Raw genomic sequence first — 288,358 nt, forward strand, 5'->3', positions numbered from 1 at the left:
GAGGGGAGGCATGCCTTGATTTAGTCTTTTCAAATAACAAAGACAGAATAACTAAAACAGAGGTCAGAGAACCACTGGCAAACTCAGACCACAACATGGTCTCATTTGAAGTGTTTTTTAAATCCCCAATAGTAAAGACTAAAGCTAAGGTTTACAATTTTAGAAAAGCAAACTATGAAGGTATGAAACAGAGACTAACAGAAGTAGATTGGAGTAAAATAGAGAAAACACCCACAGAAGAAGGATGGTTGTTCTTCAAAAACGTAGTACTAGAGGCGCAAAACAATTATATCCCTAAAGTAGACAAATCTAAATGTAAAACTAAATTGCCAAAATGGTTTTAATAGATCAATTAAAAAAAATATTCAGCGAAAAAAGGCACTTTACAGAGCATTAAAAAAGGACCAAAAAGAAAGTAAACAGAAAGAGTACACAGAACTGCAAACGCAAGTCAAAAAGGAAGTTAGAAAGGCCAAGAGAGAAATAGAAATGAACATTGCTAAGGGGGCTAAAACCAATTCCAAAATGTTTTTCCAATATTACAACAGCAAGAGAACATTCAAAGAGGAGATTAAATGTTTAAGAGATAAAAATGGCAAAATCGTAGAGGAAGAAAAAAAAAATAGCAAATATGTTAAATGATTACTTTTCACAAGTTTTTACAAAGGAAGATACTGACAACATGCCCCACATGTCATCCAGTTCCTATCCAGTTTTAAATAACTTTAGCATAACTGAGGCAGAAGTGTTAAAGGGACTAGGAGCTCTTAAAATAAACAAATCCCCTGGGCCGGATGAGATCCTCCCAGTAGTACTCAAAGAAATGAAAGAAGTAATTTACAAACCGCTAACCAAGATCATGCAGCAGTCTCTTGACACAGGGTGGTACCGACAGACTGGAAAATTGCAAACTTTTGCAATTGCAAAAGTGTAAGGTACTGCACGCAGGAAATAAAAATGTACATTATAAATATCATATGGGAGATATTGAAATTGGAGAAGGAATCTATGAAAAAAGACCTAGGAGTTTTTGTTGACTCAGAAATGTCTTCATCTAGACAATGTGGAGAAGCTATAAAAAAGGCTAACAAGATACTCGGATACATTGTGAAAAGTGTTGAATTTAAATCAAGGGAAGTAATGTTAAAACTGTACAATGCACTTGTAAGACCTCATCTTGAATATTGTGTGCAGTTCTGGTCACCTCGCTATAAAAAAGATATTGCTGCTCTAGAAAGAGTGCAAAGAAGAGCGACCAGAATTATTCCGGGCTTAAAAGGCATGTCATATGCAGACAGGCTAAAAGAATTGAATCTGTTCAGTCTTGAACAAAGAAGACTACGTGGCGACCTAATTCAAGCATTCAAAATTCTAAAAGGTATTGACAGTGTGGACGCAAGGGACTTTTTCAGCCTGAAAAAAGAAACAAGGACCAGGGGTCACAAATGGAGTTTAGAAAAAGGGGCATTCAGAACAGAAAATAGGAGACACTTTTTTACACAGAGAATTGTGAGGGTCTGGAATCAACTCCCCAGTAATGTTGTTGAAGCTGACACCCTGGGATCCTTCAAGAAGCTGCTTGATGAGATTTTGGGATCAATAAGCTACTAACAACCAAACGAGCAAGATGGGCCGAATGGCCTCCTCTCGTTTGTAAACTTTCTTATGTTCCTTACTCGGGAGGAAGCAAATGCATTTGAAAGAATTACAATAGATCCACAAGATAATCCAGTATCAACAGGTCCCATTCCTGTGCCCCGATGCAGACTAGCGGTACCGCACCGTCCTGCCCTTGCCAACTCCACCTCTGCGCAGACTCCAATACAGACGCCTTGCAGCGCTTACACGCATTGAGTCATGGGATAGATTGTCCTATTTACTATTTACTTCCTTCCCACCGCACTGGGTCGCACCGTAGTCTCGCGATATCTGGCGCTTCGTCTCGGGTCAGGGTTCCGCTGTTTTCACGTTCCCGCCATCATCTCTTGCTGCTTGGAGCTTTTTCCACCAGTATCAACAGTAAAAACATACAGCTACTGTTGGGTTGGGTCTCGACGTGAGGTGAAGAAATATTAATTAATTTGTTAAAAAAAAAAAAAAAACAAAAAATATATATTTATATAGAATCATATAATAGATATATATATATATTATATAATATATATATATTATAACCCTAAGTGTTGCCATAGTATACTTTAGGTAATTCAGGTAAGGAATAGTTCTGGGTTTTTGGATTAATGTGGACCTTTTTTGCGGATGACAGGGAGGTTGTCAGAAAACCGGCCCTGGATTGATTGTTTTGTATTCGTGTTTATATTTAAATGTATTGTTACAACAATCTCAATAAAACTCATCATCCAGGAGTAATGTCTATTTAAAAAAAACATAAACGTTGTAAACTTATTATCCCACCTTGCAGCCATAAAAATGGTAATTTTACTATAACAGCAAAGTTTCGAATGATATTGTGCATTTACGGTGTTTATTGTTGTTCTAGTTCGCTTATACCATATGTACTTCCTCGTACATTTTACTTTACAGTGCTTTCACATATTACACTTTGCTATGAGATATCTATATATATATATATATTATATTATATATATATATATATATATATATATATATATTATATATGTATATAGATATATCTAATATATTACTAATGAATTAAAACTAGAACTTTTATTTTGTATCCTTGTGTTTATTTTGGTAGACTGAGGGGAGTGTATTCTGAAGAATATTAATGTTTCAGCTGTGTACCTATGTTAATCTATAAAAACTACGCCGAGGTTCTAGCTACAGTTTTCACAACGGTGAATTTTTCAGTACAATGTATCTTGGATTTCATTGTGTATTTTATTCTCTATTTTCTATGCAAATTATCCATATTATTGTGCAGTTGACCCATAATGTTTACTTTAATTGTGTGTATTATGTAAAAGTCTCTCCCTGGATATAGAAATGCAATGTAATCTGCATCCTGACCAAATCAAAATGTTACATTGTTTAGTATAAAACTACAGCTGTACAACTGCCCAAATAATCTTGGGGACCTAGTCTTCACTGTTTTTGATATTGTATCCTCCTGGATTCTTTCAGTTTGAGTGAAATTGAAGTTTTATTATTCTTTGTGTCATTGTAAAAATTGTAATAAGTACAGTAATGAACAGGGATATAGTGATATAGTTCTGTGTTTTCTGAAATTATGAACAAGGAACATACACATTTTCCTGAGACCTGATAATTTGAGATTTCAGTCACCACTGACTTCCATTCTCTGTATTTTCTAAATTAATATTAGGTCCTCTTTTGGGACGAATTGTGGTGTCTAACAAGCTGTACAGATGATAAAATGGGTGAATGGGAGTTTTGCTTGAATTGCAGTTGCCTAAATGTAATCTGTCCTTTCTTTGTGACTTCCAGGTTTGATGGTGAAGTTATTAATGATCTAAAACCTCCTTGTCTTTCTGAGACCGGAGTCTGTAGCTGAAAATCGAGTTGCTTGTGGCAGCCATGGCAGCAGCAGCGCTGAAACTATCGGGCAGTGTGAGGGTCACGAGCCTGCAGCTGGGCACTACGAAGTGGAAACAGGGAAGCTTTGAGATTATTGAGAAGGACACCAAAGTGAATATGTTAGTACAGTTCAGCAGTGCTGGGATACCAAAGACATATCGGGTAAAGCTCGGGTAACACCTCGGAGGGAGGAGGGTTTCAAACATTTTGTTAATGTTTTTGTCAAAGTTGTGTAAGTTAATCAAAGTGTTTCTGCTTTTCCATGCCAGCTGAACCAGAACGTAAAAAATGTGATTTTGGTGCCTAACCAGCATCTGTGCCGGCTTCAGGTGATCTTGAAGGAATCAAGCATTCTTGTCATTGATAAGGTACCTCTTGTCATGGCCCAGAAATTTAAGGAGTGCCTGGATAAATTGAAGCAGGGGAAACATACAGGTAGGTTTGGCTTCCAATGCTAGTTTAATTAAAAACTAAAGAGGTCTAGGAATAATTTTGCTGAGTGGCTATGCAATTTCAGCTCCATATAATGTCAATAATAATGTGTGACTGATGCATTTGAAATTGCAATATTCACAAAGATATTTTGTCCCTTGTAAGTATTCATAATGTTTTTTACCTGCTGCTTACCCCATGCTGTGTTTTTTTCTAACTCCAGACTACAATAGTGCCCAGCACTGAATAACATGTATTTATTTTACCAGGGTGGAAGGGATCAAATGTTCAGGGTTATGTGCTATGAAGGCAAAGCCTAAAAAGGCTAATCTAAAGGTGTAGAATCCAGGACAAAATGGGATTTAAATGATTCTGTATGCCATCAAACCAAATAACTCCCTGACACATTTTATGCCAGCAGTTTGAACAGTAACCACTCATTTGTATTATTATATTATGTATAGTAAGACACTGTACATTATGTATGTGCGTATGCTTATTCACATGAAATACATACAGTATTCATACAGTGACTTAACTCTTTGTCACCCTAAGTGAAGTATTAAATTATGATCAGTTATATAAAGTTTGGCATTCATTTAAATATGTATTTTGTTCCATACTAGCTGATGCCTATTTCAGTACAGAACTAAGGACTAAATTCTTAAATAATAGACCCTGAACTTTTATGTTTGATTGTCTCTAGCTTTGAAGTCATCCCAGGGATCTGTCAGCTTTGGAGGTGTGCTTGGGAACAGATCCATACACAAGGAGTCTAGCCAGCAGTTGCCTCCTATAGAGAGACTGGTATGGACTGAATGCTTTTTAGAGGGATGTGGGAGTGGGTGGGTGAGGAGTGGTGGTTATTATCATACAATTGTCTTCATCCATTACTGTAAAAGAACAGTTAAAGAAGTCCTCTGTTGGATACAAATCCATAAAGGCAGGCAATGTCACAGCTGGCAGGCGGGTTGTAAACATGGAACAAATAATTAAAAAAGTGAAATGTGGATTTTTTGGTTGTTGTTTGTTTTATAAAACCAGCATCCACCATAATATGGTTCAAGTCTGTTGGCCACTTTTCACGATATGGAACTCTGTGTAATGAGTTATTCTGTTCCTTAGACTCCCCCAAGAAAAGTTAGTTTGGACAGCAGGGAAGAGGCTCCAGCAAGGAAGCTTCTGGGCAGCCCAAGTCAAAGGTTCTCTACGCCTGCCCGCACTGGGATCTCAGAGAATAGGTATTTCAAACTTTTTGTAAAAAATATAATTGACAAAGTTTAAACAATAATAATTCAATTATTTGCTTTGCAGTGCAGTTGAAAGCTTGGTTATATGGTTACAAGTGTTGAGTGCACATCAAGGGAAGTTATGATGGTTTTGATGGTGAGACTGCACATGGAATACTGTGTTTAGTTGTGGCCCTCACACTAAAAAGAACTTCGCAGGCCTGGAGTGAGTCTAGCAAACCACAACCAGACTAATCTCCGGTCTGAAAGCTAGGCGTTATGAAGATAGGTGGATGCAAATTAATCAATGTAGAGTGGAACAAAGAAGTATAAGAGAGGTACTGATTTTCCGCGATTGCGGAATCACGGATGGAATCGTGGAATTGGCATTTTGGGAATAGAATTCTGCTTTGGAACTGCACCTTTTTAAAAATAAATAAGTAAATAAATAAACCTTGCGCAAACCATCTTACCACTGTTAATCTCCTATAAAAAAAAAAGGATTGCTTTAAAAATTACACTACCCAGAAGCCCAGTGATGACGCTTGTATAACATTTTTTTGTATGTTATTTGGCTCATTGGATAATGAGAAAACAGGTTGTTTTGTGGGCGTTACGCTGATGGACTGTCCCTCTCTGCAGTGGTGCTGCCTGTGTGCTGTGTGAGTTGAGTTGCTTAAAAATATAACTAGCTGTTTTTTGAGTTCTGTGGAATAATATTGAAGTTTGTATTTACAGAAAAGTCAAAAGTACCTGAAAAAACGAGTCAACCCCCCTGATTTAAAAAAAAAAAAAAAAAAAAAAAAAACAAAAAACAAAAAAAACCATTTTATGTATTTATTTATTTTGTTATCACAAATCCGTTACCTCTTCACCCGCTTAACACAAGGAACGGTGATTGAGGTGAAACCTTACTTTATTTTTATAACTGATTTCAAATTTATCATTCACTCCTTAATACAAAGTACTCAGAGTTTTTAGTTTTTTTTTTTATTAGTGTTTCTGTAACATGGCGCTCTCAAAATTGAAGATTCAACAATTAGTGGACCAATAAATACTTATTTATTTTAACAACTCAGGGTTCTTCCCAGGAATTCTGTACAGCCGAGCGGCAGAACTTTTATAGCCGGTAGCACTTGTAATGGAAAAATAAACTTGTCTTACCTTAAATGTATAGTACGACAAAGAATTTGAATAATGTGTTGTCTTTTGTTGACTGTATCTGATTGCGCTTTTTTTATGTTCTACATTATTTTTCATTTCTGTTTTTTATTATTGTAAATGACAGTGCTTATTTAGTCACTCTACGATTTGACTGGGGAAAGATAACGTAGGTTTATTGGAGATGGTAACTTTTGCACTTCCTTTTAGCTCAATTATTGATCTTATTGCTTCATTTTAATTGTTTTCAGGGCATTTTGTTAATGCATGTCTATTTTAGTTTTTCTCTGTTCTACATTTTTTTAATTCAACTGTTCATTTTAATTTTTTTTTTTTTTACAAAACAGTACTCGCACGTTTGGTCACCATCATAACTGTTGCATGAAACCGGAATGTAATAATCCAGCACGCGCTGCACTTAAGCATTTGTGTGTCAGCTGACTGTTCAGCTAATATCCCATCACAACTTTATTCTTAAAGGCGTACAGCCTCTATATATGAACCCCCAATATTTCTGACAAGCACCTGGGTACGTATTGTTACGACATCACAACAAAAGGAATGTGCTTTTTTTTTTTTTTTTTGGGGGGGGGGGGGGGGGGTCCATATGTAAGCTATTATGTACTATATATCACCTTACAGTACAATAATACGAAGAAAATGAAATACCCCAAAATAATCTCAATATTTTTATATAAAGTAGCTGGCGCAAATATAGTATTACTCGGTGGATTGAGCAACTCCCCAACTTATTTTGACCCCCTGCATTCATTGTCACTTTTTGCTTTAAAAATAATTGGTCATTTTTTTAGCAGGCATTTAACGTTTGTCTCTGAAAGTGCTTAACACAGAAAACCCACCCCTTCAACTCTCTGATTGGTTAAATGCTGTATCAAGACATAGCACAGCTATGCAGCAAAGGTCTACTAGAAGCAAAATCAGTCCTTATTGTTAATTCCACAGTAGCATCTGCAAGACAGGCAGGCGGCAACAGCCGGGCAACTCGTCCAGCTGAAATGGCCTGGGGAGAACACTGCTACTGTACCAAATGCAAAGCCAATGTGTTTATTGTGCAATGAATGTGTGTCAGTAGTTAAGGAATACAATATGAAAAGGCATTTTAAGGCATATAACTTCGTAAGTTATACTATTAATGTCACATACATTTTAAAATGTTTTTAATGATACTCCGTTAAATGTTCACACTGTTCTATTAAAATACTATTCATATGGTAAAATGTGTAAGTCAATATATGAACATTCTTATATAATATTGATTATATTGCTTAAAAATGTGCAGAGTAAAATACTCTGGCCTGCATACTCCTAACGTTTTTTCCAATCTGGCCCCCTTAAATTTGAAAAACTTGTTGAAGAGCCCTGCTCTAACTAAGGCAACTCTTCTCTGTCCAGGGTATACGAGAAACACATGCAAGCAGTTTTAAAGCAAGTACAGAATAAACCAGTCTGCGTTGTTGCAGATGAAACTACAGATGGGAGAGAGAATTGTCCTAAACATTGTATTTAATTTGTAATTTTATGAATATTATAGATTTTTGTAGTAATGCCCATCGTTTTTGACTATTCTGTATATTGTAATGCCAGCAATAAGCAGTCAACAAATAAACAAACCTACAATACCTTGTTACTAATGGACTGCTTAAAGAACTGTTTTCCTGAAAACTACTGTATCTCAGGGACTTAAAAAATAAATATAGATTTTTACTGTAAAAAATGTTTGTTCAAATTACGCTGTAATACATTGGTAAAAACTGAATTGTTCATTTTGAACAACGGCAAAAAACAGAATTGGTGCCATTCCCAGAATGGGAAAATCAGGAGCACTGCTCATGTTAACTGATGGCAGATTGTGCCAGTCTTCATGCTGATGGTCGATCAGTTTATCCCGCAGGAATGAGAAGAGGAAGCGGTTGCTGACCCCTGGCAATGAAGTGAATGAGGACTACCCTAAAGAGAACGACTCTTCCAGGTCTGGCTGGCTTTGCCTCTTGCTTTTGTAGCCTTTACTGCCCTGTGCATCTACCTGTAGCAGTTGTTTGGGAAGTCAGATCATAGGTTGTTATAGTAATTTTGTACAAATATCTCCATTTGAGAAAAAACTTCATATCTCCATTGTTATATAAATTATTTAACAGCACACTTACTGTAAACTGTATTGGATTCTATTCAGCTGATCTACACAGAGGATAACAGTACATTTGATTGTGCTTGTTTGCATTCTTTTCTTATTTTTGTAGTTGTAGTTTGGCAGAAAATTGGCCTTTGGTTACGTCATACTTTAACCCTTTTGTGGACGCCTTATTATAATTCTGGTTGAATTAGAGAAATGACTTAATTGCATGCAACACAATGTTTTTTTTTTTTTTTCAAATTACCATAAGTCTTTGTCAGAATTCAGACAAAACATAGTTAGTCGGGTCGATAAACCGGAAGCAATATTTTTTTTGATTTGGTAGTTTTAATAGATAGTTTTGGCGTTTTTTAGTTTTTTTTTATTGTTTTTTTTAGTTTTGTTTTCTGTCAGGCGATTCGGTGATCAAAAGTCCACTTTTCTGAAATCGTACTAAATCGCCCAAAATGTTCATAAACCTCAAAAGAAACGAACAACATATGTACTGTATTGAAATATCAAAAGGACAATGTTTCATGTTCACTAAAGCCCCAAGCCAATAGCATTTTTTTTTTCTTCTGCAGTGTAGCATTTTATAAAGATATGGTTTGGATTACTGTAAACCATGGCTTCAAAGCACACAAATTACTGGAGAGCATGCTAAATCACTCTACATGACCAAGAATTCTACCTACCCGAAAGAAAAACTATTTGTGCAGAAGATGTTATTGGGGTGACAGAAGGAGAAGATCATCTCTCAGTTGACAGACTTCTAGTAAAGAATCTGAAGTATACAAGCCTGCGCACCCATCAAACAATTTTGTGTAAAATCAAAACCATTAATGGTATTTGTAAAATTGTTCGGATCCTCGTTCCTGAGGGTTGTTTTAAGGAGGTCTCACAAAATTGCACTTTATTAGGAAATAAACAGTGAAAACATTGTTTTCTTAATCTTCAGACCTTTAGGGTTTTTGTAAGGTATCATTCTGTACCAGGGGTATGCAATTTTTGTCCAAGGAACAAAATTCTAGAAAAATCTACTTGTCCTTGCCCCCTCACTGTCTCGCAAAACACACACACACACACACACACACAAATAGAATATACATTTTAGATTTAGCTTTTCTATTAAACAAACAAAAATAATAAACTATTGATTTTAAAACTCAGCATTACTAGAGAGCATAATAAATTACTTTACATAGCCAAGAATGCTTACTGGTCTGAAAGAGAAAATATTTTTTTACAGAAGATGTTGATTAGTTTACAGATCTATCTGATTGCGAACTTCTTCACATTACACACCGTCGAACAATTTGGTGTAAAATAAAAACCAGACACAGTACTTATCAAGTTCTTTCTGATCATACTTCCTGAGAGTTGTGGCTACCACTGATGCTGTCACAGTTTGTAGGTATGAGCGCACTAAATTACACTTTCTGGAGATACATTTTAAAACTTATGTTTTACGTTTTAGTGTATATTTCATCAATGTTATTGAAAATATTATTCTGTTAATCTTCAGATTCTCAGCTGTTTAGAAAGGTATAATATGGTATACTTTCCGGTGGATAATTGTCCCAATTTACAAGCCGAATTCATGTTATGTCAGTGAGACAGGCCTCAAACAGGTAGAATGTTTGCATGAGCTGAAGGGTTAAAGGATTGGATTCTAAACTACATTACCCAGAAGAACAGCAATGACGCTTGTTTCATACGTTTTGGTTTCCTATATGGCCATTGGATATAGAGAAATCCTTTTGTTTTGTGAGCATTTCAGTGGGTGTTGTGCTCTGTCTCGCAGTGCAAGGTTGTATTAAAAATAAATAAATTAATTTAAAAAAGTAAATCTAGCTTTATAAACCTACTGCCAACCACATAATTAAGTAGCTGTTTAAAAGAAATTGCTAAACCATTACATATAAAATAGTTTGACTGTTTTTGTAATTTGTACACCTTCGCTATAACAAACCTGTTGGAGTTCAAGCCTTTTTGTTATATCAAGGGGTTTGTTATAGCGAAAGGACAACAAAAATGAAGGATACTGTTGGAGTAAGTTAAATGAGATGAGATTGTGAATACAAATAGCATTACATGTACAGTGCCTATAGAAAATGTAATTATGATTCCTAGGACATGTCATCAGGTAAGTGCATTAAATTAATAATAATGCATGCAATAATAATACAGTAATAATACAAGCACTCTTCATTTATTCATAATAACAGAACTAAAACAAACAGTTTTCATTGAGAAATACCCATTTTTTATACCCATCCCCTGATCTGTGGCTTTCAACAACTTTGTCCTGGAGTTCTTTTGAAAGCACCTTGGTGCTCATAGTTGATTCTTTTTTGAAATGCACTGGGAACCTGCAGGAACTGCTGAATTTATCCTGAAATCGTGTGAATCACTACAGTTTAACACATGTGGAGGCCACTTAACTTGGTGTGTGATTTTGAAGGTGATTGGTTACACCTGAGCTAATTTAGGATTGCTATTACTAGGGGGTGGACACTTATCCAACCAAGCTATTTCAGTTTTTATTTAAGTAATTTTCTACAAATTTCTAGAATATTTTTTTCACTTGGAAGTTGTGGGGTAGGATGTGTATATAAATGAGAAATATTTTAAATCCAGGCTATAAGGCAACAAAAGATTAACTTTTTGAAAGGGGGGGTGTAGACTTTCTATAAGCACTGTACCTTTTCGTCTCATGTATGCAGTATTCTGCCTTTGCTTCGTTAAAGAATTAAAAAGCAGTACAAGCAAAAATCCTGAATTGAAGCTGAACTTTTATTTAAAATCAATCTGACATGAATTGTTTCAAAGTGCACCAAATCTTAATCCAACATGCAAAAATCCGAAACTGAGCTTTTGTTCCAAATCTGAAAAGTTCATCAGATCTACGTTTTGTTTTTGACAACCTGTATTCACAACAGATATACTCTTGTTACTACTTTTTTCAAACGATCAATATAGTTTCCAGCTTTCTTGCAACATAAAATGATTGTTTTGGAGGCAGTTACACAGCACATGCTTTTTATTAAGAGAAGAGAGTTGACTTCACTGCAGAGGTGGTGTCCCATGCGTACAGACTGGGATGTTGACAGTGTGTGTTTGTTATCATTTTTTTTTTTTTTTTTTTTTTTTTTTTTTTTTTAATTATTTGGGGGTTCAGGGGCCAGGCTCATTATAATGAAGGGCATTATAGCAAGGGTGTATTGTGTTAAATATTAGAGCTGGCAGTCAAACTTTACTGAGCTCCTACTTTAGACAAAAGGCAGTGTAATAGTACATTAATTTAAATACGTTTGCTGTGTTGTGTGACTATATTTGTATATTCTTGATATATTTTTGCTTTTAAGTTTGAGTTATGCATTTTTTAGTTTTGTTTGTATGGGCGAGACATCTGCAGTGTAGTATTTTCAGGACCTTGCGTGACTCCCTAGAAATCTACGGGAGTTTTTCTAGAAACAGAATGTTGTGACAACAGATGAAAAAGAAGTACTTGTCCGACGGGCAAAGTGTCACAGTAAAACTTCTTGTCCCTCCGTGGCAAAATGGCTGCTGATTATTAACAGGTACAGAGGTAATGCAGTGCAGAAATGAAAGACAGAGATTTGTAATCCGATATGGCAAAGGGTATTTTATTTTTGTAATCCAGGTCTGGTGACCTACTAATACACTCCAGTTATACACAGTGATGGGTAAAACACTGAGGACAGTAACGGGTTTGCAGCCATAAAACCGGTATCGCCTACAATATACAAGCACGGTCGCTAGTCCTGGGTGCACACTGTAGTGCTCGTGGTTGGTGATACAGTTTATAGAGTGACATTGGTGTAGTGCTGTCCTGGACTTAATGCTGGCCATTAGTGACAGCTCCGTAATGTGTAAGCCTTCTATAAAACACAAGTAACAGTTATAGACAAGACTAACAAAACAAACACTCGCAATATTTTTACGGGTTACTGCACAGGTTTTTCCGGGTTATATCTCGTAACCAAAACGAAGGAAAAGATTCTCCGGCCCCTATATGCTATCCCGCATGACCCCCCCCCCATGGTAAACGATTGCAGCTGCCTTTATTGCTTGCAGCTGCTACCTTTTTTACCTTCTAGGTCAATAAATTCATGCAATGGAGTCTCGCCGCCTTCTAAGCTGGCCGACTTCCCGACCCTGGAAAAGAACGGTCAGGCTTAGTACCCTCACAGGTCAGGAGGGAGATTTCCAACCAGAACTTGTTATATTTCCGTCACACCCTCACACAAATTTTGTTGTCCTGGTCGCCTGGCAATATGAATTGCACACCCCTGTTGTATACTTTTAGATGAGTATTTGCACTGATACAAGTCATGTCAGGCAGACCTGAAAAGGGTAGAATTTTCACGTTTTGGGTGTGGCATCAAAAATGTTTCCCAAGTGTAAATAATCCCCTTATTAACGACAATTAAACTACACTAGTATACTACAGTATATCTGTTCATTCAAGAACATTGGTATCATTTTGTATTTTTTTTTCTTTTTTTTGTAGTAATAACAAAGCCAGCACAGACCTGGCTCGCAGCAGGTTTCTGACGAGCTTCAAAGACAAACAGCTCAGCCTAAAACAGGGAGAGGAGAACAGGAGCCCAGGTTTGCATTCATTCTTATTTTCAGTCTGGCACTGAAAGGATGAAAATATAATGCATCACACAAACAAAATCAAATCATTCGATTAATTAAATGAGCATGAGAATTTATTTATTCCCGTTATCTGAATGTGTGTAAGACTTATAACATCCACTTGAATGGTAACACAAGCCCTCTAGCAGAGAGCATGTTGCCTTATACCTGGTTGTTTATGTGGAGTTTGCTTGTTTGTTTTATACTTTGAAGGGACTATGCCGCTGCAGCCTTCAACATTCTACAGTAGCAGATCTGCTTCTAAGGACTACTTGCAGGGGAATTTAGTTTCTGACAGGTAATTGCAACATGAAATATTAATGCAAGAAACTAACTAATTCCTGTCTTTGCCAGAGTTGATTCATCTGACACATGTCTACACTATTTTAGTTGTAACAATGAATTTGACAATATGGTTAATTAATTTAAGGTCATAAAATGAAATTCTTAATTATTGATGTTTTTATTATTCAAAGAAAATCAATTTCAATATGTTATCTGTTTATGTAGGCTCTCTGGTATTAACCAGCCTCCCACCTCTAAGAGGAGTCTGATGAGTCCGAGTCAGTCCACTCCTTTTAAAAAGGTCAGACCCAGTCACGACTATACAGGCTGGAACAAACCTAGGCTGCCCTCCCTCACCCAGCCCCAACCGCTGCTCCAAGGGTAGGAAACAACTTTCTTTGCAAATGAACTGCTTCTTATTGCAGGCATTACCCCCTAGTTAACATGCCCTTCAAAAGTGTTCACAGTTACTCCTTGTAATCAGAAGTTTGACAGGCCTTATCAATGAGTAATTAGAATCTTACACTACAAAATTAGACTTTGTACTTTAATCCCTGGCCCTGTGGACTTCAACCAAACACTACAAGTTTCAATTAATTGTATTTGAATAAAAAACAATACACTTTGATCCAGGTCAATTAATAAACAGTTAAATCAGTGTTGTATTCCAGTCTCCAAAATGACTATTTGAAATGAGGCTTTGGGTCTCCCTTTGTTAAATAAATATTTAGGAGTGGAGATGCAGTTACCATGCTGTAAGTAGCACCGATCTCCATTTTGGGTGACTTTTTCGTTGCAGCTTCTCCAACTTAGGAAACACCTGTTACATGAATGCAATTCTGCAGTCCCTCTTCTGTCTGCAGTCCTTCTCTAATGACCTGCTGAAGCAAGGGATCCCCTGGAAGAGGGTTCCCCAGAATGCATTGCTCAGGTACGAATGCTGAATAAATTAATCTTTAGAAACGACGCTCAGATCAGCATGAGCCAGTACCAGAATGTTGAAATACGAAATATAAGAAAAAAAAAGGAAGGAAAGAGAAGTCGCGGTCTTAGAGTCCAGATAAGTATAGTTTATTGATAAAAGTTCTGAGTTGCAAAGTTACAATCAGACATCTTAAAGGTTACATGGTGATAAAAGTTTACAGATGTCCTCTTTCCAAGCACGGATCAGAGCAATATGAAAAACATTTCAGTATTCTCAGTTTAAATGCAGTCTCTGTGACATGATTTTTCCTTAAACCAATTGGAGAAAGACAAATCTCTTTTTACTTGGTTATTTGTCCATTTGTCCTAACCCAAGCTTCAAAGCGTCTGGTTCAATCCAGTTTCTCTTTGATGTAGCCAGTTTTTATAACCCTCATAAAATCAAGTGTAATTTCCTAGGAAAACCTGTTTTATTTCTAGTTTCTATTTAAGTAGGAATTTAACCAGAATCTGACTTAATCTTTAACCCATTCTGTGAGTTCTAAGACCAAAAATTAATTTATATCTAAAAGTGTTCCAACACAGAAAGAGAGAGAGATCTTAATATGAAAGTCAAAAATATAACTAATCAGTTATATCCAATGAATCTGAGTCCATTTAATATGAAGCTTTATTAATACATAAAATATCTTTTGGTAACAAAAGTGCACAAGTTTATGCATAGATATGCTATGTTAGGCCGTGCAGTTAGAGATTCCTCATCAGACAAAATTTGTAAAACGATCTACGTAACTATAGCTATTATTATTTTGTTCCTGACAGGCGCTTTGCCCACCTCTTGGCCAAAAAGGATTTGCATAGCCCTGAGGATAAAAAAGATCTGCTAAAGAAAGTGAAAAGTGCCATCTCCACTACTGCAGAGAGGTTCTCTGGATACATGCAGAATGTGAGATGTTTCATATGTATTCATGTTTGTCCAAATTAAGCCTTTTTGTATTTAGCCTAATATAGGTAATTCAGTAAGTAAATGGGACATCAGCTTTGTGATTTGTATAAGTGTTATCCTGAGATGTCTGGTTATCTAGGCACACCTGGAGAGTTGGTGTGAGTGACACTTTTTTTCATCCTGCATTTTTACATTCAATATAAAACATGTCTGGTTAGGCTTATAGTAGAAACTAAAATGTGGTTGCAATATATATCGCCGATATGGAAGCTGTCATATTGGTCTAACCTTTTTGTCATGAACCAATGAACCCACACTGAGAGAATAGCCTTCACATGCAGGATGCCCATGAATTCTTGAGCCAGTGCCTGGACCAGCTGAAGGAGGATGTTGAAAAGATTAATAAATCTTGGAAAAACGAAATGCAGCCCAGGGAAGAAATCCAGGTGGGACGGCCAAGTGAAGATGTTGCGACTTCCCGAATATACACCTGTCCTGTAGTGGCTAATATGGAGTTTGAAGTGCAGCACAACATAGCATGCAAAGCGTAAGTGCTGCCCTCACCTGGGCCTCTTCTCTTCAGTCTTTTAGTCTTCAAAGAGTGTGTGTTAGGCATTGAAGCAAGATATAATGCACAAAATACATAGTTTTGTCACATAAAGTAGCTTTATGTATATTGTATTACTGTTTGAGAGTCTTATAGGAGGCTGTGTGGTCTAGTGGTTAAAGAAACGGGCTTGTACCAGTTGGTCTCCGGTTCAAATCCCAGCTCAGCCACTGACTCGTTGTGTGTTAATCTCCTTGTGCTCTGTCTTTTGAGTGAGACATTGTTGTAAGTGACCCTGCAGCTGATGCATAGTTCACACACCCTAGTCTCCTATCTTGTAAGCACTTTGTGATGGTGGTCCACTATATATAAGGCGCGATATAAAAAATAAAGATTATTATTATTAAAACAGGGCGGTGCCTGTATCTTTTTATTCCTTTACAGAAACACAAACAAAACCTAACTCCTCTTAGGAGCACGAACTGAAATTTGGATTTAGTCTTCTCTATTAATCTGACAGTTAAGCTGAACCCACGATGTAATTTACAACACAAACTACCTGTAATGATACATGCTCACATTAGTGGTCTCCCAGTCTACGTTCAGGTCCCAGCCCAGACCTTGACCACAGGGTCTCGCCCCCCGATTTTTTAAATTTATTTATTTAATTTATTTACTTTTAAACTTTTTGCATTCCTATGTTTTACCAGGTCTGAAGTTACAATTTTCCGGTTCGATATCTCTCCCTGTCTGGCATCGTCACAAAGATGTCAAGCACAGGTCTCTAGGTTTTTTTTTCCGGAAAAAGCTGAGAAAAGATTTCAATGGCCCCCCCCCCCCCCCCCCCCCCCCCCCCCAAAAAAAAGGAGGCGAATCTGAGCAATACACATAGTTCCTTCACCAGAGACATACCACGGACATAAACAAACAAGATAGCTGCTTCTGCATCCAGCACTCAAAGAGAATCAAGGGCATTTGCCAGGCCTTTTGATATGTTATAGTAATAAAATAATTACGTGGATAACATTTATGAAGGAGTTTGGTGATCCAGTTATATTATCAGTCATTCCTCCTGAGGGGACCTTGAATGCTTTTGTTAATGTTTTTATTTAATTTTGTAGGTGCGGAGAAACTGTTACAAAGCGAGAGCAGTTTAATGATCTGTCTATTGATCTACCACGAAGAAAACAAAATCTTCCTGTGCGGTCCATACAAGACTCCCTGGATCTCTTCTTCAGGGTCTGTATCCACGCATTGGCATTGGGATTGGTTGGTAATGTGAACTTGTTTACCTCTTACAGGTGTGCAAACTAAATTTTGTTTTACTTGGGACACAGACATAGTTGTAGTTGTGAAGTGTTTCGCAGAACCCCTTACAGGGCACAGGTTCTTCTCAAGATGACTTCCTGCACAATAGATGCTCTCCTTAAGTTTATTTGCACCACTTGTATTTGAAATGTGTCCAAAAATAAGATCTTTTATTCTTTACATTTTCTTTTGTCTAGTTGGAGGAGATAGAATATTCCTGTGAAAAATGCAATGGAAAATCTGCAACTGTCAACCATAAATTCAGTAAACTTCCCAGGTAGGTTTTATGTGCTGCACATGTTGTAGATTGAAGATGGTTGCTTGCTTGTGGAGTTCACTCAAGCTTTATCACAGAAACCATTATATTTGTTGTACACTTCAGTGAAGATTTAGGCTGCTGCAGTGTGTTTGTCTTTCAAGCATGTAATGTGACGTGGCATAGTATCATCTTCCCTTGTAGTTAATCTATAGTTGGTGATTTTGAAGCTGTTTACAAAGCAGATGTTTTAACCTTCCGTTCCCTCCCTTCTTCTCAGGGTACTGATCCTTCACCTAAAGCGGTACAGTTTCAATGCCCAACTGTCACTCAACAACAAGTTGGGCCAGCAAGTATTGATCCCCAAGTACATTTCTCTGTTCTCACACTGCACAGAATCAACGCGGCCCCCTCTTAGTCTTGGCTGGAATGCTCAAACAGCAATGTAAGTTCTCCAAATTAAATTAATAAATCCATTAATTTATTCATTTGCTGCTTTTACAGGATCTGTTCACATCATAACTTTAGTTTGTTCACCTGATCAGCATATTGGTTGCAGACAGTGAAAATGACCAAGTCATTTACTTGCTAATTGTATTACCCGCTATTCATACTGGGTACACTTGTTGGCGCTTTTCAGGGGAAACATTCTAAAATAGTTTCTTTTTCACACTGTGTATGCTGAGTATACTTTCATCTTTTCAAGTGTACTGTGAATACTTCCCTTTCACATTACACATCTGCAGTAGTACTGAGAACACAAGAAAATCACATGATCTCCTTGGAGCCATGGAGAAAATTATGGCAAGTCCTGATTTTTATGTGCTGCACTTCTGTGGTGTTTTGTAATATCAAGTTGGTCATAAGGACATTTTGATTTAATTTTGGGTGACTCCCCACTCCTTTGCAATATGTCCCTGGTTTTAATGTAGAAACAGGGTGGTTAAAGCCCTGTTCTTTGTCGACTGGAAAACTCTTTGAATACTTTGGTGTTCTTATGGGTCTTGTCAAGCAGCATTTGTATATGGTTATCTGCCCAAATGTCAAGAAGAGCTTCGAACTCTTCGGAACTTCACAACATCCCCTTGTAGAGTCCTGCGCGGGTCTGATTTTTTACGACCTGCTTCAGACCCAGACCCGCAACTACACAACCCAACCCGAACCAGCAACCCGCAGCAGTACCATCTTCTTACCTGCGACCCGATCCGACCTGCTTTTTAATAAGATCTCCAACCTGACCCGAACCCACTAGTTTTTGTCCTTTACCAACTGCTTGCATCAACTGATTCACATACATGTCTCTACCATTCTCCACAGGTTGAGTTTATACAATAAGCTGTACAGCGTGGTAGCTTTCTCTAGTGGTCTGCATATATTTTACTCTACTTTTATTTTACTATAAAATACCTGTCTATTCTTTTCGTGCCAACAGTCGAAATGGAGCTACACCTGTGTTTTCGCAGAGGTATACCAGTTTTGTGGCTGTCGTTAACAAAAACATGACACGTTTTACAAGCAACAAATCCAGTCATGTTCATTATTTTCATTCGCTGTGTTTCCAAAAGAATTCCACACTTATTTACCTCTTGAATTATTATCCACTACAAGATAAACCCTATGCTATCTTTTGTTTCATATTTTTCACAAACATTTTTAATATCACCAAGCAGGCGTGATAAAATGATCTTGCCACATATCAAATAAGCGAGAACCTCTAGTCAGCTGACTCCTCCCTAATCGCCTCCTGCTTTAGACCGTGCAGGAAATAACGGTGTCACAGAAAATAAGTTAGCCGTGAAATAAGTTAGCGTTTTGCCTTTTTGAACCTTTCTGTGCCCACGCACGAATTTTAGAATTTAAAGGCAAGGTTCTGTGGAGATATCCAAGATTTTACAGATGCCATTTGCAAATTTTAGACTCAAAAAGGAAAATGCTAACTTATTTTCCGTGACACCGGCACATTTACCTTCTAATATGTTACTTGGGAAAGGTTGCAGACGAGTACGCTTAAAGGACAGAAAATATTTTTGGCAATTCAGATTCAGACCTGAAATTTTTTTTTAACCCGAACCGCGAAAAAATCCACATTCCAACACAAACCTGACCCGATGCAGGACTCTATCCCCCTGTTCAACCATGTTTGCCATTTTTGTTATGCTGTCATTTACTGCCAAACAACCGTTCCCATTTCCAGGCGTTTGATTGACACTTTGGTACACTTGACGTTCACAACTGAACTGAGAACGTTTTTCTTTCACACTGAAATAAAAATAAGCGAGCAGTCCCCAGATTGGATGCAATCGTACTGAGACCAGCTCTTTCATGTGGTCTCGGGTTCGTTTTAATCGTTCCAGGGAACTTTTGGAGCGTTCACACTGAAGGGCAAATGTTCTGAACTCAAACGAACTGTACCAGAAAACGGAATATCAGCCCAGTGTGAATGCGTAATTAGACTTGTTAAACTGGACCAGACACACTTGCTTCTTAAGGTAATGAATAAATAACGTAAACAGATTTCAGACAAAAATGTTTGACCACAATTAGTAAATCTGAAATCATAAAACTAAAATCATAGAGAGAAATGTATGGATACATTTAAGAAGCAAGTGTCTTGTATTTCCACAGTTGGGAAAATAGATTAGGGTGTTTGAATTTTTGGTATCCATGTTTTGAATGTGTGTCATGCTTTCCCAGGTCTCGGACACTGAAGACTTCCCAGTCACTGAACTCCTGCACGATCAGCTCTTCCACTCCAGTAAGGTATGTAACCTTAACGGTGAAGCGTGAGAACTGCCAGACGCTAATACAGCAAAGGTAGTTTATGTGTTTTCAGGGTATTGGCACAGCAAAAGTAAATCGGCCAAAAGCACCATTTCACTTTTAATTTGTAAGGAGTACAGTGGCTCTCAAAAGTATTCCCCCCTCCTTGGACTTTTCCACATTTTATTGTGTTGCAACATGGAATCAAAATAGATTTAATTAGGAGTTTTTGCCACTGATCAACACAAAGTCCAAAATGTCAAAGTGAAAAATAAAATCTACAAATTGTTCTAAATTAATTACAAATACAAAACAGAAAATAATTGATTGCATAAGTATTGACCCCCTTGAGTCAATATTTGATAGAGGCACCTTTGGCAGCAATTACAGCTTTGAGTCTATGGAAGTCTCTACCAGCTTTGCACATCTGGTCACTGCAATTTTTGCCCATTCTTCTGTGCAAAATTGCTCAAGCTCCATCAAGTTGGATGGGGACCTTTGGTGAACAGCAATTTTCAACTCTTTCCACATATTCTCAGTTGGATTGAGGTCTGGGCTTTGACTAGGCCACTCCAGGACACTGACATTTTTGTTTTTAAGCCACTCCAGTGTGGCTTTGGCTGTATGTTTTGGGGTCATTGTCCCAGGTCTCTTGCAGACTTCAGCAGGTTTTACTCCAGGATTTCTCTGTACTTTGCTGCATCCATTTTGCCCTCTATCTTCACAAGCTTTAAAGGGCCTGACGCAGAGAAGCATCCCCATAGCATGATGCTGCCTCCACCAGGCTTCATGGTAGGGATGGTGTTCTCAGGATGATGTGTGGTGGTAGGCTTGCGCCAAACGTAGCGCTTAGCGTTGAGGCCATAAAGCTCTATTTTGGTCTCATCAGAACATAGAATCTTCTTTCACTTGGTCTCAGAGTCTCTTACATGCCTTTTGGCAAACTTTAGCTGAGACTTGATGTGAGTTTTTTGTGACAATGGCTTTCTTTTTGCCACTCCCATAAAGGCCAGTTTTGTGAAGCACCAGGGCTGTTGTTGCCGTATGCACAGTGTCTCCCAGCTCAGCCATGGAAGACTGTAACTCCTTTAGAGTTGCCATAGGCCTCTTGGTGGCCTCCCTGACTAGTGCCCTTCTCGTCTGGATACTTTGTTTTTGAGGATGGCCTGTTCTAGACAGATTCACAGTTGTGCCATATTCTCTCCATTTCTTATTAATGGACTTTACTGTGCTTATATCCTACCCCTGATTTGGTGCTTTTGAAGAACCTTATTCCGGATTTGCTTTGAATGCTCCATCGTCTTCATGATATAGTTTTTGTTAGGAAATGTACTAACCAACTGTGGGACCTCCCAGAGACAGGTGTATAACCTGAAATCATGTGAAACACCTTAACTGCACATAGGTGAACTCCATTCAACTAATTAGGTGACTTCTAGACAATTGGTTGCACCAGAGCTTATTTAGGTGTGTCATAGCAAAGAGGGTGAATACTTATGCAATCAATTATTTTCTGTTTTATATTTGTAATTAATTTAGAACAATTTGTAGATTTTATTTTTCACTTTGACATTATGGACTTTTTTGTGTTGTTCAGTGGCAAAAACTCCCGATTTTTATAACCACTTTGATTCCATGTTGTAACACAATAAAATGTGGAAAAGTCCAAGGGGGGTAAATACTTTTGAGAGCCACTGTAAGTTGTTGAAGTAAGATAAATGTCCTTTTTTTTGCAGACCCCAAACTAAAAACACACTTTTGTAAAATGGCTTTCTTATCTTAGTAGGTTTTAATGTAACTTTAAAATTGCTGCTTTTGTATTGTGTATTTGAATGTTATTTAGATTTAAAACGCGCTTGTGAGAACTGCGATTTCGAACCCTTGATTTTATACAATTTTCAAAAGTTTGTTCCTGTTGCATTTTCTGTAAACATTAATGTGATTTCTACAGCAAGATGTATTATCTTTCGTTTAATATTTTAATTCTGTTAATTATTTTATTCAAATAAATACAGTAAAAGGAAGAGTACCTTAATGTTGAAACGGAAAATCACTTTGGTGTCCAAATTACACACACACGTGGTTTTGAATATTTCGTATTCATTTTTAGATTTTAGATTAGCACAAACAGACTTTTCTTGGGGGGGTGGCGGGGTGGGGGTTGACGCACAGTACACGGTTCCACACCAGCCCTTCTCTACCCAACCGTCAATTCGCTTTACCGGGTTAAAAAAAAGTACTTTATAGCTTTACCTTTAGAGCAAAAATACCCTTTGTCCCCCAAGTGTTGCTCTTACCTAATATAAAAAATATGGCTGTGTTTTGGGAAGACATGGCAAGTGTGAGATCAACAGAAGGGGAGGAGGAAGAGGATCGTACTATACATTTCCATTTGACTTGAACATCTTAAAGGGAATTTAGATAGTCTAAAAATAACAAACCTTTGTCGTTTAGTATCTTAAATACTGTGCCTATTTAAACATAGATAAACACAGTATGTGTTTATGCATATTTATACGTGTGCATACTTGCCAACATTTAGAAACTGTTCAGTGGGACGCCCGTTCTGGGGGGGAGGTTACACGCATCATACACATGGGAGGGGTCATACTCAAAAAACACTATCATGTAATAATAGACGTATCCCCTCAACTCAACACCACACAACCAGCATGATAGTAAACATAGACACAATGTAGCATTCTTACCTTTGTATACTGGTAAGTTACTGATCAGCAGATGTGTCAGCCGCACGGAGAGCACAGCGTATGGTTTTCATGCGGCTGACACTGTGCAGAATAAATTATTTTTGTTTTCTATTTATAAATATTGGGACTTTATTCCTATGCATCAGGACGCAGGATATTTGCTAGGAAATCAGGACTGTCCCCACCATATAGGGACTGTTGGCATGTATGCGTGTGTTTGTGTGTACTTTTATCTGCCTTGTGTTTGTAAACTCTCAGTAATATTAATTGACCACAGTTTTACAGCAGCTGATTTATAAAGATATGTGACCATTACATGTTGTAGCTCATATAGTGATATTATTCAGTTTTAATAAAAACTGAATTGTCAAAACAAATCACATAAAAATAAAATAATCAAGTCATATTTATTAATTGCGCAAATGCGAGTATCGTTTCTTGGATTAATTGTGTGTGCAAGGTTTCAGATCAATCTAAATCCGTGCAAGACATTTTACAATGCTATAACATATTTTGTACAGTTAGAGTAAATAAATGACGAACTTACTTAGAAAACGTAGGTGGTTTTGTTTTAAAATTTGTTATAAAATTTCATAACTGCTGTATGGTTACTGACTCTGGTACAATATATGATAGTACAGTTCATTGCGATTCACGGTGTCCATGGAACCGTAAGCCCGGGAACGAAATGCCCTCAGAGAAGGAATGTTTAGTCTTTATTGATTTTAGAGTACTATGTAAAAGCTCTTGTGTGTTAATTTAGCCAATGGTACATTATTTGGTCTTTCCGTTAATTTTTTGTTTTTCCCCCACAATTCACCTGTGAAATGTACTAAAAATTGTATCCTTAGCTATTTGTTAGGGGAAAAAAGTGCTTTAAAAAAAACAAAAAAAATAAAACATTGCAGTTAAGTGAGAAAGTGGTTGCTAATAATAAAATGTCAAGATTACATTTGTTTGTCCTACTTGAAAATGAAAACAACTTTAGTCATGCGTGCAGTCACCAATTTTGCAATCTTTTCTTTTTGTATTTGTATTAGGAAGTACAAACCCCAGAGCCCCAGTGTGACCATACTGGACTCGGACAGTGATGAGGAGTTGACCAGGAAAGCTGTCAGTCACAGCCGCCGACTCAGCGAAGACGACAGGTCCGAGAAGGTAAGGCAGGAAATGGCCAACACGAGGGGTGGAGAAAGTGCTGAAAGATGGCAGTAGTTTTTATTTTGTATTACTTTAGTGTGTTTTTTCTGTTAGAATTTGTTGTAGCTGATCTTCAGAAAGATGAGGAAAAAATGCTTCTGCCATATAATAGTATTTGATGTGTGGAGTTCAGCTGCGAGACTTGAGCATGTTAAGGACTTCTACCATTAAGGACCTCACCATGTGATGTTTTAAGATTCATGAGTCAGATTACCATGTATATGGACACTGGCTATAAATTTGATTATATATATATATATATATATATATATATATATATATATATATATATATATATATATATATATATATATATATATATGTGTGTGTTGTAAATCAAACCCTGATGGCATTAATTATCATCAAATTATAACGACGATTATCAATCATTGAGTTAAAATGCATGCATAAATAAATAAATAAATCCCTCACAGTAGCAGTTTAAAGGAACAATACGCCCCCTCTATAGTTCATGGTATAAAAAAACTAATTCAAACAAATCTCGATGTTTTATAAATACATTGTCCAATATTCTTGTTCTTACCGTCACTAGCCTATGCCTTGTTTGTGTAAAATCTGACATTAAACATAATGGTTGATTTAGAATAGTATGTCTGTCTGTCTGTGTCTGTCCAAAGGAGAGAAAAAACTATGAAAACTACATTAACATTGTGGCCTATTCACATGAAAATAATTCAATCTCTCATTTATTTTTATTTTTTTTTAATTTGCTATTGGTTACAATTTATGAATTACATAGCCCAGCTTCTAGCGAATGCAGCAGTCCCTGTCAGTGCCGCAGCTGCAGAGATGCATTTAACTTTTTGCTGTCATATTTTAATCAAAACTTTACATGACTTTGCTGGCACTTCATTTGCATTATTTTCAGTGAATACAGCTATATTGTAATTTTTCCAAACTGTACATTAGAGGTAGCCTACCCTTTCCTGCAACAGAAACTGTATTTTGTGTATTCACTCTGCACTGGAATCCAATTAAGTTATGTGTATCAGTTCAGGTTCCTGATGTGATTTTGTATGCTTATTTCAATTTAAAAAAGAAAACTGGACAGGATTTATTGGTGACACTAAACAGCAGCCAAGAATCACTGGGCTCACCTCACTGATTGGTAGATCTGGGCACCTGGGCCGGGTTTAGTATCCTAGGAGAACTCAACTGATATTGTTAAGGGAGTGAACTTTTTGCGAGTGTCCAAAATTCATTAAAGAAATCTGCAATAATTACTGCAGCAGATCGTACACAATAATTTTGCATTCTACTGGTGGCAAACTGTTTTGTACAACCTGCAATGTTTCATTGGATCACATATGTCGAGCTACGACCCAGCGGCATTTAGACTCGGACAGCAGTCAAAAACGAAAAACGTTGCGGGTAACAGAGCAGGTTACTCTTGATCTCTGCAACATCATCCTGTATTTTTTTCACAGGTGCATATTCTCAGTAACTTTTAAGCAACAATGCAGATTATATTATTGACAGTAAGTTAATATATACAAGACACGTTTTTAATTTCATGTGATATTCGATTTCATTAAAATATTGTCAATTTGTTATCGTGGGGTCCAATTCTATTTATCGTTACAACACTTATATACAGTGCCTATAGAAAGTCTACACCCCCTTTCAAAATGTTCACCTTTTGTTGCCTTATAGCCTGTAATTAAAATGCATTTTTTTTCTTTTATCTACACATCCTACCCCACAGCTTCTTAGTGAAAAAAATATTCGAGAAATGTGTAGAAAATTAATTAAATAAAAACTGAAATAGCTTGGTTGGATAAGTGTCCACCCCCCTTGTAATAACAATCCTAAACTAGCTCGGGTGTAACCAATCTCCTTCAAAATCACACACCAAGTTAAGTGGCCTCAATCTGTGTTAAATTGTAGTGATTCACATGATTTCAGGATAAATTCAGCATTTCCTGTAGGTTCCCTCTGCTGAGCACCAAGACTCTTTCAAAAGAACTCCGGGACAAAGTTGCTGAAAGGCACAGATCAGGGGATGGGTATAAAAAAAGTATCAAAGGCCTTGAATATCCCTTGGAGCACTGTCAAGACTATTAAGAAGTGGATGCTGTACGGCACCAACAAGACCCTGCCTAGATCAGGCCATCCCTCCAAACTGGATGACCGAGCAAGAGGGAGACTGATCATTGAGGCTTCCAAGAGGCCAATGGCAACTTTGCAAGAGCTACAGATTTTTATGGCCAAGACTGGTCAAAGTGTGCATGTGACAACAATATTCCAAGCACTCCACAAATCTGGCCTGTATGGTAGGGTGGCAAGAAGGAAGCCATTACTCAAGAAAGCCCACCTTTTGAATCCTGTTTTTAAGTATGCAAAAAAACCTGCAAACCCAACACAGAACACCATCCCTACTGTGAAGCGTGGTGGTGGCAGCATCACATTATGGGGATGGTTCTTATCGGCATGGACTGGGGTACTTGTCAGGATGGAAGGGAAAATGAATGGAGCCTAGTACAGAGAAGACCTTGAGGAAAACCTGCTGCCCTCTGCAAGAAAGCTGAAACTGGGATGGAAGTTCACCTTTCAGCATGACAACGACCCAAACCACACAGCCAAAAGCTACACTGGAGTGGCTAAGGAACAAAAAGATAAATGTCCTTGAATGGCCCAGTCAGAACCTGAGAGAGCTTGAACAGTTTTGTAAAGAAGAATGGTCAAATATTGCCAAATCTAGGTGTGCAAAGTTGATAGAGACCTATCCCAACAGACTCACAGCTGTAATTGCTGCCAAAGGTGCTTCCACCAAGTATTAACTCCCGGGGGGGTGGAGACTTATCCAAGTATGATTTCAGTTTTATATTTTTAATATAGAATTTTTTTCTCAAACTTTTTTCCCCTTAAGTGTGGAGTATGGTGTGCAGATAAGTGGGAAACAATCCTCATTTAAATGCATTAAACTGTAAGGCATTGACACAACAAAATGTGAAAGGTTCAAGAGGGTGTAACTTTCTATAGGCACTGTAAATATAATTAGGGCTGTCAATTGATTATATTTTTGATCTGTTAATTTATGGGCATTAGTTGGTAATTGGTAGATTAATTTTGGTATTTACAAAAGTAAAAATAATAAAAATGCTTTTAGAAGCACATTTAAGCAGAACATCGGTTGTTTACGTAGCTACGTACTTGGCTTCTTTCTTGTACTTCTGCATCTAACAGAACCTGAGGCAAGGAAGAGATGAAGCTGTTCAGAATCTTGTTACAGGTACCAGAGAATACTGTGGGTATTGACAAGTGATTGCTTAACATGCTGTCATATTCAGAAATCGGAGAAAGTAATTCCACAGAATTACCTCTGTTTGAAGAATTGGTGCCTTCATCAGTTCAGGTATATCTGCTGTATACCTCTATTTTTTCTGAGAAAGTTCTTGAAAATTGATTCGTAACCAAATTGACTACAATGTCTCCATTGTCTTATGACATTTTATGTTTAATTTTGTAAAAAGCAATTTGAAATATTACTTTGAAGTTCTCAATATAATTATGAATAACTGTCTCTATAATAAGCAGTATTGTGGAAAATTCAACGTTGCATATTGTAGTGCAGTGTTTCTCAACATTTTTTATAACAGCGCTTAGTCATTGCCCACTTGCCATAGAAAATAAACAATGGCATTTAATTAACATCAATTATTAATTGCATTTAATTCCACTAGTTCCAAGAATTAGTAAAATAATTAATAAAACAGAAATGTATGTATCTACATTTTGATTATACCCAGTCACTGGTATAATCAACATGTAGATACATAAATAAAATCTTTACTATTATGGAATATTGCCAACATATCATCTTCGCTTGCTCCATGGTGTGGATGTGAAAAGCGGTTCCTTTTGAAATCAGGTACCCAGTTCCTGCTTTGGAACCGACAAACTGGATACAAATATCAGGGATCTGGTTCCAGTGAGTACTAGTATGTTTTTAGTAAAACTGATTAATTTCTGTCATATGTGTTATTAAATTATAATTGACACGTTCACAGAGGTCTGTGAAATGTTTATTATAGCAATAACTTTTTTATATTTCCCTGGAGAATAATTCAGTCTCACTTTTACATGGTGATGAGAATGCTTTAGGTAAAGTCAATCTTCTGCACCTGGATGGGATCATTCATGAGACAACCCCAAGCTGAACATGACATGATTTCGGCTATCTAAAAACGTAATTTTACCGAAGAATTTCTGCACAAACTGTCAAACAGTCTCGGAGAAGCTCATTTGCGTGCTCATCCTCACCAGGGTATTGACCTGACTGCAGTTCAGCGTCGTAACTGACTTCAGTGGGCAAATGCTCACCTTCGATGGTCACTGGCACGCTGGAGAAGTGTGCTCTTCATGGATGAATCCCGGTTTCAGCTGTACCGTGCAGATGGCAGACAGCTTGTATGGCGTCATGTGGGTGAGCGGTTTGCTGATGTCAACGTTGTGAACAGAGTGCACCATGGTGGCAGTGGGGTTATGGTATGGGCAGGCATAAGCTATGGACAATGAACAAAATTGCATTTAATCAATGGCAATTTGAATGCACAGATACCGTGACGAGATCCTGAGGCCCATTGAAGTGCCATTCATCCGCCTCCATCACTTTGTGTTTCAGCATGATAATGTACGGTCCTATGTCGCAAGGATCTGTACACAATTCCTGGAAGCTGAAAATGTCCCAGTTCTTCCATGGCCTGTATACTCACCAGACATGTCACCCTTTGAGCACGTTTGGGATGCTCTGGATCGACGTGTACGACAGCGTGTTCCAGTTCCTGCCAGTATCCAGCAACTTTGCACAGCCATTGAAGAGTGGGACAACATTCCACAGGCCACAATCAACAGCCTGATCAGCTCTATGCGAAGGAGATGTGTCGCTCTGCATGAGGCAAATGGTGGTCACACCAGATAATGACTGGTTTTCTGATCCCTGCCCCTACCTTTATTTTTTTATTTATATATTTTTTTAAGGTATCTGTGACCAACAGATGCATATCTGTATTCCCAGTCATGTGAAATCCATAGATTAGGGCCTAATGAATTTATTTCAATTGACTGATTTCCTTATGTACTGTAACAGTAAAATCTTTTAAACTGTTGCATTTATTTTTGTTCAGTTTACATGTGAAAGTTTTATTCCATTTATATGGATTACCTGTAAAATAGGATTTTCAATCAAATATAAAAAAGTAGCTATGGTGACATCACCAACAAATTATGCAAATGAGTACCATCGAAGGTTCAGACCTTTGAAGGTCAAAATGTACCCTTCGTTACAGCCCTAATTTTATATATCTTGTTACAAGAAGCACAGTACAACAGAAGAAATAATACGTTCAAAATAAAGGCATGGGGACATTTAACCAAACCATGACAAGAACATGGAACAGTGAGGTTCAGACCAATAACAGAAGAATTTAAAGATAATTTAATGAAAATATTGTCTTTACGTAAGTAAAGGCAGTACAAATAGATGCTAAAATTCTCAAATTAGTTAAGTTTCTAAGTCAGTCTGATTTCTTCCTTTGAGCTCTCACAAAGTATCCAGATGGAGGCATCTGGCTTCGAGGGTATGAACGATGAAGATGTGTTGGCAGCGGTGTTGGAGATGAGCCGACAAGAAAGCACCCTGCCAGGATACCCTGCACCCTCTGAGGACGAGCCTACCAGCAGCCCTGACACAGGATTTGGGGACGACCCCTTCGTCACAGAGAGACCTCCACAAGCTGGTATTATAGGCCCTTTTAAATGATTAAATATTCAATTATTTTTATAATAAAAGAAATAAGTGATTGTGCAATCTTCAGTTAAGTTTTCTCTTTTTAAATAAGTTTATTTCTTTAATAGAACACCTATACCTTTTGTTAATAATTCATAAATGGTGAAATATAGATTATCAACTTTGCATTGTAAATTGTTCATTGTAAAAAGTGATTTATCAAATCGGTTTCCCCAGTGATCAAACACCCAGTATTTTTTTTTAAGTTTAAATTGAGAAGGAGAAAAAATACTTTCAGCATTGTCTGCAACTTACAACTTTGTAGAGAAGACATTGTTGCAGCCCTATCCTGTTTGCCAAACTCAATAAATCCATGTTTTGTGCAGAATTGTGTAATTTAGTGGCCCTGTCACCAGACCTGGATGAGAACAAGGAGAATCAGACCCCAGAGGAGGCCCAGGGGGAGCTGGACTGGGTGCAGCAGAACAGCCTGGAACATGAAAGGGAGGAGCAGGAGCTGCAGCAAGCACTTGCTCAGAGCTTGCAGGAGCATGTGAGGAACTTGTTCATTTAATAACCTGTTTCAATAGTCAGACATCCCTGCTGGGGAGCTAAAAGGTTTTGTTAAGCCCCTACCGTATCCTTTTCAACTCTTAATATTAAGTCTAAGATACGGATTTCATATTTTCAATGTTATAAAAACTTGCTGTATATGATGTAATGGTACACTTCACCACTCATCTCACGTGGCTGCCATCTTGTGGTCATGTGACCTGGTTTCTTACTTGGTAGACACTTTATTTCATAAAGCTGTAGGTTGTTTGGTGATGCTTTTGGTTTTTTGGTACGCAGAGTATGTCAATCGTAACAAACTTTTTTTGTGATTTGGATTTAAAAAAAAGGCTACTCTCTCTTAGCTGTGCAATTTGTTTCTTATAGGAAGCTAGAGAAATGAAAGAGGATGATGACTTAAAGCGAGCTACTGAGCTAAGTCTGCAAGGTATGGTAATGTTTTGCAAAAAGAATACGGATGTTTAATTAGTGTTTTTATTTTTAAAAAGCAGGTGTTTTGTAAAGTTTCTAATAAATATACTTTTTAATCCTTTCTTTTATTTCTCCGGCTTGTGTCAGAGTTTAATACCTCCCTAACCGAATGCCCATTCTCAGATGAGGACTCGGGGAATGAGGACGTCTTGGATATGGAGTACAGTGAGGCAGAGGCAGATTTGAAAAAAAATTCAGAGGTGAGGGTCCCTGGTCTTTCATTGGTTGGCACGTACTTTTGTTCGCACAAGTTCTCAAACTTTGGGATCTTTTACTTTTTTACTTTGCATACATTGAGTATATTTTAGTTAGCAAAATTGCACAACTGTGCCAACCATGAGATTCTTTCTACATGGAGAAAATAACAATGTGGCAATGGGCGAGTTAATTTATGCAGATGTACTCTGATAGTTCCATTAAACGTGAAACAACTATAGTAAATATTTCATGTTTGTCACAATTCCCATTTTACAGATCCTTGTCCTTTTGCTTCAGTAAGTTCCCCGCCATGCTTAATGTAAAACAAATACAAATAAAATAAAGTTAAGTGTCTAATTGCTGCTGTGTATTTCTCCCACAGAGTGGGGAGCTCTGCAATTCTTATCGTATTGTCAGTGTGGTCAGTCACATTGGAAGTAGCTCCTCATCTGGTAAGGGCGAATTAAACCACAATTCATTTTCTTTCCTCATCTTGAAAAGGGAGTGATTTATCTTCTCAGGGAAACCAAGATATTTAGTGAATAAGGGTTTTGATTGGACAACAGACTAAATGAGGCCATTGTTTATATATCAGGGAACCACTTCTCTATTTCTCATGAACATTAAGTACAAGTGGTTGAGATTATTGGAATCTGGAATGTTTTAGAGAATTCCCTTTATGGATGTCACATTTACATTGAGAGGGTGACCTTTACGCAGTACCTCCTAATTGTTTTTACAACAGGTATTGAGGAGTGTAATATCAATGGATTTAGGAATTTGAGTGCTTATTTATTCAGTATTTCAAACTATTCTGCTAGCGTAATGTTTTTGTGGATTTGTTTTCTCCCATAGGTCACTACATAAGTGATGTATATGATATGAAGAAGCAGTCTTGGCTTACCTACAATGACCTGGATGTGTCAACGACCCAAGAGTCTTCAGTGCAGAGGGATAGAGACAGGAGTGGCTACATCTTCTTTTACATGCACAAGTAAGAGGATTAGAGAAGAGCTCTCCAATCAACCATTTCACTCTTTAAAAATATTTATTTTAAACTTTAACTGTGGAGACAAGCCACTTAGATCGGTTAGGGTTTTTTTTTTTTATCAACTAGTTCAGCGATAAAAATTAGTTTAAAACCGACAAACCGAACTTTTTTTTTTTTATTGTGACAAACTTATATATATCTATAAATGTTTGCACCACTTGTATCGCTGTATTATACAATTAGACACAATAGTAGAAATAATAAAATAATGTATTTAGACTGTTGGCTTCAAAGGGACTGAGGTGTTTGGCAGCATTTAAAAATTGTCCCTGATGAGGAAACACTTTTAGTTTTAAAATGTCACTGAGATTTATGCCAGCAAAAAACTAAAGATAGAACTTGGCCCACTACCAGCTCCACAGAAAGCATTTGCAGAGTTCCTGTGTACTGTGCTGGGTTATTACAGCCTGGTTCATGCTATTCATTGCACTTGAATTAAACAGCTATGCGGATAGAATGCAGCAATAACGTAATGAGACAAACAAAACCTAATTTCAATACATGCACAGTAAATGAAGCTGCTTAATAAAATGAACTGCCCTGCTCTCAGAAGCATCTCATTGAAAGCAGCTTCCAGATATTTGTTGGGAGCTTCTCAGTTTACTGTTTATCCAGTTTCACTGTGGTTCAGGACCTCAACTAACATTTTATTGTCTTTCAGTATTTTTATATTTGGCTGTTTTACTCTGTTTAGCATAATTTATTTTTTTTATTAGGTCTACACAGAGCAATTTAACAGACGTGACACTCAGCAACTTTTTTCATTTCTAAGGATGCATTGTTTTAAAAGGTTTAGGTTAGAAGTGTTTGTGTATGCCTGTTAGTACTAGCACCAGTGCAAGAACCTTTCATCAACAAATCTGAACACCCAGACTCAGCGGTTATTCCTATGAGGGCAGTCAGAATCAATCATGTAAGTCTTGCCATAGCTTTTGACTGTTACAATATAAACATTATTAAAGGGTATTATTATGAACTGTCGACATGCAGAAAAGAGTCTGTTATACAGTACCAGTCAAAGGTTTGAGTACACCTGCTTGAAACAAGGTTTTTCATGATTATCTATGCTTTTTAACTGAATAAACTTGTCTATAAACACTTAATATTTCATTATATGATACGTGTACTTATGTAAGCTGATAATCATAAGTGAATTGCATTGAAGAATTTACTTTTTAAATGAAAATGTAAATCTTGTCAATGTCAATGAAATGGTCACCCAAAGCAAGGAGATTTCAGTCTGAAGCCCACGTCAGTTAAAAGTCTGAAATGTGTATAACACTGTGTTAGAACACTGGCCTAAGTATAAAAGTGTCTTTGTTAGATGTTCTCTCAGTTAACTAGCACGTTACCCAATTAACCTTTTGTCACCAATTATTGTTAACAGGTGAGGGTCCATGATTACTATAAATATAGGTAGCATAGGCACAAGTTTGTCATTCCTGAATGTAAGGGAGCAGAAAATGGCAAAATATGCTCAGTTAAGCAAAGAAAAAAAAAGTCTGGAATTACTTTAAAAAATGAAGGTCAGTCTTTAAGATAAATCGCAAGAACTTTGCAAGTGTTTGTAACTGCTGTGGCCAAGACCATGAAACGATTTGAAGAAACTGGCACTCATGAGGACCGAACAAGGTCAGACAGGCCAAGGGTGACCTCAGAATCAGAGAACAAGATCATTCGAGTCACAAAACTGTGAAACTGACGATTTAACTGTCCCTGAAATACAAGCTCAGCCAAATGCTACTAGTACAGATGTTTCCACATCAACTGTTCAGAGGAAATTGCGTGAAGCTGGCCTAACTGGAGGAATTGCTGCAAAGAAACCATTGTTAAGAGTGCAGAATAAGAGGAAGAGACTTGCCTGGGGCAAAAAACACACAAGCTGGACGTTTTGACGAGTGGAAGTTAGTTTTATGGACAGATGAGTAGAAATTTGAAATATTTGGGTCCAACCGCCGAGTATTTGTAAGACGCAGAGAGGGTGAGCGCATGAGTTCTGCATGTGTGGTTCTCACTGTCAAGCATGGAAGAGGCTGTGTCATGGTCTAGGGTTGCTTTGCTGGTGATAGAGTTGGTGATTTTTACCAAGTCCATGGCAGGCTCAACCAGCATGGCTATCAGCATACTTCAGAGGCATGCCATTCAATCAGGATTATGGCTAGTTGGGTAGTCCTTCATTCTTCATCAAGATAATGATCCGAAACACACCTCAAAATTGTGCAAGAACTATCTGGCGAAGAAGGAAAATGAAGGACAACTCAATCTAATGACCTGGCCTGCCCAGTCTCCAGACCTCAATCCCATAGAACTTGCATGGGATGAACTGGACAGAGGAGTCAAAGCAAAGCTACACACAAGTGCCTTACATCTCTGGGAATTGCTGCAGAGAAGCTGGGTTGACATGTCAGGTGATTTCCTGCTGAACCTTGTTAACCTAATGCCTCGTGTTTGTGAGGCTGTTATTAAGGCAAAGGGTGGCTATTTTGAGGAATCCAAGATTTAGAGACAATTTTCAATTTTCTTGAACATTGCTTTGATATTCCTTATGTTTTGTGTATTGTAACATCTGTTTTCATTTTCAAATATTTACAGAAACGTATACAACGTAAAACATTGTCAATTATGAAAAAAACTAGTTTCCAGAAAGTGTACTTTTGACTGGTACTGTTTGCTTCTGGCGTAGTGCTTCATTTGCAAGTCAGTTTGGTTTCTTTGGTGCAGTTTTAACTTTTGTCAATATCATTGATTTTGGAATTTGATGCAAATTTCGATTTGGCAAAATCATAACCTTTGCATCCCTACTTTGCACATGTTAATTGTACAGATCTTTTTCATGTCTAATTATGTAATGTTTTACAAACCATTCTCATATGACATTCTCTTTGTATTATGCCCCTGGGGTGCAGGTGTTCTGTTTTTGTACAAAAACAAATCCCCATTTCTAGTTAGGTATCACTGACCTACTTGTCTCAATTGCAGGGATGTGTTTGAGGAGCTGTTGGAGTCTGAGAAGATTGTGCCGGCTAGTAGTGGGAAGGTCTGTGCTGCAGCTTCTTTAACATACACAGAGAGACAGAATGAACACTTGTGGAATGGAGTTCTTTCATGAGTGAAGAAACAAAAATGGATCTCCCATACTACTGACTACCTTCACCCAGACATTTTTTTAATGAAATAGTCATTTAACTTGTGCAAACTGGCTCTGGGCACTGATTTAAACCTGTTGCAAGTAATTTGTCTGTGGCCCAGTGAATGTACAGAAAAATGAAACCTCACACCTGTATTTTTCGGTTGTTTCTCTGTTGAGTTATCCTGGATTAAATTAGCCAGGGACTTTACAGGCACCGACAGAATGTGCGGTTGGTTTGTTTATTTATTTATTGATTTTTATTTGACTTAGTCTTAAAAACATGTTCTGTTGTACTGTCTAGTAAGGTAACTCTATAATGCACAAGGTTTAAATTGTACCAGCTCTAACTAGAAAATGCTACAATTTCTTGGTTACAACTGGCATGTAAGAAACTTGTACTTTTATGCACTTGAATGAGACAGAATACGACACAAGACACAAATCAGTTCAATTAATTTAATATCCAATTTCTAACTGTCACCAATCAATTAGCTTAATCGGTCAATAGCAATAGGAGCTGCAGTATAATGTAACCTGTACAGTATTTTGGCGTGCTTTTGGGTAACATTTCACAGATCTTTTCCTTTGTGTCACATTGTCCCCTCTTTTTTTTTTTTTTTTTTTTTTTTTTTTTTTTTTTTTTTTTTTTTTTTTACTTTATTTTCAATAATATTAAACCAATTTAATTACTTTACAAAATGAAACCTTTTTTTTTTAAGCAAACGTTTAATTGTTCTAATAGTACTTTGAAATTCAAATACAATACAATAAATGTTACCAATTGACTTCTGCATTCTTAAGTGAGCGGTCAGGAATAACAGTCCAGGGCAGAGTTAATTATTAATTACCAGGACCTTCCTAAAAGAAATACTGTATTTTACAACCTTTCTTCACAACTGCCACCTTTTGTGCATGCAGATTTCTTGCAGTAGTTTTCAATTTTTCATGCAGTTCACCAGAATGGCCATATAGTCTGTATTTGAAATTGTATTGTATGCATTTAAGCAATTCTATCAAGTGCTATCCTATACTTTTATTACAAATCTTCATACCATTTGCCAGTTAAAACACTAGCAGGCAGACATGTAGCACACAAAACCTGGTTCACTTATTGAGGATGTTTTGTAGGTTGCACAAAAAATAAAAGCTACAACAGGACTTTTTTTTTTTTTTTTTGTAACTTACTCTGTTTAACATTGCACACTTCTTAAATGTGACTTCAAAATGTGCAATAAAAGCCACATTGTTGTTATAGCCATGACATTTGAAAGATTGTACAACAAAAATTGGAGTTTTCAGATATACACATAGCACATGTCTATAGGGACTAGCATTACAAATGAAACTGCAGCAGCAGCATCGGTCTCTATTTAACATGTACTGTTCTGCAGTCCAGTCTGTGATGTGAACATTCCAATGTTCATGAGAGGCTTGGGATCTTCGAGTAGTTTACTCTCTTAAAATGTGTTTTTTGTAAGCGGCTGAAGCTGTTGGCCAGTGCGCCTGTTAAACTCTTCGAGAACCTGACTTTCTTTTTGAAACATCTGTTTAGGAAAGGAAAAAAAAATACAATTAAAACAGTAAAGCTAAAAAAAAAAAAAAAAAGTGCTGTTTAAGGCTTTGGCTGCATTGCAAATCTAGCCCCAAATGGCTTATTATAGTTGTTCTTTTAATATGAACACTGCTAGAACTGGGGCATGGTGTTCCAGAAATAGAAGCAGATCAATTAAGCATGTGAAAAGTTTTGAAATAAAAAAAAAAAAAAAAAAATACCAACCAAACATCTTCTATTTTACAGTACAACTTTGCACGATATTTGCATTATTTTTAGCATCTGAAGTACTGCTCTGTTCCCTGTAACATGTTGCATGGAGGCCCTAATCAATGTTTAACAACAATCATTATCTGTCTCTCATCTAATATCTGACCTGTTTCTTTTATTCTGGAATAGACTAATAGAAAATTTTGAATTAAAATGATTCCATTTCACTGGGACAGGTACATCAATCAAAAATGATTGTAGACTGTGTTGGCACTACAGTACCTGTTCCCATTCCATTCCTGTTCTGTGTCTGTACCCCAGTAGATGGCAAAGACCATGAGCAGTAACTACCTGTATAAGCAAGAACAAATAATCAGGTACTTGAGCTTGACCTGCAACACCACATTTGATTGCATAAAGATACTTTATAAATCTGTATATAGGGACATACCTATGATTATTATATAATTGATGCCACTGTTTTGAAGACGAGAACTGTATTTATCCTTGTATTCTGGAGAAACTTCTGACCTGAATAAATCCCATGCATAAATAATTTGATTTGTTTCAATCACAATCCCTTCTAAACAATATTCTCTACAGCAACACCTATTTTATTTTTCATCTGAATCAATTTAACATGCAAATGTATGGGCACAGAAGCACTAGCTCCCTGCTTGACATGATCTCCATCTAAAATAAGATGCTGCTTTTTTATCAGAATGTGTCATTCTAAATTCCCTGTTTTTCAGGTCATTCAAGTAAAATTGGGCAAATGGATGTATTCTATTATGGTAGCATCCTCTCACTCCACTGTTTCTTCCTAATGTGTATAAATATGCACGTGCTCTCATTAAATATTAAGACCCACAATGACTTGTTTGTGCAGTTGATACACATTTTATGGTGGCTCATTAAGGATCTGTTCTAATTAGTTTTGTAACCATCATACATTTTACTGTGTATTTATTCAGACTCGATCTCTGGTTAACTGGTCTGAGATGTATTCTGGTTGTCCGAACATAACTTTAAATGCTCAAACTGATTACCACACAATACTAGCTGATAGTCTTAATCAAAACTGGTTCCTAAAAATTCCCTTGGAGGACGAGGTTGTTGTTTTTAATCCCTAATCGAGCAATTTCTGTCTGTAAAAACAACTTACAGTAAGAATGCTGTGGAAGTCATCTACTTCCTGCTCCTCACAGTGCTTGTGGATGTACTCCACCCCCAAGAAAATGTCACCCAGGTTACAATCGTCTTGCTGAAGGGGGCTGGGGAGGACGCCGGCTTTCAGATCCTTCAACATAATTAAATAAATACAGCAAGTGGTGCTATGCTATGATGATTGGTTTGCCCTATCCTCTGCCCAGCTATACTAACAAAATATACTAACATTATATACCTGACCCCAGTCATTCTGTGTTCCTGGAAAATATACAATTTTGTGAATACCACTTTAATTGAAACAGCTTGCTTTTAGGCTTTTTAAATATATTTTGAAGTCTCACTTTGACTACCTCATAAAAGGGGAATGAAAGAACATCAGTTGGAGAATCCTTTTGCCTGTATGTTTTATTGATGTGCTGAATCCTCTTATTATCAACGCAAATCAGCCCCAGGTCAAATCTGTAAATTCCTAAAATGTGCCGCAGGGTTTCCACATCCTTTCGGAGCCTGGCCCTCCTCAGCGGCACTGCCCGTTGGAGATTGCGTAGAACCAAACTCATGTCGCACCAAATCTCACTGGACTACAGAGGCGTTTTTGAAGAGTATTTACAATGTTGCATCCTGGTTTAAAAAAACAAAACATTAGTCAAACAGACTAATTCTAATCATGAGGTATACTAGTAGTCTAGGAAAGACAACTCCACTCTCAGCATTTGTATTACTTCTTCCAATCAGTTAAACCAATTATGGGGTTGTGTTAGAAAGTGGTATCAAAACTTGACCCGTGTATTGCATGATTTTTGCATACTATTTTCTTAACGGTGGAAAAATACGATAAATTACATTAACAACAATGTAAAAGATTGGAAAAGCATGTACCAGATTTGAATGGGCACTTCCCTGCTTTCTTATCAGGCGTTGTTTAAGAATGCGCAGTGCGCTACGTAAATAACACATCGAGATCGTCTGTTTGGTACACTGCTATCAGGATTAAATTGGTACATATATGCAGGATTTTCTAGTTTGCATTTTAGTCCTGTTGAACTGTACTAAATCACTGATACGCTGTAATTAACACACTGTGTCCAGGTTTATATTAAAATTGTATTCTGAACCTGTTCACTTTTACAGCAAATTATAATGCGTGTCTGTTTATATTCGTCCATTGTGAATACCTGTGATGTCCAAAGCTGTGTATTTCTCTTGATCCGAAAAGCATGTCCTTGTTACACCTCTTCATCCAGTAGATGAAGGTTATGAAGCTCATTTTAAATATTATGTTATACGCTTACAACATTTTACACAAAATAATTACTATACTTTTACAATTTCCCCTCTTGACACTTCGGATGAAAAACAACGTTGAAGCAATACTCGCATTAAATAAATGGAAGTTCTCCCTTCTTTTTGCATATCCCGTATGGGCTAATACCAATATCTTATGTGTTTTAACTGTCATTATGCAGAATGTAACATTGTAGTAGTGTTTGTTTTTTTAATCCATATTAAAAAAGAAACGGTTAGTGAAGTATATTCAGTGTGTGGTGTACCATTACTAATACTAAGAGAAAAGCTATGTATCCCATGCTTTTTAAATTTCGAAAACGTTCCCTTACCTCCCCATAATCCAAAAAGTGAACGGCGTTGAAGCGGACCATTATACCACAAAGGTCGAGGAGCAGGCCGGAACAAAATTCTAAAACAGGAAGCAGTTCTGTCGAGTATATCCTGCATTTTAGGCAGCGGGAGGAAATATAGGATAAGTACGGTAGGTATTACTGTGTTGTTATTATGTTTTTTCCAAAAGCAAAACAACAAAGCTTTGTATAATGTATGTAAGAAATCTGACTTTGTTAAAGTGTGTACATTAGGCAGTCAGACAGTAAAGGCGCCAGGAAATTGATCAATGTTTACGTCTGTCTAATTTTAAAATAATTTTAAAAAAAGGTGCAGAGTGGTGATCTCGTACTCTCAGATGCATGTTTTATGTGTCAAGAAACATAACATAACGAGTATATTGTATTGTACTGTACTTGTTGTATTTATTTATTTTTTGTTATATAATAGCCCCACCAGTCGATGCAGCTATTTTTAACTGGTAGCGACCAAGTACATAAAGATCATAAACAGAAGTTAGTCTGTAGTATATTTACAATATTATCAGTATTTGTTGTAAAGTAATTTGTGTATTTTATGTGTTTTATAAAATGGCTTTAATTCTTATATTTAATTTGAAATTATTTAACTTTTTTTTTTTTAAAAAACCTTCTGTTAACCCTAAGCCTCGAGACCCTGCTATACAATAGCAGAATATTATATTTTTCACCGTAACACAATTCTGAACTCTAGACAGTGTTTGTTGTTGTTGTTGTTTTCTTGACACAAAATATTTTTTTGTTTTTTTACCAGCATACGTTTACTTCTATTTTTAAGTTCTACCCAAAGAGATCGTTTGTTCGAAGCCAGTCTAATAACTATATTTTCTGTAATTTTAAAGTGACAGTAAATTCAAGTTATTAAATATGAATGTTGCTTTGTTGCAGGAATCTGATGCATAGAAATAAGAGGAGAGATTCTGTCAACCAAGATTGCCCACTGGATTTGCGTGAAGTTCAAGGAAAGCAAGTAGATTGATTGCAGCTTGTTTTTTTTATATTAACTTATGCAGAGGAACACGTGCCAGCTGTTCTAGCAAAGTTTTCCATTTGCAACATGAATAATCTGTTTGGGAGTCAGCAGCCCGGTCAATTCCAGCCCCCAGCCAGCAGTATAGGTGGGGTGTTTCAGCCTCTCCAGCCCCCAGCCAGCAGTGTCAATGGGGTATTTCAGCCTCTCCAGCCCCCAGCCAGCAGTGTCAGTGGGGTGTTTCAGCCTCTCCAGCTCCCAGCCAGCAGTGTCAGCGGGGTATTTCAGCCTTTCCAGCCCCCAGCCAGCAGTGTCAGCAGTATGTTTCAGTGTCAGACTGGGGAGAATCCTAGTTTTGGGCAAACATCTGGATTTGGGCAGCAGACATCATTCAGCCAGCCTGGAGGATTTGGGCAACAGATGGTATTTGGGCAGTCATCGAGTTTTGGTCAAACGCCTGCCTTTGGACAGTCCTCTGGATTGGGGCAGAACCCAGTGTTTGGCCAGTCAACTGGATTAGGGCAAAGCAGGGGGATGACACTGGCAGCAGGGCAAGGACAGGGACAGCCACCCTCGTACACACAGTCAACCAGGCTGAGAGAGACCGTGGCATTTGGGACACCAGGACTGGGACAGAGTACTGCAGGGTTTGCGCCACCACCATCATACACACAGTCAACTGGTTTGGTGCAGAGCACGGTGTTTGGACAGTCAACTGGTTTTGGACAGAGCCAAGGACAGCCGTCCGCACTGGGGCAATCCTCTGGATTTACACAGCCATTTGCCCAATCAACTGGATTTCCCCAGAGCTCTGGGTTTGGACAGTCTTCTAGCTTCCCACAGGTTTCCTCAGCACCTGTGCCCTGCTCTGGGTCAGGGCAGGCCATGAGGTTCAGCCAGCCAGTGGTGTCTAGTTTCGGGCAGCCTCTAGCATTTGGGATGACCAACAACACTTCCTCCAATGCAGCGGTAACTGTGGGCAGCCAGAGTGTCACTTTCACACTCCCCTCCTCCTCCTCCTCCTCCCTCTCCTCCTCCTCCTCCTCCTCCACAGGGATCTTCTCTACACCCTCTTCTTCCTTCAAAAACATAGAGGGGGCTCCTTGCAGCTTTGGTAACACAGACTTTAAGTTCAGGCCGTCAGACACAGCTGTCTTCAAACCCATCTTTAGCATTAGCCCAGAGCCAGCTAATACAAAGCTGGCGACAGCTTCCTTTACCATGGCACAGCCTGCTGCCAGTGTGTTGAGCAGCAGTTCAGGTTTCTCCCATCTGAGTGGGAGCACAGATGGAGTCCCGGGGTTCACCTTTTCAAAACCTTCAGCACTCTCATCTAATAACAGTGTCAGTGCCAATGTCTCCCAGGACAGCAGCCTTGAATTCAATTTCTTACCACCGACAGCCCATGCAACTAGCCAAACATTTGTCAGCACCACCAGTGCATCAACCTTCAGCTTCTCCGAAAAGGTTGTTGAAGTCCCACCAGCAACCCGATCCCCCTTTGGAAGCACTGGTACTGGGTTTGCACAGCCAAGCAACACCTCTGCGTTTGGCAAGCTGGGCAAATCAGAGGCAGCTGCAGGAGGACAAGAGGAAGTTGGCAGTGAGGGCCAAGGGGAGGTGGACTTTGGAGGCCAGGGGAAGGGAACTAAAAGAAAAGAGGAGTCAGTGGAGCGACCACCACCCCAGGAAGAGAGCTCTAAAGGCAGCCGTGATGAAGCCCGCTGCCCTTCCAAGCGGCCATTGTTAAAGTCCCGCGGTCCTGCTCGGGGGCTATTCCACTCTGCCCTCAGCCACGTTCTGAAGGAGTCGGGCCAGTCTGTGAACAGGGAGTCCAAGAGACAGCAGCAGTGGGAGGAGATGAAGACCCCTTTAGAAGCTCCAGCACCTCACCCTGCTCCACAGCCTTCCACAACGCCTCCCAGAACACGGGCCTCCAGCAGAGAAGAAAGAGCAGTGAAGGAGCCAGAAGAAGGTGTTTTATCGGGCACTGTCTGCTCAAACAATGCTTACTCTACAGAATGTGTTTAGCAACATTATCTGTTATTATTAAATGGATCATTTAGAAAAACTAAAAAAAATCAAATCAGTGATAAACTGCACTGAAAACTACATCTCGTCCCAACGTTTGCAGTTGAATTTTAGTACAGTAAAGTTGAGCTACGTTGGCTTTGCGTTGCAAAACTAGCTTTTTTGACTTAACAGGTGACATTGCCCTAAAGACAACATGCTCACAGTATACCAAATGTGATATTTAAATTAAGTTAATATTTTTCTTGAAAAAGTAGTTGACATATTATTCCTTCCTGGCATCCATGTTAGTCTGTAAACTATATTTCCTTGTTTTGTATGCAGACACTCGGAGCCCCTCTCGCAGATCCCAACGCACTGAGAGTACTGACAGCCTTGGGGGTGCCTTGCCGAAAGACCTCACAGCCATCCAGTGCAAGAACGTCCCACCTCATCTGAACAAAAAGGACATCATGGAGAAGCATTTCAGCCGTTTCGGCAAAGTACAGAGGGTGTGCTGCAGACTTAACAGAAACCTGGCTATTGTGCACTTCCATGACCATGTAAGGGAACACAGGATTCATAGCAGCCACTGTTTCTAATTGTAACATACAGGATGTTTGAAAACGTCTTGGTTGTTAGGCATAGGTTAATTTCATATCAGATCACAGGATATCATAATTAGGGGTATACTTAAATCGCGGTAAATTTACATATTTTTCACGAGTAGGTTGCGGAATAAAATTACAATTTCACGGACATTTTGCGGACTTGTTTAAACATTAAATAAACCTAAGTAGACAGTATTTCAGAACACTATAAAGCCTAAAAATAGTGGAACTTGCTTCCTTACTAAAACAGAATGCTTGTCATTAAAGGCAAGCATGCAGCATCCCCCTGCAGTTGACTTGCCCATACATTAAGATTAAATGTTCTGTATCCACTGAATTGCTGTTAAGGCAAAACTTATAAGTTATACAGATGTGGAAATCGATTAGAAACAGTCCCAAAACTCTGGCATGCTTTAATAAAGGCAATATATACAGCACGTCTGTTGTCATGTTATTTGTCAAATAATATATAAAATAAAAATAAAATAATTTATTTTATTAGTACCGAGTCAAAACAAAGAAAACGTAGCTATTTGGTTCTAAAATTGCGAATGTGAAAAATTAAGCAGCTGGTTGAAGCGAGGTGGCTGTGCTAGATCGTAGTACTGATTTAACTTGCCGAAAGGAATACTTTTTGTCTGGGCAATTTGGTTTCTGAAAGCTGTTTATTTTACATTCTGTTCAGCAGCCTCTGTAGTAGCCTTTTGTTTAATGTGTGATTCTGAAGCTAAATAGCGAATGAGTGCATTTAATCCAAAGACACATTAAGATATGCAAAACAATTACCTCCATCTGCATGTACAGTTTTTTTGGGAAATATCTTGACATGATCAATCACCGAAATATACTTTGCTTTGTTGTCCATTTCTAATATTTTACCTCCAATGCTGAAAAGTAGATTTTAGCAACCTAAATTAAAACAATGCAGCACTGATCCCCACCCCCTACTGCACAGTACAGGTCACAGAAAATCAGTACAGACGCACTGATTGGCTGATTTAAAACTTTGTTGTCATTTGAATAGTAAACAAAAATGTTAACCACTTTGGTGAATTTTTTTTTGTAAATGTTGTTTGTGGACGTTTTTTGTTTGTTTTTTGCTTAAATGCAAGTGCACACAGGACGGCGAAGGAATAAAAAAGCCTATCTATAGAAGGAAGATACATATTTTGCTTCGCTTGCGTTGTGCAGTATTTCATTTAAACATTCCTCTCTGTACTTGTCCAGTATGCATTGGCCTCTAAAAGAGGTGAATTTCGCAGTGATCCCTCTATTTCAGGATTTCCACCAAAACGCGATTTAGGTAGACCCCAAATCATAATATAGCCCAGCATGTTTTTTTTTCCATGTGGGACATAGCCTGTTACTTCACTTTACCTCTTTTATGTTTACCAAACTGCATGTAAACCCTGTATTATAATGTATACAATTGCTACCATGTGATATTGTAAGTGAATGTGTTCCTGCCAGGCTTCAGCATACAGAGCAAAAAAGAAGGGGAAGTCTTTGCACAGAGAAGAAATTGCAATATTTTGGCAAAAAAAGAAATCAAGTAAGTAAATCTGTGCACGACTGTATTGTTTTGACATCCTTGCCCATGATGTATTACTGAGTAGGATTCCATTTGAATAACAAACGGTGTGCTACTTATCAAGGTATTAACTCCTGTATAGTGTTAAATATTGATATAGGCAAACTCTACTTGCATTCACATCAATGTTTTAATCTCTATGTAGAAAGCTAGTCTTTTCTTGATCTGTTTTGCCATATAAACTCCTGTCATGGATTAAGATATTAATATTAAGATATTTTGCTCCTTTATTTAAATAAGAGCATATTACAATTTAAAATATGATTATTTAAATACTTTTTAATCTTACTTTCAATGACCATTAACAGATCATTGGATCATGCTTAAAAATTGTGTAATTAAAACCTCAAGTTTTGTTAATCCCACCCCAGGTCCAGGAGACAAGGCAGAAAGTTCCTTGAAGAATGAAGAGGAGGTGGAGACTAAGGACAAACAAGGCAGCTTTCAGCCCTCAGACATCCGCAAGGCTGTTTCCAGGTCCTCTGCGGTCGGCAATAGCTCCCTCAGCAAAGGGTAAGCATTAAAAGGTGCAAGCTTTGCCTTATCTTTGACATGCCATGTTTTGCCTTTAAACAGAAAGATATCGTTTGATTGACGAGGGATGTTTGATTCTGTTTTAATTTTTAAAACAATTAAACTTTTGGATTAAACATTTTAAAACTTTAGCAAATTGGGTAACTAATCAAACCATCATGAGAAGGACTCATTCAGTTATTTTGAGATACAGAGTACAACATTGTGGGTGAGGCTAATGTATAGTTGGAAAAGACTTGTGTTGAATACATTCCCTTACACTGCACACATCCTACTTTATGAATTCTACAGCTCACCTCTCCCCTTAAACAGATCTCCCACTAAGAAATCTTCCAGCACCAAGTGTCTGCAGTTTGAGGCTGAGTCCCAGCATGATTCAGGCTCTGAGGGTCAGAGTTCAGAGCCCCTGGCTGGAGCACTGCCCTCCTCCCTGAACCTTCTGATTGGCAGAGTGGCAGAGACGTCAGAAGAAAAATACCGGCTTCTGGAGCAGAAAGACAAGATTATGCGGCAAGGTAGTATACTAACTTACCTAGTCAGACTAGGGCTGGGACAAGGCATCGATGCATCGAATCCTTGGAATAACCATCGATGGATAAAATAACTGCATCTATCAAAAAATAAACGCATCTATCAGTTAGTTAATAGGACTATTTTTTTATTAGGACCGGCAAAATTTTAATCTACACTCTTATTCCTTGCCTTTCCTTTGGTTCCTTTAAATAATAATAATAGAAACTCCTCGCCCACTACGCAACATGTACGTTTTCTGAGTAAAGGATGGTTTATATTTCCGACTGCTACCCAATTTTTGGTTTCGGTAGTCTCCGACGGTCAGAATGACATCATCCGCACTGCCTCGAGCTGCGTCTTTTGAAAAGTCGTACAGCCTTTTTTTTCTTTCTTTTTTTAAAATTTAGTTGTTGCCAGTTTTTTTTTTGTTGTTATTTCTCCCAATTTGAAATTATTATATAGACTCAGCTCACCGCTGCCACCCCTGCGCTGACTCGGGAGGGTGAAGACAATCACACGCTGTCCTCCAAAGCATGTGCCATCAGCCGACCGCTTCTTTACACAATGCGGATTCACCATCCAGCCACCCAGCAGCTACAGCGTAGGAGGACAGTGCAGCCCTGGGCAGCTTACAGGCAAGCCCACAGGCGCCTGGCCAGGCCACAGGGTTCGCTGGTACGAACTGAGCAGAGGACACCATTGCCGACCTGAACCCCCTACCCCTCCCCGAATGAAATTAAAGTGTAACTGAACCTTTGCTGAAATGAATAATGGTGCTTACATAGGCTACTATGCACAGCAACCACAATAACAATGAATACAGTGTATTTTTATTTGTATTATTCTTTTTATATATAATAAGTTAATGTGTCTTTTTCTGTATGCAATTACTTTCTCCATCAAATCAGTACTGTTGCTCAGCTGTTCAATACGTCTCATCAGAGGCAGTATGGAGAACAGCGAATCAGTTTTACTTGTATGCTGCTCATAAATATATATATATGAGTCTATTTACACATTCACTTCATTCATAAGACGGGCAATTTTAAAATCACTTCTCAGTGTTGCGGAATTGTGGAGCCTCTTGACAACCCTAGTCACAATTTGACACTGGCAGTAGCGCAGGTGTCAAATTGTAGGAAGTAGGGATGCTTGTGAACAAACTCTGTTCTTCTTTGAAACCGGAGAATAGCACAGACTTTGTTATGTTGGACTATAAGTAGTTATTCTTGTGCTCCCTGTTTGGAGTTTTGTTTCCTGTAATCCGGTTGCCTCTTTTTCTGACTAGACATAAATAATTATAAATGTGTAGTTTTAAGTTCAACTGGAGAAACGTTTACTTTTCTGATTAGATTTGATGAAATATATGTACTTATTTACGTGTTTCTTTTGCGTGATGAAAAAACGATGCATCGGGTCTTTATGAAAGATAGTAAAACAACACTGTCGTTCCAGCCCTAAACCAGACTAATAAGCTGCTTAACAGAATAACAAAAATGTTGTTCATTTTATTTACACATCAGTGTGACCTGGTGATCAAGCAAAAAGGGCAGGAAACACTAACAGAAGAGATGCAGTTTAAATGCATTTAAATCCATTTCTAGGTTGTAAAAATGTCACTTCTGTAATATTTAGCATTCATTAAAGACTAGTCCACAAGACAAGCAATTGATTCCTCAGAAGTATTAGGAGTTGCTTTGTATATAGCTACAGTAAAGGCTTTTTCAATGTGTATATGTAGTTGGGATTATACTGATGGTTGTGACTTTGTTATTTTTACAGGCAGGGCAAAGAGGACTGAGTTGGACTTGTCCAAGGTCTTTGTGGGCACGTGTCCAGACATGTGTCCAGAGAAAGAGCGCTTCATGAGGGAGACCAGAAACCAACTCAGCATCTATGAGGTCATCCCAGGCACTGATAGGGTAAATCTTCACAATTATTTATTTATTTATCTACAAATTACAAATGATTGACAAGACTAGGAGTGAGGACTTTTGCCCATTAATCATACCCTTACTTACAAAATACCTTGGTATTTCTGAATAGATTATCTTCTCCTCTTTCAAAATATAAGAAGTATTTTAATGAGCAATTCTTCTGGTAAGTATGATGGTTCACCAAATTGTTCTCTGTGCTCTTGGTAAGCAGTGCGACTGGGGATGGGGGTTTGTTTCTGTTCGTACTGTACCGCTTGCTGTCAAGTCTATGCAGTACTCATTGAAACTTATTTGAGGGTTAAGGATTGTGGGTAAATTTGCCAGCTGTTGTCATGACAAAGCGGATGGGAGCTTATTTTGATTAGAATTTTTTTTTGAAAAATAGTTTCAGTTTTCAATTGGTTTGAACCAGCTTGAAAGTATGGAAGCAGGATTTAAAGAGTAAGTAACAAGGTTCTGAACTATAGTGTCACACGCCCCTGCATGTTGCTACAACTTTTTAAATAATGTACCTGTCATTGTTTTTTCCATTAACATCCTGACAATTTTTTTTTTTTTAATTGCTCTTCCTGTAGTGATTTAGAGGACAGATCTCAAACCCGTGCACTACAGTGGACATTTTGAAAAGAGCTTTGAAACAGACTTTAAAGTTATAAATGTAAAAAGTTAGCGCTATATTTTTCGGAACCCCACTATTTACTCTTTTAAGATATTTAACTTTTCTGATCGACTTAATAGAGATCAGCCTATTGTATTATATTGTATTGTGTGTTTGTGTGTGCTTACTCACTGTGTTTTTGTCCACTCTCTCTCTCTGTTTAGGTGGACCATACAACTGCTATTAAAGAGTACAGCAGGTCTTCTGCTGACCAGGAGGAACCTTTACCCCATGAACTGCGACCCTCATCTGTGCTCAACATGACCATGAACTATCTGGTGACCCAGATCATGGACCAAGGAGAGGGGAACTACCGTGATTGGTATGACTTTGTCTGGAACAGGACACGAGGCATTCGAAAGGTAAAATTGACATTGATTGGTTTTAATTTGACAAGCACAGGTTTTCTGAGTATTCATATGTGCGTGTTTGTAGATCCTACCCTTTTATACCGCCTCCCCCACAAATGGTCAAGAAGATACAGCTTTGTAGATAAAACATACATTTGTTAGAGAGGTTGCTCAAATCTACCAAGAGGGGTTGTGGGGTGGGATGTAACAAGAGGTGCAATTTAACAGTAGCACCTTTAATTCTAAAAAGGTTGCTTTTTTTGCACATGCCTAGTCTCCAGTCAGCCAAAAAGAAGTTAGAAGCCTAATTGGAAAAACGTGAAAAGAGAAATGAATCCCGCCTGTGTTGTTTCTGTAGGACATCACCCAGCAGCACCTGTGCGACCCTCTCACAGCTTCCCTAATCGAGAAGTGCACCCGCTTCCACATCCATTGCGCTCACCACCTGTGTGAGGAGCCCATGATGGCCTTCGACGCAAAGATAAACAATGAGAACATGACCAAGTGTCTGCAGAGTCTCAAGGAGATGTACCAGGACATGGCCACGAAGAATATGTCTTGTCCCAGGGAGGAGGAGTTCCGCCAGTACAGTGTGCTACTCAAGCTCAATGATGGAGATATCCTCAGGTCCGCTGTGTGCTTTGGTTACCTGTTTGCATTGAAGATTGAGTTAAATATACATCACTATACATGTTGGATAAACTAAACTGGTTTTAGCTAAGAATAAAATATGGGTGCTTGTACCCATGGTAAGAATTAATTCTGTCGAATAAGCTTTAAGACACTTCCCCCACTATGCATACAAAGCATGTCCTAACTATATAGGTATGTTTCTTTTTCTTTATTTGGCTCAGTGATTTAACTTAAAGATTACGAAGTTCTTTGAAATATTCTATAATTGCACTTTGCAAAATTAAAATGCTGGGAAACAAATGTAAAATATGTAGTATATAAAGTTCCACTGTATACACAAGAATCTCTCTGGCATCTCTTGTTTCTTAAAATCTTTCTGTTTATATAGGGAGGTGCAGCAGTTTCGCCCAGAAATCCGGAACTCTCCAGAAGTGAAGTTTGCAGTGCAGGCTTTCGCCGCTCTGAACAGCAACAACTTTGTGAGGTTCTTTAAGCTGGTTAGAGGGGCCTCCTACCTTAGTAGCTGCATCTTGCATCGCTATTTCAACCAGGTGAGAAATGTGGACCAACGATCTCACAAATGGGTTGACGTGCATGTCACAAACTGACCATATAATCCTTCTGTTTGTTAGGAAGCTATAAAAATACCTTCATAGAAGGGATGGGCATCTCTGTATATTTTAATAATCGTATACAGGTAATTTACTAAATGTTTACACTACTATACTTTACATCAATGTGCCACTGGCTAAAAATAATGATGCCTAATACTAAAATTCAATTAATATGGAAAAAAAAATCCAATTGTGGTACTATTTGACAATGCTTCAATGAGTAGCTGTACTACAAGTACAGTATGCATTAAACCCAATTTATGCATAATTTCCAAACCATAATTAAAGACAACATAATCTGCACATTATGAAGGCATGAATACATTGTCTTCATTGGACAAGTATAAAATATAAATAAATGTTTATATGAAGTAACACATCGTATTAAATAGTCAGGCCCAACAACAGCAATTACGGGTCCCAGGGCAAAACAGTCAATGGCCCCCTAGAAAGGGACTGCTGAGTGTTATCAGACTTTTCTTTTCGTCCTATTAATAACAGATTAGAACCACTAACCTGGTCTTTACTTGACCTCGTTGCCATAAAAAATGTTGACAGTTACATTAGTAATATTAAAGAAATTGTGGGCCTAAATACATTGCCTATAGTAAGTTTTCACCCCTTTGGACATTTTCACAGTTTGTTGTGTGACCTGAAACCTGAAACCTGAAATTTTTATGCATTTAAATGGGATTTTTTCCCCTTTGATTTACACAAGCTACTCAACACTTAGAAGAGGCAAGAGAATTTTTATTGTGAAACAACAGTTAATGAAAAATAAAAAAACTGAAATGTCTTGGTTAGATAAGTATTCACCCTCTCCCCCCCTACCAGTCAATACTTGGTAGAACCACCTTTGGCAGCAATTACAGTTGTGAGTCTTTTAGGGTAAGTCTCTACCAGGTTTGCACGTCTGGTTCGTGCAATATTCGCCCGTTCTTGGCAAAATTGTTCAAGCTCTGTCAAGTTGGATGGGAATCGTTGGTGGACGGCAATCTTCAAGTCTTGCCACAGTCTCAGTTAGATTCAAGTCCGAGCTTTGACTGGGTCACTCTAGGACATTCACTTTATTGTTTTTAAGCCACTCCAGTGTCGCTTTGGCTGTGTGCTTGGGGTCATTGTCCTGCTGAAAGGTGAATCCGTCCCAGTCTTAGGTCTTTTGCAGACTGAAGCATGTTTTCCTCAAGGATTTGCCTGTATTTAGGTCCAACCATTTTCCTCTCAACCCTGACAAGATTGCCAGTCCCTGCCAATGAAAAGCATCCCCATAGCATGATGCTGCCACCACCATGCGTCATAGTAGGGATGGTGTTACCTGGGTGATGTGATGTGTTGTGTTGGGTTTGCACCGGACATAACGCTTTGCATTTAGGCCAAATGGTTCCATTTTTATTTCATCGAACCACAGAATCTTTTGCCACATCTTTTCAGAGTCTCCCACATGCCTTTTTGCAAATTCCAAGTGGGATTTTACATGGGCTTTTTTCAGAAATGGCTTCCTTCTTGTCACTGTTCCATACAGGGCAGATTTGTGGCGTACCTCAGCTGTTGTTGACACATGGACAGTTTCTCCCATTTCAGCCATGGAACGCTGTAGTCTTTCAGAGTTGTCATTGGCCTCTTGGTGGCTTGTCTGACCAAAGCCCTTCTTACTCTGCTGTTCAGTTTGGGAGAACGACCTGCTCTAAGCAGATTCTGGGTGGTGCCGTATGCCTTCCACGTCTTAACACTTTGCAGTCCTATGTCAGATGTTACATTAATAAAATAATGACTTGGATTGCATTATTGAAGAGTTTGGTGATGAAACGAGTAATCGGGAGAGGATTTATCAGTATACACGTCTATAAAAGAGGTATGTGAAAAATACCACGAAAAAAGGGGTTGGGCTTGGCTGTAGATACAGTATTGACTGTCCTTTTGCAATTCAATGCATTTTAAACCTGTTTTACTCCAAAAAATATATATTTTGAACAGCATGTGTGAAAATAAATTGGACCTGATGTGCCTGACAAGCGCTGAATAAATGGACTGCAAAGGGTTAATGATCGACTTGACTGTGCTCCAAGGGATATTCAATGACTTTGAAATCTTTTTTTATACCCCTCCCCTGATCTGTGCCTTTCCACAACTTTATGTGTGAGTTGTTTTGAAAGCTCCTAGCAAAGGGGGTGTCTTCATGGTAGTATCTTTGCTTTGAGAAAAAAAATCCCATTTAAATGCATGAGGTTGTAACACAAAAAACTGTGAAATCGTCCAAGGGGGGTGTACTTCCTATAGGCATTGTATACCATGGAATTTATTATATTTTGAATGATATATTTATATTATATAAATACATTATGGAATAAAATGAATTAAAGTATAAAACGTTTAAAAAAGCACAAAGAAGCCGTCTGAAACTAACGTCAAGCAATTAAACACAAAATTGTGATTCATGAGGAAAAATCTAACCAAAAATATACAAGATACAACTGAATATGACCAACAAAGTTAAAATATACAGCAATTAAACTGTTCTGGATTTTTTTTGCAGCAAAATAGATTGTCTTCAAAGTTCAGTGACATGGCAAAGTCATGCTCAGTAGCAAGAAGAGTGAGACCATGAAGTCTTTCTTGTCAATTGTTGATCTTTTGTATGCTTCTGATTCGTGTTCTGGTCAGTGTTACAATGGGGGACAGTGCTGCAAACAGGGCAGCAGCGGCATGAAAACCTGCAATTATGTTTGTGTTGCAAATCTTTTTATTTTCAATTTTTAAAAAAATACCCATCTGCCCGGGCCCCTTTAAATCACTGTGCCCTTTGGGTGGTTTAACTGTCCCTGTTCTGTTCACATACAGTTGGTTTAACACTGTCCCTGTGCTGTTCATGTAGCTCAGTCGTCTTTTATTACTATTTTAGTGTTTGCTTTTAAAATGTCGCCAAACAAAAGCTGGATCATTTTTTTGTTTATTGGCTGCAATCTTGTTTGTTCTGTTTTGTATTGGCTTGCGTATTAATATGAACCACAGCATTAAGTATATATAATACTTTGACCGCTGACAATACTGCATTGTGTGATATCTTCCTGCAATGTTAAAAACTTCTGTCAGAAGCTTGAGTAGTTTAGAGTTGGGCTGCAGCGGCAGGCTTGGCATGATTTGATGGGTCTGTTAAAATCATTTATATTTGTTGAAATGATCGATTTATAAAATTTAGTAATTTTCTAAATGATTAACAATTTCCTCATGGTTTACTTGAATAAATGTTTACAGGTGCCCCTCCCTACTAAGTCGTTAGACCTCACGTTTTATTATGCAGATTATTAAATCTTGAAGTCTCCCTGCATGTTGGGCAGGTTTAAACAAACACTTCTGTTGACTCGTAGGTCTTGCACAGTGGTAGTTATAAACATTTCAGTGTTGTAAGTACAGTTCTGTCTACTCCTCCTAGGTTTTGCACAATGGTAGTTGGTCATGTTTTAAAACATTTCAATGCTGTAAGTAGATTTTGTAAGAATAATAAAGACAATCCCATTTCTTAGGTGCGACGTGATGCTCTGAAAGCACTGAACATTGCGTATACAGTTGGCTCCCAGAGATCGACCACCTTCCCCATTGATGGTCTGGCGAGAATGCTGATGTTCCAAGATGATGACGAGGCTGCTGACTATGCCATGCAGTATGGACTGATTGTTAATGAGGGGTGAGTGTGTGTGCAGTGTGGACTGATTGTTAATGAGGGGTGAGTGTGTGTGTGTGTGCGTGCAGTGTGGACTGATTGGTAACCCTTTGCAGTCCTATGTCGGACCAGGTCTGACATTTCAATTTTTCCTTTCCAGTCCAATGTCGGACCCTGTCCAACATCATCAAAAAGATGTAAAGCACAGGTCTCTAGTTGTTTTTTCTCTGGAAAAAGCCGAGAAAACCTTTCAATAGCAGAGTGAGACAGATAGGAGCCGAATGAAACAGAAAAAAAGTGTTTCTCGTAGCCCCATGCATTACAGAGATAACACAGACATAACAAAGGAGATAGATGCTTCTGCATCCACCACTCAAAGAATATCACGGACATTTGCAGAGCGTTTTGAGATGTTATAGTATTAAAATAATGACTTGGATCGCATTATAGAAATCCCTTGCCAGCTTGGTGTCAAAGTGTCCGCCACCAGCTTTAATCTGGTCGCTAAGTACATTTTATTTGGTGACCAAAAAATATATAATCCAGCAAATATAATAGAAGAGCAAGATGTTGCCATAAAAAACTCATGCAACTGAGATTTTTATTTGTCTTTTTTTACTGTTATTATTAATGCAACTTGCAAACCATGCTACCTGTAGAAATCGTAGATTATTATTATTTTTTTAATTTACGCAGTGTCACAGGCAAAGGTTGTATTTTGCTGAATGCACACAAAACTATTTTATAAATTGTGTACAAGCGTGTATTTTTTTTTTTGTATGTTTTTTTTAAACAGGAAATAGTGAGAGAAATTCACTGACACCATCATAGTCAACATCAAAGTTATTCAAGCACTTTACAATAGCTTGTGAAACAGTGTTTTAATTAACATCCTGTAGGTAAAGTGTATATGCAAGGACAGCTTTCATTTCCAGTACGTCAGATGCATGCATGTGTAACCCATACTGATCTTGTGCATCAGTCGACCCGTCGGTGTGACCACTGACAAGCAACCAGACTGTTTTACCAATTCCATAATCTCCTGCTTGTGACACTCTGCAACGTTAGGTAAGTATCCACATCTCGGCTGAGCTGATGAAGGAATCACTTCACCATTTGCTAATCTCAGTCTGACTAATGTATGTAACTTTTGGTTTTCCAATTTTTCAAGAGGGTTGTTTGCGCAAACAGACGCCACTGTAAGATCAAAATGTATGTGCTTCATGGTTTTCAGTGGACTTTTGGAACATGGAAGTCTGTTTTTTGTTTTTTTGCAAGTAAAGCAGTCGCGGGACTGCTGCTGGATTTCCACCTTTCTCTTTCTGTGAATACTGGAATCTAAATGCCTGTCAACACAACAGAAGATTTTCAATAGTGATCTGCAGTAACAAAGAGCTTACCTACTGCAATCTGCTGCAGACACATTAGTAGCCTTTTTAGAGACATCCATTTTCTTGTTTACAGTGTGTAGTAGTTTAATTTCATATAGATTGCATATAGTCACATGACATAGTAACTGCACAGCACTGTGCATGGCGAATATTACACACAGGCACACAGCAGAGCTGAACAGTTTTGTTAATGTGTTTATTTTTTTTATTTTGTATGAAATACACAATTATGAAATTTATTTCTTAATGTTGTAAAAGTCGCGGTATTGGGCTAATTTCACTAATCGCGATTTACACTGGACCTTACTTATAAAGGACAGATTTTTGATCAGGTTTTATTTCGGTCACCAATGGTGACCTGGTGACAGGATTTCTGCCATGCTGCCTAAAATCCTTTAATCAATCCACCTGTGTTATCCTGGAAGAGTATAGGCTGATCAAATCAACTCCTCAGTAGGTCTTCCATGCCTGGTCTTTGTTCCAACCCTGTTCTGAATTGTTCGGACCACATAAACCTCCATTCAGACCCAAAAGTAGTTCATTATCTCATTGTCCCATTTAAACCTGGAGTGGAATGGCCCTCCAGGACTGGGATTGGACACTGCTGAGTTACTGTAAATCCATCATGTTGTTGTTGCTGTAGCATGGTGGAGCTGAGTCGTTCTGGCTACCAGGAGCCTGAGGTTCCGATCCCTCCCAGGAAGTCGGCGGATATCACCCGCAAGAGGGCAGTGCTGATCGGGGAGGTTGTGAACGGGGGACCCTTGCAGAGTCAACCCCAGCACAAACCAGTCATCAGCTTTGACTCAAAAAACAGATACAGAGGGGACGGCCTCATGGCAGAGCAAGCAAGCACCGGCCAGAGGGGGCCTCAGGGATTAGCAGGTGGGTACCAGCTACAGTATTCCAACAATTTATACAAACCCATAGACCAGTGAAGGCAAAAGTCAGATTTTAATTTTTTTACTTTATTTAATTTCTTAGCAGTTCTTCAAACTGTTTTTATACTAGTAAAATCTAGAATAGGTGTCTCCAATCCTGGTCGTGGAGAGCTGCAGGGTCTTCTGGTTTTAGTTTCAACTGAGAGCTTAGTTACTTAATTGAACCAATGATTGGCTTCATTAGTCATGATTAATGTCTTCCAGGTCTTTAGTCATTGATGTAAAGATAAGACCTACAGGATATGGGCTCTCCAGGACCGGGGATGGAGACCCCTGCTCTAGAGCCTTATTTTGCAGTATAAAGGCAAATAAATCTAATCTTTTTTTTTTCCTTGATTTCGGAAAAAAACAAACCACAAAAAAGCAAGAATAAAGCAGAAGTTTAACTATTCCCTTTTTTTTTTTAAACTGTTTATTGCTAATTTTTACTTTTGTCATACGTGAAAACAAGTCCTTTGATTTTCATCCATTGGTGGTTATCGTTTTATCCAGGGACTGTGAAACAAAACAATAAAAAAATGTCGGCCACATTTATCTAGGTCACCGTTTTTTTGTGAAGGGGAGCTGTTAATTTTAGTTTTGACGACTGAATTGCTGTTGCTAAATGTGTTGCACCAAACTGGAAAATAAGTAATTTGTGTCTGCAGTAAACGTGTCTCAGCAACTGCTTTAATAAGAGTGTGGACCAGCAGAGGTAAAAGATAAACTGAAAAACCTCAGTATCAGAAAAATTGTCATTATTATTATTATTATTATTATTATTATTATTATTATTATTATTATTATTGTTGTTATTTATTTCTTAGCAGATGCCCTTATCCAGGGCAACTTACAATTGTTACAAAGTATCACCTTTACAAAATAAGAGCAGTTATAAAGTACAGTAAAAATCAGTAGAAAGTAAGATCAAATTCAAATAACAAAATAAAGAACACAGTAAATAATTACATTTAAGTGAGAGTTCGATTAAGAGCAGTTAACTTCTGGTAAAAATTATTTGCATATTTGAGTAAAGTCCAGTAAGAGCAATTCAAAATTCAAATAGAGCAATTACAAAAAAATGTGAATACGGATACCTGAGTAAAATCAAGTACAAGATCCAGGAAGCAGTTATAATCAAGAGCAATGATAGACTACGGCAAGGTATGGAGCAGGTCAGTGCGAGTACAAGCTGGTGCAAGTACTGGTACAATTGGGTGCCATATAGTCCAGGGTAGTCAAGAGTAGTGAGGTTTACAGAGGTTGTCTGAACAGGTGTGCCTTGAGGAGGCGCCAGAAGGTGGTCAGGGACTGAGCAGTCCTGATATCCGTGGGTAGGTCGTTCTGCCACTGAGGGGCAAGGGTGGAGAAGGAGTGGGCTGTGGAAATGGGGGAGAGGAAAGGGGTACAGCTAATCTGCCTGTGGTGGAGCAGAGGGGGCATAGGAAGAAATGATAATCTGGAGATAGGAGGGAGCAGAAAGGCCGAGATGGCGATGAGTGAGAAGAGTTGTGATTTGGATGTGAGCAGCGATGGGGAGCCAGTGGAGAGAGTGGAGCAGTGGTGTAGCATGGAAGAAGCAAGGAAAGGAAAAGGCAAGGTAAACAGTAGAGTTTTGGATGAGCTGGAGCTGAGCGAGTAGCAAAGGCAGGGAGGGTCAGGAGGGAGTTGCAGTAATCAGGCAGGACAGTACCAAGGCCTGAAGTAAGAGCTGCATGGAATAGCCGGTGAGGAAAGAGCCAATTCTGCCTATGTTGCAGAGGAAGAAGCGACAGGAGGGGTCAAGGGTGATACTGAGGTTCATGGTGGATGAGGAGGGAAAGAAGGTGGTGGATTCAAGAGGAATAGAGAGAGAGATCAAAAGGAGGTCTGATTTGGAGAGGTTGGTTGAGATAATGTAAGTGCATCCAGGAGGAGATGGCTGAGAGGCGGATAGAGATACGGGCCGAAATGTCATAGTCAAAGAGGGGGAAGGAGAGGAAGATCTGAGCAGTCATCAGGATATAAATGATACAAGTCTTTCTAGATTATCAAACGTAAATTTTTTGACTGAGGTGTCAATTTGTATTGTCAATTTGAGTTGCCAGAAAATGAGTCGTCTCTCCATGGGTCCATGGCAGCTGTTCAGTGTGTGTTCAGCCAATGAGATTGCATCTTCTAATCACCTCAGTTTTGCAAAATAGGAAGTGTGGCTGCAGATGTTAGAAGTGTGGAATATAAAGACTAATATTAGGAATTAGCAAATACTTTTGGGAAATCACCAGCCGAGATAAAAGACAGACTTGCCAAACAATGTTGAGTTATTGCCAGGCACTCGGTAGCAGAAATCAACTCCATCATATTTGTATTTTGTCTTGCAATGATCATCGTTCACTGGAGTCAACAGGTCTTCAAATGTTGACAGGGATATGCGTAAACAATGTGTGAATTATACAGGATCTTCCAAACACAGCTCCTGCATCCCAGCATGATGTGCTGCTTGTCTGTTTCTGTGCACAGTCACTCTGGGACGCACACGTTTTTCTACACTGAAGTCTTTTAAACATTATTCCAGTTACTATAGTAGCTGCTGAAACATGTTTTGCTGCACACAGGTGCAAACTTAAAATTTCTGAATGTGGGTCAGTTTTTCAGTGTGCTTGTTGCATATTTAGTAACAGCAATTTAGTTATCAGTTTTTTATTAACAGTAAGAATTGCTTGTGGATCTCTGGCTTTAGGCTGACTTGAGTTGCTTAAAACCTACATTTGTAGCAAACAGTTTTATTGTTCTTACAGCTGGTGGGCAAATGGTAATTTCAAGAAAATAAATGTATGAACCTTCCCCCCTGTATTGAATATTACACTTGAATTATAGCTGATACTGTAAACAAATCAGGTTGTTGCTACTGATACATTTTGTATTTACTCCTGTTTTCTTTTTTTATGACAGATTTTTTATTTTAAAGTGTACTATTTGAAAATAAGGTACAATAGTGTCATTTGTATACACAGCATGGATATATTTCATGAATAAGGAAATCGCACATTCTCCCTCCAGCCCCAGTTGTGATATTCAAACAGGAACTGAAGCCCTTGATGCAAGACATGCCAACAGTGCCAGTGGAACTTTGCAATCAGCCACTACTGCCCCCAGCTGCTCAGCTGATTATGCAGCCTGAGCCTCAGCCTGCATTACCCCCTCCCAAACCACAGCTGATCTACACTGACCAGGTGGGGCTCTGCTTTCTGGCTTTCCCTTGGTGCAACTTGATCCCAGGCTGCTAGGATCAATGAAGCTGAAACATGTACATAAGTAGCCCTAAAGATGGCCAGTTCACTTGTATTTAATAGAAGTTATTGGATTTTTAATTCATACATGTATACATTTTATGATTCTTAGCATGTGTAAGTTTACCTTATTTGAATTCTCCTGCTCTTTGTTTTGAATATTTTGATAGCACAATCTTTGATGCCAAAAGTACTCCTTATTGATTCTGAGATCAGTACCTTCATCAAAGAACTTGCAAACAGAATACACTTCAATAAAGTCAGAGAACTCTCACAAACAAAACACACTTCAATAAATTCAGAGAACTCTAACAAACGAAACACACTTCAATAGTCAGAGAGAACTCTCACAAACAAAACACATTTCAATAAAATCAGAGAGAACTCACACAAACAAAACACACTTCAGTAAAGTCAGAGAGAACTCTCACAAAACACACTTCAATAAAATCAGAACTTGCACAAACAAAACACTTCAATAAAATCAGACAGCTGTGTGTTTACCAAGGATCCTGTTTTTTTAGACTATACCTTTGGTAAATAGCTATACATTTGATATATGCGAATGTCTACTGTATGTTTTGCCTTTTATTTTCCCCAGGATATATGTGAAGTGATACAGGCTCTACTTGAGGATGTTTTGGAAGTAGAGTGTACTGAAGTGGCAAGAGCGGGAGCTGACTACACATCCACAGCACTGTGGTAAGGATCATTTATAGCAGCTTAATCTAGAGCTGGTTTTTTTACCATGTTCTGCTGAAAATGGAATTTGATGCGATTACCCTCGTAGGGCAGAATTTGCTTGATCAGTGTGAATTCACTTGCTTGTGATAAGGGCAGTGCTTTTTTGTGTGTTTTTTTTTTTTTTTTAAATGTATGTTTCTGCGTGTTTTCAAATGTGTACGTCCATCCAGCCTTGACACTGGGATGGCTACCTCACCCCACCATTCTACCACACGTATTAGAACCAAGCCCTTGTGTAACTCGAAGACTGGAGTTCTGCTGTGGCTTGTATACATTGCTGTCTCTGTTTTGTCTTTGCAGCGTCTCAGAAAGTGAAGTGGAAGTGTTGGTGGATGAGGTTGTGGAGCAGCTGCTTAAACAAACAACCATTACAGAAATAAATGCAGAGAGGCAGAAAGTAGATGAAGAAAAACGCAGCATCCAAGAAGCAAGGTCTAAAGTGTCTCCAAGTCATAACATTCTTCATAGAACATTCTGCCTTTAATGAAAAGCTACTCTTGAGTACTGTTAATTGAATTGTCTTCCTTATACCAAAAACAATTTGGGGTGTGGGGCATCTGTTCCCTTACCAATGCAGAACAAGTGGGTTGTATCAGTTGTTCATCATTTTAATGGCGGTGTCAATACTGCTATAGTGCAGGGTGATAAAAGCACCAGAAATGTCTTGATATTGAATGATATGATATGTATTTATAATATATGTATATGTTTAGATCGATAGCTAGATAGTATATTTCTATTAATCAATGATACATTATAAAACCTGAATCTAATGGATAATTGAAGTATGAGAAAATGTGAAAGTATTAAGTCACTCTCTCCTGCTAGTCAAAATTCAGACATTAACCTTTCCAAAGCTTGCTGAGGGACAAACCCAGACCAGCAAACACTGTAACTTGTTGTAACCTCAGTTTTTAGGTCTTTGATTTTAACCCTATAATGTCACCATGTTGTGGGTGTATGCATACTTCCACGCTTGCATTACAGTGCACCAGTCTACTTCCAATCTTGTGTTTCTTCCAGTTTACCCATTTCTTGTGTCTCGTCACACACAGGCTGAAGCAGGAGCGAGAGCTGTTCATTGCCCGGTTCAGCTATTCACTCTGCTCCGAGCTTACAGAGGAGGTGCTGGGAGACTTCATTAACCTCACTGCTGCTTCTGAGATGCAGTAAGTCACGAGTATGCACTGCAAAGTGTATGTGCCCTGATATTATTCAGAACATGTGAATATAGAATAGCAATATTTGTTAAATAATTTGACTAAATATCACTCATGTTAATGTCACTCTCCCCTTTGCCCACATTGAATGTACAAACCAGAATGAAATAGGAGTCAATGAGGAATAACCCCTACAGCTTAGTAAGTTGCTGTTCAGTATTGAACTGTTATAATACACAACAACTTTAGCCTTTTATTTTAATTGTGGAATAGCGCAGATTTTTATTGTTTGTCAAATTTTTTTTTTGTGGAAAACTAGGATGTCTGATTTATTTATTTATTTAAAATTAGTAGTCGCCAATTCATGTTTTTTTTTTTTTTTTTTGTTATTTTCTCCCCAATTTAGTAGTGTCCAATTATTCTTTATAACTCAGCTCACCACTGCCACCCTGCGCTGATTTGGGAGGGGTGAAGACGAACACACTCTGTCCTCCGAAGCGTGTGCCGTTAGCTGCTTGAATCCCTGATTATTACAATGAGTTGTACATGTATAGAAATCTATAGTCCATTGAACATGCATTTTATTAATTAATGCTGTTGTAATCAGTGCTGTCCTGGTATCTACCTAGTACTATACTTTGAGTTCCTCAGCAAAACAGCATCTTTGTTGCATCAGCACTCATTTGGTGTGATTTAATGCTGTATTGTTGAGCTCTTGATTGTCACCTCCACTCCACCCTTTCTTGCAGGCATGCTTTGCAGGAGAAGGCTGCTTGTATAGCTCATTGCACAGAGGAAGTGTGCTGTTACTTGATGGAGCAAACCTTAGACACTGACATTTACCAGCTTGCCAAGGACACCCTGGAGGTGGAGGTGCAGCGCATCCACAAATACCTCAAAAGGTGAAGAGAGACTTTGCTCTAGGGTGGAATCATTGTTTTATATGCAATTTAAATTAAATACTCCAAACCTTAAGCCTTGGGTAAACCTTTTAAGAGATGATTGTTTCTGGGATTCTAAAAAATATTGTGACGACTTTTTATACTGTGTTTAAAATCGTCAAATAAGTGGCGTATTTGGGTATTTTATAACTTGGAGAAGTGTGCCCTTATGTGAATAGTTACAGACAAAATAGTTTAATTAACACACCATAATATTATGTTCACTTTGTTGTTTGTTTTTAAGGTGGAGAGATGTGGTTGCAGTACGGAGACAACTCAAGCGGCAGATGAGGGGGTTCCCAGCAGCTCCATGCTGTGTGGACCCCAAATTCAAGCTAAAGGCATTAGCACCAAGTGCTCTGTCCCCCCCAACTCTGGATTTCCTTGCTAAAGGACTTGTCAACATGGGGAATGCAGGGAACATCGCCGTGTCCTGTACAAGGTGATGGCACTTTTAAATCCACTGCCTCCTTAGTGGTACAGAACACCCTGCAATATTTTTCAACATTTACTCAGGAGAATTGGCCAAGAAAATCATAGGGTAGCATCATAGGGTATCCAGATCATGCACCCTCCTGCAACAGTGCTGTTTGTCTGGTCCCGCTACATGCCACTCATTTCAGTCAGAGCAACACTAATGTTCCCAAGTAAAATTTGAAAAAAATTAATTGGTTGGTTGATTTTACCTATGATGTGTGAATAGAAAATATCAAAACAATCGGGATTGTTCTTGTAAACACTGCAGAGGGTTCTGTAACATTTTAAATGAGCATTGTTTTTATTAAAACCAGATTAAAGGTTTGGTTGGATTGAGAAATGATGATTCTGATAGCAGAACATGTTTTTTTTTAAATTTGTGATTTAAAATGTTGATTTCGTCTATAGGATAAAACCCATTCAGTAGCACGTGTAGTGTATCTTAAGCCAGAACCTGCAATGGCTTCATAGGGTGGTAGTGGATGTTCTTTTAATATAAGGGGATGCTTCATTATTAATTACTGTATGATAATGAACTGTTTTCCTGATTCCAGGGTAATGCAGATGAGAGATGAGGCAATCCACCACATGAAAGTGCAATATTATCAGCAGTTGCTTCTGAGGTATGAGCTGTTGTTCATGTTTATGTCCATCTGTTTAACTGTGTGTGAACCACAGGGAGCTTCAATTCAGTTCAGGAAGTGTGTGTGTTATATTGTAGTTAACAGTTTTATGTGAATTGCATTTAATTCACGTGTGATTTTAATTTAAGATATTGCCACATATGTCCACAAGAGTTAGTGAAACCATTTATATTCTTCTACTTTAGGAAGCTGCTCACAAATAAACTGGAAATAGATTTTGGACAAGGTGTAGGAGAGGCTGAAGTGTAGGAGAGGGTATGGAGGGGTTATGTAGTCATGTTGATGCTGAAGTGTAGGAGAGGGTACAGAGTGGTTATCTATTCATGTTGATGCTGAAGTGTAGGAGAGGGTACAGAGTGGTTATCTATTCATGTTGATGCTGAAGTGTAGGAGAGGGTACAGAGTGGTTATCTATTCATGTTGATGCTGAAGTGTAGGAGAGGGTACAGAGTGGTTATCTATTCATGTTGATGCTGAAGTGTAGGAGAGGGTATGGAGGGGTTATGTAGTCATGATGCTGAAGTGTAGAAGATGGTATTGAGGGGTTATCTAGTCATTGATGCTGAAGTGTAGGAGAGGGTATGGAAGGGTTATCTAGTCATGATGCTGAAGTGTAGACGATGGGTATGGAGGGGTTATCTATTCATGTTGATGCTGAAGTGATGGTATGGAGGGGTTATCTAGTCATGATGCTGAAGTGTAGGTGATGGGTATGGAGGGGTTATCTAGTCATGTTGATGCTGAAGTGTAGGAGAGGGTTCAGAGTGGTTATCTAGCCATTTTGATGCTGACGTGTACGAGAGGGTATGGAGGGGTTATCTAGTCATGATGCTGAAGTGTAGACGATGGGTAGGGAGGGGTTATCTAGTCATGTCGATGCTGAAGTGTAGGAGAGGGTGTGGTTATCTTGTCATGTTGATGCTAAAATCACTTATGTTCCTGGAGTAACCTCTTCTAGCATGTTATAAAGCACACTAAAATAGATTCAGTTATGTTTCAGTGATGTCATGATTATGGTATTGCAGTAAACTGAAGATCTTGTTCTTGTTCGGGTCAATTTGTTTTCCCTACAGTAACAAGATTCACATTACAATAATGTTCAGCCCAGCAGTGCACTGCTGAAGAAGAGTGTTGATTTGTGTGTGTTTTTACAGCCAGGCTGTGTGGGCACCGCTAGCCCTACCAGAGCTGATCTCTGAAAGTGTCTCGAGCGCTAGAGAGACAATCTTCTGGAAAGCTGTCCTCCTTCTGCCCAGCGAAGAGGAATGTGAAACGAGCCTCACAAATAGGTGAGTAGGGATACTTCCGTATGGTCAGATAAGGAAAGCCTTCAAAATAGAAAACATACATTTCACATGAAATTTGATTTTTTTTGTTTGTTTGTTTGTTTTTACAGGATTTTGTCTGATTGGTTGAAAGCAAAGTTTGGTGGAGCTGAACAGTCAGAAGATATAGTCCAGCATCCAGGCAACAAAATCCAGACTCTTACAATATGTAATAGTTTTAGAAACCGTAGAGAAAGCCATGCTGCTGTGCATGTCTGTATTAAGGTATGTTGATGGGGTAGTCAGTAAACTAGGCTTCAGGTCTACGTCTGTGTTAGTGTTTACAGGATACCATGTTATGCATGTTGCACTGTTCACTTTATTAACATATTAATCACAGTTTGAGTCAAGAATCAACTGGGAAATACATTTCTCAACATTTTAATTTAATTAGGAGCATTTGCCAGGAGAAAAATAATGTATCTTCTAAATGTTGCAGTATATCCAGTGTTCTGGTTTTCTGTTCCCACAGTACGCCGCTCATTGCAATCAGCACCAGCTTTGTTGCAGGGGGTGCATGAACTGGATCTATCTATCTATAACAAAAGCATTGTCAATGTAAAAAAACAAGTTAGAAAAACGCAACAACCATTTTAAAGTGGTGATATCAAACACAAAAGCCCAAGTTAGGAGAAGCAACTGGGGCAACCTTGTCAAGCAGCATGCACTGTACAAGCACTATACGTACATACATACATACACAATGTCTTCCATATACATACACAGTGCCGTCCATAAGTATTGGGATAGTGAAGTCAAAATTGCTATTTTTGCTGTATACTCAAGAAATATGAAAATACGAGTAAAAGATGAATGAGGCAAAAGTACAGGATGTCACCTTTTATTCCATCTACCCATTTTATGTGATCATGAGTATTGGGACAATTCAACTTAAAGCAAATATATATGAAGTATAAAAGTTAGCATTTAGTCGCAAATCCCTTGCATGCAATAACAACAGCAAGTCTGCGACCCATTGACATCACCAAACTCTTGGTATCGACCTTTGAGATGCTTTGCCAAGCCTTTACTGCAGCCATTTTCAGCTATTGCTTGTTTTGGGGAGTTTCTGACTTCAGTCTCCTCTTCAGCAAGTGAAATGCATGTTCAATCGGATTTAAATCAGGAGATTGACTTTCCTTTTTTTTTCCCCTGATTAACTCCTTGGTTGCGTTGGCAGTGTGTTTTGGGTCATTGTCCTGTTGCATTGTGAAGCGCCACCCAATGAGTCTGGTGGCATTTCATTATACATTGGTAGCCAAGATGCTTCTGTACACTTCTGAAGTCATTCTGCTGCTGCCATCATTCGTTACATCATCAATAAAGTTCCAGAGGCAGCCATGCATGCCAATGCCATGACACTACCGCCACTATGTTTCACAGATGAGGTGCTATTCTTTGGATCATCTGCAGTTCCTTTATTTCTCCACACTTTTGCCTTCCTGTCACTTTGATAGTTAATCTTTGTCTCATCTGTCCATAAAACTCTGTTCCAGAACTGTTCTGGCTCATCTCTGTACTTAAGCAAATTCTAATCTGGTGCTGATCAGAGGTTTGCATCTTGCAGTGTAGCCTTTGTAATTCTGCTGCCGAAGTCTTCTGCAAACAGTAGTTTGTGACACTCTTGTTTGAGGGTTTTTTTCACAGCTATGGTCATTGTTCCGTCATCAACTGCTGTTGTTTTCCTTGGCCGATTGCTGAAGACACCAGTGATTTCTTTCTTTTTCAGGACATTCCAAACTGTTGATATGGCTATGCCCAACCTTTGTGCTATGGTTCTAATTGAGTTCCTCTTTTCTTTTAGCATCCAGGTCGCTTGCTTTTCTTTCATAGACAGCTCCCTAGTCTTCATGTTGGATTATGCGTACTGACACCAAACGCAGACTCGAAAGGCAGAAGCAAGGGATAGAACTGAGACTACACACTCACAGCTCTTTTATGTGTGAACAATCAATGCAACAGGAAACACCTGATAAATTAGAAACACCTGTGAGCCAAATGTGCCAATACTTCTGCTCACATAAAATAGAAGAATGGAACTCTGAAAGTGCTGTTATTCTTAGTTAGTAAAACGTGTGTTGAAACAGCCCGAAATCCGAAATGAAAGGAGACATTCTGTACTTTTACCTCATTCATCTTTAACATATTTTCATATTGCTTGAGTGTACAGCAAAAATACCAATTTTGAATTCACTGCCCCAATACTTATGGAGGGCACTGTGTGTTTATATACAGTGCCTATAGAAAGTCTACACCGCCTCGAACTTTTTTCATACATTTAAATGAGGACTTTATTCCATTTTATTGAATAAAAAATTTTATATTAAAAGTACAAAACTGAAAGATCATAATTGGATAAGTCTCCACCCCCCTGAGTTAATACTTGGTGGAAGCACCTTTTGGCAGCAATTACAGCTGTGAGTCTGTTGGGATAGGTCTCTACCAATTTTGCACACCTAGATTTGGCAATATTTGACCATTTTTCTTTACAAAACTGTTCAAGCTTTGTCAAGTTCCTTGGGGAGCGTTGATGGACAGCAATAAAGTCATGCCACAAATTTTCGATTGGATTTAGGTTAGGGCTCTGACTGGGCCACTCGAGGATATTTACCTTAGCCACTCCAGTGTAGCTTTGGTTGTGTGCTTTGCGTTGTTATCATGCTGAAAGATGAACTTCTGTCCCAGTTTCAGCTGCAGAGGACAGCAGGTTTTCCTCAAGGACGTCTCTGTACTTTGCTCCATTCATTGTCCCTTCTATCCTGACAAGTGCCCCAGTCCCTGCTGATGAGAAACATTCCCATAACATGATGCTGCTACCACCATGCTTCACAGTAGGGCTGGTGTTCTTTAGGTGATGCGCTGTGTTGGGGTTGCGCCAAACATAATTTTTTGATTTTAGGCCAAAAAGTTCCATTTTAGTTTTGTCAGACCACAAAACTTTTTGCATACTTCAAATGGGATTCAAGGTGGGCTTTCTTGAGTAATGGCTTCCTTCTTGACACCCTACCATACAAGCCAGATTTGTGGCGTGCTTGGGATGTTGTTGTCACATGCACAAATTGACCAGTCTTGGCCATAAAAGCCTGTAGCGCTTGTAAAGTTGCCATTGGCCTCTTGTTAGCCTCTGATCATTCTCCTTCTTGCTCGGTCATCCAGTTTGGAAGGACAGCCTGATCTAGGCAGGGTCTTGGTGGTGCCATACACCTTCCACTTCTTAATAATCGTCTTGACTATGCTCTAAGGAATATTTAAGGCCTTTTTGATATTTTTTTATACCCATCCCCTGATCTGTGCCTTTCAACAACTTTGTCCTGGAGTTCTTTTGAAAGCGCCCTGGTGCTCATGATTGAGTCTTTGCTTTGAAATGCACTACCCAGCAGAGGGAACCTACAGGAACTGCTGAATTTATCCTGAAATCATGTGAATCAGTACAATTTAACACAGGTGGAGGCCACTTAACTTGGTGTTTGATTTTGAAGGCGATTGGTTATACCTGCGCTAATTCAGGATTGCTATTACAAGGGTGGTGGACACTTATCCAACCAAGCTATTTCAGTTTTTATTTTTAGGTAATTTTCTACAAATTTCTAGAATATTTTTTTTCACTTGGAAGTTGTGGGGTAGGATGTGTATATAAAAAAAAAAAAAAAAAAAAAACACAACTATTTTAATGCATTTTAGTTCCAGGCTATACGGCAACAAAAGGTGAAAATTTTGAAAGGGGGTGTAGACTTTCTATAGGCACTGTGTATGTATATGTGTGTGGGGGATTTCCCAATTGTGCCATATAAAAATTTGAGAAACGTCATCTGTGTGTGTCCATCTGTCTGCGGTTATTGTTCTTATGCAGTTCTACAGTTATGCATCATACAGCGCTGTGAACACAGTTTTTATATTTTCTGCACTCTTAAGAATAGAACCATGTAACACATTTTTTTTGTTTTGTTCCTGGGTAGTAAGTGTTATTTCCTTATTGCTTATGCCTAAATTTACAGTATAATCGTAAATCTCGAAAAACTACTCACTTCTAAATCTTTTGTAGTCATTTTTGTATTACTTTAGTATAAATACATGTTAATTTGGATTCATATGTTGTTTTTTTCTGACTTTATGTGAACGAAAAGACACACATTTGCCCGTTTTCCCATTGGAAATAGTGATATTTTGAAATATCACTGTCCTGGTCACAAAAGCAAAGTTTGTGGGGAATAATAGCCATTTTCTATACTTTTGAGGCATAAGCAATTAGGAAATAACACTTACTACCCAGGAACAAAAATTGTGTTACATAGTGTAGTTCATACACTTGTACAGGGTGGTCCATCAGCCTGGTCGACTCACTCATATGTGTTTGTGGGTTGCTTTGAGCACCCTATGAGATATTCAGATACAAATATGCCCTGTATAAAGCTAAGCTATAAAGATAATGCGCATGGTGAGTGACTGATAGCACTAACCACCTTGCCACCGTGCCGCCCCATCACGCACATATGCCCCCGTTAGATGAAAAATGGGATTTATGTTAACAAATATGTTTCTTTGATAGGGACAACACGAGATGCGGCACAGGTAAAGTAATGTGCAGGGGGTTCTGTAATACTTAACTCTTATGTGGGTTTTGGAAATATGGAGATTTTATATTTTTCTAAGCCCTGTGAGGTGACTATGTGTTAGGTACTCGGCTGTATTCTGTGATTCTTTCTACTGGTGTTGTACCGTAAAAATATACCTTTTCACTACCACGTATTTTGAACTTCTTGCCAAAAGCCTCATATCACAATTTGGTAACCTCATCAGTAACGCCACCTCTGTGAGGGACCCCAAAAATAGTGGGAACCAAGTATTTTGAACTGGAGTTGCCAAAGGCCTCATATCAGGCCTGCCACAAACCACATCTCCACCCCTATCTCGGTGGATCTACAGAGTCTCGTCATCAATAAAAAAAAACGTTTTTTGTTTTTAGGGAACCTCAGCAATCACCAGGGACCCCAAATGTAAGCTGCTGCAGCCAACTGGAGGAACCCGGCCACAAGTACGAACTCCAGAGGGCCACCGGCAAACTGGTGTGGCCAGTGAAGGATATTTAACTGGGCAGGAGGACAGGCCCATTAGATGCCCTTCATTGGAATCATCCTTAGAGTAAAAAGCTATTTGTCTTTCAGTGTGTTCACATGGTCCATAGTGATGGGTGTCTTGGTGTGTTGCAGATGTCCCAAGGCTCCTTCAGTGACTGTGAACTGAGCGAGGTGGAGGCTCAGAAGGAGCTGCTGGGGACAAGTGCTCTGGTCATGTTGCTGCCGTCTCTGCAGGGGACTGGGGGGCAGGAGGAGGAGGTTGAGGAAGAGGAAGAGGTGTACTGGCTCTCTGCTCTGCTGCAGCTCAAACAGATCCTGCAGGCCAAGCCCTTGCAGCCTGCACTGCCCCTAGCTGTGCTGGTGCCCAGGCAGGGGAAGCAAGCTGTCCGCGAGGAGCAGCTGGTAGAAGGTGCAGGATTAATTTACCTCACTCATTCCCATGGAGGGGGAGCTGGTACAAGGTGCAGGATTATTTTAGTTCACTCATTCTCAAGGATGGGGAGCAAGCTGTCTGCGAGGAGCAGCTGGTACAAGGTGCAGGATTAATTTAGTTCACTCACTCATTCCCAGGGTGGGGGAGCTGGTACTAGGTGCAGGATTATTTTACTTCACTCATTCTCAAGGATGGGGAGCAAGCTGTCCGTGAGGAGCAGCTGGTACAAGGTGCAGGAATAATTTAGTTCAGTCATTCCCAGGGAGGGGGAGCTGGTACAAGGTGCAGGATTATTTTAGTTCACTCATTCTTAAGGATGGGGAGCAAGTTGTCTGCGAGGAGCAGCTGGTACAAGGTGCAGGATTTTTGTAAGTTTTGCTTTTTATCTTTTTTTTGTGTTTAAATTGCTTTGTTTTGGCCCTTGTGCCCTTTCATTTTGTGTTTGCCGTAAAAATATACCTTTTCACTACCACGTATTTTGAACTTCTTGCCAAAAGCTCATATCACAATTTGTAACCTCATCAGTAACAGTTTTCTGGAGGGACCCCAAGCAGTAAATATTTAATAAGTACGACTCCATTAGAGGCATGCCCTTCATTGGAATCATCCTTAGAGTAAAAAGCTATTTGTCTTTCAGTGTGTTCACATGGTCCATAGTGATGGGTGTCTTGGTGTGTTGCAGATGTCCCAAGGCTCCTTCAGTGACTGTGAACTGAGCGAGGTGGAGGCTCAGAAGGAGCTGCTGGGGACAAGTGCTCTGGTCATGTTGCTGCCGTCTCTGCAGGGGACTGGGGGGCAGGAGGAGGAGGTTGAGGAAGAGGAAGAGGTGTACTGGCTCTCTGCTCTGCTGCAGCTCAAACAGATCCTGCAGGCCAAGCCCTTGCAGCCTGCACTGCCCCTAGCTGTGCTGGTGCCCAGGCAGGGGAAGCAAGCTGTCCGCGAGGAGCAGCTGGTAGAAGGTGCAGGATTAATTTACCTCACTCATTCCCATGGAGGGGGAGCTGGTACAAGGTGCAGGATTATTTTAGTTCACTCATTCTCAAGGATGGGGAGCAAGCTGTCTGCGAGGAGCAGCTGGTACAAGGTGCAGGATTAATTTAGTTCACTCATTCCCAGGGTGGGGGAGCTGGTACTAGGTGCAGGATTATTTTACTTCACTCATTCTCAAGGATGGGGAGCAAGCTGTCCGTGAGGAGCAGCTGGTACAAGGTGCAGGAATAATTTAGTTCAGTCATTCCCAGGGAGGGGGAGCTGGTACAAGGTGCAGGATTATTTTAGTTCACTCATTCTTAAGGATGGGGAGCAAGTTGTCTGCGAGGAGCAGCTGGTACAAGGTGCAGGATTAATTTACTTCACTCATTCCCAGGGAGGGGGAGCTGATACAGGGTGCTGGATTATTTTAGTTGACTCATTTAGGAAGCTGGATATAGTCTGTGTCCTTGCCAAAGACAGGTCAGTCTGCTTTTAGTAGCCATATTTAGAAATAAATACAAATATGCATCTTATATATATATATATATATACGTGTGTGTTCTTTTTTTGCTAGGTTTAATGCTCCAGAGTTTGGTTGCAGCACATTTGATTTCAGAGTACATCTTTATTCACATCCCAGAGTTGACCAATGATTTGCAGGGATCCAAACAGGTAATGCATTCTTATTTCTTGTTTTCTGTGTAGAAAAGTATCCAACCAGGAAAGCAAGTGCACTTCATGGTTCTTCCATTGATATTTATCCAGGAAACAGGGACATGATTTGCACTGTTTTTGTTTCTTTACCTAGTTTAAGAAATATGTTGAATTCCTTTCAAATTTAATTGTAAGATAAAAACCAAAAACAAAGAGCCTTGAATGGCATGCTGGTGTGCCAGGATAAAACCATCTCTATTTACGTGGTCAGGAAATTCTACAGTAGTCTTCATTTGGACTTGGCATGCTTTCAGAATTCCTGCTTGTGGCTGTGTGTTATAAGTGTCCTTTTTCTTGTATTTGAAATGAATAAATAGATCTGCCAGGCAGTGCGATGGCTGGCCTCCCGCTGCCCTCCTCCTCCAGACCTGTGCGCTCAAACCCTGGTGCAGTTTGTTGAAGATGGACTGTGCCGGGAGTTCAGTGAGAGATTTTACCACTACAAGAAGGCTCGGCAGGTACTGGGGCTGCCCTGCCAGGATCCTGCCCCAGTGATCCAGCTCTACAACAGTGTGCTGGCTTTCCTTGCAGAACTGGTCTCCTCTGAGCAGCTCTCCCAGCTGTCCTGGCCTGTGTGTGAGTTCAAATCGCTCCTTCCACACCTGGACTGGAACTCAGCAGAGCACCTTGCCTGGCTGTGGAGAGCCATTATCAGCCTCCACATTCCACAGCTGGAACTCCCTCCTGCACAAGGTAAACACACCATGATGTCTTCTACTGAGGGAATTGTCAATATTTAAGGAAAAAAAAAAAAACAACCAGTGCAAGGGAGTCAGCAGTAGTTGTGTAGTTGTGGCGTTTTTATACTTTTTTTTGGGGGGGGTGGTGATTTATTAAATTAATGATTTATTTATTTATTTACTTATTAAGTAGAATAGATTTTCTCAAACGCTATTCAAGAGGACTCATTTCTGACGTGACTCTAGCCAATAGAATTCTTTATTTGGAGCTATGGAAGAAGTCTGGTTTCTTTATTTGTGTTCTTCATGTAAGAACATTTTTTATCAAGAAGAAAAGCACTTTCAGCCATGATGTTTACCGTGAAAAATGCATATAATATGTTCTGTTACGCTTTCTTGTTTGCAGTACATGTACATGCATTGATTTTACTATCTTTTATAATTTTGACAGCTCCCTGGCCTGCTGTGTGTGCAGTGATTTTCCACTATGCATCTCAGATCCCTTCATCTAAGCAGACCCAACCAATCCTGATATCCAAGGTGGAGCACCTCCTGAACAGAGTATACACTGAGTGGAGTGAGAGCCGCTCCACAGGGCCCCCTTTGAACCAGGCTGAGTGGAGTGAGAGCCGCTCCACAGGGCCCCCTGTGAACCAGGTCCCCTGGGATGAAGTTGTGGCTCTTTGCATAGACCATCGCTTGAGAGACTGGAAACCTCCAGCATCAGCTGTTGCTGAAGGTATTCAAATCTCTTCATTGCTAAATTCTAAGTCTTCAGATCTAGCTGTCCTAATTTTAACATAACGTGTATGTAGTGTTAGTATTAAAGCAGTACTTTATACCTTATAAGTTGTTTGGGCGCTATTGCGACAGCAGTGCAGTGATTTCAACAGATTTCACATACTGTAATTTGAGTTGACAAGAATGGAACTGTCAGGGATATTGAGCAAAACAAATAATGGTACATTTCTAAGTAACACAAGTTACAGGCTAGGCTTTCTGTCTCACTTCAAATCTAGGATGAGAATCAATTACTTGTGCAAAAAATAACTAACTGAAAAACTTACAGATTTGAAACTTGTTATGATCATACAACAAACATAATTTATTTTACATCATCACTCACTGAGCCCCTTTAGGACGAACTGTACTATTACTGTACTATACTATTGTTTACACATTACTGTGGATACTAAGAACCTTTATCTGTTGTATAGAAAAACAACATGGGGGAATCTAAATACGATAATAAACAACATGGGGGAAATCTGAATAAGATATTACACAGAATGCTTGTAACTAAGTTTGAAATGGAGGGGAGGGTACAAACGTGAGTCGTAAGTATTAATTGTAATTATCCAGCAAATAAATACATTGTAATGGGGAATTTATATATTTAAAATATTGTATTTATCATTGGGCACTGAAACATTATTGGTGGAATGGCTTTAAAAAATACAGTATGTTATGCATTTAAATATATACACCCACCATCCTGATAATACTTTTATGAATCTGGCCCAAAGTCCCTTAATGTTCAAAACCAATATGTTTCATAAACAGAACCAGTTTGGGGCTCACCTTTTGTGCTTAACCTTTGTATGGTTGGCAAGCGTATCCCATCTCATTTATTTTGTGCAGTAATAACACTTAACTCACTGCCTTGGAAGTGTTTTTTTTTTATTTTAATTATAAAAATGAAAATTAACAAAATAAAATAAAAACTGTTAAAACAAAGATATTCTCACTACAGGGAAAGCATTAAAAAAATAAAAAAAATTTAAACCACACCATTACATAATTTATAAAATAATCTATTCTCAATGGCTGTAGAGATAAACAGCGCTCCAGGTGTATCAAGAAGTCCCTGTGCTGTGTTCCCTTATTTATTTCAATTCACCTCTAAACTAATTTTGAATGATTTCCTGTGAATATTTTATATCTCCATGGCAGAACAGAGCAGGTAAAGCTAAGGAAACTGTTTCTTGATGCTGACCGGAGAACCTTTTTGGAGCTGACAGGAACATTTTAGCTAGGAGAAAATGTTGGGGTCCTGAGGAAATCGTTCAGTGCACATTGTGAAGTATGCTGGTGATGTTACTAAACATGCCTGAAGTCCACGAATACAGAGACAGTAACACATAGAAGTAAATGGGGGAAGCGATACAGAGGGTTAATACCCTATATTCCCCTTTGCACTTAAAATCTGCACTTAAAATGAGCAGATTGTTAAAGGAGCACTAGCTTCAGGTTTCTTGTGCCAAGACTGCACTAACACACCTTATGGGTTTGACATTCCAGAAGCCATAACAGAAGATGGTCATATTGTGGTATATTTTGTTAAAGAAGATGTGAAGAAGTACAAACCCCCACTCAGCTGGGAACAGGCACTGAGGCAAACCCAGGAAGAGCTGCAGCAGGATCCAGTCAGGTAAGCCAGGTATCTGTCAGCAGTGTTTGCCTGGACTCTGAGTGGGACAGTTACCCTATAGAAGTCTTTTGTTTTTCTTGTAGATTAAGCCCCCTCTCCACAAAGCCCAGTCTGAGTTCAAGGCAGAGAGTTTTAAGGAGCGTCTCCGAAGAGTATGTGGAGAGCAGAAGGACCAGTGTGCTCGATATCACCCACACTGCCTCTGCAGAGGAGCTGCTACCAGACCGTCTGCTTTCCAGTATAGAGGCAGAGAAAGCAGCCAGTAACATGTAAGTTAATACACATTATAGCCAGGATGTATACCGGTGCTGCAGCCTCCTTTCTACTGGAACATACAAACTGATCTTTCCACTGGCCTTCTGCAGCACTGTACCAGGCCTATTTGCACTTATTTTGTACAATCTAATGTTGCCTTAGGTAAAGTAGTCCAAGATTCACTCCAACCAGGGTCTGTGAAACAAATTGATAGTGCGCTCTGTTTAGTATTTACTTCCTATCTGAAATGGTGGATGTGAAAAGATCTGATTTGTTGTTTTAAAATCCTGCATAGGCTATTCCTCTGAAACATCCCAGTAGTATATGCATGTTCTCTGTCAGGGCTCTGCCTGTGCCTTCCTGGCAGTGCCCTACTGGAAAGTCAGGCAGGGTTCTCCTGGTACGAGAGTAGACCAAACAGCCCCCTCTGCACAAACAAGCAGAAAAACTTCTGTGTGACAAATGGGTGGAAAATGTAATTGTGGGAGTTAACTAACATGTAAAATTCCTGTGAAGGTTTGAAAAGCAGTTGCAGCAGTGGTTGGAACTGGACCCACTGGATTCCTTTTCTATGCCTCTCTATATCCCACAAGCCCTGGTTTCTGCCCCCGAGACCATGCTTCCCACCACTACACCTGCTGCAGCAGTAACACAGGTACAATTATTTATGTTCTTATTTATTCATGCATTATTTTACATATATTGTGGTTATCGTAATTTCTATACTCAATGGGTTCGCATTCAGCCAAGACACCTGGGTTAAATGTCCTGCTCTTTGAAATGATGCCACAGCATCTCTCCAAGTACACCTGTGAATTCTGCTTTAATTAAGCAATAAGACACAAGGGGGCATGTGTTGTGCTGGATGTTGTCACTTCTTGGTGCGTTGTTAGGCACGAGACAGTCGAGTCCCTGCAACCAACCAAGAAGTGTCAATAATCAGCATAACTCATGCTCTCAAGTGCCTTATTGGTTAATTAAAAAACAATTAAATGTTTTACTTGAATATTATTTTAGTTCATAGGGAACTTTTCTGGTGGTTTAATAAATCTTTTTTAATAAAACGTTTGTAAATCTATTTTATAAAAGCAATAAGGCATTTGAGGGCATGAGTCATGCTGAATATTGTCATTTCTTGGCTGGTTGCAGGTACTCTGCTGTGTCTCTTGCCTAACAATGCACCAAGAAGTGACAATATCTAGCACAACACATGCCCTCAAGTGCTTTATTGCTTAAATACACCACACTTTTTGATTTGCATTTGCTTTGGTCTATTTTTAGGGTATGGCGGATTGTGACTGTGTGAGTTCAGCTCCTGTCTCCCTGGGAGATCGTCTGAAAGAGCTGGACAGACTGATTGGAGCCAACAAGGAAGAGGAGCTGGCCTGTGAGCTACAGCTCTCCGCTCTCCTTCACATGGTGGACAACTGAAACAAGATCCTAAGTGGACATCCCAGTGAGCAAAATTAAACACAAAAGAAAATATACTAAATATCTGGGATCATTGCGACAACTTTTCTCAGAAAGCTGTTTTATGAGCATTGTTGTAAAATACTGAGAGGAAAAGTACCTCACAGCTGGCATACAAAAATTTAAAATAAACATATTGACTGCATTTCTGTTTTTTGAAAACATGTATCCACCAGATGGCACTGTTCCTTAAATTATTTCACCCAAATGAAGGTCCAGGACTAGAGAGACAGAATTGCTGAAAATCCTGCAAGGACAAAACATTTCTAAATACTTGTTAGTGTTGCCACTAATGTTGCTCTTAGAACTTCTAGCTTAAGATGTGTTCTTCCAGGTCTACTAAGTAAGACCTGTTGCTCTTTTATCAGCATGGATATAATTTCTGAATGAAATGGGTTTTTCTTGAAATCACAGAACTGTTAAGAGATTAAAATAAACAAGCTATGAATAAGCCTAAAATCATGATTTCCGTTCACAGCTCTAAATGATTTGGTTCAGAGAAGTAGCAAGACTTACTGTCATAGACACAGGCTGTAGGCTCAGCAGTGTTGTATTTATAGTCTTAAGTCATTAGCGTTCACAGTACAGCAATATAAAATGGGGGCTGCTAGGTATATTACCTAATATAGACGCAATTTCCCTGCTAAACTGTACTATATTCACTGATAATTGGTACACACGTATATATAGATCAATAACATGCTGTATCTAGACTTTAGCATGTTTCCCAGTGTTTTTTTGTTCATTCATATATATTTCTGTATTTCAAAGTACAGTACATACTGAGTGAATTCAGTTATTTTTGGATTTTAGATGTGTATGTGATGTGGGACTTAGCTTTAAAGTTGATTTGATGTAAAAAATAAAGTTTCAAATCACTTGATACTGTTTTTAATCGTATTTATTAGCACTACCAGAGTCCTCATGATTGAGTTAAAGCAGGGTTTCCCAGTCCTGGGGACCCACTGTGTCTGCTGGTTTTCATTCCAACTGAGTGCTCAGTTACTTAACTAGACCCTTAATTGAACTAATAATGTGCTGAATTAGACCTTGGTTTAATTGTTTTCAGATCTTAAACAGTTGCAGAGTTCAAGTTACTCATATAATGTTAGAGCTAACCTGAAATTGGCAATTGTTTAAGATCTGAAAGCAAGTTAAAAAGGTCTAATTAAGCAAATTATCAGTTCAATTAAGGGTTTAATTAAGTAATTGAGAACTCAGTTGGAATGAAAACCAGCAGCTGCTTAGTTCATTTCTAAGGTTACCAGAATAATGTGAACACCTCAGACAGGACTATACATGGATTGTAAGTTTACATGAACTTTTATCAAAAATGCTAAATGATGAATTTGCATGAAACTTCTCATAATTTGTTCTGTTGAATAAGTCTGGGCCCTATATATTAATTTATCAGCCTTTTGTAGTGAAACCAAAATGTATTTCTAGAGTTTCAATATCCACAGTTCTGTAAAATGCAGTTAGGTTCAATCCTGTTCAATCTGTTTATTTATGTGTGGAGCCACTTTGTAAATGAGTGACCTAAGAGATTGCTCACAAATAATTCTTAGGGTTTTTTGTTTGTTTGCTTGTTTTAAGTATTATAATTCTTTGCCACAGATTCTGGACATGCCATGGGCACCAAAGGTTTTGTTACTTTAACTTGTTGTGGCCAGGTTGCATACACACCCCCCCCCCCCCCCCCCCCCCCCCCCCCCCCCCCCCCCCCCCCCCCCCCCCCAAAAAAAAAAAAAATTAAAGAAGCAACACTTAACTTGAATTGTTCTAAAACACAATTAACAAGAATCACATTTTATCAACTTTACACACTGAAAATAACTGACAATGTAATGATAATGTGTGTAACATCAGTGACACATCCTATAGGCTTGGGCTCCCTTGGGCAATTCGTTCTCCAGGTGAACAAGTCGGTCATTAGTGGACATGAAATATTGATTTGTTGGTGAAGAAAAACCAGGTGCCCAATGACGGAGCTGCCAGTCCTGGTGATCAAGGCATGTGCAAAATGCCCAGCAACAGTCGTCACAATGTATTGATCAACGCGTTCATTTTCAGTAAAATTTCGGTTTAAATGTGGATATCGACACTCAGGTTTTCCTGTCAATACAGGACAGAACTGAGAGATTACGTTGCACGTGACAGACCAAGGTAGACATGATGTTTGTCTTATTGTCATTGCTTGAAGAGGAACAGTTTTTTGCAAGCCAGTTGCTGCATGAGGAGATGCATTGCCGAATCGACTGTGGCTCTGAAACCAAGCTGAGGAAAAGGCCATTGCGAAAAATTCAGGCTACTCGAAACGAACAACAGACGCCATCTTGCTGCTTTTGTCCTTTGTTCCAAGTATCAAACAAAAATAATGTTTTCAATGTGGGAATGTCTTCCTTGTCTGAATACTATCTATTCCAAAATTCCATAACATTTATAAATATCAAATATTTAAATATTCTGTCTGCACTGGTTATATAACAAACTTAAATATATATGTTTTTATATATATATATATATATTCGTTATATATTTAATATATATATATATATATATATATTATAGATATATATATATATATTAAATTTATAACGGCAAACTTCAAATAATTTTCAAATTTGATACACAACATTTTAAAAGTGAAGTGAATCTCCTTGAAACCTTGTAATCAAACACGTTGTAGCACTAGCTCCATGAATGCAGCATAAGTAATTTGCTGCCTGCTGCTCTTAATTGAGTATCAGAATACCTGGCCAGGTTAATTTAATTCTCTGTTCAATTGCTAAATAAGTAATTTTGTTCTCATTTTTAAAGTGGGCCTTTCAGATTCCATAAGGTAAAATTAGGTAAAGCTATTTCAATTTACTGTTAAATTTTGGTAAGGGGTTTATCTCTGCACTGGACTTTCGCTCTCGTTTTAAATGAATGATCTTTTCCTTAATTTCCACATGGAAATTCTAATTAGATTCAGGTGTTTTGCTAATTGCCTTTGCAAAGGTCTTATTGGGCTTGATTCATTATTATGTCTAAGTATCTTAATTGGTGGCTCTTTAAATAGGACTATTACTTCCTGGTGAGAAGGGTGGTTTCTTTTTTGCTCGGGTGATTCAGTGTCAGTTTGAAACAGTGTATTTTCTCTAATCTGCCATTTTTCCAGTTTAAAAGTAACCAGTTATCTAATCTGCCAAATTGAAACTATCCACATCATTCAAATTGTTTATTTGGATCCTAAGAACAACAACAGTGACTAATCCATTTATTATCCAAATCATCACCTTTTGTCTCCTTACCTGGTTGGAAACTCCAAGCTATACAGGACCAAGGAAGAACTGGGTGAGATCCCCTAAGGGGAGGAATCTTATTTTTTGCTGCTGGATTATCTGGGCTGTTTTGATTGTTTTGGATTATTATCATTTTTGTTTATTTATTGGGGATTAATGAGCACCCAGCACAGAAGTCTCATTTTTGTTTTGTTTTCTATAAGGACTGCCTGATGGACTTTACCAGTGGTAAACAGTTTAATCAACATTGGCTATGTTAGGCTGTACATTACAGAAAGCTTTGATCTGTCTTATGACTGGTATTAATGCGTGTTCTGGCAAACATGTTGAATGGTTCAAATGCTGTCTGATTAAAACTCATGTACACCAAATGTTTGATACATCTGTCTGGCAAGTATAATATTCCACACATATTCAATAACATCTACTATTTGAATTCTGGTGTTGCTGGTTTAATTGTCTTCGTATTTTCTATTTGTTTTAAACAATCCTGACTTGCCCAGCAGTCTTTCTTGGTTCTATCGCGCAATCATACTGCTTTGGAGTCTTGTATTGTTCAGCGTAGTTTATTTGTATTTCAGTCACAAAATACTAGTCTTGCTTAAGGATTGGGTTTGTTACAACGTAATGTATCTTTGATCAATAACCTGGTTTAACTTCTCACTGTAAAGCTCTTCTCTCTCCGCCTGGGTAACAGGTTTACTTTTTGAAGCTGTTTAAACGAATAGACTCCTCACTTGAAAACCGTCTCAAACACCTCAATTACGACGAGTAAGTTAAGGGGATTGGTAGATATAAGCTGCCTGTCTTCATTTCAAGTCACTCGCATAGTACTTGCTTATCAACGTTATTTCCTAGATCAAAGGCTGTTTTGTAATGCCTCGGATAAATTCAAAGCCACTTGTCAACGTGTTGTTTACAATACTTACACCATAGTGAAATCTACCTTTTGTATCTCAGGGTAAGTGGTTGTTATGGAATTACATAAACATTCTTCAATCAATCAGTCTATTTAATATAGCATCCTTCTCAAAAAATTGCTGCAAAGCGCTTTACATGGAGAAAGCAGTATATAAACAGCTGTAAAAGGAGTAACAATAAGCAATACAAGCAGTAAATACAATAACAGTCCAAACAAGACAGTAAAAGAAACACGTCCCAGATGGCTTTCCGTAGAGATCACTGAGTGTGTGTGCATAGTCTGGTTTGTTTACTTTTTGTGGTCCAAAACTTTTTATATAGAGGCTCAATAGCTGGTGTGTGTGTGTGTGTCTATAATTAAAATTTCACATCACACAGAGCTCTTTTTCATTTGCCATTTTCTGAAACTGTCACGCAAATTCTGGTGATGTGTCATTTCTAGCGAGTATGAACACCTGATTTTTGTATCCGAAATAATGTCAAAAATTGTTAATATTTAGATATTTGTCCCAGCACTAGAATGTACCCCTCTGAATCAGGTTTGCTGTGGTAATACATTACAGACTGTACAGTACTTACGAGTTGAATCGCATACATCCCAAGGGCACAGGGAATCAGAAACATCCCCCAGAAAGAGAATGTGTCCATACATACCCATCAGTCTTTTCTCACAATTGTCGTATTCCTTTGAAATTAAGACTCCCTCAAATTTAAGACACAGTCCAAGTTTACCACTCTGTTTCAGGAAAAAAATCAAACCTCAAATAACTGCAAGTGGTGTTGTAGATTAACCACATACCTTATTTATTGTGGTGTGCACTGTATACTGGCATCTCTGTCTACTGGCATCTCTACACCACTCACTCACTTAGAGCATCGCGCAGCCTGACAACAGCAAGCACGACACAACGCTTCACGCCATAAGGCAACATGTAACCCAGAAACCACAGCAGCAGTGAACTGTGATATTGCTTGGCATGGCGGAAAATATGAGGTACTGAGTGGGGAACACACTACTATTATTATCTGAGGATTCTGAGCAAGTACATAGCAAATTCAAATAAGTTGTACAACATCTGTGAAATGTGTACCTATCTGGAAAACTTTTATCCCAAACCTGGTGGTGGTCATAGGGAGTCCCAGACACGGTGCATCCTGCATCCCGCAGGAGGACATGCATCCCACATGCCACCATAGCCCTAGAGAGGGACGGTGCATGTAGTGTCCGTGAGGCCTGTCAGCCCTGCCTGAAAGAAGCCTGTTTGGAGAGAGCCAGGAAAGAGAGTTCAGCGTCCTCCACCGCTGGATCGTCAGGTGCCTCAGACGACCTATCGCAGGACCCCCTGTCGGACATTCCCAATGCGCAAGCCACCCACAACAAAGATGGGTGAAATGTTCTAAGCAGGCGAGGGACATTGTGGACCTCAAGACCCAGATAGCCCAGGCCCTGGAGCTCTTGGCTAGACAGGTGCCAGCCCAGACCCCTCTCTAGGCCCCGCTGCAGCCCCAATTGCAATACCTTTCCAGCCCTTTCTCAACCCTGTCAATTATTTAAGAAACTGTTACTGCCTTAATCATCCTGAACCGTCAGCAAACATATTTCATGCAGGCCCAGATAATACATCAACTGGTCTCAAAAGCTGGTGGAAAAAACTGAACTAACCCCCTCAAATGTAAATTAATGAATGCAATTTATTGTAATTCAGATTGAAACACGAATAAGTGGCCAATAGTAAAAAGAATGCTTATAAAAAGAATAGTTCTATGCAACTATGAAATTGTATACAAATCAAAATGATTATAGTCTCGGTCTCGGAGTAACTTGCTCGGAGTTTGACGACTAACAATAAATAGATAAATGGATGCAAGTCTCGGTCTCGGAGTGTCTCTCATGCTCTGTGTTTGACTAATGATAGATGGATGCAACTGAACTTTGTCACCCCAGGACTGAGGCATGAACTTTGATTTTATTTGTAATTTAAGTAAACAAGGCTGTCAAAACATATTTAAATTAACTCAGAAAATACTGTTTATCCCTTGAATAATGTTTCCAATTGATTTGTTTCTTTTTTGTTTATCGGATATATGTTTGAACTTTTAACAGCATTTCAAAAGATCTCAATTATAAATTAATCAAAGTATTGCTATGTTGAGGATGTATATTCCTAACACATTTCAAATACCCTATTCAGTATCTCTAGCAATCTGATCTGTGAGTCTGTGGATCAATTTAAAATTGTATATCAAATTAATTTTTCGTATTGGGCTTTTAAGATTACATAGTGACGTTACTCATTTCTTTAATTTTAATAGGTTTTCGGTATTCCAGGGTTGTTATTCCAAGTCATTTCAGACTTTCAGTCATTTTCTGCCATTTCTTATTTAACACTGGTTTCATTGCCTTTTCGGTAGTACAATACAGGGCTGTCATTTCTACTATTGCAGGCTCGGGTTTTCCGGTGTGTTTGTTTAAGATATATACTGTCATTCCGTTTTCTCCATTGTTTTCTATGGGCATTTATTTTTGTGTCATTAGCTTACGTCCCTTTTGAAGAGACAAGAGACTTTAGCGCGACAACCTACCTATTCGCCAAACAAAGTACTTATTTGCGGTTTTCGTTTAATAATTTGCTGAACGCCCGATTTAGACTCGTTGCATTCTGCTACTGCATTCAATATCCTCTCACCGTGTGCAACATGAACCAAACAAAATACTTTCTTTTATCCCCGCCCCTCTGCTCATGTCTAGAGATCCCGAATTGAACCAATAGAATATCTTTACTAAGTCTTCCCATGGCGTTCAGTGTCGAAAGGCATTGCTCTGCATTGTGGGAGTTGAAGTGCTGTATGCATTGTAGATGATCTATCATCCATGCACATGGAGTAAAGGTGACTACGTATCCCAGAATACTCAAAGCTAATGGGCGTTACCTCGTGCAAAAAGAGCTGAATTTAAAGGGACGGACTACGCTTTGAAGAAAACTCTTGAATTAAGCTGTAATTTTGCGTTTGGAAAACGTATTGCAGATCTTTTCCAGGTATCGCTGTATAATACAGACAGCCAAAATGAGGGAAGGAACGTGAGTATTTATTTATATTCCGTTACAGTCAGTATTTATACATCGTGCTTTTAATAATGGTCAAGAAACTGTATCGGCTAGTGGAGTCTGACTGGTGTGCTGTTTTAACAGAAGACATAAATATTAAACTAGTTGTGTATCGGTTTATTTGAATCGCTGTATACAGTGTAGGTTTGTGGTATTTGTATACACACATTTCGCACACATGACAGTAGGAACTGCGAAGGCTGCTCTTCAACGTGTTGCTGTCAATTGTGCACAGCGCTCTGGTTTATTCCATCATCCTGTTCTGATCCAACAACAATCACGTTAGAGCATTAGATACATTCTGTTATTTTAATCACTAGGTGTTTACAGAGGATGCGTTTTTTTGAAAGACGGCTGAATTGGAAAGTCAAGTATATTTGTATATACGCGCCACACTTTTCTCCCAATAAAATGCACTCAGGCTTACAGTTTTACTTAGTCTGAGGCACGAAAGCGTTACTTTTTATATTTTTAGCAATTCTATATATTGTTTTTGACAAGAGGGCCCCTTATGACCATGAAAACTGGTAATTCCTGATAAAAATGATAATGCCTTACCCTGCCACATATACTGCTTAATACTAATACTACATGTAAGCCGGGGGTTTGAAATATGCAGCTGAAAGTTCCATAGCGCAATGCACTCTATCACAAATAGTAATCCCAATTAATGCTAACTCAACATTTATAAAATACTAACAGTTATCCTACAAAAAACACACTAAGATGACACTTTCCAATTAACACAATGTTCGTATGAGATCATGTTGTGTTGTAAACGCCTGGAAACCTTGAAGTTGCCTGCAATTTAGTTTTATTTTACTCTTCTGTTTGGTTAAAGCTCTCTGTATCCCTCTGTGTTAAATCTCTGGCTGCGTTCGCGTTACTTATTAAGTCTGCATTGCAGTCGGGAGTCAAATGTTTTTTTTGTACAGACTGTCCAGTGAGGTAGGTGTTCAATTATATTACACTGGGGTCCCCCAGTATTATACATGGGTAAGGGTACAGTATTCCATAGCTATTGAAGCCATAGAGTCCCTTAATGTAATTAAAACATGAGTTTAATGGGATGTAAGCTCTGTAGTGTTTCTGCAGTTTGCTTAGGCACCAACATACTGTAACGACCGTTATTAGCATTAATAAAATCTAAAAAAAAGCTGTCTACACCAGAACATAGTGTTACAAATCAGTTTTATTTGAACAGTCCCTTATTTTTACCACCAACAGCAAAGGAAAAGAAGAAAAACTATAATTTCAGTAACTTATCTGGCCTAAAAATAAACAAGTAGAAACAACATTAATAAACCAAAATATAAACAAAGTAATATAAAACTAGTTTGAAGTTGACAGAATAATAGGAATATAGCTGCAAGCAGCAATACAGGTGGCCAAGTTTGGAAAAGTACGTCTGGTATATGCAATAAAAAGAAGGGTCCACATCTTTTGGCTGATGCTGTGGATTAATGCAATCCAATGGAACCACAAGCTGCAGCCATCACAAGCAATCTGTAAAAGAAAATGTAATGGATTGCAATTAAAATTAAGCATCAATAGTAAAGTAGTTATCAAGCATGGAAATCAATTGCATTATAATTTTGAAGTTAATTAAAAAAAAAAGTAAAAAACAGGGAGGGCTAAATAAGCTTTTTAGTTGGCTTTTAAACTGTGCTTTAATGTCTGTGGATATGACCACCTGCCTATATAAATACACACGCACAACAGTCACATTTAAAAGCATTACCCAGACCTCCTTCTCTTCATGGGAAACTCAAACGTTTCCTTTCCAAAAATGTGGCACTGATCAGTTAAACTCTCTGAAAAGCACACAATCTAGATTAGATTGCATTTTATTTAGCAGTGATGTAACATTACATTTAAAACACACAGGGTTTTTGATTTTAAGTGATCAAACTGATGGTGCCTAACTCCAGAAATAACTTAATTGGAAGTTTATATATATATATATATATATATATATATACACACACACACACACACACACATTTTTACTTTGCGAGAAAGACAAGTTTACCTAAACTAAAAATGTAATGAATATCAAATTTCTCTTGACTGGATGTAATTATTTTACAGACACTCAGGAGAACATAAATCCCATAAAATCAATATCTTTTTTTTTTTTTTTTTTTTCCCCCCAGAGAAGGAACACATGCAGAGCAAGGAAGCAATCCAATCTTTTTTTAAAACCAAATTTGAACATCTAAACTGAGTAGAGAAAATACATTTCTGGCTTGCAAAAAAGATTTTGACAATACTGTTACTCATGCCATTTGAACAAGTACAAATGCCTTGTTTCAATTGGCACAAACCAGGCAAATGTTGGCATAAGACTAGATACAATGTATTATAATAATCTATTATAAAACAAATGTATTTTCTCAACCCTTTTTAATGATTGTACATTTACCAGACTCCTTAATTAAACTCTCAGCTATGTCCATTTGAACGTTATTAATGGCATCAGTGCTGTTGTCAAACAGTCCTTTCTCCGTTTAATAGATATTCTGAAAACTTGAAAAATTAAGACATACTTGTAAAAAGTTTAAATGGCAATGTTTAATTTGTTATTGAAAACTGCTTAATCCTGGAGGTGGAGCCTAACCTGGCAAACTGAGGGCACAAGGCGAGACCACACCCAGGATGGGACAGTTGTAAATGTTATAACCAGTATTAATACAAAATAGTTATAATTGGAAACATATGGAAGTATTTTATAATAAGTACGTTAAAAATCTACAGATCAAGAAGACTTGTAAATATGATATTGTAGGTATTGAAGTCATACAAACACAGTGTAAATATTAGTTCATAATAACATTGAAATAGATTGTTATTCTACCAAGCAATATTAAGTCATTCATTAAGTACCATTATCTGTTTGTCCTGTTCGAGGACAAAAGGATATATTGCAGTTTTTACAGAAATCAAACTGATGTTCTGAAGTTTTTCTGCACCAAAAATGACATGTGTCACACTCTTGGATTCAACTGGCACACCAGCATTGTCCCGCCCCTTAACAACCAATACACATTTCTGATTCGCTGGTACAGTACTCCCCTGGCCTACCAACTCCCACCTAATAGGCTTTCGGTAACTGTCACCGATAAATGTACTGTAGTCAAAGTAGGTTAGCTACACGCTGCTGCTACATACAGGTAGGCTACCATATTACAGAAAATAAGTAACCGCGACACTTCTAAACTGTCATAAATAGTGCAATAAAATATTGCAGCATTTGAAAATTGTAGTGTTAATAAAGGCCTCCCTCAAATGCTGCAGTCATTTTGATCAATTTAAAATAAATGCAGCGGTGCCAAATTTAAGTAATACGGTATTTTAAATAACTCGCTTTGGTCACTTGTTCCATAAGACTCTGATGTACAGTGTTGAAGAGTCTGCTGTGGCAAAGGGTCTGAGGCAGCTGGGGTGTGGCCGGAGGGCCTTTGCTGGCTCTTCACATTTTGCCAAAGTACTTTGTCTCCGACCTTCAGAACTGGTTCTAAATCCTTTATTTTTTTCTGATGCCTTTTCTGTGTTTCCTTTTACATCCTCTGAATCTCCTCATGCAGTGTAATGCATTACTGATTGGTTCTTCACCCACTGTTCCTTCAACATCTAATTGTCATTTATATATATATATATATATATATATATATATATATATATATATATATTTAAAATATATATGTTAAATTAGCATTTAATTATAAATGGGTTGAAATAAAGCTGGTATGCATAGACTTACATGCTGTTTGAGACATGAAGGCTTATGTTTGAGGCCTGCATAAATGAAGTGTCCCAATTTTGAAGAATAACATCACCAACACTGGTATGTTATCCACCTGTGATGTAGCAGGAGTTTGTCTTCGGTAACTGTAGGCATGTACCCTTCATAGTTTTCATACTGCTTTCCCTTTATAAATTACAGCAGAGGTGTGCCAGATTTGTTAAGAGATGTTTCTCTGAAAGTGTGGAGTATTCAACCTTTTCCACAAGTATTTATATGAGAATGAAGTAATAATGTGAACCCCTGAATTTGATTGATCAAAGTTGTATAACTTCTAGTTTGAAACATTAAGCCATACCTGTATCAATGGCTTAAACAGAAATTTACATGAGATGCTTGGGAACATGTACAATTTGTTTTAAATGTGTTTTTTTTTTTTTTTGGTTTTTTATACAGACCTCATAATGCTCTGGTACTTCAGAGGGGTACCTGGTCTCTCTCCAAACATGAGAAAGTATGAACTGTACTTTGTGGTTAGCTGCTTTTTCATCCTCGAACCAAACAGCACAGGATCTAAATAGAGGTCCCAGCTTTCAGGCTTTGTTCCCACTAATTTGCCAAGTGCCTTGAGAATAATAAAGTATATAAAAAACATGTTGGTAACATGTGGAGGAAGACCTCTACATGCAAAACATATTAACAATTTTAAAATGTATTTTTCCGACAGAAAGGGAGTGTAAGGAGGGATACAAAAGTATTTTCAAATAGACCTTACCTTTGTATTACTCCATTCATTTGCTCTACCAGATCATTTGTCTGTGGATGATATGGTGCTGACACTCCTTTTTATTTGGAACAAATTGCACAGTGTGGTGTTGAGTTACAAGCAATAGTGTTGTTTTAAATCGAGGGAAGCAATTTTACAATGCATTAGTAAGACCTCCTCTAGAATGTTGTGTTCAGTTTTGTTCACATCACTAAAAAAAGGATATTGCTGCTCTAGAAGGAGTGCATGTAATGACCAGAATTATTTCTGATTTGTCGTGTTACATGCAGACAAGATAAATAATTGAATCTATTCAGTCAGGTCCAAGGGCCAAAACAAAAAGTTTTACACCAACTCACGAACATACAGACAGACAGCACAGCACGTGCAACACGACCTCCACCTCTATTACTAATATTAATTCCACGAAGTCCCTGTAACATCTGTGAACAACCTGTTTTATACATCTATTGGCTGATTTGAATGTTCAGCCCTTTTTTGTAAGGTGCTGAGTGGATGTTTCTAAATGCATCCCTGATCCACAGATGTTTAAGGAGAAGAGGTGGCCCCTATAAAAGTGACCCTGCCACTGACCTGACACGCTGGAGGATCGCTAATGTGGCGGGGAGACAGACCTGGCACTATGTGGAAGACGGGGAGACTGCAGAAAGAGCACAGAGCATGCTGGAAGCACACTCCTTGGGACTTGATACAGTGGGGCTCTTTTTTTTAAATTTTTTTTTTTACTGTTTTTTTTTTTTTTTTCCAACAGTATTCAGCCACTAGTTTGCCATTAATTTTGAAAAGTGCTTTAAAAAGTTAAGTGTAAAAAGTTGTCAGTCTGTTAATGAAAAGAATTACAGGTACGTTATTTAAACGGCTGTAGCAGCACGTGGGGACGTGTAATGCTGCATTTTTTTTGGGACCCCACTACTTACTCTTTAAATCCCATTAGAAGCAAATAAACAATATATACTACAAAGGGGATTCCCGCCAAAGTAAATGCATTTTTAAAGTAATTATAGCAAAACTTAATACATCGTAAATGTGTTGCACTTCTATTAACTAAATAGCTTTCAAATGAGCACACGTGTATTTTCACTTTGAAACCTGTATTTCTGGTACTACAGTGTATCTATTTATTTCATTTTATATAGTGCTTTTAATACAAAAGTATCGCAAAGCACTGTACAGCACATGGCAGAAAAAAAAAACAATACATTTTGTATAGCATGTTACCCATTCAACTGCCACATTCAGACCATTCAAATAACATATTTTTAAATAACAGCATACACAATATAAAAGCAGCAATTTTTAAAGTTACATTAATACCCACTAAGATGACAAAGCAATTTTATAAGTGTTTTTAGTCTTGGCTTAAACTATGAGTCCCAGCTTCCCTGACAATGAAGGCAGAGCATTCCATAATTTAGGAGCTCTTCAAGAAAAAGCACTACCTCCCGTGTTGCTTTTGTTGACCCTAGGAATAACCAGTAGCCCCGCATCTTGTGATCTGAGTGCGGTTTGGAAGACATTGGGTCAGTAACTCATGCAAAGAACTATCTGCTAATCCATCTGGGGCCTTTTTAAGTTAAACTCTTAAAATCAATTCTATACTGCACAGGGAACCAGTGTAAAGTGGCCAAAGGGGCAATATATTCACTTTTCCTTGTTTTAGTCAGAATTAAAGCAGTGGTATTATGAACAAGCTGCAAGCGGGATACCACATTTTTGGACACCAGAAAAAAAGTGCATTACAATAATCAATTCTAGACAAAACAAAGTAGTTCATTTGCAGTGTACAGAGATTCTAATTGGATGATTGATTAATAATCCAACCTTGGTACTTGTTTTAGGGTTTGTCCACTGTTTGTCTGTTCATTTGTTTTGTGTACAGTTTGTTTTTTTTTTTGTTTGGTTTTAAGTTTTTTTTAAAGACACTCTCTGAGGTTTGATTGGCGCTACAGTATCTAAGATACCAGTCAAGGTGGTGTATTAACCAGCTCATCTGATGATGCGGACTCGGAGTGGTAATGAAAGCTCAGAAAGCTTAACAGCAGTTGAATTAATTACCTGGTATTTAAATGTATGGTCCACAGTCTTTGTAGATACTGGCAGGTTCACCTAAAAAAAAAAAATGGCATGATGATCAGAAGTAGTTGGATCTAGGGTTATGACATTCATAACGGCTAAACCACGAGAAATGACCAGATCTAAAGAATGGCCATGATTATGCGTAGGACTTTTGACATACAGTCCTATCATATTTGACTGTCGGTATAGATGGCAGATCCCCAAATTCAGTCGGAAATAGTGGGTTTGACTTAAGTGGTTGATTTTAAATAATTACAATATGAACAGATAATGGACTGTTTTAATGTCAAGGTTAAAACTTCAAAAGATGAATAACCTTCAATTTCCTGTTTTGAGTCTAAGTTTTAAGACGCTATGCCTTATTCTCAAGTTACCTATTTCCGGGAGTTACCTATTACAGGGATTTCTTTAGCCTATAGTACCAGCTAGCATGGCTTAACATTGCAATTGTACTGTAAAATATGTATTTGAGATGTCTGTGGAATGGAATCACACAGCCTGCAGAGAGATGGAATTGTCTTGTCCGCTACAATCTCTTGAAGGCCCACCTCTAATCTACAGACTGTACAGTGTTGGCTTTTTAAGTGTGTTCATCAATTTAATATTTGCCTTTCAACAACATATTTTTGAATGTGCTGAACCACAGATGTCATAGCTGTAATGCATCTACAGTGTTTTCTGTTGTCTATTTTCAGAGCAAGTTCATTAACAGTTTGCCTAAACCCATCACTGCCCAAGAAGCCGCTCTAAATGGAATGCAGTTTTACAGCCTCCTGCAAGCTGAGGATGGGCACTGGGCAGGAGACTACGGAGGACCCCTCTTCTTACTGCCAGGTCAAGAGAATACAATTGCTTTTTCCTGGGCTTCACCCTTTGCTATGTGTTTTGGTAGGGGGATGGTTCCCTTTCAAGCATGAAATGTTTCTATTACATAATGGGTTAACTTTACCTGAAAATTTGGAGATTTACTAAAGCTGTCACACAGTGACCGGCAACAATTTTGAGCAAGCTGCAGAGGGATTCAATGAAAGTTATTTTTAAATTATTTAATTTTATGTAATTCATGTGTTTGTATGTTATGTAAGTCAATTGCTGAATTGTGTTATAATTTAAAGGTTTTTTTTGTTTTTTTTTTGCCCCCGCTGATCATTGGACCCTCCTCTGTCATGTTCATGGCATGACATTTCATAACTTCTGGACTTCATGGTAGCAGCTTCTCAGAACCTACCTTTTGGGTTTGCTGCACATGTGCCCTGTTCAAGCCTGGTTCAATAGCAGGGCTTTTTCAGCCCGCATTGAACTGTGACTGCCCATTCACGGTGTTCATCACTGTCTAAAAGCACTCTCTTGGTGCAAACAACCTGCCCATCTGTGCCTTGGCGTCGTGTTGGGCAGTGTCACCAAAAAGGAGGCAGTCTCCATGCACACGTCCAGCCTGGGCTGGGACACTGTGTAGGATGGTACTTCACATAATGGTTTGGAAATGCAGGCAGTTAAAGGAGGTTCAAGGGAGACACGCGCTTGTCCGGATGGACAACACTACCGTGGTGGCTTATATAAACCACCAGGATGGCCTCAGGTCCCCCAGTCTTCATTTGAGTAGCCCGCAAGCTATTGCTTGGGGTGCATGATCACCTCCACTCCCTGCGAGCAGTTCAGAAAGTCAGACAGGACTGGGCCAGGGTGCAATTAGTAGCACCTTGCTGGCACAGGAGACTTGTTTTCAGCTCTGATGCCACTCCTGAGCAGCCAGCAGTGTAGCTAGCCCAAACGTCAAACCTGGCGAGGGGTACAGGCATCCCAACCCATCGATTCTGTGGCTCTGGGTATGGCCCCTGAATGACAACTGTTGAGCCATCTGGGGTTTTCCAGCAGGGTTACTGACACCTTGCAGACTGCCAGAGTAGTGTCCATGTGTTCCCAGTAAGGGTACAAGTGGGGCATTTTTCAGACTTGGTGCTTGACTAAGGGATTGACCTCAGGATCTGTCCCATGACAGTTAAAACCTGCAATTTTTGCAGGATCTGTTTTAGGGGAAATCCTACATATAAAGATCTCATCCTACATTTTAAAGGTCATTTGGCAGCTATGTCAGCTTGCCATGTTAAAATTGACTTGGTCCCAGGAGCTCATTTCCTGGCGGGGCAATTTTTGAAAGGGGCACAATGTTTCTCAGTGGCGGCTGAATGTAGTGAAGCCCCCTTTTTAGCCCCTGCATTCAGCTGAGCTGAAGCATCCGTCTTTAAAGACTGTATTTTTGCTTGCCATCACCTGCCAAGCATGTGAGTGAGATGCAAGCCTTTTCTGTGGCAAAAGCTTGTCTTTTGCAGAGTCTTAGACCAAGGTCACGCTCTGCACAGACCCAGCTTACTTGCCCAAATGTATTTCTACCTTCCACATCAACCAGTCTGTGGAGCGGGAGGCTTTCCATCCCTCTCCTTTCCAGTTGGATAGGGAGTGTAAGCTCCGTGCGCTTTCCCTGTTAGGGCATTCGCGTATTATATTGACTGAACAAAAATTGAGGCAAACTGAACAGCTAATGCCCATGGTAAAGCCCCGTCTAAGCAAAGGCTGTCCAGTTTCATTGCAGAGACAGTCAAGATTGCTTGTAAACAAGCCAATATGCCCCCTCTGAAGATCACTGGTCACTCCACAGAAGGTAATGTCTACCTCTTGGGTGTTGTTCCAGGATGCACCTGTCGCTGACATTTGCAATGCTGCAGTATTGGCTATGCCCCATACTACACAACATTTTAGACAATGTGCTGGATCCTCAAAACCCTGGCTTTGGGACCAGAGTGCTAACGGCGGCTTCTATGTCGAGACTGGAAATACCTGCAGAGAATGGATTCCTGATATGTACTAAAAAATAATAAATAAATCCTCTCTGTTGTGGCAGCCTTGCTGCCTGACTCTCAGATTTTAAGTCGTTCTTAAAGTAATGCACTTTGCGATGGCTTAAGTATAATTAACCATTATGTGATGGTTACATTTCCATACTTGAAAGGGAATGTTAGGTTATTATCATAACCCTGGTTCCCTGAAATAGAAATATATCAATTACAATCTTCGGTTACTGCATACATTACACTTGGCAGGCTGAAGAAAAAAATTGACTGGGGCTGTTCAGTCATTATCACAGCGCCTAGCCTCTCGGGAGGGGTGGAGACTGGCATGATGACGTTGCCGGTCACTGCATGACAGCTTTGGCAAGTCTCACAATTTTCAGATAAACAGTTAACCCATTACGTAATGGATAGATTTCTATTTGTAGAGCACAAACAGAATCATCCAGTTGTGATGATTCTTTGTGTAAATATTGTTATTGAAAGTATGATGTGTATGCAAGGAGAGGCCTTTCCTGATGCTGGTGGATATCTAACAAACTTGATTTAATAAACTTAAAAAATTTAAATTAAAAACAAACACAATGGGAATAGCCCAATGTATTCCTCCTTTCTTGTAATATATTTATACTGTTTTTTCAAGTGCCTTACAGCACAAAGTCTCATTCCTGAATACGGTTTCTTTTTTTTTTTAAGACAAAAGCTTTTTCACTGCAGTTGGTAAATTGTTTTGAATTACATACATGTCCCAAGACATGCATCATAGGATGCATGGTGGAACTCGCAGGATTGATAAGGGCTGTTATGGGTGACCTCTGACCTCACTATTCCCCCGTTTTCCACTGCCTGCCTCTCCCAGCTATGCGTGTCCACAGCAACAAAAGTGTTTCCACGGCTCGCCCAAGCGGCTGAGTGCAGCTGTCTCTGCAGGTTTTGTATCTCATGCTTGATATCGCCAAACTGTTTACAAAGGAAGTACATCATTGCGTAGCCAGGAAGTGTGTGTGTAGAGAAGAAACTGGCAGGAAAATTGCTCCCACTGTGGATGATTTTCTTTCATAAGTAAAGCATGCATGTGACATGTTCTTTTATTGCATTCACTGAAAACAGAGAATTATGTTGAATTGAACAATGTTCATCCTGCTTCGGCACACAAGACTAGTCTGTCACGTTTGTTTTTTTTTTTTTTATTAATGATAAACACAACGATAAACCTAGCAGTTTGTTTGCTGTGCTCTCCTTAACCAGATTCCTTTTTTTTTTATTTGCAATGAGCCGTCAGTTCAGTGTATTTGTTACCACTGGCTTCTTTTAAAATAAAATGCAATATGATCTCTCAATCCCTGTGATCTTTGATGCACAGCAAGAATTTCCGAGGTTGGCCAGGTTTGTTAAAAAGCACTGAGCTCTCTTTTGATTTGGACGGTGAGCCATGGGCAGCCAAAGCCTGTAATGCCAGGCAGTGGAAACGAGGCACATGTAGGAATACATACTTGCTAAATGTTTTTTTTTATTATTGCACAGGTCTCCTGATTACCTGCCACATTGCTAAGATCCCTTTCCCAGAAGCATGGCAGAAAGAGATGGTGCGATACTTGCGCTCCGTGCAGCTTCCAGACGGGGGCTGGGGTCTGTAAGTAACTCTAAGAACATTTACCAACCAAAGGAGGCAATTCTGCTCAACTGCTATTGTATCTGATTAATCTCAGAACTTCAAGTCTGGTCTTAAAGCATCCCAGTGCATCAGCATCAACAATGTGGCTAGGTAACCCTTTCCATCCCCTCACTGCTCTTTGTGTGAAGATGTGTCTTCTACCCTCTGTTGTAAGTCTATTTCCACTTCATTTCCTCTGGTCCTAGACTCTTATGGAATATGCACAGTAGTGCTGCTGTGCTGGAAATGGCTCGCATTATCCGCAAATATCTTTCCACTTCAGACACGCCACTCACTATGCTATGCAAACACAAGGTGTTTGTTTAGTATTCACACTGAGATCTTGTGTGTTAATGTAATGAAGTTTGAGAAAACCCCTGCATGGTAATTTATTGTGAAATTACTTCACAAACTAGTTTTAATATTTTTTTTGCAACAATTAACCACTGACCAATAGGGAATGTTTCATGCAAATAAGAACAAAGTTTACAAATGAGAGGAGGCCATTCAGCCCATCTTGCTCATTTGGTTGTTAGTAGCTTATTGATCCTAGGATCTCATCAAGCTGCTTCTTGAAGGATCCCATGGTGTCGGCTTCAACAACATTACTGGGGACTTGGTTCCAGACTCTCAATTCTCTGTATAAAAAGTGTCATGTTCTGTTCTGAATGCCTCTTGTCTAATCTCCATTTTTGACCTCTTTTCAGGTCAAAAAAGTCTCTTGGGTTGACACTCAATACCTTATAGAATTTTGAATGCTAGAATCAGGTCGCCGCATAGTTTTCTTTGTTGAAGACTGAACAGATTACATTCTTTTAGCCTGTCTGAATGACATGCCTTTTAAATCTGGAATAATTGTAGTCGCTCTTCTAGAGCAGCAATATACTTTTTGTAGCAAGGTGACCAGAACTGAACACAATATTCTTTCTTTATTATTGCATTACTTCTGCTGTTTTATGCAGTCTCTACACCCCTTAGTTTCATACCCTGTATGAGGAACTCCCAGTCTCCATATTGCTTGGTCACACTTATTAAAGTGTGTATATTTTTGCATATTTTTTGACACAATGTTACCAGATCTTCAACCAACATCTAATTAGATAAAAGGGAATAAATAACACAATTTTGATACTTATTTAAAGAAAATTATGCAACACCCAATGCCCCTCTGTAAAAAAAAAAAAAAAAAAAAAAGTAAAAATACTCACCCTTAGACTCAATAACTGGTTACACCACCTTTTAGCAACAATAACTGCAACCAAATGCTTTCCGTGGTTATTGATCAGTTTCTCACTGCGCTGTGTAGGAATTTTGGCCCACTCCTTCATGCAGAACTGCTTCAACGGGGTGACATTTTGTGGGTTTGAGCATAAACTGCTTGTTTCAGGTCCTGCTACATCTCAAGGGGGTTAGGTCTGGACTTTGACTAGGCCATTCCAAAACTTTAAATTTCATTCTGATGTAGACTTGTTTATTTGTTTCTGATCATTGCCTTGCTGCATGACCCAGCTGCGCTTCAGCTTCAACCTCACGGACGGATGGCCTGACATTCTCCTGTAAAAATCTCTGCTACAGAGCAGAATTCATGGTTCCTTCAATGAGGGCAAGTCATCCAGGTCCTGATGCAGGAAAGCATCCCCAAATCATGACGCTACCACCACCATGATTGACTGTTGGTATGAGGTTCTTATTGCGGAATGCAGCGTTTGGTTTTTGCCATGTTCACCAAAAAGTTCCACTTTTAACTCAATGGACGGTCTTCTGGCCAAGGCCGCGCTATACCTGATAGCTGCAGCAGAAACGAAAAATTCCTAATCAGACATAGGACTGCAAAGGGTTAATAAATAGTTTAAACAAAACAAAATGGCAGCGACCAAAATAAATAAACAGACAAACCAACACGGGACAAAACACTAAAGACAACAAGTATTGTGCTGGTATTAAGCCAGCACGAGTAGCAATTTTTGCTCTCTTTAGCTTCTGTGTACTCTTGTTCCGCCTCTGGACACTCAACATTGCTCAGCCAGAGTTGCAGGTTTTTATATATGTGACTGTCTCTAAATTAGTTCATCTGAGTTTAGCATGCTGCAAAATAACAATAAAAAACTTTTTACAAACTAAACAATACAGTAAAACAATAATACAACATACACACAGGGGTGGGGTGTCTCCTTTCTTCTTTAAATATATCTTCCCACTTTCCCTCTGCGTCAAGCTGCCTTTAGGAGCCACAACAGCAACTAGAAGGTGGGCGACGTTCAGGGAGCACACTTGTCGGAGTCAAAGCTACCACAACTAACGCCTTCACTGAAATCAGCCTGACTTTCAGCAATCTGCTGTGCATTGAAAACACAGTCCAGTTATAAAACACTGGGATATTTCAATCGTTAGAGGGAATAAAGTTTTGGATGCTTTGTACCTTTATTCATAATGTATGAACTGGTACAAGACACAGGATATCACAATCTAGACAACCTATTTTGCGGATTACAGCCATGTCGCACACAGTCAGTCAATTTGTCTACTGGCCTATGTAGGCGTACTCGGCCCTAACATAGACCAACACTATCAGATAGAAAATTGAGATGAAACCAGTCTCGTTCTTAGCTCCTCACTGGCCCGAGAGGTTCTTGATCTTAGAGAGCCTGGAAATAGCAGAAGCGATACCCTGCATCCACAGTGTAGCGGGAGCGTGTGCAGGAATCGTATAAGGACACTGGCTGTTCAGGGTGTTTCTATTATTTTATTTGTGTATTTTAAATGTGTATAATTCTTCATTTGCTTTTGCTTTGTCTGTAATATCTTCATCTGCTATTTTCTCTTTGCATCCTTATTTTTCTTTCTATTTTATTATTCCTTCTAAAACATTTTAAATTGATTAAATTTAGTATTTTTATATTTTGTTTAGTTTCTGTCCAGTTGCTTTTATTCAAAGCGTCTGTTAAGTAATTAAATAACCTCAGCCACCTGTTTCATTACTGTAATCTCCAACATGCTGCCTTTAGCATGTTCACATCAATGCAATATCCAACAGGCTGCCTTTATTGTGTTCACGTCGATGCAATCTCCAACGTGCTGCCTGGCTGGGAAAGTCGCACATTCGGATTGAGTCTCGTCCTGTGTCAAGTTCTGTTGCAGCCTTAGAAAGAAAACGTTTTCAAGATCTATCAAAACCCACAGGATAAGGTGTGGTTATTATAGGGGCAAAACTAAAATCTGCACAATGCAGGACATCTGCCATGCTGCTAAGAGATCGGTTTGTTCTCCTGACGTAAGCAACATGGAGACGGCAATATTCGTCTTCTGGCTTATCTCTATGTATCAGCAACATTGTTGCTTGCACCAGGTCATGTGAAGTTAGTTCTGTTTATTTTATAGCTCCTTTCCCAGGCAACAAAACATTCTTTCCTTGATAGCAGCAGACCCTGCCCACGTAGCAGCAGCATAGCTGCATCTCAATCATAATTTTGCACTCCTAATCTTTTCTTTAACTCTTTCCTTACAGGATCATGGCTGAGTTGGCAGTTGTAAATAATATTACTACTGAACCAAACATTTACTGGTAGCAGAAATATTTTGTTGAAAAATACAACTGAATGCAAACTAAGTAAAATATCATGTGTTCTTTGTATGTATCCTCCTTTAGTGATGGTGCTTGGGATAGCAACACTGTCAGTGTTTTTAGCAAATGTAGACAGAGTAAAATAGTAGTAAGAATGCTTGTTGAATCCCCAGGCATATTGAAGATAAGTCCACAGTGTTTGGAACAGCCTTGAGCTACACCACCATGAGGATCCTAGGAGTTGGACCTGATGATCCTGACCTGCTGCGAGCCAGAAACAACCTTCACAGCAAAGGTCAGTGTTCCACCACAACAATGGCTAAGTTTACAACCACTTTTGGCAGCCAGAAGTGAACGTTCTTTTTCTAGATTTATGATGTCATTGTACTGTCATAGGACTATTGTTCTTTAGAATTTTAGAAATGCGCCTTCCAAGTGTGGCATGGCTGGAGGGGCCAGTTTGGGTTAAGATCATTTCATGGGTCAAAATGCATCAAATGCAAGAGGCAAATTGAACCCTTTAGCGGTCCATTTATTCAACGCTTGTCAGGCGCGTCGGGTCCAATTTATTCACATGCATGGTTTATTTTATATCCTCTTTTAAACCTGTTTTACTCAATTTTTTTTTAAAAGGCACTGCATCGTAAAAGGGCACTCCAGTACTGCACCTCCCAGCCAAGCCCCACCTCTATAGACGTGCATACTGATAACTCTAACACCAAACTCCTCAATAATGCAGTCAAAGTCATTATTTTATTACTATATCATCTCTGCAGATGTCTGTGATATTGTTTGAGCAGTGGATGTGGAAGCAGCTATCTTTGTGTCTGTTATCTCTGTCGTGCAGGGGCTTTTTTTGGTTTCATTTGGCTCCAATCGGTCTTGCTCGGCCATTGAAAGGTTTTCTCTGCTTTTTCCAGATAAACGACTGGAGATCTGTGCTTGATGTCTTTTTGATGTATAAAAAAAAAAAGTTAAGACACCCACTAGTTCTGGGCTGTTACAGGTCAGAATCTCCTCCCACTAGTTCTGGGCTGTTACAGGTCAGACTCTCCTCCCACTAGTTCTGGGCTGTTACAGGTCAGACTCTCCTCCCACTAGTTCTGGGCTGTTACAGGTCAGAATCTCCTCCCACTAGTTCTGGGCTGTTACAGGTCAGACTCTCCTCCCACTAGTTCTGGGCTGTTACAGGTCAGACTCTCCTCCCACTAGTTCTGGGCTGTTACGGGTCAGACTCTCCTCCCACTAGTTCTGGGCTGTTACGGGTCAGAATCTCCTCCCACTAGTTCTGGGCTGTTACGGGTCAGACTCTCCTCCCACTAGTTCTGGGCTGTTACAGGTCAGAATCTCCTCCCACTAGTTCTGGGCTGTTATAGGTCAGACTCTCCTCCCACTAGTTCTGGGCTGTTAGTCTCTTGATCTCCCTTTCCAACTTGACACACACTCCCTAAAAATTCCAAAAATATATAAACAAATGCAAATACTAAAACATAGGAGGCTGTGTGGGCCGCTGCTTAAAGAAAAGGGCTTGTAACCAGGAGGTCCCCGGGTTCAAATCCTCACTCGCTGACCTGTGTGACCTTGAGCAAGTCATTTAACCCCCTTGGGCTCTCTTTCAGCTGAGACGTTGTTGCAAGTGACTGCAGCTGATCATAGTTCACACACCCTAGTCTCCAAGTCACCGTGGATAAAGGCATCTGCTAAATAAACTAATAGTAATAAACAATAATTGTGTATTCCTTATTGATTGCTTTCCTATAGCAAAATAAAGCATCCAGACATAGAATATTGTGTTTTATTATATAGACTTGCCTTCCAAAAATCATAAACGCGCATTGCAAGTGAGTGGATTCAACCATATTATGGTGTGTGTGTGTGTGGTTTTTTTTTTTTGTGTTTGGTTAAATGTAAACCCTAAGTTATTGGTTACGTCTTGCTGGCAAGTCTCATCTTTGGAGATGCATTGAAACATCTGCTATAAAGCCAGACAGCTAGAATTTTATTTGTTTAATGCATTTATATAGTGCTTTTTATACAAGTGTCAAAGCACTGTACAGTACATGGCAGAAAAAAAGAACAAACCACAATACAACTGCCACAATCGGACCATTTAACATTATACACAATACAAAAGCAGCAAATTTAAAGTTACATTAAAACCCACTAAGATAAGAGACCTTTTATAAAAGTTTCTATTCTTGACTAAATGGTCCCAGCTTCCCTGACAAACGAAGGCAGAGCATTCCATCATTTAGGAGCTCTACAAGCAAAAGCCCTACTTCCCGTCTTGCTTTTGTTGACCCTAGGAATAACCAGCAGCCCTGCATCCTGTGATCAAGTGCAGTTTGGAAGATACAGGGTCAGTAACTCCTGCAAATAGTTAGGTGTTAATCCATTCAGGGCCTTCTAAGTTAACAAAAAAAATCTTAATCCTGTACTGCACAGGGAGCCAGCATAAAGAGGCCAAAACAGGTAATATGTTCACTTTTCCTGGTTTTAGTCAGAATTCTAGCGGCAGTATTCCGCTTGCAGCTTGTTTGGGATACCACACATTTTGGGACACCAGAAAAAATTGCATTACTGTAATCAATTCTAGATGAAATTAAGGCATGCATTAGTCTCTCTGCATCAGATACAGAAATTGGTCAAAGTTTGGGTTAGATTTCTCAAATGGCAAAAAGATACTTTAGTAACTTCCCTAATATGAGTCTCAAATGATGAGATCAAGGTCAAAGATGACCCCAAACTCTTAATTCCTAGTTTAATTTTTGATGAGAGACTGCAAGGGTCAAGCGCATGTAATCTCACATTTCTTGTTAGTTGGTTCTGTGAGTCCACTAGCATAACCTCTGTTTTATCTGAATTCAACATTAGAACAATTCTGTGACATCCAATGTTTAAAGTCTGTAAGGCAAGAATCTAATAACACCCAGGCAGAAGACATTTCTGGCTTTAGGGACAAATAGAGCTGGGTATCCGCAGCATAGCAGTGGAAGTTCACTGTGTGTCTGTGGATAATGTCGCCTGTAATTGGAAGGTTTCTGTAATATTCTAAAATCTTACAAAGCCGGTGGAAACATCCTGTTTTAATGCAATCCACGTTTAATCAAAGTCTACAAATTGCAGAGTATCTTTCTAAGTCTCATATGCTCAATAGAGCAATTGAGTAGCCTGTACATTTGACAAACATGCACACACTAATTCCCTATTCACACTGTATTTTGTGCCATCATAAACCATGATTGTCAATAGCAACCATGTAGTTAAAATTCATGTTGATTGCATGCAGCTCTGGTTTTAAACTGGGCTAAAATAACCAATAAGCGAGTGAATTAAACCATTTATATGGAGTGTGGTTTCATTTAGTCCACATGTCTAAATTGGGTTGAACCAAACCTCAATAATAGAGTAATGCTTGAAATACAGCATGTGGCAAATCTGCATTATGGCTTGTCTGATCTTTTTCAGGAGGAGCTGTTGGAATTCCTTCTTGGGGAAAATTTTGGTTGGCCATCCTGAATGTGTACAGCTGGGAAGGGATGAATACGCTTCTCCCAGAAATGTGGTATGTTTAAATGAGTTGACCTTTATTTGCCAAAATGTATTCCACTTATACTTGGTCGAAGTAGTATACTGTAAGCATGCAAACAATATGCTGGTAGTTCTGATTTGCTGAGTCATCTGTTACCTGACAGGTATAATATTAGATTTTTATTTTTTATTTTTTAAATTTTATTCCAAAGTGTTTCATGTAAAACTAATGTACTCAAAGTAATTTTGTAATCCTGTAATTTACAGACTATACAGAGGTAGCTGATCCTAGCATGTGTTAGAACATAAGTTTTAAACAAGAGGGGGGGGCCATCCGGCCGCTCGCTGATAATCTAGTTCCTAGTAGATTATTGATCACAAATCTAACTCTTAAGATTCCTATGCAACATGGCTTGGTTCTGTCCTGTCTTGCTCACTGATTCCTCTGAAGCATGTCTTGGTTCTGTCCTCTGCTCCCAGTGATTCCTCTGCAGCTTGGCTTGGTTCTGTCCTCTCTGCTTCTCACCCCAACCCTGTGTGTCAGGGCAGGACAGTGTACAGCCTCCTCACCCCTTCCCTTGTGAATTGAAAGCATAATCCCATGCATCAGGACAGGGCACTGTACAGCCTCCTCACCCCAGTCCTGTGCATCAGGGCAGGGCAGAGTACAGCCTCCACACCCCAATCCCATGCATCTAGTGTACCGACTCCTCACTCCCTCCTTGTTTTCAGGCTTTTCCCTTCCTGGATGCCAGCACACCCCTCTACTCTGTGGTGTCACTGCCGCCAGGTCTACCTCCCGATGAGTTACTGCTACGCTGTGCGCCTGACTGCAGATGAAGATGAGCTGGTCCGAAGCCTCAGACAGGTACAGACTTGCCTGGCTACCTACCCGATTTACCACATTGAAACTAAGGTCATTTAGGGTAGTATTCTACTCACTAGAACACCACCTCCCCAAATCTTGCTTCTAGCTTCCATGTGGTTTTATACACCTAATACGTAAGTCTAGTAAGTAAGTGCAGAGAGAGCACTTTGGTTCTCATTCAGTAAGTATTACAGCATGCTGTATATGGGTTGACATGCTTATTGATTTATATTTTGGTTGTAAGTATGCACAGCCTAGGGTAAATGTGTCTGTCAGTTTTCACCAGTGCTATTTATTGTTGTATGAGTAATAAAGAATCCAATGGAAGCTTTCCAATTTCAGTGGGAATTTTATTGAATTAGAATTTGAAATATCTTTTATTACCAGCTCAATTTATTATTACATAATGTACCAGCTGAAAGTTAAGGTTTGTCTGTCTGCCACCTCAATTACATAAAGATGTTTTCTCTATATTTCTTGTGACTTTCAAATATTTTGGTGTGGTTTGTAACCCAGTGTACTTTTCTTTCTTAAGGAGCTGTATGTGCAGGATTATTCCACCATTGACTGGCCAGCTCAAAGGAACAATGTGGCTGCATGTGACATTTATACCCCTCATAGCAAATTACTCACAACAGCATATGGTAGGCATTTTTTATATTGGTGATGTCGACTCTATTGCTGCTTTGCGGTAGAAGGTAAAAGGACATTTTTAGAATGAGTTTAAAGTGGCCGGCAAGATGTTAAGGAAAACATCACTGTCCTATTTCAGAACATGGCCTCTGGATCTAGTGTCCGCTTCTCAAAGCAATATACACCCAACCATTTTACTAAACTAGAACCAAATAACTGAGTTTCATTTAACAACTACAATCGCAAATTGCTTTTCTCATTTTATAATGTTAACTTGCCTTTCCTACTAAAACACGGAATATGTTGAATGTAGAGACTGTATACAGCTGTAGGCTCTCAACTTGCACATCAAGAACAGACTCATTAAGCCTACTTAAGCAGCAGCTTACACAGGGATTTACCCCCCTATAAAATGTGTATGTTATGCGAGTAGTTCTCTTTAATCTTATTATTCTTAAATGGGTGTTGTAGTATTTCAAGGTTCTAATTATTGGAATAATAATTGCACTTACAATACACAAACCTTTTCTTGTAACGGACTCTAAAAATGACACCAGATTTGCATGTTTATAATAATACTCAAAGTTCATAACTCCTGTTTTGTTGCATGAGTGAAGATTTACTAGGAATTTATTCAAAACAATGTAATTTTAAACTTGCAATCACCAATGTGTTCAGAAAATCAAATAAAACAATTAGTCAATATTACACTCAAAACATTGCAATAAAACCAAGGCATTAGGCAACAATTTATCACTGAAATGTTAGTTAATTGAGCCTGATATACTGACTATTAACAAAGCATGCACAAATCACACCAAACCCACAATCACCTAGTGGTGCCTGAATGGAGATGGAGATTAAGAATTCTGCTTGGTTAAATTCTGAGGCTGTCAGGGGTCTGATCAGCAGCTCAGCTTTCAGTTGTTTCCTTCTATAACGTCGGGGCTACAGCAGTCTTAGTAGATTATATCTGAGGAAGTATGTATCGAAGTCCTCTCTTATACACTTTCAAACAAAGACAATAGTTGAGTTTCCCGTGGCGTGTTCTTATTAGCTACACTGTTTGGGGCTTGTCCTAAAATATCAGCATTTTACTCTGCCCATCTTCTGGAATGTAGGCTGATTTTAAAATAGTTATGCAGGAACAACTTTTAAAGTATATAAATGCTTGCTTATGCATCCCATCTTTTATTCTGAATCCTGTTCCAGCGCTTGTCAGGTGCGTCAAGTCCAATTTATTATCACACGCACTGTTTATTTTACACGCACTGTTCTAAAATTTGTTTTTTTCAGAGTAAAACAGATTTAAAAAGCACTGCAAAGCAAAGGACACTCGCACTCAGTACTGCATCGCCAGCCAAGCCCCACCCCTTGTTCGCTGTATTTTTCACATACCTCTTCATAGTTGTGTATATTAATAAATCCATTCCTGATCACTCGTTTTATCACCAAACTCCTCAATGCAATCCAAGTCATTATTTTATTACTATAACATCTCAAAGCTCTGTAAATTTCCATGATATTCTTTGAACTCTGGATGCAGAAGCAGCTATCTTCTTTGTTTGTGTCCATGTTATCTCTGTGGTGCAGGGGCTATTTATTGCTCAGATACACCCCCTTTTTTTCAGCTTCTTTCTGCTGTTGTCGGTCTCACAGCCATTGAAAGGTTTTTCTCAGCATTTTCCGGAGAAAAAACTACCAGAGACCTGTGCTTGACATCTTTTTGATGTCGGACAGGGTCCAAGATCGGACTGGAAAGGGAAAATTGTAATGTCGGACCTGGTCCGCAAAGGGTTAAACATGTCTGTTCCTGATTTTAAGTTTTTAGTTTGTCTGGTCTAGGGGATTTGGAGACTGTGTGTAATATTCTGTTTGTCGGTGTGCTTCACTGAACAGTTCTGTGAGTGTCATTTCGTGAGCTAGGATGAAGGCTGCTGCACCACCCTGCAGGACCAGTGTACCTAGCAGAACATAATTAAACAACCAATCGCACACACAAACTAAGCGTCTCTCTGTCTTTATAAATCGGCAGTAGAATTTGCAAATTAAAGCTATATGATCTACAACTCGCTCCTTTCTGAAGGAAAATTGTCTTAAAATAACTATTTTGTATTCCTGTTTTCAGTCATGCTCAATTTGTACGAGTCGTACCACAGCAGTGCTCTGAGGAAGTGGGCTATTGAGGAGCTGTATGATCACATCAAGGCCGATGACAGATTCACCAATTGCATCAGCATTGGACCGGTAAGAGACACCTATGGTATGTAATAATACGTTAGAAGTACAAAAGCTGCCCAGTGAACATAAAGTGGCATCCTTTTCATTAACCTGAAGCATTGTTATTATTTTGTACAAGTTGTATTTTATGATTCTCATTAGTGTATGTTCCTGCTGTTGACCAGTAAAGATCAACCACACCATTTTTAAAATCTCTGACCATATAATTACATTTTCACAAACCATGCAATCAGAAGTGCTGTAATGCTATGGAAGTTTTTGTTCACAAACTCACATTTGAGTCTAAATAGCGAGTGAAATTACAGAAACGATCATGTGATGCACTGCCCATCACACGAGTCACCAGCAGCTGTAAATAAAACAATCGATCAGTGTACTGAAACAGTGTCATAAAATTAAGACGTTGCCTCCCAGACCCAGATTTGGATACTCCCCGGTAATGACCATCACCTCTGACATACAAGATTTGTCAGTTTTTATAAACCAATGTACTTTTGTAATCTTACATTTATCACATTTCTATATTTCGTTGCGTTTAGTATTTCAATTGAGAGGCTAGATTCTGTACTAATGTAAAGTGACTGGAATTATAAAGAACTTCCATCTAATTTCTTCAGATCTCCAAAACCATCAACATGTTGGTGCGCTGGTATGCAGATGGACCCACTTCGTCTGTTTTTAAGGAGCATGTGTCCAGAATCCCGGACTATCTCTGGTAAGTATTTTACTAAAAGTGTACACAGGCATAAGGACTGTAAGTATTCAACTAACCCCATCTTTGGGGTGGAACATGTTTTGCCCATTTATTCTACCAGTGTTGGCAAGGCAGCGTTTTTCATTTGAACTATATGTTGAACAATCACAAGGGAAGTTGTAAGAATGAACATGATGTTTGAAAGTGATGATAAATAAGTAATTTTTTTTTTCTGATGGTGATTTATTTGAAGTTTTAAGCTCAGCTTTTGCTCGTCAATGGCTGATAGCCATTCACTGTGCTGTGGTTGCTAGGCGATAATGTAATGTACTGTATACAGGTACTACGGTTGTGTCTTGGGTTGTTATGGGATGTCACTTTTTACAAATATAATTTTTTTTTTATATATAGAAAAACCCATTCAATTATAATTTTAAATATGTGGTGTTCTCTTACTGTCGCAGGAGAATTGTTTCTTTTCAACAATTAAGGCTTGCGTTTCTGCTCACAAGCTCGTGTCCTGTGTTGTGAAGCACTTCTTTCAGCCCCTGTTAATGATGCTAAACTTTTGGCCATAGCTGTAGACTTGCTAGCAAATTGACAATGCAATTGATTAAGAATACCTAGTTGGGCTCAGATGTGCTCATAATAGATTTTAGGTTTAATGTAAGGGATGTTTTTTTTTTTAAAAGATAGCGAATCTGAAGCTTGTATTGCTAGCTCTACTCATCTACTGTATTTCACATCAACTAATCTAATCCAAGGGCTACAGTAAAGGTTATGAAGATGTTTTTTATTCTAGTCTCTTCAGTATTCTTACTGCACAGTAGTCAAATTGGAGCAATTTTGCGTGCAAGACCATCATTACATGTCTTACCTGCAGTCTTACAGGAAAAATTGACTGCCTAGATGGGTACCCCAGGAATCTGGTTAAAACTGACTGCCTAGACAGGTACTCCAGGAATCGGGTCAAAACCTTGGTTCTCATTTAAAACATGATGCCAGAACACTCACTGGCAGAGCTGTGTAGGAAGATTTAAAAAGATAACTTCTATCAAACCACTTTTCATTGTATTTTCTACAGGCTCGGCCTTGATGGAATGAAGATGCAGGTAAGAACTCTGATCCCTTTTCAGCTGCTGGAATGTGGTTATAGTTTTAATAATTACAGGATGTCCACTGTCAACACCATTACACACGCCATCACTGTCAACATCATTACACACATTTATATATAAAAAATCCCAAGTCTGGCAATGGAATGTGAAACAAGCAATCGAGCAAGGTTCCAGTTGTCCACATACTGTAAGGATGTGGGCAGTTGGAGCCTCTCACTGCGCTGCCTCACAGAATTTACAGTACTGGTTCATCTTTTTTTACAGTAACTGTAAAAATGAGTGACCAACTACCTGAAGATGTAAATGTCTCTAAAGAAAGTGAATCACTAAAAATCTCTGAAGTAGTAAGCAGACATGCCGATTTGGATGAAGAACTTAAATGAATTGGAAGATGGAGAAAAAATAAAGTTAAAGTGGGCAAATGTTGACTTTTCAGGACTGTTTAAACAGAAACAAATTGAAATGGATGTCTCCAGCTGTGGAAAATGCACGTCTTAATCAAATACCAAGGGATTTCTATTGCAATGTAAAAATGCCCAAGGGGAAGAATATACAGTTTCAAGCTACTTTAGTCTCAGAGCTGGAATAAAATATATATTTGAAAAAAAAAAAAGGAAAATCTGTCCATGAACACACTCACCCTGACTCGCATCAAATTATTTAGCTGTTTGTAATAGCTACAGAAACAGACATTTCAACGCATTATCCACCGATCTCCAACACTGTCGACTGAAGCGGCTCTTGGTAAGGAAGATCTGGCTAGACGTACAGTATTATCTAGAGTGCCGTGACGCTGCCTCCTGTTGGATCTTTTCAGCATGTTTTTAAACAATGTACATTCAATAGAATGTACAATTCAACACATACCAAAAATAGTCCTGTTTTCAATTAAGTTAATTTACTCAGCTTTACTTAGTGTGTAGTTCAAACTTATAAATTAGTACAATGCCTATAGAAAGTCTTTAAAAATGTTCACCTTTTGTTGCCTTATAGCCTGGAATTAATTAGTTTTTTTCCATTTTATCTACACATCCTACCCCACAACTTCAAATTTAAAAAAATATTCTAGAAATTTTGTAGAAAATTAAAAATAAAAACTGAAATAGCTTTGTTGGATAAGTGTCCATCTGCCTTCAAACCTAAATTAGCTCAGGTGTAACCAATCACTTTCAAAATCACACACCAAGTTAAGTGACCTCCACTTGTGTTAAATTGTAGTGATTCACACAATTTCAGGATAAATTCAGCAGTTCCTGTAGGTTTCCTCTGCTGGCTAGTGCCAAAGTATTTATTTCAAAGTAAAACCTTAACAAGGACATGAGCACCAAAGCAGTTCCAAAAGAATTCTGAGACAAAGTTGTTAAAAGGCACAGAAAGAAATTAAGAAGTGGAAGGTGTATGCCACCAAGACCCTGCCTAGATCAGGCCATCCCTCCAAACTGGATGACCAAGCAAGGAGGAGACTGATCAGAGAGGCTACCAAGAGGCCAATGACAACTTTGCAAGAGCTACAGGCTATTATGGCCAAGACTGGTCAAAGTGTGCATGTGACAATAATATCCCAAGCTATTACTCAAGAAAGCCCACCTTGAATCCCGTTTTGAAGTATGCAAAAAAACACTCGGGAGATTCTGTAACCATGTGATAGTTTTGTGGTCTGACAAAACTAAAATGGAACTATTTGGCCTAAATGCAAAGCGTTATGTTTGGCACAAACCCAACACAGAGAAAATAAATTTTACAAACCCAAACTGGAAAAGCAACTGAACAACATTGATAAATAAACTTAGAAAACATTTTACAGAAGGCACAGCACAAGAAGTTATAAAAAAAAGTATTTTTTTTTTTGACAATTATATTCCTTTACCAGTTGTGGGTATCGCTTAGCACGCTCCCTCTGTTCCAAATGCTTCTTGAAGTTCCTGTGCCAACTAAAATGTATTCTCTCCTTGGTAAATTCTTCTCTGTGCATTCTTTGTAAAGTACCCAGGAGTTGATGGCTGCTAGGTCCAATACATTGTAAAACACCTGAAAAGGTCACCATTGGGTGACGGCTTCACGGAATACTTCTGTGCCATCTGATCTAAAACATCAACTATTTTCTTGCGTTGTAAAACTCCAGGGTCTCTGGTATTTATTTTCGCTAGTCCCGATGCTAATTGACTGAACAAAGCTGCGCAGCTGGTAAACAAGTGCTGCCTTCGAAAAGTTTTTGAAAAACAAGACTGTCAATCATTCACTCAGGCAGAGGGTAGAGCATAATCAAATTACAGCTAAGCACATTGCAGACTAGTAAATAAAGTAGAATACCTTTCTGTATAATCACAGTACAATTGTTTTCTGTGTTTCTGTCAATGTGACTGCTCCCGGGGCTTTTAGGTATAATGTAATATATCTCCTTTATTTCTGCACTCCCGCGTCTCGTGCTTTTTGTGAGTATTTTATTACATACGGACAGAAAGGTACATGAATGCACAGCCCCATATGTATTGCACGACTGCAGAAAATTGCATTTTAAAACCAAAAACTGTCAAAATAACAGCCGTGGGGCTTCTAGTGTTAAACAATCTTACAAAGCAATCTGGGAGAGGCCTTCCAATTTCAGCATGTACAAGCTCTGTGGAGAAAGACATCTCAAACAAAGACTGTGAAACCCCCAACTGCTCCATCACACAAGAAAATGTACACCCCCAACTGCTCTATCACAGAAGAGTGCAGGGGCCTCTCCTGGACAGTATACTTTTCAATATCTTGACCCTTAATTGTTGGTACCAGGTTCCAGAACGCTGTTTATTTGGTCCAATGGCCAGTTTCTTATCTTCTCATTCTACCCCGCTAAGAGGGTGTTATATGGTGCACTTGTCCCTTTTTTCTACAGATGTTAATTCCTTTCAAATGCATCGATCAACCCCAACATTGTATAGTGTGTGTGTGTATATATCATGCATACAAATGAAATACTTATCAGCAATTCGTATTATCAGGAATCTAAAGCCACATTATTATTAAAGAATAATGGAATGTATTGTACATTTTAAAAGTACTGTATTTTTTTAAATACAGCTGTAAGTGAACTTTTAAAGTATAAATTGCAAGTGAACTACACTTGAAACTGGCATGTACCATTCTGATCACAGGCATTTTTAAAGGCGTCCTCAACATCGCGGTCTTGAGCAAATCATAAACATTGACTTGCATACACAGTTGGCTGTCGATTTTGCTGTTTGAGGGGAGATTGTCTGGTTGATTTTTTTTTTTTTTTTTTTTTTATGTATTACAGGGCACTAATGGATCTCAGCTTTGGGATACTGCATTTGCTGTCCAAGCATTTCTTGAGGTAAAATTGTGACTTTTTTTTTTTAATGAAGCATTCTTAAATCTGTACACATGCAGTACAAACTATCCAGTAGTTAAACATATATAAATAAAAACGGGCAAAATAGGGCTGAGTGAAAAAAAAAAAAAAAAAAAAAAAAAAATAGAAAATGGAGCGCTTTTTAGAAAGAAGCAAAAGAATCCCAAACAGCAGAGGAGTTAAGACATTTCTTTCAATACAGCTTATGCCTTGCGCACGCTACAATGCTTTGCTATTGAGTTGGCATATATTTTGTATGTTTCAAACATATTCTGCCATGGCACTTCTCTTGCACTGTCTTGTACACTAGGTATTCGGTACATATTTTACTGAAGCAGCACAGTAACTAGAGGAACGAGCGCACTGCTTTGTATACTATACCCTGGTCTATACACGGAATCTGCGCCATGTAGAGTTGCTACATAACGATTTGGTAGCGGATTTTAATAATGACTTTTATTTACATAATATGCATTGTGCAAATCAAATTTTTGCATCTCTGTGACATTTAATGTATAATATTCACACATTGTCAAACAGTTACTGTGAAGAGAAAAAAAATACAGTGCGTGAACCCGTCTGACGAACCTTCCCTAAAATTTTGGAATCTCCTCCCAGTAAGACATATTGCCTAGTTTATAATCCAATGCCAGTTTATACTTTTTTTGATCTTTTTACATTTTTGAATCACTTGTATTTTAACAAGGAAAGTATGACCTCTCCAGTAACGCTAGCTTTATATTTCCAGGCAGGTGCGCAGGACAGATGCACATTTACACAGTGTCTTAAACAGGCTCACGAATTCTTCAGAATCACACAGGTAACGATACAAAAGTCCTCTGCATGCATCTAAAGCCATCAGTATATAACTATGAAGACAAGTAGCCCCTCCCATGTATAGAAGCATGTTTCTATTGGATGCTTAACTATGGTGCCTCACTGCTTGGGTCATCTTCACAGGGTACACAAGACTAGTTAGTCATGTTAAACTTTCATAAGGGTATATCATAATACAAGTATAGCAAAGTGTAGTAGAGCACAGTGAAAACATGGTAAAGCATGGGTAAGCATTATAAACCCAGAGGTATCCTATTAAAAAAAAATAATAATAATTGTCAGTTACCATAAATGCATAACCATTTTAAAAACAAGGGAAACTGCAGAATTATGGAAGATGGTCCAAGGCCTGTTTTGAGCTATTACTTTGTCGAGGAATTTGCTGGTTTTTCAAGAGCACAGCATTTATTTTTATTTTTGATCTATTGGATCTGGAATGTTTATGCAGGATAAAAAAAATGCACAATTAGTGTCGGGTGCATTGAATTTTTTTTTTTTTTTTTTAAATTTAGTTCTAATCAAGGCAAACTGTTTGTTTGTTTTTTTTATAACTATATTAGATACCAGAAAACCCACCAAACTTTGAAAAGTACTACCGCCAAATGAACAAGGTAAGTGAAGGCCTCTGTGTCTGTTGTAATGCTTGTTTCATTACATTATCTAAATGAAGTATTATACAAGCAGAGAACCCAGCTTACATAGAAGTTTTGTGGGTGGAAAACTTGTTTTGGTCTCTAATGCTTATCTAAAGATATTAAATGTAATTCCCAGCCAATATGTGGAGGCTGTAGCCAGTATAAGACTAGAAAAGGACAGTATGTATTGAGTATTTAAACAGGAATCAGTGTGGATCTTTATCAGGGGTGCAGAATACTGTAATCTTTGAGGCACAATCACCCAGGTGCAGATGATGTGTGCACTAGCTTATGGACTTGCATTACTGTGGTCTGGTACTGCTTCACTGTCAGTGGCAGCAGGGTCTTCAGGGTTAAAGCATGTCGCACACTGCACATTTTGTCAGTCATCAGTCACAGTAGAAATTTACAGTAGTTTGTTTAGAAAGCGGGATCCCCAGACATTCTGAAATATCAATCTTTTATATAGCACCTTTCATAGTGGACCACCATCACAAAGCACTTTGTATGTAAAAGCAGTGTTTTTTTTTTTTTTTTTTTTTTTCTGGTGCTTTCCTATGACAGAACTATTGAGTGTTTTCACCAAGGAACATTCAGAATTCAGAGTTGGAATGATAGTCAGTGTATCAGTAGAGGACTTTGACTTTGGGCAGTTGTCTGAATGATACCTGAGCCACCTATGTGTGCTCCTATCCAGGGAGGGTTTCCCTTCAGCAATCTCCACTGTGGCTGGATTGTTGCTGACTGTACAGCTGAAGGCTTGAAGACAGTGATGCTGCTTCAAGAGAAGTGCACCTTTATCAAGGACCACATTCCCAAACAGCGCCTCTTCGATGCTGTCAATGTGGTAAGTTTGTCCTAAAGTGTGCGTTTTTTTTAGTAATGATTATTGAGTTGGATGCATTTGTGTTTGACAAATAGCAAGTAAAGTAGACGGCCACTATGCTGATTTCAGACTTCCATATCAGAATTCTGTTTACAAATATTTCTAGTTTATTCCAAGTTACTGATTCTTGACGAAATAAAATTTAAAAAAGTGAGGTGGGTCCCGGTGCGAGCAGCTGTGAATTAGTCTGCTGTAGCTATTTAATCAATCATTTAAAGAGCTGTATTTGGATCTCCCACCGTTAATCAACTGAATTGTATTCTAGGTTTCTCTGTCAAGTTCCTGTACTGGCATATTATGAGTGGTACTTTCACATCAATTTGCTGCATGTTTATAAACCATTGGATTAGAGATGTACCCAAAGATAATCCAGTTGATGGTTAAATCTACACGAGTGCGTGATTGCTTTATTTTAGCAGTTGGAAGGGAGTTGGACGGGTAATGAATATCCCATTTTAATGTTTGCTCAGTTGTATGGTCACCATAACTTTCATTTCTATTGCCTTCCACTTGGTAGCTACTCAGCATGCGGAATCCTGATGGTGGATTTGCCACCTATGAGACAAAGCGTGGAGGCAGGCTGCTGGAGCTCCTCAATCCCTCTGAAGTGTTTGGTGAGAAGCGCATTTATTTGTAAAAACAGTGAGTGAGTAACTGCTACAGCGAGCCGATTTGTCTAGGTACAACATTAACCCTCCACACACAGAGTGAACTCCCAGTCCACACGCAGAGCGAACTCCCAGTCTCCATGTTGCTCGGGTAAGGAGAAAAAAACCAAACTATCTCTTTCCCAGAGATCCTTGATATAGTCTTTTTTTTTTGAGTCAAAGTAGTATCCCTCCTCTATGTAATCTCCCACATCCTTTAGTATTGTTGTCCTGCGTATGCATGGGTCTGAATGTAGTTATAATTACTCTTCATTCAGTTATATAGTACTTTTTAAAATTGTATTTTATTTATTTATTGCCTTTTTATATAGCGTTTTTTGTACAGTCAGACCATTTAAATAACATATTTTAATAAGTGTAAGCAGTCCCAGCTTCCCTGACAAACTAAGGCAGAGCATTCCATACATTTGGGAGCTCTACAGGAAAAAGCCCTACCTCCAGTGTTGCTTTTGTTGACCCTAGGAATAATCAGCAGCCCTGCATCCTGTGATTTGAGTGTGGTTTGGAAGATATGGGGTCAGTAACTCTCTTGGAAATAGCTAGGTGCTAATCCATTCAGGGCCTTTTAAGTTAACAGCAAAATCTTAATCAATTATATACTGCAGTGAGCCAGTGTAAAGAGGCTAAAACAGGGGTAATATGTTCACTTTTCCTGGTTTTTGGTCAATTTTAGCACCGGTATTTTGAACAAGCTGCAAGCGGTATACCACACGTTTTGGGACACCAGAATAAAGTGCATTACAATAATCAATTCTAGATGAGACAAAGGCATGCATAAATCTCTCGGCATCAAATACTGAAATAATAGGTCTAAATTTTAAGCTATATTTCTCAAGTGGTAAAGATACTTTAGTAACTTCCCTAATATGAGTCTAAAATTAGAGGTTAGGATCAAAGATGACCACAAAACTGTTAGTTGGTTCTGAATCCACTAGCATAACCTCTGTTTTATCTGAATTCAACATTAGAACAATTCTGTGACATCAAATGCTTGATGTCTGTAAGGCAAGTAGCTAATAACACCCAGGCAGAAGAAATTCCTGGCTTTAGGGACAAATATAGCTGGGTATCACCAGCGTAGCAATGGAAGTTCACTCTGTGCCTGCGGATAGTGTTGCCTCCTCTTAGTTTTTTCTATATGTGTTAATCGCATGCCTTCTGTTTGTTCATAGTGTGGTTCCCCTCTTTTTATTTATTGCATTTTTGTAGCGTTTTTATACAAAAGTATTGCAAAGCACTGTACAACAAACCACAATACATATTTATAGCATGTCACACATGCAACTGCCATAGTCAGACCATTTAAGTAACATACACATTAATAATACAAAAGCAGAAATTTTAAAGTTACATTAAAATCCACTAAGAGAGACATTTTATAAGTGTGTTTTCAGTCTTGACATGAAAACTAATTGTCCCAGCTTCACCTTCTTGTGTTAGAAATGTATGTCTGTGTGTTGACATGTCAGACACACCAACACAAAAGGGAGGGGCTCTTTCGCGCCCACTTTCACATTCTGAAAGAACCCTCTCTTCATCCTCAACAACAAAAAGACCAAGCAGTTCAGGGAGAAACTGAGCATGTCTTCACCCAAAAAAGAGAACTGCAAAACCTAAACACCCGGGACAGCAGGGAGAAAGACGTGCTTCCGAAAACTGCAGTGGCCATTACTGAAATTCCTAGTTTCTGCTCAACCAACTCTGCACAGGTAACGGTAACCAAAGATTTTTTCCCCCCAGTGGCTGCAGGAGTTTGAGGGCTCAAGGCAGGCTCTGCCTCCCCAGCATGTAGACAGGGTGGCAGTTTCTGATACTGCAACAGTATAGAGTGCATGAGAGCAGGATTGCTCTGCAAACGCACACAGCCTGGGAGATGACGTCATGAGTGCGCAGGAACAGGATTGCTCTGCAGACGCACACAGCCTGGGAAATGACGTCATGAGTGCGCAGGAACAGGATTGCTCGGGAGACGCAGGATTACTCTGCAGACGCACGCAGCCTGGGAGACGCAGGATTACTCTGCAGACGCACGCAGCCTGGGAGACTATGAGGTCATGGACTCCGGGCCGGATGAGGGCGCTTCAGTGGCTGGAGACGGCACTGCAACTGTGTATACAAATACTGATGTGGGTTTAAAAAGAATATCATCATCCCACAACATTAATACCCAGACAGGTACTGAAGAGGACGATTTCCTAAGCATCATTGACGCAAAGGATAGGAAAGCCTTTGAAGGTTTCCCCTTCCATGAGGCAGTCTGGAGGCCTGTTGAGGCTCTATGGGGTAAGCCAGCTTTTGCTGCACCAAATCTTCCCAGAGTGGTCAAATTCTGAGGCAGGAAGTTTGATACCTTCTTGAAGAGAGAGTACTCCTCCTTTCTTAGACATCTACCCCGGAGAACATCGAACTGCCACAATCAGACCACTTTAACAGTATACACAAACCAGAAGCAGCAATTTTTAAAGTTACATTAAAACGCACCAAGATAAAGCATTTTTTATTTAAGTGTGTTTTTAGCCGTGACTTGGAAGAGGTAGGCCGTCTAAGTCTTCCTGACGATAGCATTGACACCAATGTTAGGGCTGTGGTGAATGCTGTATCTGCATAAAGACATTTTCTGCATATGTAAACAGCGGTCTTAACCTCTGACACAGACAAAAGTACTGGAGCTACCTTTTCAAGGGGACCTATTGTTTGGTACTGGCCTCATGGACTCCCTGGCACAGATGGAGGCGGCAAGACAGGCCATCAGATCCTGCTCAATAGCCGGGAGAGGTGCACCTTTTCAATAAGGCTTATTTCTAAAGGCAAAGGTTTAGATAACAGCCAAACCAATCATCCTTTGAGGGGCAAAACTGGTTTCAACAGAGCCAAGGTTTCAGGCAATACGGATCCTCCTGGGGCTATAATAAGAGGTAGGCTATCTACGTTCTCCTGACATTTGTCTGCTCACAAACCTGCATCTTTCCACCCCCTCACATCTGCCAGTAGGGGGGGGGGGGAGGGGGAGTGTCACATTTTGTAACAAACGTACAGAAAATAACATCAAACATCTGATTCCTGGGGATCGTACAACATGGATACACAATATAATTCCAGCGTCAACCTCCATCAAAAAGTATGTGCTGCTTTCCCTCGCCATAGAATGGGTCCCTTCATTATCTCAAGGGTGTGTTTTTAATTTGCACAAAGAATTGGAAGGTTCAAAACGGTATCACTGGCCACTGTCAAAGCAGTTCAACCATGGCTGGTTTATATAGATCTGAAGGATGCATACTTCCATATCACAAGGATTTCAGGAAATACCTATGGTTTGCCATCAAGGACTGTCAGTACCAGTTCAAAGTACTTCCTTTCTGTATCTCCACAGCACCCAGGGTATTTAACAAGGTAATGGACAAAATAGCAGCACATCTGTGAAGCATGGGCATTCACATTTACCCATACATAGACGATGGGTTCATACAGGCTCCATCCAAGGGAATGGCATAGAAACACAATTTTTCATCTTTTTCAGGACAGGTCTGTTGGTAAACGGGGGGGGGGGGGGGGAAATCATCGCTCTGCTCGACACAGTCATTAACCATGCTGAGGGCTCAATTCAACACTATCTCAGGAGGAGCGTGTCTCATGGAGCAGAAGGTGAGCATCAGTCGCCAGAAAGCAAGTCAATTCAACGTAGCAGCCAAGCCAACAGCAGAAGTTTTTCCCCAATTTTTGGGGCACATATCATCATCATCAGTTTATCTGGTAAGGGGCACTAAGCTACACATGAGATACACACAGAAGTGTCTTTTGTCAAGGAACCCAACCCTTCCTGACTCCCACCTCATCAAGGTTTCACCGGGAGCTGTAACGGAGGCAAGATGGTGTAGACTCTCACCTCGGATGAAGATGGGACTACAGCTGTCCCAACTAACTCTGACACTTCAGTTGTTTTACAGACGCCTCCCAGCTAGGATGGGGAGCACCCTTCTCACAAAACCAGGTCCAAGGCTCTTGTTCACCAAGACAAGAACATCTTTATATAAACCATCTGGAGCTTTTAGCAATCTCACTTTTTTAAACAAAAGGGTGGTACTAGTTCTTACCAGCAACACAACAGCTGTAAAATACATAAACCACCAGGGAGGCACAAAATCATGGACACTGTGTGCCTTCTAGCCATACGAGTTAGCAACTGGTGCAGGACATCAGTATCCAGGCAAAATACATACCCGGGCTTGACAACAGATTCGCAGACCGGACAAACTGCCTCACGAGTGGGGAAAATTCAACCAGAAATGTTACACAAGGTATTCGGCTAATTGGGGCACCCAAAAATAAACTTATTTATACAATACAAAACACCCAGCTGCTACTGTTTTGCTCCTGTTTCTGGGAAACAGCAGCCATGGCAACTGGTGGGCTGTCCATTTCATGGTCAAACAGCTCAATGTATGCATACCCTCCCATGCCGCTAAACCCAGCTGTGATTAGGATTAAAAAGAAAAAGCTAACAAATCAAGGGCTATCTGAACAAATAGTCAATATCTTACTTGCGTCAAAGTAAACCTCCATTTTCAAGCCTATACAGAAAAATAGAGAGCTAGCTCTCTGGTGCAACTCAATGCCTGCATTTCTACATTCACAGAACTATCAATAAGAGCATTGGGACAGCTTTTTGTCTTAACTCACATACTCAGGGCAAACCTGTGTCAAAACAGATAATTTCCAGGTGGATTACATCTTGTATCGAGTTTTGTTATAAACTTTTTTTTTTTTTAAATCAAAACTGTTCCAGGACCTGTCAAAGCCCACTTGGTAAGAGGAGTGGCTACTTGAGCTAAATTTAAAATCCAGGACCTCTGCAATGCTGCTACCTGGGCCTCTTTCGAGACCTTTATAAAATACTTACAGTTTTAAATCTTTTTGCACTCTGACCAGCTTTACTCGCTCAGATTGTGGCTTCTTCCACTCATATCTGACCAGCCACCCTTTATCTGTTTAACTCTTGGTAGAGTTCACTCGGGTTGTGGAGTTCATCATGCAAGGTAAGAAGACAAAGATTACCTGGAATATGGTTTATTAGTAGAATGATGAACTCCACACACCTATACCCTACCCTCCTTATTTTTTGGGGGAAATTTGGACAACAATATTAAACTATGTGGGACATTATACAGAGGAGGGACACTGCTTGTATCAAGGATCTCTGGGAAAGTTTTTTTTTTTTTTTTTTTTTTTCTCTCCTGACCCGAGCAACATGGAGAGTGGGAGTTCACTCTGTGTGAAGTTCATTATTCTATGAAGAAACCATATTACAGGTAATCCTCGTCTTGTGTCCTAATCTCCTGATTACAGTAAAGAAGCCTCCTTTCTGTCCTAGTCTTTGATTACACTAAAGAACCCTCCTTTCTGGCAGGTGATATCATGATTGACTACACTTATGTTGAGTGCACCTCCGCAGTGATGCAGGCACTGAAGCACTTTCATGAGGAATTTCCTGACCACAGGACTGAGGAGGTCAGGTAAGCTTGTTTGGGATTATCTTTTTTGCTTTTGTACTAAATTTAAAATTGAGCCAATAATAAATGAATGGCGCAAACCAACAAGGATTTCCTCAAGCCTAATATATGTTTGAGATGGTATGTTTGTTTTTATGTAAACCAGTATTTTAAAGCCATGTGCTCCATATTGCCCATGTCTCTAGCTTATTTTGCCCATCCCCTAAATCTGTGGTTTTCAAACTGGGGTACATGAACTCTCGTCAGGAGGTACGCGAAATATCCTGTAATGGCAGACAACAGATTGCCATGTTGTAGTACTTTACACTTCACAATTGAATCAACAATTTTGAATCGCCTTTCAAATGAAAACACAGCCGTACTGGTGTGCGTTTCCTTTGTTGGGCGAGGTTAACTCTATAGACACCCAGCTGGCTGCTGACAGCAAGTGAGCGTTGAGCGCACACATGGTTAATTTACTAATTTAAATAGCGGGGTGGCAGTTACTGCAGTCTGTGGGTTTAAAAAAAGTAAATACTCAGATTTGTATGATGTTGCTTTTAAAAAAAGTGTAGTATTTATTTGGTAAGTTTACTTTCAGGAGTTTAAATGTTTAGTGTTTATAGTTTAATCATTTCAGTGTTTTATCTACCATTTATGTTTTTAAATAACTGTATTAGAGTTGAGCAGGCAGCTGGTCCGCCCTAAACGGTGAAATCACTCGCTTGTTCCGCACTGGAGCGACAATTTTTTTTTTTTTTTTTTTTTTTTTTTTTTACTTGCAGTGCTTGTATTTTTTTTTTTTTTTTAATTTTTTTTGTATTAATTAGTTTAACTCATTTGTTGTGAGAGTGCATTAATACACCTCCAGACTGGGAATTTTTATAAGCATTTTGCGAAGTCATTTTTGACTGCATGGTATAAATATCCACTTTCTACTTTCAACAAATTAGCTTTTGGAAATACTCCCTTCAAAACAATGTGCTTGTTCTGACTGGATTCGATACCGCACAAGACTCACAGTATTTTACATTGTCTCGGTTCAAGTGTTCAACAATAAAATTAGAGTTCAATTAAAAAAGCCTATTTAACTTTAACATGTTTTTATGCAAACTGCCCCATCTGGTTTCTCTCTCCACATTGGCATTAATGCATGACCTTGAGTGTTGCTTTTTGATTATTTTAAATTGGAACCTTAGTTTTGCTTTTCAGAAGCATAACCTGTTTTTGGACTCACCGGCATACTTTATTGGAGTCTGGATTTTTTATATAATTTTACATTGGCATTTTTAGTTGGTACATTTTTTGTTAGTTTAACTAACATCAGTTTTCCATTCACAGTACTTGGCCCCTTCTCCTTCCTTGTGTGCCTCCTGAGCCAGCAATTTATTTATTTATTTATTTATTTATTGGCCCGCTTAAAGCTTTTTGTAACTTTAGTCTTATTGGTTTATTTTTAAATACATAATTACATACCCTCTGTGTGGCTGCATTGTTTACTAATCGGGGCTTGGTTTAACTGAAGTCCGACCTGCAACACATGACACACATGAAACCGAAATATTGGCTTGCAGTCTAATTGGCCTCATTCTAACATGCTGTTGGCTTCTACAGTTAAAAGGTTTTGCAAGCACTTTAATAATTAGAAAGTACCATATTTGTTCCTGTTTTCATTGATATATTATGACCCTATTTCAGAGGGGGGTACACGGTAGACTAGATTATTTGGAAAGGTACGGGGCCCAACAAGTTTGAAAACTGCGCTGTGTATTTTTTTTTTTTCTGCAACTCGCGGGGCTGCGTTTCCAGGAGGTGTTTTTCTGTTCTGCTGTGAAAAGTTAGTGACTGGATGTTTTCTTTTCTGTCCTAGTCTCTGATTACTGTAAATAATGTATATTGCCATTATATAGTACATCATTTAAAACCAACACTTTTATAAAATACTAATAATCACAAAATATTTTAAGGTGGAAGTAAAATTTGTCTGCATTTCTCGGATAAGTAGAATATTCGAGTTTCAATCTGACTTTGCAAAACACCAGGTCTGAAGAATGTACTTGCCTCCTCCCAACCCACCTGTTGAGTGAGCTCCTTGCTACCAGCTCTAAGTTTTGATTATTATCTCCAGTTTGGTTCACCCTGACACACATACTGTATGTCCTGGGATTTCATGACATTCTTTACATGTATGTGCTATAGTCTCACGATTCCCATGTAACGTGTCAGTATGGCTGACTTATATTTATTTACAAATGAATGTCTGAAGCTTTCCATCCCTCTCCCCTGACAGGAGTACATTGCAGAAGGGTTTAGAGTACTGCAGGAAGGTGCAGAGGACTGATGGATCATGGGAAGGGTATGTTCTCTCACACACAACTCCAGTTGCAGTTGTCTAACAGTCTGTTTTTTAACTTATGTTTAAAGGTATGTATGTCTATCACACTTTAAATTGTTGCTGTTATCTAGAGCAGGGGCTACACAGGACAGCTGGTTGAACTGTTTTTGGCGTTTGGTAGAGTACATGATACAGATTATCCAGTGTATCATTTCTCAAGTTAAATAAGGATAAGTTTCTTACTTGCATGAAGGATGAGGAAGAAAACACTATAGAAAGTGCAAAGCGGCAGTTAGAGTCCCTTTTGGATCCTTTTTATGTTGGCTTTATTGTATTAGTTATTATAGTTTTATCTTGAGGCTAATGTTTTTTGATGCTGTTGGGATTGAAGTTAATGGTAACATGATGCACGTTTTACAGTGCGACTATTTTGGATAATTATAAAAAAAACTTTGCCAAATAGAAAACGAATGTGTGTTTCCAAAGAGATTCCCACTATTTGATATTCTGTCCTAAACCTAGAATACAATTTGATTTTGATTTAAAAACCATTCTTGAAAAAGAAGCTCCTTTTTGTTTAAGAATGTCATAGGTGGTATAGGGAGGCACCCTGTTTGTCTGTCGGTATGCCTGCATTGTAACATATGTGCTGTAGGTATTTCTTGGTCATAGAATGCAGCAACTATTTAAACACACCTAGTCAAATTTGTAAATCTTCAGGTAACTTTCTGAGCTTTGAACTGTGGTGTGTAGAGCTGCAAGTCTAAAGTTCTGAAGACTTACATTCATGCGATACGATGCAGGCTCTACTGTGTGGTAATTGACCACGACTGGCGTTATGCGTTCCGAGTCGTAGGAGAGGGCACTAACAAAGTAAAGGTCATCTACCACACGGTAGAGCCTGCATTGAGAGGGCTCCATCGCTATTAGAAAACAAATTATTTCTTTCTTTTCTCTCCAAAAAAAATTAACCCTATATTTACCTTGCACTTCTGATATTTTGCCAGTTAACATTCCATTGAGGAAAATATTCCCTAACATAATTAAATTAGAGAAACGACACACACGTAGAAAGAACATTGTTATTGAAATTATTATTGTTAATGTATTTATTTATTGGGGTCTTGCACTTATTTATCTGAATAGTCCGTGTAGTATTGAATCTGACTCTAAACTTGTAGGCGGGGCGTCATTCAAGCACGCAGGGAGTGGATTGGCTGGTGCTGAAAGAACTGAAACAGGGTTGGCAGTTTGACTGGCTGGTTTTGAGGGAGTGTGTTTGGATCCAGGCGATGACAGAACTGTGGACCAATCGTGTCTTCCCTGTTGATTTGCTGTCCAGTAGCTGTGAATTGAGCCTTCAGTACAGTGTCCTGTCACAGACATGATTTCCCTCCTCTCTAGACCAGCGTCGGAGTATCTAAGTAGTTTGTTATCAGATTTAGTTGTAGATTAAAATGTTAAGGGAAAAAGCCACTATTTGTATGCAGATTGATTTTAAAATGTCGAAGTTAAGCACTTCAACATTCCAGCGGGCATCTATGATAAATAGAAGCCCGCTAGATGTGGAAGCTGATTGGCTGTCCACACTCAATTGTTTTATTTCTTATTTCTTGCATTTAACTTGATTAATGCACTGGTTTGAATTGTGCATTTTAATGTATAAAACGTTCACACACAGGATAGTTCAGCACTCTAGAATACCTGCAGGATAAGACTGCATTTGAAACTCAGCAATTCCTCAGTGCAGACCTGCTGCATTACATAAATAGATGGGTTACACTGTAGTTCCCACCCAGCATGGACAAAATCATATTGACATTGAATGAAAAGCCATGCTGGTCCGATTCAGTCTAAAGGATGGTGCATATTCAGCAGGTTCCTTGCATGATACCTCAGCCACAGTCACGGAGGACACTGACAGCCACTGTGATGTGATCACACTGTGCCAAACCTGCACCTGAGTGGCAACATTGGTCTCTTTCTGTCCGCAGAGCCTTATTAAACTGGTTTCAATTTTGTGATTTGTTTTTGTGTTCAAAATGGTAGTGGGGGTACTGTCTCCAACTTGTTCCTCAAACCAAATATTGTGCTGAGATGTGAGCTGCTTTCAAAGTCTCAAGTGACTAATGAAGATGTTTTTATTCTCTCTTTTTCTCATAGGAGCTGGGGAGTGTGCTTTACATATGGAGCTTGGTTTGGTTTGGAAGCCTTTGCCTGCATGGGCCACATCTATCAGAATGGGCAAGTTACTGTTCAGTGAAACTTGGGCCCTAGTCAAAGCTTTAACTAGTCTGTATTTATTAATGAAACCAAATGTGATACCAAATGAAAAAACAGTGGGTAGGAGATTTGATTCCAAAATCATTATTCAGAAGTAAGCTCTGTTCTGAATGCCTCTCTTGAAATGGTGTTGGAGTCCATTCTGAGGTACAGTCATGCACTGGAATTGTAAAAATAGATGGAAATTAAAAATGGCCACCATTAAGCCAGTGGTCTGATGTGCAAGTTACTACGTGAGACTATCGTGTATCAGTAATGTTTGTGAAACAGCTGTTCAAAGCTTTTAGACCACATCGTTAAAATAAAGGATGTACAGGAGGATTGTGCGTGCCGATTCATTTAAGAAATCCCACTGTAAACAATAGGAATTCAAAAATAGATAGACGCCACCACTTAAAACAGGTGCGCTTGTGTTAATGTGATTCACTGATGGACTGTATAAACTCCCACACAATAACCTGACATTCAGAATGTCCCCCAATCATCAGTACAGTAATCAAAAGCGTGTGCGGTTAAAAATCCAAGACACTCATTACACTGAGAAAAAAGATATTAAAACCTAAGAATCACGTCTGTTAAGCGATTACAAAAATAAACTTAAATCTTAGTCTTCAATTTAATTGCATATTGAATTGATAATTACTACATCTAATTTATTTATTTTTTGTTTTATTACTAATGCTGTTGTTATCCTTAACTGTAAAAAAGTTTAAAGTATATTTATGTATTTATCAAATCAACCAAGAAATGTACCCATTGAGGCCATCACAAATATACTAGGGGCAAGCTTTTGAAATTACAAAGACAACAGTAAAACATGTGGCTCAAGCTTGATCAAAAGCGTAAGAGATCAGAAAACATAATAAACAGGATATCTTTTTAAATGTGATTGTGACATGCTCACGTCATTGGTGTCAGTTTCAGGCAGAGCATCCTGGTTGCCAAGGTGACACAGCTGAGAATTCTTCCTCTGACATCCCCTCTGGTGTTGTCAATTTCGATTTCCTCCTCAAAACCGTGCTTTGAAGCAATGTTGTGTTTTGAAGCAGGATGGTGTAAGTGGTGGATACTATAGTGGGGATGTAGCATTGGTTAAGAGTGGGCTGTTTGGAAGCTGATGTGAACCTTTGCAATGTGTTGTCCTTTCAGCTCTGCATGCTGGGAGGTGCAGCAGGCATGTCAGTTCCTGCTGTCTCATCAGATGCAGGACGGAGGCTGGGGGGAGGACTTTGAATCCTGTGAGCAGCGCAGATATGTCCAGAGTGAGAAGTCGCAGATACACAACACCTGCTGGGCTCTGCTGGGGCTCATGGCTGTAAGGTACAAGCACTCACAATCATTAGCTCCTGACGTGTGGATTACTGCACAACCTTTCTAGCCTGTGTTTCAGTCTCTGTTTACAAGTGTAATGCAGATTATTCTCAAAGTATTCCTAGACCTCTAATAAAAAAATAAAAAAAAAGTCTTAATATGACTATATACATTCAATTTATTGGTAAGGGAAACCATACCTGTTAAGGGAATGGTGAGACAGGAGTGAGGCAGGAGGGTTATTAACAGGCCTGACAGCTTGCTGGCACTACAGCAGGGTCTGTGGGGGAGACTCTGAGGTCCAGCGCTGGACTCGCACGGCACCAGAAACCTTCAGCAGTAGGAGGGGATGATGGGTTAACACCATATAGTGTTTGATACTTCATTGTATCAACATTCTTTGTCACTTTCCTATCACATACGTTCTAAATATTTTGGCATTTTTTAGAATCCTAGTTTTAGAATGTGCTTTCACCATGTGAAAAATTATTTTCTGAATCTTAGCAAGTCTTCTAAATAAACCTGATTTGAACACATTAAGTATGCAAGTTAAATTGAAGCCACTAAAGTATTAGGAAATACAAAAAATGAAATATTTACTAACTGCTAAACATAATCAACCTCCTTCGTTTGTTCTAATATGAAATATACATATTTGTGAAATTCAATAAACAAAAGCAGTGTCCTTGCTAATAGCATGTATAATTGTGATCCATCACAGATTGCTCACCCCATTGTTTTGCAGGTACCCCGATGTTGGTGTGATCGAGCGAGGGATACAGATGCTTGTTAACAGACAGCAGTCTAATGGAGACTGGCCACAGGTAATCAAAACACAGCTTGTTTTCACATTTTACACAGATTGCATAGATGGGAAAATTTAAACTAATAAATACAAACGTCTTATCTGTGGGTTTACTGTATAACTTAATTTGGACTATTGCAGTTCTTTTTATAATTTGGTTTAATCTAGTGTGCCTAGTTTGGATTCTCCTCTGCCCACTCCAGCGTTAAACAGTAAATGGCCCGTTTCACTCAGAGTTCTTACACATTCTCTCTTCTCCCTCCTGTAGGAAAACATTGCTGGTGTTTTTAACAAAAGTTGTGCTATCAGCTACACGTCGTACCGCAACGTGTTTCCAATATGGACGCTAGGACGGTTTGGACGCTGCTACCCCACTAGCCCATTGGCAGGAAAACTGAAAATGTGAACAAATGGACTCTTTGTGAAAGACTGACAGTGCTTGACTATTGTTCTTCTGAAAAATACATTCATTTGAATAACAAGTAATACATACACAATGTAGTGAAAATCGTATTTTTGTGATCTCATTGTTTGCAGTGTTTTGTAAAATAAGGGACTGGGTAAAGGGAAGACATTAAGATTATAGTAATTTAATAATCTGACTAGCACCGATTGATAAGCAGAATATTGTCACTTCATGTACACCAATAAGTTAAGAAAACGTATCGGTCCAGGATATTGTGTTAGTGTGTGCGATTTATTCAAGAAGCATATTGCAGGAGTATAGTGCTCTTGTAGTTGCATTTTTATAATTTCTGGATACCGCTGTTCACAATACGCTCAGTATGTTGACAAGCAGGTTTTAAAGTCTTGAATTCCCACCCCCACCCCACCCCCACAGTAGCTTGGTACAGTTGGGTTGGCTTATTGTTTTACACAGAGGCTTGGTATAGTTGACCGCCCGAATCATGTACTACTTAACATTTCCCTCTTGAGTGGTTATTATCAATGCTCTTTTCACAAGAGGGCCATTGCTCTTGGAATGACAGCTCCCACAGCGCAGATCCGTCTGCTCACACAGGGTAGTGCTGCATATGCAACTTGTAATAGACATCGTTGTGTCGTAGTTGTATGCTACAGTCGGATCACATGATAAGGGTGATACTTAGTTTTATTACCTACATTTATTTCATAACAATATCCCACGACCCTTAGGTTTAGGTTATTGGTCATAACTTTAAATACACACAACAATAACCGAACCCTAAGCTTATGGTTCATGGGGTATTATGGTCACTTGGTAGGGGTGTTGAGGGTCAGTGAAGCGCAATGTAAATTAAGAGTTGCGCACGCAGCACTACTCTGCAAGAGTTTTTTTTCTGCACCTATATACTGTTGCTTTTCACTTGTTCCCCATTTTTATATACTTGTACAAGATCTGTCTCCCTAGAGATACACTGACCACACATCCACATGTGGTCCTCCATGTGTCGCTCCATAACCTACTGCAGCTCCCTGACTTCTTGTCGAATAAGGAACTGCTGTGATAAGATAACGGGGCAAGCTGATTTGAAAGAAATACCTGAATCTGGTAGACAGAGGTTGCTACATGGACACTTAAACAATGCACTTTTACAACTCCTCAGTTCTCTGGTCTTTCATTGGCGAAAAGTGTCAGTACTTGAGCAAGTTTAGGATCACCTAGAATGTTAGGATTGAGAAAATAAATAAGTCTATTTTAACATCTTTTATTGATGTCTTGATTTTTATTGACAAGGCGTCTACTGGAAGCCCTAATTTTGTCAGTTTTTCATTAAGTATATGGGAAAACCACAAACCGGTGTGTAATTTAACATGTGAAAGTGACATTGCTCAGCAGGTTTCATTTGACTTTGAAGCAAAATGAGTTTAAGGTTATTTACTTGTGTTGGTGTATTTCTTCTTTTACTCTGACAATGTAGAGTGTGTGAGAAATACTCTCAACTTGATTAGAGTGAGCCAATACACACTTATCAGTTCCATGTTTCACTGCAGAAAAGTGGCAGTACATAACACTACATTGAGTATCCTCTACTGATGACATCAGTCAGAATTCTAGCTGAAATGTCTCCATTATGACATAACAAACATGTTATTAAGACTGAAAGAGATCCAGCAATGAAACAGTAACTAATACAATGTCTTATCTTTCGATTGGGGTAGTTTTAAACTGACATAATGGCTGAGCACACAGCCAGTCTAGAAAGGGATAACGCGCGGTTACTAGCTGAAAATGAACAGTTAAAAATGCAGATTAAACTGATGAAAGAAAACCAGGAATTAAGAAAACTGCTCTCGCACAGTTACAGTGAATTGCAGAAAACTGAAGATAAATACAATGAGGCTACTGCCTTTAACAACTTCCAAGCAGCTTCACTGGGAGGACATGGTAAGATAACAGGAAAAGTCATTCTCTATGTGAGGATTAACAGAAAGTCAGATATCCGGAGCAGTGCCTAATATAACGGGGTAGGGGTCAGGGCTGGTGGGCGACTCAAAACATGAAGACGTAACCCTAATACCAGCTCTTGGAGCGGGAGGTCCTGGGTGCAACCCCTGCCTGCAGGAACAGTGGTTCACCACGATATTAATAACAGAAATGCAGACATCCAGAGCAGTGACTAATACATGTACTGGCGATATGTTAAGGACTCATTATGCCTACCGTCAACTGCAGTAATATAGGCAGAGTTGTCATGTTTTAATAGTTCTTTGTTGTTGGTTATTTACCGAAAGAGTTCTTTTGCCGTGGCTGCTGTTTCGTTATCTTACCAGGAACACCTTGTAAATGTGATTTGTCTCTATGGCCAGTGATTTAACCAAATTTAATATTTAAATGCAAAACATATTTGAATTATCTGCAAAAATGTGCTCTCCTCATTTCTTCACAAGCTCCACTACCAGGGCATTCATTGTGAGATTATTTCTTCACTTTGTCATTTGTACTTGCCCCGTAGGTTATGCCAGCTCATTGACAAAATTAAGAGTTTTCCTTCTCCCCACCCCTCCCTATGCTTGAAAGGTATACACAAACGTAGACAATGTTTGATGCTTGTATCATTGTGAAATTAGGTCTGAAGGGAAATGGAAGCTTTGACTAGCACAGATGTATAATTTCAAGCGAGTCATTTGGAAATTAATTGTGATGGAAGAGACGTTAGTTTCTAAAATGCCTAAACCGCGCATAGAACAAAGCTGCGAAGAATTTCTCCTGATCTTGTCAACTGTTTAATCCACTGGAGATCAGTGGATACAAGTATGTTATAGGAATGTATTGTGACTGTGCCTCTGCTGAGGGAAGTGGAAATAGATTTTGGGTTGTGGTACCTGAAACTAAGCTGCAGTGTGAAAGACGCAGTTCAAAATAATGTTGAAGGCTGTGTAGATATTTGACATGCTATTTGGGTTCAGGTGCCAGCTTATCCAATATCATGATTTCTTTGTCTCATGCACCCTTTTTTTCAAAATATTCACTGCTGTAAGTGTAAATTGTATGCTTGCATTTAATTCTTAATTTGAATATTTGTGCTAATTGAAGCTACTTATGAACACGTAAAATTTTCCAATTCTCTTTCAGTAACCTGCTTTCTGAGTAAATGTTGAATTGTACAACATTCTGAAACACATTTTGTGTTTGCCGATTTAATATCCCTTATGCGGATTTGATTTCATTGTGCAGTTATACATGTATTTTCTTATTGTACTTTTATAGAAGGCAGACAGTATTTACTATACATAGGCAGTTAATTAAACTGAACTGTCACTAATGAGAAATGAAATTATTTTCTGTGCTAGGTCTGTCAAAATAAGAGTAAATGTTTCATAGAAAAATGTGTATAGTTAGAACATATACTTTTTTCCTTGTATACATCCATTTCAGTTATTTTATTGCGTATCTAATAAAAAGAAATAAAACAATTTTTAGTGGATAAAATGAAACACTTTGAAAATAATGGTCCTGCATGTGTGTAATTAGTCTTCTAAGCCAAAGGCTGGGAAGCCTATAGTTATTGTTAAAGTTTTTTTTTTTTTTTTTTTTTTTCTTCCCCAAACTAAACTACTGCTTCTAGGCTGTGTGACTGATCAGGTTCTGACTTGGCATATATCAGCACCCAAACCAATCAAGTTTGCGAAGCAGAAGTTTTTGCGATAAATTTTAATGTCAAAATGGCTGCCACAAATCTTATCGAAAAAAATTTTAAATTTCCAACAAAAAAAAAAAAAAAAAAAAAACTTTCAAAATCTTCTGTGGAACAGTTGAAGTTGCTGATTTTAAACTTGGCACATTGAGAACTAAACACACTTAGACCGGTACTGATACTGGGGCTTGGGAGCCGTGAAACAGCCTGGCAGTTCTAGTTATATATGATGACAACTCTGGGAATGTTTGGTGTGTGTGTCACTTTTCCCCAGACCTTTTACACTGTCCTCTAGCATAAAAGTAAGTCAAACTTCTAGGAATGCAGTTTAAACAGGATGTTACCTGTGTGTTCATTATTTATAGTGCTTCAACAAAACATTCAAAATAAACAAACAAAGGCTTAACTCCTTAACAGAGTACTAACTATACCAGCAAGTTTCTCTAACTAGCAGTCCAGACAACTAAGCTGCTTACCAGCTCCAAAACACGCGGTCCTACCTTGTACAAAAGATTCTTGCTTCCTTCCCATAGCTCACTCTTCAATCAACAGGTTGACACTGTCCTTTTTTAAAAGGCTCCCAATTGTTTAATTGATGGCAGCTGTTCAATCAATTAGACAATTGCCTTTTCCAATTATGCCATCTAACATGGCCTCCGGGGAATTGAAGTCCTGCTGCGCCAGACCGGCAGGACTACATTTCTTTAAAACGGGTACAGACTGTGCATAATCCGTGGCCCAAAATATCGGCCCTCGACCACAATGCCCCACACTTCATTACTATATAATATATATATATATATATATATATATATATATATATATATATATATATATATATATATATATATATATGTGTGTGTGTGTGTGTGTGTGTGTGTGTGTGTGTATATATATATATATATATATATATATATATATACACACACACACACACTCACCCACCCCTCGTTATATCGTCCCTCACTATACTGCAGATTCAGATATATGGCGGTCCTGGAGTTGGCTCCCCATTTTTACTGTCTAATTGCGTATTCCTTAGCTACAATATGCATAGGCACTTAGAATTATTGTTCGTTTTAAGTAACTTCAGCCTAACTGAGGCAGAAGTATTAAAGGGACTAGGAGCTCTTTAAACAAATCCCCTTGGCCGGATGAAATCCTCCCAATAGTACTCAAAGAAATGAAAGGAGTGATTTACAAACAGCTAACCAAGATGATGCAACAGTCTCTTGACACAGGGGTTGTACCGACAGACAGGAAAATTGCAAAGGTAATACCGATCCACAAAAAGGGAAACAAAACCGAACCAGGTAACTACAGACCAGTAAGTCTGACTTCTATTATATGTAAACTTATGGAAACTGTGGCAGAGCAAAGCTCTGCCCTTTTTAAATTGGCAGGGATGGGGTTAACTTCCCCTACCTGCCTGGGTTTATTATGTTCAGGTGGCTGGGGTTGATTAGTTGATTAGGTTGATTAACGATCAATCAGCGCCCAGCCACCTGATATAAAAGGAGGCCTCTCCTTCTCATTTGGGGAGAGGGAGCTGAGGAAGCAGGTTGGTGTTTGTTTTGTGGTTTTTGAATTTTCTAAATCCAGTGAAGGCATTGCCCAGCCTGGAAACTTTATTTTTGTGAGTTTTGTTTTTGCTTTATTTGTGTTTGAGTATCTGTTATTTTGCCCTTGTGCACTTTATTTTTGTTTATTTATAATAAAATAGTTATTTTTTTGAACTGCAGTCTGTCTCTGGGCCTCTATCCACTCGCCAGCCTGCCACAGAAACTATAATAAGATCCAAAATGGAAAGTCTAACTAACCTGCTTGATTTATTTCAGGATGCAACATCGATAATGGATAATTGCAAAGCATATGACATGGTTTATTTAGATTACCAGAAAGCTTTTGACAAAGTCCTGCATAAAAGATTAATTCTCAAACTGAAGGCATTAGGGATTCATGGAAATGCATGCACATGGATTAGGCAGTGGTTAACATTTAGAAAACAAAGTACTGATCAGAGGAGAAACCTCAGAATTGAGTGAGGTAACCAGTGCAGTACAGCAGGGATCAGTATTATGTCCTCTACTAATATACATTAATGACTTAGATTCTGGTATAGAAAGCAAACTTGTTAAATTTGTGGAGGACACAAAAATAGGAGGAGTGGCAAACACTGTTGCAGCAGCAAAGGTCATTCAAAATGATGTAGACAAGATTCAGAACTGCGCAGACACATGGAAAATGATATTTAATAGAGAAAAGTGTAAGGTACCATGTGCTGGAAATAAAAATGTGCCTTATAAATATCACATGGGAGATACTGAAATTGAAGAAGGAATCTATGAAAAAGACCTAGGAGTTTTTGTTGACTCATAAATGTCTTCATCTAGACAATGTGGGCAAGCTATAAAAAAGGCCAACAAGATGCTCAGATATATTGTGAAAAGTGTTGAATTTAAATCAAGGGAAGTAATGTTAAAACTGCACAATGCATTAGTAAGACCTCATCTAGAATATTGTGTTCAGTTCTGATCACCTCGCTACACAAAGGATATTGCTGCTCTAGAAAGAGTGCAAAGAAGAGCAACCAGAATTATTCCGGGTTTAAAAGGCATTTATACTGGACCTTAACGCACCCGATTAAAATGAGGGACTGGTTGTACACTTTATTTGTTAGCCTATTTGTTTTTCTATGGGTCTCTCGCTACCTCGGGACCCTCGATATATAGAGGATTTATATTGGACCCCAACACCCGCGATATATGGAGTGGGTGGTGTGTGTTTGTGTGTGTATATATGTATATATATATATATATATATATATATATATATATATATATATATATATATATATAGTGACAAAGTGAGGTCCACAAAGTCAAACTTGTACAAAAAATCGGCTTGAGATACCACACACAACAGCAGTTCAAGGTTAAACAGGACTGTACCTGCACTTTTATTGCCTTCCAAGGTTCAGGCAGAGGGATAGTCGTTTAACAATTCAAAGTTCGGTGCAGGCCAGGAGGTTTGTCAGAACAGTCCAGGTCATACACAGGTTGTCAAACAGTTTAGGATTCCTTCTCTTGCTCATGGACACCACACTGGTGTCTCTCCCTACTTCACTCTCTTTCTCTGTCAAAACCAGGCCTGTTTACGTGGGCTGGCCACACCCTCTGCAGGTGTTCCCAAACCGCTCCTGAGCCTCATTCTGAGCCCTGTTTCTAGGCAGATTTCCCTGTCGGCCATCTTGTGTGTGTTAGCCATTTCGGGTACTTGTTGGCCATTTTGTGTGAAGGTAACCTCCATTCAAAACTTCCATCTTCAGATACCTTCCATTCCTTATTGTACCCCTTGGTTTATCACATATCCTCCTCCTCAGCTCCGAACCCCTGGGTCGAGCTACCGCTGAAAAAAAAGCTTGAACTCGTGATAAACCATCTGCGTTCCCTGTGTTTCAGATCAAAATGAAAAGGTGTAGGCTCAAGAACCACCTCATTACCCTAGCATTTTTATCTTTGCATCCATGTCAGTGGAGTGTGGTCACTAATCAGAGTGAAATGGCATCCCAGTAGATAATACTGTAGGCTTTCTTGGGCCCATTTCACTGTCAGACCCTCTTTCTCAACTACAGAGTAATTGACTTCTCGGGTTTCCAACTTCCTACTTAGAAATAGGACCGGGTGTTCAGTTGCCTCTACCTCCTGTGATAGTTCAGCTCCCAAACCCACCTCTGATGCATCAGCTTGGACAACAAATTCTTTATCAAATCCGGTACTATCAGTACTGGATTACTACACAGTGCTTCCTGTAGTGGTTCGCTGTGTCATCCCATTTCACCATAACATGGTCCAGTGCATTGCACCGTGTCCTGTGATAGTACCCTGTCTTCCTGTCATTGCAGCTGTACCACCAGCCTTCACTGAAAGCTGTAGATACTGTGGCAATGTGATTTGCAGTGCTCAAGATAATGTCAAACAACAAAGTGACTGATGAATTCACAATCCAACATCGCTTGACAACAGTAAATAATAATGAGAACTGGTAATACACAATGATGTGTATTGGTCAGTTAAATCCTCAGGGTTCAGTCCTGAAACACTAGACATGGTATTAAACACACACACAATAAACACAAATTCAGTCACTAGTACAAAGTCAGTGCTGCAGTGCACGTGGGAAAATACATTTTTTAAATATCTTTTATTGGTTATCAGTTTAGAGCAGGAAAATGATGTTTAACATTTTGAAAAAACACACCAATAAAACAAAACCTCCCCCAGGGGGAAAAAAGAGGCAACAGTTAGAGTCACTTTCTATTTGTAAGAAAATAAATAAAACACAGCACTGGGTGGAGGCTGGCTCAAGGAGTGATAAAAAATGTTAGAAAGGGTCGCCATGATGTATAAAATTTTCCTGTGTTTCCCCGAATGGTAAATGTATTTTTTTCCAGCCTAAGCAAATGCTTGACATCCTTGACCCAGTGTGGGACAGCTTGCTTCCAGTTAAACAAGATTGAGAGCCTGGCAAGCAAAGTCGCAAAAGCCAGGCAAACTGACTGCAGTTTGGTCAAAGGGATGTCTTCTGACACAATACGAAAAAGGTCAATAAGTGGGGAGGGGTCAATTTTTGTTTCAGTAATTTGGGATACATTTTAAAATAATGCCTTGGAAATGTTCTTATATCCTATCCCTGATTGGTGCTTTTGACGAACTTTATTCCGGATTTGCTTTGAATGTTCCTTCATCTTCATGATGTAGTTTTTGTTAGGAAATGTACTAACCAACTGTGGGACCTCCCAGAGACAGGTGTATTTAACCTGAAATCATGTAAAACACCTTAATTGCACACAGGTGGACTCCATTCAACTAATTATGTGACTTCTAAAGACAATTGGTTGCACCAGAGCTAATTTAGGTGTGTCATAGCAAAGAGGGTGAATACTTATGCAATCAATTATTTTCTGTTTTATATTTGTAATTAATTTAGAATAATTTGTAGATTTTATTTTTCACTTTGACATTATGGACTTTTTTTGTGTTGATCAGTGGCAAAAACTCCTAATTAAATCAATTTTGATTCCATGTTGTAACACAATAAAATGCGGAAAAGTCCAAGGGGGGTGAATACTTTTGAGATCCACTGTACATTTACTGCAAACATCGCTTTACCAAATTGAGCGTGACATAGATGAGATAGATATGTTTTCCACCACGTAGTTTGAATACAAGCCAGAGCTTTTTTCAAAATGAAAACTACAGTACAGGCCATGCAAAATGATAGCAGGCATTGTTGTATCTGGAAACAGTGACATGCAGAGTGCATGTTAATGACTTTATCTGAGTTCAAACGTGGCAATAATACACGTTGTACATTTAAAAACGTGTGCACATACTGTTGCATTATTATAATAATTGCAGTTAAAGTCTGTAAGGCTTTAGATATGTGTCCATATTTCTCTAGCAAATTTTGCAAACATCAGGCAGTCAGGGGGTTCCTCTTCTGAAGATTTTAAAGCATCATATTTTTCTGTCTAGATCTAATTTTTATTCATGTCTATAAATATGTCTGCGGGTGTTTAAAAAAAAAAACAGCACAGGACAGTACAGTTGTGAAAGGTATTTTAAAAACGCTTTTGAGACAGTGCAGTTATGTGAAAGGTATTTTAAAGCTTATGCATTTAGTGGCTAATGGTTAATGTTCTTTTACAAACACAGCTCCAAAACCTTCCATGGGGTCCTTGGAAATGAGTGGGATATGCAAGATACAGAAGACTCAAGACCATATCCACAGCCCAACCCAAGACTTCCTCTCCACATCGCTGACAATGGGAACGCATGACCAAGGCAAGGACCCCTCCCAGTACAGCACTGTGGAAACACACCCTGCTTTAAAGAGTCAAGTCCAGAAACAATGTATCCTGCGCAGTCCAGTCTCAGATAAGGACATGATCCTGCGCAGTGCAGTCTCAGATAAGGACATGACCACCAAACAGGCTGTCAACGGGAAAGAGCGTACAAAAAACAAGGTCTCATTTTTAGATGGTAATAAAGGGAAAGGTGAAGGTGCTGTTGAGGACACAACGATGCAGTGCTTCTACAGTCATGGTAAGATTAACTTTGTAGCATATCTACGTTACTTTGCTTTATATACAATTCTCATTGAGCATTGTGAAGTACTGGATGATGGTGTCGGGCTGTACATGGCCAGTTTACAGACCCAGTCTCAATAGGTAATTTGTAATCCCAGTGCACGAAATGGTGCTCTCCAATGAGGGCTGTGCTCAGGGTGTGTGTGCTGGCTCCATGGCAGCAGCATCCTGTCTCCTCAGTTCTCCTCTGCAACAAACAAAAACAAACACATTATCCAAAAATACAGACTCTGGCCATAGATTATGTTTCAACACAAGGCCTGGTACTGGCATAGCTGCTTCCCCTTTGTACCACAAAACTCCTCCGTGCAATTAACCCGTCACTATAGTTTCTCCGATCCTTGTCTGCCCCGTAGCTGATTGCAATGGAGTCCTTCTGCGTACGTGCAGCTGCGCACTCCCCCTGATATGACCACCTTCCAGTTTTGACCAGTCTAGGCTGCCCAACTAGGAGGCAGCATACCACCAGCCTTACACAGTGCCCTTTCCAGTCAGAAGGGAGATTAACAGATTGAATACCTGCAAGCAACACATTAGAGAAGCAAGTATAATAGATTCTAAGGCGATAAGCAGCTTTTATAAAAACATGTAGAGATGGCTTAAGTTAACTGAAGTAATTCCCTTCTGGTAAATTAGTGTAGCCTGTGGTTAGAAATAATAATGCGAATGAGGAATTTGAATTTCCCTGTTGCGGGGTGTCACACCCCTATGTGTGTGCATTCATTATGGATTAGGGAGTGGTTAACATGTAGAAAACAGAAAGTACTGATTACAGGAGAAGACTCAAAATGGAGTCAGGTAACCAGTGGAGTACTGCAGTGATCAGTACTTGGTCCTCTGCTATTCCTTATCTACATTAATGACTTAGATTCTGGTATATTAAGCAAACTTGTTAAATTTGCAGACAACACAAAGGTAGGAGGAAATGTTATTCAAAGTGCTCTAGCAGCATTCAGAACTGGGCAGACACATGGCAAATGGCATTGAATATAGAAAAGTACTGCGCGCAGGCAATAAAAATATACATTATAAATACTGAAATACCGAAATTCGGAGATACCGAAATTGAAGAAGGAACCTCTGAAAAAGATATAGGTGTTTATGCTGACTCAGAAATGTCTTCATCTAGGCAATATGGGGAAGATATAAAAAGGCCAACAAAATGCTTGGATACATAGTGAAAAATGTTGAATTTAAATCAAAGGAAGTAATGGTAAAACTGTACAATGCATTAGTAAGAATATTGTGTTCAGTTCTGGTCAGCTCACTACAAAAAGGATATTTCTGCTCTAGAAAGAATGCCAAAAAGAGCAACCAGAATTATCCCGGGTTTAAAAGGCATGTCATTTGCAAACAGGCTAAAAGAACTGAATCTCTTCAGTCTTGAACAAAGACAACTACATGGCGATCTGATTCAAGCATTCAGAATGCTTAATGGTACTCACAATGTCGACCCAAGGGGCTTTTTTGACCTGAAAAAAGAAACAAGGACCAGGGGTCACAAATGGAGATTAGATAAAGGGGCATTCAGAACAGAAAATAAGAGAATTGTGGGAGTCTGGAACCAACTCCCCAGTAATGTTGTTGAAGATGACACCCTGACATCCTTCAAGAAGCTGCTTCATGAGAGTTTGAGATAAATAAGCTACTAACGATCAAACGAGCAAAGATGGGCCAAATGACCTCCTCTCTTTTCTAAACTTTCTTATGTTCTTACATATTTTGTGTTTTATGTTGTATGTGTGATATATATACACACACACACAGTCTATAGGAAGTCTACACCCCCTAGAACTTTTTTTACATTTTGTTGTGTCAGTGCCTCAGAGTTTCATGCATTTAAATGAGTGATTTTTTTCCACTTATCTGCACACCATACTCCACACTATTAACAGGACAAAAGTTTTTATTGAGAAAAAAATTATATATCAAAAATACAAAACTGAAAGATCATAATTAGATAAGTCTCCACCCAGTTAATACTTGGTGGAAGCACCTTTGGCAGCAATTACAGCTGTGAGTCTGTTGGGACAGATCACTTCCAACTTTTCACACTAGATTTAACAATATTTGATCATTCTTCTTTACAAAACTGTTCAAGCTCTGTCAAGTTCCTTGGGGAGCGTTGATGGACAGCAATTTTCAAGTCATGCCACAAATCTTTGATTGGAGGTCGGGGCTCTGACTGGGCCACTCAAGGACATTTACCTTTTTGTTCCTTAGCCACTCCAGTGTAGCTTGGCTGTGTGCTTTGGGTCGTTGTCATGCTGAAAGGTGAACTTCCATCTAAGTTTAAACTTTCTTGCAGAAGGCAACAGGTTTTCCTCAAGAACTTCTCTGTCCTTTGCTCCATTCATTTTCCCTTCTGTCCTGACAAGTGCCCCAGTCCCTACCGATGAGAAACAGCCCCATAACATGATGCTGCCACCACCATGCTTCACAGTAGGGATAGTGCTCTTTGGGTGATGCGCTGTGTTGGGTTTGTGCCAAACATAACGCTTTGCATTTAGGCCAAAAAGTTCCATTTTAGTTTCGTCACACCACAAAACTTTTTTGCCACATGGCTACAGAATCTCCTGAGTGTTTTTTTGCATACTTCAAACGGGATTCAAGGTGGGCTTTCTTGAGTAATGGCTTCCTTCTTGCCACCCTACCATATAGGCCTGATTTGTGGAGTGCTTGGGATATTGTTGTCACATGCACACTTTGACCAGTCTCGGCCATAAAAGCCTGTAACTCTTGTAAAGTTGCCATTGGCCTCTTGGCAGCCTCTCTGATCAGTCTCCTTCTTGCTCAGTCATCCAGTTTGGAGGGACGGCCTGATCTAGGCAAGGTCTTGGTGGTGCCATATACCTTTCACTTCTTAATAATCATCTTGACCGTGCTCCAAGGGATATTCAAGGCCTTTGATATTTTTTTATACCCATCCCCTGATCTGTGCCTTTCAACAACTTTGTCCCTGAGTTCTTTAGAAAGCGCCTTGGTGCTCATGATTGAGTCTTTGCTTTGAAATGCACTAGCCAGCAGAGGGAACCTACAGGAACTGCTGAATTTATCCTGAAATCATGTGAATCACTACAATTTAACACAGGTGGAGGCCACTTAACTTAGTGTATGATTTTGAAGGTGATTGGTTACACCTGAGCTAAATTTAGGATTGCTATTACAAGTGGGGTGGACACTTATCCAACCAAGCTATTTCAGTTTTTATTTTTAATTAATTTTCTACAAATTTCTAGAATATTTTTTTCACTTGGAAGTTGTGGGGTAGGATGTGTAAATAAATGAAAAAAAAAAAAACTATTTTAATGCATTTTAATTCCAGGCTATAAGGCAACAAAAGGTGAAAATCTTGAAAGGGGGTGTAGACTTTCTATAGGCACTGTATATGTGTGTTTGTGTACCAGTTTTGTGTTTTGTTCAAACCTTTTGTTTGTTTATTTATTACACTATGTAACACAATTTTTGTTCCTGGGTAGTAAGTGTTATTTCCTAATTGCTTATGCCTCAAAAGTATAGAAAATATATATATATATATATATATATATATATATATATATATATATATAAATATATATATATATACATATAATATATATATATATATATATATATATATATATATATATATCGCCCCTATTCATTTATAAAGGGTTGCAACTAAATTAAAAACTATACAGTGCTACAAACCAGAACAAGTTCACTGCACTGCACGAGTGACAACAACCTGAGTAAAAACTGGGGAAAAAGACTTGCTGGTACATGATGATGGACCACAGCTAGAACAACAACACGCAGCACCTGAACTGGTGAGTGACCCTGCAAATTGGCCAAATAGATAATCACAGATAATACAACCCGAAACTACTTGGTTATGAAAGGTCCCATAAGTTATCAGAAAAAAGTTAGTTGGTGTTTCATGGACTTAAAAGCTTCAACCAACAACTTCAATCTGTTACATTGTAACAATATAAAATAGAAAGAGGACACCATCTTTTTCCAATTCAGAAGTAACACAACATACTGTACTTTGAAATATAGCTTTCAAAATCAGTTCCCAAACACCTTGGATGTTTAAGTTGTCAAATAAAAACTAACAGCTTTGTGATCATTTGTTTTAACATCAGATTTCGGGAACATTAACAATGCGGGTGCCATTCTGCTTACACAATACCCCTATAGTGCAGAGATTATAAACTGTTCTATTGTGGCCTTAGGTATGAAAATGTTCCCAAACGGGGAGAAAGACTGCCGAGTGATGGGAGAGATTGCTTTCCAGTTGGAGAGGAGGATCTTGGCTGTGGTGTTTCCAGGGACAACACGGCTGTATGGATACACCGTTTCAAACATTCCTGAGAAGATACAACAGGTAAGGAGATCTTATCAAAGAACAAGTATAGATCAGCACCGCTGCTCCTGTACAGAGATAGTATCAAAGAACAAGTACAGTTCAGCACTGCTGTTCCTGTACTTCTGAATAAATCCTGATACTGTGCTGTCACATGCAGAAGCAGCATTTCAATAGCTGTGATTTACTCTGTTCACAAAATCACAGTCTAAGTGCAGCCCTTATGATGTCACCAGCTCTGTTTTTGGGATGCTATACTCGAAAGCCTGATCATAGGCCAAGGTCAGGTACAGCACACCACTCTTTTCTTTTAAAGGCTGTAACCTTAAATGTCTGTCTGTATGGGCCTGTGGCAGAGCAAAGCTCTGCCCTAAATTGGCAGGGATGGGGTTAATTTCCCCTACCTGCCTGGGTTTATTATGTTCAGGTGGCTGGGGTTGATTAGTTGATTAGGTTGATTAACGATCAATCAGCGCCCCGCCACCTGACATAAAAGGAGGCCTCTGCTTCTCATTTGAAAGGAGGGAGCTGAGGAAGCAGGTTGGTGTTTGGTGTTTGTGGTTTTTTGTATTTGTGAATCCAGTAAAGGCATTGCCCAGCCTGGAAACCTTAATTTTGTAAGTTTTGTTTTTGTATTGCTTTATTTGTGTTTAATCCCTTTATTTTGCCCTTGTGCACGTTTATTTTGTGTTTATTTATAATAAAAGTATACTTGTTTGAACTGCAGTTTGTCTCTGGGCCTCTATCCACTCGCCAGCCTGCCACAGGGCCATTCCATGTCAACTTGACCAAAATTCAGGAGATTCCCACCTCAAGATGTTGTAGTGGAAGATACAGATCAGTTATGAAACCAGGCCAAATATTTAAACTCAATGATGAATGTTTAATGACATTTTAAATACCACTTTGAGGTCCTCAAAATCCCTCCAAAACAGGACTAATTTCAAGTTTGATGGATTTCAAGGGTCCAGCATTTTATTTTTTATTATTAGTAATTTGTATTATCAGGAGTCTAAGCCCGATGTATCCTGTCAGTTTTTATTGACGTTACAGTAAAAGTTAAATCAGATTTCAATTTGAGAACAATAAAAATAATTTTACGTTTAAATGTACTGTGCATTTTATTGAAAATACAGTTGTAAGTAAACTTGCATTGCAAAAGCATACATTGCACATGAACAGCCCTCAAAACCTGGATGTCCCATTCTGATCAAAGGCATTTTTAAACCACAAAAGCAAGGCATATTGAACAAATCTGAAATAAACGCTGCCAGCTTGCATCCAGAGTTTGCTGTTCAGTGGCCTGTATTATTGTGTCCAGATTTTTCGGATTGGTTGACAAAGTGTTTGCAGGGATGTTATAACTGTAGTAGCATCTTTATTTTTCTTGTATGGTGGAGCATTATCCATCACTTTCAACACCTTCACTTTTGTCTACAAGGATAGAGCACGTTTCTGCACTGCTTCATGGAAATGGCATTGACGCATGTGTCTATGGCAAACTGAAATGCATCATAAGATTAGTAGTCCCTAAACAGCACTAAAATACAGTACAGAGGCACTAAGATGGATTAGTAGTCTGCAGCAGGAAAGAGCCCTACACATTATTAAAAAGGGGCAGGGCAAAGCCCTGCTTGAATATATGTTGTTGTTGTTTTTATTATTATGTGTAATATGAAGGTGAGGGCCGTGTTGTTTATTTGTATTTATTTTAAAATGTCTGTGACGGCGCAGCCGTGCGTTTTTGTTTTGTTATTGTTTTGTTTCTGGCAGAGGCGAGATTAGGCAACTCGTCCTCTGCCAGGGTGTAATTAAAAAGAAAACCTTGTGCAGAAGGTGGCCATCTCCCAAAGTGATTCATTTGTTGCTAATCGGGAGATGGCCATCTGCATAAAAGCTGGCAGCTCTCTGCACTCCTGGTGGGTGTACAGAGGAGAGTACGGGAGAGCGAGAGGACAGAGACCAGTTTAAAAATGAAACTAACTTTTATAGGTTCCATGAAGGCTACTGCCCAGCCGGACCTCAGGGTTGAGTTTTTGTGTTGTGATTTTCATTTGTGTTTAAACTTTGATTTCTGCTCTGTGAATAGTGTTTTTTTGTTAAAATCTTAAAATTTATTTTTGTTGTTTTAATAAATGGCACACGCCGCGTCTCTTTGCAGAGCAGCGTTTTTCTCTGTTGTTTTTTCTTCCTGCCTCTGGCCTGACATCACCACCCAGCTCCCGTGTCACATAGTCCCTAAACATGCTCTCTTGATCCTATTCCTACAAAACTATAAAAGATGTTCTTGGTGTTATTAATACCCACATTTAAAAATGATAAATGGTTCACTTTCCTCCGGTACAGTTCCCTCAGCTCTTAGCTGTGGTAAAAGCCTATGCTTAAGAAACACAATTTGGATCCTAAAGTCCTCAATAACTATAGGCCAATCTCCAACCTACCATTCTTAGATAAGGTTCTAGAGAGAGTTGTTGCAATTCAGTTACAAACATTTCTAACTCTTAACATTATAGTTGAGAAGTTTCAGTCTGGTTTTCGTTCTGCACATAGCACCGAGACGGTCTTTGTCAGAATTATGAATGATCTGCTGATAAGCTTTGACTATAGCCAAAGTTAGACCAATTATTTCTGTATCTGATGCTGAGATACTAATGCATGCCTTTGTTTAATCTATAATTGATTATTGAAATTCACTTTTTTCTGGTATCCCAAAACATATGGTATTGTTCAGAATACCGCTGCTAGAATTCTGACTAAAATCAGGAAAAGTGAACATATTTCCCCTGTTTTAGCCTCTTTACACAGACTCCCTGTGCAGTACAGAATTTGATTTTAAAAGGTTGTTGTTAACTTACAAGGTTCTGATTGGAATAGCACCTACTTATTTGTAGGAGTTACTGACCCCCGTGTCTTCCAAACCGTACTCTGAGATCACAAGATGCGGGGCTGCTTGTTATTCCTAGGGTCAACAAAAAAAACACGGGAAGTATGTGTGACATGCTATATAAATGTGTTTCGATTTGCTCTTTTTTCTGCTATGTACTGTACAGCGCTTTGAGATACTTTTCTATAAAAAGCGCTATATAAATGCAATAAATAAATAAAATACAGTACACAGGCGCTTATCTGGATGCAAGTTAATACATTTCCCAATGTCCTTTGCACTCAGCTGTTCGATCCAGGGTGATTTGGCTTGTAACAGGGTCATGTGTTACATGTGTGGGTAGTCACTGGAAAATACTGCCAGACAAGACGAGCCTCCGGCTGAGCTGGTCGCTTAGCAACTCGTCTCCATGCTGCACATCGCAGGTGATTACTCCAAAGCGCACAAACACACACACACTTGCGCAGGAGCCAGCGCCCTGGCTCCCTGCACTAACAGGAAATCCATGTGAAGTGAAAATTATAAGATATTATAAGAAGTCATTTACAATAAGCGAGTGATAAATTTGGCCAATACCTTGTAGAAAATTTATATAATCTGGACATTCGTCTAATCTGAGTTTGTTTTGACTGTTTATGGTCTTTTTCAAAATTAATTACAAGAGATTACTTTGTTCCAATATGCAAGAAGGCATTCTTTGTCAATAACAAGCATTATTAGTGCAGGTGTTTGTTGAAATGACTGGGTTTACTCTCATACTAATAAATACTGTCAATAAAGTGATGTTATTCTTTTTTAGAGACCACAAAACCCGGTCCCTGGATTAGTGGATCAGCAGACCAGCAGAGACTTGACGCAGCGCTACTGTGCACTGATGTCCCAGCTGGAGAGGTTTGGGTACAACTGGAAGATTCATCCTGCATTTTGTGAATTTATCATCAACACATATGGCATTCTGAGACAAAGGCCACAGGAGCAGCCCCAACTGGCCTACAATGATCCTGTTGCCCTGAGGAAAGTTGCTATAGATACAGTCCCTGCTAAATTCCTACGGGACTCCATGATGATTCTGAACTGCCTCTGTGAGCTCTCTAGGAGTGATGGCAAGCCGTTATTTACCTGGTAAAAATCTCAAATACTGTTTCACATGCTTATTGAAATGATGCTCTTCAATGAATGTCAAGATGTTTATACAAGAACCAAACAAATATGAATAAAATAATAAAGTATGAACCTAACTGTTTTTACAGTTATTATTTTGTGGCACAGAGGCATAGGACATAGATTTGTGTGACAGAGACCTGTGTGCACAGATACCTTTGTCTACTATCCAAGTACTGACTGTGCTACCTCCAAGCAACACAAGCTGCACAGCAGTGAAGGAATCAGGTCAAAAATAAACACTTTACTTAACTACAGTGGACTATATAGTAATATATAGTCATGTCAAAGTGATTCGTAGTGCACAGGTGCAGTGGTGATGCGGTGCTCAGGAATGATAGACACAAGACAGTTCACAGTGAAAAAGTAGCTCTTTATTTGCAGACAAATAATAACTGGCTCTACACAGCAATGTGTATTGCTCAGGCAAACCACAGGGTTCAGTCCCAAAATAATAATACACTAAACAAGACACACACAAACACAACACGGTCACAAGTCCAGAGTGAGTGCTCTTAGTGAAAGTGGTGATTTACACGTTTATATGTGCACAATGGTGAAGTGTAGTCCGGGTTTAATTGCTGGCAGTTTAGCTACAGCTCCTGGAGGTTAGCTTTCTACAATGACAAGCACAGACAGTTAGAAACAAACAAAACGCTTATCCTGCCAACCATTACAGGTGTGGCCATTCCCCAATTTGGTAATTGAGTGGTAATTGGGGAGTACAAATCTTTTGTTTGGAGAAGAGGGAGTTACGTGACTGTGACTGTGACTGAGGCAAGAACAAGGTCTTGAATTGAATGTGAGCAGAGATAGGTAGCCATTGGCGGGTGTGAAGCAGGGGGATAGCATGAGAGTAGCAAGGTTGGGAGAATACAAGGCAAGCAGCAGAATTTTGAATTAGCTGAAGGGGGCCGATAGCCAAAGCAGGGAGAACAGCAAGAAGAGAGTTACAGTAGTCCAGTCTGGAGAGTAAAAGAAGGAGGAAATTACAGGAGGTCAAATTTAAAGAGGTTGAGTTTGAAGTGGTGAGAATGTAATTTGAAATAGCTAGAGGCATTCTGAGATGTGGGAGTGTGACAGAAATATAATGAGTTCTGGTTGGAAATCTCCCTCTCGACTTGTGAAGGCGCTAAATTGTGAAAAGGGAAGTCTTTGGACGGGCTGGCCTGACAGTTAATTTCCTGGGTCAGGAAGTCAGTTAGCCTGGAAGAAGGCAAGACTCCATTGCAGGAATGTATTGACCCAGAAGCTAAACGAGTTAGCAGCTGTAAGCAATAGAGACAGCGGTAAACGTTTACCAAGGGGTCATGCGTGATAGCATAAAGGGGCCAGAGAATCGTAAATCTTTTCTTTCGCTTGGTTTCTATTAAAGAACGGTGAGCGACGCAAAGAAAGCGTTGTTAAAGTATTCGTGAGTGTTTGTTTGTTTTTCGTGTTATTAGTAATTGTTTTGTTTGTATCACTAGATGGCTAAATACAAATCCAGAGCTGTCGCCAAGGGCAGCACAAAACTGGATCAACACGGCACTACAGTCACGATCAACATTGTTAGCACTAATTGTACTGCACCACAAGCACTGAGAGCAACCATTTTGGACTGGTGATCGTGTGTGTCCAATTGTGTGTGTTAAATCGTACCGTGCTTATTATTTATGGGTCAGCAACCCTTCATTGTGCAATATGCATTGGTGTGTATTGCAAAAGCTTTATTATTTATTGACCATTGGATTTAAAAACAATCAAATAAAACAATCCATTTCACCCATACTTTATAGTCTGTTTGTTCTTTGGGATTACTGGCACCACACCTGCTATACAAACAGGGAGTCAAAGGATTGAAAGGAGAGGAAGATCTGGGCATCATCCGCATAAAGGAGAAATTAAAAAGAGATGAGAGTGTCTAGTGAGCAGGTGTAGAGGGAGAGTATTGACTGAAATTGATTTCTAGCGGAAAATGTAATACAACAGTTGAAAAGAGACACACCGAGGGTTAAGCAACATTTATTCTATTATAATGCAAAAAAATCCCAGCTACGGTTCTGTAGGAAAACTTGTATGTATTATATATGTACGTGTATAATAGGTTTATAATAAATATATATGCAGTCAACAAATGTTTAGCAAATAATACATGGATAGTACACATTCTTATGGAATGTTGGTATTTTTAAAAAGACAATGTTGTCACCTATGTAACGATATGTCTGGGTTTTTGTTTTGTTTCTGTCACTTTTTTAATTAGATTTTTTTTGGTGGCCAAAGGTGGCACGCTGCACTTGCAGTTCTTCAACATAACAAAAAGTTCAAGAAAGATGCACAATATCATTCATCACACAAGGCCAAATTGGAACTCAGATAGAACGTTCAAATATACCCTCCTGCATTTGAATAGTAATTAGGTAATTTGAAGTTAGGATAATTTCTCTCCCGAAAAGAAAACTAAATTACCCAAACCATTGTGAGAAAAAGCAAGTCTTATTTATTTTTTTCTATCGAAATCACACCATAGTCAGTACAAACATTTCAACAAACTTTATTTGCAAACAAAATTCCAAACCCATGCTTCCCATGTGCAGGGCCTCAGCCCTAGCACACCTTGTCATTTCTATTGTTATATTGCTGTCATGTGGTAGTTATATTCAGCGCTGTCACACCTGGTCATTGCTTTTGTTATAATGCTGTTATGTTCTAGTTATATTTGTGAACATGAAAATCCAGGATACTGCAGTAATCCACGAATGATTAATGAATGCCTTTTAAGTTTCTTTTGATATTTATGAAACTGTTCTTCACTCTTGTTGCTTTTAACACAAATCTAGAAAAGCTAAGGCATCCAACTATGTATAAATCCTTAAAACATACTTTAAAAATAGCATTCTTTAAATAATGATTTCAAGTTTTCGGAATAGATCTTATTTTTTAATGATATTCGTATGTTAACAACAGTTTCTACGAAGTACAAAAAGAGTGTTTTTAAACATTTACTGACAGATTGGATTTCTATTGTGGGACTGGTGCAGGTTACTAATTTACCACCATTGATTCATTTGTATTTGTTTCATGGAAGGTTGTGCCACTCAGTTTCATTTAACAAGTCAACCATTAAAAAGTCTTGGTGGAGATCATTTTGTTGGCTTCATGAGGTCACAAGTCTTTGCAAGCATTGGCTGTTTAGGGGGAGGAAGCCCAGCGCTTGTTTTTTGGAACTGTTCAAAGTACAACGCATAGCATCTTCATTTATTTCCAAAGCCAAAAGTGTCTTATTAATGTGTAACTCAAACCATTTCATCAGAAACAGTAATGTCCTTGTTGATTAACATACAATACATAATTAATAATATCAAACACACACACACAGGGTTTTGTACATTGATTCCTATCTGTCACAAGACTTCTTTCCAGATTGTGAATTTACAGAACTGCTGCTGGGATTGCTGTGAGAATCAACAAAACACAGTTCTGGTATCATACAAATATAAATACTGGATCTATATTAATATATAATGGTATATATAATATTCATATATATATATATATATATATATATATATATATATATATATATATTATATATATATATATGTATATGTATATGTATGTACTGGTATCATATAAATACTGGAATCATATATACTGGAATGTTCAGCTATTTTTTAGTATACTGGCAGATAGTTTCCATTTATTTTCATGCCAGTACAAAAGAATATAACTGTATTAATAAATGGGATCTCTTTAGGTGGATAATCAATGCATTAAAACAACATGTTTTAACCTATTTGCTCAGTGCATTTCTGATACAGACCAACACAAATCAAAACAGTAAAAAGGCAAATACAAGGGCTCCTGAGTGGCACATCCAGTAAAGACACACTACGTGGAGTGCAGGATGTGCCCTATAGCCTGGAGGTTGCCAGTTTGGGTCCAGGCTATTCCATTGCTGGCCGTGGACGGGAGTTCCCAGGGGCGACGCACAATTGGTCGAATACTGCTAAAAATAAATCCCTGAAAGTGCCTCATTTCAGGGGAGCAATATCCACATGAGATTATTTAGATTATTTACCACTGCCTAGATCATAAAAAAAAAAAATCTAATTACTTTTGCCTACATTTTATTTTATCAAACATATTATAAATGCTGTTTGGAAACAAAATAGCATTCCAACAATTGGAATAGTTGTTGCAGTGCTCAAAATAATGTCTGCTCGGGGCTCCTGAGTGGCACATTGGTAAAGGTGCTCCACATGGAGTGCAGGATGCGCCCTATAGCCCGGACATTGGCAGTTCAAGTCCAGGCTATTCCATTGCTGACCGTGGACGGGAGCTCCCAGGGGTGGCACGAGCGCCGCCTGGGGGTGGGGTGTTAGGTCGGCCAGGGTGTCCTCAGCTCACCGTGCACCATCGACCCCCGTAGTCTAGCCAGGCACCTGCGGGCTTGCCTGTAAGCTGCCCAGAGCTGCGTTGTCCTCCAATGCTACACCTCTGAGGTGGTTGCATGGTGAGTCTATAGTCGGCTGACAGCACACGCTTTAGAGGACAGCGTGTGTTTGTCTTCGCCACTCCTGAGTCAGCGCAGGGGTGGTAGCGGTGAGCTGAGCCTAAATAATAATTGGAAATTTTAAATTGGGAGAAAATAATAAAAAAAATAATTGGCAACTACTAAATTTATTTATTTATTTTAAGTGTTTGCTCTGTATAGATGGTGGTGTTTCTTCTATTCAGCACACACGTGTAAATTTCCAATCCACACTGAGCTCGAGTTAATAATGTAGGTAGAGGACTATTCAACAAGTAATTGATTTACAGAACTACTGCACTGAAGTTAGCCCTCAAAGGGACTGGAAAAGAAGACATAACCTGCCTGTCTGTTCTGCAGAGTAGAGTTGTTTTAAAGCTCGGGTGTTTAATTGATCAGGAGTTGCTTGCATTGTTTTTTATCCAAACCATGTCCAAACTGGTGGAGTGTGTCCCAAATTTCTCTGAAGGGAGAAACAAAGAGGTAGGGATCTGTACATTTCTTGAATGTGTATATCTTGTTGGAGTTCGGAGAATTAGGGAGCCACTGAATTACCAGGTGGAGAATTAGGGAAACGGACATTGAAGATGCCAGCGTGATAGGGCTATTCTCTATTATTAGTTGAACCTGCCTGCTCAAAATGTCTTTCTTTACTCTTCTAGTACTTCTTACAAACAAGGAGAAATATGTTGTTTGTTTTATTTATTTATTTATTGACGAGGAAGTGTGCAAAAGTATACGTTTGCATACGTTACCTTTAATCATTATACCCTTATATTTGAGACAGGTTTACATGTTTTTGCATGGAAGGCTCGGAAATATGTATCACTAGTACCAAAACATTAAGTTCAACATTTTGATGGCTTTAATGTAGTTTGACATTTGTGAACCCGTCTGGACTGTTTAAACAGTTTTATAACAAACGTTATTTGATTTATAACCAGAGCTTCTGAAACTGCATCAGTAAATCAACATGTACTATTGCAGGACATTATATGCCACTACTGCAAACAAAAAACACCAAAAAAGCAGCAGTGTTATTTTACAGTACTTTATAGTCATGAAGTTATTCTTACTGCCTTATAAAGAGTTTACAATTTCCCCATACTATCACGAACTTGCAAAAAATCATTATACACAAAACCACCCATTTGATAAAACAGTTTAACTTATTGTGTATGTTTAAATTTACCCTTTATGTTTGACTATATTATTGTTTTAATCCAGATTTTACTCTGTTTATAAATATATTGCAAAATATTTTGTTTACAGAAGGGTAAGCTAGTTATCATAGGAGCAAGAAATAATGATAAACTTTTATTATCTGAAAACAAACATATTGATTATAACACATTGAATATATGAAATCATCAGCTATCTGTGTTTAGTAACACTGGCCTTGTATAAAGACTCAGACTCAAAAATCAATGCATCATGGTAAAGGCCACTGTGGTAGCTGGGTGTCTATGGTGTTCAGGAGGCAGAAAGAAGACTCAGAACTGAAGAGCTGCCAAGTTTATTTTTATTACATCAAATTACAAACAGAAGCACAGCTCACCGAGCCAAAATAAAAGGGTAAAACAAAACAAGTTGTGAACACAAAATGAAACAGAAAACCCCTCATCCAAGTCTTGCACTATCACGGTGAGTTTTTTAAATAAAAATAATCTCATTCCAACAGCAAACCTTTTTGTTCCAGCTCTAATGGAGCTTTTGGCTCTCTTTATATAGGATGTGGCTGTTCCCAATTAACACCATTTATTCCATTAGAAACAGCCACATTCACACATGTTTTTGACAGGAACAGGAATTAACCCCCATCCCTGTAAACCACCACCAAAACACCCACACTATTTACAGACAGAGCTCTTGCTCTGCCATAGCCTCTGAAGTCAGTGCTGCTGTGGAGCTGGCTGTTTTGCACGTGTGTACAATAATGGTTGGTGTAGCAAGTCTTAGAGATTATATATACTCATTATTGTTGGTGTTTATATGGAAACATGATGCTTTTTCTTGTTGCTGTTTCAGTACCTACCCATTCCGTTATCCACAAAAGACATCCCCTTGATGAAGTGAACATTTCTCTCTGCAGGTCATCGATGCCATTGCCAACACTATCTCCAGCACAGAAGGCTGTCTCCTTTTGGATGTGGACCCAGGCCCCTCCACTAATCGCACTGTCTACACATTTGTAGGCTCTCCTGAAGCTGTGGTAGAGGGAGCGCTCAGTGCTGCCAGAGTTGCCTTTCAGCTCATTGACATGACGAAACACACAGGTAAGAGACACGTCACTGAGATCCCTCCCACACTCACCTCAAGTAGCAGGATTGGAGCCACATGACATACTGAGGTGAAGTAACCCAAGATGAATAACCAAGTAAAGTAAACCTATTGACTAAAACTATGTACTGCTCGTTGACTTTGATGTTCTCATCCTGTAAAGCCATAATGTGACATCCTCTGTGCAGTTGAAAGGTGACATTTTATCTTTAATTTGTATTTAAATGAGAATAAACAGTGTGAAAAGATCTCCATGGCATTGACTGGTACTGGTTCTATTTTGCTGTATTGCATAGAAGAATTTTGTTTAAGTGATTTATTTGTGTAAACGTTTTGTTTGTTTGTTTGATTAAGTAAACGTGTGCAAGGTACGCTGAGCTTCAACTTTTGAGCCTGGTTGGCTATTTCAAGGGTGGAGACCAGCATTGATCTGGGGACACCTTACCACACCCTTTACAATGTCCGCTCGACTGAATGGTACCACAGTTGAATAAAAAGCAGAATAATCAGATTTTAATCTGCAATTTATGTCACAACAGTTGGGACTGACAAACTGCTGGTTTAGGACAGAATACCAAACAGTAATTCTTAAAACTTTTAATTAGTTTTAAACCGCAAGATAAAACTATAACAACTAAAATAATAAAGCCAACATGATCCAAAGGGACTTGGTATAACTTTGTCGCGTTGCACTTTCTGTAGACTCTTTGGGGTAGATGTTCTAAAGTGTTGCATCTGTCACAATAGTAGCAAACCAGTTGCAAATGAATCGGAAGTCTAGAGTAAAATGTACTAAACAACCGCAATGCTGTCAGCGATTTTTTAGGGAATGCTTTGCAGCAGCAATTTTTCTTTGCAGTTCACCCTTAGTTGAATTATGGGTGGTCCTGCATAAATTCATAAAAATGGGGTGGAGATGAGGGTTCTCAAATATTATAATGAGATGTACTAAAGCTGACGGCAATTGCGACACATACAATTGCATCAATTTGTTAAGAACTTTTGTAAATAAAAAATAACGGGAATATTTGTAAACTTCATTTAAAATTATTTTGTCATACAGAATGTACATTTATTTAGAACACTTCACATACAAAATGCTGATTTATGATTATCTGTGGGTAAAAATCAGATGGCACGGATTAAATAAATAAACCCCACAAGACATTCCCTCATTCGGGAGGATATTTCACCACAGCTTACTATATACAGCTCTTTTCTTGTGCATGGTGCAATCTCTTTTTGGTTAAAAAGAAAAAAATACTGTAAGTCATCTGTGTGTATTGGTTGGAATTGATTTTGTTATGGTGAGACGGAGAGAGGAGCGGTACACGACACTGTCCATGACACAAGCAGGACCTGTGATGATGACCCCAAAGACGAGGGCGCAAAAGATGACGGCGGAGGATGACCCAGAGGCTTACCTGTTTGCTTTTGAGCAGCTGGCTACTACTGCATCAACGCCCAAGGAATAATTCTTGATAAGCCAGCTGGAACACTGCCTGATTGAGGAGGCTCAGGCAGCCAACCAAGCCATGTCGGACACTGAAGCTGCCCAGTATGACCTGGTAAAGCAAGCCATTCTGCACCGTTTCAACATCACGGGGGAAACACATCGTGTGCGGCTCCGGGAGTACAAGAGGTCCCCGGATACACGCCCCAGGGTTGTTGCACAAAAACTGAGTGATCACATGGTGCACTGGCTCAACCCCACCCAGAAAACAAGCCTACAGATGGGAGACCTTGGAGACCAAGGTTGACCCCCAGCAAGGTTGAGTTGCTGCCCCTGCCCCGTTGCCATACCAGCAACAGGACAGATATTTAACCTCTGCTCCCTCCTTCCCCCTGTCACAAAGATGGCCGGAGTGGGTGGCGTCAGACCAGAAGCAGGAAAATAAACAAAACAGGACAGATGAGTTGAAATGATGGTGGCGCTTGCTGGCGCTGGTTTATCAAAAAATAAAACAGGTTTAACAAACACGAAAACACAGGACACGGCACTCTACGCCAAAATAAATAGACAAACAAAAACAGACTAAACTCAACAAAACGGTGCACGGACAGACACTGACAAACACGGTGAGTTTTAAATAAACAAGTATCGTGCTGGTCCCGCCAGCACGTAATAGCAATTGATATATTTAAGTTTCTCCTTCTCTCGCTCCCGTTCTCCACTCACCGAACACCCAACCCCGAGTATGTGACAACGTGCATCTCTATATACTGTTGTGCTGGGATTCAATTACCAATTAATTATTCACTTGAATCCCAGCACGTGAATTAATAAAGTGCTTTCCCCGTGCACACATATTACTACATTTTACTTGCACGTGAAGTGCTGTGCAATCCTCGTGCCTAAATACACATATACATTTTTAAACACTCGTGTTACACAGACCCGTTTATATCCCGTGTACCAATGTCTATACACCAACATTTAAACACACCACACGCAACACATAACAGATAATATACACAGGGGCGGGCACTTTGTCACACCACCCTACCTGTTTTAGATGCCAACAGCAGGGACACCAGGCCAAGTCATGCCCATCTGTGATGGAGTGTGATGTGGTGATTTCATTATTAAGGGGAAATTACTGTATAGGGTAAACCTTGCCACAGGCACAGGACAGCCTGTAACACAATTATTGGTTCCACTGTCTGGTCAGCTGGAGGTCATGAGGCTGGCGCATGATATCCCTTTTGCAGGGCACCACAGAGCTGACAAGACAAGGGAGCAAATATTGGCTCGATTTTATTGGGTAGCCAGCGAGTAGCGCCGGGTCGAGTGCGCCCTGACCCTTTGGTCCCACTGCCGATTATTTCTACCCACTTTTAATGCATTGCAATGTTCATCATCGGCCCTTTGTTGCCTTCTGACTCTGGGTATACGCATATATTAGTAGTGGTGGACTGCAACGCAATACTCAAAAGCAGTTCCATTGAGGTCCACTCGTGTTGCTCCGATAGCCAAATAATTATTGCATATTATGGCTAGAGTATAGATCCCCCAGGAAATCCTGACTTTCTGTCTAACACATTATGAATATAAAATATAAAAAACAAAATACAAAAAATACGTCCCTTCACGACATCTGTTCATCATCCACAGACAGGTGGTTTGGTGGAACATTTCAATCAGACCTTAAAGCAGATACTGAGACGATTTGTGAACCAAGAGCAAAAGCATTGGACATCGTTTCTTCCCTACCTCCTTTTTGCAGTGAGAGAGGTGCCGCAGAGTTCGACTGGGTTCTGCCCCTTCGAGCTCTTGTACGGCCAACAGCCTTGCGTCATCCTCGATCTGTTGAGAGAGGGGTGGGAGGAGGGCAAAGGCTCATCCAAAAATGTAGTGCAGCATGTGCTCCTACTGAGAGATTGCCTGGATTTGATCAGTCGTTTGGCCCAGGACAACCTCAAATCGGCTCAGCACAGACAACAGTAGCATTACAACAAAAATGTACAAATTTGGACCTTTCGACCAGGAGACAAAATAATGCTGCTGCTTCCCTCCTCCGAATCAAAACTATGTGCTAAATGGCAGGGGCCATATGAAGTGATTCAGGCCATAGGAAAAGTGAATTATGAAATTAAACAGCCCGATCGCCGTAATGAAAGAGAAATTTATCATGTCAATTTATCAAAGCCCTGGCAGGCGAGGGAGGCCTTATTTATAGCCCCAGGCGAAGTAAAGGATGATTTAGGCCCTGGTCTAGAGACCTCTAGCACAAAAGACATTTCAATTAGAGAACAGTTACTTCCTGAGTAACCAGGGAACGCAAGGAGTTTGATATCCACACCGTTTACATTAAACAATTTATTTATGTTTTAAAACAGCACATTGCACTAAAAACAAAATAATAATAATTTTAAAACAAATCACCATTGTTTGAACTTGCAACATGACATCCTTGAAGAGTACATGGCCACAGTGCAGTTTGTTGAAAGGCATTAATTATTAAAGCTTACATCCAAGCCTGACCAGCTTTCGTTGAAAACCTGAAGGTTCTTCTCGATTCTAGAAATGCTCTATTTCCTGTTTGAAAATATCTAGTTTCCTATTTGGTAGATACCATAGAATGAAATTGTACACAAGAGTGGCATGTAGCTTCCTTTTCTAAATCTCTGATAAATAAATAATTTAAAAAAAATACTTATAGAATAAATATATTTAGAAATAAATATCAGTAATCAGTAATGTGGATGAAACCCATGTTGTAAGGTTTGAATAAAGCAAACTAATTCTATGTGTTCTTTACCTTAAACTGTAAATTCTATTAAAATAAAATGACTCATCTCTCAGCAAATATGAACTAGGCAACTTGTCAGTGGAAATACATTTGTAGGAGAGCTCCAGTATCCTTGCAGATGAGTTTCAGACTCATTCTTCCTGTGAAGAGGCTCCTGGGAATTGTAGTTAACTGGCCCATTTTATAAGGAGGTTGTGAGTGAAAATCAGATTGCTTTTACAGAAGCTAAATATGGTCTTATGTTAAACTATTGAATATTGACAATAGTCAATTTTTGCTCTAGTCAGGCTTCTCCATTGCAGCAGGTCCATATCATTTTTGTGTGGGACTAAAATTGAACACAGTATTGCTGTATCACTAGTGCATTATTGACGATATGATTTCTAAAATGCATGTAATATATTTATATTTATAAGGGTTATACTTTATTAATGACATTAGTGGAAACTGTGTGAATATGGTCCTGTATCTCTTTTTTATGGATGAAGGTGATAACAGGACCAGTTTTAATGTGTCTATTGTCCTCTCCGTGCTCTAAAAGTGAACATCTGTTTGCAGGGGAGCACCCCCGGATGGGCGCTATGGATGTGTGTCCTTTCATTCCTGTGCGGAATGTCTCCATGGAGGAGTGTGTTTGCTGTGGGATTCGCTTTGCAGAGCAACTGGCTGAGGAGCTGGGAGTCCCTGGTGAGTGTTGAGTCCTAACAGGCCCATAAAAGAGAATATTCTGAAATTCGTCACATCAAGTCAGGGCTAATAATCGCTCTCTCAGCTGTACAAGTACACTAGCAGTCATTAACCTACAGGATTTGTCACACTCACAGATGAATTCTGCATTTTTTTCATGGATTTCACGTAATATGTAGTTCCCTGTGAAAATTGGCATTTCTGAAAGAATAGTGTAAATATACAGCTTTTTAAATCACTTAATAAATACAGCAAATGTTTGTCTTATCAACACACTACCTGTTACACTGCATTTAGGAACCTGGCAGCTGGTTTAGTTTGCTTCCGGTAAATGATTGAACACACTGCATACAACTTCACTACTGCTTTAAAATGTCTTCAACGAAAAAGACACCAGCTACATCAAAGATGAGAAATATATTTCATGTGCCTGTTGTTTTTTTGATAATTTGTGATGGCAAAAATAGGTCTTTAAAAGGTGGAAAATGTGACAAATATTGTGTTTAATGGTGAAATATGTTGAAATACCTCTTTTTGGACAGTGCTGACAATGTGAGTTTGTGTCTCCTCAGTGTATTTGTATGGGGAGGCAGCTCGTAAGGAGAACAGAAGATCTTTGCCATCAATCCGTGCTGGAGAGTACGAGGCTCTTCCAGAAAAGGTTAGCTCGGTGAACAAACATATCAGCAAACAAGGACTGGATGTGAGAACACAGTACTTACACTACATATCGGGTATTCTACCAATACCTACAATTAGTCACAACTATACTATTAAAAAAACAACTTTAAAATAGTGTCGACTAAATAATCTTTGCTTGCGATAAAATGAAACAGAAAACAATGTTTATGATCATAGCCAGAAATCAAGTTCAGTCTCTTATTTACCTTGATGCAAGGTTTCATTGTTCTATCCAGAGCCTCACAGATTGGCTAAACTCTGTAAAAATATAGGTGTAATATTTGAAATAAAGATTAGGGTGGAATTTGTGAAATTATAGAAATACAAAATGTATGATGTACCAAATTGTGAACTCTTTCCTCATTCAGTGAGGGGTGCTTTACTGCTTCAGCTTCCATTTAATATAACAAGTATTGTGTGTGTCAAATACATAATATATCTTAAACAATCATGAACCAAACTATTTCTTTTAAAATGGTCTGTCATATAAAATAGATTCTTATTCAGGTTTGTATTTTTAATATTTTGTTACAAATATCTAATTCTGTCTTCTTACTCTTAAACTGATTCCCACAGTAAAGCATTGCAAAGTTTAATAAAGCACAGTGAAAGCATTGCAAGTAATATGTAAGCACTGTAAAAGAGGTGTGGTAAAGCATATTAGTACACACGCAAACCATGGTAAACTAAGTGCATTGTATAACCATGGGAAAATTACTGTGCAAATCTACTGCAGTAAATTTTGAAAAAGTTAATGCCATGCACTATTCTTAATTGTACTTGATAGCTCAGTAATTGTAGTTAACACAATAATTCCAGAAATCGTACCTCTTTTACACTTGCATTAGCTACGCAGATCTTAAATGTGTCATTTTAAAAGAAACCAGTGTTATAGCAAACATGGATTTTCCTTTTAAAACAGACATGATGCTACACTAAGTTCTCAGTTTGTTTCCTTGCCTTCCAAGAAGTCTGTTACTGTTTTGCTGCTTCTGTTACTTGGTTATTTCACCCAGCAGTGTCTTCTGCGTCAAAGCACGTGATTGTCTGAAGTCATGTCAGTCAACAGGGGAAGGAGCTAATAGGCTATTGAAAGTCAATGAAGAGGTGGGGACAATTTCACTCCCCAGGTGAAATAACTTGGGAAGTGCAAGACAGGCTAAGCATGTTTTAAACAGGGATTCCTTCAGGGCAGTATCAGATATCATATTTTAAACAAATACATATTAAACATATGTTTGTTTCAAAACTGCACATTTGTGCATGATGGAGAACAATGATTTAAATATAGTGTTAGCTACATGACTTTGACTGGGTTTTGGGAGTGGCTAGCGGTGCTTCACTACAGTGTTAGCTACATGACTTTGACTGGGGATTGGGAGTGGCTAGCGGTGCTTCACTACAGTGTTAGCTACATGACTTTGACTGGGTTTTGGGAGTGGCTAGCGGTGCTTCACTACAGTGTTAGCTACATGACTTTGACTGGGGATTGGGAGTGGCTAGCGGTGCTTCACTACAGTGTTAGCTACATGACTTTGACTGGGGATTGGGAGTGGCTAGCGGTGCTTCACTACAGTGTTAGCTACATGACTTTGACTGGGGATTGGGAGTGGCTAGCGGTGCTTCACTACAGTGTTAGCTACATGACTTTGACTGGGGATTGGGAGTGGCTAGCGGTTTCTTTTAGAGAAGGGCTATCTTGTATAATATATGTATTTTCTTTTTAGTTAAAAAAGCCAGAATGGGCCCCAGATTTCGGACCATCTTGTTTCGTCCCTACATGGGGAGCGACAGTGACAGGTGCCCGCAAGTTCCTTATCGCTTACAACGTGAACCTCCTGAGCACCAAGGAGCAGGCCCACCGCATTGCTCTGGACATCAGGGAGCAGGGTCGGGGGAAAGAGCAGGTAGCACGATGTGGAGTTCATTGATACCCTTGAGCAATAGCCTGGTAATATGAAAGGAAAGAGGTATTTCCATAAGGTACTCAGCCTCATGAAAATACCTCTTTCCTTTCACATCATTGCTATTTTCAGCATTTTGTTATATTTTTCATTTAACCCTTCATTTTATCTTTGGGATTTCTGAAAAAGTAGATTCATTTTTGCTTTTTCAGGAGAAAGTCAGATTGATTTTACCTACTTTTAAGCAGGTAATACCATGGCAAAATATTGGCAGTACTGCGATTTCCAGCCACACAGTGCTAGGGGATAGTTTGCAGAAGTAGGAGGAGGTTCCAATTGTGTCCTTTATTTCTGGTCTCAGTACACTGCTTCAAATACTGACAAGAGCTAATTCCAAACTTGTCTTTATTCTAGGTTAAATAGATTCATTTATCTCAAACTATCTTCATAACTAATACCTTTTAGCCCTGAGATGAATTTAGTTTCTCTTTGATGGATGATTTTCATCATCTCTGACAGACTTTTTAAGGTTAATATTTGTCTTTGGTATTTAAAAGAAAATCAAGAAGGATATCTTATAATCTGTATTCTTGTCCCATTAAACCAACTTGCTTTGATGTGCAAAAATGTGTGCTACCATTGGCTGGAAACTGACCATTCAAGACAATTTGTTGCAAACTACTGAGTTAAAAGTGCAATAAATAGAACTCCTATAGTTATATAAATAATATATAAAATAACGTTCTGTTTTTGTGGTTATAGTTCAAACTTTTAATTGAGTCCTGCATAAGTCATTATAAAGATGCCCTTTACTTTGTTGAGTATATAAACTGTTGTTTGACCCCAGCCTGGCAGCTTGAAGAGGGTTCAGGGGATGGGCTGGTTCCTAGATGAAGCCAACCTTGCCCAGGTGTCCATCAACCTTCTTGACTTTGAGGTGACTGCCCTGCACATGGTCTATGAAGAGGTCTGCAAAGTTGCAAAAGTAAGTGTTGTATCATTTTTTTGAGGTGACTGCCCTGTCTGTGGTCTATGAAGGACCCATAACCCTTTGAAGATCGTGGGATATCCTTACATGTAATTGAACTTTAATCACTTTCATTTATTTTGATATGTAGCATGTCCTTGACAAACAGGAGAAATCCTTCTTCAAAGTGTACTTTTTTGGGGTGTATTTTCACCCCTTTCCATCTTCCAAGGGTGGAGTAAATGATATGTCTTAGATATCTGCATTAATACAGTACCACCGCAGGCTCATGCTGGCAGATAAAACCAATCTTGCAGAAAAGCAAGGGGAGGGACCTGAGACTAAGGGTAGCAGAGAGACATGGTAAGATAGGAGACAGAGACTAAGGGTAGCAGAGAGACATGGTAAGATAGGAGACAGAGACTAAGGGCAGGGGAGGGACATGGTAAGATAGAAGGGCTCTCTTTGTTTTATTTTTTTGCCTGTACAAAGTAGGGGGATAGTGATGAACTCATTTTTTCTATTTCAAAGGATAAGCTAGGGGTATGAGTGGCGACCGTTAGTCTGCTGGGGACCAGGTAAGAGGGGAGGGTCTGCACATAGTCATGCTGTTTTTAGACATGTTGTTTTTTTTGTCTGCTGCAAACAGTCTTTTATTGAAAAGACAGTGTCTCTGTTTATTGAGCCTGGGTAATGCATCTTCATACTGCGGCGCTCAGTTCTGCCAGTTCTGCATTGTTGATAAGCTGTTTGTTTCGTTCTTTATATTTATTTATTGTTTATTAATTTGCTAAGTTACTATATGAAAGAAATGTTTTTATCGTTTGTATGTTTCTTTGCATACAATACTGAGGGAGTGGCTCTTACTGCAAAAAATGTGGGTAGAAAGTGTGAATTTCAAATTCACAGTTCAAAAGTTTGGTCTATAAGAAACAGTTGAAGTATTTATAAGAATGTGTTTTGTGTCGATTAGTTCTTTCATTTATAACGTAACCACGTCTATGGGGTGCATCCCATTCCATCTACCGCGTGAGCTCAATATTTGCAGCTGATGAGGGGTTAATAAATCAAACTTCTTATGGATTAAGGTGTAAACTTTCATATACATGTGATACCCATCTTTGCAGTCACCACTGAAGAAACACATATTTGCTGAGAAATATCCCATGCAGTCCTTTCGAAATGACTGTAAATTGATAGGATTTGTACATATGGAATATCTCGCTTATTAAAACATTTTGCCTAGTAAAGAGGGCATGATTTAAAGATCAAGGATACCAATATTGCCTTTCATTTTGGAATTCAACTGTAATTGGTATAAATAACATTTATTTTATCAAGAATACCAATATATTCAGAGGAACACAATCTGATGGTGTCTAAATTACCACAAACATATCCCCAGCACAACAAACCCACTGTATTTATAGGTGCAGGGTGTCAAAGTGAACGTACGTAGAGGTTATAAACCAATTGCAATCTGATTACTCCCATAGGAGCTGAACCTGCCAGTTGTGGGCTCTCAGCTTGTTGGGCTGATACCCCTGAAAGCTGTGCTGGACGCTGCAGAGTTTTACATCCAAAAAGAAAAGCTCTTCATTTTGGAGGAAGAACACAAAGTGCGACTGGTAAGCAGACTCACATTATCTACTCATGCATGCTGTATATCACTGACCTAGACCTGCTTTAATATGACTATATTGATTACTGTTGAACTTTTGTGGCAATGTCATTTTTAGGTTATCAACCGACTGGGTCTAGATTCTCTTGCACCTTTTGTTGCAAAGGAAAGAATCATAGAGTAAGTATTCAATTCTACTACAAACTCCTTCAGCCTGTGTACCATAAACCTTCATGAAAGAAAAGAAATGATGAAGCTGCTTGCTGGTTACTGTGTGTGGACCTAATTTGAATGTGAACTGTTTTATAGAGATCTAAATTAAATAAATTCCAAATGGTCTAAAACAGCTGAATACAAAAGTATGGCACGAAAATAAAACATTAGCTGAGATCTTGATTAAGAATGAGCCTGGAATAAGCAATGAACCCACAAAAGGCAAAATATCACCTGAATGAAAGGGATGCAACAGACACTGGCAATACTGAATCACTTCATCAGACACTGGCAATACTGAACTACTTCAACAGACACTGGCAATACTGAATCACTTCATCAGACACTGGCAATACTGAATCACTTCATCAGACACTGGCAATACTGAACCACTTCAACAGACACTGGCAATACTGAATCACTTCATCAGACACTGGCACTACTGAATCACTTCATCAGACACTGGCAATACTGAACCACTTCAACAGACACTGGCAATACTGAACCACTTCAACAGACACTGGCAATACTGAATCACTTCAACAGACACTGGCAATACTGAATCACTTCATCAGACACTGGCAATACTGAATCACTTCACCAGACACTGGCAATACTGAATCACTTCAACAGACACTGGCAATACTGAATCACTTCATCAGACACTGGCAATACTGAATCACTTCAACAGACACTGGCAATACTGAATCACTTCATCAGACACTGGCAATACTGAATCACTTCAATCAGACACTGGCAATACTGAATCACTTCATCAGACACTGGCAATACTGAATCACTTCACAGACACTGGCACTGAACACTGGCAATACTGAATCACTTCAACAGACACTGGCAATACTGAATCACTTCATCAGACACTGGCAATACTGAATCACTTCATCAGACACTGGCAATACTGAATCACTTCATCAGACACTGGCAATACTGAATCACTTCATCAGACACTGGCAATACTGAATCACTTCATCAGACACTGGCAATACTGAATCACTTCATCAGACACTGGCAATACTGAATCACTTCATCAGACACTGGCAATACTGAATCACTTCATCAGACACTGGCAATACTGAATCACTTCATCAGACACTGGCAATACTGAATCACTTCATCAGACACTGGCAATACTGAATCACTTCATCAGACACTGGCAATACTGAATCACTTCATCAGACACTGGCAATACTGAATCACTTCATCAGACACTGGCAATACTGAATCACTTCATCAGACACTGGCAATACTGAATCACTTCATCAGACACTGGCAATACTGAATCACTTCATCAGACACTGGCAATACTGAATCACTTCAACAGACACTGGCAATACTGAATCACTTCATCAGACACTGGCAATACTGAATCACTTCATCAGACACTGGCAATACTGAATCACTTCATCAGACACTGGCAATACTGGCTGAACCACTTCAACAGACACTGGCAATACTGAATCACTTCAACAGACACTGGAATCACTTCATCTGAATCACTTCATCAGACACTGGCAATACTTCACTTCAGACACTGGCAATACTGAATCACTTCATCAGACACTGGCAATACTGAATCACTTCAACAGACACTGGCAAATACTGAATCACTTCATCAGACACTGGCAATACTGAATCACTTCAACAGACACTGGCAATACTGAATCACTTCATCAGACACTGGCAATACTGAATCACTTCAACAGACACTGGCAATACTGAATCACTTCACTGGCAATACTGAATCACTTCATCAGACACTGGCAATACTGAATCACTTCATCAGACACTGGCAATACTGAATCACTTCATCAGACACTGGCAATACTGAATCACTTCATCAGACACTGGCAATACTGAATCACTTCATCAGACACTGGCAATACTGAATCACTTCATCAGACACTGGCAATACTGAATCACTTCAACAGACACTGGCAATACTGAATCACTTCAATCAGACACTGGCAATACTGAATCACTTCATCAGACACTGGCAATACTGAATCACTTCAACAGACACTGGCAATACTGAATCACTTCATCAGACACTGGCAATACTGAATCACTTCAACAGACACTGGCAATACTGAATCACTTCACTGGCAGACACTGGCAATACTGAATCACTTCAACAGACACTGGCAATACTGAATCACTTCATCAGACACTGGCAATACTGAATCACTTCAACAGACACTGGCAATACTGAATCACTTCATCAGACACTGGCAATACTGAACCACTTCAACAGACACTGGCAATACTGAATCACTTCAACAGACACTGGCAATACAACTTACTGAACTCACTTCAACAGACACTGGCAACTACTGAATCACTTCATCAGACACTGGCAATACTGAATCACTTCAACAGACACTGGCAATACTGAATCACTTCATCAGACACTGGCAATACTGAATCACTTCAACAGACACTGGCAATACTGAATCACTTCATCAGACACTGGCAATACTGAATCACTTCAACAGACACTGGCAATACTGAATCACTTCAACAGACACTGGCAATACTGAATCACTTCATCAGACACTGGCAATACTGAATCACTTCAACAGACACTGGCAATACTGAATCACTTCAACAGACACTGGCAATACTGAATCACTTCAACAGACACTGGCAATACTGAATCACTTCATCAGACACTGGCAATACTGAATCACTTCAACAGACACTGGCAATACTGAATCACTTCATCAGACACTGGCAATACTGAATCACTTCATCAGACACTGGCAATACTGAATCACTTCATCAGACACTGGCAATACTGAATCACTTCAACAGACACTGGCAATACTGAATCACTTCAACAGACACTGGCAATACTGAATCACTTCAACAGACACTGGCAATACTGAATCACTTCACTTCATCAGACACTGGCAATACTGAATCACTTCATCAGACACTGGCAATACTGAATCACTTCATCAGACACTGGCAATACTGAATCACTTCATCAGACACTGGCAATACTGAATCACTTCAACAGACACTGGCAATACTGAATCACTTCATCAGACACTGGCAATACTGAATCACTTACTGAATCACTTCATCAGACACTGGCAATACTGAATCACTTCAACAGACACTGGCAATACTGAACCACTTCATCAGACACTGGCAATACTGAATCACTTCATCAGACACTGGCAATACTGAATCACTTCATCAGACACTGGCAATACTGAATCACTTCATCAGACACTGGCAATACTGAATCACTTCATCAGACACTGGCAATACTGAATCACTTCATCAGACACTGGCAATACTGAATCACTTCATCAGACACAGACACTGGCAGACACTACTGAATCACTTCATCAGACACTGGCAATACTGAATCACTTCATCAGACACTGGATATCACTTCATCAGACACTGGCAATACTGAATCACTTCATCAGACACTGGCAATACTGAATCACTTCATCAGACACTGGCAATACTGAATCACTTCAACAGACACTGGCAATACTGAATCACTTCATCAGACACTGGCAATACTGAATCACTTCATCAGACACTGGCAATACTGAATCACTTCATCAGACACTGGCAATACTGAATCACTTCATCAGACACTGGCAATACTGAATCACTTCAACAGACACTGGCAATACTGAACCACTTCAACAGACACTGGCAATACTGAATCACTTCATCAGACACTGGCAATACTGAATCACTTCAACAGACACTGGCAATACTGAACCACTTCAAAACACTTCATCAGACACTGGCAATACTGAATCACTTCATCAGACACTGGCAATACTGAATCACTTCAACAGACACTGGCAATACTGAATCACTTCAACAGAAAAACATACTTCCAAATGCAATATTTATTTTTTAGGTTGGCTCATCCTCAAAGACTTAATTCTGAAAGAAAATACATTGTTTTCGAATCTCATTTGCTAATTTATTTGATACATGTCCAATCTGCAAACATTCTGAATCAGCTGGAGCTATATCTAAGACTGGGGATGTATATTTAAATAACACAGTGCTGCTATAATTGTGGGTAGGTCCCTTCATTAGCTGAAAATGAGAAGAACTCCGTCTTGGTTTTCTTTTCCCCGCAACCACTATACAACGCTTCATTGGACATGCATCGATATGTTTCAGAGCACATGTGAGGGTGCATGCATATTTTCATTTGTCATTTGTCATTTGTCATATTCCTGTAAAGAACCTGTTATATCCTTATTATCGCAGCAGAGAGGTGGTGCACATTACATGAAATGCTAAAATTGTGGGTTGCAAAACTTACAGTTGCGACATCAGGTACCCTATGGCTTTGGTATGTTGTCAGTTTGATTGAATCATTCCCTCGATAGCTCTTTCATTTCTTCATTTTGATTTGAAATGGTGATCATCACGCAATCAGGTAGCCTCACCAGCATGTTTATCAGCCGGTGTGATAATAAAGATATGCTCCAGGACTGTTCACTTTCCAACCAAAAAACTGACTCATTTTAAGCTTTCCCTGTCTGTGATGCAAGTATCCTTCATCACTAAGTAAGACTGGGCTGAATGAATGAATGAACAGTGAACTAAATGAATGAACACTGGGCTAAATGAAGGAAAGCATGTTTTACTTTAGTAAGATGGAACCTAGCACTAAAAATAATCAATTTGTTTAAATCCTTAAATGACAGGCAATCTGTATCTTTTCATTAAATACGATCTGTAAGTTGTACAGTAAAATGCCACTTAGTGTAATACACACTGCTCCTGCAGGTACATGGTTGAGAATGAGGATGAGAGCCTGGTATCTAAGCCACTTCGGAGCTTCATTCGAAGCGTTGGAGCAAGATCTGCTGCGCCAGGTGGAGGCTCTGTAGCAGCTGCAATTGCTGCAATGGTATGTATGTGCAAAGAGGAGGCACACTGTGAACACAGAGCAAGATGCAGATCAATGCTAATACCACATACACCACCCCCAGCAAGACTTCGAGATAATTTAACTATTTTGTTTTTTGTAATACTAGCATTAAATTGCATTATTAACTCATAAGAGCAATGAATATGCTACAAACCAGTAAATAGCCTATCCTGTTCAAAGTGGAGAAATGGCAGGGTTGTGTGGGCTGTTTATCAAGAGGAGGGAGATATCATGGAAGATGATCCTCCCAGAGGTGTGAGAGGACCCCACAGATTTGACCCTCTGGATTACTTTGATGATGTGATCCTTAACAGGTATCCATTTAACAGGAGCACAATTATTCACCCTTGCAAAGAACTAGAACATGAACTGAAGAGCTGAACTGCTTGAAATATGGCTGCTCCCTTGTCAATGAAAGCTACAAACTTCTGCAGGGTTACATTACATATAAACGCGCTAGCTTCCACGTGGCTAAGTACGCATATACAATGTTCAGCATCTAGTTGAATAGGTGCACATTATGTATTGTGATGATATCAAAAGCATGGCTTCAGTTCAGTTACTTGTAAACACACAATATAAGTTTGATACTTACTCTTTTGGTTTGATACCTATTTGGTCATACTCCTCTGTAGAAGTTAGTTGGGCAGCAGCTCTGTGAAGGCTGCAGTCAAAAGCTTTTGCTGTTCCAGAGGGAGCCTATCTTCTCCGGGACAGCCTTGAAGAACTTCAGAGTTTGATGAGTTGAGAGCGATGAGATGTTTTGAAGAAAGCGTGAATCCAAAGAGCACGAATCCAGAGCATCTAGAGAGTCCAGAGAAAGTGAAAATCCTTGTTTTGAGTTTAAATAAAATTATGTGTAGTTACATTCATTGGAGAAGCATATGAATTTCAGTTTAATTCTCGGTACAAAATTAGAAGTATATAAAACACATCATAATGCAATCAAAGGATAATATTTAAAAATAGTTATCAGTTTATAATATTCATTTAAAACACAATAAACCCTATTTTAAATGAAGCTGCAGACCAGGGAACATCATGATGTAGGAACATTAATATTATTATAGGAATATATTTTCTGCACGTACCTACGTACATGAAGATTTCAAGGATACATTTTTTTCAATATAGCATTCTGTTTCCATGGCTACAAATATTAACCAACCTCAAGGAGGTTGGTATATCTATATAGTGTGAAATAACTTTTGTTTAGTCAGCAATTTATTTATTAGAGAGACACCTTCTCCTAAAATAATTTAAAAAGGGTTACTTCTTATCAATCTGTACATTAAGGAGTCCAGTTCTTAGTTGAAAAAAAAAAAAACACTGTGATTCAGTAAGATTCTCAAATGTCAATCAGTTCTCGTAGGATATATCAGTTCAATTGGCCGCCTTGGGTAAATTCCAAGCTGTATAGTGCTGAACCCATCTGCTGCTTTAACTCCGAATCGTTGTCTTCAGTTTCTAGTGTAGTCATCAATGTGTCTGGCTCGCCATCTTGGGTTACAGGAAAGATTTATCCCATAAAAAACAACCAGGTCTTTTGTATAAATATTCATAAACAACAGAGCAATGTTTTATCAGCATTTCTTCTAAACTATAGCCAACTGAAAAGTTTTAGAAGGCTGGATACATTTTCTTTTTGATCCTGCTCTCTCAAACAATTGGCATGTTCTGGAACCTTACAGCAATCCCACATTCCACCTTGTGACAAAATGCAGTAAGTGCAGTTTGCTTGGAATTGAACCCCCAGTTGTGATTCCTGATTGTTCTGATGATTTTAGTCACACATCACAGGTAAATCGGCTAGGGAATTATTGTTTTCAACTTTTACTCGGGGAACGTTTGCCAGGAGAGGTCTCTAAACATCGCATGAGTGAAAGCATGCCATCCCTGCAACATTGTGGGGGCGCTCTCATTGAAATGAGCATTGTAAAGTGTAAATCAGTTCTGTTTCTCCAGGGTGCAGCATTGGGAGCGATGGTGGGACAAATGACTTATGGAAAGCGACAGTATGAAGACCTAGACGGCATCATGAGAAGATTGATCCTTCCCTTTCATCAGTCCATGAACGAGCTGATCTCAATGGTTGATGCAGATTCAAATGCCTTCAACAGCTACATGGTAACCTGTGAGAATGAATACTGGGCAAAAGCCCTGTTTACAAAACTGTCATCTATTAATTATTTATCAATTGAGGGCTTGTGTCTTGTATGAATAAAATTGTGGGCCCCCATCGTTACCCGGTGTTAATATTCTATGTTATTACAGTGCCTATAGAAAGTCTACACCTCCTTTCAAAATGTTGACCTTTTGTTGCATTATAGCCTGGAATTAAAATGCATTAAAATAGTTGTTTTTCATTTATCTGCACATCCTACCCCACAACTTCCAAGAGAAAAAGATATTCTACAAATTTGTAGAACTTTATTAAAAATAAAAACTGAAATAGCTTGGTTGGATAAGTGTCCACCCTTCTTATAACAGAAATCCTAAATTAGCTTAGGTGTAACCAATCGCCTTCAAAATCACACACCAAGTTAAGCAGCCTCCATCTGTGTTAAATTGTAATGATTTATATGATTTCAGGATAAATTCAACAGTTCCTGCAGGTTTCTGCCAGGTAGTGCATTTCAAAGCAAAGACTCAACCATGAGCACCAAGGTGCTTTCAAAAGAATGCCGGGATTTCAAGTTGTTGAAAGGCACAGATCAGGAGATGGGTATAAAAAAAATATCAAAAGCCTTGAATATCCCTTGGAGCATGGTCAAGACAATTATTAAGAAGAGGAAGGTGTATGGCATCACCAAAACCATGCCTAGATCAGGCCGTCCCTCCAAACTGGATGACCGAGCAAGAAGGAGACTGATCAGAGAAGCTTGCAAGAGCTACAGGCTTTTATGGCCAAGACTGGTCAAAGTGTGCATGTGACAACAATATCGCAAGCACTCCACAAATCTGGTCTGTATGGTAGGGTGGCAAGAAGGAAGCCATTACTCAAGAAAGCCCACCTTAAATCCCATTTGAAGTATGCAAAAAAACACTCAGGAGATTCTGTAGCCATGTGGCAAAAAGTTTTGTGGTCTGACGAAACAAAAATGGAACATTTTGGCATAAATGTAAAGCCTTATGTTTGGTGCAAACCCAACACAGTGCATCACCCAAAGAACACCATGGTGTGGCAGCACTTGTCAGGATAGTAGGGAAAATGAGTGGAGCAAAGTACAGAGAAGTCCTTGAGGAAAACCTGCTGCCCTCAGCAAGAAAGCTGAAACTGAGACAGAAGTTCACCTTTCAGCATGACAGCGACCCAAAGCACACAGCCAAACCTACACTGGAGTGGCAAAGGAACAAAAAGGTAAATGTCCTTGAGTGGCCCAGTCAGAGCCCCGACCTAAATCCAATAAAACATTTGTGGCATTGCTGTCCATCAATGCTCCCCAAGGAACCTGACAGAGCTTGAACAGTTTTGTACAGCAAAATGGTCAAATATTGCCAAATCTAGGTCTGCAAAGTTGGTAGAGACCTATCCCAACAGACTCACAGCTGTAATTGCTGCCAAAGGTGCTTCCACCAAGTATTAACTCAGGGGGGTGGAGACTTAACCAATTTATGATCTTTCAGTTTTGTATTTTTAATATATAATTTTTTTCTCAATAAAAACTTTTTTACCCTTTAACAGTGTGGAGTATGGTGTGTAGATAAGTGGGAAGAAATCATCATTTAAATGCATGAAATTCTGAGGCACTGACACAACACAATGTGGAAAAAGTTCAAGGGGGTGTAAACTTTCTATTTGCACTGTATATATCATTACACTGTGTAATATTCCTACCTGTGTATGTCTGATTCAGGTTAGCATTTTCTCTTTTGAAACTGGGTCTTATCACAAGTTATTTAAACTAAAGACGTATAGCTTACTTACAGCAACATTTTGTAAAATATATTTTTTTAAAAATTAGATTTAAATTAATTAATTATTATTAATAATGTATTATTATTTTAATTAATCGCTTCTTTTTTAGGCTGCCCTTAAACTGCCTAAAAACACAGCTGAACAGAAGGAAAGGTATGTGGATGGGTGTGGGTGTGAACTCCCTTTAAAACACAGCTGAACAAAAGGAAAGATATGTGGATGGGTGTGAACTCTCTTTAAATGCCACTCAGAGAATTCATCACTGCATATTCTTGAGATAATGAGAGTCTATAAACTTCTCTCGACTCCAGACATTACAGCATGGCTAGGTTTGCTGGACACATTCAAAGACAACCAGCCAGTATTGTCTTGTATGACATTGCTTTTCTAATGAACATAAGGGTCTATATTTTCTGCTATGGGTAAGTCCCAGACAAATTAACTCCACCATAGTTGATCTATAACATGGGAAATTTGCCCACAGTGGAAAAATCAGGCCCAATATATGTGAATCACTGTGTTTTCATGTATATAATGACACATTTCGGTCAGGCCTGCTCTATCGTGTGACATACTTTTTTTTCACAATGTTTACTTTTACTCCCTACTCTACATCACTTTACCTTCTGTTATGGTGTTCTGCCTGATGTGAAGGCTCCTGAACCTTTCTAACAGCCTTTTCGAATTTCATTATTTCAAACTTTACTTGTGTCACCTCACCACTTCAGAACCAATATGCAACAGCCCACTTTCAGTCTAGGATGCTCCTGTCACCCCACTGGAACTAAGCAACTCAACAAAACAAAATCTCAAAATATGACATGTGAAAATAGATGCTGCTGGTATTTTAGAGTGCCATTTATGAGCTTGTTTTGTTTTCAAGGCGTGAAGCTATGATGCAGGAAGGCTTGAAGAAAGCCGTTGCAGTGCCCTTATCGCTGGCAGAGAAAGTGAACAGCCTGTGGTCAACACTAAAGGAGCTGGTTCTCTATGGAAACATAGCCTGCAAATCAGATATTCAGGTGAGACAATGGGGAATTTGGGGCCTTTCGTTTGGAGAGGATAATTTGTGCTAGAGTTCAGTTAACATCTAAGTTCATTTCGTATCAGAGTGCGCACCAAAGAGGGGGACGAGGATTCACCTGAAAGGATGGTCTTGGCTTGATTGAGGGGGAACTGTAATGCATTTCCCCCTCAAAGTCGGCAAGTGTGAAAGCAAATAGCATTAGAATTCACAATGCAACAGACACCAAAACGACTGGTGGTGATGTAATGCATTATTATCTGCCCCAATTATATTATATGTAAGGCCATTCATTGTGTGTCCAGTTGTCATTTATGTGCTGCCACCACACAGATGACTGGTGCTGAACCCAGATACTCCTGGCAAAAAATAATAAAAATAATTGTAAACATAAAGCACTATTACTGGTTCTATTGTTTTTGGTTTTATTGTGTTTTTTCTGTAAATCCAAAACTCAGTGGTTTTTATTCCATTGTATTACATTTAAGCTACTAAGTTATTAAAAGAAAGTAGGCATAATTTACCTGCAATCTCTACAGTATTCGCTAGCATGAATGAGTGTTCAAGAAACTTAAAAAACATATCATTGCTAAATAGAGTTTAATACACAATATTTATTAAACTAAATACATTAGATAATAACATTGTCTCCAGTGCTCAATTTGCTCATTTTATTCAGCCAAAGCACTGTATATATTATAATAATTTTTACATTATTATTATTTTTAAGTTACATATATAAATAGCTTGGTCTGATAAACAGGGATTGATAGGGACTGCTTACAACTCACCGTTGTCAGGATAATGCCACTGGCAATGAAACAGCTGACAAAAATTTTAAAAATAAAGCGTTCCTCTTCATTTGTCACCTTTGAAATCATCTCCTTGCACATAATGCAGCATGAAAACATCAGTGTTCCTCACCAGTATTTCTTATCTGGCTCTCGTGCTGACATTCTACCAGCAGATGTTGAATAAACAAAATGTACATACGTAGTACTAATATTGCAAGCACCGGTGGAAGTCGTCATGGTTAGTAATGAACATCTGTCTGGGCATAAACAGAAGATATCATTTTGGTCACGTGCACAAATCCAGACAATCAGATTCACTTTGCAGTGTGAAAACAAACACATTCTGGTGCGATTACAGTCGAGAAGGCGAACTTGAACTCACTTGGAGGAAAAATACAGTTTGAGATCTTCTGGTGTGAAACTAATCAGAGAAACATTTTAATTCTAAAGTGGATCTTCATAAACGAACTAGGTATGAAAAGGCCCTTACATTACCGATAACAAATACAAAGTGTCAGAAATATAGGAAACAAATACCAACTTCATGTACGCGGTGCCAGATGGGTTTAATAGTTTAGTGTGTGCTTTCAGAAGGATGGAAGGTAATGAAGTAACTGTGAGTCACATACTTTCAGAAGGATGGAAGGTAATGAAGTAACTGTGAGTCACATACTTTCAGAAGGATGGAAGGTAATGAAGTAACTGTGAGTCACATACTTTCAGAAGGATGGAAGATAATGAAGTAACTGTGAGTCACATACTTTCAGAAGGATGGAAGATAATGAAGTAACTGTGAGTCACATACTTTCAGAAGGATGGAAGATAATGAAGTTATTGTGAACCGCATGCTTTCAGAAGGATGGAAGATAACGAAGTGCGAAAGATAATGAAGTTACTGTTAAATGTGCACTTTGAAAAGGGTGGAAATGCGTTCGTGTTGCAATCCATTAACATATACCTAACATTTTAGAACATTAATACATTGTTTTAAAAAAAAAATCCATGCACTTTTAAAACATAATGCAGTGTTACGAAACAATCACAAATAGAGCAGCACACATTGTCAAACACATGTTTTACAATCACAAATGGAGCAGCACACATTGTCAAACACATGTTTTACAATCACAAACGGAGGAGCACACATTGTCAAATACAAGATTTATTCAGATTTTTTAAAGCGCCGACTAGTCTACCTATTTGACTGTTTTACTATTTAACTATTCAACTCTGTCAAATCAGTATTCGTTCTACCACTAGTTCAGACCAATATGCACCCCAGCAGTGGATAATAAGACGGTATAACATTACAAGTGAGGTTTGCAAAACATAAATGTTGCATGAGCAATTTACCTGGTGTGTTGTTGAATGTTTTTGAGCCTGAGGAAATGTATTATTTTCTCAATGTTGTAGGTGGCAGCTAAAGCCCTAGAGACTGCAGTGTTTGGAGCCTACTGCAATGTGGTGATAAATCTGAAGGACATCAAAGATGAAGCCTTCAAGACGGCAGTAAGTAGTCTGAACCACTGAAGGCTGTATCTTGGGAAGCACCTATTATGTTTTGACTGCAGTACCAGGAGTGTTTTTGAAGGTGTTTGGGGTGCTAAGTATTTTGTTCTTGAAGAATAGAAAATCTTCATCATTTGGATCCAAACTATGTCACTATTATGTTAATCGTTACCTACTATTCTCAAATAAGACAGGGTACACAGATATAAATAGTGGAACTATTGGAAATAAGTGATTGGAAGAGATCAAATTCAAAGCTTATTGGAAATCTAATTTAGTAGATCATTCTTCTTTTGTTCCAAAATATTTGTTGTTTAAATGCGAGGTTTCAGTGACGTGACAGCAGCATATTGCTACGGTAATATTCAGTGAAGTGACTGTAGCATATAGCTATGGTAATAAATAAACAATACAGATCTAAGAACATTATAATCTCATTTAATTCGATTAATCCTGACCTCAGAGCTCTCAATACCCTCTGCAGCACAGGAATATATATTAAACCTGACAAAGCTCTCAATACCCTCTGCAGCACAGGAACAGAGATTAATCCTGACCTCAGAGCTCCCAATACCCTCTAAATTGCAGCATTTTTAAATAGAGAAAAAGTCGGACCCGCTCCCAATATTTTATGCCTCCCCAATTTTTGGGGCCACCAGCCGCTACTATTAACAATGCCTTGAATAAATTGGCCGAGCGCCGCCCAGGGGAGGGTTTAGGTCGGCCAAGGTGTCCTCGGCTCACCGCGCACCAGCGACCCCTGTAGTCTGGCCGGGCGCCTGCGGGTTTGCCTGTAAGCTGCCCAGAGCTGCGTTGTCCTCCAACACTCTAGCTCTGAGGTGGCTGCATGGTGGGTCTGCAGTGTGAAAAGAAGCGGTCGGCTGACGGCACATGCTTCGGAGGACAGCATGTGTTCGTCTTCGCCCTCCCGAGTCCACGTGGTACCACTGAGCTGAAAAATAATTGGCTATTCTAAATTTAAAAAAAGAAAAAGATTCATGATCCAAATTTGATGTCTCCCTTTTCCCAAACCTACGAATAGAAAAATAACATCCTAGAGAATCTGCTGAGTTCTGGACACAGTGACACTATCTTAATCTAAAGTAGTGTTCATACAGTACAGTGTAGAATGATGATGCTTTAGGCACCACTGCAGTAGACTTAGTTTCTGCTCACCAACAGTTGAAAGACCAGTAAGCAGGAAGTCGCTGTACCCAATTATCCCTCTCTTGTTTGGTTCAGCTGTTGATACAGCCTCTTATGTTACTTTCCACTAGAAATGTAATGTTTTTCATAATAATCTTTTCCTGTCAGACGCTGCAGGAAGCTTCTGGTATGCTGGACGAGGCCAGAACAAGTGTGAATACTGTGCTGGAGGCAGCAGATGAAAGAAAGAAATAAACAAGAGCCATGTGGAACTGCCTATGGATGCAGAGATGTGTATTCATGGAAACTGCAAACAATAAACATTTAGTGTGACAGTCATTTATTATTTGCTTTTTTTTTTCAAGTTAGACAGCAGCAGAAATTCCTTTGAAACCATGAACAATGAAACAAGCTCTACCAAATCACAGAACATGTTAAACCATTTCTTCAGAGAACTGGAATTAGGTTAGTCTGCAATGGATGCAAACACTCATAATTTTATGAATGGTCCTTCATCCAAATGAATGAGATTGGAAAAATTTGAAGTGAGATTTGGGAATAATCCATTAAAATGCATGGTCAGTTCCAAAAATAAGTGTGACTCTCTCTGATGCATGAGACTTGACATGTCTCCATGTGCTGTATGCATCTTATGTAGTATCTATAGCAAAAACATTGTCAATGTTAAAAAACAAGTTAGAAAAACGCAACAGCCATTTAAGATGGTGATATCAAACACAAAAGTTAGGAGAAGCAATTGGGGCAACCTTGTCAAGCATCAAGCAAATAGGCACAATTGGAAAGGTGCTGGGGACCAACATTCATACAATTGTTGCTTCTAACTTGGCTTCTTTCTTTGATTGCTCCACTTTATCGCTCTACTTTACATTGAAATGCCCTTATCAGCTGGGTTGTAACCAGAATAAAGAGCATTTCAATGTAAACTGAAGCAATGATAAAAAGAAGCCAAGTTAGAAGCAACAATTGTGTGAATGTTGAGCCTCAGCACCTTTCCAATTGTGCCTATTTGCTTGGTGCTTGACAAGGTTGCCCCAATTGCTTCTCCTAACTTGGGCTTTTGTGTTTGATATCACCACTTTAAACGGCTGTTGCGTTTTTCTAACTTGTTTTTTCACATTGACAATGTTTTTGGTATAGATATAATTTATTTTTTTACATCATCAAATAATGAATAAAGCGAGGGAAAGATATTAGAGAATGTGTATGGTAAATAAACAGACAGACAATAGTAATAAGTAGAGTAATAGAGAAATGAGAATTTAAAGTAAAATAACAGTAGAAGGGACTTTTGGACAGTATTGAAAGTATAAACATTGTATTCTTTTAGTTGCAAATGTACATTTCATGAGTGGTGAAAACAAAATGTCTATTCTGGTAGATATTGATATTTATGTAGGTACAAAACAACAATGTTATGAATGGTTAAAAAGGTACATATGCATGTCAGTACTATTGGGTAATATACTAACACATTTTAATGTTGAAAAAACCCATTCTCCATCTTATAGAGGTTTTATGAACTTAGGCCAATGTAAGGCATTTGTTAAGCATTAGATCTCTTGATAAAAGGACATATCCATGTTCTTTGCATTTCTTGGCCATTGTTTGACTTCAATGAGTGCATCATTTGCATGCACCCATTTTCCAGTAGTACCCACAGCAAGAAGAGACACATAGCGTCCTGAAGTAACACCCTGTCCTTGGTGTATGCTAATGGAAGATAAATGTTCATTCCCATTGTCTACAGTAATTTTGCTCTTCTGCCCAGTAGTAAACTTGGCATTGTGTCACTTTGTTACAGTCCTGACTGGTTTGGACAGCAATCATTCTTCCTGCTGACTGAATAAGTTCACATTTCATGATTGGAGAAGATTTGCATTGCCTACATTTGCTACCAAGAATCATTGCCCATTTGTCATTTCTATAAATTAGTTCTTCTAAACACATGGAATCTGCACCAGCAGGTACATGTAGAGGGTAAACATGCAACACCTGTCGGTTTGATGAGCAGTAGTTCATTCTAGTACATACAATGTCATGACTTATTGTGACTGAAACCATGTGAGATATTTCAGGACAAATTTTAGATAATTTGCTGAGAAACTCTGCAATATCTTGCTCACCTCTATTGAAGGGTTCTCCGAAGAAGTGACAAATATCCACAGTAGTTTGAGATGCAGTGGATGGCTTAAGTGATCATAGTTGTGAACAAAGCTACTGATAGCCTCTTGTTGACTGTTTTAGTGAATCCTTCAGCGGTTGCAAGTGAAGAAGGAACTGCAATGTTGCATTTGCATAGCAGGAGGTGAAATTTGGGTTGCTCCAGCCTCTGAATGGATGTGTAACTGCAAGTGTTCTCTTAGAAGATTGAGGCTTTTGCTATTCTGAAACATTAGTGACGGCTTGGAGAATGAAATGCACTTGATCTTTTACCTTGTGTCCCTTGTGTGTGTTGGTCTCCTTCAAACTTATCAACTTAGGGCAATAAATCCCTCTGAGCCTATTGTACTCTGCAACTGCAGTTTGAGATGCCTTAATGCAGGTGGGGTCAAAAAGTTGATAAGGTGGACACCTTATGTCCAAACTGTATCCATAGGAGGAAATGGAGTTACCAAGGTCCATCCTAACTGTTTTTAGAGTCTTACCCTAGCACTTGTGAATGGTGATTTCATGAGCACCCATGACTGGGAACTGCTCTCGAACAATGTAGACTCTGTCCATGATTTCAAACTTTGAACGTAAACGTTCAAAGGTATGGGTGACTCTATTGTTAAATTAGATGGTTATGGTTTTGAGCATACTTGTGTTTTCCAGATCATAGGAAACAGCTTGAAGCTTTCCTATTGCCCTATTGATAAGACCAGTGGCAATATCAATATTCTTGCAAAGCACCAGTTTGCAGCCTATTTTGACTCGTACGGTAGGTATGACTGCAGTCAGCCTTATAGGCGTTCATTTTTTTCAGCACATTTCTCTGGAAGTTAAAAGGGCAGTCCACAGTCCATAAGATGAATGTCCTCTCCAGGCATACAATCAAGCACTGCAGTCTGGATCTGGTTACAGGCATCTACAATAGGCATGATGCAGGTTTAACTCTCAGGATGAAATAGATAGGTGGCTATTTTTTTAATTAGCAGTGGGAGAAAACCACTTCAGCAAGTACAGTAGAATCTGCTTGAACTAACGAACGCTGTATCTACTATAGATACTAATGAGCGCAAAACAAATACAAAAGAAAAACAAGGGAAATGCAGAACTTTTCAAGAAAGCTGGGAGTCTTTGTATAAATGGATTTTATATTTTTAAACACTGCAATAACAGTTCTGCTTGTGAAGCATCCACACTGTAATTTGACAGAACAGCTGATTAATTTGCACTGTGCAGGACCTTATTTTACCCCATTGGTGCTTGAGCCCCGCAGCACTCACGGAATTGCCGCCTGTGCACCTATTATCAGTGATTAAAGCCTGGTTTTCAAACAAACTGATTATCACTCACCAATACTGTATTGGTATAAGAAAAGTGTGTTTTTAAAAAAGTAATTTAAGCTTTCAATCACTTAAGTATATTAGGACAATAATGTAAGCAACACCAAGCTACAGACAGGGAGTCCCAAGTTTTAAACGTGTTACTGTTTATAAATAAGAGCTCAACTTTATCATGAATATTGTGTTATGTTTTAAGCAACATACTACGACAGTATTCATTATGATAATTGTTTGTTTATTAGTTTTAAAATGTTTAGTAAAACAAGACCTATTGTTTGACCTCGTCAATGCAACTGGCCCCCTTTCAGGGTTGTAACCAAGTATAAATCTCCACATTTTTGTAGAATTACTTTACACTTACTTCTAAAGATGCAATGCGTTTCAGTAAATCCAAACGATAAACTTCACATCCCGCACAGAGGGAGAACAGAAAAGTAAAACACCATTAAGTGGGGTTGGCATTGTAAGGGAGATGAAGCGAGATTTCACAGTTCTGATCGAGTGACTGTTTTCTAAACATTATTTGTGAATGCTTATTCACCATTGCTACAGCCTGTTAGAAAATGGACTTCCCTGCATTTTTTTAAACTATTCATCATTTAATCATAAAATCACAATTTACAAGATTAAATACGCTACTATACTCCTCCTGGGCGCTGCAATTATAGGACCACATGACTGTGATACTGCACGCCAATTGGCTCAGTGGATATGTCACATTTTGCTAAATTAGAAGCCTGGCGTATGGCGAGTTATTGAAAGAAACGATCATTTGCGTTGTATTTAACGTGGTGTGTTTTGAGGATAAAGGACATTGAACATCAGAAAACCTAACAAACCTAATAATGAACCTAATAAAATAAAATAAAAACTGTTGTAAAATAAGGCTTAATAATGTTATTTAATATGGAACCTTTTACATACAAAACAGGTAAAACAACAACAAGAGCCTTTTTAATATCGACAGACAGCGCAAGACAGCTACCATATTTTAGTTTGAAAATTGAAGCCTCTCATTGGCTGAAAAGATTAACAGGTAACAAGGAGGAATGCCGATCTCCCCGATGTGGGGGAATGGGCGGGGCGAATTTGATTGATTGACAGTTTGCAAATGCATGCATCAAATGGATAAAAGGCACATCGGATGACAAAGTGCACACCGAACGTATAAAAGGCACATTGAATGTATAAAGCGCACATTTAATGTTTGATGCTAGTTTTTAACATTTGACTGTTGCAGTTAACATTCAATGGTAGTATTTAACATTCAATACTTGCATTTAATATTCAATGTTGAATGTATTATTTGTTGTTAAAATTTAACATTTAATACATTAATTTAATATTTAATGCTATATTTATTATTTGATGCTAAAATTCAATATTCGATGCTTGTTTAATTTAACGTTTAATTAATTGGAAATGGAGCGAGGTAACCATTGCAGTACCACAGGGATCAGTATTAGGTCCTCTGCTATTCCTAATTCCTAGATTCTGGTATAGTAAGCAAACTAGGAGTGCAAACACTGATGCAACAGCAAAGGTCATCCACAATGATCTAGGCAGCATTCAGAACTGGGCAGACACATGGCAATATACATTTAATAGAGAAAAGTGTAAGGTACTGCATGCAGGCAATAAAAATGTCCACACGTGGATTTTGTGCAGTATAGGTTATTACAAGCATATACTTTTTATTTCAATTGTAGTCGAGGAAGTAAAGAAACAATGGTCTAACTTGGAGACAAATATCAGAGAAAGTAGCGTGACACGGCAAGAGTGGTCAGGGCTTAACAGTCAGAAAAGAAGAGCAGTACATGAAAGTGATGGAAAGTATTTTCGGTAGCTCATTGCTAGCTTCCCAGCTTTTAGATAGCATGCTTAGGGTCATGTATAAAAATGCTGGACAGGCCTGGTTGCCTATAATTATTGCTAGCATGGCTGCAAGAGGAGACTTCAGTGACATCATAGGCAAAGGGTAACAGTGGGCGGAAGCGCATACTGCAAGATCGTGATATCCATGCATTAATTCAAAGTGCAAGGCAAAACAGGTGAACAACTGCAGAGCAATTGACTGGAAATTTCAACCTGGGGTGCTAGCAGCCAGTTTCATCAAAAACGGTCGGCCGAGAACGCCACAGAGCGGGACACCATAGTCGGGTTGCATTGCACAAACCACTTATCACACCTGGCAATGCACGTTTGTGAGTCCGTTGGTGCAAAGAGCACAGGCAATGGACTACCGAGCAGTGGAGAAATGTGATATGGTCAGATGGATCATCCTTCACCATGTTCTCAACAAATGGATGAGTGCACATGTGGCGCCAACCTAAAGAACTCTGCAGACCTGAGTGCTTGGTTCCAACAGTGAAGGGTTCTAGTGGTTCTGTAAGGACAGTGTGTCAAATCCATGCTCCAGGGCTACAGCAACAAATAAATTAACATGAAGAGTAATTCCAGCTACGGGAATGTGAAACAGTTCATCAGTCAACACTTTTACATACTCTGTGTTGTAACTGTGATCTTGCTTTTGTGCATTTTCATTTGAAATTATAACCTTATAGAGCAGCACATGCAATTTTGAATACTGATTCAATTCTGGATAATATGTTTTTTTTTCTGAATCTTTTGATAAACTGCATTGCCTTTTATGTTTTATGCAATTATGTTGATGGGTAACATTTTGATATAACTTCTCTGAAATCATAACTATGGGACACGGTAAACCTGATGTTCTCTTCAAGACCATTGACCAAATCCTACATCCAGCAACTGACCGATCCATCCTCGTCTCTTACCTGTCATGATTTCTCCTCTTTCTTTTGGACCAAAATCAACAACATCTATTCTACAAATGCCCACAATGAAACCCAGTCTACTACGTGACCACCTCAATGCTCCTCCGGTTGCCCCTCCTGCCCTCTCCTCCTTCTCCCCTCTCTCCATTGCTGATGTTTCTGGATTACTGTTGAAATCAACTACTGCCACGTGCCCCCTGGACCCCTGGCCGACTAACCTTGTCTGTCTTTGTGCTTCTGATCTTGCTCCCTCTATTATGCACACTCTCAACCTGTCTCTGGACTCTGGCTTGGTTCCTGCTGCCCTCAAGCTACTAAAAAAACCCTCCCTTGACTCTGCTGACTTATCTAATTTACATCTCATCTCCAATCTTTCACTCAAAAAACTCTCAAAAGGGCTATAGCCAGTCAGCTGGTGAAACATCTCATGGACAACAATCTGCTTGTCTGGTTTCCGGCCACATCACAGTACTGAAACTGCTCTGCTCTGGATTGTGAATGATGATCTGCTCAATGCTGATGCTGGTGCTCTGTGCTTGTCCTTCTTGACCTAACAGCTGCTTTTGACACCACAGATCATGGCATTCTTCTTGACCGCCTTCAGAAGTATGCTGGAATCTCTGGAACTTGTCTCTCCTGGATGACCTCTTACCTATCTGGACGCATGCAGTCTGTTTTTTATGCTGGACGCAGTGGTGTTGCAAACCCAATCACTTGTGGAATCCCCCGAGGATCTGTTCTTGGGTCCCTTCAATATCTACATGCTTCCCTTGGGCCAGCTCATCCATCAACACAACCTCATGTTTCAATCCTATGCTGACATTGAGGCCTGGATGTCTGCCAATTTTCTTCAACTGAACATTAACAAATCTGAACGTCTTCTAGAAGGATCTAAAACTCAACTTAGGAATCTAAACGTAACTGCCTTGAACCTCGGAAACTGTATGCTGCTGCCTTCCTCCACAGTACGAAGCCTTGGTGTAATTTTTGACAGCAACCACTCCTTTGATGCCCACATCTCCTCTGTAGTCAAATTTTCCTTCTACCATCTTAGAAACATCTCCAAATTCCATCCCTACCTTTCCCTCTCGGATGCAGAGATACTTTGTCATGCATTTGTCTCCTCTCGACTCGACTACTGCAACTCTCTATATGGTGGTTTCCCGGCACACACCATAAACCGACTGCAGCTAGTTCAGAATGCTGCTGCCAGGATCCTTATCAGATGCAAAATTAAACGGGATCACACCACCCACCATCTTGCCCAGCTGCACTGGCTAGCTGTGAAGTTCAGGACTATGTTTAAAACTCTCTTGCTCACCTACAATGCCCTTCATCACACAGGTCCAGAGTACCTCTGTGTACTATAACATGTATTCTGCACTTTCCACTGTATTTATTGTACTACTTCGTGTATTCTGCACTTTCCACTGTATTCAGTGTACTATGCATTATGCTACTATCATGTTTTATGTACTTTCCACTGTATATCATGTATTATGCATTTCTCTATTTGAAGTATTATGGATTTTCTTGTATTTACTGCATCTTGTAAAGCGCTTTGTGATGGTGTTCCACTATGAAAGGCGCTATATAAAATAGACTGATTGATTGAAAACTTTGCTGTTGGGTTGTAATTTACACACTGCTACAAATTAATACGTACCGGATTTAAAAGAATGTGCTGCACAGTCCACGTGTCTATGTCGCCTCACATATGTACATAAGACTGTAAACCTGCGAGTTGTAATATATTCTAGGTGAAATAATAATCATTGAGTAATATAATAATAAAAATACATTTAAACTCCCACCAATAGGTGGCACAAAAACGTTCTACGTTGACTTGGAGCGCCATACAAAGAACAAGTGATCGGAGTGATCTGACGTCACAAACCAAAACACCAAAATTTTGCTTGAAAATGACAAGCGGGTGGGAGGTTGGTGTTGCTGCGCAAGTTGTGAACCCTTTGATGTCGACCTCATCAGCTGTGATGGAGGACCTTTTTGCCCGCGGTGAAGATGAACAGCCAGGCGTGGAGGGAAGCCCAGAGCAGCAGCAACTGTCTGAGCGGCTGCAGGGGCTTGTTTTGCGGTATGAATCCGTTGTGCTGTGGGCGCAGAGGCTATTGGTCTGGGAGAGGCCCCTGCACAGCATCCTTACAGCCTGTGCTCTCAACGGCGTGTTCGGGTATATACCATATAATATATTAGTGATTAAAACCATCAGGGATATATGCGTGGGGACTGATGTGTAAATACCAAAAGAGTATTAGTCATGATGAACAATCTTTGTGATAAGTGGCACACCACGCACTGTAACGATTATATATATTGTAATCGATTGCCTGATTAGGTTGCGCAGGGCCACAACCACACAGACACTAACGTGCTTAAAAAAAATGTAAAACATGTAATTCCTGAAAATTGAATCTTTACACCGGAGCTGCCCAGCCTGTCATGTGGATTCTTCAAGAGACACAAAGCCGCAAATACAAATACAAGTGGAATGGAATGTAAAGACCTCAGACTTAAGTAGATTTTGTTTCCGGAAACTAAAAAGCTGACTAAATAGTAGGAAATAAATGAAAATTGCTGAGTCATGATTTCCCAGGGGCGAGGTTAACACAATGTGAAAAAAACCTGTTAAACACGTCGTGTTTAAAAGGGTGCAGTTTAACAGATTCTTTTGCTGGACCTGGGAGTTTTGTAAACCATATCGTCTTCTCACTCCTACAGAAGAAAGCACACCTGTCAGGATATTTCTTTACCCTCACTTCTTTGTATTAGACTTTTAAACTGCATCACCATCCTAACACTGTCTTTGTGATTTTTACCTTTTGAGTTTTCTTTCATTAAGATTGTAAAGCTTTTATTTATTTTCTCAGTTTTTTTTATAATATTATAGCTGGAGTAATCGTTGGCACTTTACTGGCCATTCACTGCAGTTAAATCTGAAACAAAGTAGTATTGGTTGGTCAGGATCAAGGTGTTCATTTTGAGTTTAACCCCACCCCAATTGTCAATTAATTGACTTTTTATTTTATTTTAAATTCTCAGGCTTTTGTCTTCCACATCCCTCCGTCCACTGTTCCTGATGAGCTTGACTCTCCTGGCAGTGGTGCTGCTGGACAAATGGAAGCTGCTGCCTGACGCAGGTAAATACATATTGACAGATTGCTGTCTGACACAGGTAAAAACAAACATACAGATTGGTGTCTGACACAGGTAAATACAAACATACAGACACAGGTAAAAACAAACATACAGATTGGTGTCTGACACAGGTAAATACAAACATACAGACACAGGTAAAAACAAACATACAGATTGGTGTCTGACACAGGTAAATACAAACATACACAGGTAAAAACAAACATACAGATTGGTGTCTGACACAGGTAATTACAAACATACAGACACAGGTAAAAACAAACATACAGATTGGTGTTTGAGACAGATAAATACAAACATACAGATTGGTGTCTGACACAGCTAAATAACATACAGATTGCTGCCTGACGCAGCTAAATACAAACATACAGACACTGCCTGACGCAGCAAACATACAGATTGCTGCCTGAGGCAGATAAAATAACATACAGATTGCTGCCTGACACAGCTAAATAACATACAGATTGCTGCCTGACGCAGCTAAATAACATACAGATTACTGCCTGACGCAGCTAAATGCAAACATACAGATTGCTGCCTGAGGCAGGTCAAATAACATACAGATTGCTGCCTGACGCAGGTAAACAGTGCCAAGAAAAAGTTTGTGAACCCAATGATAATTATGGAAATTCCATAGATTTACCATGATAGCCTTCTTGAATCAAAACCAGTCTTTTCTTAAATATCTAATAGGGTTTATATTAACCAATTCCATGTCTTTTGAAACAAAATGATGTATGAATTAGACAAACAATGAATAAATAAGATTCAGGGTATGTGAAAAAGTAAGCGAACCCCTGATTTTATCAGCTCAATTAAGGGGATAATTAGAATCAGGTGTTTAAATAATTAGGTAGCTCTTCAGGGGGAGTTTGGGAGGCCCCACCCTATATAAAGATCAGAAACTTTGTGCGTTTGGTCTTCATCATACAGGTGTGTGGAAACACGTCATGCCACGATCAAAAGAAATCTCAGAGGACCTCAGAAAAACAGTTATTGATGCTCATCAGTCTAGAAAGGGTTACAAAACCATTTCTAAGGATTTGGGGCTCCACCAATCCACTGATAGTGTACAGATGGAGAAAGTTCAAGACCACAGTCACTGTACCCAGGAGCGGTCATTCTACCAAAATCTCTCCAAGAACAAACCGGAAAATCATCAAGGAAGTCACAAAGAACCCAAGAGTAACATCCAAGGATCTGCAGGCCACTCTTGCCTTGGCTAATGTGAGTGTTCATGACTCAGCTATCAGAAAAAGACTGAACAAGAATGGTGTTCATGGAAGGATAGCCAGAAGGAAACCACTGCTGTCTAATAAGAACATTGCTGCCTGTCTGAAGTTCGCCAAAGAGCTCATAGATGATCCACAAGACTTCTGGAACAGTGTTCTCTGGACAGACGAGTCAAAGGTAGAACATTTTGGCCTCAATGAGAAACGTTATGTTTGGAGAAAACCAAACACTGCGTTCGAACAGAAGAACCTCATCCCAACTGTCAAGCATGGTGGTCGGAATGTGATGGTTTGGGGCTGCTTTGCTGCCTCAGGACCTAGACGGCGTGCCATCATTGACATATCCATGAATTCTGCATTGTATCAGAAGGTTCTAGAGGAGAATGTCAGGCCATCTGTCCGTGAAGTGTTCATGCAGCAAGACAATGATCTTAAACATACAAGCAGATCTTCAAAAGAATGGCTGCAGAAGAAGAAATTCTGCGTAGAGTGGCCTGGTAACCCAATCCGGACCTAAACCCCATCAAAATGTTGTGGCAGGACCTGAAGCAAACTGTCCATGCAAGGAAACCCTCAAATGTCACCAAGTTGAAGCAGTTCTGTATGGAGGAATGGGCCAAAATTCCTCAAAACCTATGTAAGAGACAGACCAACAGTTACAGGAAACACTTAGTTGAAGTCATTGCTGCTCAAGGGGGTGCCACCAGTTACTGAATCTAAAGGTTCACATACTTTTTCACACATGGATTGAATGTTGAATAATTTGTGGATAAATAAATGTTGAAAAGGTATCACAGAGTGTGTTTGTGTAATTTGTTTAATCAGGTTATCTTTATTATTAGGACTTAGAGTAAGATGTAATAACATTTTAGGTTTGAAATATGTGAAAATCCTAAGAGGACCATAAACTTTTTTTCGGCACTGTACATACCGACAGATTTCGGTCTGACCCAGGTAAATACAAACATACAGATTGCTGTCTGACACAGGTAAATATATATTACAGGATTACTTCAGAACCTTAATACCAGTGCTTTTAAGCTTTGAAAATAACCCAATTGTTTCACGTGAGTACTCACAGACCCAAAACTGAATCTATCTTCAGACAATTTCCATGTATCATTTTCTTCTCTCTGTTTTACTCCTCCTTTCTTGCTGCTTGACTGCCACCTGTAGTCCAGCGTGCCGAAGACTCTGGAAGTCACAGGTACGTGGTCATAAATCAAGTTCAAAAAGGCTGTTTGTTCATGATGTCCTGGACTTTGGTGTTGTGCATCTTTCTTTCCATGTCGCATTACACATGTGTTAAACACACAACAATCGGGAGCGCTAATGATCAGTTGTTCAGATCTGCACATTCAGGTTGATTTCTTTTTTGTTACCAGAAGTGGACAGGGCTGGAGCCAGTGTTACAAGGGCAGTGTGGTCAGGGCTGGAGCCAGTGTTACAAGGGCAGTGTGGTCAGGGCTGGAGCCAGTGTTACAAGGGCAGTGTGGTCAGGGCTGGAGCCAGTGTTAGAAGGGCAGTGTGGTCAGGGCTGGAGCCAGTGTTAGAAGGGCAGTGTGGTCAGGGCTGGAGCCAGTGTTTCAAGGGTAGTGTGGACTGGGCCGAAGCCATTGTTACAAGGGAAGTGTGGTTAGGGCTGAAGCCAGTATTACAGGGACTTTGGTCAGGGCTGAAGCCAGCCAGTGTGGTCAGGGCTGAAGCCAGTGTTACAAGGACAGTGGTCAGGGCTGAAGCCAGTGTAACAAGGGAAGTGTGGTCAGGGCTGAAGCCAGTGTTACAAGGACATTGTGGTCAGGGCTGAAGCCAGTTTAACAAGGGAAGTGTGGTCAGGGCTGAAGCCAGTTTAACAAGGGAAGTGTGGTCAGGGCTGAAGCCAGTTACCATTGTGGTCAGGGCTGAAGCCAGTTTAACAAGGGAAGTGTGGTCAGGGCTGAAGCCAGTTTAACAAGGGAAGTGTGGTCAGGGCTGAAGCCAGTGTTACAAGGACATTGTGGTCAGGGCTGAAGCCAGGTAACAGTGTGGTCAGGGCTGAAGCCAGTGTTACAAGGACAGTGTGGTCAGGGCTGAAGCCAGTGTTACAAGGGCATTGTGGTCAGGGCTGAAGCCAGTGTTACAAGGGCATTGTGGTCAGGGCTGAAGCCAGTGTTACAAGGGCAGTGTGGTCAGGGCTGAAGCCAGTGTTACAAGGACATTGTGGTCAGGGCTGAAGCCAGTGTAACAAGGGAAGTGTGGTCAGGGCTGAAGCCAGTGTTACAAGGACATTGTGGTCAGGGCTGAAGCCAGTGTAACAAGGGCAGTGTGGTCAGGGCTGAAGCCAGTGTTACAAGGGCAGTGTGGTCAGGGCTGAAGCCAGTGTAACAAGGGCAGTGTGGTCAGGGCTGAAGCCAGTGTTACCATTGTGGTCAGGGCTGAAGCCAGTGTTACAAGGGCAGTGTGGTCAGGGCTGAAGCCAGTGTAACAAGGGCAGTGTGGTCAGGGCTGAAGCCAGTGTTACAAGGACATTGTGGTCAGGGCTGAAGCCAGTGTTACATGACTTTTTGCATGAAAACTGTTTTAAGCAGCTTAACTGGCACCTCAGAAATTGTAAACAAACTATCCCCATCAAGAATGGCTGTGAAATGTTATCTCAATCAAAATGATTAAAAAGTTGCATACTTCATGGAAGCTGATACACTCACAGGGTTTGTGACCTCAAGAACGAAGTCTTATATATGATACATGAAGATAATATAATGGAAAGAAAGTGACCTACAACAGTCATCATTTAGCAGAATGTGCTGTGAATGCTGATGAGATCACTGCTGTTCTTGTGTTTACAGCGAGGGTGCGGCTGTACACCCCCGACTCCTCAGCGTTCCAGAACTGTGCCATCACCTGGCTGAGAGCTACTTCACCTGGACACTCTATCTGCAAGAAATGCTTCAGTACAAAAGGCAGAGCCCTGGAAAGGTAAAGCACTGCACTTGTGAAAATGAGCATTCACTTGTATATGGTGCATTGTGATCTGTGAGATGAAGTGTAGGCATGTCGAGACGTAGCAATCACACTTGTAAGAATCTCGGAAAACTGGTGTTAGTGTTAGAATACTGTTCTCCTCAGTGTGTTGCTGACAATCAGTACGTTTACATGACAAAGCGTTTTCCAAAAACTGAATCAAACGTCACTTTTCTGTGTTTACATGAGTAGCGATAGAAAATCTAATTAGAATTCAACTGTAAAAGTTTTTGGAAAATACAGGATATTTTTGCATGCAAAATACTGTAGTAGCCTAAATACGATTTGAAGACCAGACATTTCTGCGACAGATAGGAGACCAATCCAGTAACTCAAGTGCTTTATTGAAGTGTCAGGTCTTAAATTCAAAGATTTCTATCCTGTACCTCTGTTCAGATTCCCCACAATGTGCAATCAGCCTTTCCAGCAGCCCATCCTGTTCTATATTACCAGTTTCTTTGGCAAACATTATTGTAAATTCTCACGTCATTTTAAAGTTGGAAAACATTTGCTGCTTCACTATGGGCTATTAACAAATACATACAGACTTTAACAAATGTATTACTTTATCCCTAACTCGACAAATAGATGCATGCAGACTGACTGCAGATTATTATTATTTTCTCTGTTTTCTAAAAACCACGTGCAGGAGAAAAGGGTCAAAGTGTGCACATGCGCAGTATGCTATTTCAATAAGTTTTCCAAAAAGTGTGTTTACATGATATACATTTTATTAGTTTTCTGAATTTATTCAGAAATTTCTAGGTGCTGTTTTCCGAAAACTGACTTTCAGAATATTCCGATACATTTTCTGAAAACTGTATTTACATGACTTTTGATATCGGAGTTAGTTTTCTGAAAAATATCTGAATTCTTATTCTCATGTAAATGCACTGAAGGACATTGGCTTTGACCGAATAAGGAGCTATTCACTGCCACATTTGTTTTTAACCTCTGAACAGTGATGCAGAATTTGTTTCTCATATATGTTGTACTGAATTGGACATTCACCCTAATTATGCCCCGTGGATGCTTTGTTTTTGTTCTGACTAATGTTTTGTTTTTAGTTTTTCACTGTCTGGAGTAGATGTGGTGTTACTATAACTGTCACATTTATGATGTATTCCTTTGCAGTTCTGTGCAGTAGTGTGTGCAGGATGCTTGTTTTTGGCTGTAATTGGGCACTACATACCAGGAATCATGATTTCTTACATTATTTGTGAGTATATTTTTTTGCTATTAGCACCTGTCCCCCTAAATGTTTATTTCTAGAAATATTTTAGAAAATCCATAAATGAACATTGAGCTCTATAGAAAATCACCTGAATATTAGATTATACCCAGATGCTATGTGAAAGATCTAAACCATGTTGACAGAAGGACTTCATCAGAGCATACGCTGTGACTGACCGACAGATGGACACGGTCTGTGCATAACGGTGTGGATTTTGATTGAGGAGCCTAAAATAAGTATGATCCTGTAGTGCACTGTTAAAATACTGCAATACATACAAACAAGCACTAGTCCTAAAGGTCTATGTAAAACCATTAGAAAGACCACAACATTCACAGAGCAAAAAAATAAGTGAAACTAAAGTTATCACAGCCACAATCAGTCAGTATTCCAAAACAAGGACAACAAAACACAAATATATAGTCTAGCGAAGTGCACATTTCTTTTTTTTTTCCAAGTATGAACATGTCCATTATAGTTAATAAAAAAAAGACAGTCCCAAATAATAAACAATATCCGCCTGTGACGAAGTGCCCGCACCTGTGTATATTATCTGTTATGTGTTGCGTGTGGTGTGTTTAAATGTTGGTGTATAGACATTGGTACACGGGATATAAACGGGTCTGTGTAACATGAGTGTTTAAAAATGTATAGGTGTATTTAGGCACGAGGATTGCACAGCACTTCACGTGCAAGTAAAATGTAGTAATATGTGAGCACGGAGAATGCACTTTATTAATTCGCGTGCTGGGATTCAAGTGTATAATTAATTGGTAATTGAAACCCAGCACAACAGTATATATAGATGCACGTTGTCACATACTCGGGGTTGGGTGTTCGGTGAGTGGAGAACGGGAGCGAGAGAAGGAGAAACTTAAATATATCAATTGCTATTACGTGCTGGCGGGACCAGCACGATACTTGTTTATTTAAAACTCACCGTGTTTGTCAGTGTCTGTCCGTGCACTGTTTTGTTAAGTTTAGTCCGTTTTTGTTTGTCTATTTATTTTGGCGTAGAGTGCCGTGTCCTGTGTTTTCGTGTTTGTTTAAACCTTTTATTTTGTAATAAACCGGCGCCAACAGGCATCTTCATCATTACATTTCATCCTGTCTGTTGTGTATTTCATTCCTCTTCCTGGTTCTGACGCTGCCCACTTCGGCCGTCTCTGTGACACCGCCCCACAATAATACAAACACAGTCACCAGTCCTGGGTGTGCGCAGTAGTGCTCCTGGTGGGTTTATATTTGTGACAATGGTGAAGGGCTGTCCCTTGGTGTTAGCCATCTAGTAATGCACAAGACAATTACAAGACAAACAAACAGAACACTCACAGTACTTTTTTATATGTAACAGGCTCTCTCATAGTCCTTCTTAGTTTGTTTACACAAATCAAAGCAAAGGAACAGATTACGATTCTCTGTCCCCTTTTAAGCTGTCACATATGACCCCTTGGTAAACGAGTGCAACCGCCTCTCCAGTCTTTGGCTGCCACGTCTTCCCTTGAACCCTGGGAAAGAACTGTCAGGCCAGCCTGTCCAAGGAACTCTGTTTTCACTGTTTAGCACCCTCATAGGTCGGTTGAGAGATTTACAACCAAGAATCTTGTATTTCTGTCACAATAGTATATAAAGTTGACACTGCATTTTATTATTATTTTTTAAACTTTTTTTCATTCCTTGCCATTGCCGTTTCTTCACAGTAAACAGAGGCCATCGACACGTTTTCATAAAGCAATAACATGAAGTTTACTTGTGCCTTTTTGTAGCTGAACAAGCAAATGAAAACTGAAATTTAACTTTGAACACTTCAAATAAAACAAACGTGGAAATGCGTTGTAAAATGAAGGGGAAAAAAACTCACCATTTTGGTTCTTGTTTATTACATTCCACATAATGGAAAGTCTTATGTATATTTTTTAAATATACATAAAACATAACAATTAAAAAATTAATTAACTACAGTTATGGCCAAAACATATAACTATATTTAATCACATTAGTAATAATAACATTTGCCTAGCAGAATAAGATTGTAGTGGTGCACTGGCATTCAAATTAGCATTGGTAGATTTTACAAATGCAATGTTTTACAATTCTGTACTAGGCTTGGAGCATTTTTATACAAATGTAACGGGGTATTTTTAGAAACATATGGTGTTCACCAAAATGTTGTAATTTTAAAACGTACCCACATAAAAACCGCACATAGAAATAGTTTGGAAGCTGTGACAAGCGCTTGGAAACAGTGACAGACAACACTGATTGGCTGATAAACTAGCTTTTTTGTTTCTTTGACTAAGGCCACAATGTGAAAGTACTACCATCACATACCACAAAACAAACAGGAAAGTAACAATTTAAAAAAAAAAAAAGAGGATTTTCACAAAAATGTTAAGTCATCCCAAGTAATCGGATAATATCTAATATTTTTTTAATAGTTTGCCGGCCCCTTCCTTTTTGAGCATTCATATTACTACACCATGTACAAAATATGTGTGTGTTTCCATATATAATTAGAATGACATATTTTCGGGCCTGCAACATAGGGAGTACAAGCAAGGTCCTAATAGTTGTTCTGTGACCTTTCACGTAGGAATAACAGAATAACGCTTTGCTTTGAACTTGCGACTAAACTATGAAATCCTTTTGTAAAAATAATAATAATAATAATAATAATAATAATAATAAGGTAAGATTATTATTACTATTATTATTCCATTCTTCAGTAGCCACTGTTTGTCTACCCATGGTCATTGTCACTGTCTTCTGCCATTTTAACAGAAGCTATGACAGTGAGTTATTGGAAATACTGCACTTGCATTTTGCATCTGTGCCGTCTTTTGCCGTTATATTTGGTGCTAATTTAGATTTGTTTCCCGAGCTAACCGACGGCTTTAGGAATCTCCATGGTTGATCTAAAGCTCAAACTTAGACTCCGCCACACATCTCACTATACAGATAGGGTGTATGCGCTCTAATGACATGTACAGTGATAGTAGGGAGCAAATGTTTGAGTTTTTGTTTTTTTGCAAAAAAATGTTAATTTTTTAAATAACGAGAGAGGACATTCTGTGATTTTTTTTTTTTTTTTAATTCTCGGAATCCTAACATTTCAAGAAAGTTGGACACTGTTTAAGCGAGGCTTTTTTTCTGTCCCATGAGATTCTGACTCGCTCTAAAGCAGAACAACGCTTTTTTGACCCAGGTGGCCTAACATAGAGATCACCTAAGGGTGAACATGCATATTCTGGTTTGTTTCTTTTTTTCTGTCCTAAAACTTTTAGATAGAGGCTCAAGAGCTGCCGTGTTGATCCTGTGTGTTTTGTTGTTTTGTTTTATCTATCTATAATCACATGTATCACACAGAGCTCTTTTTCATTTGCCATTCTTGAAACTGTCTCACAAATTCTGGTGAGGCAGTAAATAAGTGCAAGGTATTTTTGTCATTTTGTAGCAAATACAAACATCTCATTTTTGTATCCAAATACATGTCAAAAAATATTTGTTCGAATATTCAGATATTTGTCCCAGCACTAGTACAAATTGAAATAAATAAATGGAAAGTGGAAGTGTTCTGGAGTGCCTGTCCATCAGTGTGTCTTCTCTCCACAGTACTGAGTGTCCTGCTGTGGCCTCTGGTGGTGTACCATGAACTGATCCAGAAAATGTACACAGGACTGGAACCCATATTGATGAAACTGGACTACAGCATGAAGGGAGGAACACATCATCGCAAACACCAGAAGAAAAGTAAGCAGGCTTCATGCTCCAGTAAAACATCCTCTTCTGCAATGCCCCAGCTGTCTAACTAAACTGCAGTTCTGCAGAGTGGGGCGCTAACACTGAATTTCATATTCTGAATGTTTATGGACATTCGCACCAAATTAACTTCTACAATTTCTAAACAGTAGATGTTTTTTTGTGTCTTTTTTTTTTTTCAATTTAGGAAAACTTAGCACTTTTGTTTTTCATTGGTTTGTCTTCGTAAATGACAGTATTTTCATTTTGAATTTGAAAAACAACACACTATTTAAAATACATACAAAAGAATAATAATAATAAATGATTCTAAAAATTAAATTAACTCTTAAAATTGAAAATGTATGAAAATTAAAATGGTTTAAACATTTAATCCATTGAGAGGATTAATTGCAGCTGACAAATGAGCTACGTCGAAATACACAGTGAATCAAAAATACCGTATTTTCAGTATAAAACAGACTGAATTCTGATAAAAACCAGTTAAAAGCAAATGTGAAGGGAAAGTGCTTTATGTTGGCGCTGGATTGCGCCGTCCTCTTCACGTTGTGATTTTGAAGGGAGTTTGAATTCCGTTTGCGCTGACCAATGAAGAGTCTGACAGAAACGAATGTCCGACAGCAACGGCCTGCCTTGGCCCTGGCTCTGGCCCCACTCCCCCCTGTAGCTTCAGAATGAATCCCAGCACTCATGTATATGTATCGGGCAATGTCCGAAGTCGGCCAATGACGTCAATGGCTGGGCATTGTTGTCAGTGCCCAAGAGCAGCGGCCAATGACAGCATTGACCGGTCAATATTGCCAGTCAGTATTGTTATAAAGACCTAAGTAACAACATTGGCTGGGCAAGGACAACATTGCCCAGTAGTAATTGGTCAATGTTGAAAAAATCATATTAATATGACTAAAATAAAATTAAAATAAATAAATAAATAAAAAGTATTACTTTATTCAGCCAAATAATGTTCTGACGAAATCATTCATTTTACATAATAAAAGTGAGATTTGGCAAAGTACAGTGTGTAGGACTGTTTTATACTTTAGACAACATGACTCAAATGACTCCTTTCACATTTGCTTTTGTAACTGGGTGAAATGTTCCTAACAGAAAAAAGAATACAGATGGATGCAGTAAATAATGTATTTACGTTAAAATAGTCTAGTCTAAAAAGCACACCACACTAGATACTAACCTTATTTTTTAATTCACACCATGTCCCTTTAGGGTTTCTGTGGTTTTAGAGTTTACTTTGGTAAAATGTTCCCAAAACAAGACCTTTTAATTGTTTTTATTTTAATCTTTCAAATCAATCTGGAATGTTTGAAAAGGTTAATATTGGCTTACTTATTAGTATTAACCACAGTGGATTCAGTATACATAATAATACCATGACCATCGACAATACTGCATTGTATGCTATCTCTTTTTTTGTAAAATGCCTCTGCTTTGTAGTCTGTTGTATTAATTCAGTTGAATAATTCAATATAGTTTTAATACATGCAATGGTGAATCTCAACCACCTCCGTTTCCCATAGCTACACTATTGGTATCACCCTGCACATTTAAGAAAGAATGTTTTGTGTCTGTCAAGAGCTTGAGTAAGTAGAGCTGTTAAAAGAAAGAATGATTTATTTTAATATGTATTTATTTCTAGTGACACGTTGGGTCGGTTGAGACCATTTTTATTATTGCAATACAAGGTCGATTATACGATTAGTCATGTTCTAATGGATTATTCAGATTAAGGGTTATACATGCCCCAAGTGCTAATCCAATACATTATTCGAAAGGCTAATGTCTTTAGATTTCCACAATGTGAATATTCGTTGTATATGACCACTTTACGTAAGATCATGATATCTAACGGAGAGTAACCTGTAGTTTGACAAATTTGCTGACAGGACTTCATCAGAAAAAGCCCATTGTAGGTACAGTAAACATGTTGTGTTTTGTGTTTGTTTTTTTTTTTATATCTATTTTGTGACAAAAGTCTGTTAATTCCAAAGATTGCCTTGTTTTAGCTGGTTGGCTATTACTAACACTGTGACTAAAGCTCCATACAGTTCGCAAAGCTACATTATTTATTGTAATTAAAAAAAAAAGAAATAGTCAATTCTCGTTAATACAACTTTTAAGGGACCAGCAAAACACTCAGTAAGCCATATTATAAGCCAAATGCATACTGTCAGTTTTTACTGAAGTTACAGTAACACTGAAATCACATTTCAATTACAAAACAATTAAATACTATACATTTGAAAGTACTTTATTATTTTTTTTTATTTTATTTGTTTGTTTGTATATTTATTTAATTTTTAACATTGCAAATGAACTGCACTTGAATCCTACATGTCCCGTTCTGATCAAGGGCATTTTTAAAGGCATCCTCAACATCAGGGTATTGACGACTTGCGTCTACAGTTTGCTGTTCAGTCGCCTGTATTATTGTATCCTGTTTGTTCAGAATGGTTGAGGGCTCCAAAATAATTCTCACTAGCAAACAATTTGTGTTAAGTAAATTTGTACTGTAAGTAATTTACAATAAGCGACTGCTAAATTTTGCCGGGATCTTATAGAAAATTCATACTATCAGGAAATGTTTAGTAAATTAACGATAATAATAATAATAATAAAATAATAATAATAATAATAATAATAATAATAAATAATAATAATAATAATAATAATAATAATAAACAACTTTATTTTGTATAGCGCCCTTAAAAGCAGTCATCTCAGAGCGCTTCACAATTAATAGTACAACAATAAATAAACAGATTATGCATAAAAGTAACACAAGGAGATAAAACAAAAATCATAAAAACACCTTTCTAAAAAAGTCTTTAAATTAACTGTAAAAACACTCAAAGAAGCTGAGTCCCTGATCTCTAGTGGAATAGAGTTTCATAATTTGGGGGCATAGCAACAGAAGGCCCTGTCGCCCATAGAGCGCAGGCGAGCAGGAGGGACACAGCAGTCTGAGATCAGCAGAGCGGAGGTTGCGAGTGGGAGTGTAAAAAGGTAAAAGATCTGACAGATAAGTCGGAGCTAGCCCATGAAGAGCCTTATATGTCAGCAATAAAATTTTAAAAACAATTCTAAACCTTATAGGCAGCCAGTGCAAGGCCTCCAAGACAGGAGTGATGTGGTCTCTTGAGCGGGACCGAGACTTCTGAAGAATTCTGAGAATTCTGGCAGCAGAATTTTGAGCGAATTGAATTTTAGAATTGACTGTATATATAAATTAAAACATTGTATTCTCTTTCTCTCTGCTTCTCCTTCACTGCTTGACATTTATGTTCCCTTTTTGTAATGGGATCGTCTGGGCCTGTGTTTCAAATAACCGTTCCCTTGCCTGGTCAGTTTGAGAAGCAGTCGCACCCCTACACCGACTTTAAAATCGCTCGAAGCGGGCATATAAATTAGGCCACATCTCGAAAGTTATGCAGATAAAGAAGGATAGGGAAAATCGCATTACAGAGAACCGGCAGTTTTTACCCTAGCATTAGAGGTTTGCCCCATCATCAAAAAGGGGCCCTAAGATCTCAGTTTGCTTGCCTTGCCTTCCAGGAAGTCTGTTACTGTTTTACATCCTGGGTGATTTCACCTCAGTAGTGTCTTCTGGGTCAAAGCATGTTACTGATTTGCTTTTATAGAAATAGTTCATTTCCAGATGATTACACCACACACAGCAAAATCTGTATCTATTTGCATCAACATTGATTGTAATCTCTGGGCATAGCAATGAAAGACATTATTCCTGTGAGATAGTGGTGCCCTAGTCACAAGAAGGCTGATATGATACTAAATAGTGTTGCATGCATTAACATTTTTTGGCATCTAAACTGTTGGTAACATAATATTGTATTTGAAAATCTTAAGACTTACTTGAGCTAGAGTCTTCTGAGGCCACAATTATTATTGAAAGAATACAAGCAATGCATGTTTGCTAACTATAGCTGCATTTGTATCCATAGAAGTGAAGAAAGAGCCAGAAGGAGATGATGCGGTGGCTGAAACAGACAGTGAGAGTGAGGAGGAGCTCTCCTGCTTCTCCCCAATGGTATTTCTGGGAACTCTGTTTAATGTAACTCTAATTCAGTTGGTATGAACTCATTTTGGTTTCTCTGAAATCAGCTCTGGTGGTCCTTAGCCTCTCGGAGAAGCCAAGAAAGAAGATAAGGAGCTATGATCTCCCATAGAATAAAATGATATGCTGAAAAATGCAGAGGTGGTTTTAGTAAAAATGAGTTCTGTCAAAGTTGTAATTGTTAGTCTAGACATATGTAACAGTAGATGCTAGGTAAAATGTCTTAGTAAGTGATGGTCTTCTGGTGAGCACTTGCTGTCAATCAGGTTTTTGGTAGGTGTTCACTAGATACTTTGGCTGATGTAGCCTGGGGTACATTTGATGCAGCTGAAAACAAGTATAAAGAATCTTTATTATATATTTATTTGTAATCTGACTTCAGTATTTCCACCTGCTTCATGTCCTAAAAAAAAAAGGCTTTATAAAACTAAAAATCCTTGGCTGTCTGTTTGAAGACAAAGAGCATATAATGCTTAGTCTCTACTTCAAAGCTCTCACAAGAGCACCATTGAACACTGTCTGGTAAGAGAGGTGATACAGATTCTTATCATAGCAGATGTTGGGTTAAGAGGTCCTGCTGTGGTAGACCAGAGCCTTCCAGTTAACAGTAAAGGTCTCAACTGCCAACAGTGTAATCACTCTGCTGCACATCAAAGGGAACAGCATCCCTCCCCTCAACTGCTGCTAGCTATTCGGGACAGTGTAATCACTGCTGCACATCAGAGGGAACAGCATTAGAATAACTGACATCAACAGCTAGTGAATGAGGCACTTGCAAAGGATCGAAGGAAACACAGGAGCCGGCAGCCAGGTAATCCAGCCACGAATTCACTCGGGTAGTTTCGTGTGAAACAGGATCGATGTCCTTAGCTATCCCTCAAATACTGTTCATAGCACAAAGTCAGGAAGCAAGCAATTTGTAGATCTCTGTGTAGAGTGTGGCTCCTCTCCTCTCCCTTGGGATCCCCTAGCACGACTCGCTCCCTAACACTCACGCCTCCCCTCTATACTCAGGACTCCACCCCTTGAATCAGTCCTGCACCTATCCCTAAGGAACAGGTGGAGCTAACCCAACAATGCCTCAAGGAAATAGTGTCTGCATCACATGTGCGGTTTTCCTCTGCAAGACGGCTGCTGCAGTGGGATACCAGACTTAAAGTCCACGCCATCTTGGTAAGGAACGGTAGTTAATGAACATAGCGTCACTACCTGTCAGTCGGACTCCACCAATAAATGAGGGAGAATAGTTTACCCTGCCACAGATCGTAACAGAAATTCAAAAAATTCTATAAAATACCAAAATGTCAACTCTTAAACTTGCATTTCAAATTAACCTATCATAGCGGCATGTAAAGAAGACTGCTGGGATGGGTTGCACAAGCTATGCATAAGTTTGTCTGTAAGTTAACACCTAAAGCCTTCACTAAGTGCTGAGTAGTTAGTTGATAACTAAGCACTGTCTTATTTTCATTTGCACCATACATACTTAAGGCAGAAATTAACTAGTTTGTTACTAAGAGTGGAGACTTCCAAGTCGATCACCTTCGTGAAAGTGTACCATCCAAACACAAAGCATCTGGAAACTGTCCATATCTGGGGTTGCTTTTCTGCCAAAGGCACAGGATCCATGCACATTTTACCCAAGGGAACAACTATGAACAAGGACTGGTATCTGAAAAGTCTGCTTCCTCCCTATGGCTCAAAACCATTTTCCCAAAGGTGATTTCTACTCCAAGATAACGGAGCCCCTGGCCATCGAACCAAACAAGTGAAGAAATGGGGTAGAAGACAACAGTATCACACCACTGCAATTTTGGCCTGGAAATTCACCGGATAAAAATCCTGTTGAGAATGTTTGGGGTCTGATAGGACAGAAAATCAAGAAAAGTCAATCGTGCAACCGAAACGAACTGGAATCAAGTGTAAAGGCTGCATGGATGAATCTAAAGGATAACAGGACCCTTCAGCACCTCATTGAGTCCATGCCTGAGAGGATTAACTTTTAGGACCAAGCATTTTTCAATGGGATGCTCCCCCAGGACCAGGCGTTTTTCAGTGGGATGCTCCCCCAGGACCAGGCGTTTTTTGGCAGTATTTGACTCTATTCTTATAAAATCGAAACTTGGCTAAACATCACATTGGAATAAGAATGTCTCCAGAAATAGAAATAGTCAATTGATTTGCATTAAAAGAAAACAGCTTTGGGGGCCATTAGATTCAAGAGCAGTGTGTGTGTCCTGCTGCCCACCTGATGATTGCTTTCAGTGTTTATTTCAGACACTTCCTGAAGTCATTTTTAATTTAGGGTTAGTTATTTGTCAATTGTCATACTTGCAGTAGTGGCCCAAGCGAAGAAAACATATTTTCGAATACTTGATTGTAAAATTAAAAAAGAAAAATGACAGGACTTGATGCCAGACTGCACAGACGGGTTTGCATTGGTTTTAGATTATGCCAGATTCCAGAATCGACAGGCTTGGATTGTAGAGGGGATCACACCATTATGTGGCCAAAAGTTGCATCACCTACAATTTTAAGATTGAGACTTTAATTTAAAAATAAATAAATAAAAAACTACGTGAACTTAATTTAGAGCTTAGATTTCTAGCCATCACCGACTCTGAGATCTCAGATGAGGAGGCCTCAATTCTGGAAAGCGGAGGATTCTCAGTTTCCAGGGCAACAACGCCTCAACTAACCGATGTCTCTGAAGGTAGTCAGTAAACTGCATAATAATGCATGTTGTTTGTGCTTCTGTTGAGCATGAGAACTGGTTTTTCTGGTAAATCAAATTCTGTCTTGTACAAACTGACCTCGCTCTGTTGCTGTGCCTAGTAATTATTCTGCTGTTGCTCAATCTGCATTATTATTTTCCAAAGAAAATAGAAAGCAAAAAAATGAAACACAAAATAAATGAAAATGTTTTGTACGTTTGTAGTCATTTTGAGAAAACTATAGACTGTTACAATATTTAAAGTAATTAATTACTCCAAAAGGATATCGCAGAAGTCTACCGGAAGCCAGAATAGTAGTACAGTATTTCATGTACAAAGCATTATCTAATTCAATATCTTAACGTAACATTATTCAGCGGGTTTCATTCAACTTTATGAAGCAAAATGTGTTCATTCTAAAGGGTGATGGAACAGTTTTGACCAGAGCTGTATAGTCTATGTTTCTGTATGGCGTACCTTGGTATACTGTGTTAAAAAGCCCACCCCAGGCATCGTGTATTAGAGAAGCTGCAAATTCCCTTAGAATTTTTGTTTTAATATCAAGCAATTGGGCAGCATTGTGAATTTCTGTTTTAATAGCAGCATTTCTCTCACAGTAGCTAAAGCAGCACACCGAATTTCATCTTCCCCCAGTTCTGAATGGTATGCATTTACCATCATTGCACCTTATAAACCATGAACTGCTATTGCTTTTTAAACAACCAGCTGGAGGGAGAGAATCACTTTCCTGAGGAGCAAAGTGCTTGCCTCACAATCTTCTGTAATGTAAGCATGTTTTCCTGCCGGTGGTTGTTTAATTTAGACTCTCTTTTCTCGTCAGGTGGATGTGAAAACCACAGCTTTAGCTCTAGCCATCACCGACTCTGAGCTCTCAGATGAGGAGGCCTCAATTCTGGAAAGTGGAGGATTCTCAGTTTCCAGGGCAACAACGCCTCAACTAACCGATGTCTCTGAAGGTAGTCAGTAAACTGCATAATAATGCATGTTGTTTGTGCTTCTGTTGAGCATGAGAACTGGTTTTTCTGGTTTTAGAATTAAATAGTTCTCTATTCAAAATAAAAGTTTAAAAGGGAGGCATAGATTTCAGCTGAACACAGGTTTCAAATGACCTAACATAAAAAATGTTAATGTTTTTAGTCCCTGGGTACAGTAGAGTGTAACAGTGAACCTATCCACCTCAATCCAGTGTCCCTAGTGGATATAATAAACATAGCAATAAAAATGACCACATAGGGCAGATTGTTTCAGGCCACATGTTAAAGATTGCACTCTGGTGTACCAGATGGATTTACCAGTTGGACATGATACTAAGAACTATATTGAGCGATATGTGCACACTGTGATATTTCATCTGAATCTAGACTACAAGAATAACCCTTTCGTTATTAATCTGCTCACTGTGATATTTCATTTGAATATAGACTACAAGAATAACCCTTTCGTTATTAATGTGCTCACTGTGATATTTCATCTGAATCTAGACTACAAGAATAACCCTTTCGTTATCAATGTGCTCACTGTGATATTTCATTTGAACCTAGATCACAAGAATAACCCTTTCGTTATTAACATGCTTACTATGATATTTCATGCGATATGTGCTTACTGTGATATTTTCACACCAAGTTGCTGTAAGTAACCCAAAGAAGCACCTCACTTAATGTTGGCACGAGCGTTCCTTTATGAATGCAGCGTCTGTAACATGCAGTCTAAAAAACTAAATTATTTTAATGCAAATACAAAAAAAAAAAATCTGGTTTACTTATTGATTTAAATAAAATCCAGTCTTTCCTCTGCCTGCTCCTAGATCAGCAGAGTGTAACCAGCGAACCTGAGGAGACTTTTTCCAAAGAGCTGCCGGAATTCCCCTCTCTAGAGGAGTTCACATGGAGTGAGCAGGGTCTCGAGGGGGGCTTGGAAGAGATGGATACCGAGCAAACCCCTGCCAGCTTCCTCATTCAGAGACTGGCATCCCCTTTGCACTTTGTCAACACGCACTTCAATGGACATGGAAGGCCCACAGGGGGCGCCATCAAACAAGAAGGGCCTGAAGGACTGGGCCTTGCGCTGGAGGGTCTGAGTGAGGAGATTGTCTCCACTGCTTTCGCCACTGTGGTCCAGAACACACTCTCTGCCCTGCTGCGTTCCAACGAGGCCAGCGAAGCCCCTTCCATCGCCGAGCTGGTGCCGCGAGAGCCTCAGGAATGTATGGAGGGGCACCTGGCTGAGACAGAACTGAAAGAGCAGCCTGAAGCAGGCCTGGAGGATGAGGACTTCGAGCTACTGGATCAGAGGGAGCTGGAGCAAGCAGATGCAGTGCTGGGTTTCAGCACGCAGCACAGGCCAGACGAGCAGACAGCTCCCACTGCACAGGCTTCACATACAGCCTCCCTCAAGCCAAGCCCTAAGCACAGCCAGTCCTAGCTTTAAAAAAAAAAAAACGTAACACACTTTTCAGTAAACAGACATTCATTTGTTTTGTAACTGACAGCCCTGTATTTGTTAATATATGAAAGCTGCATTCCCCTCCTGCAAGTCAGTTTCACCCGTGATGGGAAAGATAGTAAAACTGAGACAGACTGCACACAAGGTACAGTGGCAGATCTAAACATTATAAAGGATTTTTTTCCTGACCTTTTTACACTGTTTTATTGTGTTTTAATAGGGTCGGTAAATCACATCTAGGAGAAAACACAAGAAGGACTGAGTTCAGCCAGTGGTATTTAGATCTGCAGCTGTTTCATCATCCAAACAGGCCCCATTGAAATTCCCTGAAATTCCCGGAATTGGAGGCAGTAATCAAGAATAGTCAGGACTAGAAATACAAAAAAAAATTCAGTTACATTGAAAAAAACTTCTAGCACTGTTGCGTGTTTAGTAGTTATGGAGGAATAGACTAGAACAATTTGAATACCTTGCAGAAATGTGACATAGAATCAGGGCCACTGCTAGGGATAAAAACACAAAGGCTTAATTTGGACTTTTTGTCCACCTAGAGTGACAAGATGTCTTAAAAATGTTCCTTCATTAATATTAAATAGCCCCCGTTAGGAATGGCTATATATATATATATATATATATATATATATATATATATATATATATATATATATATATATATATATAGATATAAATATACATTATATAGGTGCACTCCACTTATAACAGACTCCAAGGGGCAGTGGAAATCAGTACTTTATAAAGGAAGTATGTAGTAAACACAATTTGAAATGCTGTATGTAACTGCGAATAGAAGCACCTTAAATATAAACAATACAAAAAAGCTTAACTGCCAAAGAACGGGAGTTTGTTATTTATACAAAACATGCCCCTGTGGGCCATAAAAAGTAATAAGTACAGTAATACAAATTTATATTTTCGCTAAATGTAATTACAATTGTATACGTTGTACGTTTAAACTGTACAAAATCTGTACCAACACAAACATAGAAGAATAAAAGTAAACAGCAACGTCTTTCCTGCCTGACATGACAAATGCCGCCGTGACTGTCATTTACTGTCCCGGATGTACCTTATTTGCGCAAAATATCTGCCTGTGGAACAGGAAAACTGTACGTATTAAAGTATATTCTTTATAAATGAGTCTGTTTTAACCAGAGTAATTCCCCATTAAAACCCATGCTGTTTGCAGGGACATGACTCCTCAACACGTTGTAAACGGAACTCCGTTCTAACAGGATCCGTTATAAGCGGAGTGCACCTGTACATGTTTTGTATTTCTTATAATTGAAATGTTTAACCGGCTGCATCCCTAGTCACGACTGTCCATTTTGCTCCAGTTCAGTGCAAGGTAAAGTCCTTTCAATATTAAAAGCATCAACATATTACTGTCTGCAGTCCCATGAAGTGCGATGTTAAACTGCACTTAACATACGTTTGTAAAATTTACATTTCCAAAATGTTCCATTGTTTGTGGAGGCAAATCAAATTTGGTCTTGTACAAACTGACCTCGCTCTGTTGCTGTGCCTAGTAATCATTCTGCTGTTGCTCAATCTGCATTATTATTTTCCAAAGAAAATAGAAAGCAAAAAAATGAAACACAAAATAAATGAAAATGTGACTGGTTAAGAGTGAAAGGTAGTACAATATGGTAAGCAGTTGCCCTTTAGAGCTCCTGTCTTTAAAGAGGCACATTGTAACTTGTCATCACAAGGAAGGACATTCAAATGTTCTTACTTTTCACAAATAGACATAATAAAAGAAAAATGCCTTAACTGTTCCTCAAACGCATATTTTGTAGTGTTATAACAAAAAAAAATCTAAGTACTTTTGTCATTTTGAGAAAACTATAGACTGTTACAATATTTAAAGTAATTAGTTACTAAGTTCTCTGTTTGCTTGCATCGCTTTCCAGGAAGTCTGTTACTGTTTCACTTCCTTGGTCATTTCACCTCCGCAGTTTCTTCTGATTCGAAGCATGTTATTGGCTGAAAGCATGTCAGTGAATTGGAGAAGCAGCTGTTTGCTGATGGGAATGACTATACAATGACTGGATGTGCACAGGAATGACTATACAGCATGTCACACATACAACTACCACAGTCAGACCATTTAAATAACAGTATAAACATAATAATACAAAAGCAGCCATTTTAGTTACATTAAAACCCACTAAGATAAGAAAGCCATTTTATTAGTGCATTTTTAGTCTTGACTTGAAAACTCTAACAGTCCAACTTCCCTGACAATTTAGGAGCTCTACAACACCACAAGAAAAATGCCATACCTACCCGTGTTGCTTTTGTTGAACCTAGGAATAACTAGCAGCCCCGCATTCTGCCATCTCATAGTGCGGTTTGGAAGATACTGGGTCAGCAACTCCTGCAAATAAGTAGGTGCTAATCCATTCAGGGCCTCGTAAATTAACAGCAAAATCTTAAAATCAATTCTATACCTTACAGGGAGCCAGTGTAAAGAGGCCAAAACGGGTAATAACTTTTCTGGTTTTAATCAGAGTTCTAGTGGTGGTATACTGATCAAGCTGCTAGCGGGATGACAGTTTTTGGGACACCAGAAAAAGTGCATTACAATAATCAACTCCAGATTAAACAGGCATGCACATAATGAATGTATGTGCAAAATAATTACTATACACAATAAATGGATGTGAACAGGAATGACTATACATCTTTCATACTTATGAAAGTATATTGTTAACTACAGTTTTTTAAAGAAAAGTAAGCTTACTTAAAATATTTTTTGGGCCAAGTTTTGCATCACCCTGTAGAATAAACTACTCTTGCTTTATAAATTTGAATGAAACCATTGTAGTTTTTCATATGCTTAATGAAAAATGTGATATTTCGAAATCTAACATAAAAACAAATACTGTACTACTATTATGGCTTCTGGTAATTTTTTGTGCTATCATTTAGTAGTTTATTTGAATGCATGATGTTAAATAAAAGATCTAAATAATACGTTTTGTGACTAATTTGAAGCTCTTAATATTTTTCAATATTAACTAAATCTAGTTATTAATCAATTTGGTTAATCCCGTTACATAATTGATTTATTAGAATATTTGGATCTACTGATTGATTACTGTCTTGTTCACAGTACTCTAAAAATGTTACAATATGTTTTGTATGAAAAACAAACGACGTTTTATGTCGGATTCACATTTTGCTGTTGATCTATTTATTCATTTACAAAAGTTTTCTTCAGTCCCGCTCAGTGTATTTTTTTTTTCTTAATTTTTTTTTTTTTTTTTTTGAGGGGGGTCTTTACAGTGTTGCACCAGGGCCCAGTACATCGCAGGCACTGCTATGGCCGGATCTCACGACTCGTTTACCATAAAAAAATAAATAAACAAGCGTGTCTCTAGCAGAAATCAAACTTGAAGTAATTATAAACACTTAATCGACGGGCATCAGTTTAGTCGCTACACAAGCAAATTGAAGTTTATACACACGGAGCTCTAGGACCGGGCGGGTTCCGTGTGGTTGTGTAAGTGCGTGGTGTAGACTGCCGAGTCATAGAGGTGCGTTCACGTTAACAAAGACGCAGCTGCAGGACTGGAGTAAATGTCATTCTGTCAAACACACTGGGTCATACCTAGGTATAAGCTACAATTAGGAGAACTCTTTCAGAAATCATTTTCATTATCTCTGAAAATAACACAACTTTACAAGTTTTCTTTCTAAAGGGTAAGTGCGAACTGCAGCCTAGAGCTGCACTATACTATAGATACGACAAAATAATATCTGGACGTGTCCGGTGCAGCCAGCATTTATATAATAAATGAGTCAATATGTATATAGTAATCAAAATTGTTAATCAATTTGTTTATAGTAGCCAATATTAAGCATGTAGTTTCTACACACGAAGTGACAGTGTCATTGCTCCAGAGTCGAGTTGCACGTTGAGCGTTACTGCGAGCACTATGGTTACTGTTACTACATTGTCGCATTAAAAACGTCATGTATTAAATGCTTTGCACCTTATTTGAAATTGACATTAACGTTTTGTTAATAATAATAATAATAATAATAATAATAATAATGTCGCACTAATTCTTGCATGCTTGTTCAGCTTTTAATGAGGTGTTATTGTCTTCAGGTATGTCTCTTAGTATACTCTCAGCTGTCTATATTTGTCCATATTTGTCTGTGCACTGTAGGTACTCATGAAAAGACGAGTGACACATATTCATATCGTGTATGTGAAGAAGCTCTTATCCAATTGGCATGAAACTTTATATTGGCACCTGTATAGTTCTTAATCATATCGTATCCTATTCTAGGGTGTCTATATGCTTAATGTACCATAATTCAAGGTATATTAGCCACTAATTCATATGACAGAGACCACAATACACCATTTCTGGCAGTTTATAAAAATAAATCAAAAGCACTTAAGCAATTTCAAGTGTTGCTTCGTAACAAAAGTGTTGGCACCTGTTTTTATTTAAAAGTGGCTAATGTTCACTAAAGTATAGTGTAATAAGCGTATACCATGAAACTCGGTACAAACATTATTTAACTTCACCTATTGAGTTTATCAGATTCAGCTGTATCTCAGATAATGAAGAACATAAGAACATAAGAAAGTTTACAAACGACAGGAGGCCATTCGGCCCATCTTGCTCATTTGTTTGTTAGTAGTTTATTGATCCCAGAATCCATATGAAGACATGTCTAGAGTCAACATAAACCCCTAGGTCTTTTTCATAGATTCCTTCTTAAATTTCAGTATCTCCCATATGATATTTATAATGCACATTTTTATTGCCTGCGAGCAGTACCTTACACTTTTCTCTATTAAATGCCATTTGCCATGTGTCTGCCCAGTTCTGAATGTTGTCTAGATCATTTTGAATGGCCTTTGTTGCTGCAACAGTGTTTGCCACTCCTATTTTTGTGTCGTCTGCAAATTTAACACAAAAAAATCAGAATCTAGGTCATCAATGTAGATTAGGAATAGCAGAGGACCTAATACTGTGGTACTCCACTGGTTACCTCGCTCAATTTTGAGGTTTCTCCTCTAATCAGTACTTTTTGTTTTCTACATGTTAACCAGTCCCTAATCCATGTACATGCATTTCCTTGATATACTGTTCTGTAAGTCAGTCACTGTAATATATCATGACTACTACTTCTGTACTGTTCTGCACTTTTGATATACAGTACATCATGGTCATCGACGTTTTCATCCTATTGATAGCTCAGATTGTGAATTTGCCAGCAGTTTTTTTTTTTTTTTCTACTCAGGCCACACTTTCTACCTGATGGCAGTGCTTGGGAGCTACTGTGAAGCCAATGGCTCCATAGCAGAGGTGTGGATTGAGCAAGGCCTATCTCCCTGCTTCTATTTCACCCTGGTCCCGACAGTGATGTTGACCATCTCCTTCCTTTTTGGCACTTTCCATTGCGTTTGTTACGGCAAGTATGGTACTGCAATGGAGCCCAAATACATCCCTCGCTCGAAGCTCTACACCCTGCAGTGCTGCCTGTCCGCCCTGCTCTTGTTGCAGTTCTTCGGGGGCATGTTGTGGCAGGCTGTGGGCCCCAGTGTGGTGCCTGGCTACACCATCTTGTATGGGTGTCTGTCAATGCTGGGTTGGGCCTGTTCTCTGGTCCTGTTGAGGCTGGAGAGGACCCGGGTGCTGGTTCGGGATCGAACCCGGGGCCACAGCACAGTGCTGCTGCTCTTCTGGGCTTTGGCCTTTGCTGCAGAGAACCTGAGCTTCATGTCATGGATGAGCCCCCTCTGGTGGTGGCCCCTAGAAACTACACATCAAAAGGTATGTTGTATTTTTTTATGTAACTGAAGTCATGGACATCATGGTCTTGAGCTGGAACTATCCATGTGTCAGGCCACAGACAGGGCTCAAGTCTAACATGTTCTGTAAAAAAAAAAAAAATATATATATATATATATATATATATATATATATATATATATATATATATATATATATGTTCAGTTATTAAACCTAGCTATTAAAATATGTATTGTGATTCAGTAAAACATCATCATGTGACATATTTTAGTTTGCACAAAGTCCATAACAATGATACACAGCAATCATTCATAACAGAAAAATATATCCATACAATAAGAGACAGTATAGATACACAGCAGTCATTCATAACAGTACATATTTATACAATATAGCATGGGTAGCCAAACTTCCTGACCCTATGAGCCTCATACAAAATTTACTTATGGTCGAGAGCCGCAAGACATGGGGTGTGAATACTAACATTGTTGTGCGGTACAGTAGTTGTTAGGCTACCTCTTGATGGCAGCAAAATGCACAAGAACAAACTATAGAACATTGCTTACACAGGTTCTGTAGATCTACAGTGTATTAAAACTTTAAATGTAACATACTGTTGTTTTTACATTATTTAAGTTTCTACTGTATGTCTTACATACTTTAAATAAAATATATTCCGTTATTATGACGCAAAATACAATAACTACCCTGATTTCACCAAAACACCACATAGAATGACACATTTTTGTAAGGATTGTTTTTGACAAGTTCTTTCCTTGAAGATTTGAATGCTGCATGTAAAAAATGTACCTGCTCATGACGAGACGTAAGATAAGTAAATATAATAATTTTAGTCCTGCAATATAACATGTAAACATGCATTCTCTAGTATAGTGCCAACATTTCAATTTTACAGAAATATTCATTCATTGATTTTCCACGAATGATATATTCCATGCTTGCCATACAAAACTTGCTTGAGTCATTGAATCAGCTTCTTTACTGCATGCCGAAAGCAGCATCTGCCTTTAGTCTGATCCAGGAGGATATTCACATGAAAATTTGCTGTGATTTGTGTTTTATAATGAAATTTGATTGCTCGCCTTGTACAGGCTACAGTGTGTAAGCGATTTGTTGCAGATGAGACACAGGTTTACCACTGTTTTCAGTGAAAGCAAACTCTTTCTCCAAGTCTGGTTTAAAGCCTCATACGTTAGTTTGCTATTCGTGGAGGGTTTGCTCGATGCCATTCTCTCCACGAAATGAACAAGCACTTAATTCAAAATTAGGAAATTTACTTTCAACTGCACATCTGGCTTCGAAATACGCATGCGCCAGCTAGCAGTGTCGAAGGTCAGTAAGTGAGAAAATATCCTTGTGTGAACATGCAGGCTCAAAGAAACAGGAGAGAGAAGAAAGAGTAATTAACACAAGTGAATACTGAGAAAACAAATAATACACTTGTTATGTTTGTTTTTGCTTTCTTTTTGTTTTTGTTTATTATTCTTTCGTCGGTTCATTCGAGCGATAAAGTCTGCATCACCCAGCATTTCACCGGGAGCCGCACTTGAATTGCAAAAGAGCCGCATGCAGCTCGCAAGCCACAGTTTGGACACCTCTGCAATGTAGCAACAGTATAGAGACAGCAGTCATTCATAACGACAGTACATATTCACAGCAGTGGCTCTCTGGTGAGCTCACGGCACACCACTGAAAGAAACACAAATGTCAAAAGCTCTTTTTATGCTTTTTCTGAGAAGACATTACAAAAGTTTGAATGAAAACATCTTCCCCACATTTCAGAAATCCCTCCACTCCAGACACATAGACCTGAACTGCAGAGAGTTCTTTGTTGCCACCCGGGAAATGGAAAGCAGATGAAGCTGCCTTTCAAGGTTGATAAAACAGATATGGGGTCGCTGGATATTTTGGGTTTAGTGGAACCCTAGGGTCCCCTGAGGTTGATATAGTGCCCTCCAGGGGACAATACTGCTCTCAGCCTTTGGCTTCAGACAATATAATCCCCATGTCAAACATTATATCCCCAGTCAGGGACAATATAATCCCCTGTCAAACATTATATACAGTTTATTAGAAACCGGGGTGACAAATGCAATAAAGCAGAGCTCCAGATAGACACAGCATGATTGTATGAAACTATGCACCACACCAAGAGTTCATCTCAGTGGAGAATGTATGTATTCATCCCCCCAATCTACATTAAGGGATTGTATTCCTACATGTTACGAGCTGGTGTACAGCACAGCACTGAAATCATTGATAAATACAAGCTCAGCATGACTTGCACAAATGGTTCAGTTCGAGTACAGTCTAGTTTTGCTGAGTCAGTGTTGACTGACTTACACACTACGGACAACTGTAGAGTCATGGAACTGAATGAGAAACTCTGCTTCACTAGTGGTTTGGAGAAGCCAGCTGTAGAACAGAAGAACATAAGAAAATGTATGAACAAGAAAAGCCCATTCGTTCCATCTAAGCTTGTCCGGTTCCTTGTAGCTTATTGATCTCAAAACTTTGTCAAGTGATTCAGCATCAGCTCCATGACAAGGTGACATGTCGTAGACGCAGTACACTATATATGAGAAAGCACTGTGTTATCCTGGTAAATAAAGGTGGCTGTGAACTGTATTGAACTGTATTCGAGTGTGTAACGTGTTTAAAGAGTAACGGGGTTCCGAAAATACAGTGTTACACATCCCCACGTGCTGCTACAACTGAGTGATACACATCCCCACGTGCTGCTACAACTGAGTGATACACATCCCCACGTGCTGCTACAACTGAGTGATACACATCCCCACGTGCTGCTACAACTGAGTGATACACACCCCCATGTGCTGCTACAACTGAGTGTTACACATCCCCACGTGCTGCTACAACTGAGTGATACACATCCCCATGTGCTGCTACAACTGAGCGATACACATCCCCATGTGCTGCTACAACTGAGTGATACACATCCCCACGTGCTGCTACAACTGAGTGATACACATCCCCATGTGCTGCTACAACTGAGTGTTACACATACAGCTGTTTCAGTAACATACCTTTAATTTTTTCTTTTCATTGTTAACATCCTGACAACTTTTTACACGTATAACTTTAAAGTCTGTTTGAAAGCTCTTTTCAAAATGTCTGCTCTAGTGCACTGATAGTGTACGAAAGAGAAAAGCCAGAGCACTTGTTATGGTTTTTTTTTTTGTAATCTTCCTGCAGTGATTTAGAGGACAGATCGCAAACCCCAGTGCACTAGAGCAGGCATTTTCAAAAGAGCTTTGAAACTAAGTTGTCAGGATGTTAACGATGAAAAGAACAATGTTCAAAAAGTTTGAACTCTGAGTCTACACTAACATCCCTTCTCTGATTGCAGAAAACAGTTTTTGGTGTTATCCCACTTTACCATGTGTTTGAATGTTGACACTAACTTTGCCACTCTTCTCCAGTGTTTGAATGTTGACACTGTAACTTTGCCACTTTTCTCCAGTGTTTGAATGTTGACACTAACTTTGCCACTCTTCTCCAGTGTTTGAATGTTGACACTGTAACTTTGCCACTCTTGTGCAGGTGCAGTTCGGGCTGTGGCTGCTGCGCTATGTCTGCACAGCACTGCTATTCACTCTGGGACTCCGAGCTCCAGGGCTGCCTAAGAGACCCTACATGCTGCTGATCAATGAAGATGAACGCGACCTGGAGCACGGGCAGGTAATCTGGGAGGCCTGCAGAGAGAGATGCTCATTTAGTATCATGTTTAACCATTAATAATAAAATCAGGTGATTTATGGAGATGTGGGCTGGTAGGTACTTATGCACGTATACCACACAGTTGCACATGTATCTAAAGAAATCCTTGTCCAGTTCTCTTGATACTTGATAAAGACATTTCTGATACCTCTAAATGCGTATACATTACAGTTATGAAGTGTTATGTATGTGACTAACATACAGTATTTGTTGTAATGGATTTACAAGAATCATAACAGACTGATAAGAATGTATTCCACAAAGCAGCTAGTGGACGATAGTGTCGCTGACCATCCCTCTTTACCCTCAGCCCCTGTTGGGTGACGGCAGCAGGAGCCAGTCAACGTGGCAGAATTTTGGAAAGAAGGTGAAGCTGCTGGTTCCCTATATGTGGCCGAAGGGGAGTGTGCTGCTGCAGGGACTAGTGATCCTTTGTGTTGGTCTGCTTGGGGCAGAGCGGGCTGTCAACGTCTTTGTTCCCATTTACTACAAAAACATAGGTAAGTGCCACAATATTATCAGTCTACCGTTTGAAAGTAGGTTAGCAGCCTTTCTCTCAACTGATCTCTGTCCTGGTTACAAACTCACCTGGCCTCGCAGTAATTGTAACTAACACAATCATACTATACAAACTCACCTGGCCTCGCAGTAATTGTAACTAACACAATCATACTATACAAACTCACCTGGCCTCGCAGTAATTGTAACTAACACAATCATACTATACAAACTCACCTGGCCTCGCAGTAATTGTAACTAACACAATAATTCTATAAATATGACCTGTTTTGCACTTTCATGAGATACTTAAGTCTTGAATGTACAGCTTTTAAATAAACACATCTTATAACAAATGTGCATTTTCATTTTAAAACATGATATCCTGGTACTACATTATAGTGAAGAAGTCCTCTGTTTCCATGCCTTGTTCTCATTGTGGACATCCTGGGTCATTCTTTGTCTTTTTTTTTTGTTTGTTTTCTTTACAAAACGCTCTTGGGAGCTGGGTCAGTGAGTATTCATTGACACGAGAGACAGAAAGGTGTATTTGGAAACACTGCACGGGTGTCCAGTTTTGTTTCTCTTTTCAATTATTTATTTGCGCCCGCAGAGGGCGCTGTTGTCCGTGGCCTGAGTGCTGGCAACAGTAAACAGGACCACAGAGTTTACCAAGATTGGTACATAGTCCAGTGCACATGCAAGTGCAAAAATAATAATGAAAGAAAAAGGAAAAATAAAACACAGTAATAAAACTACAAAATAAAAGTGCTGCACTCGGCAGCATGTACCCTAACCGTCGCTATCCGCACAGCCCGGGTCTCCGTCCTGCACTCACCCGTTCCCAAAACCTGCGGATGCTGTTCGGGGTTCTGTCGAAGTGTTTCCTCGCTACTAAAATTTCCTTTTCTTTCATATTATTTAAGTTTGTTGTGCTCGTTCCGGCAGCAGAGCATCCGCCAGCTGGCTCGTTCATCTTAAAGGGGCAGAGCTGAGGGAACCACAGAATGGTATTTTATAGGTGCAGCAATCCCCCAAAGCCCGCCCTTCAGCCATTTGGAGAGAGGGAAAGCCCACACACCCTCTTTCCCACTTCTCTGTGTCAATGCCATGACTAACAGGCAGATTTCATGAGGCTGCTGCCCCTTATGTAAAGGACCATGCATGCGCCTGATAGTCAGCACAAACCTCCCCTGTTACAGGGGTGTCGGGTCTTTTTCCAGAGCCGTGATTCACTGCTTCACAGATGGGGGAGAATAGATAAGACCTGTTCCTGGTCTGGCTCTGGAGAAGTGAGCCCTGGTTTTTCAGATGCTGAAACAGCATGCTTGTGTAGGGTTTAGACCAAGGACAAAACCTTCTGAAACAGGGATCTGGCAAGATACAGCTTCTTTGGTGGAGCCTTGGTTTGGTTAGATTGTTCTGGAAAGCCTGATATCTGACTGTTGCAAACTTCACTTTAAAACTAGAATTATATGAAGAGTGTTTGTCGTTGGAATATTCAGACTGTAAAAGACTGAAAAGGTCTGTTTAATCAATGGCTCTTGCTTAGTTTGACCCTTTTGTAAGCCAGCAGATGGCAACAGAGTAAAGCTGACTGAGCTGCATGAGCAGCTCTTCACTGCAGTGCATGGGAGGGGACTAATAACCGTGTTATTTCGTTTTTCTTTTAAGTAGTTTCTAGATGTTTAAATATGTAAACTTATCATAAATAATATTCACAGTTTTTTTTTTTTTTTTTAAACACATGCACACATAATAAATACCCAAGAATCAGAAAAGTATATCATTGACTTTTAATTTCTTTATGATTAGGGAAGAGCACAAACAGAAAGTAGTTTTTAATAAATAATAGATATACTTAGCAAAAGGCCTGCATGCACATACTATATATTTCTAATATTAAAATAAATGAAAAAAACACTGTTCTGGTACTACACTATTGCAGGAGTGTGCCAGGCCATGTAATCCTTACATTTAAAGCATTACATGGCCTGGCACCCTCCTATCTTTCTGATCTCATACTTCGTTGTGTTCCTTATTGGGTGCTGCTGTCTGCGGAGGCTGACTTGCTTAGTGTACCGTCTGTTCAACCTGCCATTTTAGCCATGTAGCACCCACGCTGTGGAACTCCCTACCTAGGGACATTGGAAACATCCGCTCTCTTCCCCCTTTTAAAACACATATAAAAACATTTTTGTTGGATCAGGTTTTTAGTTAAATCTTTTATTGTAGTATATTGTTGTTTTTTTCTGTTTTTGTTATTTTTTTGCAGATTTTGTGAAGTTTTTTTTTTTTTTTTTTGCTTTTTCCTTTGCTGACTAATACAAGTAATACAAAAATGACTACAAAAGATTTAGAAGTAAGTAGTTTTTCGAGATTTACGATTATACTGTAAATGTACAGTATAATCGTAACACATCTGACTTTATGTGAACGAAAAGACACACATTTGCCCGTTTTCCCATTGGAAATAGTGATATTTTGAAATATCACTATCCTGGTCACAAAATCAAAGTTTGAGGGGAATTATAGCCATTTTCTATACTTTTGAGGCATAAGCAATTAGGAAATAACACTTACTACCCAGGAACAAAACAAAAAAAAAAAAAAAAAAAATTGTTACACAGTGTTATTCATGATAATTACTGAGAGGTGTCTGTCTGCCTGTCTTTACATGCGTATGTTTGTCACACTTAGTTTACCTCTATATAGGGATGAGGTCAAGTCTGATTTCTATAGAATATTACATCAGAACCTTTATTTCTTCTTATTCTGCAAGTAAAGTTGGATTTTGTACTAAACACATGTTGTGTAGACTATAAAGAAACATGTGCATGATATGATGGTAGTGTAACATGTGCATGACATGATGATAGTGCTGGTAGTTTCGTTGTAATTCATGTTTATTGTTGTACACTTGAAGAGTGAGATATGAAATAATAAACACAGCACACAAGGCTCGGGCAGCAGTTTAGTTCTGATTAAAAACTTCCAAATAGAACCTCAAAATACAGTAACAACATCGTACATAGCATATACTTTCCAGAGTCCACAATTTGTATTCAAACTGCCGTGGTTGCTTAGATTAAGAACACTTAAACTGTTCTGATATTGAAGTCACATTTATCATGTTTTTGTTCAATACATATTATTAGAATAAACATAAACGTGAATTACAAGCATTTTAAAGTTTAGTCATGCTCAATGGAGAGGGGATGCTATTTCATATCTGAGCACATTAAATACTGCTTGTAGTGAAATAGTGTCCAGACGAAACAGGCTGTATTCAGCGCAGTGAAGATTGTTTTATACATTCTGACAAATCTCACAGTGTTATCTGTTTTATTTAGTTCTGAGTCTAATAACTGACAGGGAATTTTAAAATACAATTGATTAAACTGTGCATGCCCAGATTACATTTTTAAAATTTTAATACCACTTTTAATTTAACATTGTTTTCACTTGAGATTGCCAAAAGGGTTGCATTCTGTTAGAGGACCGTTTCTGTGTTGAACGGCATGTTTAGACACCTCACGGTTTTTGAGCTATGGGTGGCTGAAACACGTTTTGAAACAGGAATTTAACTAATTTTAAAGCACCCCTTTAACTAAAAGTAAACAGTGGAGGGTTTAGCCCTTTTCCAGTTTCAGAGACAATCTGGATGACTCCGCTTTTACAGAATTTCATACTTCTAATTGCTTTTAAACCCAAGTTATTCTCAGACTACTTGTTTATAAAGGGAGCTTCCAAACCTTTATATTGGGTTGTTTTGATTTTTTTTTTTTTTTTTTTTTTGTTTTTTATATTTAAAAAAAATAAATAGAAATTATCCTCTAAAATCAGGCTACACGGCCACCTCTTGTTTGTAACGTTTCTTTTGTTGTGTTCTTGTTTCTGCTGCAGTGTAGAACAGTTAAACGCTCTTTCTTTGCAGGTTGTGTTAAGGCTAAGCAACATGCGATGTCTAAAAGACTGATCTGCCTGAGATTTTCCCAGAAGCGATGATGGCAAATCCATTTAAGTTCCCAGCTCCTTCTTTCTGTGCATTCTCCCTGCTCCAAAGGGGGAACTGAAGATGTTACAATGCTGTCGCTCAAAAAAAATGTAATTCTTCCAAAGCCAGCTGGAAAAGAACAGGGTCGCCCCTCTCAGAGCTCAGACATGTGCGGCTAACCCTCTAGCTAAAGGAGCTCAGACGTGTGCGGCAAGAATAAAAGGGGGAGTTGACTATCTTGTGTGTAGAAGAGCTTTGCTGAGTCTGAGACTGTCCATCTGTTGGGTAACTTTGTGCCATATTCCCACTTTGAAAATTCCATTTACACATTTCGCCAACATGCAGCCACTCCTTCTCTTCTATCACCAATGCAAGGTGCTAGACGCATGTGCTGTTAAATATTCATCGATTGTGCCCCCAATCATCAGCCTGTCCTGTGATCTCTGTGACGTATTTTTGACAGTGATTTCACGCTGTATCCAACTTGTAATTTTGTGAGTTGTACCCGTAGCTTTTTTGAGTCGTCTCGTATTTTTGATTTGTACAAATGCTTTTTACGCATACAAATATTTTTGACAGTGATCTCCCTCACTAGAAAGAATGCTTCATTATGTCTATTTTTACTGTCATGATGGTCATATCATGTTGAGTTGGGGGATACATCTGTTATAAGATAGTGAGTGTTTTTTGTGTAAGACTCCTCCCATGTGTATGATGCGTATGACCCCCTGTAAACATCAAAACACATTTTGATAGTTTTGCACAAAGTTGTTTGATTTAAAAAAAATGCCATAAAGCTTTTCCTATAGGTTTTCACTGTTTTGCTTTTCTTTTGAAATTGTACACTACATTTTTTTCTAATTTGGCTCTAGTCTAAAAGGCGCTAAGTTGATGGGTGGTCATCTAAAAGGTTGAAAGGCAATTTGTTAGATGTTGCCCCTCTCCAGAATGCGAGCAGCACTCATTGTTTCTCCGAAGGAAAGAGCCCATGTTTACTTAATGTCAAGAAGTATTTCTAATAGAGTAGTTGTGGCCACACTTCCTGACCCCATGAGCCGCATACCAAAATTCCCATATGGTCGAGAGCAATAAGACACAAACTGTAAAACGTGAAATGTTTGCAAGAACAAGACATTTTAAATACCAGCATTGCTGTGCAGTACAGTAGTTGTTAGGCTCTCTCTTGATGGCAGGAAAATATAGAGATAGAACATTGCAGAGCCTGCACAGTTTCTGTGTAATTTGTATTGTACTGTATGGTATGTGTTGCGATAATACTGTGCACTGTCATTAGCTCATACTCATTTAATTTTGTTTGCACCTTTTGAGCGCCCCATAATGCATTGCGCACCAACAAAGGCAGGCAGGCTAGCCTTTTCACTGGGTCCTAGTGCCAACCTAAGGACTGCCTTGTGGTATACGAATAAATTGCTGAAAAAATAAGTAAATAATCAACAGAATATTTTCTCAAATTAATCAATTCATACCGGGTAGTAAAATTGGACCTGGGTCATATCGGGTAACTATTTATTTATTTATTTATTTATTTATTTATTAGCAGATGCCCCTACCCAGAGCAACTTACAGTTGTATACAAAAAATACATATCACGAATTACAGTACAATGAAGAGCAAGATACAAAATAGAATTACTTCAGTCCTAATAACAGCAAATACAAAACACAGTACGATTTGATATCGGGGCAGTTCAAGAGCAGGTAACAGTGTTGATAGTTACATCAGAGTTAGATATGAGTGCAGGTGAAATACAATACTACAGATTGGGTTAAGTGCAGGATTAAATACAGTAAAATAGGGAGCAGATAAGTGCAAGTTAAAGTGCATTAAAGGCAGAGTGCTATATTGTCCAGAAGGGAAGAGTTTAGTTTTACAGGTGCTGTCTGAAGAGGTGTGTCTTGAGGAGATGCTGGAAGGTGGTCAGGGACTGGGCAGCCCTGACATCCATAGGAAGGTCGTTCCACCACTGCAGGGCGAGGGTGGAGAAGGAGCGAGCTTTTGAAGCAGGGGATCGTACAGCAGTATAGCCAGTCTTCTAGTGCAGTTGGAGCAGAGAGGTCGAGTGGGGGTGTAGGGAGAGATGAGGGTCTGTAGGTAGCTGAGAGCAGTCTGGTCAAGGCATCGGTAGGCAAGTATTGAACTGGATGTGAGTGGTGATCAGGAGCCAGTGGAATGAGCGGAGCAGTGGAGTAGCGTGGGAGAAGCAAGGCAGAGAGAACATCAGACGAGCAGTTCTGGATGAGCTGGGGCAGACGGGTGGCGGACACAGGGAGGCCGTCCAGGAGGGAGAGCACCAGGGCCTGTAAGAGTTGCTGCGTGGAGTAGTTGATGAGGAAGGGTCAGCAGGTGCATGCTAGAGTGGAGATGTGCTGGGAGTAGGAGAGGCAGGGGTCCAGGGATACTGCAAGGTTCTTGGCTGAGGAGGAGGGAGAGAACATGGTAGATTCCAGAGGAATGGAGATAGAGATCAGAGGAGTGGGAAGATGAGGAGAAGATGAGGAGGGGAAGGAAAGGAGGTCAGATTTAGAGTGGTTGAGTTTGAGGTGATGCAAGGAGATAGCAGACAGACTGGTAGAGATACGGGAGGAGGTGGTGGGGTCAGAGGGGGGAAGGAGAGGAAGATCTGAGCATCATCAGCATAGAAATGGTATGAGAAACCATAGGATGCAATGAGGGAGCCCAGGGAGCAGGTGTAGAGAGAGAATTGGAGAGGACCCAAGACTAACCCTTAGCAGACACCTGTTGAGAGAGGGTGAGGTGTGGAGGTTGAGCCGTGCCAGGTTACCTGGTAGGTGGAGTCGGAGAGGTAGGAGGAGAACCAGGCCAGAGCAGTGCTGGAGATTGCCAGGTCAGCGAGACAGGATAGGAGAATAGAGTGATTGACAGTGTCAAAGGCAGCAGAGAGATCGAGGAGAATTTGGACAGAGACCGGAGAGGCAGCACAGGCAGAGTTTAGCATGTTAGTGACAGTGGTTAAAGTCCAGGGCTTGTAACCAGAAGGTCACCAGTTCAAGTCCCACCACTACCACTGACTGACTCACTGTGTGACCCTGAGCTAGTCACTTAACCTCCTCGTGCTCCATCCTGCAGATGTGATGTTAAATCAATGTCCTATTGTAAGTGACTGTGCAAAGCTCTGTAAAGCGCGTTGTGATGGTGGTCCACTATGAAAGGTGCTGAATAAAAATAAAGAGATTATATTATTATACTAACTAGATTGGTAAAAGCTGTGTGGAAACCAATCAAATTGCAAATCAACCTCTATTCAATTTAACCACACTCGCCTGATACTAATCACAAACTGTAAATCACCCAAGTAAAACAACACGACCATTATAATGTCACTTAAATACAGTTAAATACAGTTAATGTTGAAGCAGGATCACTTGCCTATATGCCTCTGACTGGTTACCTGTAGACTTGTTTTAAAACTGTAGAATTTAAAACCTGATGGGTACCCAGTTTTCAGGTACCAGTGCAGACCTCTGTCTAATGTTACATTCATATCGTCTCGCTGCATGACCTACTAGGAAACCCACTGCACGCCACTGATATTTAGTTATTATGAAGCAAAATACGATAACTGACCTGATTTCACCAAAAACACCACATAAAAACACACGTTTTTGTAAGGATTCTTTTTGACTAGCTCTTATCTTGAAGATCTGAATGTTTGGTTTACATTTTTTTGGATGACTTCTGCATGGTATCAAATACTTATGAGAGCTTTGTGGATTACTGCACTGTATTTAATTTGAAAGGGATAACAGATTACAGTACCTGCTCATTACGAGACATAAGATATGCAAGTCTAATGTTAATTTTAGACCTGCAAACATGTAAACATGCATTCTTTAATCTAGCGCCAACTCTCCAAAGAGTCATTTTATCTGAATAAGGACGTTTGCCACGAGCGATATATTCCATGCTGGTCATACAAAACTTGCTTGAGTCATTACATCAGCTTCTTTACTGAACACTGAAAGCAGCATCTGCCTTAAGTCTGATCCAGGAGGATATTCAGATGAAAATGTGTTGTGATTTGTTTCATAGTGACGTTTGAGGTTGCTCGTCTTGTATAGGCTACAGTGTGTAAGCGATTTGTTGCAGATGAGACACAGGTTAACCGCTGTTGTCAGTGAAAGCAAACTCTTTCTCCCAGTCTGGTTTAAAGCCTCATACATTAATTTACTACTTGAGGGTTTGCTCAATGCCATTGTCTCCACGAAATGAACGAGAACTTAATTCAAAATTATGATGTACTTTCAACTGCACATCCGGCTTTCACTCAGTGATCGAAATACCCATGCTCCAGCGAGCGGTGTCAAACGTCAACAAGTGACTCTCATTATATTTCACTTTGAGCCATACCAGGTAGTTCTGTAAGATGCCTGTACAAAAAGCATGGTGCTTCTAATAGTCTCACACTAAAAGCTGGAAGGGTAAAAACTGCTGTGCATTAGTAGTCTTAAATTATACCATGGCTTGGCTGTGGGAGTTGTTATTTATCTTATTCAGTGAATGGAGTATCTGTCTAAAGGACAGGTACACAGGGTCAAGAGCCCTGCAAGGATGATAAACTTTTGTCTAGTGCAGACTGTCCAGTAAGAGACGTTTTCAGTGTTCTTTGGCCAGGTTCCTGTATTACACCTATGTGATGCATGTTTAAAGTGTGGTGCAGCATTCTCCGAATGTACCTGCCTTGTTCATTGCTTCTTTTAGTTGACACCATGGTCATTTTACTCTTAAAAGTTGAGTGTCTGGGGAGGATTCAAATATAATGTATTATTACAAAATGTAAGTGATTTTGTTATAGCTGACTGCAGTTATTCGTTGAAACTTTATTAAAACCTGATTATTGTGGAAGTCGTTGACAGGCTGTGTTACTTTGCAATGTATTCTTTGTTTGTGACCAGCTGAAACGCAGCCTTACTTGACTGTGGCAGTGTGGAGATCTTCAATAGGGTGAACGAGCAGGACGGACAGGGTTATCAACACCTGCCATGTCAGACTTGCAGCACATCAGAAAGACACTTAGGAAGTACCCGTATTGGAAGATTGGGCCAGTAAGAACTGTATTTCTAATACTGAAGTCCCCAGGTACTTTGAGCTGTTCAGTTATTGTTGTGTGAAAACAATACTGTGTTTTTAAAACTGAAGTTAGGAAAAAAAAAAATTCTACAATTTATTCTTATTCATTTTCCAATTTTGGAATGTCCAGTTATTGTTCAACCTGGCTCACCACTGCAACCCCCGAAGTAACTTGGGAAAGATGAAGACAAACACACACGTCCTCCGAAACGAGTGCTGTCAGCCGTCCGCTTTTTTTTCCACTCTGCAAGCCTGCTGTGCAGCCATCTTAGAACTTGCAGCATCGGAGGACCACGCAGTTATGAATTTCATACAGGCCGGCCTTCAGGCGCCCGGCCAGCCACAGGGTAGCTGGTGTGCGGTGAGCCAAGGACTCCCCAGCCGACCTAACCCCTACCCCGCCCGGGCAGCACTCAGCCAATTGTGCGTCGCCCCCTGAGAACTTCCGTCCACAGTTGGCAGTAGCATAGCTTGGATTTGAACCGGAGATCACCAAGCTATAGGGTGCATCCTGCACTCCGGGCGGAGTGCCTTTACCGGGTGTGTCGTTCGTGAGCCCTAGTTAAGAATATTTTATAGATTTTCAGAAACAGTATTCTAAAGAAAGAATATGAAAGAGTTACACTTGAAATGGAGATGCTTCCCAACTCGTAAATGTTTCTTCTGTTTTCCCAGATAGTTTTGCCCATTATCACTTTGTGGTAGATCATGATGATTACCAAGCTTCATGATGATTACCAGGCTTCATGATGTTTCGATGAACAGCCCAGTCTGCTTAACACAGCTGTGTTACTATGGCCTTTTCCCCACTGTGCTGTAATAGTGTATTAATCTTGATAAAGTAAAAAGGTCAGCCTTTCTGTAATTACACCTGTTTCATGTTTGTTTAGTTTTACTCTTTAAATTACATTTATTTTCTTGTTGCATCTCCCTTAAATTGGAATAGTTCACCTAAATGAAGAACCCTAATAGGGTTTATTAGTATGTTTGTTCCACCATTGATATGTGTATGTTGGTCTCTTTGCCTTCAGTGAATGATCTGACTGAAGGAGCCAGCTGGAAGGCCCTTTCTATCACAGTTTGCATGTATGTGTTCCTCAAGTTCATGCAAGGAGGGGGAGCAGGTAAGTCCATGTGCTTTTCTTTCATTTTTTTGTGTGTTTGTGTTCAGTGAAGAAATGGTGGTGAATTTCACATGGGTTGAAATTCCTGATGCAAAGGTCTTTGTTACTTTTTTTGCGTCATTTTTTTCTCAATGGCTCTCATCTTTCCTGCGGTCGTGTCTTTGGTTCCTGGCTGTTGTGGGATATTGTGACCTTTCAGTTCTGCTTTGTGTGTAGTATAGAAGCTGGTCTGAATGTTACATGTTTTTTATGAAATAGAACAACCTTCAAACAAGCTAGATGACAGCCTGGTAGACTAAACCAGAACATATTAAATGTGAAATAATCATGATCTACCAATGAGACAGCTGAGCCCTGTACTGATTTTACAAAACAATGTACACAGGTCTCCACCTTCACACAGACAACCCCTCCAATGTAATAGCAGTCTTTATATTTCTGCCTGCTTAATTATAGACACATTGTGTCTCAGTAGGAAACTCTGTGTTTCTCCTGCCTGAGTTTTCTCACTTCAGAGGCAGTCTGGGGAAATGCAGTCTTGATCTCCCTATTGAAACGACCAAGACTACATTTTTATGAGGTTTGGGTCTCTGCCCTGTCACATATCCACTTTAAAAGGTATAAGTGACGCAGTATCCTGGGTCTTATATACCCTACCCCTCTAACTTTTCGCCATACTCTATCACAATCTAGTAATGTAACAAAAAAAACAAAAATTTAAGTTCAGTGACAAAGGTTTCAACATTGACAAAGACTGTTGAAGTGTTTGTCATCATAGATGTACAGTTTATTTTAGTATTTGTAAACTATTATTGAGTGTTTTAAAAGTTATAAGTGATCCAGCTATTTAAACTACAATTTAACAAAATGTTTTAATTAAAACATACGCAATACAAATGAATGGATATAAATCTTAAGTTTAGTTTTTACTGAATTCTTTGATCTAGTATATTATTACACTCAAAAGCATGGCTGCCTAAGGGTTGTTGGCATTGGGAACAGGTTAATGTAGAATTCAGATCTACAGCAAGCGGCACTTATTTAACAATCCAGTGCAATTGGAATGTATGCTGATGTTGTTTCTCCCTGTGCAGGGGCTTCTGGCTTTGTGAGTAACCTGCGCTCGTTCCTGTGGATCCGGGTACAGCAGTACACTAACAGGACGGTGCAGGTCCGCCTGTTTGCTCACCTTCACTCGCTGTCCCTACGCTGGCACTTGGGCCGTCGCACTGGGGAGGTGCTGCGCAGTGTAGACAGGGGAACCTCCAGCATCAACTCCCTGCTGAGGTACCGTGTGTTAGAACTTGTCTGCTAATCCATATGGATGTAGTTCACATCAGTGTGGGTGAGCTTACCTCTACAGTCTGTGGAAAAGACCAACGAGTAATCATTTTGGTACTTTTCTGAAAAATAAAGTGAGAATTTTTAACAATCTGTTATGCGTAACATACTGAAGGCCTTTTACTTAAAAGACCTTCAGTACTCCATTTCTCTGTACTGGGCGAAAACAAATCCATTCGTCCACAATTATAGAACACCTGAACACTGCTCTCCCATTGTTTTCTATGGAGGTCAGAGGTGCTGTTATTACTCAGTAATGGAACTGCAAATAAAGATATTCTTAGAAGAAGTTGACCACAGTAATCCATGTGCAACAGAAAACAAATACAAATATTTTCAGTTTTATTATAGTTGGTTTGTTTTGTGTAATTTTTTTCTCTTGTGTTTTTTTTTTTATAGCTACATTGTGTTCAGTATCTTTCCCACTATAGCTGACATTGTGATCGCAGTCGTCTACTTCACCTCCCTGTTTAGTGCCTGGTTGGGACTGATCGTCTTCATCTGTATGGCCCTTTACCTGAGTGAGTAATCCCTGCACTGGAGCGCCAGCAACTTTATCATGATTAAGGGATGCTGAGATTAGTTGTGCTTTAATGGTTTGTGTGTGTTTGTAAAGATTTGAAATTGGAACCATTTCAGAGCTTGATTTAGCTTTTATAGGATTTTTTTCCTTAATAAAAATACAGTACTTACCCAAACTAGAGGCACCCGCAACATGGCTATTCTCTTATTCAAGAACATACTAGTAAACTCTACTGTAGTTTACTATAGATAACAGCAGAACTAAACAAACAAGAAGCACTAGCAGACACTTTCCACACACATTTAAACACTGCTATTAAACCTAATTTAAAGTTTAACGTTTTGGAAATGTCATTAGAAGCTCTGCATCAATAAATGATTACAAGATGTATTGTGTAGAAATTGTATTCATACAGCTCATAATTGAATATGGAAATTAAGCCTACACTGTATCATTACTACTTTGTACACAACTGGGTTACACCTATTGTGACAGAGTAGCCAAGTGGTGACGTCAGGCATGTTTTAACAAAAAAATAAAATAAAAGATTTGACAAAAACACTTGCTGACAGAGCCAAATGGAAAAAGATAATCAAAAACAAGTCACGAACACAATTAGAAAACAAATATTCCAGGTCCGGCTGGTCAAATTGCCTTCACTGTTCCTAGATTTTTTTTAGTTTCATTTTCTCTCTCGTCTCCGCTCCTCTCGTTCTTCACTTCCAAACACCCACCCCGAATGCAGTGAGCTGCAGGCTTTTATGTAGGTGACCATCTCCCGATTGGCAATAAATTAAACAGTTAATTAATAGGGAGATGGCCACCTCCTGCACAAGGTTTTTTTTTAATTGTAGATGAGGCTTCCCATCCACACTACCAAACACAAACACCCACTGCTCTTCACCGTCATATTTAATAAGACAATAACAAAACGCCATGCTACATCATTGCATTTACATAATAATAATAATAATAATAATAATTATTAATAATAATAAATATACTTTATAGGAGCAGGTCTTTGCCCTGCCCCCTTCTGTAAAAGGCTCCTAGCCCTGTTACACCTGTATTAAACTATACATTAATAACACCCCTAATTCAGCACACATAGAAAGCAAATTTGATATTCTAAATCCAACTGTGCCAGAATTAGGACAAGAAATTAGAAATGCTTTTGAAAAGCAGTTCAGAGTACTGTCTCAGATCATACATAAACACAAGCACTTACTACTCCGATCTCAGATATAGTCCTATGAAGCAACATGCTTATTCATGTCCAGTTCACACTCCATCCTCCAACAATGCTGGCTTTCTGTTCCCACAGTATTTCCATCAGCACACCAGCACTGTTGCAGAAGGGAGCATGAACTGCATGAACTGCAAGTAAGAAAAATTCCCTAGTTCATTTAACTATCATGTGTGATTAAAAAAGATATAAAAATGTTTTAAGAATTAGTTGAAAAAAATGAAAAAAAACATTGGTGCAATATTGACAACACGGGATACAGCAGAAATCTGCAGAGACGTTCTGCCAGTACCATGTTCTGCAGCTGGAAGAGGAGAAGTTGATTCTGAGTCCTTCTCACACACATTCTCTCCTAAAGTGTTGAAAGTCCTGAAAGCACTTTTTGTTGAAAATCTTTGGTAGGGCACATGAGCAACAGAAACATGTTTATTTTGCACTGAGCACTGATGCACTGGATCCTGTATATCGTCGATCTGTTAATAAAAGTGCATTTTTTACATGACTCTCCAGTTAATAGAGTGGTGTTTCCAATATTTTGTGAGACTCTTGCACCTATTTGACCCAGATTTAAGAGCACAGTAAATTTGTGACATTTTTACAGTACAGTAATCCGTCACATATCTGCCCTAATCGTTTATCCTCCATGATCAGCCTCTTCAAACATTAGTTTATTATTGAACAGTGATTAGTTCAGACATTGTATATCCTATCAACCTTTTCTTACACTGTGTTGTATGTGCTCTGTGCGTTACCATTGCTGGTAGTGTCATGTGAGCTGTTCGGAGTGTTGATATGTAAATAAATCCTGTTCACCTGGAGGTCGTATCAACTTCAACATCCGTCTTGATCTCCTGCCTGTCACTCAGCAGCAAATACACGCACCCATGTGGCAGACGGCTAATCTTTCTAAATAAGGGGTTTAGGAGAGCTCCCAAATAAAAAGCTGAATCTCAAAACAATAATTGTGTGAATATAGCAATTGTCATAGCTGTGTATAATGGTATTGAAAACAAGATTCATTCATCTGACTTTTTACATATCCGCCCTGACTCTGGTCCCATGCAGTCATACATGCGGTGGATTACTGTATACCCATTTTGTGGCTCGTCTCTCAGTTTGATTATTATAGCAGTGTGATTGTGATTGTGGCTCATTGTGATTTAGAACTCGCAAGGGCCCAGTGGGAAACCTGGTAGTCATTTGCTGGCAGAAAGAAAACGACAGCAGGGAAATATACTAGATCACTGTATCACTTTATCTACATGCCACATTGGTACAAAAATGACAGGGTTATTACTTTGAGGTACAAGAATCGCAGAATCTGCTGTAAAAGGTTGAGATGAACAAGTTTTAATAATATTTTTTTGATCAGGTTGGCATGTGTATTGTAATTATCAAAATAATTAAAGGGGAAAAAAACAAAAAAGAGTCAAGCCCCTTTCACACTGGCACTCCTACCCGAGTCCTGACCGGGGTTCAGGCTACCCAGGTCACAATCCCGCGTAGAGTGAAACCACACAGCTGGGTCATACCCGGGTTGAGCTAGACAAAATGTATGATGTCCGTTCGTAAGCCGAGGAAATAACAAACAGCCACGCCTGCGTTAAAGGTTCACTTCCGCAAGGAACATTTCTGCTAATTCTGTTTAGCCATAATTTGTTAAGTTATGGGATCCGTTATCTGTTCTCCATTCTGTTGTTTGTCCTTTTTAAGAAGTTTCATCCTTACACTGAGGGAACACAAAGAAACCTGTTCAAGTTTTCTTGGCCAGGCAGAAGAAGAGAGAAAACATATAGAAGGCAGCGTGGCACATAGCCTCCTGAGGCATGTCTATTTATTGACACCGATTGTTTCCTATGAGACTGTCTCTCCTCGCCAAACAGACTGGACCAGTGAAATAAAATAACATTGGTCTTTGTAATACTTAGGTTTTAAAACAATCATGATGAAAAGGCTGGAGAGCTGAGAATGTAAGGTGCCAATTGAGACACTTTTGCACATAGCTGTAAAAATTGGGTAACTTGACTTTTTTAGTTCGGAACATTAAAATTCCTGAAAGTCAAATGTAATTCTCCTGTACGCTCCTAGTAATCACTGTATAAAACACTTTGCATTCCATAGATTCTTATTTTATGAAATGCAGTGAGATAGTAGCGCTGTAGAATTGTGTCTAATAGTATTAGTACCTTTGCTTCCCACAGCTCTGACCATCGTCATAACGGAGTGGAGGACCAAATATAGACGAGATATGAACACGCAGGACAACAATGCCAAGTCCAAGGCTGTCGACTCCCTGCTGAACTTTGAAACGGTACTGCCTTCCTCACTGAGCATCTCTTTGAAACGCTGCTACCTTCCTCACTGAGCATCTCTTTAGATCATAAGAACATAAGAAAGTTTACAAACAAGAGGAGGCCATTCGGCCCATCTTGCTCGTTTGGTTGTTAGTAGCTTATTGATCCCAGAATCTCATCAAGCAGCTTCTTGAAGGATCCCAGGGTGTCAGCTTCAACAACATTACTGGGGAGTTGGTTCCAGGTCCTCACAATTCTCTGTGTAAAAAAGTGCCTCATATTTTCTGTTCTGAATGCCCTTATCTAATCTCCATTTGTGACCCCTGGTCCTTGTTTCTTTTTTCAGGTCAAAAAAGTCCCTTGGGTCAACATTGTCAATATGAGGTCTTACTAATGCATTGTACAGTTTTAACATTACTTCCCTTGATTTAAATTCAACACTTCTCACAATATATGCAAGCATCTTGTTGGCCTTTCTTATAGCTTTCCCCACATTGTCTAGATGAAGACATTTCTCTGTCAACATAAACTCCTAGGTCTTTTTCATAGATTGCTTCTTCAATTTCAGTATCTCCCCTATGATATTTATAATGCACATTTTTATTGCCTGTTGTGCAGTACATTCACAGACACTGTCCAGCAAAAAAAAAAAAAAAAACTAACTACACTGTTTGAACCCAATGTTAATGACACAGACCATATCCTTTTTCATTATCTGTTCAGTCATAGATTCCATTTCCCTTGCACTGTGCACATAATTCTTATAGTGGAGGTGTGCATAAATTTGTTTTTAGTCAAGAGAAATACTTTACAATTTTTTTAGACTATTGAAATTTAGGTCTTGATGAGCTGCTGTTTGTTGTTTCTGTCTGTCTGCCAAGTTTGTAATAGAACAGATTTACAGCAGCATAATAACACCACTTCAGTTTGATACCATGCAGTCTTCTTTAACTCTCATTGATATCCTCCAGAAAAACCCACTTGATCCAATTCACTTGAGTGTTTTTCCTGTTTGCACTGAACCTGCTCTCTTCTAATGCCAGCTACTTTTCACCAGCCTGTTTGATATTACAGTATCCAATTTAAAACCAATGCATTCTTAAATGTCTTTAGGGCATATTCAATATTCAGAGGATATGCAGAGACAATTGAAGGAGTAATTTCGATAATAACCTGCCGTTGTTTGCTTTTGTAGGTGAAATATTACAACGCTGAGAGCTACGAAGTGAACCGCTTTAATGACGCCATCCTTAAATATCAGGTACACATGAACCTACAGAGAGCAATCAGACACACATGAAACTACAGAGAGCAATCAGACACACATGAAACTACAGAGAGCAATCAGACACACATGAAACTACAAAGCAATCAGACACACATGAAACTACAGAGAGCAATCAGACACATGAAACTACAGAGAGCAATCAGACACACATGAAACTACAAAGCAATCAGATACACATGAAATTACAAAAACAATCAGACACACATGAAACTACAGAGAGCAATCAGATACACATGAAACTACAGAAAGCAATCAGACACACATGAAACTACAGAAAGCAATCGGACACACATGAAACTACAGAGAGCAATCAGACACACATGAAACTACAGAGCAGTGGAATTGAAGTTTTAAATGTTAGGGTATTCCACAATAAGTTTCTTTGCTGTGTTCTTGTGTTTGATTTTATAGAACCTTACTGTAAAATATCAATCGTGTCTGTGAGCAGTGTGTTTCTGTAAGTGCGGCACTGCAAATGCATATCCTTATCAAGTGATGCTTCTGGCTTCTATGAATAAACCTGACAGAGCAAGTAACTAACTGCCCAACAGAAGCTGCAATGATTTCTTTGAGGAGGTTTGTTATCGTATTATCTTCTGTTGCTGTTTGTCCCCCAGGGTTCTGAATGGAAGGTGAATGCCTCTCTGGCCCTGCTCAATCAGACTCAGAACCTCGTTATTGGCGCCGGGTTACTGGCTGGCTCCCTGCTCTGTGCCTACTATGTCACTGAGAACAAGCTCAAGGTAAAGCATGGAAATGAGTCCAGAAGACATCTCTGACTTCAAAGGTTTCACTTGCACTGTTTTTTCTGTTAATAATTTGTGATATGTATGTAGGTTTTGGTGAAGACAGACACACAGATTTCTAGTTTGACAAAACTGATCTATTTTTTTCACATTACTAACATACCTTAAAATATGTCCTCATTCCAGGTTGGTGATTATGTTTTTTTCGGAACCTACATTATTCAGCTCTACACCCCCCTCAACTGGTTCGGTACCTACTACAGGTAAGGCACTGTTTAGCAAAGCGATGAACAGTATATTCAGCGCCCAGGGCTATTTAACTTGAAAAGATAAAAGAAAACCTGAAACAGTTATTCCAATACCTCAACAATAAAAGAGAAGTAAAGGAAGAAGTCATAAGCCTAAGGGACAATGGGGAAATATATGTATTGACAGGTTTTGGTCTAAATCAAACAGAAGTACTAAGAGGAGTCTCTCAAGACAAACCAATTCCCTGGAGTGCGTAATGAACAAGGGAGATTATATCCATGAGCCTGACAAATTGATAAAGATGGCTTGGAAATGTTCTAGAGATATTTAAGAAGGGAGATAAGGTGGAACCGGGAAATTACAGACCCATTAACCTTATCTCCATGTCATCTAGGACTCAAACTAGAGGATTATTTATATCGTAACTTAGAATACTGTGTACTTGTATTGCTGCAATGCAAATACGTGATTTCTGCTTTGGAGAGTCCAATGAAGAGACTCGAGACTCATCCCGGGACTAGAAGTTATGGCCACTAGATATAGTTTGAGAGAATCCAATCTACTTACTTTAAAACAAAGAAGGACAAGGGGAGACTTGATTGAGGTTTTTTTTTTAAGAAAGTACATGTTTACTATAACTTATGTTTATTTAAAAACTAGTAAATGGAAATGTAATATAGATTTATGGAATTATTTAGTTACAAGTTACAACAACCTAAAGAGACAACAACATGATGTTCTGAATTAAATCTGCCTCTGTGCAAGCCGGGTGGAATGGTCTCTCTCTCTCTCTCTCTCTAAATTTCCATTGATGGGTGTATGGCCTCCTTTCTGTCTGAAACTTTCCACATTTTGACATGGTTATGATTTGAAATATGTACTTCTTCACTTTACATGCAACTTTGGTAGTGTTCTGAATACTTGGGTCTGGTAATTAGCCCACATGGGCGGAAATCCCATGCAAATGAATGAAGTTCAATACTCGTGTCTGTCGTCTGTTTTTTGGGAGACTTCAAGCAGTATGCTATATATTGCAAAAGGGACTTTTAATATTCCACATACTACTGGCATATACCACCAAGCAAATGTGGAATAGGCCAGATCATATGCACAATATTCAGTTTATATGGATTGTGTCTTCTAAATTTACATAAGTATTTTGCATACTCTAGACCTAACTGTGTTTTAGTAATTCTTTAGTTATCAGCTTACTGATTTGTGTTTTGTGTATTATATGTTGTGCAATTGTAAGGTTTAAAGTAATGCTGAATATGTTCTTGCTGTCCCTTGGGATCCGGCATCTCATTAAGCTATCTTGATATTTGAAATAATAAATATATTAAACAGCAGACACCTTAACTAAGTATGCAGGGAACAGAAATAAAGTGAATTATTTTGTTTGTCAACAGGATGATCCAGAGTTCATTCATAGACATGGAGAACATGTTTGAGCTTTTTACTGAAGAGCAGGAGGTGAGCTTTTATTTGTTTGTATTTAATTGCAAATCAGTGGTGGGGGATGTAGTCCTTTAGTGCAGAATATTGGAGAGATGAGAACAGAGTTGGCTGACGTGTAATAGAATCATCTCTGTCAGCAACCAGACAACAAGGCAAACAAAATGCTTGGTTATCTAGTGTTTCCTAGGGTGATGCTGAATCGTTTGGATCCTCCAAGACCTAACTCGACAAGGTTTTGAGATCAACCAGCTACACCCACCCTCGTTACATCGCCCTGCGCTATACTGTGGATTTGGATAAATCGCGGTCCTGGAGTTGGCTCAGCATTTTTACTGTCTAACTACGTGTGCCTTAACTGCAATATACATAGGCACTTGGGATTACTGTTCTGCAAATCACAAACAATATACAAAACAATTAAAAACAAAGCACTAAAATTGTACTGTTATCATATACACATGTATTGCACAATAACACAAAGCAAATTAAATATCTACTTGTTGAAGCGCTTTTTATTTTAGCCAACGAGGTGTTCATGTTTGGCAGCAGTGCACTAGCAAAAGTCACAAGGCATTGAAGTCAGCTTCCTAGCAACAGGCCTCCTGTGTTGGGAATGGGATTCTTTCAATGCAGCGGGTTTGAGGAGAGGAAGACTCATGAAATTAATTAGAGACTGAAGTTGATGAGAAGCAATTACCGTCCGCAGTACGAATTAAAACGGTGTGCTGCTTTTTATATGAAAAATGAGAAAAACGTGGAGAACTTTTATTGGACCCTGACGCCCCCGATAAAACGAGGGAGTGATGGTACAGTATTTGTTATTATAGCCTGTTTGTTTTTCTATGGGTCTCTTGCTATATTGCGGCCCTCGATATATAGCGGATTTATATTGGACCCCGACACCCGCGATATATTGAGCATATATTGTACTAGAAAACTATTGAAATAATTTATAATGCCATAGCAAGGGCAGTTCAGAAATAAAAAAAACACAGGTTTAACGAAAATAAATGGACAATTCACATATGAGGACCATCAAAAATGTTTGGGTCCGCGTTGATAGTAGAATCACTACTAAACTATTAAACAGTACAAGACTAGTAAACATTTCTACTGATAATAGTGAGCATGCAATTGGAATTGACAAACAAATAACAGCAAGAAACTATTTTTCCAATGGTAATTATCGAACGTTGCAAACTGTGTTCTGTCTTGCACAACTTGTAAAATTTTTGTTCATCGTCTAGCACGTGGTGAGGGTGCTTGCAGATCACGGAGTGGTAGTTGCAGGTATTGAGGTGTCCTGTCTGTTTTGTGATACGGTTGTAGTCAAAAGTTTACATTTCCAATGGTTTGATGAGAGGGCCACTCTGCGGGAGCACAGTGCATGGTAACAACATTTCTTAAAGGCCTCCTGCACCTAAGCAACCTGTAGGTCAGTGGTCCCCCAGTGGAGCCTGCTTCTAATTTTAAGGAGGCTAACAAAGCACCTTTCGAACCTCTAAGCTCTTGCTCCCTAAAACATCTGTGCCTCATAACAGCATTTTCAGTGGGCATAGTTTTGGCAAGGCGAGTAAGTGAACCCCAAGCCCTAGTTGTGGGCTGTACATACAATCAGATCTTCAAAGACAAGGTTATAACTCCCTGACGAAATCTACCTAGTCCCCATTTCTCACCTTCAGAAAACTGATAAGCTATAGGGTATAGGGGTTCATGTGTGGACTTCATCAGAAGTGGTAAGAAAGCTTTAAGTACCTGTTACTGAGTTTCTTCTGGGTTGAGATAACCCCCCAGCCCCACCCCCACCCCGTATACATATAACAGAATGGAAGGGGACTGGACATGGAAGGGGACTTCCGAGAAGCGCACGTTCTTTTCTCTTGGGCTAGCAGTGAGAACGGAGGTTCATGTGTGAGCAGATCTTGAGTATGTCTAGCACACCATGCTGGTGGTTTTAACTTTAACTGTTGATTGCATTACCAACAATATATTGCAGGCTACAGTCTGGTTGAATACTGTAGGTCAACTTTATCTGTCTTTCTCCTGGAATGCAATGTCTTACTCTGCAGTATAAAGGTTGAGGACTCAGGTTGTTCTTTTTTTTTTCTGATTGCCAGGTGACGGATGATGTTAATGCTGGGCCTCTTCTTTTTAAACTGGGAAAGGTGGAGTTTGAAAACGTTCACTTCAGCTATGTGAATGGGTAAGCAGACATTTTCAAGGTTAGCCCTTTGGTTTTTGGCTAGTTTCAAAGACAGCATAAGCAGTCCAAAGTAATAAATACATTGTTTTGTGGTTTCAGTTATCTTAGTGCAGGTATTTACCACCTTCTTGACACCAACTTAGCATTGTTTATTTGGTCTGTTTTTAAAGCGATAAACTGATGGCATGCTCTTTTTGTAGTGATGGTGCATCTTTCAGTAATTTTCATAAGTTTGATTATCAAAAAAAAATTAAGGACTTGCCTATTAAGAGTTTGAGACAAGCAAGGTAGACTGGAAATTTGAAATAAGGGTTCAGACAAATCTGCGACTGAACCTTCCCATCTGAGAGAAGTGCATTGGACACATTTTATTTTAAACAGAAGAAAAATAAAAAATTGTTATAAAAAGCTTTAAGAAGGTCCCAGTGTTAATCCTTTCTTAAAATCTGGGTGATTGTACGGATAGGGTTATGATGCAAATCCTGTTCAACCAACTTGTTCTTTATTTCTTTTTATAGTAAAGAGATTCTGAAGGATGTGTCCTTTACAGTCATGCCTGGTCAAACAGTAGCTCTGGTATGTGAAGCTTGTTTATTATATTTTAACAATTGTTGTTTGTACAATTTCTTTACAAAACCACCAAGCATGTGTTTAGTCTTTATTTCCTATACTGGTACTGCAAGTGAATGTCATAGATGGAATCTTAAACAGACATTGAGCATGCATATGAACCCTACTGGAACAGCTTTAAGCAAGAACTCAGTAGCAAATTGTCATTTTTTATTTCTAATACAATGCGTGTAAACAAGCCTTGAGGAATCAATAATATATATGTGATGCCCACGTGGCTGTGCTCAAACATTAATTCTCTAGTCAGGAGTTTCAAGAAGTTGAGGAAACAAATCTTCCCAGATGAAACAGTGAATCAACATGTGAATGAACAACAGCAGGCTTTACTTTGTTATTGACAGAGAGACTTCAAATAGAACCCCTTTTGGCAGAATGAAGGTTATTATTTGCATTTTAATGTCAAGCTTCAATACATATTGACTGCCTTACATTTTGTAGAGTGGAGTTTTCATGTCTTTAAAGGTGTTATGAAGTGGAAACCTGGAATAGATTTTTCAGTATAATGAGCCAACCAAAGTAGAATGTGACCTCCAGGACAATTGCCCCTTTTTACCAGTAATACTTCTGAATACATCATTACATTTGTATAACTTAGCATGTAAAATAAGAATTTAACACACAAAAATGCTAAAAAGAACACCAGTAAACTAGACAAATTACTAATAAAAAGATTCCAACCTTGCCAAGGTCATTTTGAAGAATGTCCTGAATTGTCATGACAGTGCCATTGTAAACCTGTGCTGCCCACAGGTAGGGCCTTCTGGATCAGGAAAGAGCACCATAATCCGACTCCTCTTCCGCTTCTACGATGTCCGGGGGGGGTGTATCCGGATTGATGGGCAAGACATCTCCAAGGTAGGGATCACGTGTTTCCCTGGAAGGGGGGGGTGGGGTGGTGGTCAGGTTTTTGGTTTTCTCCTGAATGCTGAGCTGGACAGCTCAGATTAGTCGTGTATTCTGTAAATCCTGTGTGAAATAACATGATTTGTTTTTCTTGGAAATAAAACTGTTTATCGTAACATTTGATTCAGTAGTAGCAGTCTTGGCAGCAGTGGTATCGTCCAGTAAACCTCGCTATAACACAAACTGCATTTAAACTGCTGGCGAGATCATGAACGAAACATGTACAAAATTCACAATTTTCAGTGGTTATCTGTACACGTTCGAATCTCACTCCAATTTTGTCCCTTCGTAACCTTACACTCTAAAATGTTCAGTCAGATAGGATTAGCTGGATGGTGGCATATTGTTTAATAAAAAACAATATTTAATGTATTTGTTTTTTAAGGGTACATTTTATATTGGTTATGAAGCAACTAAAAAGAAATAGACCTACCTGCAAGTGTTCTTCTTTGTTAGTTTTGTGAGGCAATAGTGTTGTAAGTTTTACAGTCCAGTTTTTAAAATGTAACACAGCATATCTTGAGTGAAATGAATCAAACCATTTCAGACAGTGAGACAGCAGCCTCCTTTTGAAGAAACTGAGTAAAAGAAAAGAACACATACAATTCCAGCACTGTCTCTCTGGTAAACGTACTAGGCGCAAAACAATTACATACCAAAAGTAGACAAATCTAAAACTAAATTGTCAAAATGGTTTAATAGATCAATTTAAAAAATATTCAGCGAAAAAAGGCATTTCATAGAGCATTTAAAAGGGACCAAAAACAAAGTACACAGAAAGAGTACACGTGACTGCAAACGCAAGTCGAAAAGGAAGTTAGAAAGGCCAAGAGAGAAATAGAAATGAACATTGCTAAGGGGGCTAAAAACAATTCCAAAATTTTTCCAATATTGTAACAGCAAGAGAACATTCAAAGAGGAGGTTAAATGTCTAAGAGATACAAATGGCAAAATCATAGATGAAGAAAAAAAAAATTACCAAATATATTAAATGATTACTTTTTCACAAGTTTTTACAAAGGAAGATACGGACAACATGCCCCACATGTCATCCAGTTCCTATCCAGTTTTAAATAACTTTAGCATAACTGAGGCAGAAGTGTTAAAGGGACTAGGAGCTCTTAAAATAAACAAATCCCCTGGGCCGGATGAGATCCTCCCAATAGTACTCAAAGAAATGAAAGAAGTTATTTACAAATCGCTAACCAAGATCATGCAACAGTCTCTTGACATGGGTTGTACTGACAGATTGGAAAATTGCAAACGTAATACCGATCTACAAAAAGGGAAACAAAACTGAACCAGGTAACTACAGACCAATAAGCCTGACTTCTATTATATGCAAACTTATGGAAACTATAATCAGATCCAAAATGGAAAACTACCTATATGGTAACAGTATCCTGGGAGACAGTCAACATGGTTTTAGGAAAGGGAGACCGTGTCTAACTAACCTGCTTGATTTTTTTGAGGATGCAACATCGATAATGGATAATTACAAAGCATATGACATGGTTTATTTAGACTGAACACTGTAGGGATTCAAGGAAATGCATGTACATGGATTAGGGAGTGGTTAACATGTAGAAAACAGAAAGTACTGATTAGAGGAAAAACCTCAAAATGGAGCGAGATAACCAGAGGAGTACCACAGGGCTCAGTATTAGGTTTGCTATTCCTAATCTACATTAATGATTTAGATTCTGGTATAGTAAGCAAACTTATTAAATTTGCAGACGACACAAAAATAAGAGGAGTGGCAAACACTGTTGCAGCAGCAAAGGTCATTCAAAATGATCTAGACAAGATTAAGAACTGGTCAGACACATGGCAAATGACATTTAATAGAGAAAAGTGTAAGGTACTTCACGCAGGAAATAAAAACATGCATTATAAATATGGGAGATACTGAAATTGAAGAAGGAATCTATGAAAGAGACCTAGGAGTTTTTGTTGACTCAGAAATGACTTCATCTAGACAATGTGGGGAAGCTATAAAAAAGGCCAACAAGATGCTCGGATATATTGTGAAAAGTGTTGAATTTAAATCAAGTGAAGTAATGTTAAAACTGTACAATTCATTAGTAAGACCTCATCCTGAATATTGTGTTCAGTTCTGGTCACCTTGCTACAAAAAGGATATTGCTGCTGTAGAAAGAGTGCAAAGAAGAGCGACCAGAATTAGTCTGGGTTTAAAAGACATGTCGTATGCAGACAGGCTAAAAGAATTGAATCTATTCAGTCTTGAACAAAGAAGACTATGCGACGACCTGATTCAAGCATTCAAAATTCTAAAAGGTATTGACGATCTCGACCCAAGGGACTTTTTCGACCTGAAAAAAGAAACAAGGACCAGGGGACACAAGAGGAGATTAGATAAAGGGGCATTCAGAACAGAAAATAGGGGGCACTTTTTTTTACACAGAGAATTGTGGGAATCTGGAACCAATATGTTGCCTTTAGGTGACATTATCCACAGACAAGGAGTGAACTTCAATTGGTACGCTGATGATACTTGGCTATATCTGTCTTTAAAGCCAGAAAATACTTCGCTGGGGTGTTATTAGCTGCTTGGCTTGCGGGCATCAGGTTTTGGATGTCTCAGAACTTTTGATTGTTGAATTTTGATAAAACAGAGGTTATGCTAGTGGGCTGTCAGAACCAACCAAAAAATGTGTTTACTTGAGTTAGACTTTAGCAGTCTCTCATCAGAACTAAAACTAGAAATGAGAATGGGGTTGGGGGTAGCTACAGGTTTCATGAATACACTTTTATTTTTCGTTTTTAGCTTATATAAAATGCACTTTTATTACGACCAAACATCTCAGCTGTAAAATAAATAGCCAGATTACAAAATGAAACCACGGGCTAATATTAGACCCACAGAGACAAAAGTGTTTAAATCAACATGCAAGTCTGCCATTTTTGTCACTTGAGTGTTTGTGCTTCAATATGGTCGTTCTGTGTGAATTAAGATTTCATTTTGCCATCACAAATGGAGCGAAGCATCTGAAACTTGCATATAGTATCGATACCATCTACTTGTAGAGTCCTCTGATTTGTAAATAACGCCTGCTTCTTTAAATTCCACTTTCAAAGTCTCTTCTTCAGGGGTACGTAGACATTTAAGAAACGCGTGTTCCTGTCTGATAAATTTGTTTCTAATCTTTCGCAGCCAACAGGCAGCTCTGGGAGCTTGAAATATAATACTTGCAAACAGAGTTCGCCAATGGTTGTAGCAATGATTATAACATTGTCCAAGGATTGCGGCAAATTGAGCAACGCAAATCAAAAAAGTTATTTTGACCAGCTCTAGCACTTTATACACAACTACAGTCCTATAGAAAGTCTTTTTTCACAATTTGTTGTGTCAGTGCCTCAGAGTTTCATGCATTTAAATGAGGATGTTTTCCACTTATCTACACACCATACTCCACACTGTTAAGGAGATTTTTTTTTTTTTATTGATAAAAAAATTATATATAAAAAATACAATATGAAAGATCATATTTGGGTATGTCTCCACCCCCCTGAGTTAATACTTGGTGGAAGCACCTTTGGCAGCAATTACAGCTGAGAGTTTGTTGGGATAGGTTTCTACCAACTTTGCACACCTAGGTTTGGCAATATTTGACAATTTTACTTTACAAAACTGTTCAAGCTCTGTCAAGTTCCTTGGGGAGAATTGATGGACAACAATCTTCAAGTCATGCCACAAATTTTCGGTTGGATTTAGGTCGGGGCTCTGACAGGGCCACTCAAGGACATTTACCTTTTTGTTTCTTAGCCACTCCAGTGTAGGTTTGGCTGTATGCTTTGGGTCGTTGTCCTGCTGAAAGGTGAACTTCCATCCCAGTTTCAGCTTTCTTGCAGAGGGCAGCAGGTTTTCCTCAAGGACTTCTCTGTACTTTGCTCCATTAATTTTCCCTTCTATTCTGACAAATGCCCCAGTCCCTGCCAATGAGAAACATCCCCATAATGTGATGCTGCCACCTCCGTGCTTCACAGTAGGGATGGTGTTGGTCTTTGAATGATGCACTGTGTTGGGTTTGTGCCAAACATAACGCTTTGCATTTAGGCCCAAAAGTTCAATTTTAGTTTCTTCAGACCACAAAACCCTTTGCCAGATGGCTACATAATCTCCTTTTTTTGATACTTCAAATGGGATTCATGGTGGGCTTTTTGAGTAATGGCTTCCTTCTTGCCACCCTACCATACCGACCAGATTTGTGTGCTTGGGATATTGTTGTTACATGCACACTTTGACCAGTCTTGGCCATAAAAACCTGTAGCTCTTGCAAAGTTGCCATTGGACTCTTGGTAGCCTCTCTGATCAGTCTCCTTCTTGCTCGGTCATCCAGTTTGGAGGGACGGCCTGATCTAGGCAGGGTCTTTGTGGTGCCTTACACCTTCCACTTCTTAATAATCGTCTTGACCGTGCTCCAAGGAATATTCAAGGCCTTTGATATTTTTTTTTTATACCAACCCCCTGATCTGTGCCTTTCAACAACTTTGTCCTGGAGTTCTATTGAAAGCGCCCTGATGCTCATGGTTGAATATTTTCTTTGAAATGCATTACCCAGTAGATGAAACCTACAGGAACTGCTGAATTTATCCTGAAATCTTGTGAATCACTACAATTTAACACAGGTGAAGACCACTTAATTTGGTCTGTGATTTTGAAGGTGATTGGTTACACCTGAGCTAAGTTAGGATTTATATTACAAGGGGGGTGGTCACTTATCCAACCAAGCTATTTCAGTTTTTATTTTTAATTAATTTTCAGCAAATTTCTAGAATATTTGTTTCTCTTGGAAGTTGTGGGGTAGGATGTGTATATAAATGGGAAAAAAAAAAAAAAACCAAAAAAACTATTTTAATGCATTTTAGTTCCAGGCTATAATGCAACAAAGGGTGAACATTTTGAAAGGGGGTTTAGACTTTCTATAGGCACTGTATATACACAAACAAACAAACATCTGGACACTTTAATAAACATGGCAAGAAACCTGCCTTCATATTACACCATTTACTGTTAAGGATTACGTGTATGCGCTGTAATGTAATGCAAGGATCTTCAGTAGGGCTTCTGTTTTATTTGTATTTAATGTTTTCATTTTTCAAGTTTTATGTATATGTTTTTTTTTTTTTCAGGCTTTTGTTTTGTGTATACTTTATGAAATTATTGTTTTCCATTTCCAGTGTTTTGCATTTTTCTATCCGGTGTTTTATTAGTTAAAAACAGACGCCCTAATCTTAAGGTTATGTCAGTATTTTTTATGATCACCCGACCACCCCCCAGCCCCCCTGTAACAGCTTTGCATCCCCCTTTTGAGTCAGGACCCCCAGTTTGAGAAACACTGATCTAGCCTATGCCAGAGCCTTCCTGTATTTTGCCCGATGGCTTTTCCATGCAAAGTAATAAACATGCAGTTTGGAGTCCTTCCATCGTTCCAATATACGACCCTCACATTTCAGTTTACAAGTCATATAATTAAACCATGGTGAGCTTCTTTTAAAAGACACCCTCCCAGTTTTAACTGCTGCTCCTTTTTTCAAACTAAACATCACCTTATATTATATTCACAAAACTCCAATGTATAGATTGTATTGTTGTCAGGTCAACCAAAAGACAACATGGAAATATATTCTTAAAGTTCAATTTAACTGAGGCTTGTCATGTCGTATTTACAATGTGATGAATGCAGTACTGTCACTCTTGACCAAAGATAGCTGCCATGTTGTGTTCATGTGACTGTTTGGTTTCCTGATTCAGTCACAGTTCAATCACATGATTCTGCAGCCTGCCTGACACATTGAGCTATGTACTGTCACATAGGAGTCACATGATTTTATACTGCAGCAGGCAGTCGAGTGAAAGAAGTATTATTGAAAAACAAAAACTTAAAAAGAGCAAAAAGTCCTGAATTAACCATCAAACCATCTTACTGGCTGCAAAACATGCCTGTCATTAGGGGAGGCAGCTGGTTTGTTACTGACAGAAAACAAGGCCATGAAGGGGTGGAGACAGTTTGACTCTCACAAGTGCAAGACAATCAGAGCGTTCTGTAACCTAGTGTACTTCAGACAGCATGTTTTTAAAATACAAAAACATGTGCTTCTTTTAATCCTATATTGTGCACAGTGGTGAAAAGTTAAGGAATAATTTAGCTACAGTCAGGGTCGGGGTAATTTCCTAATTCCCATTCCCTTTTATCAATTCCAATTGCAAGTCATTCAAACCCTTCAAGGACTTACAGTGGAAATTGGAATTAAAAAAAGGAATAGATCCAACCCTGGCATAAAGGACTTGAAGTGAACACCCCAACTCTAGAAAGCAGTTCATTCTGCTGGCACTTTAACTAAGAGCCCCGTTCCCTCCCGGCAGGTAAAGCAGACATCCCTACGCTCCCACATTGGAGTGGTGCCGCAAGACACCGTGCTCTTCAACAACAACATCCGAGACAACATCCGCTATGGGCGCATCACAGCCTCCGATCAAGAGGTGGAGGAGGCAGCGCGGGCCGCAGAGATCCACGAGAACATCAGTGCCTTCCCAGATGGTAACTGTGGCAGCAGGCCAGTCTCACACTGCATGCAAGCATGGCAGGTCCTCTGACGTGCCTTTTGCACACATTTAATAAAAGTAATAAAAAATAGCAGTGTTTTATTTTAGGACCTCAAGTCCCCTCAGTTGGGTCTCACTTTTTTTTTGTTCAATTGCTGTTGTAATTTACATTCACACACATGGTGCATGTTAAAGCTCTTTATTGCCAGTTATAATCCTGACACAAAACATTATTTATACAATGGAGGATTGTGTCCAGTGCCTGATGACGAAACAGAGTAAAAAATAATGCTCGTAAGTAATACAGCGGCGTGTATGACTTACATTTATAATCCCTGGGCTGGTCCCAAAATAATAGTCCCGTTATTGTATCCCCACATTAAACACAAAACACATACACAAGTCTGTTTAGTGCATGAATTAGTGGTTGTGGTACAAAACAGTTTACAGTGATACAAGTAAAAGTGCTGATCTGGCTTTGTGCTGGCCGAAGGCGACAGCTGGTGGTTTATAAATTAGTAACAGACACAAATGAAAACCCTCACAAATATTCTTAAAACACAGGTTTATTTCAGCAGTGGTTACTGCGTCTCTCACGGTCTTTCAGGTTCAAGTTCACAAACCAAATGAAGGAAGTGATTACTATTCTCCGCCCCCCTTATATGCTGTCACGCATGACTCCTTGGTAAATGAATGCGACTGCATTTACAAATGCTTAAGGGAAGCAACACCTGTGTTGAAAACTGGAAGAAAATGGGCGGCAAAGAAAGCTGTGGAAGATGCTAAGGCTACCCTTCGAATCAGAGATATTATGGGGCAAGTTCAGCATGGATCTCAGTTCAGCTCCTCCTATTTGGCACAAGTCAACCCCAGTTCAACGGAGGAAGCTGGTAGTCAACGATGTGCAAAAGCAAGAGGAGAGGATCAGGTGTATAAAGGCAGTTTCCCAGGCCAAGTAGGGAGAATGGATAAGATGAGAGTGTGTGGAACAATGCAAGATTGGCTGGCAAGACCTATGGACAATGGAACAGAGCAGGATCCGTTTTCTCATCAGATCAACATATGATGTTCTCCCATCACCACAGAACCTAAACCTCTGGGTGGGTGAGGATACCTCATGTCCTTTGTGTTCATCATCTGCAACATTAAGGCACGTTTTGACAGGATGTAAGGTGGGTCTTCGCCAAGGACGGTTTACTTGGCACCATGACCAGATGCTGCGATGTTTGGTCTTAATATTGGAAGACAAGCGTAACCTGACCAATAAGTTGCTACCAGTTCCATTCAAAGCATTACACACAAAAGACAATATTCCTCCGTCCAGGAGAGCAACCACCAAGAAAAGGTGTTAAAACCAAGCCTCTGCCAGGACATCTGGAAGCTGCTGGCAGATGTTGGTCAACGGCTTATTTTTCCACCTGAGATTGCCACTACTAACCTTTGACCAGACATTGTCTTGTGGTCTGGATCAGCACGACTTGTTCATCTGGTAGAGTTAACAGTGCCATGGGAGGATGCTGTGGATGAGGCGTATGAGAGGAAGAAACTTTGGTATGCTCAAATAGCTGCTGAAGTGGAATAGCAAGGATGGAGAGTCCGAGTTTACCCAGGGGAGGTGGGTTGTCGAGGATTTGTGGCACACTGTACAACCCGGTTTCTCAGAGATGTCGTGTTCAGTGGCTAAGAGTTGTGTCGCACAGTGAAGAACTTATCTGAAGCAGCAGAAAGGAGCAGCAACTGGCTGTGGTTGAGACGGAAACATTCTGCATGGGGATCTCAAGCACAATAGAAAGAAAGCAAAGCTGATGTACGGGTAAGTAAGCTGGACTGAGCTGAGTGGGGGGTGGAGGGGGTTGATGCTGGGATGCCAGAATCACTGTTGAGCCCTCTTGAGGTGTTATGGGCTAGTCGACGAAACACAGAGGATGGAAGGTGCCCACTTGAAGACCCCAGAGATGTACCCTACTTAGCTCAATCCAGACGGTTGTCACGCTGATGTGCTGGGGAGACCACACTGTGGTTGATCCCCGGAGCCAGCATCACAGCCTTTGTGTGTGCTGATGTGTTGGGGAGGCAAAATAAGCTGATCCCTGGAGCCAGCATTACACTTCAGCCACCAACACCAGGCAGAAGGATATGTACACCATCAGATGGAAAGAAACGCAAATAGATGGATATGCAGATGGATCTCATTGATTTACTGTAAAGCTACGTCTTAGTTGGTACTTATCTTGGCGAGAGCCGAGTTCAAATCCACATGAAGTTTTAACATCTACTCTCGTAGTGGAAATAATTTTACAATCTGCGGCTGCTACATTGTTTCCCTTCCAGGTCGATACGTTCTTTCCTTTTTCCAGACTGACCAACTTCCCGACTCGGGGAAAGAACTATCAAGCCAGCCCGTCAAAAAAACTCTGTCCTCTCTTTGTATTCTCACAGGTCAGGAGGGAGATTTACAACCAAGATTCATTGTATTTCTGTCACATATCCCACCGCTCAGAGTGGAGCCAAAGGAGCACTCGGCTGAATCTATCGTTTCGATTACTCCCCCCTCCCGGGAAAAATAATCTGCATTTTGATGGTCTTTCCAGCACAGTGTGCCTTGTGGTACATGAAGGGCTGCAATGCCAGATACCACTTCGTTATCTGGGCATTGCTATCCTTCGTTGTGCTTAACCACTTGAGTGGGGCATAGTCTGTGACAAGATCAAATGAATGCCCCAGCAGGTAGTATCGTAAAGAGTGAGTAGCCCATTTGATGGCCAACACTCCTTTTCGACTATGGAGTTGTTGCGCTCCCGACATAGCATCTTTTTGCTGAGATACAGTATTGGGTGTTCTATTCCATCTACCTTTTGGGACAGAGTTGCACCCAAACCCACGTCCACGCATCGGTGTGGAGGATGAATCTCTTGGAGAAATCCGGTGTGATAAGTGTGAGGGCCTGGCAAAGTTTATGCTTAATAGTATCAAATGCCCCCCTAACACTCAGCTGACCATTTAATCTAATTTGGAGCACTCTTTTTGGTGAGTTCGACTAAAGGGTTAACCACTGTGGCATACTCGGGGATAAAGTGGTGTTAATAACCAGCTAATCCCAGTAGTGATCTCACCTGAGTCTTCGTTTTGGGAATCTCCTTGTCAACCAAAGCCTAGAGTTTGGTGACCGCAGGTCTCACCCTTCCATTTCCCATAAAAATTCCCAAATATTGAGTCTCTGTTTTGGCAAATGCACATTTTCTCAAGTTGGCTGTTAGCCGGGCTGCCCTTAGAGACTGAAGTACGGCTGAAATCCTAGCCAAATTCTCTCGCCAGATGGAGCTGTAAATCACCACATTATCAATATCGCTGCTGAATATTTATTATGTGGGTGTAAAACCTGGTCCATCAGTCTCTGAAAAGCAGCAGGCACACCATGTAGCCCAAACTGCATAGTTTTGAAATGAAACAGTCCTTCTGGTGTTAAAAATGTGGTTTTCTCTCTAGAACTGAGGGTTAAGGGGATCTGCCAGTATCCCTTTGTCAATTGGTGCCGTCTTTCTTGGCCAATATGACAATTGGACTTCACCACTCGCTCCTGGGAGGTTCAATCACCCCAAGCTCAAGCATGCCCCACACCTCTTTGCGAACGCTACTTTATTAACTTTCTGGGATCCTAAGGTCTCTTTCATACTGTGACACCTGGTGGAGAGATAATGTCATATTCAACTAAGTTACTTCTGCCGGGCAAGTCAGAAGAAACATCACTGAACTCCTCAATACGCTTACACAGCTCCCTTTGCTGATCTGGAACCAATTGTTCCCTCAACGAAATGATTTTAGTGCTAGGGGTCTCTGAACAGGGGCCTAAATCATCCTCTATATTGCCTGGTGCTATAAATAAGGCCTCCCTTGCCTGCCAGGGCTTTAATAAATTTGCATGATAAATTTCACATACATTACAGTGATCAGGCTGTCTAATTTCATAATTCACCTTTCCTATAGCTCGAATCACTTCATATGGCTCAAGCAGCAGCATTACTTTGTCTCCTGGTCTAAAGGTTCAAATTACTGCATTTTTAATGTAATGCTGCTGTTGTCAGAGCCGATTTGAGGTTGTCCTGGGCCAAACGACTGACCAAATCCAGGCGATCTCTTAGTAGGAGCACATGCTTCACTACATTTTTGGATGAGCCTTTCCTCTCTCGCTGCAAAAAGGAGGTAGGGCGAATCGACCTTGAGGGTCTGATTAAAGCATTCCACCAAACCGTCCATCTGTGGATGATAAACAGACGTCCTGATGGGACGTATTTTTAGTATTTTATACACCTGCTGTACCGTGTTAGACAGAAAGTTGGTTTCATGATCAGTCAAGATCTCCTTGGGGATCCCTACTCTAGCCAAAATCTGCACTACAGCAGACCTGTGTATCCCCTGTACTGTACGTTATGACACCGTGTTGAGGGAGCGTGACTGCATCACCAGATCTATGTGTCCCCCTGTAGGTTATGACAGCAGACCTGTGTATCCTCTGTACTGTAGGTTATGACACCGCGGTTGGGGAGAGGGGGCTGAAACTCAGCGGAGGTGAGAAGCAGAGGGTTGCCATTGCCAGAACCATCCTGAAGGCACCCCAGATCATTCTCCTGGACGAGGTGAGTGTTTACACTAATTTCATTCCAAATTTCCAATGTGTATGCTTTAGGGCTGGGCTGGGACAACCAGTATCTTTGTATTCAAACATTCTACCAATTTTAGTACCTTCAATAATTGATTGAAGTGCAGGACTTCCTTTTTTATACCAGTTTATTAAATCAGTTATGTCAATTAGTATAATTGCAAGTATTGTTTATTAGTGTACATACTTTTAAGTAGATATTAATGTGATTGGATTTTGTCCAACAGTGACAAGCTTCAAAAGCAAACTAACAATAATGTATGCTCATTATATACTCATCAATGCAGGTTGTTGCTCTTGAAACTTGTAATCAAGTGCTACAGCAGTACCTATTCATACATGTAAATACATACCACGTGTTCATTTTAATCTGTTCTAGGTAATAACTTTGGCAAAAATGCCTGCAATGTCAAGTCATTAAATCAAATGTAGAACCACCAAGAGAACAAAAAGCAGCATGTTATGTTTATAAAAGATCAGATCTTTTTTACATTAGTTTTATATTCAGTTTATTTTTGCTCAACTACAAACTAAAACTAAAGTTGTTCTTTTAGAAGATGAGAGTTTTACAAACCTGTAAACAAACAATCTTTTCAGTGCAACTCCCGCGATTGTGGAATAAATATGTGTACTGAATATGTTTGGTCTTTATTATCTTGAAACAAAACAGTCACATGACTAGGGCTGCTTACCTGACTCCATAATCTGGGACACTGTGACAGTCAGGTTTTTCAAGGCACCTCTGTAACCCACAAATCAATTCATTTGATTCAACATGTAAAGTAAGTGTGAACTGGGTGAACTGTCACTAAATGAATTGAATTGTTTTACTTACTAGTTACCAAAAGCACACACCTGCCTGTGGGCAGGAGTGACTTCCTGTGTGGATCGTTTCCTTCAATCAGACTGACACAGTTTTTTGTCTGATTGGGGCGAGGAAAAAACATGAAATAAATAGAAATAGAAACTTAAGCACAACGTTAAACAAACGAGTGCAGATGAGTACCACGTTCTCTATAATGACGGAATTGCACAAGTATAAAATTTCATATAAAATTTCAATTCATATGATATGTATCCATGTTGTTACATTGTTTTCCAGTTAGAATTGCCACCGCAATTAAACAATTAAATTTATTTATTGAAGCCGCTCATGCAATTCACTAAAATCAGTTAGTTTGTGCTGTAGAGGTGAGTTAAAAAACCTGACCTGCCCGAGACAGACAGGTGCAGCGCGGCACTGCCGGGCATTTTCACGGTGTGGCACCGCTAGTCCGCACCCAGACGCACAGGAGCGGTATGCACTATATGGTACAGTAGTTGTCAGTACCACACCATAGGTTGTGTACTCAAATATAATTTACATATATGGCCATCACCTAGCAGAATATTAGGATGCAGACATAATTATAAAAACAAATTAATGAACATAATATTTCGAATGGTATCTCAAAAGTCTACTGCGGGGGGCTCCCGAGTGACGCATCTGGTAAAGGTGCTCTGTGTGGAGCGCAGGATGCATCCTATAGCCTGGAGGTAGCCAGTTCCCGTCAATATCCAGCAACTTCGCACAGCCATTGAAAAGGAGTGGGACAACATTCCACAGGCCACAATCAATAGCCTGATCAACTCTATGTGAAGGAGATGTGTTGCGCTGCATGAGGCAAATGGTGGTCACACCAGATACTGACTGGTTTTCTGATCCACGCCCCTACCTTTTTTTTTTTTTTTTTTTTTTTTTTTTTTTTTTTTTTTTTTTAAGGTATCTGTGACCAACAGATGCATATCTGTATTCCCAGTCATGTGAAATCCATAGATTAGGGCCTAATGAATTAATTTCAATTGACTGATTTCCTTATATGAACTGTAACTGAGTAAAATCTTTGAAATTGTTGCATGATGCTTTTATATTTTTGTTCAGTGTATATGCAGGTGTATGAAATGAGAGATCTGAGTTTAGCAAAGAAACATACAATATATTGCTGACAGCAAGTAGCACGACAGCACGTGTTGTCAGCACATGCCTGTGATTGGTTAATCCACCGACGGTACCGCGTGGCAACCAGAAGAAAAATCGCTCTTGATTCGATTTGTGCGGTACCACTTGGCAGCACTGCAGGACTAGCAGTATCATCCCACGCTGGTCTATCCAACAGCATATGAAAGCAATGGCAGCGGTACAGGTGGCAAAATGCCTTGCGTGCCGTGCCTCGTCTGTCTGTCCCAGGCTTAATCTCCTGACAACCCTACACATGATCACAATACTGAAGCCATATTAGGTTACAGGGCAAATGAAAGGTACTGTCAGATTTTACAAGAGGATTATCATAAACAGTAAAAATTGCAAATTTGTTGTTTTATAAGCTGTTGAAGAAGTGCTAATTTACAACACTGTACACATTCCGCTGTTGAAAAACATCAGGCAATTGAATAGAGAGCAACACACAAACAAAAAGTTAGCGTCACCCATCATAGTTTCAGATATATGACAAACCTTTTCTGTAACTGTGCAACTAATTTGAAAACTTAAGGCTCCTTTGAAACTGGCTCCTAGAATAAATCACTGAATGCAGACAGAAATAAATCTCTCTGCAAGCCATGATTTTGGGCAGTATTTGTCATTTCAACATTTCATTCAACCGCTTGGCACTGGGAGAGCAGCAATGAGTAAAGGCGCTTTTGCTCATGCAGTAAAGCCGAATAAGTGTTTTTGATAAGGGGATGTTTTTAAAGGTAGTTTGACTTGCATCAGTGACTTTAAAGGTATTGCATCAGTTTAGTGATCTCATCACTTGCTCACCGATTTGATAATTAGGAAAGTGCCATCCAGCCCGGTTATAACAATGAGAGGTTCAGCTGATGATTTTGGGGAGGCTCGTAACTCTACTATGTTTGAACAGGCCACCTCAGCTCTGGACACACACACAGAACGGAACATCCAAGCCTCTCTCGCCAAAGTCTGTGCCAACAGGACCACTATCGTTGTGGCTCACAGGTATGGGAAATGTACTATTGTATATTTTTTAAAATATTGAAATGCATGTATTCTCTTCAGCGTGTGTATCGGCTCCGCTCCCCTGCATTGTTAAAATAGTTTGTGCAGCTAGTCCGTGAGAATCAAAACCCTGAACTGCAGCTATGATCGGTTGACTGCAGAGATTTCTGTATTTTAGAAATGCATGAAATCAAATGAATAAAAGAACATGCTGGTGAATCAGTAATTCCAGTTTGAGAGTGAGAATCTCTGCAGATCTGTGGGGCACAGATCAGCGGCACAGCTCTTCAGCTTTTATTGTATTTTTAATTTTCATGCAAACTCAAAGCATCTGAATAATTCTGTTGGTAATACCCATAATTTCCTAATTCACTTTAGATCTTTTAAGTGATGTATTTAGTATAAAAAGGCCCATTTGAGATGCTTACTTAAAATTGGCAGGGTTGCATGAACACTGTATGATACATGTGTTGACTACGTAGTTTGTAAACTAGACAAAACCACAGCAATTTTACCAGTGATGCTAAATGTGTAGCCTATTTTGCAGGGCATTGATGTAATAACTTGAGTACATTTTCACCAAGCAACCTGAAGCTAGGTCACAAGGGCTTTTCTTGGTTTCTAACAGTTGGAGACAGTGTTTAACCAGAAACGGCAAACCTCTGCGTACCTGTTGCAGTTTTAATTTTGTTTGGTGAGGTTGCTATTAACCCATCCAATTGTAAAACACCCTGATCTCTGATTGGGTTCTTTGATCCCTAACGGCGCTGAGCACAGCACTTTGATCTGCGAGTTACGATCAATAAAGTGGCACTGCTTGTTTGAAGATGAATGCAGTGTTATTAATTGGAGCCATGTGAGCTGTGGCCGGGGATAACGAGAGGCTCTGAACAAGATCGTTGGAGAACAGCTGGGCTGGTCTGTTGAGGGGTTGCGTTCAGTTCTGATCCCTGCATTACACAGAAGACTGCAGCTTAGAATACAAATACCAAACGGTTATTACAGAGCTTGACAATGGCCTGCCACAAAAAAGACCCATTACACAACAGCTATTACAGTAATAGGTGTTGTGAATGTTTACTGTAATACCCAGTACACAAACAACACACGGGGAAGTATTTAATCATTTCCTGCTCACAAATACAGTTTTGTTTTGAAAGCTGTACCATAAAGAAGAATTTAACACATTATTTAGCATAGTCAAAATTGGGCAAATATATGCCTGTAGAAAGCAGACAGTGTGGAGATGCAATTAAAAAGACTACTTGGTTGTCTTGTAAGAGCAAAATGACAGTGGCAGATCTCAGAATGTGGAAACTGTCAAATCAGGCTGTGTTAAACAAACAAAAGTTGGCCAGTCTACCTAGGACATTCAGCTCATCAGTACTCATCTAGCACTGTCTTATCAGATCTTATACGCGATTCAACTGACCTTGCAGGGCTGTCCAGGAGCCAGGCTATGAAACTTCAGCCTCACCAGATCTCTGAATGTTGCCTAGAGGGGTGCACTCGAGGTTCACAGTGCTTTCAAATGTTCATCTTGTTGGATACATTTAAAGAAATTTGAAATTATTGTGGTTTACAAAGTATCTAGGCTTTAAATACAAAACTGGGGCTGTTGTGTATAGTTCAAGGGAATTTGTGTTTGTATGTGTATGTATTTATGTTTAACAAAGGCTCCGTTGATCAAGCAAGTTTCCTTTACGCTCTCGAAATGCTTATCCTTTTGGTTGCTGTTTGAACATTAAAATTATTAAATGTTACTACCCACCAGCACAGCATCTCCAGCTTATTAAAGCTGTGGTACATACTGCACTTTCTACCTCAACGACAGGCTGACACGAGTATAGCGCACACTCTGTACAGTGTCTGCCTCAGTGACAGGCTGACATGAGTATAGCACACATTGTATATTGTTCCCTATCAAATACGAAATGTAACCATTACCTTGTGGGTATTTATCCTTTAAAACCGTCTAACCTGAATAGATATGTCAAAGATGCACGCAGTGCTTGTGACGTAGTCTTGCCCCTCCCCCAAGGGCATAAATGACCACTGACACAAGTATAATCATCATTTTTCCTTTCACCGCCTGAGGGAGAGATCTACGAACAGTTAAGTGACACAAAGTGTTATGTCTGATTTACAGTGGCTCTCAAAAGTATTCACCCCCCTTGAACTTTTCCACATTTTATTGTGTATATGTATATATGTACCGTTTTTCCTTGTATCAGTAACATTGAAGCCATAATGATGTGTTCTATGATGCAATATAATAAAGTGTCACAGTAATGGATATATTCATTTTCTTTCAGACTGTCGACCATCATTAATGCTGACCAGATCCTAGTCCTTCAAGATGGACAGATTGCAGAGCGTGGAAGGTAAAACTGGTGCCTTTGTCTCAAACATGCGGCTAATTAAAGCTGTGGAAAGGAACCATTGCCACTGCTGAAGGACTTCACTTTGATTTGAATTCACCCTTGGACCCCACTGGGACCCAGAGACCAATGCTTTCATGTTTGCATCTCTCTAAACTGCATTACTGCAGCTAACTGATTCAAGATCCAAGGTGGTGTGAGCTCATAATTGTGTGAAACTCAAACAGGGCAGCTTTGTTCCTGTGAGTTCTCCGTACAGTATGTAGTGAGTGAGTATGCCACATCAAGAAAGTGGATCAAAACTGCAACCACTTCAGAGATATTTCATTAAATGTGATCAAAGAAAAGAAAACATCATTTGTACTTACATTTATTCTATGCAGCAAGAGCTAGAATGCTGATCTTTATGTAGTGAACTTTGTAAAATCACATTTGACAATAGGATCACTGTGGTGATGGGTTATGTACAATATGACCATTGAGAAGTTATTATTATTTTTGAACTTGCCTTTTTCAGTTTCTGTGCTGTCCCATGGGACCAACAAGAACTCCATATACCTGTGCATTTTGCTGAACGAATTGACTAGCTTTAATGATTTGTGACCCATTCTGAGGTAGTGTACAGCACTAGGAGCCACCTGCTGATTGTTGGCATGTAATCACACTTAATATGACCGATTACAAAATCACAAAATTCTTCATGACCAAACAATCCTGTGGAGACTCCTCAGGCAGCACACACTGAACATGTGTTACATGCAATGTACATGCAAGAACCTTGTATGTGATACAATATTTATTGAGTACCTTTATTGTGATATCAAGCATGTCCTTGTCTGCCTTCCGAGGGCTGCAAAATATACATGCTTCACACATTCCAATCACACAGCTCCAGCTTACTGGCAGGACAGAGAGAGTGCTGAGAGGTGGGGGTAGCTGGGAGAGCCCATGTAATCAGTTTCCAATTTTAGAATGATGTAAAGATGACACTTTGCATCTGTGTGTGTGTAATCATATCATTTGATACATGCACAGTGTCCATCTTAATACATGGTACATTAGTGAAAACATATGCTTTAATTATAGCTGCCTCTACCCCATTTCATTAACTACCAGGTCAAGTTCCCACTCAGTGGTGCTCACTTTCTCCAAAAGGCAGCCTTCATATCACTGCTGTTGTTAATGGCTTTTCTGTTTACCTTGGCTGACAGAGCTAGAGTAACCATTGTGTTTGAGCTGGCTGCAGTGACAACGACCCTGGACTGAATCCTTTAATATACGAGGTGCCTGTGAGCTGCCCCCTTCTTCACCTCTCAATGCTGAATCTCAGAAGAGCTTCACACTGAACAGATCTCATAGAAACGCCCAAGATGTGGAACTGACACATCCTAATTATTCTGACAGGAGAACTGGGGTGTCATTACAACAAAGTACTTTACAAATATTTGTTTTATTTAAATCTAAAGCTAAGTTAAACAAATAAGTTTTAAGACAGTATTTATAATCACAGTCTAGTAATCCCTAATAAACGACAGGATTTTCTATAAGCAAATCACCTTGCATACGCCTTGTTGCCTTTGTCTCACACAGCAGTTTCAAGGACTGAAGTACGCCTCCTTGCTTTCGTCTAACACAACAGTTTCAGGGACTGAAGAGTTTGGGCAGACTGTTAGGGTGACTGCTTTCTTTCTAACCGAGTTCTCCGCCTTGTCCCTCTGTTTCAGACACGAGGAACTCCTGGCGAAGGGAGGGCTGTACTCTGACATGTGGATGAAACAGCAGCAGGGTCAGGACTCTGACTCTGCTTCCGACACAGAGACCAAAGACAGGAGCACAGAGAAGCTGCAGCCCTCCAGCTCCACTGCACGCAGGATCCAGTGAGAACAGAGGAGTCCCAGTCAAATTCACATTGTTGTACAAGCACAATGAAACGAGCATTTCAGCATCGTCACTGGTCCCCATTCACTTGTGTATTTTCTGGTTCTTTGAATGTATTCCAAATAGAACTCTTTAGAATGGTATGTGTCTTCCTGGTACCTACTCACTTCCTGTGCTATCCATCTATCCAGTGCTGTAGTTCCAGTCAGAGCAGGTTCACGATGGAAAGTGTTCAGCTACCAGGAATAGTGAAGCATATTTAAGAAATTCTAATCTTCTAGCCTTCTTCATGGTTACACTCTGATTGACTCAGTGATACTTCTGGGATGCCATAAACTGTACAGCTGGGACAAAATGAAGGGATGCTTGTTGTTGAATACCAAACATATGATGTGAGTGTTTCCATGTCTGTACCTGACTGTCTATGTGAGTGTTCCCATCCGTCTCCATGTCTGTACCTGACTGTATGTGAGTGTTCCCTCCATCTCCATGTCTGTACCTAACTGTCTATGTGAGTGTTCCCTCTGTCTCCATGTCTCTACCTGACTGTCTATGTGAGGAAGGCAAACTCATGGCCAAAACAAACAGAATCAAAACTCCAGCATTGATGTTTGTTTTGTAACCTTTTTTGTGGCACTACTCGTTCCAGTTGCACATTTCTGTAATCTATTGTCTGAACTATCCCAAGTGTATCATTAACAAGCAGGGGGTGTAATATTAGCTGTGGATACCTCCACACATGGGGACTTTAACAGTGTGGGTGTGTTGGGTTTATTTTATGTTTATGTTTAAATATGATATTAAGTGGGGTAATAACAGGACATCATGGTAAGCGATCTTTGTGGAAGAAAGCTGTATCAGTAATGCAGTTGAATTGCAGGTGGTGGTAAATGTTATTTTTTATGATTGTGTTGTTTCAAATCACACAAGGAAATAATACATGTTTTTCTTTACTTACACTGGAAACAGCGGCTGTAATTTAGGTGCATTGTTTGTAACAGCAAGGAATCCTGCTAAGTATTCTGAACCCTTGACTCAGAACCTGTTACCATTCCTCTGCTGAAGCATGCAATTTCTTAGGGGGCTGTGGAAAAGTGCCCACCCTGTGTGTATTTTGTGTTATATGTTGTGTGTTAATGTTGGTGTGTAGTCATTGGTACACGGGATATAAATGGGTCTGTGAAACACGAGTTTCACAGACCCGTTTATATCCCGTGTACCAATGACTACACACCAACATTAACACACAACATATAACACAAAATACACATAGGAGCGGGCACTTTGCCACAGGGGCCTGTTTATAAATGCATTTTCAGGGGATGGTAGGGTACAGGCAGCCAGGGGCAGCACTGAGAAGAGCCTGCAGGGTGCTTCCATTGCTCTGGAGGGTTGCATGACCTTTCCTCCATTGCTTCCATTCCTGTTGAAAATGGAAATGTACTGCAAAGTCTATTCTCCAGGATGGTCTGCCTAGCAATCAAACTATGATACTGTTCTTGCTGAACATAAATAATTAAGGCTGTCTTGTTTAACACTATCAGACATCATGCCCATGTAGATGCAGCTTTTCCTTAAATGTAATAGATAGTAGACCTTGATGTAGATACAGCCATCTGACATTTCTTTGGTGAAGACAGTTTGCAGCAGATGTGAATGATGTCACATTAAAATTTAGCCACACTGTTTCGTTATCCTTATTTAACTGTATATTATTAAAGCAAATATAGGGTGCTATGTAAGATACAAGCTGATTTTCACCTACTCACCCAGTCATATTATATATATATATATATATAATATATATATATATATGATATATATATTATATATAGATATATATAACATATACACACCACCTAGGCTTCCGATCCTGAGCCAATCCTGAGCCAATAAAAAAGTGATAATTTCTCTAGAGCAAAATATACTTGAACTTTGACACATTCGACACCTCAAGACCATCACTTTCAATCACTCGACAACACCCACAGTACAGAAATGTTCATTAATGATCAACAAAATGAGAATATATAGAACGTCTGTACAGCACTGAAAAACACTATTAAAAAAAAAAAAAAAAACTAATCTTTATATAGCACCGTGGTGTTCCCACAGGTTTATAAAAAAAAATAATAGATGGGCGTCTTCAGTGAATTATAGGAAAACTATTCCATCTCTCGGGTAGAGCCCAAAGACACTGTTATAAATACTGAACTTCGAAGCGAGAATTTAATACTGCAGTGTTACCCTGTTACTAAAAAAAAAAAAAAAATCTTGGACTTACTTATATATATATATATATATATATATATATATATATATATATATATATATATATATGTGTGTGTGTGTGTGTGTATAATCTCAGGTAGTTTTGTTTTTATCTAAAGGTTGTATTGAAAAAATTGAATAGTACTACTTTATTTGAATCTTTTTTGCATGTATAAATGGGTGGATGTCCCTAATCTATATTTCATTATTAATAAATTGTGGTTGTTGGAACAAAAGTCTGTGCAATTCTAAATTTGATTAGATTTAGCCTTTAAATTCTGAAAAAAAGAATGTGTAACTTTTTAAAAGCATGAGTTAGTATGATACCTAGAGTAGCCTAGGTCCTGATGAAGGGGTAACTGGGAAACCTGACCTCTAAACAAAATCTGATCGTATCACCTTTGTGATGAGACAGGATCTGGTCTATCAAAGTTCCAGTCATAAAAGGAGGCTATCAGTTCCAACTAGTAGTCATCTTTTCTGTTATACTTTCATGATAACCCTCGGGGAGGCCATCTTGGATGTCTTAAAACTCTCCTTCGGATGTTAGACGTGGCTTGGTGGTCTTCTGTCCGTATGGACACCTGGAAACATATTAAAGAATGTATTACCTGCCAACAGTACAAACCTTCCAATTTAAAATCTGCAGGTCTCCAGGAGACATGTTGGGGGTGGTTTTGATGGGCCTGTTCCCAATAAGTAAACAGGGTAACCAATACTCACTTGTTCTGGTGGACTACTATTCCAAATGGATAGAGATGTTTTCCATACGTGAGACCCCCGAAGATTGTTCGTATTCTCACTCAAGAGATCTTCACGAGATGGGAAATGCCACAGTTCTTGGTGTTGGATTGTGGTCCACACTTCACCAGCCAGCTCATCATTGAGGTCTGTATATCATGGGGTGTTGTCAGAAAACTTATCAAAAGTTACCATCTGCAAGTAAATCTTACTGAGAGGGTTAATTGAACAGTGAAGACCATGATGGCATCTGCTGTGGAAGATAAACATCAACCCTGGGAGCAGTGGCATTCAAAATCTATTAGTTAAAGTGATACTTAAATGTATGTTTACCTTTACCCTTTTAAGAGTGAGTTTTAGGAAATGTTGCCCCTTTACATTTGTTGGAGGACCTTGTCCTTTCTAAACCCTGCACTAATGCACTATGGGGCGGCACTTTTTCCTGTTTTGGTCGTTGCTGAAGGTTTGCCGCAGAATATTTGAAAGTGTTCAGGTTTGCTAAGCAGATTTTGTTTAATGTAAAACTTCATTAAGTTAGAAAGTTCAATACGTGTGTCTAGCTTTTGTTTTTTTTGTAGTTTTAAAACATTTTTCAGGTTCAGAGCAACCTTGCTGACATTTTTCCTATTTTGCTGTTAACCAGTGAAAAATACTTCCTACTGGTTCTTGTTGTGGATTTTCGCTGCTGCATGGTGTGAAATTTATATGAAATACAAAAAAGGTCTGGTATGCATGGGATTTTAAACTATAACCTTCAGTTTGCAAGCGTATTGTGTCACTGACAGTGCTACACGGTTAGTTGAGACAAGCTCTATTTTGAAAGATGAAGTCAGCCAGCTGAGAATTCTTGGGACTTATATTCTGGAGATCTTTCGAGTCATCCATTCACCTTCATCATCATCATCATCATTCTGAAGCCATATTCCCACAGAAAATGCAGAGCCGTGCCTGCACTGATGCTGCTTTTAGTTTTTTAAATTCACCATTTACACACAACAATATTGCCAGTTCAGTGTGGGCAATTTGGCGGCTTACCCCCATTTACACAGAACTCACGTTAACATAATTTTCTAATGTCCAGTACTGTGATCAAAACAATGATGCCTTTGGTACCTGTTGTGGTATGCATGATATTTTTCACTATACTTTCTGAACATAACATATACTATGAAAAGATTGAAGACATACAGATAGAACTTAGCCATCGCTTGCTTTTTATTATGCAGAACACCGTATGTCATTAACTTTTCTACATTAGCATCTTGCACAGTTCCATCAAGATGTGCATTTATCACTTCTTTTGATAACCAGTGTACAATTTAAAGCTTGTAGTCAAATCTCCTGCACAATCGTCTGATTGTCATCCTTGTGATGCACTGAAGAGAACATTAGTACTTCTATTAAGAAGACAAGAACATAAGAAAGTTAACAAATGAGAGGAGGCTATTAGGCCCATCTTGCTCATTTGGTTGTCAGTAACTTATTGATCCCAGAATCTCATCAAGCAGCTTCTTGAAGGATCCCAGGGTGTCAGCTTTACTGGACTACAACAACATTACTGGGGAGTTGGTTCCAGACCCTCGCAATTCTCTGTGTAAAAAAAGTGCCTCCTATTTTCTGTTCTGAATGTCCCTTTGTCTAATCTCCATTTGTGACCCCTGGTTTTGAATGCTTGAATCAGGTCGTCGCATAGTCTTCTTTGTTCAAGACTGAATAGATTCAATTCTTTTAGCCTGTCTGCATAAGACATGTCTTTTAAACCCAGACTAATTCTGGTCGCTCTTCTTTGCACTCTTTCTAGAGCAGCAATATCCTTTTTGTAGCAAGGTGACCAGAACTGAACACAATAGTCAAAATGAGGTCTTACTAATGAATTGTACAGTTTTAACATTACTTCACTTGATTTAAATTCAACACTTTTCACAATATATGCAAGCATCTTGTTGGCCTTTCTTGTAGCTTTCCCACATTGTCTAGATGAAGACATAAACAGTCAACATAAACTCCTAGGTCTTTTTCATAGATTCCTTCTTCAATTTCAGTATCTCCCATATGATATTTATAATGCATGTTTTTATTGCCTGCGTGCAGTACCTTACACTTTTCTCTATTAAATGTAATTTGCCATGTGTCTTGTCTAGATCATTTTGAATGACCTTTGCTGCTGCAGCAGTGTTTGCCACTCCTATTTTTGTGTCATCTGCAAAATGATTACTATACCAGAATGATTACTATACCAGAATCTAAGTCAATATGTAGATTAGGAATAGCAGAGGACCTAATACGTATCCCTGTGGTACAACACTGGTTAAATTACAGTATTATTTTAAGAAGGATAACACTTTTTTTTTGTAAAAATGCTGACGAAGACAGCTGACCGCAAAAAGTGCCTCCTACAATTGTGGCCATAAACACGGGTTTAAAGCTGTTTTGTACATCGGTCACAGAGACCAGGAGACTGGAGTGAATGACTGCTCTTGCATTTAAGATTTAATATATATTGCAAAATCATAAATATGTGCTACCCATTTATTTAAAATAAAATAATAATAATAATAATAATAATAATAATAATAATAATAAAAAAAAACACACTGGTAGGCAATTTTTTAATCTAATAAGCCAATATTCAGAATGTAGTGTACAATTAAATTGTTCAAAACTGTCAGCTAAAAATACTTTCTTTTTTTTTTATTAGATTTTTTTTAATTGTACTGATACAGTTCTTAAATTGGTGACAAATTAAAAATATTGAGCGTTAGTGTGATTCGTAATTTTATTGGATGCAGAGCTCCAGAAAACAGATGGGGGGACGACATGATATACTATACAGGGAATCATGGTGATTGAAGTTCTGCATTGGAGATGACATAATAGAAAAAAAGCCATATTATCCCGCTAGATGCTTTCAAAGCAGGCCAAATTTGGCCGGAAAAACGGCAATCTCAGCACTGGGGCAGCAGCCTAAACGTCACATGCGAGACGCACGCATTACCTATTAAAATGAATCTACCCTCAAGCTCAGTGTACGAATAAAACGTGAGTTCTTATAATTTGTTTTAGAAAAAATATATCCAACTTGCCAACTTCACCACCCATACCCTCCTCTGCTGACTGATCACCCTCTGTAACCCCTATTATCCTACCCTCCTTCTCACCCCTCTCTGACCCCTGTTCCAGAACCACAAACCCACCACATGTGCTCTGGACCCCCCCCCCCCCCTTCCACCCACCCACTCACCTCTTCCAGGCTGCTCTCTGGCTGCTTCCCCTATGCCTTCAAACAAGCCTGCATCACAACCATCTTAAAAAACCCTCCCTGGATCCCTCATCCTTCCAGAACTACTGTCCTGTCTCCCTCCTCCTGTTCCTCTCTAAAACCTTCGAGCGAGCAGTACACCACCAGCACTCTGCTTCCTGTCGACACATTCCCTGCTCGACCCCCTCTGATCTGCCTTTTGCCCGGCACACTCCACTGAAACTGTTTTTCTCTCCGTCACCAACTCTCTGCTGTCTTTGACACAGTTGACTACTCTATTCTCCTGTCCTTCCTTGCTGACTTGGGACTCTCCGGCACTGCTCTTGCCTGGTTCTCCTCCTATCTCTCTGAGTGCATTACCGGGTGCCTCTTGCTCTCTTTCGACTGGTGTCCTCCAAAGCTGAGTCCTGGGATGACTCCTGTTTTCTCTCTACACCTGCTCCCTGGGTGCTCTCATCTCCTCACATGGCTTCTTGTATCACTTCTATGCTGACTTCTATACTCTGACATTTCCTCCCGTATCTCTACCTGTCTCTCCTGGATGCACTCGTATTATCTCAAACAACCTCTCCAAATCAGACCTCCTTTTCTTCCCCCATCATTGATCTCTATCTCTATTCCTCTTGAATCCACCAAGAACCTTGTCATCACCCTTGACCCCTCCCTCTCCTATTCTCAGCACATCTTGACTCTGGCATGCTCCTGTCGCTTCATCCTCAGCAACATATGCAGAATTCGCCACTTTTCTCACCGATTACTCCACACAGCTCTGAGTTCAGGCTCTGGCACTGTCCTTCTTCAACTACTGTCTACCTGACTGACTGCTGACTACCTCCTGGCCAACCTCCCTGCCTCTGCTATCCGTCCACTCCAGCTCATCCAAAACTCTGCTGCTTGCCTTGTCTTTACCCTGCCTCATTTCTCCCACACTACACTGCTGATCTGCTCTCTGCACTGGCTCCCTATTGCTGCTTGCATCCAATTCAAAACTCTTGTACTCGCCTATCCACATTCATCTACGCTCCTAACTATAACTTGTATTTGATTTTACTCTTATATGTAATCGCACTCATGTTTTTTGTAATTGCTTTTATTGGGAATTCATTCTCATCCATTTATCATACTTACTACATGTTCTTACTGTACTTTACTTATATAATCAGATATTTACTAGAAGTTATAACTGTTATAACTGTAATAAGAACATAAGAACATAAGAAAGTTTACAAACGAGAGGAGGCCATTCGGCCCATCTTGCTCGTTTGGTTGTTAGTAGCTTATTGATCCCAAAATCTCATCAAGCAGCTTCTTGAAGGATCCCAGGGTGTCAGCTTCAACAACATTACTGGGGAGTTGATTCCAGACCCTCACAATTCTCTGTGTAAAAAAGTGTCTCCTATTTTCTGTTCTGAATGCCCCTTTGTCTAAACTCCATTTGTGACCCCTGGTCCTTGTTTCTTTTTTCAGGCTGAAAAAGTCCCTTGCGTCGACACTGTCAATACCTTTTAGAATTTTGAATGCTAATCAAACTTGTTCTTACCTATACCTTACCGTATTCTTTATTTTGCTCTTACTTAAATTTGGTCTTATTGTACTTTTATAACTGCTCTTATCTGTATTATGATATTCTGTAATGCGGTATTTTATAGTGTGATAACTTGTAATGTGATATTTTATAATGTGATACTTTGTACTGTGATATTTTGTAACAATTGTCACCCTGGCTAAGGGCGTCAGCTAATAAATAAATAATAATAATAAATAAAACTTATTTTGTAATCTGTAAAAGTAGCAGCTCCCAGAGTTGTCAGGGGTCTGGGGTTTGGGGTGTTTACAATTAAAACCTGAGCCCTTGAAGAGCTCATATACAGGAAAGCTGATATCCTGTTTCAGAACTTAAACACAAACAATGTGTGTGAGATTATGTACTGAATGGGCTTAACGTTGCAGTGATAGATCACAATCATTCACAGAGCTGAATGTTAACTAGATAACAAACAACTATCCCAACGCTGTCTTCGCAGATCAGGGTGCAATCAAGCACTATCGGCACTGGAAAGAGCTCCCCACAGAGTTGTGTGTGGCTTTCATGTCAGAATGTATTGGTAGATTTCATCTGGTTTATGAAAATGTTTAACCAGCCAAGTTGTCTGTCAGTGAGGATTTCACCTGAGAACACAGCATGAAAACAAAAGCAGCCTTGTGAAACTCTGATTAATTACACACAGGTGGCAGAGCAGCGGGCCCACTGACTAAACCATCTGGTGAAGCATCAAATGCCCCGCTCTCGTGTAACGAGATACCCCAAAATGGATTATCTGAATGACCCACTTGTAAGTTTCTGTATACCTGCTACCTGTTCTTCACTGGTAACAATAAACTGAACCTTATCATGAGCTTCAGGAATCCAGGTGAAAGAATCAGGTCTTCTTCTGTGGGGCATGGAAGTATTGGTTTAGGAGGCGCAGGGGAAACCAGCAGAGCCCTGTAAATCTTTGCTTCTGATGTAACACTCCCTGCTGCTGCAAGCAGTCGCAGGAGTAAACACTTTCAGTCAGGATAGGTTTTTTAAATTGTCCCTAAATTATAACAAATTAACACCTATAGTAAGAGTTAAACATTTGCTAAATGAATACTGTTGCTTAATTACTGGGAGGCAGCATTTGAATACAACAGTCTTTAACAAATTAAGGGGGGTAAAAAAAAGCTTATTTAATATACAGGCTGTTATTTGTTATTATTTAGTTTATTACTTTTTTTGCAGTTACCCATATTGAAAGTATTATTATTCAGGACTCTTTGCAACAGACGCTTGTAAATCTGTTTCGCGGTAACATGAATATATTTAACAAAGGTTTTCCGCTCAAACATCGTTAATATTACTTTCACTCAGGGGCAACTAAATACTTGTCCTAACCCAGTTTCCCAGTACTATTTTCAACATGAGCTTAAACGGTAGCCACTTAATGAGGCACTAATACAGATTTTAAATAAAAACAAGTTTCAACTGTTTTTTTTTAGCTTTTGCTTTTTATTTAAACAAAATACACGATAGTACAATATTCTGAGGTAATGTGTCCATACGGAGATCAACAAAGTGAAACTGTTAAAATGTACAGCAGATTAATAAATCGGTAGCAGCTATATTTTTCCATTAATATCTATTACTATTATTCTTCTTGTTAAAAAAGCGTTTTATTTATTTATTTTTTTTAATCATTTTATGTCAAACAATAAAGTCTGAGTCAATTTTAGCCGGAAAGTTACCTCAACGTCGTAAGTTTTAGCTTTCATACTGGCATTAACGTTGGCTTTCAAAACCAAGTGTGCCATCATATAAGAATGATTGAAATCTCCCTGATTTTAAGCCGTTTTCTTCCTTTTTCATTAGTTTTCCTTCCCCTTAAAAAAAAAAAAATCAGCTCCGAAAACATCGACACAGCCATGTTGCTTGGAACCAGATAGCAACAATATCTAAGGAAGTGACTATGAATGACGAAACCACTAATAAAGACCCGTATTGTGTTGGGATACGGGACCTGCGCCACAGTAGAGTGTTGACAAGGTTTTATAGTGTATCATTAAAAATGGATTTTGAGGAATTATTTGATGAAAGGACTTTCTCATTTTCCGACTTCCAAGAGTTTACGGTATGTATAATATAACATGATTATTAAAACGTTTGAAAACATGTACACTAGCTAGTATAACTAAGACGGTTACGAGTGTTGCCTTAGCCGCCCTAACTTTAGTTCCGTATTAACTTTTCCGAATACACGTCTGTGTTGTTACTTAGATTTTTTATTTTTATTTTGGTGATGTCATATCATAAAAGCATAAAGTATCTTCCAGCATTGTTGACTTAAAAATAATGTCTTCCGGTATGCTGGTGAATGTAGATATGGTGAGAAACAGTAAACTTAGAAGTGTTATCATCTTCAACAGTGTTCTCTATAAAGCGTGTAATACAAATGCAAAATAGCAATTCAAATACAATATGCTATATTTTCACTGACCTTCTAAATGTTAAAGTAGTAGACCTTGGCGTGATCCCTGCTGTTTCCCTGGTACCTTGCAGGGTTACCAGCGCTGTATCTCTGAGTAAGACTGTACTCGATACCGTCGCTCTGACGCGGCCCACTACCGTGCATTTGCAAAGCAGTGAAGCTGGGCCTACTACCAACTCTGACCTGGGTGTAATGAAATCTGTCAGTTTCAACAACTGTCATATCATCATTACTGCTTCCAAATTGTGATTTACAAACATGTTAAATAGTTAACTGTCAAAACGTACTGTAACATGGCCGTTGTGTATCTATCCTCGCAGTAATACACTTTATCGTTGTGTAATGCAGGCTGACCTACCCCGCAGGAATACACTTTATCATTGTGTGTCGCATGCTGACCTATCCGCAGGAATATGCATGATTTAAGTGGTGGCGGTTGTAAATACTGTCAAATGTGCACCTAGTGTAATGATGGCGTGTATATATTGTGTAGGTACATTGATTAGACTGAACCACTGTGTTGATATTTGAATACTTTACCCTGCAAGAGAGTACTTATATTCCCTTGATTTACACCACTAGAAACCAATTTATATTATTGTGAGTCTTTTCATTTTCTTAAAGTAGGGGGCTAGAAATCCTAAGTAGAAGGTGGGGGTAGGTATGGAGGTCCACCCCAGCACTGGTGAAGGGGGCAGTGCCCCCCACTGAAAACAAATTTCAGTGTTTGCAGGGTCTAAATCCTGCATAGCTTGGGACTAAATATGTGCCTTACTAGGGACCCAAAATTCAAAATAAGAGTATAACTTTGTTAATTTTTTTTAATGATTTTAGGTGTCGATTTAAAGAGCAAGTAAGTTACTTGTCTATGAAAACAAATTACAAAATTATTTATTAGAATTTTAAAATTACAAACTTGTCTTAGCACACAGTAAATTTAAAAGTAAGTAACATCCTCATAATAAAGCAAACTGTTTGGTTTTGCAAAAAAAATGTACACAAAGAAAAACGTGGTGAAAGAAAGACAGAACCAGACACCAATGAAACAGAGAAATTATATTTCAGGCACAAAAACAACCAATGTCACATTACTATATAGATACCATAATACCAAATGAGACAGAAGATAATGTGAAGCAATTTCTAAATTAAAAACGTAAGGTAAGAAGCAGTATTAATTAGTGCTGGGACAAATATCAGAATATTCAAATTAATATATATATTTTTTTTTACTAAAAATGTTTGCTGCTTAAAATGTTAAGTTACATTAGCCACAGTGACTAACTAAATGAAAGTCTTAGAGGGAACGTAGTTATGGTATAATAATAAAGATCTGCAACAGTATTGGTTGTTACAGAGCTGTGTATCAGGGGCGCAACCAGGATCTGGGCTCATCTGTCAACAGGGGAATGTGCTAATAAAGTTCAGTGAAGTTCAATCTCGTCTCCGTGTTGCATATATTGCTTGCACCAAACTGAAGAACGTGCTGTCGCTACCAGTCGGCGAAAATATGGACATTATGTTCCAACAGATTTATTGTCGGTGAACTTCACATTCCCCAATCTCCTCAATACTAAGCAGATTTTTTTTTTTTTTCACTGGAAATTGTTCTCTAGGATGTTTAGTACAGTTTTTATTTGTGTGTTGGAACTACTGCACTAAAGTAAGGGACCTCCGAGACACATCAGACAGGTAGACCAGGCATCTGTCTTTAACAGTTTAATGTAAAGCTTGTTTGAGTACGTTATGTTATTTAATAATTCACGATCATATACAATTAACTATACAAGAAGGCAAACATTATATTCATTACTTAATATATTACTTGATTGTGTGTTAAATTGGCATTTAAAAATAGGAGTTCTGGCAATGTTTGGGAGGTTTATGTACACTACTATGTAGAGGAGTATTTTCTGGTGTTGGATTCGAGTACTCTGAAATTGTAATGCTGGAGTACTCAAGCAATATTTTTCGAAAATTACCGCTTGTGCATTCAGATCTAGATTATATGCCTCTGATTCTCAGTGCTGCTGGTACAGGCAGTGCAGTTCACTCAACCCAACTGTTTCCCCTGATCTCGGATAAAACTTACAGACCCTAAGTCATATGTTTGAAAAATTGGTTTTATATTTCTTCATTTTCTTTACAATCTACTAAAACAGCAAGTTTTTATAACACAGAGATGTATGTGTACATTTGTATTATCTGAGAATTGTTTCTAATAAATATCATGTTTCTTTTGTTCTCTAGTTTCTCCCTGGTCACCAGAAACTAACAGAACGGGTACGGAAGCGTTTGTATTATGGATTGGATGCAGACTGTACTCTAGATGCACTTTCAGGTCCTGTTACTGGTAGGTTTAAAAAAATAAAAAAATAAACAATCTTCTACTCTTTGGAATGGCATGCTTTATTTCCAGCATTTAAAACTAGTTCTGTAGCATGACACTTTTGTTGGATTATGTCTTAACCAGGGCTTGAATTTCATTGCGGGAATCACGCATTTTCCAAGTTGCTTCCGCATATCTGCAACTTTCAGTGCGGGAAAATCCTTCAGAGATATTTGAAGACACCAAGCTACTGTATTTTTCACCTAATTTAGAATGCCTGAAACGCTACAACAATCTAAAGGAAGTGGGTGTCCGTGACAAAAGCTCTATGAGCCGCTTTCTGAGTAGTTCTGGTTAAAATAAATCAATAAATAAAAGTAGTTCTGGATATTTTAAGTGCCACGAGATGCGATTCCCATACGTGATTCTCGGCCACTATCGTAAAAGCATTATAGAAACTCTGTATGCTGCAGTAAGTAAACAGTTTTCAAGCCCCAAAAACACACATGAGTATAGTGCTGCAGATCGGAGCCTCTCATGGCGTCGCTTCAAAATGCCTTAAATCATGTAATAAAACATTACAGCGTTTGTAAATCATAGTATTATTAACAAAGGCCGCCCTCGTATAATTGCCTTCTTCGTTTAAGGACAGCAGTCATTCTGATCAATTTAAAATAAATGCCACGGTGCCAAATTGAAATAATACCAGAAGCAACTTCTGCTCTGGATCAAAAAGCTATAATGCTCTGCGGCTGCCCGCCTATGTGGATTACTATCAAAAAACGAACTAATGGAAGTCTGGAAAAAGTATTTTGATGTTGAAAAAAGTATATGAACCCTGAGATACTGTACCTATATTGAGTACAGTGTACTTTGTACAAATCACAGTCCATAGGTCAATTATGGGAAACTTAGCTTTTTTTTTTTTTTTGGACAAAGGGCAAGTAGCATTACCAAAATTTTGTGAGACCTGGGAAACCCTGATGTTATAAAGATAAGGAAGGAAGGAGATTGTTTAAGCTTTTGAAGGTTTTAGCTCCCAAAGTGTTATCTCGGAACAAAGCTCAGGGTCCCTTTTTAAATTACCATTTGGTGCACTTTAAAGCTTTCCCCTTGCGATCTGTCTTCCTGCTCCAGTAATTAATATTAAACCCAAATTTGTTTTTTTAACTAACTAAATGAAACCCAAATACTAACAATCTAAAATCTTTTTTTTACATTTATTTAAGTGTTTTTAAATCATTATTTTTATTTGAAACAGGGGCATGTTTGTTTCATTATTCCTTGCAAATGTGTCCTCATGTTGATCTGATTGGCTTAAATGCCTAAAGCAAAGATAAATAAAGTGAGGAGAAATCAGAGGAGCAAAGTTATTTATGATCTTCTATTTTTGACCATCAACGGTTGTCAGTGCATCAATCTAGCCCTAATCCTTTTTTTAAAGTATTGCTGGAAATAAAAAAAAAAATATTTTCTATAAAGGTTTCTAATAACTTAATGCTGATTTTATATTTATGGTCTAATTTCCTTTCTCCTTGTTTGCCTATTTGTTGTTTCAGATATTGCTGTGGAACTGCTTCACAAATCTGCACCAAGTCCAATCCGTAAACTCCACAAGAAGTATGCAGCACACGTGGCAAGGTCTGTTCTTAGCAAAGGCAAAAAAGGCGCTAAAAGGCACATGGTTTGGAGTTCTACTCTGACGTCAATTAGTTGTTCACAATCGTTCAAACAGGAGAAATTACAGTTATTGAACTAAAATCAATATAGCAAGCTGTATAAATACCCCACAAAACACTCTCCCTTTTAGGCGTACAGGAGATGATTAGTCCAGCAAGAATCTCAAATGATCTGCAGTGTCCTTATTGTAATAACTTAAATGTGTATGTATACTACCTGTACAGAACTTACACACTTTCAACTATATTGGTTCAGTACTCTGTACCAAACTATTATACAAGCCTGTTTAGGGATGGGTCGGTATACCGGTTTTTCGGTTTACCGCGGTTTAGGTACATTATGGTATTAATACCGTTCCTTTTATTCTACACCGTAATTGTAATTCCTTTATACAACAGTTAATGCATTTTTCAACTGCAAACACACTTCTTCTAAATCAACCATGGTACTTGCAGCCTTAACAAAGTGTCTGAGGAAGATATTTTTGTGAACTGATACTGCATTTTCATAATGGTTTTGAAGGAAATGGTCAACGACACAGAATACACATTTCAATTGCTACGTTCTGTTACCCAAAGCTTGCTGCGCCGGCTGCTCTTGGCTGCTGTCTTTCTGACGACACACGCAGCTTTTAACACGCCTTCTCCAAAATCTTTCAGAGCAGCACACATTTTCAATGTGCTGTATTTACGTTTGTCTGGATTATCAACAGTCAGTTTAATGTATTTGATTAACATTAACTTTATTGTAAAATTATACATCACTTATCATGGATTTAGTACATCATGTTTGTTTAAGTAATTGGTATATTTATTTAATATAGCATTGACAAAGCTGTTTACGGCTTCATTGTATAATAATGACAAAGTGGCAGCAATAGTTTTTGTGGTTATTTGCATTACTATTAGCAGGTCACTCGTGATCTTTGCATCATCTATGCAGAATGGGCTATGCAGAATCTGCACAGATTTATGTGGGTGGTGAGGGACATCTACAGCGCATCTCCGCAATTCTGTGCAGAACTGCGGAAATCTGTGCCATGAGAACATGACCAATGCCTCAGTTAAAATTAGCACAGTCCTGTGACTGCAGCAGCCTACTTGTTATCAACATATTTTTGTTTACACAAGTTATAACAGTATTCCAGTTTTCTTAGGTAAGTGAAGAAATCTTTCTTTTTTTAAACAAACTTCAAGACCACGGATGACCGTGCAAGAAGGAGACTGATCAGAGAGGCTTCCTAGAGGCCAATGGCAACTTTGCAAGAGCTACAGGTTTTTATGGCCAAGACTGGTCAAAGTGTGCATGTGACAACAATATCCCAAGCACTCCACAAATCTGGCCTGTATGGTAGGGTGGCAAGAAGGAAGCTATTACTCAAGAAAGCCCACCTCGAATCCCGTTTTGAAGTAGATGTCCAATTCCACACATGCACAACATTCAATGGATTTCGTCAGATGGCTGGAAAACACGCAGATACCTACGTCATTTTCTGTGACATTCACCATTACTGGTCCATCAGTGATGGCATCAGTTAGCCATTGTCCAATAGGGAATCAATATCTGCCACATTGATGAAAATGTTCTTTATTGTCACAGCCTTGAACTGTGGATAGTCAGCTACGCTTTTCCAAGGACCTGTCTCTCCTGTGAATTTGGTTGACGTGCTAGTAAGAAGCAGTTCTTCAAAAAAATGAATCTCCTCTTTTCCAAGGACTTGTCTCTCCTGTGAATTTCTTTGCTAGTAAGAACAGGTTCTTCAAAAGAATGAATCTCCTCTTTTACCATTCCTGGCAATAAGGTTATCCCAAATGTTTCATCCAGCATCTCCAAAGAGTGGAGCTGCTGTTGTCTCCAGTATATTTTGAACTGTACACTTTCTTTTGTGCCTACATGTCAATAGACAGTCTTGCAGCTAGAATGTGGTAGCATGTCTGGGTGCTGTTACATGAAGATTTTTCATTAGGAAAATTATTGACTGCATAATCCTTATCTCTGTGCCCTTTAACAATCAAATTAGCCGACTGTGCACAAAGAAATACACAGTTTTCTTTTGAAATCTTCTCCACTAATCCCTGTAACGTTTTCGCTCTTATTTCTGGTTTCTCATCCTTGCAGCTTGATTTCCACTAGCTGTCTGTAAAACTTTTCTAATGTCCTCTGGTGCAACATAGTCATGGAGAAGCTCGGTCCATATGGGAATGTTCGTTTCTTAGATGGAGTTTCCACTTCCACAGCGTCCTCTTAACTTTCCTGTGATGAAACGTTTGCAGAAAATAGAACACATGAACAATGACATCAGTGTATTTGTCTAGATATTGCAGTATATTCAGTGATTGATCAAACCTAAGCAGTGTTCTCTTTTCCTCGTAGACTGCTGCCTCCATTCCCGCCATTTTCTGTGCTATGGGTGACTAGGCAACCTATTTATGCATGTAAATGTAATCAAGAAATATACACTGCATTTGCACTTGACAGAATGCATTTGATTGATTTGAATAATCTATGAAATGGAATTAACAAGTGTTAGTATTTAACCGACTTCCAAGTGCAGTTGATGACACAGCTGTTAGTTATGTTAAAGTAATCGCAGGGGGAATTGTGAATTTACAAGTGTCTGAAATAAGGTACACTGCATTTGCATCCGTTTGCAAAGTATTTGCACTTGACAATGTATTTGATCTTTTTCAAATGCATTTGAATAATCTATCAAATGCATTTAGCAAGTGTTCCTATTTAACCAACTAGAAGTACAATTAATGATACAGCTATTAGCAATACATAGTCAAAGTAATCGCATGGTTAATTGAGAAGTGTTTTAAGTAATTTCAGAACACAAAATGAATTAGGAACATGATTTAACCCTTTGCGGTCCTATGTCAGACCAGGTCTGACATTTAAATTTTCCCTTTCCATTCCGATGTTGGACCCTCTCCGACATCATCAAAAAGACGTACAAGTCTCTAGTCCGTTTTTTTTTTTTTTTTCGGAAAAAGCTGAGCAAACCTTTCAATGGCCAAGTGAGACTGATAGGAGCCGAATAAAAAGGGGGGCGTATCTGAGAGACCCATGCACCACAGAGATAACACGGACATAAACAAAGGAGATAGCTGCTTCTGAATCCGTTGCTCAAAGAATATCACAGACATTTGCAGAGCTTTTTGAGATGTTATAGTAATAGAATAATGACTTGGATCGCATTATTGAGGAGTTTGGTGATAGAATGAATGATCAGGAGAGTATTTATCAGTATGCACATCTATAAAGGGGTATGTCAAAAATACAGTGAAAAAGGGTGGGGGCTTGGCTGGAGATTAGGTGCTCAAAATACTAATGAAAACAAAAGGCGAAATGAAAAGGTAAAATAAAACAGTAATAAAACTTCAAAATAAAGGTGGTGTTTACGCAGTGCCCCCACTGCCACTAAATCGGTCAGCTCAGGTCTCCATCCTATGCTGTTATGCACTATACACTGGGGTGGCCAGGGTTCCTCTTCTAATCACACATGTCCCCAATTAACAATTTATTTTATTTATTATTTTCTCTCTCTAAACTGGCTGTCTTCCTCAGCCGTGCTTGCGTGGTTTGTTCTCTCGCTCCAGGCACTGGCGTTCTTGCCTAGTGTTTTGTTTACACTGGACTTCTCAGCCAATATTGCCAATCACGACCACCCGAATGCATAACTAAGCACAGTACTTATAGGCTGAACCATCCCCCAAGGCCCGTCTCTGAGCCACTCGGAGAGTGGAAAAGCCAACACACCCTCTTCCCCACGACTGACAGGTGGATTTTACAAGGCTACTGCCCTCTTCCTGCAGAACCATGCATACGTTAGACAGTCTGCATAGAGCTCCCCTGTTACACAGGGAATAGTTTGATTTGATGGAGAAAAGCTTCAATGTTTGCAATTATTGGTGAGGAGTCTCTGTATATATTTGTAGTGCTGGTAAAAATAAAGAGAATTGTATTATACTTTTCATTACGTCGTGTAACCTATGCTGCATTTTCTATTGTTTTCTTAACTAGGTAATGAGTGAAGTCTGGGCTATGCAGGAAGCCCACCAATCATTCTCATTACGTATTTGATTAGCAACTCCTGCAGTCATGTGTTTTAGCCTTCATAATCCCTACAGGCAGCAGTTACTGGGAGATAGAGAGGAGAACCTGACCTCTGAGGAGGAAGCACATTTGGAGTTTGTTTCTCTTCTGATCCAAGTTCGAAGAAATCTATGTGGTTCTGGTGAGAAGCTAGAGGTCCTGTTTCTATGGTCACTGCTTATTTTTATCTCCGTCAGGCTTTTACCCACTCCTCATAATGTACTGCACTCACTAGGAGTCCTGAATTGTAATTCTTACTGTACATTTTCAACTTTTGTCACCCTTGGAAAATACATTGTTGACAAGAAACCCATTCAACATTCGACTAGGTTTCATAAATGCACACAAAAAATGAAACATCGGATGAGAGTGGGATATTTATTTGGTCTGCTTAGTGTTGTGTGCACACACATTTTTACAGCACTTTTCTTTAGTATTAGGCAATGTTTAGCTGAATAGTTGTTGAACTTATGTTAAAATGCAGTTGTTACCGGAGTCATACAGTGCAGTATACAAATTACTTTAACTCAAAGTAATCTTTGTGCTTTTGATATTCACAGGCTTTAGCATGTGACACCCGCTTGCGAAACACTGTTTCAGTAGTACTCTGTAACAAACCAGCTTCTAGTCAGATAACTCTCTCGAGCGGTTAACACAACTGCAGATCGCACTGACTTAAATATGGTACGTGCAGAGGTACCATATTTTTTGACTTATATAGCCGGCTTTGGCTACCACTGTATATTCGTTTTTGAAGGAACTCTGGGTTGTAAACTGTTTTACTTCTCGTGTACAAACCATTGTAACAGAAGTCATTGCACATCTATTAGGCTCTTGGGGATGCTTTGTTTTTGTGTAAATGGCAAGTGTTGATGTATTTATTATTCGTATTATCTGTTTCTCTTAGGGAAGCGTGTATTTCTCCCTGTGCCATGATGCTGGCTTTGGTTTACATTGAAAGGCTGAGACACAGAAACCCTGAGTACCTTCAACAAATCTCCTCATCTGACCTTTTTTTGATCTCAATGGTGAGTAGATGGAGCGATTCGCAAATTCTGTACCTTTTCCAGCCTGCACGACAGTATTACATTTGCTATAGACACTGTAAATGGGGACTAGAAATACATGTTTATTTTTAACCAGAGTTCTCGTTTCTGATGTTTAGACCTCACAAAACAAATTATTGTATGTAGTAGTTCTCTAAATAAGGTAACATTAAACTGATTTTTAAATAACACATTTTCTAGTACTACAGTACAGTAGTTTTATTGTGAATATTTAAATCTTCCTTTTTAGTTCTTTTAAAACTACTGCTGAGGTTTGGCACATTTTTCCTGTTTTATTTATGGTTGGTTTTATTCTAACATTGTGTTGAAACTAAAACATGCAATACAGACAGCACATTTCTACAAATGCGAGTGTCAACAGATTGAATTTATAAGAAGAGATAAGAAATGAATTAGCAGTGTTAGTGTGGGATCAGTGAGTGAATGCCCTGCAGTGATATGTATTTTGCTTGTGTTGGATTCCAGATGGTTGCCAGCAAGTACCTGTATGATGAGGGAGAGGAGGAAGAGGTGTTCAATGATGAATGGGGAGCTGCTGGGAAGCTGGATGTGCACACAGTTAACAGCCTGGAGATGAACTTCCTCAAAGCCATTGTAATTATTATTATTGTAATGATTAGTACCTCCACCAGATGCTGTACAATCAAACTTGTTGTTTTTTTAGGGTTCTCCTTCAAAAAATGGGGAACCGTATGTGCTTTTAAACTCTACAACTCTAGCCAAACGTTTAGCACTACCTAGATATAATGCAATCAAAGAAACTGCTAAATGATATCGCAAAAGTCTACTGTAAGCCATAATAGTAGTACAGTATTTCGTGTTGAATTTTGAAATTGAGTTTTTTAATTTGTCAGTTTAAGTATTTGGAAAACTGCAAAGCGGCATGTAATTCAATATGTTAACTTAACATTATTCAGAGGTTTCATTCGACTAGAAAGCACACTCTAAAGGGTGATGCAAAACTTTTGGCCATAGCTGTACATGGTGAGCATAAAAGGCTTGATTGTGCATCAGTCTTGACTAAGCTAGTATCATACACTTCACTCCTTTCAGATTGCATTTCACTAGAATTTTTTCAAAAGATTTTTGTCTTCTATCTTCTGTTCATTAATAATATGTGTATAAAGTTGGATTGCATTGTATATACTCTGTATTTTGCTAGGTTGGTTCTTGCTAACTGCGACTGCTTTTGTTTTAGGACTGGAGTCTCTACGCTGATCCCAGCGAGTTTTTTGAAATCTTAATCCGACTGGAAACCTGGTAAGTTTACCCGTCTCTGTGTGGGATCATTCAAGCTTATGTAATAGCATTTTTGAGATTTGTCTGCCAACTTTTAGTATCAATAATTATTTAATGATTTGATTTCAATATATAGAAATATATTCACATGTATAAATGTAGTACCCACCAGAAAGCTCTTGCCTGGTATATACAAGATTTGGAAAATACTGTGAACAGTTTCAAAAGCAAAGTGAAGTAAAACATCCATAATCTCTCAATTGAACTTTAGTTTAATTTTTGCTTTTATGTTTTTCAAAAAGGAATTATAAATCTGTATCAACTAAAAAGTCAGTTTAATTTAAACCTAAATAAAGCCAATTGTCTTTCCCGGGCCTGCTTTGCATTTTCTTTATTCTAAAGGCTGGCTCCCTCATGGTTTTTATTTTGTACTTTAAATTCAGCTGATTGACTTTGAACATGAACAATAGGCTATCAACTCGACATGCTTTGTAGACAACAATTACAATGTTATTTAAAAAGTTGTGCTATGTTTGTTATGGAGGCAAGGTAGGATTAATGTACATCATTTCAAGCATGGAAGTGGTAATATCCTTCTATGGGGCTGTTTTTCCTCTAATGACATTGGAAATTTTGTTCTAATACATGGTAAAATGGATTCCATAGCATGCCAAAATATTAGCCAATCATCTGAAACCCTCCACTACAGAACTTGGTTTAAAGTGCAACTGGGCATTCTAACACGACAACGATCCAAAGCACACATCTAAATCTACTCAGAATGGTTAAAGAAAAATAAAATCAAGGTTCTGGAATGGCCTAGTAAAAGTCCCAATCTAGTTGAAGAAAGCTGTGCACAAGAGAAGACCTCAGAATTTGAATGAACTGGGACAATTTTGCGTTGAAGAATGGTAAAAAGGCAATAAAGAATCATGCCAAAAGCTCGTTGACAAATAGCCTAATCGCTTAGAACATAAGAAAGTCTATAAAAGAGAGCAGGCCATTCGGTCCATCTTGCTCATTTGGTTGTTAGTAGCTTGATCCCAGAATCTCATTAAACAGCTTCTTGAAGGATCCCAGAGTGTCCACTTCAACAACATTACTGGGCAGTTGGTTCCAGACCCTCACAATTCTCTTTGTTTTATAGATTGAATTCTGTGGGTTCATAGGACTCTCTGTATTACGGCGGTAGTACAGAGGCTATCTTCAGGCTTGGAGATAGCCCGTAACTGTGTAGTGTAGTGCTGCTCATTCTACAGTTACACAGTCTTCTTGACTGTATAGTTAGCTGGTGCGCATCTGTTCTTGAAATCTTCTGCTTTTGTGGGATTGCCTTGCTACTGTTGTGCTTTAGCACAAGATTGACATATTCTTCTTTGTACCCCGGTACTAGAGTGGACGCAACCTTAGAGTAGGTACTCGGCAACGACTCTATATTGACGCGATACATAATTCGAACGGTACCTATCCTCATGGTACTGACGGTATACCTTGGCACTGGGGCTGTTAGGTGAGTATTAACATCCCATACCATTGTCTCGTTGCAGACATTGCGGTGCGGACGTTGCTGTACTGACATCTCAGTACCAGTGGTACTAACAGTTGGTACCGAGCTGTTTTTCAGTTAGTTTTGATACCAGTAGTATTCATACTCGGTACCTAAACTACTTCAGTACCAGGTTTGCTGGTACCATTGCTGACAATACCAGAATTGGTACCAAGCTTGCTTGCTTTTGGTACCAAGGCTACATTTCTCTTAGTCTTTTAAAAAGTTTTTTTTAATAGCAGTTATCAGTTTCTGTCTGGTAAATGAAGACTAATAATGAAATCACTTCTGAGAAATACAGTTTTAAAGATATTCAGAGTACATCACTGCATTTTCTGGTAACATTCTGAAAAGAAAGTTTAGAGCCTTGTACTGGTAATTCTTTGATATTTGTATTTTTTTTTTTTTTTTCACTGCATATATCAATATGTTTTCCTGTTCAGTCAGGTCAGTTGCTGAGCTTGCCTTAACGACTACAGGCTTGCCTGCTCACACATTGCAAGATAAGGGCAATCTTATTCACAGATCTGCATTTGGAAACATGTCAAACACAGCGAGCGCTACTTCTGCATCTGAAAGATAAAAAGGCACACTAGGAAGCCTGCTGTTTACAACTCGAAGACCACAATATCCACGTCACAGTAAACACAAAGTCACTTCAAGGTGCTGTCAACACTATTTACACACTCCTTTTAAAAAAAGGAACAACAAACTATTCAAAAACCACTCGCATGCCGTAATGCTTTTGTGTCAGGAGCAGAGATGCCAACAGATATGATTTGGCTGTAGCAGCTACTATTTTGGAGGTTTGCTACAGTGCTACCTTGAAGGGGTATAATACTATCTTTTGTTTTGTTTGTTTTTTTATAACCATTTTTTATAAAAAATAAAAAAATAAAAAAAAACCCTCACCAGAAAAGACATTTTCTGTTTACATTACATTATATTCTATTGATGTAAGTTGCCTAAAATGTGTTATCATTGATAGTTCATCAAGAACATCACCCAAAACCAAGGTGAAACATTTTAACATTTAACCTAGCTACTGAGTCAGCTCTCTAAACATTGAAACAATCAAAAATGTAATGAGCCTGTGCTGGAAACGAGTCGTTTAAAATGGTATGTGCTGGCTGCAAAAAAGTAGCAAGCAGACAAAATTTGAATGACAAATTCAGCAACATTTTCAAGTTTTGTAAACCTTTAAAACTTATGTTTACAGATTAATTAATTAAAATGAATGTGTAATTCCCATAGCCTGTTTTGCCGCCTCTAATCCCAAAATGTTAGACACAGGAAAAGCGTTAACTTCAAACCTGAAATGACAAAACCAACACTTTTATGTTTTTCTTTATACAAACTGCACATTTTTAGCAGTATGTAGAAATGTCATTGTACAGTGAGGAATTCCCCAGTAATGAAGCTGGTATTTGACCCCGTTGCTGCCGGAGCATGTAGCTACTGTATTGCTGCTTCTACTTGATACAAGTATGAAATGAACGGGGGAGGTGAAGAGATGTAAAATACTGTAAGAAAAAAAGATCAAGGTTGTCAGAAATATCGAGAGAAATTTGTAGAATGGTCATTCATTAAAAGAAGTAGAGTGTCTAAATCTCACATCTACTGTAAAGACTGCCGGACAGACATCACTGTGAAACGTGACTGTATCGCTCACATAGGTACTAAGAAACACCAGCAATAAGCAAAATCTGACACTCCCCATTACTGTATGTTTGTGCAAATGGGTTTTGAGGGTTAACTCGCTTTAAACAATTGTTGGATACAACACAGCATTTTGTGTTTTGATAGTTGCAGAGTAGTAAAAATTAATAAAAAAAAATAATTTGACTTTATTGTTTTTATAGTTTTGAGACTGAATATTTAAATTCCAAATTTAAAAAAAAGGAAAGAAAATCAGTGGTGAAGTATCTTATTTATTTTTTAATTTCTGAATGCTGTTTGTTTACGATTACCACAATTCTAGATTGAACAGCAAAAATGAAGTCATTGGCTTGCCAGCCAGAGCCTAGGAACCTTTTAATTTCTAGGGGCTAGCAGCCACTGACATACGCTACTATTTTCTCCTTTTAAAAGTTGGCATCTCTGCAGGAGTGTAATAATACTCACATGATTTATAATTTTGGAGGGCACTGCAAAATGTGTTTAAAGTGATTTTCTTTTTTAATTCCAGTATTGCAGAAAAGCAGGGTTTGAAGCGAGGCTGGTTTACCTACACTGACCTATGTGTGTTACTGGAGCAGTCGACATGGCAACAAGCATTTACTCACATGTATCGACACTTCGCCAAAGTAAGGAGCTCACATTCCATGACTGCAGAGGCCAGCATTCTTGCATTTAATGTTTTTTATATTTGGCATATATGGGCTATTCAGTTTCCAGATTTCTTAACAAATCACATTAAAGTGGTATGAAATGAAGTTGCCTTCTTCAGCCAGATCATTTCATTTATTAACTGTATGAAGGGTGTTGGTTTCGGTTCAATTTCATGAAAATTTGCATTTGAAGATGAAACTTGTCTTAATGTTTCAGCATTAACCGATGGGTAAAGTTTGTAGCCAATCAGAAAAGCCACACATCACTTTTTATATATATTTTATTTTTTTATATTGACTGGATGTGTTCTGCACTTAATTTTATAGAGAAGACCGTGAAGAAATATTTAATGTCATTTTTTAATATTTTTTTTTTATTGTACACTTACTACGATTTAAACTATGTAAACACCTGTATGTGACCTGTTAAATGTTCATGCAAACTTCTAAACCCTTAATACTTGGCTAATGTTTAATCGCTAAGCTTTTAGCACCCCAGTATATCACAATATCTCAGTTCAGTCTTTAAGTCAGTCTGAACGGTGCTCTGACGCTTCTTCTTTCTTCTCTGTTGCAGCTGGCCTGCATGTTCAGCCTGGTTTACCTCACCAGTGTTGCTGGTTTGATCGCCTCCACAGCTGTACTTCAGCAAATGTTGTTCGTAAGAGTGAAGCCGCCCTCTGCTGTCCTCCAGCAGAGCGAGACTCTGGGGTTTCCACTGCAGCCCCTGAGCCCTGTGGTGCCCCCTCAGTATGTCTCCACCTCCGACCTTCGCTGCTGCATCTGGGGTAATGACAGTCGAGACAGGCGCTCTGGCACAGCTACTACAGCACTCTGTTTCTGGGGCTCCTTTCTCCCCACCCTGACCTACTGCACTGACCCTCAGGCTGCCCAAGAGACTGACCAACTCCCCCTTTATTGCCCTAATTGCCTCAAAATGCCCAAGGAGTCCGGACTGCCCCCTAAGTGTGGAAAACCCAACACAACAGAATATGGCTCTCCCCACGAACATCTTCCTCTTGGACTGGGTTTGTGGTCTGGACCTCATGATGGACAAGGGCTAAAAGGCGAGGAGAGCGGTGAGGGTGTCTCCAGGAGACTGGCCGACCCTCTGTTTAGCGGTCTGTCCCCAGAAGCCCTGAGAATACGTCAGTGTTTTATAGATGCAACAGCACCTTTGGGGAAGGTCCAGACCTTTGTTTTGCCAAGCTAGAAAGGGAAGGCCAATTACAAACCAGCACATTCGATTTCTATTTTAAAAACAGATTGAAAATATTCTCTCTCAATGTGGGCTCCATTGTTCTCCTGTATTTATACATACTGGAACTAACTGGTTTTGTGCAATGGAAAGCTGAGCCATGTGTTTTCTCTCCCTCATAGTGTATTGTAAATAACATTCTTTACCAACACAGTTTATCAAGGCTTGATTACATTACAGTAGGGCAGTGTCTTTTTGGAAACAGGCTCAAAGGGCTGTTCTGAAATAACTTTCTTTATACAAAGCTTTCCCATCACACCTAAGAAATCATATCCGCCAGCATGATCTGCACATATGTAGGGATTGTGCATATAACCATTCATGGAAGAAAATGAATGTTGGCTTTCACTCCAGAAAATACTTCACTCTATTCAATATACTTTTAATTTTTATTCCATCATTGTTATATGACAACGTACATTTAAACTTGTCATAACTAAGGGTTAAAAATCCAGTTCCCCACCCTGATTTATTCTGGTGCCCCTGTTGTGTTCAATTTGTCATATCTACTTTGTGTAGACAAGTAGCTGCTACATACAAAATGTGTTTGTTGAGCTGAGATGCAATTCTTTGTGGACTTAAAGGATACCTAATAACCTTTTTTCTATTGTTACATGTTCCCATTTGTTGCTACAACTGTTTACGTAAGCTGTGTTTATTGTTTTAATTATCATTTTTCTTTTTACATTTTGACTACTTTTTTACTTTTAAATTGCATTCACTGCCTCCAGTTATGGCTTCCAGTGTACCTGCATGGACCTCTCAGAACTACCTTTCCCATCATCCTCCTGCTCACGTTAAAATCTGTCTCCGTTACATATAAAATTAAAGCAATGCACACACCTTACATAAACAGTTGTAGCAACAAATGGGAACATGTAACACAATAAAATAAAAAGGTCCTGATGTACCCTTTTAAAAGGCAGGCTGGAGAGCTTTTCATCATCCCAACAGGAGGATTTCAATTAAGTTGCGTATAAGAGGTGATGCTTTAAGGCACTTGTTTGTGGTTTTGTGTTCTTAAGCATTATGGTGGAGAGATTTCAGTGTATTGCTATTTCAGCATTTCCAGCTATTGCAAATGTCTAATATTGGGGTAATTTTTTTAATACTTTAACTATGTCTATAATAAATTTATTTGTGGTTGTGGAAATGTTATGCTCTAAGCTAACGCTCCCTTGCTGAACCTGCAAGTCTTGACAGTAATCCAGCCACCTTTATTTAAAAAAGCATCTGTTTCAAAGGCCTATTGTAGATGGTGGTGGTGGGGCTCTGGGAGCCAATTCAGAAGAGGCTCAGAATGTGCTGATGAGAAAACCTGGAATCCAGGTACTTTTGATTTACATGTTAATGCAGTGAGGGGATTTGACATGGTAATACCGAGGGAGACAGAAAGTTACTTGGGGTGTATTATTTGGAATGTAAGATTGGTTTGTGCTTTGTTCAATTGTATTTTCATTTTGTTTCTTTAAATTACATCTTTACAGGTCCCTTTGTATTATACTATGAGGACTACATGCTTAAATTTGCAAGCTGGGAATAAAACTGATTTGATATAATATATATATAGCTAATATATATATAATATTATATATATCTAAGATATATATATATAGATATATATATATATATATTATATATTAGACCATCCATGTAAGTACTCTACATGGGAAAGCATGTTGTGTATGATGCTGCATATTTGGTAACATTAAGCTGAGTTGTCCTTGATTTTTAGTTTTGGTTGCTGTGTCAGTGCTTTTTGGAATACTAGATCATTATAAGTAAGAGTTATTTACCTTATGAAAATTAACCTTTCATTTAAGATGAGTATCTTGTTTTTTGGCACGTACCAGGTTATGGTTTTTGGGGTTGTAAGTTGCCGGTAGCTGGAGGCATGTAGATGATACAGGTATACTGTATTTTAAAAAATATTTAAAAACATAGTACTCATCCACAGCCCATCTATCCACACAAACATCTAGCTTGTATATAAATATGAAATTCAAACTGATGTACAGTATTTTGTTTTTAGCACTTCTTAAATTCAGCCCATTCTGATCTATGTTAAACTGAGATATCCCCTTCACTTGTGTTTTGATTTTAAGTGATGTTCTAAAACAAAACCAACAATGAAAAAGGCCATTCACATTGGTTGCATGTTTGGACACCCCTTGTTCTGTATTGTTTAACAGATTCCTAGTGATACTCCAGATTATGGTCTTAAGACAGTTTAAAGGTTAATTTTAATTAAATGTCCAATATCCTACCCGATATAGCAACAAAATACACGCTGAATGTTGATTGTTATTCACAATCTCGTTTTCAAAACATGATTCTTGTTTATTCAGGTAGATTGATGTGGGACGCACAGTATTCCGAGGGGTGTGGGGGAATGCTTAAAACTTGTAGACTTTTTGTTTTGTATGATATCCAGGTGTCAATTAGTTATGTAAATATCCCTCTGTTCAACAGCAGAAACTGCTAACATACTTGACAAAAAACAGGATTGCTATTATTTAATTTGAAGTAATATTTGAAGAGAGATTTTTCGGAATGAGCTCTCCATTGTAATGAACTTGTTGGTGCAAGGGGTGGCTGAGTACATGCAAATTGTACATGTAATGACCCGCATGCAAGGTTGCATAAAAGCAGGTTTCACTTTTTTACGCAAAGGCAGAATGTAAACCTTGCTGTATAAACTTTTGTATCATGCTGTATTTAATTGAAATGTGTTGTGTTTTACTGCACATGAAGGTAATGGACAATACAGACAAAAGGGTTGCCTGTCTAAAGTGTATTGTTAAGGCAATTTATCAAAAATGCTGTGTAATGCTTTTCTATATTCTAGTTCATAACTTCTAAAGTTCATGTGAACACAATAACCCCAGTCCTCATGACACCACTTTCACTGATAATAGGGTGCTAGCTATACACACAGTTCTAACACACTGCATTTGCTCTGACACAGCACTTCATTTTAACCCTAATCCTCATGACACACTGTCACCTATTTAATAGGGTGCTGTGCACACTTCTGATGGCACTTCAGGTATGGAAATATAATGAGATTTAAACTTGGAAGTCACACTTCACTATTAATATAGGGTTTCTCGATAGCGTTTGCTCCAAAAGAGTGTTCTCTTCATGATGTCCCATAGACTTATCAGTAGTGCAGTTTTGTTGGGTTTTTTTTAAGTTCGTTTTCCAATAAACTGGTTTTAAGATTCATAACTCCAATACTGTACATCTCCTGAAACCTCATCTTGTTCAGTAAAACATCTTGTAATAAACTTGGGGTATATCTTAACTTCGTGTATATATTGTGCCTCAGTTGTTTTGGTACAAGAGATAAAAATGCAACTCTATTTTATATACTATGTACAATGTCTGATATGAAACACATTTTTCCCATTAAAAGGACCCATGCCACATTGGTGCTGCATTTTTGTTTGTTTATTACCATTTGATTGCCAGGATCATATGCGACCATATGTACATTATATTTGCATTCTTACATTTATCTAGATCATTGGTTCCTAAACTGCTCCTGAGGACCCCGTGCCTGCTGTTTCTCTATCAAGTATGAAATGTAACCATCACCTATTGGGTATTAATCCTTAAAAACCGTGAAACCTGAATAGATATATCTAAGCTTCACACAGTGCCTGTGACTCAGTCGCACCCGCCCCCTAGGAAGGACTGCTGACACAACAACATAATTTTTCACTGACCTGAGAGAGTGCTACGCACAGAAGTATAACTTGGATCTGATTTTACCTGATTTCTTGTGATTTTTTTTTTTATTATGTACTTTTATTAATCACTAATTACATACACAGTCAGTGGTCACAGCAGTCTTGGCAGTAGACCAAACTGAAAGCACCAGAGTTTCAGTTTGCCCAGCAAAGCGCTGCTGTCTATGCTCTTCAACCCTTCCACTGCTTGTTGTCTAACTTCTCCCATACGAACTGTGTCCTTTAGATCCCCGTTGTACCATCTCCCCAGACTTTTCACTGGCTTCTCGGACACTGTTGAGATTGCCTCACCATTAATGTAGAACCTTTTATTTACTGCTTTACCTTTAATTATAGAGATGCTCCTTGATTTAGTGGGCTTGAATTTTGCATTCGTGCCCATTCAATGTTATTGGTTAATTTGCCCAATAACCGATTAGTGCAGGCTACTGTTGTAGTCATGGTTGTCATGTCGCAATTGCATTCCAGAAGCCAAGCGCTTTCCTCCCACTTCCCATTTTGATGCCCTAATAATTGCTTCCATTGCCATGATAAAAGCCAGTGGACAAATGATGCACTCATGGAAGTCAAACCATGGCCAAGAAATGCAAAGGAGATGGATATGGCCTTTTATGAAGAGAACTAATGCTTTACAAATGCCTTACATTGGCCTAAGTTCATAACACCTCTATAGCAAGGAGAATAATGTTTTTTTCAGCATTAAAATGTGTTAGTATACTACCCTTTAGCACTGACATGCATATGTAACTTTTTAACCATTCATAACATTGTAGTTTTGTACCTACAAAAATATCAATATATCAATACCTACCAAAATAGACACATTGTTTTCACCAGTGAGGGATGTACATTTGCAACTAAAAGAATACAATGTTTACATTTCCAATACTGCCCAAAAGTGCCTTCTACCACTATCTTACTTTAACATATTTTTTCATTTCTGTTGTATTGCTCTATTTATTACTCTCTTGTCTTGTCTGTCTGTTTACCATACACATTCTCCAATATCTTTGCCTTCCTTTATTCATTATTTGATTAAGTAAAAAAAGAAGTGATATATAACAAAAACAATGTCAATGTAAAAAAACAAGTTAGAAAAACGCAACAGCCGTTTAAAGTGGTGATATCAAACAGAAAAGCCCAAGTTTTAGGAGAAGCAATTGGGGCAACCTTGGCAAGCATCAAGCAAATAGGCACAATTGGAAAGGTGCTTGGGCCAAAGATTCACTTTTATTGGTTGCTCTACTTTTGCTCTTTGTACAACTTCAAGGAGATTGTCACCATTCCCTTATCACCTCAAAAGTCACATCTGCAACAAAAAACATTGACAATGCACAACCAAAAAAAAAAGGCTCCAACACCCCAGCCCTGGATCTGCAATGCCTACCTCATCAACTGTCACTTCCCTTGCATTCCCATTAACCCTTGCATTCATTGTCATTATCGGTCTTGTTCATCATCTTCATTGTTGGAAATATATTACTTCATGCTCTTTCAAGTATTTATGTATGTATGGGCTGTCCATGTGTGCCCTCATCTACATGTGCCTTACCTGCATGTTGTGCACGTGTCTTCCCAAAGCATACCTGTCTGCGCCTGTGATGACGCCTGTCCCATTCCTTTCTCTCTGTAGTATTGCTTGTAATGATAACCAAGAATACTTCAGTCTGTGTTGAGCCCTTTCCTTGGCACATACGTGTCTCAAAATCTTTATTGTGGTTACAACCCAGCTGATAAGGGACTGAGCATTTTAATGTAAAGTGGAGCGATTAAAAAAAGCCAAGTTAAAAGCAACAATTGTATGAATCTTGAGCCCCAGCACCTTTCCAATTGTGCCTATTTGCTTGATGCTTATAATAATAATAATAATAATAATAATAATAATCTATTTTATATAGCGCCTTTCATAAATAAATATCGCAAAGCGCTTAACAAAAGTGAAAACAGGAAAAAAATAAATAAAACATAGAAAATATATTAAAACAGTTAGAATTAAAAATGCAATGACAGTAAAAGTCATAAGAATGGCAATTTAAACAAATTAGTTTTGAGGCGGGATTTAAAAATAGACAGAGACTCAGAATCACGGATCTCGGAAGGAAGTGTGTTCCACAGCTTAGGAGCATAGGAGGAAAAGCCCTGACACCCACTGTGTGCAGTTTAGTCAGGGGAACAACCATAAGGCCGGCATCGGAGGACCGCAAAGCACGACTAGGAGTGTAGGTGGTAATTAACTCAGAAATGTAAGACGGAGAGGTACCTCTATTGGCTTTAAAAGTCAGCAGCAGTACTTTGTAGTCAATGCGGTATTTGACCGGTAACTAGTGTAATGATTTCAGTATGGGGGTTATGTGACCACCAGAGTGAGACCTCATCAGCACCCTAGCTGCAGAATTCTGAACATACTGGAGCTTTTAAAGGGTATTCTTTGACACCCCAGTAAGTAAGGCATTACAATAGTCAAGCCTGGAGGATACAAACGCATGGACAAGCTTTTCTGCAGCAAGACAGGGTGCAGCCAAGCAATGTTCTTTAGATGGAAAAAATGACAACTTGGTAATATTCCTAACTTGCGGCTCAAAGGTTAAGCTAGGGTCAAAAATGACCCCCAAGTTTCTCATTTTAGAACAAAACTCAGTTAGCACTGCGTCAGTATAAAAGCAAGGCGATCGCTGTGATCGGGGCTGCTGCAAGGCCTGCCGTTTTCACAGCACTTTTGATTTATAGTTTGTCATATTGTGTTTTATTTGTAATGTTTGTACAGTCTTGTACCGTCCTCTGTGCGCTGCAATTGCTGGTAGCGTCACATGACATTACTGTTTGTTTTTTTGTTTTGAGTTTTAATAAATACTGAGCACTGTGCTGGACTGTTTCACTGCACTTCTGTGTCTCCGTGCCTCCATTCCGGCTCTCACCTGCGTGTCTGGCTGCTTCAGGGTAGGAACAACACATAACAATGCCACACCTCCCCAGTGCACCTAGACTTTCTTTTTGAGATCCAGTCATCCCGGGGACCCCCAGCTATAGCGCCTGCTGTTTTCTGGTTTGTGGACACCCTATATAGGGTGCACAATGTGGAGAAGCTGGACCTGGCCCAATTTGTGCTGGAAGTCTTCAATTGACACACTGGTGCAGATGTCTAATTTAGCGCTCCTGTCCAAGGATGCTATATACCCCAACAAACGGTGCCGTGTCTCGGAGGTCATCCTCATGCATGCCTATTCAGCCAGTGTGTTCGCCGCATGGCTGGACAACTTTAATAGTGTTCTTGTAGCCTACCAGTCCTATTTGCTGACAACCACAGGCTAGTACAGCTAGATGAGCTGCGCCTGGTTAACAAGAACCTGCTTCAAAACCGAATGGGCCGGCTGTAGACAGGAACCTGGTTGCGCTGGTATCTGCACGTAGATAGCTCAAGCTTTTCAAGTCACGCATGCCTGACGGGGACAAAGCACCGCTGTTGGATGCCCCTTTAGACCAGAGCATCCATTTGGTCCCGTGGTAGACAAGATGTTGCAGCGTTCTCACCGCATGGGGAATCCACAA

General features: G+C 39.0%; 9 protein-coding genes across 17 annotated transcripts; 8 read left to right on the plus strand and 1 right to left on the minus strand.

The window, feature by feature from the left end:
* The first annotated feature begins 1,955 nt into the window (after nt 1-1,955).
* Nucleotides 1,956-35,880, plus strand: usp37 (ubiquitin specific peptidase 37). Of its 4 annotated transcripts, none has more exons than XM_041264316.1 (24): nt 1,956-2,061; nt 3,430-3,681; nt 3,789-3,954; nt 4,658-4,758; nt 5,077-5,192; nt 8,242-8,331; nt 13,010-13,110; nt 13,354-13,438; nt 13,651-13,806; nt 14,225-14,356; nt 15,172-15,295; nt 15,637-15,842; nt 16,964-17,081; nt 17,348-17,427; nt 17,687-17,851; nt 20,101-20,166; nt 23,915-24,032; nt 29,635-29,833; nt 30,210-30,376; nt 30,763-30,823; nt 30,955-31,067; nt 31,448-31,517; nt 31,921-32,059; nt 35,096-35,880. In XM_041264316.1, exons 2-24 carry the CDS (start codon nt 3,520-3,522, stop codon nt 35,223-35,225), a joined length of 2,865 nt encoding a protein of 954 aa, XP_041120250.1. In that variant the 5' UTR covers nt 1,956-2,061; nt 3,430-3,519; the 3' UTR covers nt 35,226-35,880. The 4 variants fall into 4 exon arrangements, with proteins under 4 accessions (XP_041120250.1, XP_041120252.1, XP_041120253.1 ...); XM_041264318.1 differs by having other exon boundaries at nt 8,254-8,331; XM_041264317.1 differs by lacking the exon at nt 1,956-2,061 and adding an exon at nt 2,179-2,211.
* Nucleotides 35,881-35,898: 18 nt separating this feature from the next.
* On the minus strand, nt 35,899-39,867 carry LOC121323329 (endoribonuclease YbeY-like). Of its 3 annotated transcripts, none has more exons than XM_041264326.1 (5): nt 39,795-39,861; nt 38,529-38,799; nt 38,174-38,308; nt 37,291-37,359; nt 35,899-36,790 (listed from the first exon to the last, which is right to left on the minus strand). In XM_041264326.1, exons 2-5 carry the CDS (start codon nt 38,736-38,738, stop codon nt 36,704-36,706), a joined length of 501 nt encoding a protein of 166 aa, XP_041120260.1. In that variant the 5' UTR covers nt 38,739-38,799; nt 39,795-39,861; the 3' UTR covers nt 35,899-36,703. The 3 variants fall into 3 exon arrangements, with proteins under 3 accessions (XP_041120260.1, XP_041120261.1, XP_041120262.1); XM_041264327.1 differs by lacking the exon at nt 39,795-39,861 and adding an exon at nt 39,354-39,787; XM_041264328.1 differs by lacking the exon at nt 38,529-38,799 and having other exon boundaries at nt 39,795-39,867.
* A 19-nt stretch (nt 39,868-39,886) lies between these two features.
* Nucleotides 39,887-77,685, plus strand: LOC121323322 (minichromosome maintenance complex component 3 associated protein). The gene is made up of 29 exons (XM_041264313.1): nt 39,887-39,946; nt 40,722-42,778; nt 43,159-43,376; nt 44,895-44,976; nt 45,387-45,528; nt 45,862-46,064; nt 47,845-47,984; nt 48,822-49,019; nt 49,366-49,634; nt 50,029-50,191; nt 53,776-53,936; nt 55,947-56,188; nt 59,263-59,435; nt 60,094-60,194; nt 60,537-60,668; nt 61,292-61,405; nt 62,146-62,298; nt 62,582-62,779; nt 63,369-63,437; nt 64,613-64,747; nt 64,855-65,008; nt 69,991-70,267; nt 71,838-71,935; nt 72,295-72,670; nt 73,109-73,396; nt 74,959-75,088; nt 75,172-75,357; nt 75,860-75,998; nt 76,625-77,685. Exons 2-29 carry the CDS (start codon nt 40,891-40,893, stop codon nt 76,772-76,774), a joined length of 6,579 nt encoding a protein of 2,192 aa, XP_041120247.1. The 5' UTR covers nt 39,887-39,946; nt 40,722-40,890; the 3' UTR covers nt 76,775-77,685.
* Nucleotides 77,686-83,973: 6,288 nt separating this feature from the next.
* Nucleotides 83,974-130,376, plus strand: lss (lanosterol synthase (2,3-oxidosqualene-lanosterol cyclase)). Its single transcript, XM_041263740.1, has 22 exons — nt 83,974-84,101; nt 89,185-89,353; nt 91,432-91,570; nt 95,107-95,215; nt 98,972-99,093; nt 102,267-102,363; nt 103,062-103,197; nt 103,733-103,841; nt 105,959-106,077; nt 106,689-106,786; nt 107,850-107,877; nt 111,164-111,220; nt 111,987-112,058; nt 112,636-112,686; nt 113,408-113,557; nt 114,114-114,210; nt 119,669-119,774; nt 122,041-122,106; nt 124,249-124,329; nt 125,518-125,688; nt 126,425-126,503; nt 126,753-130,376. The coding sequence occupies exons 1-22, from the start codon at nt 84,088-84,090 to the stop codon at nt 126,888-126,890; spliced, it is 2,208 nt and encodes a 735-aa protein (XP_041119674.1). The 5' UTR covers nt 83,974-84,087; the 3' UTR covers nt 126,891-130,376.
* A 5,746-nt stretch (nt 130,377-136,122) lies between these two features.
* Nucleotides 136,123-145,450, plus strand: LOC121323024 (speriolin-like protein). The gene is made up of 3 exons (XM_041263742.1): nt 136,123-136,709; nt 140,971-141,122; nt 144,785-145,450. Exons 1-3 carry the CDS (start codon nt 136,334-136,336, stop codon nt 145,109-145,111), a joined length of 855 nt encoding a protein of 284 aa, XP_041119676.1. The 5' UTR covers nt 136,123-136,333; the 3' UTR covers nt 145,112-145,450.
* A 4,348-nt stretch (nt 145,451-149,798) lies between these two features.
* Nucleotides 149,799-175,942, plus strand: ftcd (formimidoyltransferase cyclodeaminase). Its single transcript, XM_041262984.1, has 14 exons — nt 149,799-150,145; nt 151,755-151,938; nt 156,754-156,882; nt 157,455-157,543; nt 159,291-159,470; nt 160,315-160,452; nt 161,931-162,062; nt 162,174-162,235; nt 167,069-167,192; nt 169,179-169,340; nt 171,242-171,285; nt 172,016-172,154; nt 174,364-174,459; nt 175,774-175,942. The coding sequence occupies exons 1-14, from the start codon at nt 150,092-150,094 to the stop codon at nt 175,858-175,860; spliced, it is 1,620 nt and encodes a 539-aa protein (XP_041118918.1). The 5' UTR covers nt 149,799-150,091; the 3' UTR covers nt 175,861-175,942.
* A 7,830-nt stretch (nt 175,943-183,772) lies between these two features.
* retreg2 (reticulophagy regulator family member 2) lies at nt 183,773-203,777 on the plus strand. Of its 4 annotated transcripts, none has more exons than XM_041264643.1 (9): nt 183,773-184,103; nt 184,973-185,070; nt 187,495-187,525; nt 189,144-189,273; nt 190,453-190,537; nt 194,165-194,302; nt 198,289-198,374; nt 201,957-202,095; nt 202,944-203,777. In XM_041264643.1, exons 1-9 carry the CDS (start codon nt 183,835-183,837, stop codon nt 203,558-203,560), a joined length of 1,593 nt encoding a protein of 530 aa, XP_041120577.1. In that variant the 5' UTR covers nt 183,773-183,834; the 3' UTR covers nt 203,561-203,777. The 4 variants fall into 4 exon arrangements, with proteins under 4 accessions (XP_041120577.1, XP_041120578.1, XP_041120579.1 ...); XM_041264644.1 differs by having other exon boundaries at nt 183,775-184,103; nt 201,957-202,092; XM_041264645.1 differs by having other exon boundaries at nt 183,778-184,007.
* A 3,330-nt stretch (nt 203,778-207,107) lies between these two features.
* Nucleotides 207,108-256,402, plus strand: abcb6a (ATP-binding cassette, sub-family B (MDR/TAP), member 6a). Its single transcript, XM_041264263.1, has 20 exons — nt 207,108-207,307; nt 208,871-209,403; nt 212,968-213,105; nt 213,455-213,644; nt 223,780-223,872; nt 224,967-225,159; nt 225,613-225,734; nt 229,184-229,293; nt 230,472-230,537; nt 231,182-231,307; nt 231,497-231,573; nt 232,969-233,032; nt 235,135-235,220; nt 235,739-235,796; nt 236,601-236,705; nt 243,142-243,316; nt 247,843-247,955; nt 250,879-250,973; nt 253,289-253,357; nt 255,079-256,402. Exons 2-20 carry the CDS (start codon nt 208,888-208,890, stop codon nt 255,233-255,235), a joined length of 2,553 nt encoding a protein of 850 aa, XP_041120197.1. The 5' UTR covers nt 207,108-207,307; nt 208,871-208,887; the 3' UTR covers nt 255,236-256,402.
* Nucleotides 256,403-265,011: 8,609 nt separating this feature from the next.
* On the plus strand, nt 265,012-281,738 carry cnppd1 (cyclin Pas1/PHO80 domain containing 1). The gene is made up of 8 exons (XM_041264207.1): nt 265,012-265,153; nt 267,761-267,863; nt 269,399-269,480; nt 274,525-274,645; nt 275,150-275,278; nt 275,883-275,944; nt 279,658-279,775; nt 280,377-281,738. Exons 1-8 carry the CDS (start codon nt 265,091-265,093, stop codon nt 281,010-281,012), a joined length of 1,314 nt encoding a protein of 437 aa, XP_041120141.1. The 5' UTR covers nt 265,012-265,090; the 3' UTR covers nt 281,013-281,738.
* Nucleotides 281,739-288,358: the final 6,620 nt, after the last annotated feature.

The sequence above is a fragment of the Polyodon spathula genome, chromosome 11, assembly GCF_017654505.1.
Source record: "Polyodon spathula isolate WHYD16114869_AA chromosome 11, ASM1765450v1, whole genome shotgun sequence".
NCBI lineage: Eukaryota > Metazoa > Chordata > Actinopteri > Acipenseriformes > Polyodontidae > Polyodon > Polyodon spathula.

Excerpts from the sequence above, each read along its gene's own strand:
- usp37 (XM_041264316.1), top strand. The coding sequence starts at position 3,520 with ATGGCAGCAGCAGCGCTGAAACTATCGGGCAGTGTGAGGGTCACGAGC. Across the intron at positions 14,357-15,171 it reads CCCCAGAATGCATTGCTCAG|GCGCTTTGCCCACCTCTTGG; the intron begins GTACGAATGCTG and ends TGTTCCTGACAG. Across the intron at positions 15,296-15,636 it reads TCTCTGGATACATGCAGAAT|GATGCCCATGAATTCTTGAG; the intron begins GTGAGATGTTTC and ends CTTCACATGCAG.
- LOC121323329 (XM_041264326.1), bottom strand. The coding sequence starts at position 38,738 with ATGAGTTTGGTTCTACGCAATCTCCAACGGGCAGTGCCGCTGAGGAGG. Across the intron at positions 38,309-38,528 it reads TTTCATTCCCCTTTTATGAG|GATCTGAAAGCCGGCGTCCT; the intron begins GTAGTCAAAGTG and ends ATTATGTTGAAG. Across the intron at positions 36,791-37,290 it reads CAGGAATGGAATGGGAACAG|ATGTTTCAAAAAGAAAGTCA; the intron begins GTACTGTAGTGC and ends TTTCCTAAACAG.
- LOC121323322 (XM_041264313.1), top strand. The coding sequence starts at position 40,891 with ATGAATAATCTGTTTGGGAGTCAGCAGCCCGGTCAATTCCAGCCCCCA. Across the intron at positions 44,977-45,386 it reads TTGGCAAAAAAAGAAATCAA|GTCCAGGAGACAAGGCAGAA; the intron begins GTAAGTAAATCT and ends ATCCCACCCCAG. Across the intron at positions 64,748-64,854 it reads GAAACGAGCCTCACAAATAG|GATTTTGTCTGATTGGTTGA; the intron begins GTGAGTAGGGAT and ends TTGTTTTTACAG.
- lss (XM_041263740.1), top strand. Across the intron at positions 113,558-114,113 it reads TCTTCGATGCTGTCAATGTG|CTACTCAGCATGCGGAATCC; the intron begins GTAAGTTTGTCC and ends TCCACTTGGTAG. Across the intron at positions 122,107-124,248 it reads ACTGATGGATCATGGGAAGG|GAGCTGGGGAGTGTGCTTTA; the intron begins GTATGTTCTCTC and ends TTTTTCTCATAG.
- LOC121323024 (XM_041263742.1), top strand. The coding sequence starts at position 136,334 with ATGGGGTCCTTGGAAATGAGTGGGATATGCAAGATACAGAAGACTCAA. Across the intron at positions 136,710-140,970 it reads GCAGTGCTTCTACAGTCATG|GTATGAAAATGTTCCCAAAC; the intron begins GTAAGATTAACT and ends TTGTGGCCTTAG. Across the intron at positions 141,123-144,784 it reads TTCCTGAGAAGATACAACAG|AGACCACAAAACCCGGTCCC; the intron begins GTAAGGAGATCT and ends ATTCTTTTTTAG.
- ftcd (XM_041262984.1), top strand. The coding sequence starts at position 150,092 with ATGTCCAAACTGGTGGAGTGTGTCCCAAATTTCTCTGAAGGGAGAAAC. Across the intron at positions 162,063-162,173 it reads AAGAACACAAAGTGCGACTG|GTTATCAACCGACTGGGTCT; the intron begins GTAAGCAGACTC and ends TGTCATTTTTAG. Across the intron at positions 169,341-171,241 it reads ATGCCTTCAACAGCTACATG|GCTGCCCTTAAACTGCCTAA; the intron begins GTAACCTGTGAG and ends CTTCTTTTTTAG.
- retreg2 (XM_041264643.1), top strand. The coding sequence starts at position 183,835 with ATGACAAGCGGGTGGGAGGTTGGTGTTGCTGCGCAAGTTGTGAACCCT. Across the intron at positions 187,526-189,143 it reads GAAGACTCTGGAAGTCACAG|CGAGGGTGCGGCTGTACACC; the intron begins GTACGTGGTCAT and ends TTGTGTTTACAG. Across the intron at positions 198,375-201,956 it reads TCTCCTGCTTCTCCCCAATG|GTGGATGTGAAAACCACAGC; the intron begins GTATTTCTGGGA and ends TTTTCTCGTCAG.
- abcb6a (XM_041264263.1), top strand. The coding sequence starts at position 208,888 with ATGGCAGTGCTTGGGAGCTACTGTGAAGCCAATGGCTCCATAGCAGAG. Across the intron at positions 213,106-213,454 it reads GCGACCTGGAGCACGGGCAG|CCCCTGTTGGGTGACGGCAG; the intron begins GTAATCTGGGAG and ends CTTTACCCTCAG. Across the intron at positions 235,797-236,600 it reads CTGGTCAAACAGTAGCTCTG|GTAGGGCCTTCTGGATCAGG; the intron begins GTATGTGAAGCT and ends TGCTGCCCACAG.
- cnppd1 (XM_041264207.1), top strand. The coding sequence starts at position 265,091 with ATGGATTTTGAGGAATTATTTGATGAAAGGACTTTCTCATTTTCCGAC. Across the intron at positions 267,864-269,398 it reads ACTTTCAGGTCCTGTTACTG|ATATTGCTGTGGAACTGCTT; the intron begins GTAGGTTTAAAA and ends TTGTTGTTTCAG. Across the intron at positions 279,776-280,376 it reads TGTATCGACACTTCGCCAAA|CTGGCCTGCATGTTCAGCCT; the intron begins GTAAGGAGCTCA and ends TCTCTGTTGCAG.